Source organism: Globicephala melas, chromosome 14 (assembly GCF_963455315.2).
Source record: "Globicephala melas chromosome 14, mGloMel1.2, whole genome shotgun sequence".
Lineage (NCBI taxonomy): Eukaryota > Metazoa > Chordata > Mammalia > Artiodactyla > Delphinidae > Globicephala > Globicephala melas.
The window spans coordinates 76,214,422-76,502,779 of record NC_083327.1 but is presented as its reverse complement, the minus strand read 5'-3'; the positions used below and the strand labels follow the sequence as shown (position 1 = coordinate 76,502,779).

Genomic DNA, 288,358 nt, shown 5'->3' with positions numbered 1-288,358 from the left:
AAAAGACTGAGGTTTCCCCACTGCTGCCTCTATGTGTGTGTGTGTGTGTGCGTGTGCGTGTGTGTGTGTGTGTGTAGGTGTGTGTGGTTAAAGACTACTATTGTAAGTAAACATGTTTTCTTTTGAGACATTCTGTGACTTGATTATTTTAAGTAGTCACAAGTAGATGCAAATGTATTTAAAGTTTTGCTTGGAAATTACAACTGAGTCATATAAGAAAATCAGAGGAAAAAGGAGAGGCAAATAGGGTTAAGGAAGTTAGAAATGCGAGAAGGCAGAAACACATCTATAAGAGATTCCAACAATGAGGAGGTGGGTCAGAGACCGCTAGATATGCTCTCAGATAATTAAAATGAGACTATATGGTCTACATTAAAGCCTAGGTCATGGCCATAGGAAGGATCGGCTGCATTGGAATGCACTCAGATCTCAAGATTGATGAGGTGGGTGGCAGTGATTCGTTACAATTTAAACCTGAGACTGAGCGAAGAACCCATAGGTCACTAAAAGAGACTAGGTGGAGGCTTCCCACAAGCTGTAAGTTACTGAAGGAAGTGAGGACAGCAATGCCTAATGAAGATGCTTTAGGTTTGAACAAAATGACTCATTGCCGAGTAACTGTATCGTGCACTCTCTATTCCTTACTCTGAAATTCTTCTCCATAATAACGTGCCTGTCAGAGATTCCCAGATTCCAGTAGCTAACACTTAGGAGAAAAACAGAAAACCGCTAAAGTGTGAGAGTATCAGGAATTTCACTTGATACTTCTCACTTTCAAAAGGGGAAGTCTCGGTTTCCACCTCTGGCTGGTGATCGTGTAGAGAGAATGAAGAAGTTTGGAAGAAGGCACACCTCGGAGGGGACAGTGGGGTGGTACAGGGCTCAGGGTTAAGAGTGAAAGAGCTTGGACCTTTATTTCATTGCAGACAATAATGTGACAGCTCTACGTCAGTTTATTAGGAATAATCTTTCACTCAGTCCATCAATAGTCATCTGATTTACTCACAAAGATCACTTGGTCGGCATATACGTGTCTAGCTATTAATAGAGCCTTCAGGTGAGGGGAAAAAACCTTTCGGCCTTTGGTGTTCCTACTGAAATGTGTTTCTAGGCTTGTAATAAATGGTATTTGTTTTGAGACACTCTTAAATTCCCTCAGTGGTAAGCCAAAAAATTGCAATGTAAGCACAAAGTACTAAATATATTATCTCAGTCTGTTTAAGTTCTGAGTTACTAGTTGAACCATTTTGTTGTTGAGTTATTGGAATTAGGAACCACTTGAGAGCTTGTATCATGTACGTAACCCAATCTCTGAAGTATCTAGTACAGTGCTCTGAGTATATGGGTACTTAATAAATGCTTTTTGATTGATTACAAGAAAATCTTTAGCAAAATTCTATAACACTCACTAAAACTGAGCTCAGTTGAATTGGGGATAGGTGAAAGAACACTCAAAAATAACAAAGGGCTTCAAAATACTGTCTTCATTGCGGTTACAATAATCATTGCAAAGCAGATACACAAAAAGAAGAGGACGTAATGAAAGCTTCTAATTTCAGCAATCAAAGCCCTTATATTTTCAGTTTGCACAATTCCCAACACCTAGCCTTTCTGAAGTAGTATAAAAATACCCCTATGATTCCCTCATAATTCTAACAGCCTCTAAATTGTTGAGGGAAATCTCTGGGCTGTTTTGTTTTCAACTTCTAAAATCCATGTCCTTTATCTTTCCTTAATCTTTGGGGGTTCAGCATTTTCCCGTCGAACTAGTTAGTTTTATTAGCCATTGTGCTTCTTGGTGTAGTACATTCTGCTTGTTCAGAGCACGGCCAATTCTGTTGGAAGAACCAGGAAATGACTAGAAAATAGTTTTGGAGACTGGACAGTACTCTAATATGCTGAAGCCCTCCAAAGGTTTAACTTAACCTTACAATTGTTGACATTCTATCAGTATGAATTCTGGGTTCAGTATGAATTTTTGGTATGGAAAACATTGCACCTGATCAATGTTTTTCCTCCACTCCTTATTCCCCAAATGTTAATATACTCTGGTAAGCCTTCCACTCCTGGGTAAGTGGGTGGAATCTTGGGAAATAATTACACCTAAAATCATCTCTAGGTCTTAGGAGGTGCTTTGAGGATGTACTTTAATTTGATGTCCTTCCGGATCTTTCACATAAGTTCAATTCAACAAACATTATTAAATTCTCCCATGTGTGCAACATTAACGCAAGTGATGGGGATACAAAGATGAGTAGTTCCTGTTGTCAGTGGTAACAATCTAATGCAGTGATACCCAGCCCTGGAGCATGCAGCTCACTTGGGGAGCCTGAAACATACCAATACCTGAGCAGCTACAACCAGAATCTTTTTTTTTGTTTTTGCGGTACGCGGGGCTCTCACTGCTGTGGCCTCTCCCGTTGCGGAGCACAGGCTCCAGACGCGCAGGCTCAGCGGCCATGGCTCACGGGCCCAGCCGCTCCACGGAATGTGGGATCTTCCCGGACCGGGGCACGAACCCGTGTCCCCTGCATCGGCAGGCGGACTCTCAACCACTGCGCCACCAGGGAAGCCCCCAGAATCTTTTAAAATAGGTCTTGGGTGGAGTCTGGGCATCAGTATTTTTTTAAAAGCTCCCCAGGAGATTCTAATATACAATGAAGACCAACCAACGTAATAGGTGAGCTAATACAAGTTAACATGTATTGAGGACTGCTTTATGCCAGGAACTAGTATTTTCTTATGTTTTATATCATTTTATCCCTCCAATAACCCAATAGGATAAATATATTGCAACTTCCATTTATGGATGAGCAAATGAGTCAGGGCAAAGTTTAACGACATATCCAAGGCCACAGAGTTAGTATGTGAGAGAACCAAACATCAATGCCGGAGTCTACTCTGGAGCCCATGTTTCTCACCACTACACACACTGCCTCATGTTACCTGCCTGGCAGTGATTTAATTTGATAAGCTCTTTCATGATAGCAGTTTGTAAAATATACTGAGGGAAGAGAGGTCAGAGCTGTTGATTTTGACCATAGATAGAGGAGGTTGGAGAATATTTTACAATGGAAGAACTGTTTGAACTTAAACTTAAATGATGAATAGGATTTATAGGTAGAGAGGAGAGTTCAAACAGAAGAGACATCCTCTGAAAAGGCACTCAGAAGATGGGCATGGAATATTCCAGAAACGTGTTCTGTATTTTGGGTAAATTCTCCAGTCTCTTTAAACCCTTTACCTGTGAACGATCTATTCTCAGTATCCCAGCCTGCCTATAAAGTACACTTTGCCTCAGTGCTTCTCCTCTCTCACTTTATATTTCAAGATATATAGATATATATTTTAATATACTTAACATTTTAAAAATTATAAAATGAGTAAAAGTACAAGTGGAAGCCCTTGTTGGTGTCTTGGTCAGGTCTTTCTCAGCACTGGGTTCTTCTAAGCAACAGTGTTGATAAAGTGGGGTAGGTTTTACCTCAAGTAAAATAGTCTTCATAAATGGAACCATTAGTTTTAACTACTTCAGCTGTCATAATAACAACAAAAAGATGTTAATGATTATCTCCATACCCATCCTCACTAGATAGCCTTTTGCTCTTGGGATGTCATCTTTATGAAATAGGCAGTAAGTAGAATTGGATGAGATACACCAGACTCTGAGGGTTGTTGACAAGAGACCTCCATGAATGTCTCATATAGGCTGCATCTGCATATGAAATGATAAATTGAGATAGCTTTCTAGATAAATCAAGTAAAGTCCAAGAGATAAGGTGTGGGTAGGGCTGCTTTAGGTAGGCTGATGGCATAAGAATGAGAACTCTGAAGTAAGCAATTGGTGCAGCAATACATTCCTTATAAGGTCATAGGGTTCATCCTTCCAGGCTGACACGGCCTCCTTTATACATGGTATAAAAGATCAGGAACCTGTGTTCTGGGTTCCTCTGACACAGCCAAGTCCTCACTTAATCTGCACTTCATTGACCACCTCTGTTGACCACTAAACTTGGTGCTATGGACTGAATTGTGTCCCCTCCAAACTGATATATTGGAGCCCTAACCTCCAACGTGATGTTATTTGTGGATGGGGCCTTTGGGAGATAATTAGGTTTAGTTGAGGTCATAAGGTTGGGGCCCTCAGGATGGGATTAGTGCCCTAGTAAGAGGAGATACCAGAAAGTTTGCTTCCTCTCTGTCTTCTGTGTGAGAACACATCAAGAAGGCGGCTGTCTGCAAGCCAGGAAGATTCCTCACCAGGGAGCTAAATTGGCCAGCACCTTGATCTTGGACTTCCTAGATTCCAGAACTGTGAGAAATAAACTCCTGTTGTTTAAGGCCCCCAGTCTATGGTATTTGGTTACAGCAGCCCAAGCTGACACTTGGGAGCACACTGATGAGGGGACAATAGAAACACTGGAAACACTCATTTGTATCCGTGATCTTAGGTGTAGTATGATTTTTGGTGAAAGCCGTTGAGAAAACAACCTTGAACCCAGTCTGAGCTGTCATTCCTGTCAATTGACCCTCTTATCTTTCCCTCTGTTACCTTGTCATTTCAAGCAAGATATTTTATTTTGCGTTCTCAGAAGATAAGTGAGTTGTGTTTGAGTTTTGGGTAGACTATCTTGACAACCAAGTAGTGTTATAAATACTTTAAGTTTTATGAAAAGAATAAACTTAGCATAACCTGTCTTGACAGAAGTGAGATGCTTATGTCTGCGAAGTGTAGTTGTTGATGAAAAAAAAATCAACCTCAGGATCTGTGGGATTCTAGTGACACCTGCTGGACTCATCAAATGGTAGCCATCGTTGGTTGGTTAACCCTGTCTCTTCCACTGTGACAAAAGACAACCAGACCTCACAGTTAGGAGAGTGACCTCTAGCGAAAGATCCTTGGAAATTTTCTTTTTAATTGAATTTATAAAGGCTTAGAATACCATTTAGACAATATATAATTAGGGATAAGAAAGGTAAGAGTGTAAGTACTGAGCATATTCAAACTCATCAGTGATGTTCAGTTCTTTGCCCTGTGAAGAGAAATCTCCTAGATGTACCAGAATAAAATTTGATGATTATAGCCTGTTTTATTGATTTATCATTTTGCGTTGACATGTTGTTTTATATCAAAAGGCTATGTAATTTAGTCATTTAGAGCAAAGACTCTGGAGTCAGAGCCAGAGTTAAAACACAGGATTTGTCACTTACTAAATTTTTGCCCTGAGCAGGTTATTTAACTTTCCTGTGCCTCAGTTTCCTTGGCTTAAAATGGGGACAATTGTACCTACATCATAGAGATGAGAACATTGTCTGACACAAAGTAAAACACTCAACAACTGTTAGCTATTTTTATTACAAGAAAATTAACGAAATCCCTGCAGTTTCTCTCATTCTGTGATAAAATTACTCTCTTAGCTATCTCTTTGTTGGGAGTAAGCTGAGGACAAAAGACTCATCCCGAGGATGGGGGAGAGATTTGATAAAAGGGAGGGTTCACGTTTGTGCTTGTCGCCTCATATAATCTAGATGGAGAATCCACGGAGACCACATCACAGACGTCAGAAAGAGAAAAACAAATACTGTATGTTAACACATACATATGGAATCTAAAAAAAAAAAAAAGGTTCTGAAGAAACTAGGGACAGGACAGGAATAAAGATGCAGACGTAGAGAATGGATTTGAGGACACGGGGAGGGGGAAGGGTAAGCTGGGACAAAGTGAGAGACTGGCATGGACATATATACGCTACCAAATGTAAAATAGATAGCTAGTGGGAAGCAGCCACATGTTACAGGGAGATTAGCTCAGTGCCTTGTGTCCAACTAGAGGAGTGGGATTGGGAGGGTGGGAGGGAGAGGCAAGAGGGAGGAGATAAGGGGATATATGCATATGTATAGCTGATTCACTCTGTTATACAGCAGAAACTAACACATCATTGTAAAGCAACTATACTCCAATAAAGATGTTAAAAAAAGAAAAAGATCACTCAGAGTTTCTGCAGTTTTTCATATACGATGCCCAGCATTCAATAAAAAGTTACTACTTATTTCAGCACAATATTTAGAGAAAGAAAAGATCTGCAAGTGACTCAAATGTTAGAGTTATCAGACACAGACTTTAAACTGATTATTCAGATTTTCTGATATTCATAAACTAATTTTGGTAAGGTTTATTTTGCTGGAATTTTGTCCATTTTACCTAAATTTTCAACTTCATTGGCATAGTTATTCACAAAGTTGTCTTATGTTTTTAATGTTGGTAGAACATATAGTTATAGCTTCCTTTCATTCTTTGCATTGGTCATTTATGCCTTCTTTCTTTTTCCCTTAATCAGTTTCACCAACTGTTTTATTAATTTTCTTAATCTTTTCACAAAACAACGTTTTGATACTCTTGATTCTTTTCATTATATATTATTTATTTGGCTTTTGTTTTTATTGTTAACTTTTCTTTGTGTTTATTTCCTGTTCTTTTCCACCTTCGTGAGATGGTTACTCAGCTCGTTGCTTTTTAACTTAATTCCTTTCTCATACAAAAGGATCATAAGTGTGCTTTAAATACTACAAGATTTTGATATACATTTTGATATGTTTTTATTGTTACACAGTTACAAATATTTTCTAATTTCCTTATAATTTTTTCTCGGAGTCATTGGTTTTTTGAAGCATATTTCCTAATTTTTAAATAGACAGTAATCTACATATGGCTTGTTATTAATTTTCATCTGAATTGCATTTTGGTCAGAGAATATAGTCTGCATGATTTCAGTCCTTTGAAATATGTTGAGACTTGCTTTAGGGCCAGAAATATAACCTTTCTTTTGTTGATAAATATTTTATATATGCTGGATGCTTTGTTGATTAGATCCACATATGAATACAGCACTACCACTTGTAGTAAGTTTCACTGATATAGTGAGTTTCATTGCTAGGCTTTGCTATAAAGAACCTGGAAGTTCTTCAAGTCTTGGAAGTATTGTGTAATCCCTCTGTGACTGCTTCCTTGTTGGCACAGTGTGGCAGCCTGACTCCATTATCTCCAAGCACATTTTCAGACTCTATAATCTATGGACTATGTGGTTCTAATTTTTCATAACCCTATATGTACCCAGCAGGCAAAAGTGAATAAATCCACCAATGTTCATAGCAGCACTATTCGCAGCAGCCAAAAGGTGGAAATGATACAACTGTGCATTGATGAATGAATGGGTAAATGAAGTGTGGCTCATGCATGCAATGAAATAATTATTCACCCTCAGAGAGGAAGGGAATTCTGACACATGGTACAGCATGGATGAACCTTGAGGACATTATTAAGTGAAATAAGCCAGTCTCAAGAGGACAAATACAGTGTAATTCCGCTTATATGAGGTACTGAGAGTAGCCAAATTCATAGTGACAGAAAGTAGAAGGGTGGTTGCCAGGGGCTATAGGAGGGGGAATGGGGAGTTAGTGGTTGATGGGTGTGGAGTTTCAGTTGGGGAAGGTGAAAAAGGTCTGGAGACGGATGGTGGTAGTGGTTGGACAACAGTGTGAATGTCCTTAATACTACCGAACTGCACTAAAAGTAATTAAAATGGTAAATTTTATGTTATGTGTATTTTACCACAATAAAATAGAGAAGGAGTATTTGAGTGAAGGACTGCATAATAATCAGGAGTGGAAAAAAATAAAAAATGAGTAGTAAGGCTTCTAATAGAGAGTCAATGAATATGATAAGATCTTACCATATTATAATATTCATATTTTCAACATACTTCCATGATCTAGGCATTGGGCACAGAGAAAGTTTTGGGGGCAGGAAAGTTTCCTCAAATCACCCCGCTACGTTGGGGAGGAAGGGTAACATTGAAGGGAACCCTATCCCCTTCCCCAGGAACTCCACCTTTGAGAGGAGGTTATTAACAATCCCCATTCATGGATGAGGCCAGCAGGGGTTTGGTATTGCTCCAGGGCACATGGCATGTAATTAAGCTCTCAAAGGGAAAGACATGCTCTACTTTATTTTTTACCTTTAGTGTTTGGAATGTGGCAGGTGCTTGTTGAATAATTATTAAGTGAATAAATAAGATAGGATATGAACCCAGATTAATCTAACTTCAAAGTCCACTCTCCTCCAAGAACCTATACAGTTACTATTAGGTCCCGTATAACTGAATTTGGGGCTGGATCGCCTTGACACTGGGTAGGAATTCTTTATGCCGACTCCTGGTTAAAGCTTCACAGAGGTGGACTCTGGGAGGACCAGAGTACCATCAAGACACCGGGACTTCTAATTTGCTGTGTCTCCCACTCCATTCTCTCTTATTTTACCCCTTCCTTCTTTGAGGAGAATTTTGTTATAATCCCAGACTCTTGGGAGCAAAAATCATTTAATCTGGGAAATGTCACCTCTTTTGGGAATAGCTGGTAGATTTATGCTGCCTTGCCTCTCCATCTCCTACCCCCATGCAGGAAATGACTGAAGGTGTAGGAGTTTGGGAGCAAGTTTAGGCCACAAATACGTGGTTTTAGAAATTTAGGGTTGGTGCGTCTGTTATTTTGGATTATTTACACAAGTCATATGAAGGGCACACTGTTTCTTCAAGTCTTCAATCCTATTGAAGTATAATAAAATGATCACTTTCATATTCTTGTCAACAATGCCCTTATTTTAAAAAAAACCTTGGATGTTATACCACACGCAGCATTTTTCCAAAATTTCATTTTCTTTTTTTGGCAAGTCTGTTGCATGTTCTCGCTCTCACTTTTTCTATTAACCTTTGCCAAATCTCTACTTTCACTCCCACCTCTTACAAAAGTTCATTTAAATGTAATCTGAATGAACTACAAATATATCTGTGAAGGAGAAAAACTAATTTTCAGAGAAGTTTAAATCATAATACAACAATTACATTGTATTCAAGTATTCAATTCATATATATTTTATGTATGTACATAGGTATGTCCCTTAAATAATTATTAACATTAGTTACAGGTCAGAAGCCTGAGTGACGTGAACAAAACCATTCATATATTATACTGTGTCTGTTCAGGGTCATCCTTTTCTTTTATTTTTTTAAAAATTTATTTATGTTATTTATTTATTTATGGCTGTGTTGGGTCTTCGTTGCTGCACATGTGCTCCCTCTAGTTGCGGTGAGCGGGGGCTACTCCTCGTTGCGGTGCACAGGCTTCTCATTGCAGTGGCTTTTCTTGTCGCGGAGCACGGGCTCTAGGTGTGTGGGCTTCAGTAGTTGTGGCATGCAGGCACAGAAGTTGTGGTGCACGGGCTTAGTTGCTCCGCGGCATGTGGGATCTTCCTGGACCAGGGCTTGAACCCGTGTCCCCTGCATTGGCAGGCAGATTCTTAACCACTGTGCCACCAGGGAAGCCCATCCTTCTCTTTTAAACAAGAACCCCAGCTCCTTTTCTTCAAATTACTACCAATGCGACACTTCCCTGGTGGTCCAGTGGTTAAGACTCCACGCTCCCAATGCAGGGGGCCCAGGTTCGATCCCTGGTCAGGGAACTAGATCCCACATGCCGCAACTAAGAGCCTGCGTGTTGCAACTAAAGATCCTGCATGCTGCAGCAAAGGTCCTGCGTGCTGCAACTAAGATCTGGCACAGCCAAATCAATGAATAAATAAATATTAAAAAAATTACTACCAATGCTGGAGCATGTACAGTATCATTCCCAGGACCACCTCACTCGGCTGCCCAGGTTGTGCACTGAACAACCCTGGAAGACATCTTTTACAAAAAATATAAGTGAATGGTTCCCTCTTGCAGTTGAGCAGGTACAGTGTGTATAATTGTGTGTCGAGTCCTATTTTTCTGTTCACTTCTCCTTCTTTCCTAAAATGTACCTTTTCCATGCTCCATCCTTTTGATTTTCCTGCAGACTCTGGAATCCTTTTTCCATTCAATTTCTTCATTAAATTCCATTTAGTTTCTTCAGAATTCTCAGTCAGTGGATTTCATATAACTTCTCTCCACCATTGTATCTCGTGGGACACTTAAGAGACTGTAGTTACAGCCAAGTGGAGCAGTCAGGAGGCAGCACATAACTTAGGGGGAGAGAATGGGCTTGGGAATCAGATAGACCAGCTCTGTCTCTTATCAGCAGGATGGAATCGAGCAAGTTAGTTAACCTTTCTATCTGATGTATGGAGATAATACTAGTAATTACCTCACATTCCACTGAAAAGGTTAAAGGAAATAATGCTTAGGATAGTGACTGACAGAAATTTCTCAATAAATGGTAGTTTATAAAAAGATGGAAGTGTTGGGGATGTACAGAAAGAGCTGTATGGATAATTATGGATAATTAAGCCATCTGGTATACCAACAAAAAAGAACCACAAGGAAACTAAGGCCATATGCATCCCCCTATTTCTCCTCACCTATCCTCCTCCAAGCCACCCATTAAGCTAAAGCTAAGGAGGTGAGATTGAATTGTTCTCTATTGGCTTCAAGTCTGCTCCTAATTTTTATTTTGACCTGGCTTCATCTCTGTGAATTCAGATGGGGATGGGGATATGAGGGTGTGAGGGAAAAGCATCCTTTATAGTGAGATTTTTTTTTTCTGGACCCCAACACTCTTAGGAACATCTGGACTCCAGAGCTTCATTCTTGTAGCATCCAGGGCAGAAGAGTTGCTTGGGAAATTTGAGGCAACAATTCATACCCAGGCCATTCCTTCAATGACACATGGAAAGAAGCCCAAAGATGAGAGTCTGAAGACCCTTATCAAGATGTTTGAAGCCGGAGTTGTGTAGTTGTGTAGTGGCTACAAATTGGGCCCCAGGGCAGTGTCTGGACATCTGGGTGGTGAGTCAAGTTGCTACTGAGCATCACCACTGGACGTGTCTTCACTTGGTGGACGTGTCTTCACTTGGTCTCTCTCAAATGTTCAACACAGTAAAAAGGAACTCAAAAGAGGGTTGCCCCAACATTTGACAACCCCCCACCCAACAAAGAAGGTGTAGGCTTACTGGGGAGCTGAGAGACATTGTTACACCAATGTCACCAGAATTTTAAGTTTTCTCAGGTGCAGTTAGAGACTTTAGGACACAGGACTCATGGTGATTGTAGAAAACTGTTAAATACTGTGCAAAGAGCCTTTCTTACACGATATTTTAGACAAAGTTTTTTTTTTTTTTTTACTAGTTACAGCAAAATTAATACATACTTCCTGCTAAATATTTGAGAAGTATAGGAATCTATAAAAACACGTGAACTTTTGTGTTCTTATTTTTACTTATGTTGGGGGCTGGCTGTGGGGTGGTGGGAGTCATCTAGATTATTTGGAATCATAGCCCCAAGGCCATGGACGCAAAACATGCCTGAAAAGGAAGCTGTGCTGGGAACTGGCCTGCAAGGTGTTCCTTTCAGAGGTACGTGAGTTCTGGAGGGTCTGGGGCAGAAAGAGGCCTCATTCTGCTCTGTTTGCTGTTCCATCTGCTGCAACATCTCTTTCTGCACTTACAGTGACTATATTTGTTTCTTAGGGTTGCTGTAACAAAGTACCGTACATGCTTGACTTGAAACAACAGAAGTTTAATGTCTCACAGTTCTGGAGGCTAAAAGTCTGAAATCAAGGGGTCAGCAGGGCTGTGTGAACTGTGAAATCAGTAGGCGAGGATCCTTCCTTGCCTCTTCCTAGTTTCTGGTGACTCCCAGCAATCCTTGGTGTCCTTGGCTTGTAGCGGCATCACTCCAACCTCTGCCTTCCTCTTCACACAGTCTTCTCGCTGTGTGTGTCTCTGTCTCTGAATTTCCCTCTTCTTCTAAGACACCAGTCATACTGGGCTAAGGCTCACCCGAATCCAGCATGACCTCATCTTAACTTGGTTAGATCTTCCAAGACCCTATTTCTAAGTAAGGTCAAGTTCATGGGTACTGGGGGTTGAGACTTCAACATATCTTTTTTGGGGACACAATTCAATCCATAACAGAGACGTTGTATTCTGAGTCCACACAGGGGAGTCCAAACAAATAGGCAAAATTCTCTCCAAAATGCAGAGCAAGCAGCAATTGCCACCACAGCCACTCAAACACATGACCTTGTGGTTTTTAAAAATTAATTAATTAATTAATTTTTGGCTGTGTTGGGTCTTCATTGCTGCACGTGGGCTTTCTCTAGTTGCAGTGAGCGGGGGCTACTCTTCGTTGCGGTGTGTGGGCTTCTCATTGCAGTGGCTTCTCTTGTGGAGAACAAGCTCTAGGCATGTGGGCTGCAGTAGTTGTGGCACGTGGACTCAGTAGTTGTGGCTCGCGGGCTCTAGAGCACAAGCTCAGTAGTTGGGGCGCACGGGCTTAGTTGCTCCGTGGCACGTGGGATCTTCCCAGACTAGGGCTCGAACCCGTGTCCCCTGCATTGGCAGGTGGATTCTTAACCACTGCGCCACCAGGAAAGTCCCTGACCTTGTGTTTTGTCCATCTTTTTTTTTTTTTTTGGTACGTTTTTTTCAGTACGTGGGCCTCTCACTGTTGTGGCCTCTCCCGTTGCGGAGCACAGTCTCCGGACGCGCAGGCTCAGTGGCCATGGCTCACGGGCCTAGCCGCTCTGCGGCATGTGGGATCTTCCCGGACTGGGGCACGAACCCATGTCCCCTGCATCGGCAGGCGGACTCTCAACCACTGCGCCACCAGGGAAGTCCGACCTTGTGTTTTAAAGTCCATCCTTGAACTCTCATCCGGGCCTAACAATGATCGAGTTATGTTTATTTAACCTTTTCTTCTTAATACATATTTTGGACCTCTTCTGTCTCCCTTCCTTCCTCCAGATTGCCTTTCAGTTTTCACGCAGCCATCTCTTTCATTCTCTCTTCAGCATCTTTGTTAATTTGGCTTTTCACATGGCTCACAGAAGGCCATCAGTAAAAAAATAAATTAAAGTTGTTACTTAAGCCCTAACATTTTTCTTTCAAATGTTATAAGCAAAAATAATCCTCGGTGGGTGGTATCATTTTTGCAGTACTGAGAAGACACCTTTCTGTCCAGGATTATTTCCTCTATTTTCTCCCATTTTCTTGATATCTAAAATTGATTTGAGGTAGTAAATCTTATTTTGCAATTAAGGGAAAAGCAAATACCCCTGGCAGGGGTTGTACACTGGTTTAAATTTATTCTGAGTATAAATGACGAGGGTGAAGTGCTCTCCCAAGAACAGGGTTGATGATGTGAGGAGTGAACACCACAGCACCGGAATTCTGAAGTAAGACAAAAGGTCATGGAAAGGACAGAACTGTAATATGGAATATAAACTCTCCCTATTGGAAAACTTGCTCTGCAGCGTTCTTATTTATTCACTTACTTAACATTATCCACAGAGTGAAAGGAATTGAAGTCTGCATATAAAGATGCACACAATTTAGCAAGATCAACTAAAAATAAGTAAGAGAAAATAGGCATATAGAAAACGTGAGGAGGAAAGAAGGTGGGCCCAGGAGTGATGCTGGCGGACAATGCACATGTGATGCTGGCACGTGACGCGGATGAACCCCAGACCGGGCCCAAGTGTTCTGATAGCCCCTGTGGCAAAAAAAGTGTGCCCACTCATAATATTTGTAGTGAACTAGAAGCTCAGAGGGTGAGCCCCAGACATACATTTTAAATAGCTCTTCCTGTTATTCTGACCTGCCAAGTCCCCAAAGGCTTACACTTTCCCTTACTCTCATCTGGTCCCTCTTGTCGATGTCTTGCCTGCCTGTCATTCCCATGTTGGTGCTGAGGCAACATCACGATATATTTTCCAGATAAAGTACAGGAAAATCATTTTGCAGTAAAATAAAACGTTACAGGAAATTGCTTTCTTTGATAGCAATCAGTTGACCAAAGTAACATAAAGGAAGAAAAAAAGCTTTGAGGGTGCAGGATAGACTAATATTATCTCCCCTTATTTCTAATAGTTAAAAAATTTAAACTTAAAAAGTTTCAAATACATATAAAGGAGAAGTCCATGAATTTTAAAAGTCAATTAATGAAATGATTCTTTAATGTTGCAAAGTTCTTGGCTCTTAAGGAAAAAGTGTTTGACTTGTTAATTATTTAGGACACATCTCGGTGAAGTCATTCCCATACGATTGTTGACTTGCATTTCCTAATTGCTTAGTGAAGTCTGCTGTTTTCTTCCCTAGGCTATGTGTACTTGCTGGGGCTCCCTGAGTGTAACATTTTTAAAGAAAATGAGATCAGGGCATAGACGTTCTTTTTCCCTGTGTATGTGCCTGTGCATAGCATTTCTGAGCATGTCTGAGTATGAAATATGCGTTGATTTTCATACATTGATTCACATTAACAGGAAAGCATTTTTTTTTTTTTTTGGCTGCGTTGGGTTTTCATTGCTGCATGCAGACTTTAGTTGCAGCGAGCGGGTGCTACTCTTCATTGTGGTGCGCAGGCTTCTCATTGCGGTGGCTTCTCTTGTTGCGGAGCTCGGGCTCTAGGTGCGCGGGCTTCAGTAGTTGTGGCACATGGGCTTGACTGTTCCATGGCATGTGGGATCTTCCAGGACTAGGGCTCGAACTCGTGTCTTCTGCATTGGAAGGCGGATTCTTAACCACTGCGCCACCAGGGAAGTCCCAAAGCATTTGAATTTATAGTAAATACTTTGGCCACTGTCTCTGATGTTACTGTAACTGAAGTAGCTCAGAAGCACAAAAGGTCATGTCAGGCATTTGTGTAAAATTTATTAGAGCTCTTTGTAAAGGCACCTTGTGTATTATTGCTTTGTTCGTGCACTTTACAGGAAATCCTGTCATTCTATCATTTCCTTCCATATTTCAACTGTTTCTCATTATAAATAAAAGCCTTTATTGCTCATGGTCACTGAACCACACGAGTTGGGGCATGGACCTCTGTGAAGTCTCACTCACTCTCAGAATCACAGACTCACTCAAACTTGAGTATGGAAAGTGGGGTCTGAATTTCACATTCACTGTATTGCGGGGTCCAAACTGCAGGGTGTCATCAATAGACAACCTTCCAAAGGACAGACTTTACACACTAAATCACAAACGTATTACCTCACCCATTGTTAGTTTGCCTTCTCCCTGGTTACCAAATCTAATTCTACCCCTGAGACGACGGCCATTTTTACAGGAATTTTCTACATAGACTATTAATAAAGGTCACTTATAAATATTACCCTGATATATCTGGTTTCCATACTCTTCTTCCTCCCTGTTGCCCCCTTCCCCTCCTGGAAAATGCAGAATTGTTTGTAGAAGCATCAACAGGAGACACGTTGAAACAACCCATTTGTATAGAATACATATGTTCTTGACTCCCTTGGAAGAGAGCCATGTGACTGGCATCAGAGTATGTCGTGAGTGAGAAATAAACTTCTGCTGTTCTAAAGTGCCCAGACTTCAGGGTTTATCTGACTCCACTGCATAGTCTACTCAATCCTGCCTCCCAGCTCTTGAGTTTGAAAGTGAAGTGGTGAGGGGAGAGAGGGGGGTCAGAGAGGGGAGTCAGAGTTCCAGTACCTGCATGTAGAGCACATCCATGAGATGGCCATGTTTAAAATATGACATCTACCTGTTACTGATATGAAGCAGAGATAAAGATCATTCTGATGACAGGTGGGAAGCTTTTGTTTCGTTTTGTTTTGGGATGTGATGTCTGACTGTGGGAGTTACCCTTACAAACAAAATGAGGCTTTGGCACTCAGCGTAGGGCACAACTCAGCCTGCATTGATGCACTGGTATCTGCGGGTACCCCAGGGGTAGCGGGAAAGCTCCTGAAGCCTGAGAAATAAATACCCTGCATGCCCCCTTCGGGCACTCATCCCATCCCCAGTGAGGCCAGATTTGTATTAAAATAAGTCATACCTGTTCTGTACTTAGTGTGGTCAAGATATTGAAAACAGCTGTGGCTTAGAAAGCAGATGTGGCTTGAAATCCTTCAGAAAATCAGCAGCAGGGACTTCCTTGGTGGTGCAGTGGTTAGGAATCCGCCTGCCAAAACAGCGGACATGGGTTCGGATCCCTAGTCCGGGAAGATCCCACATGCCGCGGAGCAACTAAACCCGCCAGCCACAACTACTGAGAGGCCACATGCCACCACTACTGAAGCCCGAGTGCCTAGAGCCCGTGCTCCACAACCAGAGAAGCCACTGTGATGAGAAGCCCGCGCACCGCAACGAAGAGTAGCCCCTGCTCGCTGCAACTAGAGAAAGCCCGCGCGCAGCAATGAAGACCCAAGGTAGCCAAAAATAAATACATTAGTTAATCAAAAAAAAAAATTTTAGGGCTTCCCTGGTGGCGCAGTGGTTGAGAGTCCGTCTGCTGATGCAGGGGACACGGGTTCGTGCCCCGGTCTGGGAAGATCCCACATGCCGCGGAGCGGCTAGGCCAGTGAGCCGTGGCCGCTGAGCCTGCGCGTCCGGAGCCTGTGCTCCGCAATGGGAGAGGCCACAGCAGTGAGAGGCCCGCGTACCGCAAAAAAAAAAAAAAAAATTTAAAAATCAGCAAAATAGTTGCAAAAATTGCCAAGGTCATTTTAAGAAAAGGTGGTTTCCTAATCCTGTTGCACAGTATCATCATCATCACCATTCACAGCAGCGGAAGCAGCACCTGTAACCCTGCAGGTGGCTGTAGCAGGGAGGGGAGTTGGAGGGGTGCTGTACTCTCTAAAACAGCAGCCGCAGTTCTGATTCTGGGTAAAATGATAAATTAGGCAAAAAATTGTTTTGCCTTCTCACCTTCCTCTTCTTAGTCCTGGGGTACTTTCTCCTTTAACTAATGTTGTCTCTCTTTTACTCTTTTCCCTAGAAATTATTTTCATACGTTTATTTATTCATCCAGCAGACATTTATTGAGTACCTTCTGTGCCATGTGCCAGGAATACAAAAACGAATAAGATATAGTCCTTCGTCTCCAGGATGGTCTAGTGAAGTGAAAGATTATGAGAATAAGGGGGAAAAAAAATCACAAGAGAGAAATCTTTGCCAAAGGTATTACATCCTTGAGTGGTTAGAGTACCAATATTCCGGCTAACAGCTGAAGGTGGTAATTAACTTCCCTACAGAGACATCCAGTTTGCCAGAACATAAGAGCTTAGGATGTTCCTCAGCTCTGGAGTATTTATGCCACTAGACTCGGAAAAGAAAGGAAGGAAAATAGTCCTTGCCAAGTTCCTATGTCTCACCATTTTCACATACATTATCCCCAGGTAACAGATGTGGAAATAAGTGTTCACAGAAGAAGCGACCTGCTAAAAGTCCATAGTGTGCAGGAGAGCTGAGATTTGAGCTCAGGTCTGCCTGAAATTGAAGTCCAAGCTCCCTCTACTTTATCACACTGCCTATACAGGAAGAACTCTCTAATTATACAACCTCAGGTGCTGTAATAGATTAGGGACCAATATTTTAGAGGCACGGAGCCCTCCTAGCTTCCATTTTGTCCTCCAGGCAGGCAAATGCACGTGAGACTGGCCCTGCATGGTGACAGCTGAACTCTCCTGCCCTTCTCTACTGAGAAAGCAAACCAGAGGACCAGCAGGCAGAGTGGATGTGCTCAGAGGGTCTGGCTCTGGATAGGCTGATCATTCAATGGCAGCTACAGAAAGCAAGTCGGGTCCAGTGCCTTTCACTGTGGTTCTCTGCCCCATCCTCACATTGCAGTTCTCAGATCCCACACCTCCCAGAAGGGCCTCCAAAAGCTCTTTCAGGGCAGGGGACGTGCCTTGAATTAATTCTGTACCCCCTTCTGTGCCCAGCAATAAGATTCAAAACTTCTTCAGAAATCTTTTTGGCAAACTCTGGACACGATATTCTTACAGAATAATGCTTGGCTCTATTAAAGAGTTGAAAATTGGCATTTCATGACTAAGGTTTTCTCATGAACTCCACCTTGAAAGCACTGTTGACTCAGACAGGAAGCGTTGTTGTGATCACAAAGAAATACACGGTCCACGGGAAAGCCTGCCTTGATTCCTCAGCTGCCGCTGCCTCTGCGGTCATGTGGTTTGAGATGCTTGAGCGCTCCGGGAGTTCCCAGTCTTGTTTTGATTCCTTTTCCATGAACCTCCCTCCTATCCAGGCCCTCCTCCCTGAAAGTGGCACGTTTTCCACGTCGTTAAAAACAAAACAGGACAACACATCACAAACCCAGAAATTCTTAAGCAGCACACAGTGATCATTTAAAAATCAAACACACGCACACACCCCTCACAACATTCCCTTCATTTCCTTCGACACTTTGCAGCTCAAGGCCAGCAACACAAACGCCAGAGCTTTTCTTTGGCAGGCAGACACCAAACATATATTTTCCATCCCTTATAGAAAACAGACAAGAAACACTCTTTTCCTTTGCTTTCTCAGCGTCGCTGGGATGATTCTTTTTGTTTCCACTGGTGACCGGTGCAGAGCTTGACCCCTGCCCGGTTCCTGGTTCTGGCCCAGGCTTCCAGCTCATGTCTCACACTGACTTGGCCAGTGTCCCCTGTTTATGGGCTGTGAACATGGTGGTTTGCAGAAGGTGATTCAAGTTCCCCTTTCTCAAAATACCGTTCTCCCTTTCTATCTTTTCCCAAGGCTGAACCACATAATTTCTTTTCTGCTTAGCGAGGCAGGTGGGGCGAGGGCAGAAGGCCACCCCAGAGGCAGCAGAGGCTTCACTAGCGCACATGATTCTGTCCGGTCAGCTGGCTGGCGAGTGGGTACATACGGGAAGCCACGTCCTGAAGTGTAAAGACAATGGACAGGTAGAAGAAACGACAAACTTCAGGGGACTGTACACACCTGACATTGAATCAGAGCAAAGGCAGGCACCCAGAGGAAGAAGGATACGGCACGGGTTGAGAGCTTAAGCTTCCCATTTTGCCTTGAACTGGCCTCTACCCAGTTCAGGGGATAAACTAGCGTGTCTGGTTCTGTAAATGGAGGTGAGGAAAATAAGAAAGGAGAAATAAAAAATTAAAAAACGTAGAAAAGTGTCAGGCAATTTGATTAAGAATGTTATAAGAGAGTAAATCTGTGTTGATACATCGTAAATACCCACAAACAGATGGTCCTTCCAATAATGTAATTCAACTGTTTGGTTTCAGACATAAAGTCTCTTTAGAAACGGACAAGCCTCAAAGTGAGGCAAGGACACTCTTAGGAGTTGCCTTTTCGGGTGACGAAATGGGCTGACAGAAGTTAAGAGGCCTGCGAGATCACACAGCTGCTTAGTGACAGAGCTGTGACCCGAGTCACACATGTCCTGAGTTGAGTCCTCACCCACTGAGCCATGCTGCCTCCTGTGTTTAAGTGAGGCTCTGGGGAAAAGCCTAGCACAGATCTCTTCCTTCCTATTCTACTGGGGTGAAAAAAATATAGTGACTTAGGATGAAAGTAAAACCGTATGAGAATATATTTGGACACTAATCCCCTGTGAAATATAGATGGACTTTGGGGGCAGGAATTGATTACATCAGATTCTCTTTTCACTTAAAGTGACATTAAGGAAAAATGGGAAGAATAAGCGGTTCTGCAAATCTTACCAGCTCTTACCTCGAGATACAGGTCTTGAGGTTGAAAATTCCAAGTTGGGATCAAACAGGACAGTTTCCTGCATTTTGGCTCTCAGAGCAGACCAGCCTGGCACCTGATACCAAGACTTCTCTTTGAAATTTCAAAGGGAGAAATTCCCCTTTCAAAACTATAGGAATATGTAGGACCGACTTGTCTCTTTGGGGATTTATTAATAGAGAACTTCCTGTGGTTTTTAAATTAAGGCTGGATCTCTTGCAATATACAATAGCTTATTAACCAAAACTTTGCGTTATGACTTGTTGGGTTTTGAGTGGAATTCAGGTATCTCTCAAGCTGTCATGGGGGCAGACCAGATCATGCTCTGGTAACAATCAACCCCCAGATCTCAGGGGCTGAAAACAACAAAGGTTCCTTTCTCATTCATGCTACACTTTCTAGTGGGCTGGCAGAGGGGCTTTGCTTACAGTGGTCCTTCAGATCTTCAGGCTGATGGAGAAGGTCGCCATGATAGAGGGAGCAAAGAGAGAACCCAGGAAATCTCACGCTGAAAATCAAATCCTCCAGAATAGGGGCTTCCCTGGTGGCGCAGCGGTTGAGAGTCCGCCTGCCGATGCAGGGGACACGGGGTCGTGCCCCGGTCCGGGAAGATCCCACATGCTGCAGAGCGGCTGGGACCGTGAGCCATGGCCGCTGAGCCTGCGCGTCCGGAGCCTGTGCTCCGCAGCGGGAGAGGCCACAGCAGTGAGAGGCCCGCATACCGCAAAAAGAAAAAAAAAAAAATCCTCCAGAATAGAAGCGACATTGTTCATAGTCCACTGGCCAGATCAGTCATATGGCTCCGCCCCTAATGGGACCAGGAAATCCAGTCCTACTGTGTGCCCAGAAGGCAGAAAACTGGAAATACTGGAAACTGGCACCAGTGGCTCTCACACTCCATACATAAATAGATGAGACCGTGGTAAATAAAATCCTGTAAATCAAATATTTTTTCCTAATGATGTTGATGATACAATTATCTAAAAAATGGACTATTCTAAGATGCTCGTTCATAGCTATAGTCACTAAATGAGAAGTGTGGTTCAAGGTTAGGAGGAAAATGGGATTTTAATGTAGTCATTATTACACATTGTTCATGAGCTTGGGGGAAGGAAGCTCTTCTTTGATCAGGAAGTAAAGTAGTAAGTCAAGTTTTTTGTTTGTTTTCTGGGCAGAAGATGCTGCAGTATGTTAGAGAGGTTCTAGAGTAGGGATGGCAGTTCGATTTTATCTTCTATAAAAATTCCAGTTGATTGGTTATGGCACCTTAAAATAGCAAACTCCAAACTTCTTTGATATTTCTCATTCTTGTTGGTAAAGCACGCAGCTTATTTACTTTCACCTCCCCTCATATATATATTTATTTAATTATAAATTACTACTACTTATTGCATATACTGAAAAACATTGGCAAAAATAGAGGTTAAAACTAGAAATAGGCAGTTTCTTCCTACCTCACAAAGAACTGTCTTATCTGTCCACTTTGGAAACAACAGTTCTTTAGCACTTGTTGAACTGGATTTTCAGGCTAGATTAAGGCTCAGTTCTTCTCCTTTTTTTTTTTTTTTAATTGATTTTTATTGGAGCATAGATGATTTACAATGTTGTGTTAGTTTCTGCTGTACAGCAAAGTGAATCAGTTATACATATACATATATCCACTCTTTTTTAGATTATTTTCCCATATAGATCATTACAGAGTATTGAGTAGAGTTCCCTGTGCTATACAGTAGGTTCTTGTTAGTTATCTATTTTATATATAGTAGACTTTATATGTCTACTATGTCATATGTCAATCCCAATCTCCCGATTTATCCCTCCCCCGCTTTCCCCCTTGGTAATCATAAGTTTGTGCTCTACATTTGTGACTCTATTTTGTAAATAAATTCATTTGTACCATTTTTTTAGATTCCACTTATAAGAGATATCATAAGATATTTGTCATACTCCGTCTGACTTACTTCACTCCATATGACAATCTCTAGGTCCATCCATGTCACTACAAATGGCATTATTTCATTCTCTTTTATGGCTGAGTAATATTCCTTTGTATATATGTACCACATCTTCTTTATCCATTCCTCTGTTTATGGACATTTAGGTTGCCTCCATGCCCTGGCTATTGTAAATAGTGCTGCAATGAACACTGGGGTGCATGTATCTTTTCAAATTATCTTTGTCTCTGGATATATGCTCAGGAGTGGGATTGCTGGATCATATGGTAGCTCTATTTTAAGGAACGTCCATACTCTTCTCCATAGTGGCTGTACCAACTTACATTCCCATCAACAGTGTAGGAGGTTTCCATTTTCCCCACACCCTCTTCAGCATTTATAGATTTTTTGATGATGGCCATTCTGACTGGTGTGACGTGATACCTCATTGTAGTTTTGATTTGCGTTTCTCTAATAATTAGTGATGTTGAGCTTTTTTTTTTTTTTTTTCGGTACACGGGCCTCTCACTGTTGTGGCCTCTCCCATTGCGGAGCACAGGCTCCGGACGCGCAGGCTCAGCGGCCATGGCTCACGGGCCCAGCCGCTCTGCGGCACGTGGGATCTTCCCGGACCAGGGCACGAACCCGTGTCCCCTGCATCGGCAGGCGGACTCTCAAACACTGCGCCACCAGGGAAGCCCAAGCATATTTTTGTATGCTTTTTGGCCATCTGTATGTCTTCTTTGGAGAAATGTCTATTTAGATCTTCTGACCATTTTTGGATTGGGTTGTTTGGTTTTTTGATATAGAGCTGCATGAGCTGTTTGTATATTTTGGAGATTAATCCCTTGTCGGTTGCTCAGGAAACCATAAACAACCCACAGAATGGGAGAAGGCTCAGTTCTTACTGAGTAGCAATGCCTGTCAAGCAAAGGGAGAAGGATGCTGTATGTTCCAGGTGGCTGACACCTCTGATCAGAGTTAGGATTCTCTCACATGGGTTGGCTACTCTACATACATTTTTGCGTCTTTCCTATTGTCACAAGACATCCCACCCCAGGTCTCCATTTTTAGATCATGGTAAGTTACACCCCTTGACAACTCTTCCCTGACTCTTTCAAGTGGGTTCTTCCTAAGCTGGATCAAGTGGAAATTGTACAGAGGAATCAACAAGCATCTGAAAGTTTACAACTGCAAGCAATTAAACAACGGTTAGCAAGTTGGATCCAGAAACTGTAAATTGCATGTATAAGATTTCATGTGATATGTTTCTATAATATGAAAGATGCCTGAACTTTTTTGTAGTAAATATACTTTGACTCATCTATAACATTTTATATCAAAACTAATAACAAATTTAGGAATCATAAATTTGAAGCACAGGAACTACTATGTGCTAGACATATTTTTTAAAATATATTTTTTGCATAATGGCTGATATCTTCCGGAAAAGGATTAAAGAACTTTCTGTGCTCATGGCTGGAACTACCCATGTTTTATTTATTTTTATCACAGAAAGTGATTTTATTTTATTTATTTATTTATTTAAAATAAATTTATTTATTTTTGGCTGCGTCAGGTCTTCGTTGCTGCAGGCGGGCTTTCTCTAGTTGCGGCGAGCAGGGGCTACTCTGCGTTGAGGTGCGTGGGCTTCTCTTTGTGGTGGCTTCTCTTGTTGCGGAGCACGGGCTCTAGGTACGCGGGCTTCAGTAGTTGTGGCACGTGGGCTCAGTAGTTATGGCTCACGGGCTGTAGAGCACAGGCTTAGTAGTTGTGGTGCACGGGCTTAGTTGCTCTGCGGCATGTGGGATCTTCCCAGACCAGGGCTCGAACCCATGTCCCCTGCATTGGCAGGTGGATTCTTAAACACTGCGTCACCAGGGAAGCCCACAGAAAGTGATTTTAGAAGCATTGAGTTTTTAGGAAGCTTGAAAGTTTGAGAAAAGAATTTGGATCTAAAAGATTGACTTCTAGGTCATTGTGATTAGTGATAATACATTTTCTTCCCTTCTGTACTTACTGAACTCAAGTAGGAAGACCAGGTACTCTGGTGTTTAGATGTTTATGCATTGTACTAGGTCAGAAATTTTGTTCAAAATACGAAATAAACATATCATCTTTCCCAAGGATTGGTATTGCAATGAGAATGTCTATTTATTTAAGTTTTAATTTATTTGTTTTGGAAAGAGGGTTTTAATGTACTGTGCAAAATTTATTGACAATCACTTCAAATCTGGCAGTGGTTTATAGGAGTATAATATGTAACTATCAAAATCAGAAACTTCCACAAATTCAGAGGAACAGGTTCTGTGTGACAAGTGTAGTTGTTTCAGAGTTTAAAGAAGTGGAAGAAGTAAAGGTGGTGACATTTCAAAGATATCTACAGGCTTCAAAAATTAATAAAGATTTTTATATTTATATATAAATAATATATAAATTATATATTATATATAAAATAATTTAGACTTTGTGTGTGTTTAACAGCCCAACCTACACAAATAGACTACTACACAAATGGGAGATGTGATATATAAACACAATTTGGTACTTGTTCCACTGAACTGTGGCTTCTAATCCTAATATGGTTCTTTATCAAGCACTTTAGAAAGACAAACATTTTTTTCATATATCAGAAATGTTTAACTGGTGATTGACATTGCTTCTTTCCAACAGATGGTGCTATCTTACTGTCAACTATTCCAGGGCAAACACTCCAGACAAATAAAATAAATCCCTCTCTCCAGTTACCAACCACTGGTTCAGGTACATCTGCCCCATGAGCCAATCGAGTATCATAATAGCTTAAGAACAAAGTCTCTTAAAAACTTTCTAGGGCTTCCCTGGTGGCGCAGTGGTTGAGAGTCCGCCTGCCGATGCAGGGGACGCGGGTTCTTGCCCCGGTCCGGTCCAGGAGGATCCCACATGCCGTGGAGAGGCTGGGCCCGTGAGCCATGGCCGCTGAGGCCTGCGCATCCGGAGCCTGTGCTCCGCAACGGGAGAGGCCACAGCAGTGAGAGGCCTGTATACCGCAAAAATAAATAAATAAATAAAGTGGACAAAAGACTTAACCAGTCACTTAACAAAAAAGGGTATCCATACAGCCAATACACATATGAAAAGGTTACTATATGAGTTTCTAACTGCTGCTATAACAAGTTACCACAAGCTTAGTGATCTATGAATGACTCCTTGGATTAAACCCAACAGAAATGTGTACCAAAACTTATCAAGATACATATGCTATGAATCCACACAGTAGTACTAGTCATAATAGCTTCCAACTGGAAACTATCCAAATCTCCAGCAACAGTAAAATGAATAAATAAATTGAGGTGTATTTGAGGCATATTCATGTAATGGAATACTAGACAGCAATGAGAATGAAGGAACTACTACTATTACTACGTGTAAGTACATGGATGACTCTCCCAAATGTAGCAGAGAGCAAAAGCACCCAGACACACAGAGTACATACTGTCTGATTCCATTTACATAAAGCTAAAAATTAGGCAAAATTATTGTACGGCATTAGAAGCCAGGATAGCGGTCCCTTTGGGGATGGAAATGTAGAGGAAGAGGCAGTGGGAAGTTTTGGCAGTGCTGGTGATGCTCTAGATCTTGATTTGGGGCTGGTTACACAGATGTGTTCATTCTCAAACATTCAACAAGCTCTCATGGCTTGTGCGCTTTCCTACGTGTATGTTATGTTTCAATAAAATGAACTTAACTTACAAAATAAGTAAATAAACAAGCATGGAGTCTTTCTGAGAATTCTTTGAAGGGGAAGTAAATCATTATCTTGCAAACTTTTCCCTTTCCCATCCCACCTTGAAGTTTTTTACTTGAAGAAAAATTTTGTTTCCTTTTCAGGATCCTCACAGTCTCCAGCTGAAGGCTGGGCCCAATTTTAAGTCAGCAGAGTAGCTGGAAAGTTGAGAATATCCTTTCAGGAAATGGGCCTTGAGTAGTTTGGATGTGTTTCACAGGTTACAGAAACCAGCTTGGTGGGAATTTCAGTTTCAGTATTTAATCTACTGCCAGCTGCCCTTGACACAGATACTCCAGTGACTCATCATCTCAGGTTGTGACAATGAGGTTAAGATGAGTTTGGAAATTCAGGCACAGAGAGGATCAGTTACTAGCAAGCCAGTTTTACTTTGTTTTGTCTTTTCAATAATGTAGATATTCTCGGGGACTTTCAACCCTTTGTATGACTGAAGGTGTCCTTTAAGTATAAGACTCCATACAGTTCTTTACAGTTTCTTGTTATTTCACTGAAATTGTTTGCTTGTTTACTTATTGACAAACTTGCTTTAAGAAACCCTGTAGTGAAAGATAGAAAAGGAAGACTGCATTTCTTTCCTTTGGAATCACAGAATCTCGATTTATGGAGCCCTTAAGAATCATTCAGTCAACCACATATCCAGAGACTTGAGGGGACCATATTTCTGAATCTTCATGTTTTCATAAAAGAGAATGTCCGCTCTAGTTCCTTAGAGGGAACCTTAGGAGGATAACTTCTGCTTTTCTGTCATCTACCTCCACTTGGTGACTTACCTGCTTGATGAGATTGGAGAGAACCCTGAGCCCTCAGGGGCTTGGTTCCCTGTCTCTCAGAGTGGTGTGTCCTGAAGCTGTTGGCTTTATCTCTCATCCATTGGAGCATTTCCTGGAGAAGGTGATGTCTCTGCAGTGGATGGGCTTGTGGGTATTTAAGCAGAACTCATGAAAGAAAAAAAAAAAAAGAATGCCAAAAATGAAGGAAATGTTTAGTTAGAGTAAGGCTAAGCAGAGATCTAAAAACACGGAGAGGCATTTGGAGGTTGGTAAAAAAGTGAAGCAGGTCAGTAGAAGATAAGCAGGCCAGGTTTCAAAGCCAGAAATTTGAGACAGGGGCAACAAAAAGAAGTGAATCCACAGTAGAAGGGAATGGGGAAATTAACGTCCTAAAAGAGAGTGAAGAAGGGTAAAATGAAGCACAGGTAACTGCTGGCGCTGGAGGTTTGATATTAAGGTTAAGTACATTGAGCTAGGTGGCCAGGGGAACAAAAGAAAACAGATGAAAAAATATATGTGCAGGAAATGTGATATAACTCTGGAACTCACAAGAAACTGTGGTTAGGTCTGCTTTGTCTTAACTGCAAACCTAGATAAATTGCACTTGATTCCGTTTTAAGTATCATCTTTATTAAAAAGAAGATAAAAGTTTTAATTGCCTGGTAAAGGATGCATAAACATTGTTGGTCATACTCTCCCCCCACAAGAACATATTACATCTTCTGGTATTTTCTTAGATTCCTACTCCTGTCCACTTAGGTTACATGTTGAATAGAAACAACAACAGGAAACTTGAGTCTTTTCATTAACGGAGTATAAATTCTGCTGAAGATGGATTAAAAACACAACATAAAATACAACAAGATATTACCAGTTGGCAGTTGGTGGGTGGTCTGGCTTGTTAATTGTTCTAGAATAAGCCTCTTACTGTCAAACTGGAAAAATGTAAGAACCAAACAAAAATTATGACCCAAGATAGGATACTTAATTCTGATCATTAAGAATGAGAAAGGGCATTTGAAGAAGTAAAACACAGGTTAATTGAATGTGAATAAATGTCCAAGCTTAATATAATGGCTAATGGACTCACCTCTACTAACCCCTAACCTGACATCTAAGCCAAATACTTAGCATGAAAGAAATGCTAATCAGCTCTGTGGAGTTTGATCCCAGTGGAAATTTCATATCCATTGTTTCTCAGAATAAGTAGATTTATCTTGGCTTCCATTGTTTAAGGAAATGCTTTGATTCCTGCGTTCTTTCCACCCAAGGGCACAGGGAAGACTTCCAGAGTAGGAAGCAAGCTGTGTGTGTGTGTCTCTGTTGCAGACTTGGACAGTTATTAGGAATTTTCAATTCAGAATTGATGTGGGAAGATGGAAAGAATCTTATGATGAAAAAAGCAACTACAACCTAGAGGTTTGGTCCCTCTAACCTGCTGAATCAGGGTCAGTGACACTGAAGTTTTAACTTTGTTGCTTTCACTCTTTCATATACAAAATACATGCATTTTAATTAAATTTCTCATTTACAATAGCTTATCAGAGGGAGAGAGAGATACAGAGAGCTAGAGCGGGAGAGAGAGAAGCTTCTATTGTACTTCTATTGCTGTGGATGTAAATTTGGTATTACTAAATATGGACACTTACTAGTATTTGCTTTCTAATCAATTTGTTTTTTTTGCTTTTTTTTTTTTTGGTACGCGGGCCTCTCACTGTTGTGGGCTCTCCTGCTGCGGAGCACACGCTCCGGACGCGCAGGTTCAGTGGCCATGGCGCACGGGCCCAGCCGCTCCGCGGCATGTGGGATCTTCCCGGACCGGGGCACGAACCCGTGTCCCCTGCATCGGCAGGCGGACTTTCAACCACTGCGCCACCAGGGAAGCCCCTCAATTTGTTTTTTATATATCTATATCAATTGGCCATATCCAATGCTTTAGGTACCTAAGAATGATCTCATGACCGTTGGATTAGTATGTACTTACCCAAAACACAGAAAACATAGAGACCTCATTCTATACCCAGGAAAGTACTGGCAAGATCACTGGAGGTTGGCGTGTACTTGCTTATCATTAAAGTGCTTGAAAGACCTGTAGTCATGAAATATGAATGCTAAGGACCCCACTTGCAGGAAGAAAGAAGAAAAAGGAGGTGGAGGAAGACGAAGAAGAAGAAGAGGAGGAGGAGAAAGCAGCAGGAGCAGACCAGGAAAGGAAGGAAGGAAAGGAAGGTAGGAAGGAAGGAAGGAAGGAAGGAAGGAAGGAAATGAAGGAAGGAAGGAAGGAAAGGAAGAAAGGAAGGAAGGAAGGAAAGGAAGGAAGGAAGGAAGGAAGGAAAGGAAGGAAGGAAGGAAAGGAAGAAAGGAAGGAAGGAAGGAAGGAAAAAGATACCATTAGCTCCCACTAGTTTAAGTATTCATAGTTATTACCAAATTCTAGACACAGGCAGGCTGGCCACACATTTTTGTGCTAGTGCCGTGGCCTGGAATATTGACTCTTCCATGTCAGCACAGATGTTTTCCACGAGTCTTTCTGTCTCTAGCTCCTCTGCATGTCAGTTGCATTTACAAGTAAGGCCAAGAGGGAATTCCGTGGCCGTCCAGTGGTTAGGACTCCACACTCTCACTGCTGAGGGCCTGGGTTCAATCCCTGGTCCGGTAACTAAGATCCCACAAGCCGCGCGGCGTGGCAAAAAAAAAAAAAAAAAAAAGACAAGTAAGGCCAAGTAGTTTAATAAATAATGGTTTTCTAATATATCTTATTTGCTAGCTTTCTCTTTCTAATACGCTGTATCTTCATAAGAAATCCTCCGTGTGTGTCACAGTGCGTGGTGGTACTGAAACAGGAGAGAAGCGGGCAGGGTACAACCTTTAAAAGAATGACATAGCCCTTGAGGACATAACCTGGTTAGAGCCATCTAGGTCCAAGATGATGGAAGATTCAACTTCCAGTGAAGTTGAGCCTCATTGTATACTCATTGCAATGCATTAGCTAAATGACCCACCAGCACCATGACAGTCCCAAAGTCAACCATAAAAGGCCAAAAAGTGGGCGGTGGCTGAATTCTTGGAAATCTCCGCCCGTTCCTCAAATAGTTGGAATAATCCTCCCACTCATTAGCCTATGAAATTACCCAGCCCATAAAAACTAACCACCCCATCTCTCAGGCCTCTCGCCTTCTGAGATGGCCCACATGCTACAGTGGGTGTGTCTCCCTTGGCCGCTCTTACTTCCTGAGATGACCCCATGCCCCGGGGCTGCTCTCGCCTTTTGAGACAAATTGTATTCTTTCTATGAATGTGCATCTCTCTAAATAAATCCACTTCTTACCTATCACTTTTTCTCTCACTGAATTCTTTCTGTGATGAGACATCAAGAACCTGAACTTCATTAAGTCCTGAGACCAGGTGTGTGATCTCAATTAGAAGACAGTGGGCTCAAGTCCCTGCCCATGAGTTCAAGTCCCATCTGAGTTGTGCGGTTTCAGTACTACGTAAGTAATAAGTACTCACTGATCCATGACTTTTGAAAAGTTACACTTTGCGTTGTTCCCCATCCACCCAGTTACCCTCTTCAGAGGGGAACATTCCCAGTTTCTTGGATGGCCTTCCAGTGACAATCTCTGCATATTCCTATAGTTACATGTATGGTTCCCCAAGCCCCATTTTTACCCAAATGATATTCTGCATTTTTTCATCCGAAGATATATCTTGATTTTTGTTGCACATCAGAATATAAGGAGCGGACTTCCCTGGTGGCGCAGTGGTTAAGAATCCGCCCGCCAATACAGGGAACACGGGTTCGCTCCCTGGTCCGGGAAGAGCCCACATGCCGCAGAGCAACTGAGCCTGTGCTCCACAACTACTGAGCCCACGCTCTAGAGCCCGCGCTCCACAACAAGAGAAGCCAGTGCAATGAGAAGCCCACGCACCACAATGAAGAGTAGCCCCCACTCGCTGCAACTAGAGAAAGCCCGCGCGCAGCAACGAAGACCCAATGCAGCCAAAAATAAATAAATAAATAAATTTATATAAAAAAAAGAATGTAAGGAGCTTCCTCATCCTGTCTTTAAATAGCTCTTTAGCATTCTGTGCCAACGTAGGAAGTGTCATGATTTTTCAAATCAGCCAACTCTTGATTGACTTTTATGGTACTTCTGCTATTTTGCTACTTAATATTCTACTATAATTAATGAATAGCCTTAAAATATATCATCTTATAGAGGTGTGAGTATATATGTAGTGTGTGTGTGTGTGTGTGTGTGTGTGTGTGTAATTGGCTAGGTTAAACCGTATGCATATTTAATTTAATTTATTTTTTTTAAATTAGTTTTTATTGGAGTATAGTTGATTTACAACATTGTGTTAGTTTCTGCTGTATGGCAAAGTGAATCTGCTGTATGGCAAAGTTATACATATACATATATCCGCTCTTTTTTAGATTCTATTCCCATATAGGTCATTATAAAGTACTGAGTAGAGTTTCCTGTGCTATACTGTAGGTATGCATATTTTAAATATTAGTAGTTATTACCAAATTCCCTCCATGGAGGCATCAAGTACAACCCAGTCAGTAATGTCCAAGCACTAACACACTGCATCACTAAATTTTTCATCTTTATAAATCTGATCATTGGAAAAAAATACCTCAGTAAAATTTGAATTAGCATTTCCTTGATTTCAAGTGAGGTAGACTATCTTTTCATACGTTAAAAAGCTATTTGTATTTCCCTTTCTGTGATCTGTCTGGTAATATCTTTTACCTATTTTTCTACTGGTTTGTTGTTGTTGTTGTTTTTTAATATTTATTTATTTTGGCTGCGCCGGCTTAGTTGTGGCATCCAGACTCTTAGTTGTGGCATGCAGACTTCTTAGTTGTGGCATGCATATGGGATCTAGTTAAACGACCAGGGATTGAACCTGGGCCCCCTGCATTGGGAGCACGGAGTCTTTAACTGCTGGACCACCAGGGAAGTCCCTGATTTTTTCCTTAATTCTGGGATATCTGTACATATTAGGGAAATGAGCTCTTTGTCAGTGATAGGAATTGCAAGTATTTTCCAGTTTAATATTACTTTTATGTAGCCAAGATTAGCAACTCTTTATTTAATGGTTTCTATATTTTGAGTCATATTTAAAAAGGCCTTCATCATGAGTTCTGTAAGGCTTTCTCTCTTTTTTTTCTCTCCATTTACATTTAATTCTTTGATCCACCTGAAATTTATGTTGGTATAATTTGTGAGATCCTTTAATTTAAATTTGTTACAGTATCAGATGATTGCTTTGTCATTGATATGCCCACTCTCATAAAGTTAGTTACCATGTCAGTGTGGTTTATAGAACCAACAATGGCTCTTAGAAGGAATGAAACTTGAATCTAATAAGAAATAAATCAGTGTGCCCATGAAGGTTATGAAACATTTAAAGCACTACCGAGTAGATTGTTAACTGTATAAACGTTTTCTGTAGTACAAGATCTCCATTGTATCATTAAAAAATATCTTAATATTACAGATTGAAAAATGTATTTTGCGTAATTCGAGGCTGAACTTAATTGCACCTCTCAAAAATAAACACTTCCTGCAAAAGAATCAGTGTTTAACATATTGGGTAAAGTCTTATTGATGTATTTTAGGATGTTTTTCCATGTGAAAGAGGTCATTTTGTAAGCCCAGACCATACAGAAGCTTTTTGTAACTTTTGACTTCTCCAGCATGGGGGCATTGAAAGGATACCACAGCGGAATGATAGGAAATGTCAATAAACAGATTTCAGGGCCAAAGGCAGAAGAAAAATTGTTAACTTTCTCTATCATTTTGCTAACTTTTCCTGAACCTAATTAAGGAATTTAAAGTAAAAACAGATAATTCAACTAAGTAAAACATTTTGGATTTATGTCTACTTAAGAGTGACCTTGGTTGTTATTTACTCTGTTTTTGTTGAAGTGCAGTGCCTGCTAAAGAAGGCCACTTGCTGCCACCCAGTTCTACAAGAATAATTAAGTCATTAGCCATAGCAGTCGCTGACCTTCAACACACCCTGAAAGGAATTCAGGGCAGAGATCAGGAATGAGGCACTCTATGCTCTGGGAAAACTGGCAGAACAGGCCTTCAGATAATTAGATATTTTCAGGAGAAATTTTTTATGAACCTGGATTCTTGCATCTTCCCATACAGAGAAAAGCACTAAAACCATTAACTAAGATGTCTGTTCCTTGGCACTAGCAGAACCTTCTACCAAGGTGTGTGCTTGGTTGCAAGTACCCTTGGCCCAAATCATGTATATCCTGACCTCCCCCATTACCTCTTCATAACAGTTTCTCAGAGCTCTCTGAGAGGCAGTCTCCTGGGCAGTAGTCCTCCTTAAAACACTGAATAAACTCAACTCACAGCTCTTACCTTGTGCGTTTTTTCTTCCAAGTCAACAGTAGTGTAGGGCTGAAATAGAATGCATATTGTGAGTAAGTTTGAGCTTTCGTTGAAAGTTCAGTTGAACCATAGAAAGTTACTTTGGAGATAATCTTTAACTAATCTTCTCATTTTGCTGATTAAGAAATAAAGGATCAAAAAAAAAAAAAGAAAGAAAGGATCAGTAAGATCAGATAACATGTCTACAGACTTCATATTACTAGCAAATAGGTTTAAAACAAAGTATTTATGGATTTATAGAAATGCATAAAAATACAGAAAGTAGGGAGAGAAAATAAAAAATCTTTTAATTCATCAGTCTTCCTAAGAGAAAGTAAAATGTGTTGCTTTATAAAGAAAATATTTGAAATAAGTTTTCAAATATCAGAAAGAGATTTAGGGGCAGCTTGGAGAGCTCAGCTAAATCATTTTAGGACAAACAAGAATGGTTTTTCTACGTGAAGAGTAAGTTCATGGAACTTATTTCCTCAGAAAATGCTCCCTGTTAAACTACAAAGAGGTTAAGTTTATGGGTGATTATATTATGAAGAAAAACTAGAGTTTTTCTGAGTACATTTTTTACCTTTTGAGTTTAACTTCATGGAAGGCAACCATGGCTTTTCAGAATCCATCCCTGTCAGGAATAGGATAGTAGGCTGGTTTAGCTCAGTAGGAAGTTTTCTTAATGAATGTCAGTTTAAATAGAAATAACATTATGTCTCTTCCAGTCACCAAAAACTTCCTTTCAGAATATTTATCCTTACAAATGAAAAACAAATATTAGGAACAGTATTTGTTCCTAATATTTGTTCCTAACAAATGAATGAGAGTCCTTTTCCCTAACTGCCCATGTTATTAGAAAAACAATAAAGTCAATTGCCCATTCTGGCTGTTGGAAAGCTGTCAAGAGGCACATTCAGGGAAATTCATATTTGTGGAATTATAAAAGAAATGAAGTTTTAAAAGCCAGAGTCCTGTGGCGAGAATTAAAATCTGTACAAATATTTAAATGCAAAAGACTTTATGTTTAGAATTTGCCACAAATTCTTATCTTTCATGCTGGCTGTTTTTCTTTTAAAAAGAAAACAGGAAACGTCTCAAAAAGTCATTGGCTCTAGGCTTAAAATCAAAATGACCTTTAGAACTAACTGTAGGGTTTAAAAAAAATTAAATGAAGACTATTGTGTCACTGATTTCAAGACTTGATCTTTCTTTATCACATTGTTTATTAAGCGGAGAGTGATGACATTTCAGGAAATTGAGGATAGATTGTCTGCAAAATATGAAAAAGGAAATATGAGAGCAGAATTCTTTTCTGAGATGTGTTCCTAGTTTTTTTCTCTTTGTTCCTAACTTAGCTAAGCCAGGTCCTGTGGCATGTGTCCTTTGAAGTTCACATTTTGGATTTTACCAAGCCAGAATTTCTTCTGTAAGAAAAATACTGAGTACTTATATACTTTAGATATTTATGTATATACTTTTATCAAAGAAGACATTGAGCATTTTCTTCAAAAATTTCTACTTATAATTTATTCTTTTTTAAAAAAAATTTATTTATTTATGGCTGTGTTGGGTCTTCATTGCTGCATGCGGGCTTTCTCTAGTTGCGGCGAGCGGGGGCTACTCTTCGTTGTGGTGCGTGGGCTTCTCATGGCAGTGGCTTCTCTTGTTGTGGAGCACGGGCTCTAGGTACGTGGGCTTCAGTAGTTGTGGCACGTGGGCTCAGTAGTTGTGGCTCGCGGGCTTAGTTGCTCTGCGGCATGTGGGATCTTCCTGGACCAGAACTCGAACCCGTGTCCCTTGCACTGGCAGATGGATTCTTAACCACTGTGCCACCAGGGAAGTCCCTTATAATTTATTCTTATGATTTGGAATAAGGCTTCGTTTCTAAACAGTTTAAAATTTCCCTTGATCTCTCTTATATTCCCTATCTCTGCTATGAAAATACATCAATATTATATATGTTGTAATGTATATTGGATACATAAATCCAATAAGTAATTTGGGAATAACACTGTTTCTTTTCCTCTATATTTGGGAACAAATAGGGTTGATCTATGTGAACATGGGCAATTTGTGTTTTTTCTGTGCTACTATTAGAATATAAATTGAAATAGTCTGTAGATTCAGGGCAAAATGCTAAGGGGAGAGACAAAGGCAAGTTCTGATCACAATTATTTAACTATATCCCTTAGAAAGAAAAGATGGCCTCAAGCTGGCTGGCTTAACTTGGCATCCATAAAATGGTCATTCTTTCCTTCTACTCCATAGCCAGAGACATAGGGGAGAATAGAAATATAAGGTTCTTTTGTCTTGGTTGGTTTTCCTTCTTTTGCGTTCAATAAAACCATCTCCGATTTCATGCTTGAGTATGTGATTTCTTGAAAATCATTTAGATATTTGAGAAGTAGGATGGCATAAGGACATTTTTATCTTCATTGATTTGAACACTCAAACTAGATAGCTATCTTTTGCCAGAGTTGTCTTTGCACGATTTAAAGGGAGAGAAAAGGGAACATGCATTACATGACTTTAATTTGTCTTCCCATAGACAACAACAAAATACTGAGGTATTCCTAAGCTGAAACAAACATTCAGAATATAGCTGAATGTAGAAAATTACACTCTGAGAATAATTAGGATATTTCTACCCAAGTTTGGCTCTCTCACATATTTTACTTCTTACACATCTCTCTCTGTAGTCTTTGGAGTCATATTTGTAAATTTTTCCTTGCCAGCATTTGACCTCCCTTCCTGTGTTGGAGAATCAGCCATGTGTAAGTTTTGGAAGCCAAAGAGTCACTTATGTGTTTCTCCTGACTCCTGGCAGTTAAGATACCAGCCATTGGCTCAGGAATTCAGAGGCTGCTCCTTAGACGCTGAGAGGCAGATAAAGCGGTGGAGCTGGCCTGCCTGGGTTTGAGGGCCTTAGGCAAGCTGCTCGGTTTTTGTGAGCCTCAGTAGCCTCACCTGTAAAATGGGACAATCACTTCCCTCTGGGTGTCAGTGAGAATTAAATGAGACGGTGTTAACTTGCTTAGAACAGACTCCACAGAGTATAAACTCAACAGTAGATGTGAATTCTTACTGTGAAGGGGCCAACAAGGCAACCAAACAAAGACAATTTAGAATCCATCTGGCAGTGGCCGTGTCTTATACCTGGAGTCTGGTGGTGGCTTAGCAACTAAGCCGTTCCTTTTACATGACTCCGGTTGTGGATTCCTTTGGTTTTGTCCTGTTTTCCAAATGTAGTCCTCCAGCCTACCAATCAATTCTGTGAGCCACTCAATAACTTTCCAGAAAATTCTTTTTCGGCTTTAAGCTTGCCAGAACCCATATCCAGATGGATATTGTCTGTGACAATCAAATGAATGTCTGACTACTGTGTCAGACTGTTTTACTTTGGTTTCGTTTATATGCGCGTTTTCCTGATAAAAAGGGAGTTCACTTCTGAACTACAAAACCCTACCTTGCTTTTTGTTTGTATCAGCCTCAGAGTCCTGCATGGTACTGGGTCCAGGACCAGCAGGTGCCACCTTCTCCTAGCACATGAGCTGGCACAGAGGAGGCCAAGGGAATATGTAAAGGGGCACGTTGGATGAAAGAATGAATGAACTCAATAGATGTTGTCGACTCAGGGCTCTGACATGGTCGAGCTGTGCTATCAATCCTTTAAGAAGCTTCTGGTTAAATGAAACAGAAATTCTTATATTGTTTGTTATTTTTGAAATTCTTATATTGTTTATTATTTTGGGTGTTCTGTAATTGTAGTCAAATAGATCCTGACATTAAGATTAAAAGTGTTTTGGGACTTCCCTGGTGGTCCAGTTGTTAAGAATCTGTCTTGCAATGCAGAGGACGCCGGTTCAATCCCTAGTCAGGGAACTAAGACCCCACGTGCCACGGGGCAACTGAGCGCATGTGCCACAACTAAACAGCCGGTGTGCCACAACTACTGAGCCCACTCACCTGGAACCCACGCGCCCGCTGCAATTAACAAGCCCTCGCTACCACTAGAGAGAAGCCCACACACTGCAACAAAGAGCCCGCGTGCTGCAACTAAGACCTGATGCAGCCAAAAAAAATAAATAAATAAATATTAAAAAAGAGATTAAAAGTCTTTTTTCCCTTAGACTCTAACCACCCCCCCTTTTTGTTATCTGTCTACTGCCAAAGAAGTACTTCTTGCCATTTTTCTGAGAAGTAATTTACAAGTGTGCTCTACAAAATTCTGTTGGAAACAGATATTACTTTGGACCGATTTTGTATGGTTCATTGAAACCAGCACCGTTTCACTGTTTAACTGAGGAGAATCTCTTTCTGTGTGGTTGGTAGAACATCAGAACAGATGGAATAAGAGTAGATGCAATAAAAGATTGAGGCAAATGCTTTTACTTCAGAATGAGCTTTTTGTAAAGTTTTTGCATGGTTTGGCAAATTTTGCATTAATTTGTCGTTAAGGGATAATCAAGTTATTTGGATCATACATGTTCCAAACATTTTTTAAAAGATGAAAAAAATTTTCTATTTCATTCTGAACTGCCTCCATGACCTGTTTTTACAAAGGTATTTTAGAAAACAGCTAGAGTCAACATAGAACAAGGAATCTGAGTGGGCACAACAAATCCTTGGAAAGAATTCTAACAGAACTTTCATCTGACCACCAACCTGAAATGCTGATCACAAACCAGAAAGCCTCTCCACGTCATCTCTCCTCAAGGGGTGTTAAATTGCAGTGCAGTCAGGAAGAAAAAACAAGTCAGATTTTAATAATATCCAGTCGTAGATGCCATCAGTAAGATGACATCTCCTGGAAAGAACTGTGTGATTACAGTATTATTATTTGTAATGATTTGCTTGACATGATCAACAAAGGAAAAGTAAATGATCCAAATGGGACTTCTGGCAGGGAGCTGCATTCTCATTAAAAGAGGTATTAGTGGGCCCAACACATTTGAGTAAACACAGAATATGAACTTAATGTTAGAAAAGAGAGGTGTTCATGGAGACCACAGGAATTTCTAAGGCCAAGGAATTCTGATTTCACCCACGTCGAGTAAAACCAGGCTGACCTTGGTCAGACCTCTTGGCAGCCTGAGCCAGGATTTATATTTAAGGAAAACTTAAAAGTCAAAATTACATCGTTTACATGATGTCATGTGCTTTATCATTTCCATCTTTCAGATACACAGACATAATGGCATAAACTCTAGCGCTCAGGCATGTCAGAAAAATACCAGGAAGAATGGGGGTAGTGGAAAAGACTTCAAGTTCTTTGCCATGAGGTCAGTAAGCTTGAAAGATAATCAAAAAATTAGAGCTGCCAGGCTGTGAAACTGAGTTACTGACTCAGTTTGCCAATGAGAAAAACGTGATACAAAAACTTTAACAATGACATCTATGGGTTAGTTATACAAAGACTAGAGACAATTTAACGAAGCCTATTTATTTCTATGTTTTGCACAGTTGTCTTTTAAAAATACATAAGATGAAAAAAAAAAAAACAAGGAAAATTTGAGTTAGGTAAATGATGATCTGAGACAGTCTCCTGATAGATGCCTGCCAGTTCCTGCTGTAACAAATGCCAATCTTATTTTCTAAAAATCCCTGTATAAATATAAGATCTCCAAGTCCCAGATGTTCAGTGGTCTAATTCAAGTAACGTTAGATCCAAATCATAAGTGGAAGACATTAAACGATTTAGAATTACTTGTAATAGAGTAAGAGCAATACTATTATTAAATAACTATGAAAGTACAGAAACATAGCTGTTAATTGTTCTATAAAGAAGATATTTTTCAATGGATAAAAATAAGATACACTTTTTCTACCCTGATTTTAAAAAGGATGATAAATTATGCTGCTGATCATCTTCCAGGTTTTATACTAAGAAATGAATCAGTCTTTTTTTTTTTTTTGGCTGCGTGGCATGTGGGATCCCATCTCCCCAACCAGGGATCGACCCTGCCTCTCGTCCCCTGCATTGGAAACACAGAGTCTTAACCACTGGACTGCCAGGGAAGTTCCAATATGAATCAGTCTTGAATGATACTCCATGCGTCTGCAAAACAGCAGTAGGTTCATTCAGAGGTTTGCTCAAAAGATTAAACTTTATGCAAAGATGCCTCCAAACCAGCCGGGGAGATGGATCCAAAAGTCACATTCTTATATAGGGAATGTGCGACGTATTTGCGAATGAGACAGTCATAGGCTGGTGAGGGTAGGGGGAGAGTGAGATGCAAAGAAACTTGGGACCCCGTTGTCAGGCTCTTACAAATTGGCGATTGATGGATTACAAAGGATTACCAGAGGCAGGCTTTCCTACACTTCCGTGTAAAGTTCTTTTTAGGGCCATCTAAGACACTAGGAAAATTGGACTGTTTACAGATGTAAACCTCCCTCTCCTTGCCCCTCCTCTTCCCCCTCTCCCTAGCCCCCCTCCCCATTAATATTCCCTTCGTTCCCAGCACGGAATGAAGTTCCAGGTGGATGCCAAATTTGAGTCAGTTTCTCATCCCTTAGGACCAAATATTCTGCACCTGGTCCCATTTTTAAAACAATACTCTGCATGTAGTCCAGATTCTTTTTTTTTTTTTTTTTTTTTTTTTTTTGTGGTATGCAGGCCTCTCACTGCTGTGGCCTCTCCCGTTGCGGAGCACAGGCTCTGGACGTGCAGGCCCAGCGGCCATGGCTCACGGGCCCAGCCGCTCCGCGGCATGTGGGATCCTCCCGGACCGGGGCACGAACCCGCGTCCCCTGCATCGGCAGGCGGACTCCCAACCACTGCGCCACCAGGGAAGCCCAGTCCAGATTCTTTGATTAACATTTGTTGAATCAGAATATAGAAAGAATTGGTTTCAAAGGGGATCTGGCTTTGGGGCCTCCTGATCCATTTGCATTCATTAATGCTATTTGCAAGGTCTCTGGGCTCTGGTACCATTAGATGAAGACCAGCCGGCCCAGGTGATCTTTTAACAAAAGGGATTACCTTTTTAAAAAAGTAGCCCTGTGATGACATACTGTGGCCCTGCGTTCAGTGAGCACCATTTGTGCTTAGCTCTGCTTTATTAAAATGATAACAAGTGGAAATTCCACGCATAGGGACCCAGAGGTGAGGGTTACAGGATGTCATATCTGCTCAAGAAGGAAACGTGGCCCTTGGTCAGGGTAAGAGAACCAGAATAGCTGCACTGGGAGGTTGATGCCCTTGACCGTAAAGTCAGGCTTTAGAGTTTTGAACTCTTTAAGAACATTTTGGAGTCACTTTGGCAGAGAGCTAAAGTTTTCAATGTTTATGTTCTAGACTATCTCCTTGGAAGGTTACCTGTTGCTTTTTCCTTATGACTGTATGCAGAGACAGCATAAACATTTCCCTTCTTGATAACAAGCTGCTAGGCATCGCCCCGGGTCCCAGAGTTAAGGAACTGTTCAGCACTGAAAGGGAGCCACACAGTTATGGCCTATACCTTCTAGGACATTCAGCATAAGGGACTTACCCTCATCTACACTGTAGGCTGTGGTAGGTGTCTATCTTCTAATGGCTGGTCCAGTCTCCTGGCACACACTGGGCCCCACTCATGTTTAGTCCTATTTTACTGATGGGGAAACTGAGACTCAGAGAGTTACATCAGTTGCTCAGGGTCACACAGCCCAAGGTCACATACTTAGAGTCTGATAGAGCCTCCCTTTGAGTCTAGGTTTGTTTGACGCCAAATGCCATGTATTCTCCATTGCATCGCGCTGACATTCACAATCCTGTGCCAGAATTGTACCAGTTGGTGGGCATTGCAAGTGTTTCTGCCACATGAAAAAAACTCTACCAGATATAGCAGCTGAGAGCAGAACAAGGTGCAAAAAGATTGAGATGGGAATGGGGAAGAGGATTACAAATCCAGAGACTTGGACTCCAGGGCAGGTGGTTAGTTTTAGGTGAGTCACTTAACCTAACTGGGCTCAGTCTCCCATTTGTCAATCAAGAGTGTGAGCAATAGAATTAGAAGTTCCAGTGCTAACATTTTCTGGTTCTGATCAAGGAAGTTTGGAAGGAACAACTATACGAACTTTGTCTTGAAGGGAGAAGTGAAGGAATGATGGAAGGACAGTTCAGATTAGGAGAGTAATTTAAGCTCTGAGATGAGTTCAGACAAGCTGTATTCTTGGGGTCAGTAACAGACCTCAGAAGTTCATTCACAAAGCAAAGTACAGTACAGTTGAGACAGAGGGTGAGAGCAATGCCAATGTAGAAAGGATTTGGAGGTCCATGCTTAACCCACTCGTTGTGAATCTCATCTCATCTATTTTCCCTCTAGTTAAAAGTTTCTTACTCTTCACTCTGAGATGGTGAATTGGAAATTTAATAATTCTTAAAATATAATGACATGGGCATTCGCTGGTGGTCCAGTGGTTAAGACTCCATGCTTCAACTGCGGGGCGCAAGGATTTGATCCCTGGTCGGGGAACTAAGATCCTGCATGCCACACAGCCAAAAAGCAAAACAAAACAAAACAAACAAAACAAACAAAAATATATATGGGACTACCTGCTAAATGCTACAGAGAAGCTTTTTCTTACTGACAAGGAAAGAGATCAAATGGGGACTAGGGATTTGAGGAAACTCCCATATATGTATTGAGTAATGAGGTTGCATTCATCTCCTCTTATCCTTGCTGGGTGTTCAATGCCATCCAAGCAACAACTATGAAGAGCTGATTATACACATGGCGTTATGGATAAAAGCAGCTCACAGTCAAATGAGTCATGGGGTAAAGGATAGTGAAGCTGCTAGAGAAGAGCTATGGGGCTATGGGAATTGAGCGATTAAACCAGGCCAGAGGGACTGGAAAAGGCTTCCTAGAGAAAGGGAAAATTGAACTGTAGAAGAAGGAAAGGAAGAAGAGGGAGGAAAAACCAAACCAGATGAAGGGAACAGCATGAGGAAAGGCACAGAAGCATGCCATGCCCAAGCTGATCAGAGAATGACAAGACCCCCAGGACATGGCAGGGGTGGTCCATGGAGAGTTGGAGAAGGACATAGATGAACGTGAGCTAAGGTCTCATAATGGCTCTGCACGTGCTGAGCAAAAATTTTCTGAATTTTAAAAACATGTTAATTACCATACCACATCACAAGACATAGTATGGGATTCTGGGAGTGTATCTGGGTTTGTTGGAACATTACTGTTGCAGGACAGAAAAAATGGAATAAAGTGGCTGATTGAAATCAAATGTCAAACCAAATACACTTACTGAGGTTAATAGGCTAAAAAACAGAGGGGTGGGGAACTGAATATGGGGAAGGTTAACTGAATATGGGCTGAATAAAGACTCTAGTATAAAATTATATTTTAAATTTACTGTAGAGCACGAGGAACTGTATTCATTATCTTCTTATAAACGATAATGGAAAAGAATAGAAAAAAAGAATATAGATATATACATATATATGTATAACCAAATCACTTTGCTGTACGCTTGAAACTAACACAATATTGTAAATCAACTCTACTTCAATTTAAAAAATTATATTTAAAAAAAATGAGTTCAGGTTCAGTCAGAATCATCAGAGATTGATTCAGTAGTTCAGGAAATAAAAAGTTGACTTTTACCTTGTGCTATGTTGAAACTTTGTTAATTGGACTTTACCTTAAAACTAATTAAATGAACATGCCCTACTTAAAGAAAAGCACAGTTAAGTGATGGGTGTTTCTTAGAGTAAGGTTGGTTTATTACTGTTGTTCTTGGACCAGCACTGTTGAAGGCTGTCCCCCTATGAAAATAATTTCAATAAATATTTAAAAGGTGATTCATTGCTCAAGATTGGACATTTGCACTTTTATTTTTTTCATCTGAGGGCTTAGAAAATTATTTAATAGACTCAATTAGTTTAGTCAATGCCCATGCATTCATCAAACATTTATACTTTTTAGTTTTTACTGTACTTGGTACTAAGTCAGTAGGAGGAAGAGATTCATAGACTCTCCATAGGTAGAATATCATGAGTTTGCTTAAGAATCTCAATAGGAAAATGAAAAACAAATTAAGGGACAAGTTTGAAGTATTTTATAAGCATATACACATTTTTAAAGTTAATTTTATTTATTGCATTTTATCTATCAATTATTAAATGTGAAGGGGATGGGGAGACTCACCCTCGAAGCAACATGCCAAGGTAACAATCTGAGTTACTCTTAGCTATTTTTCCTCTCCTTAATTTGCTCCCAGCCACCCCACTCAACCCCACCACTAATTCAGTCTATCATCAAGTCCCACTGAGTCTACCTCTGAAGTGTAACCTTTCTGTGCTTTTTTCTTCCCTGCTCTCTGTACCTTGGGCCTATTACCTATTCAGTGGCTCTCAAAGTATGTTCTCAAGATCCCTGGGATCCCTGAAACTCTTGCAGGAGAGCTGTGAGATCAAAATATTTTCATAACAATAGTGAAACATTAATTTCTTCTTTCACTCTCATGCTTTAGGGAGTAGAAAGTGGAGCATTTCAGAAGCTGCAGAAACTATGATGCTATCACGTCTCTGATGGCTAATGGAATGTGTGCTTGCATTCTTGTATTTCAGAATTCTCTTAAGTTAAATTTATAACACAGTAGTATATAGATAGATATAACTCACGTAAATGAAAGTTTTTTGGGGTCCCCAATAATTTTTAAGAGGGTAAAGAGGACTTGAGACCACTAGTGTGAGAATTGCTGACCTCGATGAATGTCTTTACTTCTCATGCTTCTGCAGACTTGTCCCTACCCCGATCACCATACACACACACCAACAGAGTCTTCTTTCTGAGACATAGCTCTGGTAATTGCCTTGAGCTTAGGTGTTTACAATGGTTTCACACTTTTGTACAGAATGACACCCTAGACGAGCATTGAAAGGTTGTCACAGTCTGGCCTAAATCTTCCTTTCTAGTTCCATCTGCTACCATATACCACATCACCTAAACCCTAGGCATCCAGAGCTAAAGATGGCTGGAGACAACAATTCACTGAGTACGTTTTCTTCATAACCTCCCAATCAAAATGACCTACTCTCATGTTCATTGCAGCACTATTCACTGTAGCCAAGATGTGGAAACAGCCTAAATGTCCATTGATAGATGAATGGATAAAGAAAATGTGGTATAAATACAGTGGAATCTTACTCAGCCTTAAAAAAATAAGGAAATTCTGTAATATGTGACAATGTGAATAAATCTTGAGAACGCTTGTTAAATGAAATAAGCCAATCACAGAAAGACAAACACTGTATGATTCCAATTATATGAGTTATCTAAAATTGTTAGATTTATAGAATCAAACAATAGGATGGTGGTTGCCAGGGGCTGGTGAGAGAGGAGGAAATGGGGAGTTACTAATCAACAGGCAGAACTTTTCAGTTAAGCAAGATGAGCAACTTCTAGAGAACATTGTACCTCTAGTCAACAGTACTGTATTGTACACATAAAAGTTTGTTAAGAGGGTAGATTGTATGTTAAATGTTCTCCTCAATAAAAAAATCACATCAAATCAAATCTTAAATTATTGCCAAATTAAAAAAAAAGACCTATTCCAGAATCTGTGTTCCCAAAGTATAGTGTTTACACCGTTATTTGTTATTGCTCACAGTCTGACTTGTGTGATAACCAGGTAGATGTCTTGATTCACCTACCCTTGAATGTGAGTTCCTTAGGCACAGAGACCAGGTATCACCCATTCTTCCTGTACCTCAGACCTAGGCAGTGCTATGCTTATTGAATTTTTAAAAAAGTACTTTGTTGAATGAATGAATGAATAAATCCTTGCAATAACTAGATTCTATTATCTACATATGTAAGCATTTTGTAGTAGGTACAGATTTAGTTATAAAATATTAAGACTGATTTTTGCACCAAGTTACCTTATGACACATATAAAGACATTAATCTCATTATTTGTAGACATTTCTGGGTTTGTATAAGATAGCATTGCTCAGCCCAATTACCCACTTTGTTCATCAAAGTAGGTACTAATCTGCTTTGATCTTTTTCTCATCACATATCTATCCTCAGAGCATTAAGATTTGCCACCACTGGGGTTGTTAAAAAGAATATGTCATCTGATGCTGGGCTTAATTACAGCTCAGTTCCATTCCAGTCCATTCCATTCAGCAGGCACTTAGTGGGTTAGCAGCTTTGCAGGAGGCTGCAGAGATAGAGATGGAGATGGAGGTGGAGGTGGAGATGGAGATGGAACACTCCCAAACTCATTCTACGAGGCCACCATCACTCTGATACCAAAACCAGACAAAGATGTTACAAAAAAGAAAATTACAGGCCAATAACCCTGATGAACATAGATACAAATATCCTCAACAAAATACTAGCAAACAGAATCCAACAGCACATTAAAAGGATCATACACCATGATCAAGTGGGGTTTATCCCAGGAATGCAAGGATTCTTCAATATACACAAATCAATCAATGTGATACACCATATTAACAAACTGAAGGAGAAAAACCATACGATCATCTCAATAGATACAGAAAAAGCTTTTGAGAAAGTTCAACACCCATTTATGATAAAAAATGAGAAAAACTTTTTTCTCTGGAAAGTAAGCATAGAGGGAACTTATCTCAACATAATCAAGGTCATATACAACAACCCCACACCCAACATCATCCTCAATGGCGAAAAACTGAAAGCATTGCCTCTAAGATCAGGAACAAGAAAAGGGTGCCCACTCTCACCACTATTATGCAACATAGTTTTGGAAGTTTTAGCCACAGCAGTCAGAGAAGGAAAAGAAACAAAAAGAATCCAAATCGGAAAAGAAGAAGTAAAACTGTCACTGTTTGCAGATGACGTGATACTATACATAGAGAATCCTAAAGATGCCACCAGAAAACTACTAGAGCTAATCAATGAATCTGGTAAACTAGAAGGATACAAAAATAATGCACAGAAATCTCTTGCATTCCTATACACTAATGATGAAAAATCTGAAAGAGAAATTAAGGAAACACTCCCATTTACCATTGCAACAAAAAGAATAAAATACCTAGGAATAAACTTACCTAGGGAGACAAAAGACCTGTATTCAGAAAACTATAAGACACTGATGAAAGAAATTAAAGATGATACAAGCAGATAGAGAGATATACCATGTTCTTGTATTGGAAGAATCAGCATTGTGAAAATGACTATACCACCCAAAGCAATCTACAGATTCATTGCAATTCCTATCAAACTACCAATGGCATTTTTCACAGAACTAGAACAAAAACTTTCACAATTTGTATGGAAACACAAAAGACCCTGAATAGCCAAAGCAATCTTGAGAAAGAAAAACGGAGCTGGAGGAATCGGACTTCCTGACTTCAGACTATACTACAAAGCTACAGTAATCAAGACAGTATGGTACTGGCACCAAAACAGAAAGATAGATCAATGGAACAGGATAGAAAGCCCAGAGATAAACCCATGCCCATACGGTCACCTTATCTTTGACAAAGGAAGCAAGAATATAAAATGGAGAACAGACAACCTCTTCAATAAGTGGTGCTGGGAAAACTGGACAGCTACTTGTAAAAGAATGAAATTAGAACACTTCCAGGAACTTCCCTGTTGGTGCGGTGGTTAAGAATCTGCCTGCCAATACAGGGGACACGGGTACGAACCTTGTTCCGGGAAGATCCCACATGTCGCGAAGCAACTAAGTCTGTGCGCCACAACTACTGAGGCTGCGTGCCACAGCTACTGAAGTCTGCATGCCTAGAGACTGCCTAGAGACGGTGCTCTGCAGCAAGAGAAGCCACCGCAATGAGAAGCCCGCACACCACAACAAAGAGTAGCCCCTGGTCGCTGCAACTAGAGAAAGACTGCACGCAGCAACAAAGACACAAAGCAGCCCCCGCCCCCCCCAAAATAACTAAATAAAAGAAAATTAAAAAAAAGAACACTTCCTAACACCATACACAAAAATAAGCTCAAAATGGGTTAAAGACCTAAATGTAAGGCCAGACAATATAAAACTCTTTTTAATTTTTAAATTTTATTTTATTCATTTTTTTATACAGCAGTTTCTTATTGGTTATCCATTTTATACATATTAGTGTAAAAATGTCAATCCCAATATCCCAATTCATCACCCCCACTCCCCCCGCCGCCGCTTTCCCCCCTTAGTGTCCATAAGTTTGTTCTCTACATCTGTGTCTCTACTTCTGCCCTGCAAACCGGTTCATCTGTACCATTTTTCTAGGTTCCACATATATACGTTAATATATGATATTTGTTGTTCTCTTTCTGACTTACTTCACTCTGTATGACAGTCTCTAGATTCATCCATGTCTCTACAAATGACTCAATTTCGTTCCTTTTTATGGCTGAGTAATATTCCATTGTATATATGTACCATACCTTCTTTATCCATTTGCCTGTCGATGGGCATTTAGGTTGCTTCCATGACCTGGCTATTGTAAATAGTGCTGCAGTGAACATTGGGGTGCATGTGTCTTTTTGAATTATGGTTTTCTCAGGGTATATGCCCAGTAGTGGGATTGCTGGGTCATATGGCAATTCTATTTTTAGTTTTTTAAGGAGCCTCCATACTGTTCTCCATAGTGGCTGTATCAGTTTACATTCCCACCAACAGTGCAAGAGGGTTCCCTTTTCTCCACACCCTCTCCAGCATTTATTGTTTCTAGATTTTTTGATGATGGCCATTCTGACTGGTGTGAGGTGATACCTCATTGTAGTCTTGATTTGCGTTTCTCTAATATTTATTAGTGATGTTGAGCAGCTTTTCATGTGCTTGTTGGCCATCTGTATGTCTTCTTTGGAGAAATGTCTGTTTACATCTTCTGCCCATTTTTGAATTGGGTTGTTTGTTTTTTCAATATTGAGCTGCATGAGCTGTTTATATATTTTGGAGGTTAATCCTTTGTCTCTTGATTCATTTGCAAATATTTTCTCCCATTCTGAGGGTTTTCTTTTTGTCTTGTCTGTAGTTTCTTTTGCTTTGCAAATGTTTTTAAGTTTCATTAGGTCCCATTTGTTTATTTTTGTTTTTATTTCTGTTACTCTAGGAGGTGGATCAAAAAAGATATTGCTGTGATTTATGTCAAAGAGTGTTCTTCCTATGTTTTCCTCTAAGAGTTTTATAGTGTCTGGTCTTACATTTAGGTCTTTAATCCATTTTGAATTTATTTTTGTGAATGGTGTTAGGGAATGTTCTAATTTCATTCTTTTACATGTAGCTGTCCAGTTTTCCCAGCACCACTTATTGAAGAGACTATCTTTTCTCCATTGTATATCCTTGCCTCCTTTGTCATAGATTAGTTGACCATTGGTGCATGGGTTTACCTCTGGGCTTTCTATCCTGTTCCATTGATCTATATTTCTGTTTTTGTACCAGCACCATATTGTCTTGATTACTATAGCTTTGTAGTATAGTCTGAAGTCAGGGAGTCTGATTCCTCCAGCTCCGTTTTTTTCCCTCAAGACTGCTTTGGCTATTCGGGGTCTTAATGTCTCCATGCAAATTTTAAGATTTTTTGTTCTAGTTCTGTAAAAAATGCCATTGGTAATTTGATAGGGATTGCATTGAATCTGTAGATTGCTTTGGGTGGTATAGTCATTTTCACAATGCTGATTCTTCCAATACAAGAACATGGTATATCTCTCTATCTGCTTGTATCATCTTTAATTTCTTTTATCAGTGTCTTATAGTTTTCTGCATACAGGTCTTTTGTCTCCCTAGGTAAGTTTATTCCTAGGTATTTTATTCTTTTTGTTGCAATGGTAAATGGGAGTGTTTCCTTAATTTCTCTTTCAGATTTTTCATCATTAGTGTATAGGAATGCAAGAGATTTCTGTGCATTATTTTTGTATCCTTCTAGTTTACCAGATTCATTGATTAGCTCTAGTAGTTTTCTGGTGGCATCTTTAGGATTCTCTATGTATAGTATCACGTCATCTGCAAACAGTGACAGTTTTACTTCTTCTTTTCCGATTTGGATTCCTTTTATTCCTTTTCCTTCTCTGACTACCGTGGTTAGGACTTCCAAAACTATGTTGAATAATAATGGTGAGAGTGGGCATCCTTGTCTTGTTCCTGATCTTAGAGGCAATGCTTTCATTTTTTCACCATTGAGAATGATGTTTGCTGTGGGTTTTTCATATATGGCCTTTATTATGTTGAGGTAGGTTCCCACTATGCCCACTTTCTGGAGAGTTTTTATCATAAATGGGTGTTGAACTTTCTCAAAAGCTTTTTCTGTATCTATTGAGATGATCATATGGTTTTTATTCTTCAATTTGTTAATATGGTGTATCACATTGATTGATTTGCATATATTGAAGAATCCTTGCATCCCTGGGATAAATCCCACTTGTTCATGATGTATGATTCTTTTAATGTGTTGTTGGATTCTGTTTGCTAGTATTTTGTTGAGGATTTTTGCATCTATATTCATCAGTGATATTGGTCTGTAATTTTCTTTTTTTGTAGTATCTTTGTGTAGTTTTGGTATGAGGGTGATGGTGGCCTTATAGAATGAGTTTGGGAGTATTCCTTCCTCTGAAATTCTTTGGAAGAGTTTGAGAAGGATGGGTGTTAGCTCTTCTCTAAATGTTTGATAGAATTGACTTGTGAGGCCATCTGGTCCTGGACTTTTGTTTGTTGGAAGATTTTTTTTTTTTGCGGTATGCGGACCTCTCACTGTTGTGGCCTCTCCCGTTGCGGAGCACAGGCTCTGGACGCGCAGGCTCAACGGCCATGGCTCACTGGCCTAGCCGCTCCGCGGCATGTGGGATATTCCTGGACCGGGGCAAGAACCCATATCCCCTGCATGGGCGGGAGGACTCTCAATCACTGCACCTCCAGGGAAGCCCTGTTGGAAGATTTTTAATCACAGTCTCAATTTCATTACTTATGATTGGTCTGTTCATATTTTCTATTTCTTCTTGGTTCAGTCTTGGAAGGTTATACCTTTGTAAGAATTTCTCCATTTTTTTCCAGGTTGTCCATTTTATTGGCATAGAGTTGTTTGTAGTGGTCTCTTAGGATGCTTTGTATTGCTGTGGCAGACACTATAAAACTCTTAGAGGAAAACATAGGAAGAACTCTCTTTGACATAAGTCATAGCAAGAATCTTTTTTTTTTTTTTTTTTTGGCGGTACGCAGGCCTCTCACTGTTGTTGTGGTCTCTCCCGTTGCGGAGCACAGGCTCCGGATGCGCAGGCTCAGCGGCCATGGCTCACGGGCCCAGCCGCTCTGCGGCATGTGGGATCTTCCTGGACCGGGGCACGAACCCGTGTCCCCTGCATCAGCAGGCGGACTCTCAACCACTGCGCCACCAGGGAAGCCTGCAAGAATCTTTTTGACCCACCTCCTAGAGAAATGGAAATAAAAAGAAAAAGAAACAAATGGGACCTAATAAAACTTAAAAGCTTTTGCACAGCAAAGGAAACCATAAACAAGACGAAAAGACAACCCTCAGAATGGGAGAAAATATTTGCAAATGAAGCAACTGACAATGGATTTATCTCCAAAATACGCAAGCAGCTCATGCAGCTCAATATTAAAAAAACAAACAAACAACCCAATCCAAAAATGGGCAGAAGACCTAAATAGACATTTCTCCAAAGAAGATATACAGATGGCCAACAAACACATGAAAGTATGCTCAGCATCACTAATCATTAGAGAAATGCAAATCAAAACTACAGTGAGCTATCACCTCACACCAGTCAGAATGGCCATCAACAAAAATCTACAAACAATAAATGCTGGAGAGGGTGTGGAGAAAAGGGAACCCTCTTGCACTGGTTTTGGGAATGTAAATTGATACAGCTACTATGGAGAACAGTATGGAGGTTCCTTAAAAAACTAAAAATAGAACTACCATTTGACCTAGCAATCCTGCTATTGGGTATATAATCTGAGAAAACCATAATTCAAAAAGAGTCATGTACCCCAGTGTTCACTGCAGCAGTATTTATAATAGCCAGGACATAGAAGCACCCTAAGTGTCCATTGACAGATGAATGGATAAAGAATATGTGGCACATATATAAAATGGAATATTACTCAGCCATAAAAAGAAACGAAATTGAGTTATTTGTAGTGAGGTGGATGAACCTAGAGTCTGTCATACAGAGTGAAGTAAGTCAGAAAGAGAAAAAGAAATACCGTATGCTAACACATATATATGGAATCTAAGGGGAAAAAAAAGGTTCTTAAGAACATAGGGGCAGGACAGGAATAACGATGCACACGTAGAGAATGGACTTGAGGACACGAGGAGGGGGACGGGTAAGCTGGGACGAAGTGAGAGAGTGGCATTGACATATATACGCTACCAAATGTAAAATAGATAGCTAGTAGGAAGCAGCCACATAGCACAGGGAGATCAGCTCAGTGCTTTGTGACCACCTAGAGGGGTGGGATAGCAAGGGTGGGAGCGAGACGCAAGAGGGGGTGATATGGGGATATATGTACACATGTGGCTGATTCGCTTCGTTGTACAGTGGAAACTAGCACAACATTGTAGGCAATTATACTCCAATAAAGATGTTAAAAGAATAGAAAAGTAAAATATAAATCGTTATAATAAAATTTGTTAGAGTCATTATTATTTATCTTCTTACTCAGGAAGTCCAGGAAGTCAAAGGAAATGTTTACTGTTTGAAAAAACAGGGTGGTATCTGTAACCTCAGCCCAAATGAGAAGCAATTTTAGAAATTCTGTGCTCATGAAATAAAAACATTCCACAACAACATTGTTTCCTCCTCCACGCTGAGAAATTAAGTTTGAAAACCGACGTAAGTATTGGTAATGCTGCTTTGATGAGCCTGAATTCCTCACAGTGAGGTTAATGAGTTAGAGGCAGTGATGAAAAATAAACATATCTAAGCTGACAGCGAAGGGAGGGTGACAGAATTCCTTTGGCTGGCTATGCACATGGGTTCAAAAACTCAGATTCGTCATGGCGGGTGCGATGGTGTATCTGGTCCAGAATAACTTCCACAAGGAACCAGGAAGTATAGGGAAGTGATCCAGATGAAATGCCATCTTTTACCTTATCCTTTGTTCAGCTACACTGGTCTATCAGTACTTGCTGTCCCTTAACTAATACTCCTTGGAGCCCCCAAATATGCAGCTCCTACCCCCCCCCAAGAGTGTCCTCTTACCCAATCACAAGTCCTTCCTGGTATAAGACTTTCATCTTTCAATATTTAATTAAAATTTCATCTCCTCAGGGAAGCCATGCCCTAATATTCCAGGCATCAGATTTTCGAGTCAAATACAACTAGATTAAAATCCTGCTTCTACTACTTGCTGGCTGTATGACTTTGAACAAATACTCCTCAGTTTCCTTTTTGAAACTTGGAAAACGAGTATAATAATACCTATCAATATTTCATTAGGCTGTCATAAGAACGAATGAAATACCCTTGGAAAACACCCTGCACAGGGCAGGCCCTCAGTGAAAGTGGGTTCCTGTCTTCTGTGTAATCACAGTAGTTTCTTGGAATCTCTGTTTTAGCATAGATCCCACTCTACAGTGATTTTTTTTTTTTTTTTTGCGCTACGCGGGCCTTTCACTGTTGCGGCCTCTCCCGTTGCGGAGCACAGGCTCTAGGAGTGCGGGCTTCGGTAGTTGTGGCACGCAGGCTCACTAGTTGTGGCTCACGGGCTCTAGAGCGCAGGCTCAGTAGTTGTGGCGCACGGGCTTAGCTGCTCTGCGGCATGTGGGATCTTCCCGGACCAGGGCTTGAACCCGTGTCCCCTGCATTGGCAGGCGGATTCTTAACCACCGCGCCACCAGGGAAGCCCTGTTGAACAGCTCTAATTTTGAAACAGTTGCCCTATTCCATACATGACGTTTTTTCCTCCTTTTGGTTTTCCATTTTCTAGATTAACCTTGAATCTTGAACTTGGTGCTCATACCCTGGGTTCTCCTGGACCACAGTCAGAGCTTTCCCTCCATCTACACTTGCTCAGACTGCCTTGGCCTAACTCCTGTCCCAGTTCAGCCAGACCCAGGATTGCGGATGTTCCAGCTGACCGACACTTTATGAGGCCATCCCAAATCCAAGAGTAGAATTTGAACAAACCCAATTTATTTCAAATCTCGTTTCTCAAAATCTTTCTCAGATGTCTGTATCCATTTCCGCCTTAAGTCTCTACAATACATGGACTTGAATCTTTCTTTAATACTTGAGGCTCTTGTATTGCTTTGCAGTTGATCAGCTTAAACCCTTATCCTTAAACATTACAGTAACCCTTATAAAAAGATTGTTATATTTAGAAACCAGCCTATACTTCATTAGTATTCTTAGCCAATAAATCAAAATGAATTTAAAAAAATTGAAGTATAGTTGTTTACAATGTTGTATTAATTTCTGCTGTACGGCAAAGTGATTCAGTTATATATATTCTTTTCCATATTCTTTTCCATTATGGTTTATTACAGGATATTGAATATAGTTCCTTATGCTATACAGTAGGACCTTGTTCTTTATCCATCCTATACATAACAGTTTGCATCTGCTAATCCCAAACTCCCAATCCATCCCTTCCACATCCGCCCTCCCCCTTGGCAACCACAAGTCTGTTCTCTACGTCTGTGAGTCTGTTTCTGTTTCATAGATAAGTTCATTTGTGTCATATTTTAAATTCCACTTATAAGTGATATCATATGGTAAAATGAATTTATTAAGTACTAATTATGTTTACGTCACTGAACTAAGAGGGCTAAATGCTAAGAGACATCAGAGTTCTAAAGGAATGAGATAGAGTGAGAAAGCTGACTTCATTGAAAGTCAGCAACATAATACAATCCATGATAGATACCAAATTGGCGGCATGGGTAGCGAGCGCTATCAGAATTCAGAGCTGTGAGAAAATCACTTCCGAATGGGGTGGAATCTGAGCTTGGCCTTGAAGAAGAGCTGGGATTTCAATAGGAGGAGAGGAGGGGTGAAACCACAGGCAGGGTTGGTGGCGTGAACAAAGACAGAGGGGTGAGGAGGTACCAGCCTCTGCATAACATCAAAGAACTTCAGTTTTATTGACTGGCCAGAGCCTCCACGGCTTTCAGGTGGTCATTGTGTTACGGGAAAATTTGAGTTCCCAGATAAGAATGACTGGCAGCTTTCTGAAGACTTCAGTTGAAAAGCAGAAAGAGAAATGATGGTCCTGCGAGGCAGTTTGTTTAATTCTATAAACCTTGAATCTCTTTTGATACTGCTCAGGAGAGCCATTCCCTTCATCAGTGATGGGACTTTTAAGGTTTAGCTTCTCTACTAGGAAAAAAAAAATCTCTTTGGTTGCTTAACTCAGGTCATTAGAGGCCTTCTCTGGAGAATTACTCTTTGTGGATAATTTCACTCACCGCCCGGTCAGATTAAGACCTTCAGGTGCAGATAATGACATTTTCCCTGGACTGTTGTTTCTGTGAACTCCGTTGTGACAGCTTATATTTAAAAGGTGAATTTGTGTAAACAATGTGTCCGATGGGATTTTTAAGTTTGGTATGAAAAGTGTTCAGTACAGCTGTGACTCAGAGAGTTTTGATTCCCTACAATTTTGCAGGAATGAGTTTTCTGTATTAGCCAAATGATTTCTGGTTTTGTGCCTAGGGAAGAGTGAAGTCTGGTGGTTGGTACCTGCCAGCCAGTCTGGGTCACATTGGAAGAATACACTTCCTTTGGAGAGGGATGGGAAAGGATTGCTATTGATCAGGGGGTCTGTAGAGGGTGTTCAGAGGAGAGCAGTTGGTGTGAACCCCAATTGTAGATATTGAGGTGCCAAAGATGCATCCAGAAAGATAGCGCTTGGCGTTAAATCTAAGGGTGGAAATAAGATACGTTTGAAAAGTAAGAAGTTTGAGGATTGTGGGAATTCCTTAGCGGTCCAGTGGTTAAGACTCCGGGCTCTCACTGCCGAGGGTCCAGGTTCAATCCCCGGTTGGGGAGCTAAGATCCCACAAGCCGCTCAGTGTGGCCAGAAAGAAAAAAAAAACAACAAAGAAGTTTGAGGACTGAAAGCAGGACACAGTGCAATGTGAGGAACGGTTGTTATAGGCAGTTCTTCGAGAAGGGGCTGATGCCACGATGCCTGGTGTGTGATGCAACCGGGCCCAGAGGAACCATACGGAGACTGGACTCCATTCTTTCCTGGGTGGGGGCAGGGGGGTGTTGGTGTCCTGTATGGGTGAGAGAGGGAGCTCTGTGTCAGGACCTCAGTGTAGAGGAACAGATGGTGTTTCAGGGAAAGTCAGAGTTGGAAGGTGGGTGACCCAGTCATCCTAAGATCAAAGGTCATGGGGCCGGGCTTCCCTGGTGGCGCAGTGGTTGAGAGTCCGCCTGCCGATGCCGGGGCCACGGCTTTGTGCCCCGGTCCGGGAAGATCCCACGTGCCGCCAAGTGGCTGTGCCCGTGAGCCATGGCCGCTGAGCCTGCGCGTCAGGAGCCTGTGCTCCGCAATGGGAGAGGCCACAACAGTGAGAGGCCCGCGTACCGCAAAAAAAAAAAAAAAAAAAAGGTCATGGGGCCAAGTGTCCTTAGAGCAACGTGGTTCATGCATTCCACATAGAATGGACGTGGAACCCAAGTGGCAGACACCGGGCACGTTGCTTTGTATGAATGGGATCATGAAGAGCAACTTTGAACTGCAGAGACTTCCAGTTAAGTTTCTTTGGGCTTCAAGCTGGACATATTCAAGTGTGCTCAGGTGAAATCACGTTTTTGTTTATTTCACCCTGTGTGTGAGTGTGTGTGAGCGTGTGCACGCACATGCGCGTGTACACGTGTAATGTTATAGAAGTCCCACTGACTCCAAGCACAGGAAAGAAATTTTAATTTCAATGAAACTGCAGTTATTTCACTCAGACTGAAAGCTGAAAAGCCTGCTGGAACCTGAAACCTCTCCCCCAGTTTCTCAAGGGAAATGTGGTTTCTTGCCTCTGTTTCTCTCTGTGCATTGACTGCGGTGTCCCCAACAGCAGACTTTCTCTGCTTTTTCATCTCACACATGGGCCAGCTTGGTTGCCAGCCCTGATGCTACATCAGACCATCACTGGCTGGGGCTATCTATTAGTTCACGTTTTTCCCAAGGGGGAAATCGCTTGGATGCTGGGAAGTCCATGGATTGGCTGGCCTGGGATCACGTGTGCAGCTCCAATCCAGTCACCTATGGCTGTAGTGACAAAGATGTAGCACTGTCCCTTCAAAGGCTGGAGTGAACTGTGGGTGGAAGAAGAGTGTAGTCCTGAATCCCTCCGTCTGCCGTGCTGCAGTGGGTTAGGCTGTGGTCTGGCCATCCCTCTCGGAAGCAGAGTGACAGAGGCTGGTGCCAGCATGGCTGGTCCAACGAAGACTGTGGTGGCCGTGGGATAAGGAAGGGGCTCGTGCCAAAGTCTGTGGTTGTAGGATCCCAGGCAGGAGCAGCCCTGCTGCCCTGACAGGGTCCCAGTGTGTCCTTGGTCCTGGCTGTGGCCTTCCCATTTTTTGCACATCTAGGTACAGTACAACATTGGGGACAGCCCTTCCACAGCAGTGCTCTCGGGTCTGCCGGGAGATTCAGCTGGTGTCAGTGACATGGGAACGCTTGAACCCTATCCCCGTTAACTGAGGCATGGAGGTGGCTCAGTCTCCGTATGGGTTTTCCGTTCTGAATGGGGCTAACGAACTCCAGGCTCTGGGGGAAGGAAGTGCTGAAAGGCCATGCTTTGAGGGCTTGGCAATGGCCTGGCAGACTTGACTTTTGAGTAGGTGTAGTAGATGCAATGTCTGGGACAAGAACACAGAGGCCCTCCACCTGCCGTGCAGTGCCCTTCACTCTCAGTGCTCCCCCGCCCCCAGCTTTGTCTTTCACTTCAAGGACCTCACTCAAGAGTACAGCCCCTCCAGCCCATGTGTCCCAGTGACGCGTACTCTCCCCACACACAGTCGCCCACGGGCCATCCTTCAGTCCTGAGGGCGTGCATCCCAGCTGTGCAATGTTGGCTCCCTTAGGAAAAGGCCTGTGTTGGCCCTACATGAAGTGAGCTCAGGATCACGTGGGCAGGAAATTCTGGGTCTTGGATGACCAGAGCAGATTCTAGATGTGGTGAGTGATGTGCACTCAGAGTGGGGACATCAGGTGAAGCTCAGAGTTGTCCCCTGGTCACTTCATCTGAACAGGAGGGGTGTGGCCAGAGAAGGGCCAGAACAGGACCCTCTAAAACAGGGGCTCCAGAACCTGGGGGCCATTCCGTTTATAGTTTTCAGCTTGGAATTATAACTTTGAAAGAATGGGCTCACAGAATCCAGTGTGGCTATTTTGATTAGCTCCAGAGAGGCAGATCTCATGATCATGGGGTATTAGGCCTCTTGAAATCAAGTCTCTAAGCCCAAGTAGGATGCCTCCTGTCATACGGTACCATTGGTCTTGGCGAGGTCTGTTGAAATAGTTATGTGTACACGACAGGTCTTTGGCAACACTTTTCAGCCCCTCTTTTCCCCTCCACTGCCTGCATTTGTTTGAGGAATTCTTCAGTTTGTGGGAAGCTGCCCCTTGTTATAGAAATAAAAGATGAAAATTGATACTTGCTTTCCTATCCTCCTTTGCAGCTAGGGAATATGACCTGGGCTCAACCAAGTAGACACACCTACCTAGGGCAGAGCTTCTCAACCAGTGTGCTGTGGCAAAGCGGTAGACCATGAATAGATCATGGGAAGGCTGAGATAGGGAATTCTTCAGTCCTTGGAAATGTCTGGTGGGGCCTGGGGTGGTCAGAGCTCCTGGACATGTCACCTCTGACTGCAGCACCCTCATGCACCCCAGTGTATTGTAAAAATACAGTTTTCTGTAGTGCGGTGGCATGAAAAAGCTGGGAGGCACTGGACTAGGAAACTGAACTGGGAGCTTGGAAGGTTCTCTCCATTGTTGCTGCAAGATGTCGCATAGTGGGCTGCCCTGGGCTAAGTGTTCTCTCCTGGGACCACTTCTGTGACATCGTTCTCCATTCCTTCAGTTAATATTTAAAAAGTTTAATAGATCCATTTTCTGTCTCAATCAGTCAGCGTTCTGTAATAGCTATACAATCACAGCTACTGCAACAGTTACAACACAGAAACCCTAAGGGAGGGGAAACTGGTTAGGAGAGCAAATACTTCTCTTCTCATTCCAGGGTGAATCTGAGCAACCTGAGCCTTTTGTTGGACAAAGATGTTCCTGAAAAGTCACACATTATAAAATTTAGAGCTTGAAGGGGCTTTGAAGGTTCTTCTAGTTCAATCCTCTCATTATAGCAATACTACTACGAAGCCAAAGTGAAAGGGCTTGCAGGCTCACATAGTTAATGGAAGAATCTCTAGAAATTCAGAACCATGCGTTCCCCAAAGTTTTCCATCATTAAAAAGGGTTTTGTTGCTGTTGCTTAGTTTCCCCCCCGCTCCCCAGAGCAAATGCAATCCAAAGCAAGAATAAACTTTGAGTACTTTGTTTTTCAAAGTTAAAGTTTCCAGTTAGTTTGTTCCCTAAAGTATTGATGAAGAAGTTGCTCAGTAATCGACACTTGCATGGAAACAGGAGGTATTCCACTCAGGTGAAATCTGGTTTATTTCTATTATCTGAGTGGGTATTTTCCTTTAGCAATGCCTTCTCTTGATTTTTAATAAAAACTTGGACCATTTCAGTGTCTAGCTGTTCCTGGCATTCCCTTTTCCATAGGAAAGAATGCTTTTAATGGCCTTAAGCTAAAGCAAATACTTCTTTTCCTGATGCTTGCTAAACAAGCCAAATACATTCTTTGCTCCCTTGGAATTTTCTTGTATTTTACTTATTTATTTTTTAACGTGAAAAGTGTGCCAGATGACTTGGCAGATTGCCATGTAAATTTCACATGGATTAGCAAGAAGTCTTAGAGCTTCAGAAGGTTTAAATTAAGCAATTAAAAGAGTATTTGCAAAGAATCACTTTTTTAAAGTGATTTGTTTGTTTCTTTTGTTTTGTTTTTAAGCCAAATGAAAGATGCCTGGGGATGGGAGTTGGGCAGTGGGAGGGGCTGATTGGAGGAATTACCCAGGAGTGGGAGGAAACTTTTGAGGAGATGAGGATGTTCATCATCTTGATAACAGCAAACATACCTCAAAACTAATTAAATTGTACACTTTAAGCATGTGCAGTCTGTTCTATGTCAATTATAGCTCAACAAGGTTGTTTATAAAAAACGAAACAGTTCAAAAAAAGACTGTGTAAAAAGTTAGGGAAGAAGAGAGAGCCAAAGGATCAGGAAGCCTGCTGACCTGCTGTTCCAAATGGCCAAGGAGGATGTGGAAAGCATTATTTTGAAAAAGCTGCCCACTCAGCTCACAGGTGATGGCCAGATCGGAAGACCCACACCACGACCAAAAGCCATTTCTTTATGAACGGCACTTCCAGTGGCCTCCTTCCAGATCTGCTTTCTCTAGATGCTTTACCTAGGTTTTGTGAGTCCCTTGATCATCTCTGCTTAACGTGGGAGATGGTCCGTCTTTGTGTTTTAAAAAATTACCCATTTATTTTTCAGGAGAGTGCAGCAAGGATTTATGTTTATTAAATGTAATTCTATAATTGATTTGAAGGTTCCTGGAATGTGTAAATTATAGATCAAACTCTTAACCGTAAGCCATAAGGCACTGCTCAAATTATTATGTTTCATAGGAATTCACTGGAATTTCATCCTATCAGCTGCTGTGTGGAATAAATGGGAGAGAGGCTCAGAAGCAGAGGCTGAGCTCCTACTAAAATTGGTTAGAAACAGCGTGACCATATAGTTTATTATCCAAACAGAGACACTTTTGAGAGTGAAAAAAATCTACCGTTGATTTGTATTTATGTTGGCAACACAGACGTAAACTAGGACTGTACCTGATAAAGGAGGACATCTGGTCACCCTCCTTAGAAGACTCTTTCATTTTATAAAAGTAGAAATTGATGGGCCCAGGTCACCCTTCCTGTGTGCTGGGGAGCAAAGCAATGTTCACACAGACAAAGGGAGCTAGATCTGAGTATCCAGTGGACCTGCTTTACTTGGAGCTGGAGAGAGAACGAGGTGGGGAGGGAAGGAAGGCAGGGATTACTCACAGGGGTTTCAAGGACCCAAGTCAGCCACTGGTGACAAGGGCTTTGGGTGAATCTGTCTTTATTTCTTTGACCTGAGGAACATCAGAGCTATATATAAGGAAACCTTTGCATGATGGCAACATTTTCAGCCTCTCGTATTTGAAGAAAATGTTGGTTAAGACAAATATGACTTTTCTTCAATTCAGTTTCCTGAATCTGTCAGGATTTTTGAAGCTCAGAAAGCAGAATTTAAGCAGACCCTTTTGGTTATTTGTTTTGTTTTTTAAAAAAAATTATAATTTTTTTTTATAGTTTGTACTTCCTTTTCCTACAGTCTTAAAGAATTACCATTAGGCCTAAGTAGCTAGAATTTGAAAATGGAAGAGTAGATGGCAACATCACAGAGATGAGAATTACAAAGGTTTTCAAAGATATGAAACTATCTTTAATATCCTGCCTGGGGATTAAAGGGACAGGATGTATCTTGGATAAGCTTTCATGAGTCCACAGTAATTAGTTTTTATTACATTGTGTTGAACAGCTTTTCCTAACATGTACCTTTTGCCAAACACAGTGGTGTGCAAGGCTCTATATGATTTTATTCTTGCTTATCTTGCTAGCCTCATCTCTCAATCCTTGCTTGACTCACACTTTAAATTCTAGCAATATTAAACTTCTTGTAATACCCCCATGCCCCACACAGAAGACTTTAGAGACTTTGAACAGCTCTTTATCTCTCAGTCCTGTTCACTGCTATGTTCTTTGTAGAGAATGTATTTCCTTCTACTTCACTCCTCCTCTTCTTTAAACATTCAGTGGTCACTGCTTCCAGGAAGCCCTCCGTAACTCCTTTCCTCACTTCTCCCCTAGCTGCTTTAGGATTCTTGTTTTCACCTCCTTAATATGTATGCAACTCTGTATTACTATGTGTTATATTTATGTAATAGGGAAGAATAAATCTGACTCCATATGGAATCTGTTTCTTTTACTCTAACCTTTGTATTCTACTGCTTTTCCTACAAGTTAAGAATGTTGCCTATAGCCTGAAATATACAGGATAGCCCATTCTCAAGGTTCTGACCTTTAAAGGTATAACATTTTCCCATTCATACAAGATTAAAAAGTTGTAGAACAGAGAATAACCTCTGACTTGTTGGAGGTTTATAGGAACATTTTGACCAGACCAACATGGGCAGCTGTAAGAACAAAGGATTCTAGCACCAAGAGGTTTGCAGCAACCAAATATACCCCCTCCCCTTTTAGTAAAAAAGAAGCCTTCTAACTCAGGGAAGATGGTTCTTTGGGACACTAGTCCACCATCTTCTCTGTCTTTTGAATAAAATCGCTTTTCTTTGCCACAGCAACTCATCTCTTGATTTATTGGCCTGTTGGTCGTGTGGGGGGCAGTATGAGCTTGGACTCAGTAACAGTTATAAGTTTTTTTTTTTTTTTGGCAGTACGCGGGCCTCTTACGTTGCGGAGCACAGGCTCCAGACATGCAGGCTCAGCGGCCATGGCTCACGGGCCCAGCTGCTCCACGGCACGTGGGATCTTCCTGGACGGGGGCACGAACCCGTGTCCTCTGCATCGGCAGGCGGACTCTCAACCACTGCGCCACCAGGGAAGCCCCCAGTTATAAGTTTTTATATTTGTGTCTGACGTACATTGAACAAGCATCTAGAAAACTAAATCTAGTATAGAATGTTCTCTCTCTCTCTGTGTCTCTCTAATGGCCAGCACAGTTGACCCAGAGTAGGTGTTTCCAAAGCCTATGAAAATGTACATGAACCTGAGAAAACAACCAGTTGAAACATTTCCAAGAAAGACAGGTGTGCAAACGATTCCAGCTGAGAGTAGGTGCAGTGCTGTTTACTTTACTGCTCTTGAGCCAGCTTTGCTTTCTCATCTCCTCAGAGTACATATGTGTACATATTAGATAGAAGCAGATGTATAGAATTTAAGTGTAGTGGTGCTATCGTCAGATCAGAATAACACAGGCTTTGTTGATCCCACAATACTGGATTCATTTTTTGTTATTAGTTTATTTCATGTCAGTTTCCATTTTTTCTTGGAACTGAGACACACCACGTATTTAACTGCACATTTTTAAGGAAAATGATGATAATATAACAACTAGGAAGTGTTACTTCCAAACTACTATTAATGTGCTTGCAAGGTTTCTTTTTCCAATGTCCTTTTTGACTGAGCAAATACTGAATATTCTTGGAAAGCATCTTTATTTTTGAAGAAGTATGTTACCCCAATTAGCAGGGCTATGAAAAGACTGGGGGAGAAAATGATTAGAAAAGTTCAAATATATTTAGTTTTTAACTTTCTGAAATCTTAGTGATTATTATATGTTTAAATGGTAAACTTAACAAAAATTATTAGTCCAAAAGCTGGGAATCAGGACTTGAAGTCTGTATAATATGTTCCCTAAATCAATGTCACTAGAAAGATAGCAAAAAGCAGGGTAATCTAAGCTTTGATTTCTGAATGAAGAAGAGAAGGTTAAGCAGTCTGATTGTTACCAAACCCAAGTGCATGTGCCTGACACACAGTGAGGCCACACAAACTGAAACATCGGAATTTGGAGCAGAGAAAAGTTTATTGCAGGGCCAAGCAAGGAGAATGGGTGGCTCATGCTCAAAAAACCCTGAACTCCCTGATGGTTTCTGGGGAGAAGTTTTTAATAGGCAAAATTTGGGGTGAGGGCTGCAGGGTGTGTGACTTTCTTCTGATTGGTTGATAGTGTGGTAACAGGGTGGTGCTCCAGGAATCTTGTGCTCAGCCTGAAGTTACCATCCTCCACTTGGGTGGGGGCCTTAGTTCTTGCAGAAGAACTCAGAGACATTGTTAGGTATATTCCTTGAGGAGGAACCAGGACCTTGGCCCAAGGCTGCACTATAGTTTCTTGACTGCTCCACCTTTGTTTCTGCCTTTCCTCCCTTCCCTGATTAGCAACTGTTTGAATCTGCCCTTGGAACTCAGTGAAGGTCAAGGAAGCTGAATGAAGCCTATTTTCTACAAACAAGAAACAGGGGACGCAGAAAGGCTTTTGTGCCCAGGAGGGCCTCACAGGGTCCTGCTTGGTTTCATGATCTATTTATTAAGTGCATATGAGTATAATTATTTTTAACTGTACAGATAAACCAGTGGAATTGGGGATGGCTATTCAGACCAAAATTCCCGGTCAATTATTCAAAACACAAATGGGTAACTGGACAAAGGAAGGTGGCTCTGGATACATCACTCACAGTGCAATAGGGCTGAGTTTTGTTAAAGCTTTCCTCTGCAGAAGCCCAAAGCTTAGGAATTACCAGTTCAGTGTGCAACGGGAGGAGGCACTGGGCTTCTGCAAGGTCCTTTCTTAATTAACCAAGTCTGAGGCACCTGTGCCTTCTGATTTTACATGTACTAGGCAGGTTAATTACAATGTCTACTGCCACGAGTTTTTTGTTTTTGTTTGGTTGTTGTTGTTGTTTTTAAATAGCAGAACCCTCCTGGCCACAACCTCTTGCTTAGCGATGCGCTATCTGATGATAGTTGTGCAGGGGTCGCCTCTGATATGGGATCAGCATTGAGCACCCAAACCAAGGATAGATGTGAAAGGCTTTGTTCTATGGGAGAGTAGTAATTAGCTAAGCCACCCAGACTGGTTCCCTCCAAAACTGTTTTTGGGGAATGCAGAGTAGATTCACAGAAATGTGGAGGAGATACATAGATCAGAGCAATGGTACTTTGAAGGAAAGAATACATGGGCAGTTGTTAGGGGAACCACTGACCGAAACTGCCTACCCTGGCCAGGCACTGTAGTAACCACTTGCATGAGTTATCTTGCAACAGGAGGTCCTGATAAGGAACACAGAACTAACAAGCCACCACCAGCTAGAAGAATTCAGGAAAGGTCAAAAGGAGAGAGGAGACGTCAGTCCATGTGTCCTATCAACCTCCCAGAATCCTTCTCGCTGGAATCCATCTTGGCTGAGTGATGTGTGCACCACCAGGAAGGACCCTGAGTCAGAGTGATTGGCTAGAGACAACCTGGAAACTAACCCCGTCACCATAAGCCCTGAGACTGCGAGCCACGTGGCAGGCAGAGCAGTTCTCCTGGGTTCCCTTACTCCACTGCTCTCCACCTGAATGCCCCTTCCCAATAAAGTCTCTTGCTTTGACAGCACTTGTGTCTCCTTGGACAATTCAGTTCCGAGCATTAGATAAGAGCCCACTCTTGGGCCCTGGAAGGGGTCCCCCTTCCTGCAACACTATGGGAGAGGTGAAGCAGAGAGTTGTCTCAAGACCTGCCTAATATTCTCATAGCTAAGTTCTGACACTCACATACCTTTATATGTCCTCACTTTTCTTAAGGTGGCCTGAGAGAATCTCTGTTCCTGATAATCAAGGGTCTAATGACCACACCCAAGGGACAAAAGATGACTGCATAAAACCCTACAGCCAACAAAGAGAGAGTTACTAATCAGAGACTCTTAACAGAAGAATTGAAGAAAAAAAGACACAAGGTGCAAAGTGCCAACTCCTTTAAAGCTCTAAACAAATGCCAGAGAGTCCTCCCTATGCCAATCCTAGATGGCCCCAGGCAAAAATGACCACACTAAGATCAACTGAAATCATTGAAGAGGGTGTGGCTCAGATAAAAAAAATAGAAGTTCTAGTAATTATTTAATCCTCTTACATTGTTAGGAAGTCAACTTTTGGCCAGAAGACAGGAAGTCCCTTCCCCATGATATACAGATGGTCAAAAAGCTTTTGGTTTCCTGGAACTGCTATTTAAAATTCCAAGTATCTGAGTATAAATTAGAGGCATTAAAGGTTTGGCTAGGGGACTTCCCTGGTGGCGCAGTGGTTAAGAATCCGCCTGCCAATGCAGGGGACAAGGGTTTGGGCCCTGGTACAGGAAGATCCCACATGCTGGGGAGCAACTAAGCCCGTGTGCCACAACTACTGAGCCTGCGCTCTAGAGCCCACGAGCCACAACTACCGAGCCTGCGCGCCACAGCTGCTGAAGCCCGTGTGTCTAGAGCCCATGCTCCGCAACAAGAGAAGCCATCGCAATGAGAAGCGCGCACACTACAACGAAGAGTGGCCCGCACTCGGTGCAACTAGAGAAAGCCCGCCTGCATCAATGAAGATCCAACACAGCCAAAAATAAATAAAAATTTTAAAGAAAGGATGCAATACGAGCTTAGTTTTTCAAAACTCACTTCCTACAAACCTCTTTGCTTAACATATTTTTTATTAGCTCTTCTAATTTATGAATATGGCAAAGACATACAAATGAGTGTAAGTATCCAGACATGGCATATAATATACAAAATCTCTTATAGTTTTAATTTAAAAAATTTTTGTTTTCTTATATATAACTTGGGTTCCTTTTGGCCAGGTTTGAAGTTAGAATCTCTTTAGATCTGGGACCTGCTACATCTGTGATCCCATGAACCTCCATCATCACAGACTCTATTCTAGGTGGGTTCGCTACTCACCAGCTTTTTGGTCTTGGACAGCTGTATCTCTTGGCCTCTGTATCTCTTTAGTTCTTATTTCCTTACCTGTAAATTGAGGGTTTGAGTAGATCAATGGTTTTCTAACTGTGTTCTATAAAGCCTTGATGTGACTGTGGATACGCTTAGGGACCTCTGGGTGGGATGGGAGCAGGGGGCACAAGCTGCTGGGGCTCTGGGATCCCATAGTACCTGCTCAAATGGAGCAGTTTTACTTACGTCTACTGGATTTATTGGAGTTCTATGTGAGCTTTCACTTGATGAAAGAGTTGTAAGGCCAAAAAAAAAAGAAAAGAATTGCAAACCACTAGACTAGATAAAACTTGTTACTGTTTTGTTCTAGAATTAAATTATTCTACTCTAAGCACCTTAATTGGTTCTGGCATGAAATGGCTCTCAAGAAATATCTGTTAATGGGACTTCCCTGGCAGTCCAGTGGTTAAGACTTTGCCTGTCCTTCCCCTGTAAGTTCAATCCCTGGTTGGGGAACTAAGGTCCCACGTGCCGTGTGGCATGGCCAAAAAAAAAAAAAAAAAAAATCTGTTGGATGAATGGCGTCCCTGCCCTTAGGGAATTTATAACCAGATGAAAAATCTTCCTCATCTTAGAAAATACTATAGTTAAAATAATGCTTCTTTTACCCTATTGCCATCATACTTTCAATTGTTTAATTTTTGAATTTTGTAAGAAGCAAAAGAGAATGTCTATTCTTCATCTTCAAATGGCCCACACTAAAATCATCCCTTTCAGATGAATATCAGGTGACAAATTGCAGGCTATGATTGTTAGAAGTTTCATCATTAATTTGTGTAGTATCTATAAGAGAGAGAGGCTAGAAACATTGATCTTACTGTACAAACATGGGACTTTTTGGTAGGATTAATGGAAATCTTTCTTTATAGAGAGAAAGCTCTTCCAATGGTATGTGCATGAGTATAAATGAATATATCTAAGTATGTTTTCTGAAGAATTTATCCAGAAATCTTTCGGTGAGTCCACATCAGAACAAGTGTAGAAAACCATGGAGTTGAAACAGTGTTGCAGTCCATGAAAATCCAGAGATCTTTAATATGTGATTGTCTTTTTTTTAAATTTATTTATTTTATTTATTTATTTTTGGCTGCATTGGGTCTTCGTTGCGGTGAGTGGGCTTCTCATTCTGGTGGCTTCTCTTGTTGCAGAGCATGGGCTCTAGGCATGTGGGCTTCAGTAGTTATGTCATGCGGGCTCAGTAGTTGTGGCTCACAGGCTCAGTAGTTGTCGCTCGCTGGCTCTAGAGCACAGGCTCAGTAATTGTGGCGCACGGGTTTAGTTGCTCTGTGGCATGTGGGATCTTCCCGGACCAGGGATCGAACCTGTGTCCCCTGCATTGGCAGGCGGATTCTCAACCACTGCACCACCAGCAAAGCCCTGTGATTGCCTTTTTGTTAACTCTTTGTACATCTGTGAACTGTAGCCTTTCAGAATGTAACATTCTCAAAGTTATCCTCGTATTTCACATCTACATCTATTGCAACTACTTAGAATGTCCTTCTCACTTTTTCCACCTATGTCTGTCTTATTTAACCTTCAAAATGTCATACAAGCATCGCCTACTCCAGGTTCACTTCTGGAGTGAATTATTTTTGCTGAGATATTCCTCCTCCGTACCCCAAATCCTACCCATATGTCTAATTTAACCTATATCCAATGACTGTAACCATGTGTTTACCTTACTTTCTCCCTGGCCATAATGAAATCTCTTTTAGGATAGGGATCATATCTTATTTATTTAACTTTGTGTTTCCAGTGCCTAAAAAAGTGCCTGGCATTTTGTAATTGCCCAATGAATTATTATGATTTTTTAATGAAAAACTGGTGGCTTTGAGAATGTTGTTCTATAGCCACTATATTAATCAGAGTCCAAACAGAAAAGTAGAGATCACTCTGAGTATTTCCGATAGAGACAACTTACTATGGGGAGTTGGTTTCAAATGCATCAGAAGAGCTGGAGGAGCGAAAGAATGAAGAGAGGGGAGCCTGAAGAGCAACAAGGAATAAGGGTGATTCCCAAAGACCAGAAGCCACAGATGCCCCTGAGCTGAAAGAAGCCCAGGATCCTGAGCCTGCACCTGCTGTTGCACTGTTGCTTCTCGATCAACTGAAGAAGTAGGTACCGTTAAGGAGGTGGACACTTCCTGGACTGATGAGGTAGCTTCCCATCCTACCTCCATCTTACCAACTGCTGAAAACTGCCAGCAGCTACCACTAAACCAAAGGCTTCTCTCTGCCTCGGATTACTGCTTCTTCCTGACAGAACCTAACAGTTAGAGAGCTGACAAGGATGTAGAGAATGTGGCATGCAGACCCGCAGCCTTGGTGGGTCAGAGAGCTGGGAGACAACAGTCACTAAGAGACTTCTGCTCCCAGGAAGCCCCCAGTTTAGAATCCATGGTGCTAAGTATCAATATATCGGAGTTCTTCAGCAGAGCAATTACTGATTGATTAAAAGGCATGAATGTGAATATGTCAGACATTTCATCTCCTGCCTAAAGACATGCTAATCAAACTTATCTATGACACAAAAACGGGGGATAGGAGGCACCTCTATGAAATCCATCAGGATTAATATGCAAGTTTATCACAGTAGACTAGAACTATGATTCTTAAGTCAGTGAAAGAAAACCTAACAGAAAAGAAGGAAGTTCTGACATATGCTACAGCGTGGATGAACCTGGAGAACATTATGCTAAGTGAAATAAGCCAGTCACAAATACTGAATAATTCCACCTCTGTGAGGTACCTAGAATAGTCCAATTCATAAAGAAATACCAATTTCTCCATCCTTTTGCTTTTAATTCATCTTTTTCTTTACATTTAAAGTTCTTTTCTCATAGACAGCACTGTAGTTAGGTCTTGCTATTTTTTATCTGACAACCTCTGTCTTTTAATTGGAGTGTTTAATGTAAATATTGATATGGTTGGGATTAAATCTACCATCTCGCTATTTGTTTTCTAGCTATCCAATTTAGATATTTTTCCTCTTTTTTCTTGCTTCCTGCTTCCTTTTGGATTAATCATGTGTTTTTTTTGTTTGTTTTTGTTTTCCAGATGATTTCATTCTTTCCTCACTATTGGCTGATACATTTTGTTTTATTTTTTAGTGGCTGCTCCAAGGTTTACAATATACATCTTTAAATGACCACAGTCCATCTCCAAATAATATTATATGACTACACATATAATGTAAGGCCCTTACAACAGGGTACCTTTGTTTTTTTCCTTCTAGCCCTTTGCACTGTTGCTTCTTACATGTGTTATCATACATTGGCACAGTTTTTGTCATACATGCCCCACAGTACTTGCTATTATTGTGGCTTTAAATAATCACTTTTCTTTTAAAGAGATTTAAAATGAGAGTCTTTTTATATGTTTCCACATGTCTATCATTTCCATGCTCTTCATTCCTTTGCGCAGATACAGAATTTCATTTGGCATTATTTTCCTTCTGCCTGAAAGAATTCTGTTCATGTTGCTATGTTGCATCTCTCTGGTGAAGAGTTCTTTCAGCTTTTGTATGTAGAATTCTAGATAGAAAACTTTTTCTTCAGTACTTTAGAGATGTCACTCCATTGCCTTCCAGCCTGCAAAGTTTCTGATGAGAAATCTGCTGTCATTTTTAATCTTTGTTCTTCCGTATGTAATGTGTACCTACAACTCTCCCTCCAGAGCTTTTAAGATTTTCTCTTTATCATTGATTTTATGATGTTTCTTAGCTTTATTCTTTATGTTTGTTCTTCTTTGAGTTCCTTGAGAATCCTAAATCTGAGAGTTTATAACTTTCATCAAATTTGACAGTTCCAGCTATCATTCTTTAATTTTTCTGTTCCTCCCACCTATTCTAGCTGGTACTCCATTTATACATGTTTTAGACCACTTGATGTTTTTCGATGTGTCACTGATCCTCTATTTTTTTTTTCTTCTATCTTCTCTTTGTGCTTCATTTTGGAGAGATACTCTTGTTTCAAGTTTACTGATCATTTTTACTGCAGTGTTTAATCTGCTATTAATCCCATCTAGTGTTTTTTCCTATCAGGTATCACATATATATTATATATATATATAAATATATATATATAATATATATATTTTTCATTTACATAAATATATATATTTTTGGCTGCACTGTATGGCTTGCAGGATCTCAGTTCTGGGACCAGGGATTGAACCCAGGCCATGGCAGTAAAAGCCTGAATCCTAACCACTAGGCCACCAGGGAACTCCTTCAGGTATCATATTTATCATCAGTATTTAGTAAAAAATTTGAGGGCTTCCCTGGTGGTGCAGTGGTTGAGAGTCCGCCTGCCGATGCAGGGGACGCGGGTTCGTGCCCTGGTCCGGGAAGGTCCCACATGCCGCGGAGCGGCTGGGCCCGTGAGCCATGGCCGCTGAGCCTGCGTGTCCGGAGCCTGTGCTCCGCAACGGGAGAGGCCACAGCGGTGAGAGGCCCGCGTACTGCAAAAAAAAAAAAAAATTGAGAGAAACTTTTTGCAGATCTCAGGCGTTCTCTCTCTGTGTGCAGCTCCCTTCTTGCCAATACTCTGTCACACAAATTCTAGCCACTCTGGCCTTTTTAACTCTAATCTCTGTCTCCTCATCTCAGTGAGATTCCTGGGCTGTGTGCCGTGGTTTGGAAACTGCTGCTAGGCAGAAAGCTGGAGCAACGATAGCACTCGCTTCATTAGATCTCCTTCCAGGGATCACAGTGTGGCTGGTGCTGCCCGCTGTCCAACATCTGAAAACAGATGTTTCATGTAGTTGGTTCAGTTTTCAATTTGTGCACGGCAGGAAGATAATTACTATAGCCATGCATACTTTATGAGCAGTCGGTGCAAGTCTAAATAAGTACCTTTGAATGTTACTTTAGTATCACTGTGACTGCAACAGTTACAAAACAAACTGACATAGGTGCTCTCTTTTTGGTGCCTCCCATATCAGGAGCAATTTTTGATGGTGATTTTCTTCAATGGTGAATTACTTTTGGTAAATTTCCAAACAAAATAGGTCTCAATTTTCCCTCGTTACATGATAGTTGCATTCTTAGAGAATTTCGTAAATATTAAAATGAAAATACTTTGTGTTTAGATGTAAAATGGAGTTAGGTTCTGGGCTTAGATAATATACCTGTAAATGGGTTTTCCTTTTACAGAAAAGTCACGTAGGATATGGGACCACAATCCCTTGTGTAGGACTGTGGTGTGGCATCCTTGGCCCTTGTTGGAAACCACTGTCTGCATAATGAGTGTCTTTCATACTTCATGTATTTTATCTGCTGAATGCATAACCATGTGGTAATTTTGAAGCCTACATGTGGTGGGAAAGGCAATAAATAAGTTACATCTTAGCTGTGGTTCCTGTTAAGGGAAAAGAAGAGATACTTAACATTATTTTACCAAGATAATCATGGTAAATGATCATTCCTTTATAATGAAGGAATCTATTTTTAGTTCACCTTCCAAACAAGGGACTCTTTCTGCAGAAAGTCATTGTAAAATGTTCCCGCATGATCATAATTCACTCATTCAACAAATTTTTATTGAGCTTCCATATGTGCCAGGTATTGAGGATATATGAGTGATTCAAACAGACAAGAATCTCTGTCCTCACGGAGCTTCCATGTTTATTAAGGTTCAGGGCAGAGAAACTGGCCACCAAAGGAAACATTCACACATCCCTCAAATTTAAAGACAGAGTTTCCACATCACACATTTCCGTTAAGTAATAAAACAGGTTATGAGAATTTTATTTATTTATTAAGATTTTTTTGATGTGGACCATTTTTAAAGTCTTTATTGAATTTGTTACAATATCGCTTCTGGGGACTTCCCTGGTAGCCCAGCAGGTAAGACTCCATGCTCCCAATGCAGGGGGCTGGGGTTCAATCCCTGGGTGGGGAACTAGATCCCACATGCATGCCACAACTAAGAGTTCACATGCTGCAGTTAAGACCTGGTGCAGTCGAAATAAACAAACAAACAAATAAATAAATAATAAATATTAAAAACAAAACAAAAAGAACATTGCTCTGAAGAAGTGCATAACCAAAGTTGAAGACCAGGGCATCCAATCAAATTTGGATGATCTGCTTCAATTATATCGATAGGTTCAAAGGGATCATCAAATAATCCTGCTCAACCCACACTTCATGCTTTCCTGAAAGAGCAGAAGAAGCCTCCTTTCTCACAGAACTCAGTTGCCCTAGATCACCTTGGCTGTTGAAGAATTATTAGTTTGGCTGGGATCCCACTTTCAGAACATACTTCCTTAGATCCGGCAACTTGAATTCTGGATTGATGACCACTTAGCTTGTTTGAACGGATTCTCTGGTTCACTCTCTGATGTGGCCTCAAGTAAAATGCACATTGTCCCCCTCCCCCCAGACAGCTGCAATACCACCATGGGGCTGCAATGGGAAATTTGGGATCTGCAACTCTATGGAATGTGTAGTCACAAAAATAAAACTTGGTGCTGGGAGTCCTAGGTTCAAATCCCTGACACAAGATCTACTTCGTATGGATCCTGGGGGGAACCAATGAATTTTTTTCGGAGGCTCAGTGACTCCAACTCTAAAACAAGGACAATGGTAACTTTGTTCAAGAGTTGTTATAAGGATTACAATGAAGCCATGTATGTCAGAACGAGTTGCAAGTCACACAGTACCATATACATACAGGCATACGTACACCATACATGTACGCATTGCTGTAGTGGTCAGTGATGATGAGTAGGGTAGGGGGCCTGTTGAAAGATTCCGAGGTCTGAAAACTCTGTAGCCCTCTGGCCTGTTCTTCTGAATGTACTGTATTATTTTGCTGCTTTTCCGGATGAGACAACAGTAAGCTTTTGCTCTCAGTGCTCTTTCCGGTTTTCACTTCCCTGTTGGATTTGTAGTCATTGCTTGTGGTCCAGTCTAAATGTGATTAAGTTTGATGCCCAAGAGACAGTGAAGTAGGTGCACGTGGTACCCAGCTTCCCTTCCCTTAGTGTGGGAGATTCTGCCCGGGGCTGACCGCCTTCTCTGGGTTGGGGGAGGTCCCAGTGTAGCTGCCTCAAACTGGCTGACCTGAAGTGGATCCAGACACACCTGTGAATTCCTTACCTTGCTGGGTGGTGCCAGTCCTGGGGCAGGCTTACTCCTGTGATCTCTGTGGCCCAGTAAAAGATGATTATGCTCCACTCAGGAGCCAGTGAGGTGATGACAGCCTCCCTTTACAGATGGCAGGCATGTATTCTTGTACTAACAAGAATTTCTTGCTGGATCATCAAGACATTTACCTTGTGGGGACTGGACCTTGTAGAATCTTACTCCTAGGTGTGACGCTTCAGCATCTGTGTTTTATCGTCAGTCTGACCTGTCCTCAAACAAAAGATCTGGAAAGAAACACTTTTCCAGAAATCATCCACGTGCTGTTGACTTTTACTTTCTACTGTATCCCTTTCTCCCTACCCCCAGCAATTTCCCATGAATACTAAATAAGTGTCTTGGGCTAATTGAACCGAACTGTTTTGTCAGATCTATTTACAAGCTCCTTTTAGTTTGTTTACTTAGCTTCCATTCTGGGTGCGCTATTTCACTGTTTTTTTGGTTTAGGTAAAAAAACATACAAATCGCAGTGTTTCCATTGTGTGATCGATATGATAATAATAATAATCCATTTCCATACTCTATTATGAATCAGATGTTTTATACACCTGATCTGATTTAGTCCCCATAATGTTCCAGAGTAGACATTATCTCCCTTTTACCCACGAAGCTTAGAGGGTACAAAAATTTGTTTAAAACTACAAAGTTAGTAATTATTAGACCAGGAATTGAAATCTAGGTAGGTTTAAATCCAATCAATCTTGTCTGCAGCAGATACCACTGGTGCCCTCTGCCTGCAGCTGTGCCGGGGCAGTGGGGCGGAGGTGGCCAGGAGGTGGACTTTCTGTGCACGTCGAATGCTGGTTCACCTCACCTGCAGGCTGAGTCCCCTGCTTCTCTGCATCAGGCTTTCTCAGAAGTTGTCTGGGAAGTTGCCTCATAGCCTGGAAGTGCTGGGGAGTTATATCCCCAGGGGCAGCCCTCTACCAGTAGAGGAAGGGAGTCAGGGGCAAATGGCAAGACGCCCTCCTTCAGAGGGACAGTTGGGTACCTTCTACAGCAGTGGTCCCTAATCTTTTTGGCACCAGGGACCAGTTTCATGGAAGACAATTTTTCCATGGACTGGGGGGTTGGGGGGATGGTTTTGGGATGATTCAAGTGCATTACATTTATTGTGCACTTTATTTCTATTATTATTACATTGTGATATATAATGAAATAATTATACAACTCACCATAATGCAGAATCAGTGGGAAAAATGGAGCTGGAGTACCTGGCTCCCTGACTTCAGACTATACTACAAAGCTACAGTAAGCAAGACAGTATGGTACTGGCACAAAAACAGAAATATAGATCAAAGGAACAGGATAGAACACCCAGAGATAAACCTACACACATATGGTCACCTTATTTTTGATAAAGGAGGTGAGAAAATACAATGGAGAAAAGATAGCCTCTTCAATAAGTGGTGCTGCAAAAACTGGAAAGCTACATGTAGAAGAATGAAATTAGAACACTCCCTAACACCATACACAAAAATAAACTCAAAATGGATTAAAGACCTAAACGTAAGGCCTGACGCTATAAAACTCTTAGAGGAAAACACAGGCAGAACACTCTATGACATAAATCACAGCAAGGTCCTTTTTGACCCACCTCCTAGAGAAATGGAAATAAAAACAAAAATAAACAAAGTGGACCTAATGAAATTTAAAAGCTTTTGCACAGCAAAGGAAACTATAAACAAGACGAAAAGACAACCCTCAGAATGGGAGAAAATATTTACAAATGAAGCAAATGACAAGGATTAATCTCCAAAATTTACAAGCAGCTCATGCAGCTCAATATCAAAAAAACAAAGAGCCCAATCCAAAAATGGGCAAAAGACCTAAACAGACATTTCTCCAAAGAAGATATACAGATTGCCAACAAACACATGAAAGGATGCTCAACATCACTAACCATTAGAGAAATGCAAATCAAAACTACAATGAGGTATCACTTCACACCAGTCAGAATGGGCATCATCAAAAAATCTAGAAACAATAAATGCTGGAGAGGGTGTGGAGAAAAGGGAACCCTCTTGCACTGTTGGTGTGGATGTAAATTGATACAGCCACTATGGAGAACAGTATGGAGGTTCCTTAAAAAATTAAAAATACAACTACCATGCGACCCAGTAATCCCACTACTGGGATATACCCTGAGAAAACCATAATTTAAAAAGAGTCATTCATGTACCACAATGTTCATTGCAGCTCTATTTACAATAGCCAGGACATGGAAGCAACCTAAGTGTCCATCGACAGATGAATGGATAAAGATGTGGCACATATATACAGTGGAGTATTACTCAGCCATAAAACGAAACGAAATCGAGTTATTTGTAGTGAGGTGGATGGACCTAGAGTCTATCATACAGAGTGAAGTAAGTCAGAAAGAGAAAAACAAATACTGTATCCTAACACATATATATGGAATCTAAAACAAAACAAAACAAAAGGTTCTGAAGAACGTAGGGGCAGGACAGGAAAAAAGACGCAGACATAGAGAATGGACTTGAGGACACAGGGAGGGGGAAGGATAAGCTGGGACGAAGTGAGAGAGTGGCATGGTCATATATACACTACCAAATGTAAAATAGATAGCTAGTGGGCAGCAGCCGCATAGCACAGGGAGATCAGCTTGGTGCTTTGTGACCACCTAGAGGCGTGGGAGGGAGAAGCAAGAGGGAGGAGATATGGGGATATATGTATATGTATAGCTGATTCACTTTGTTATAAAGCAGAAACTAACACACCATTGTAAAGCAATTATACTCCAATAAAGATGTAAAAAAATAAAATAGCGAATTTCACTTGTTAATCCAAAATATAAAGGCCAGGTCTAGGCAAACAAAGCCCAGAACAAGAAAAGACCATCGTCATACTTGTCACCTAGGGGTTCCACAGAAATGAGGCATCTCAATGGAAAGTTAGTACTCTGATTAGTTAAAATTTTCTGAAATGCACATCCCTCAAAGGACCTGAGCTTGTTTTAAGAAGAGCGTCCAGCGTTACAGCATCGCTACAGCACTGAGGACTCTCTTCTAACAATGGGCCAGCCTCTTATCACTAACAGACACTTTTTTGGGAAACTCTGGGGACATTTTCCCTTGGACCACACCACGGTGTGTTCTCTGCTCATTCGCATGAGTGTTCCCCTGAGGATACGGTTGTGGCTGTCTGTGGACACGTGTGTGCCGGCCAATCCCTGCTGGGGAGTTATCTGCTTGCACCCAGGCCTGCCATGCCCTGTAGTAAACTGTCTCTTAGTGATGAAAACCCCAAAGACAGATGTTTCCTACCAAACACAGCATGCTGCAGCAAGTCCCACGAGAAATGTGAATAAGCAGATTTTGAAACAATGTTCAGTTTCTGAAAGGTTTCTCCAGATGAATACCCTCTCATTATGAAAACCAGAGCAGGAGAGAAGAACAAGTGTTGTAGCAAATGTTCTGATTGAGAAATTTCCCCCACTTATTCCAGATTGAGAACGAGAGATGACATAAAACAACAAAAGCAGCCAATTGAAAGACGACCCAAATATTGAGGCAGTGATTGCAAGGTGCTTTAGGAAGAAGCCTGTGAATATCCTTAATTATTATCGGGTCTCTGAGACCTTGTGTACTTTTATTGAACTTGACAGTGAACAAGAAGCTGATTGCTTGAGCTATAGAACACTCTTGATGAAGTTAACTTTTTTTTCCCTCTTAGATAGGATACTTTTCTCCAAATTTGAAAGCCATAACTCTCCCTCCCTCAACCCCCTGTTTGATTTTTTTTTTCCTGAAAGAATAATCCCCTAATACAAAGCCCATTAGTAAAAGCAAGAACAATAATAACTCTTTTAACATGTACTGAGTCCCTGCCTTATGGGTTGTTATGTCATTTAAGGTACACACACCACTCTAAGACGAATATTATTATGTGCGGACTCTGGTTTGTACACGAGGAGAAAAGTGAAGCTTGGAGGAGTTCAGTGAGTTGCTCATGATCATGTGAATAATAAGTGGAAATGAGGAAAGTGGGATTCGAATCCTTGCAGACTTTTTCTAAACGACTCTACAATGTCTTCTGAAGGAGGAACCCCCAAATAACACTGCATAAGAAATCGCTTGTCCCTGTTTCTGAGTTTTTTTATCCTGTTGAAGTCTTGTTCAGATCAAAGGTAGCAATAGCGGGGAAGGTGGCAGGGAGAAGGCAATGGGAGACTGAGTTGGGACTGTGGAGCAGCTAGAGTTAGTATTCAGACAGCTCTATTTGTTATTAATATTTTATGATAGTTATTTTGTCACCTTCTTCTGATCTCCTTCCCCTGCCCCGCCCCTCCGCCACCCAAGTTGAACTTGGGCTGCTGGATTCTCCCAGGAAGGCATGGGTCCTTTAAATCGAGGGGCCTCTGGGGTCTGCCTGACTGCCTGTATCCCACTAACCATCTATAGTTTGCTTGACTATGATTGTAATCGATAGATCAGATCTTTTCTGTGTGTCTGCAAAATTCGGGATCAGTTATCTAGTTCCTAATCCCAAACTGGGTAGCTATGTGTCTTAGGTCTGGGCAGCCCCTCCCTCGATATCCTGCCCACCGCTCCCGCTGTTGACTTAGCCACTCTTTCCTCACGTGGCTGAGGTACCTAAACGCTCAGCAAACGGGAATCCCCTCAGTTCCTCAGCGGGTACACGGTGTAGGTAATGCCAGGCCATTCAGAACTGGGTAAATAAAATTACATTCTACAGCATTTCCTGTAAGTTGACTTGCTTGTTGCAGCCATGGTTGAAATGTCTCTAAAGATTAGTGCTTTTTGGTGTGGACTGTGAGGTAACCTACACTCGGGGTTTAGTGTGTGTGTGAAACAGTATGAGAGAATCAGTGCCAGCAGACATTTAATGGAAAGCAGGCATCAATACTGTCCAAGTATCCCTTTTACCTTGAAATTGTTAGAATGAGAGGTGAGAAATTTCTTACTGAGCAGGCCCCACTTATCTCTTCCCCCCTTTTTTCCTCTTACATATCATATCCCTGTCCACTCAAAATGATAACGCACACTTCTAACACCGCGTCCTTGACAGATCACATTCACAGACGTTATCTTATGGCTCCTTGACCTCACCCTATGAGCCAGGCTGGCTGGATTATACCCATTTAACAAGGGAGGAAACTCGAGGTCAGAGATCTTATGATCACATTAAGCTCACATCTGTGGCGAATTGCCTCTGGCAGGAAGCCAGGTCATGTGAGTCTCTCTCAGTTCATTTCCACTAGACTCGGGGGCCAGCTGGCCTGTTTAGTGCTGGGTTTGGGGGAGTCTGTTTTGTTTCTTGGGGCATGAGGTTTTGGCCCGCAGAGTAAGAACGTAGTATCAGCCGGTCATAAAAACACAAACCAAAAAATAAATATCGCTTTCCAGGATGTTAGGAGAGCAAATGTCCCATATGCCACACAGAATAATACCGTGTCCAACCCCATCTGGCACTTTGACGGAAACGTATTTTACAATGATACCATCATCCGTCTCGTGACATTCAAACTGACCAGTAATGCATTCAGAGCACTCCAGATGTTATTCTTCTAGTGGGCCGTTTCCCCTCATTGTATGCACGAAGTGGTTACTAAAACACAAAGCTATCCCTGTAGATTTCTGGTACCTGATGGAAATCTTCCTGGATGCTCTTCTACTTCCTGGCAGCAATTTAATCGATGCAGCAATAGGAACTGAACTTGCCTTCTGGTTTTGACGTGTCCTCAAATTACAAGACGTTTCCCCCCAAAACCTAACAGCTGGCATACACAGAAAGATCTGAAAAAAATCATTCAATAAAGTTTATTGGAAAAACTGTCCACCCCAAAATGCTATTTTGACGGCTGTTTAAAACACAGGCAGCTGAAGTGAACCCACTCGAGCACCCTCGATTTTATATCTTTAAATTGATATATTGAATTGCCTCGCCTGATTTCACTTATTGTTTGAGTTCACACTTTGGAACCTAAGTATTTGTCTTGTATTACAAACACAGAAGTCTATAGAAATGCTAGCTTGTGCTTTTCTTAGGAGTTAACAATAGATTTTAGAAAAGATTTTGAATTATAATTTCTTTTCTCGAACATTCATTAATCCACCCACTCATCCATGATCCATGTTTGAACTTGGTGTATACAGCCTTGTTTCTTGGTATTGCTCAGGACTTCAGGTGCATGGGAAGTCTGTTATTTTTTGTTTTGGCCGCACCATGCAGCACGTGGGATCTTAGTTCCCTGACCAGGGATTGAACCTATGCCCCCTGCAGTGGAAACGTGGAGTCTTAACCACTGGACCACCATGGAATTCCCTATTTTTGTTTTTTTAAATATAACAGCTTTATAGATATATAATTTAAATGCCATACAATTCACTTGTTTACAGTATAAAATTCAATGGTTTTTAGTATGTTTACAGAGTTGTGCAACCACAGCCGTAATAAATTTTAGAATATTTCATCACCCCCAAGAGAAACCTCATGCTCTTTAGTAGTGCATGGACAATCTTTTGTATATGATTGCAGCCCTGTAAATTCTGCTTAAACCCAGAAGATTAATACATGTGTTTATCTCTGCTTTTTCTCAAAGCCCCACTAAAATAATAATCAAGAAAAAATTTCTTTTAAAAGCTTAAAACCACAGACAGAAAGAAGAGAGGAGGTAACAGCAAGTGATTCTAAGTGATTTTGGAAACTGAACTGTGAATGGACAAGTTGTAACGGACTCAGACTGAAAGAGAGGACACTGAAAGCTAAGTACCTGCCAGGGGTGGCAGGTGGCGGCCAATCAGCAACAAGCTAATTCTCACTGCAGGACCCCAGAAAGGCTCAGAAATGTGAGGCATCTGCAACCTGAAAGCAGAGGGGCCGAATGGGGCTGCAGTTAGACTCTGATTATTGGGAAGCTGGTTGAAACACTTTTAAAGGAAGAGGTAATGTTTCAGTTTGAGGCTGTAGACACCATGGAGGAAAAAAAAAAAAAACAGTGTCCCCCCTTGAAAGCAGTCAGGCAGGAGAAATGCCCTCTTATTCGAGGGAAGGTCAGCTTTTTTGTTCTATGCAGGCCTTCAACTGATTGGGTGATACCCACCCACATTAGGGAGGGCAATCTGCTTTACTCAGTCTACCCATTTAAATGTTAATCACATCCCAAAACACCCTCAAGAAATACCCAGAATAATGTTTGACCAAATATCTGGGCACCCCATGGCCTAGCCAAGTTGACATATAAAATTAACCATCACGGTCACCCTATCTGGAAGTCCAGCAACACTCAGAACTTTCGAGCAGCATTTGACTGTTTTATGCCTAAATATGAACAGAGAGCCCGGGATGGCCAGGCATCTGAGGACAGCCTCTAAGATGCAGGAGCGATCCCAAATAAAGGCAACTTGGAAGAAAACAGAAGGAAACATCAAAAACAAACAAACAAATAAACAAACCACTCACTATTAGTTAATATACTCAGAGAGGATGAGAGACAAAGTTCTTATAAAAAAAAAATGAGAAAGCTTAAAAAAGTAACAGAGAACAAAAAGAGCCTAATGGATATTAAAATGAAGATGGCAAAACTAAAAAATTAAATAGAAGGTAAGAAAAATGAAGTTGAGCAAACTGTTCCCAAAAATAGAGGAAAAAAAGACACTGGAGAAAAAAATAAAAAGGAAGAAAGAAAAGTAAATTAGAGGATCAATCAGTAGTTGTACTGACTATTGAGAGAACAGCAAACACAAGGGATGGGTTGGGAATGGAAGGAGGAGTGGGAATTATTTAGAAAACCAAGAGGCCTGTCAAGGGCTCAGAAGTAAATGCAGGGAAACATGTGACCCAAGCCAGAGGAGAGTATCTCCAGGATACAAATTAGGACCAAGAGAAGAAGACGGCTTTCCCTGCGAAGTTAGCAGGATGTAAGTTCAGTGTTTCTGGTGGTTGTTTCTGTTTCTCTTAACATTTGGAGAAGGCCACCTGCTTCATCCAGGGCATAGATAAGAGATGGGGGGGCTTCCCTGGTGGCGCAGTGGTTGAGAATCTGCCTGCTAATGCAGGGGACACGGGTTCGAGCCCTGGTCTGGGAGGATCCCACATGCCATGGAGCAGCTAGGCCCGTGAGCCACAACTACTGAGCCTGTGCTCCACAACAAGAGAGGCCGCGACAGTGAGAGGCCCACGCACCGCGATGAAGAGTGGCCCCCTCTTGCCACTACTAGAGAAAGCCCTCGCACAGAGACGAAGGCCCAACACAGCAAAAATAAATAAATTAATAAACTCCTACCCCCAACATCTAAAAAAAAAGAGATGGGGAGAGAGACAGAGAGAGAGAGAGGGAGGGAGGGAGAGAGGAGGGAGAGAGAGAGAGAGAATCCAGTATTAGAACCTCTTGTTTTAGCCATTTGTGAGACCAGACTCAGCCTCCAGTCTTTCTCCTCGAGGATGATGGGAAACAATCAATTCTTTTCCCAATAAGGTTTTGAGAATTTTGTTTCCACCACTTTCAACACGGCGGGCACAGGGGGTCTTGACCCGCAGGCTCGCGATGCTCATCACCGTTCTAGTCACCCTCACACCCACTCACGCATGCACGCGCGTGTGCCGTACACACGTCATCTGCAAACTGCAGTTCACAAGAAAGAGCTTCATCTGATCACTCATGAAAGCAAATATTCTTATACGCTTATCACATTGCAGGCTCTGTGCTGAGCACCACAGATACAGCGAATGAGAGTCAGTCCCTGTTACTTAAGGAGCTTTCTGCCAAAAGGCAGAAAGACGTGCAATTTCATGTGGTTGATCCCTGAGGCACAGAGCACTAAAGGAAGACGTAGGAGGAACGTCCATCCCGGCTTGGTGGCAGAGACCGTTCTCAGGAGGATGCTATATCAGAGTTGAGTCTTACTGACTAAATAAGGATGCCTGGGGGGCAGGGTCTTTGGGAATTTGCAAGCAGTTCAGCGTGCCCAGAGCAAGAGATGAACTTGGGGCGGTCAGCAGGACCTAGGTCACGACGGAATGGACAACTACAAACATCAGTGCAGTGAAGCTAGTGAATAAGAGAATCGGAAAAGGACAAAACCACGCTCCTTACGTGTTTCCCTAGTACTTGGCTGCAGTTTGTTGTGGTGAATATGTGAACTGGATATGACTTTTGGCTTTAAACTTGTCCCAATATTTCAAAATGCCTCTTCTCCACATCTGACAATTTGAGTTCTTGGGTCAGTTCCACGCTTGCTGCTTGCGGGGTTGCAGCTAGACCCTGAGCGCGGGAGAATGCAGGGCGTTTGGGTGAATTGAGGGAGACTCCTGCCCTCCCCCGATTCCCTCTGAAGGATCCGGATGGTGGTGCCACTCTTCAGGATACCCTATTCGGCTATGCCAGGTGTGGTCAAGGTGCTGTCTTCAAAGGAGCAATAGAGTGATGGGGGCAAGCTCGGGAAACCCGGTCAGCCCCTGGAACACTCTCACTGCCGGCCACCCGTGGGCCTGTCCATTGGTGACCTACCAGACTCTAGACACTTTCTTCCACAGGCTCCTGGAAGTCCTCATGGGGCACGAAGATGTAAATGTCCAGACAGTTATTTAGGTGGCTGAACATCTGCTTTACATATTGGTAATTGTTTTCTCCCTCACATTAAAACCTGCTTTTAAGTGTGGGGAGTGTGTTTCATTTTACCCGTCCTCTATAGAATCATTACATGGTAGTAAAACAGAAAACACTTCCATCAGAGCAATACACCCAAGTTTTTACTCTGATTTGCTAACCCTATACGTGGTCAGAATATTTGTAGAGCTTTTTTTTGCCCACATGAGAGAAAGACAAATAGAAAAAAACCTTTCTCTTCACCGGAAAATAAGTAGTGAGAGTTATAAGAACAGTTGCCAGTTTACACCCTAGAAGAAATTTCATAAGGATACTTGTCCCCTCTCTTCTGTCAGAAAAAGCCTTTTGGGGTTGTGCCTGGCCTAGGGTGGAATGGGCTTCCCAAGGCATTCCGACTGTAGCTGAAGAATTCGGGAGTGTTAGATGTCGTGTTACCAAAACACTAACTCCTCATTTCAGCCTGTTCAGATGGGCGACCTCTGATCCCTCTGACTTCTCACCCTCACGGCAACAAAACGGAGTTCATGCTTGCTTGCCGTGGGTGTTACTGTGCTCCAGGATTACACATTAATCCAGACTGTGTAATTACCTTGAAACTTAGTTCCCTTAATTGTGCTGAGCTATCTAAGGAATTCGGCAGTGCTGGTGCTAAGGTTGGCATTTGTTTATACCAGCAACATACATCATTAAGCAGCTTAAGGTGGCATAAATTTAAGGCATTAGAAATGTCATAGTTTAAAAGTGAAACCATATCACCGAGGCTATCTTAACACAGGTGCAAAACTGTGACTTTTTATAATGAGTAAAAGGAGTCATTCCCTTGGGCTGGGTCATGGTTAAGTTGAACACAGAAACGACATCATCCTGACTTGGGGCGTTTGGCCTCATGTGTACTGTATGTTGCATCCTTCATAAAGGGGGGAGTTATCTTGTGTCTTTCACTACGAGAAGAAAAGACATCAGGTTTAAAGCAAATGAAGTGCAAATCATGTTCAAAGTCTTAAAACTGGGCTTCCTACAATTGGACTCAAAGAAGCAGTATGTGAACTGGTTCAGGGAAAATCTGAAGTTGCCCACCTTTCCCCATTCTTTACCTGCCAGTGATACTCTAGACACCACTAAATGGGAGACGCTATGACCAAGAGGCGTGCTGAGCCTAGGACCCTAACATCTCTGCAGAGAGAGTCGGCATGGTAATACGATACCAGTGGGGAGGCTCTAGAGATACGTGTATGGCTGTACGTTAAACACTGAGCCTCCATGGATCACAAACAAAACAGTCTCATTTTTTCCAATGTGCGTTCTGCTCAGAAAGGAAAAGGCATGGGGCCGGGACAGAAACTTGAAGGGCAGGTGGAACCCTGGACCTTATCCTGGTTCACTTTTAACTGTCTCTATGACTTTACACATAAAATGGAAGCATTTTGGAAGTGGTAAAATATACATAGAATTGCAACTTTTAAAAATAAATTGTGTGGGATAGGGGAACAATGACTTGTTTGGGCAGCAGAGAGGTCAGGTCTGAATCTTGGCTCTGGGACTGAATTTCTGAATTGTCCAGGCAAGTTACCCTTGGAATCTCTCAGGGATTCCACTCCCTCCCTCTTAAGTAAAAATAGCTACCTCATAGAGTTTCCTGTGAATTAATGCCATCATATCTGTTGTGCAACCAGGTCATTGCCTAAAAAAGAGGAGGTACTCAGTGAAGAGCAAGAATTCTTATTCTCTGTAAAATGGGCAGGTTGGGTAACATGATCTCTAGGGTCTTTGTAATCAGCAACTCCTTTGCCCCATAGTAATACCTTCCTTACTTCAGACGTTGCAAGAACAACATCTTCCCCACTGCTTTGGAAACTCCTTCCAATCTCCATGAATTGGTACCACTTTTTATTCAGCTGTTCAGTCAAACACAAGGTCCTTCTTCCATCTAATTAGTATCCCTCAGATCCATTCATTTTTTCCCATATCCACTGCCACAGAGAACTACTGTTTAGATAATGATCTCTCTCTCCCCCCTTTTTTTTTTGCTTTCCTCACCATCTCCATTAATCCTGTCACTTGCTACCTAATATCCTAGCATCACATACTGTTAGAAACCATCTTGGTGTATGAGCTGTGAAATTTCATTTAGAAATCTAAGTTTCTCTTCTGACTTTTCATCCACTTATGAGAGTATTAAATTTCCTGTTTGTTTTACTTTGAGAACTGTCCTAAAACTTAGACAATTATCTCTTGCATGAATTGTTGCAATTGCCTTTTTTTAAAAAATTGAAGTATGTATATATAATATATACGTATATTCTTTTTCAGATTCTTTTGCATTAGAGTTTATTACAAGATATTGAATGTAGCTCTCTGTAATTTACAGTAGCACCTTGTTGTTTATCTAATATTTTATATATAGTAGTTTGTATCTGCTAATCCCAAACTCCTAATTTATCGCTCCCCGCCTTTCCCTTTCGGTAACCATAAGTTTGTTTTCCATGTCTGTGAGTCTGTTTCTGTTTTATTAATGAGTTCATTTGTATCACTTTTGTAGATTCCACATATTTGATGTCACATGGTATTTGTCTTTCTGTCTGACTTCCTTCACTTACTATGATCATCTCTAGGTCCATCCATGTTGCTGCAAATGGCATTATTTCATTCTTTTTTATGGCTGAGTAATATTCCCTTGTATATGTGTACCACATCTTCTTTAGCCATTCATCTGTCTGTCGATGGACACTTAGGTTGCTTCCACGTCTTGGCTATTGTAAACAGTGCTGCTATGAACATAGAGTTGCACGTATCTTTGCGAACTAGAGTTTTCTCAGGACATATGCCCAGGAGTGGGATTGCTGGATCATGTGGCAATCGCCTTTTAACTGGCTTCCTGCCTTCCAGACTTGTACTACCTACTTTATCAATGCGTAACCGTGAATGCACTCCAGGTGTGTTCATCCCCTCAGCCCTCGTGGAAGGGCCTGGGGCCACCTCTTTCTGTTCCCTCATGGTGTCTTACAATATTACCATTTTCCATGAGTGTCATGGGTGCAAAATCAGGGAAGACCTAGCATCTAATCCACTCTACACTGCAGCCAAAGGGACCTTTGAAAGAAAATACCATCATGTTCATAAGTCAGTGGCTCTTCACGTTACCTTTAGGATCAATCAAAATTCCTTTAGCCTGCTTGATTAAGTTCTCTTCATCAGCTTTAATTTATATCAGGCTTGCCAGGCTAGCTTGAGAAAATAGTTTCCAAATTCTTTTAATTCCTTTCTTAGCATACCAACAACTAAGCTTGGAGAGGAGAGCTTACAGAATTTTCCCGCAGTGTAGAGGAGAGACTCCTGCCCTCAACCGTAGATGAAGTCAGAAAGAGAAGGACAGGATGGTGGCAAAGTGCAAGAAAAGTCCACCTGTTCGTTTTCTGGCCCCGGGGAGGGTGGGGAGGTGCAGGGAGACCCAGAGCGTCTGTATGAAGGCTCAGGTGTGGGAGGAGAGCCAGACATCAGTCCTGAGTCTCTGAGAGGGTGGGGACCCGTTAAATCAGCGGGTTACATCGAGGGCAAGTTGGGGAGGTATCGCCACAGCCACCCAAGGGTGCGGCCTTGGAAAAATACAGCAGCATGGATACTTTCTGAGGTTCAGCCTCAGTTTCTGTGTGACCACGAAGCTAAGTCAGCCTGGGGCCTGTTGAGGCATGGCAAGGCGACCTGCGGCAGGGCTCGGAGCTCAGGGCGCTTGGGTCAGGGAAGAGAGCCGGCTGGAGCCCAGGTGAGGTGGGGGGCAGCCACAGGGCCCTTCTGGTCCTGACCAAGCCCAGAGGACCCGATTATACGTCCCACAAACACCTAGGATGCCGAGGAACACTGGACGATGCTGTGTGGATCTGAGAACCGTAGCATCTCCCCCAAACCTCAGAGACACATCCCTCCCATACTTCGGTTCCTGTACCCCCATAAACACTTCAAGAAAGACACAGAAGATGAGCAGGCTTCTTAAGCATTTTTTCCAGAGAGACTTGGCATTCCCTACCTGTACTATTTCAACTGCTAGACTGAGCTACGCTTTTAACAGATGTGAACTTACCTTAATTTGTTTTTCTATTAAGTAGACTTACGAAAAAGACCAACCGAAAGAAATCACATGGTTCTGCACATCTCCGTTGGAATATGGGAAACATTCTGCTCACTGTTGTTATTTGTAAACTCGAAGAAGAGTATGGTATAAAGTGGAATATAAAATGCTCACTTCCCCTTTCCCATTTTCCCCCTTTCTCCTGCTTCAAGTGTTTTGCAAAGTCAGTAGAGAACAGAGGGCAATGTTTTGAGGCTCCAGTTTTGGGCGACTGATTGCATGAGGCTACTGCAAACACACGTGAGACTGGAGTGGATTGGGAACGGGAATGTGATTATGACTGCATTTCGGACAAGTTTAACTCGATGTAATTATGCACGATCAACATCAAGATATATTTTGGAAGTTGGGGGTATCTACTTGGAGCTTAAGCAAGAGATCGGGGCAGGAGGTACAGATTGGAAAGTCTTCAATAGATGAGTGATATGTGAAGCTATGGGGCTGGATAAGGTCTCCTTTGGTGAATATTAAGAAGGACATGTATGGATGACAGAGGAAAAGGCCAGTAAAAAAGACTGAGAAAGAAGAATATTGTTCGTAAAGTGGCCAACTGGGAAAAAGCACGACAATGTCGTGGAAGGCAAAGGAGAGAGAGTTTCAGGAAAGCGTCTGTGATAATCTGGGTCAAATTAGTGAATTAATTATTAATCCATTTGACAGCAATTAAGCACTCATCCTGGGCCCGGAATTAGGCTCTGGAGATGCAAAGATGAAAAGACAAGAGCTGCAAAGTCATTGGTAGCAAGTGAATTTGGAAGAGGCCACTGGATTTTGCCACCAGGAAGGCACAGTGTCTGTAGTTTCAATAAAGTGATGGGATTAGAGGTAAAGCTGCGGCAGCTGAGGTGGGGCTGAAGAGGAGGAGACTCTTTCAAGGCAGTTTGGGGTGAAATGCAGGAAACCAGTGGGGCTCCCTGGGATGCATATTGGGAAGAAGGGTGTTTTAGGGAGGGTAACAAGACAATGTGTGTAAACTGAGAGGAATAAGCCAAATGGATTCAATATGTTCTTTCAGCAAATATTTATGGAACAGCTCGACTGTGTCAGACACTGTTATTGCAGGGGGGCGTGTGAAACAGTGACTAAAACGCTGTCCTCAGGGGCCCCAATCTAGTCGGGGAGACAGACATAAATCTGAACGTATATAAACATTTTCAGGCGGTGGCAAATGTTATAAACAACATACAAGACGGCTGAAGTGAGGGAGGGGCCCTTGTGCAGAGGCTGGAACCCCTCGGGGGGGACACTGAGACCTGAGTGAGGGGAGGGGCAGCGCCCAGTCACCCAGATGAGCCGTCGGGGGGCGGGCAGGGGTGGGGATGGGGGGGGAGGGAACGCCAGGCAGGAGCAGGGCTGCAGGAGGGGAGGCTGGAAACCCAGGCCGCGTCAGCTGGCGCAGGGCTTCGCTGGGCAGGGCAAAGCGATCGGCTTTTGTGTTTTAATGGCGCTGGGAAACGACTGGAGGTTTTAAACGGGGGCTTGATGTTTTCTCTTGAGGCACCTTGGCTATTAATGGAGAGAGTCTGTTGGGACAAGAGACATGGCAGGGAGGCCTGGGTGGTGGGTGAGGCCGGAGTGCTGGGCCTGGACCAGGCCTAGGCGTTTGGCACCGAGGATGTTGCCAAGTGGTGGCACTTAGGGCATTTTTGGAATGTAATGCCATCAGGAGACCCAGGGAAGTCAGTGGTGTGGTTCAGTCCCAACCCACAGGCCTGAGAACCAGGGGCCTGCTGGTTTAAGGCCGGGAGTCCGAAGGCTGGAGAACCAGCAGTGCCGATGTGCCAGGGCAGCAGAGGATGGACTTCCCGCTCCAGAAGAAAAGAGTGAGGATTGGCCCTTCCTTCCGCTTTCCCGTTCCAGGCGGGCCTCCAAGAGACTGACGGTGCCGCCCTCGCAGGGCATGTGGAGCTCTTGACTCTTCACTCAGGTTCAAACGCTGATGGAGAAACAGCCTCACAGACAGGCCCAGAAATACCAGCTATCTGGGCATCCCTCAGTCCAGTCAAGCTGGCACATAAAGTTTATCATCACAGGGGTTAACGGAAAGACTGGATTAGAAAAAAGGGACGTCACATGAGGATGGAGCAATTGATAAAATCCCCCGAAGAGGTGAGAGGCACGGGTGTGTGTTCACAGGTGTGTGTGTGTAAGATTTGATAGGGATGCTTCATTTTATTTTTTTTTTTAAATATTTAGTTATTTGGCTGCATCGGGTCTTAATTGCGGCACATGGGATCTTTGTTGCGGCATGCGGGGTCCTTCGTTGTGGCGCACGGCTCTTTGTTGAGGCACTCAGGCTCCAGAGCACCAGGCTCAGTACTTGCGGTGCAAGGGCTCTCTAGTTGTGGCTCACGGGCTCTAGAGTGCTCGGGCTCCGTAGTTGCGGTGCACGGGCTTAGTTTCCCCACGGCATGTGGGATCTTAGTTCCCTGACCAGGGATTGAGCCTGCGTCTGGAGGATTCTAACCACTGGACGACCAGGGAAGTCCCCGTTGTATTTTGTCTTATTTTTTTATTTTTTCCCAGTTTTTTGAGGCATAATTGACAAATACAATTGTAAGGTATGTAAAGTGTACAATGTGCTGATTTGATATATGTATATATCGTGAAAGATTCTCCCCCATCCCCTCCAGGGACTTACATCCATCACCTCACATATTTACTTTTTTTTTTTTTTTCTGGTGAGAACATTTAGCTCTACTCTCAGCAAATTTCAATTATGCAACACAGTGTTATCAACTCTGGGATGCTTCTTTTTAGACGCAGAGGAGGAACACATAAGTGAAGAAACTCTGGTGAATTCCTGAACCTCTCTGAGCCTTTTTTATAAAGCAGAGAATTATCCTTGGGATTAAATTGGCCCACACGTGCCAAGGGCCTGGCGTAATGCCTGGCACCATAGCAGGTAGGTAGCCAGTAGGCTGTACACATGGGGAGAGAGAAAGACTTTGAAACAGAAGCAGAGGGAGCTGAAGGGATTCTTACGTTATGAACTGTATTGTCTTGGAGAACTACTTAAGGAGCTTCTCTGAGAGCAAGGGCCTGAGAGCAAGGGCCTGGAGGGAGGATCTGGATGGGGCCAGAGGAGAGTGATAACATTTAGAAAGCTGCCTGCGGGGAGGTGGAGGGGGGCTGGGAACTCCTAAGACTTCTAAGGTTTCTGTTACTCTGTAGTTCAGTGATATTTTTTCCCCCCTGAAGTATTTTTTTAAGCAAACGGTTTTATCCAACACTAAAGTCTCTTTGTACTGTGCCCAAGAACAACAGAAGTCCTATTACAATGATAAGACTTGACAGGAAAACAGTACCCAAGAGAGCTGTCCTGGTATATGCTTGGGAGGGGGCCTTCCTACCCATCGCCCACCTTGACCTGAGTCTGGTCCAGCCTGAAGACTCTTACCTTGCAAAGGGACCTTACCTTGGAAAGGATGGCATTGGTGATGGTGATGGTGGCTATGTCAGTTTACTTCTAGGTCCAATCCGTATGTGGGGTTTCTTTACTCAGAGCTATGGGATTAGGTTACATCCAGTAAGAGGCTGAGGAATAGGCGTTGATGTACAATGTTTTGATACACAATTTATATGGCACATATATTTTGATGGATTTAAATACCCAGCTCATTCTCTTTTTTCCATTTAAAAACATGTACACGTATATATTAGTTCTGGCTGCACCGCGCGGCTTGCGGGATCCTAGTTCCCTGACCAGGGATCGAACCTGGGCCCTTGGCAGTGAAAGCGCCAAGTCCTAACCACCAGACCGCCAGAAAATTCCCTAAAAACATATTCTGAAAGCATATAATATGCATATAATACTCCTATCCTAAAAAATTACTTAAAATTTGTGCTATTTTTCTTTGTAAGTAGTTTTCCTTGCTCAACAAATACAGGTAATATTGCCACTAAAATATTGTGCTCTTATTTTTTTAACATCCACTATCTTTGAAGTCATTAGATGAATTAAACTTCTTTTGTATGTCTTGTTCTCTTTATATAATAAATAAAATGTAGACGTATTTTCATGTAGCTATTAATCAAAGAAGTTAATTTAATCCTTTGTGATACTGATTTAACAATGTTTTTTTTTTCTATAAATTGCCGTTGCTTGTTTTAATGAAACAACCTGTGAAATTTCCTGACGTACTGTTATTTTTCCTTCTCTTCCTTTTTCTCACATACTTTCAAATTTAATTTGGAAGTTTGCAACCTCTTTATTTCGGTATCTAACTGTTAAGGTTCTTATCCTTAGAAAAGCTTTCTTACACGGAAATTAAAAATCCAGAATAAATTTATGGCTTTAGACTTGTGTTTAAGTTAGGACGCAGTATCTGTTGCTGATGGGTAAGAAAAAGGTCTTCACCCATGCAGCTCTCTTTGACTTTTCTTGGAAAGTGACCTTTTCCTGTTAAATGGCAATTATCGGGAGAGTCATGAGAAGAGATGGAAAGACACTGCATGGGGTTTATTAATGATGTTATCTCCTTGATATTAAGTCTATGAAATACATCAACACTTCAGATGTGGATATCCTGTACAGATGCTTGGCTTGAAAATATGACCAGAGAGGTCAATGTAAGTGCAGTGCTCGGACCATCTAGCCCCCTCCACTGGTCAGAGGTCAATGTAAGTGCAGTCCTCGGACCATCTAGCCCCCTCCACTGGTCAGAGGTCAATGTAAGTGCAGTGCTCGGACCATCTAGCCCCCGCCACTGGTCAGAGGTCAATGTAAGTGCAGTCCTCGGACCATCTAGCCCCCTCCACTGGTCAGAGGTCAATGTAAGTGCAGTGCTCGGACCATCTAGCCCCCTCCACTAGGCAGAGGTCAATGTAAGTGCAGTCCTCTGACCATCTAGCCCCCTCCACTGGTGCTGTGACTCTTTTTGGCAGTCCAGGTGGTTCCACTTTCTGGACTATTCCCCTTTAGTTTAACTGAAGTTGTAAGTTGTTTTGCGTAGCTGTATAGTGGCATCTGTGTACTGAGTATGATGTCTGTAAACAGACGTCACCACGTGAGCAAACTGAAAAGCTGTTGACTTTGCTAATTCCCAATGATTTAACCTATATTATAACACTATTTGCTTTAAGTATTTTTAAAATTTTCTTGCTGTTTTGGACTGCGATCAAATCCACGAAGGAAATGATGCAAATGTTAATTCAGACTGAACTTCTTTGCGTGTTAAATTTCCACTCTTGGAAAAGTTAAAACGTCCAGTGCTTTTGGTCAGTCTTTTTTTCTTGATTGTTTTATGATTCATGCTTTAAATCCGGCTCTAACGACCACAGCGTGATATAGTTTGACATTTGAACAATGACAGCACGTTAGCTTTTGGCTGCACAGCACAGCTTGTGGGAGTTCCCCCACCAGGGATTGAACCCGGGCCCCTGGCAGTGAAAGCGCGGAGTCCTAACTGCTGGACCGCCAGGGAATTCCCTAGCTCACTAGCTATTTTTTAAAGAACGTAGGCTTAGGATGGAGGGAAAGTGTGAAATAAAAGCAGTGGGAATATAGATTTTCTGGTCACCAGGGAATGGATCTTTTTCCACCTGGCAAGATGAAAATGAGAAAATTTGTTTGGAAGTCAGGGTCAGAGAATCATGAAATTTCTGAGGTATGGAGAATCTTTAATTCTATTATAATCGAATACAACTCTCTTATTTTTATACAGATAAAGGCAGAAGAGAAAGGAGGTGATTTGTCTGAAGGTATTTAGGTGTTACTGGTAGAGACGGAGCTGGGGCTGAACTCTAGTGTCCAAATTCAATGCTCTGCTTACTTTCCAACAAATCATGTAAGTGGAGGTAGGGGGAATAAGGGGGATCGGGACAGGATTTTGAAAATAATTATCACCGAGTTCTCTTTGCTGAGTCCCGCCTTTTTGGAACCCACAACTCTGAACCAAATGGAACTAACCAAGCAGGGTCAAGGGGCAAAAGCAGGTGAAATTTGCCTTGATGTGTTTCACACCTTGAAGCCTGCAAGAGATTTTGAATCAAACTCCAATTTTGACGTTTACGATTTTAGGCTTAGATGCCTCAATGGTTAAAAAAAAAAAAATGTGTTGGCCGAAACGAGTGATTCTCCAACTTTACCATGCATCACCTGGAGGGCTTGTTCAAAACTAGTCATCTAGGCCCAGCCCCCAAGTTTCAGGTTCAGTGCCTCCAGGTGGGGCCTGAGAATTTGCATTTCTAACAAGTTTGTAGGTTGTCTGAGGACCATATTTCGAGAACTAGTGGCTTAGAGATCATTTTAAAGGTCTTTTCCTGCACAAAAGAATTCTTTACAACAAAAACAACTTTATTGAGGTGTAATTTACATGCAATGACATGGATGAATCTTAAGGCGATAGTGAGGTGGGACAAATGTATTCATGCGTGTAACCACCACCACAGGCAAGACGGGAAGACTTTTTCCATCAAGGCAAAGAGCTCCCCAGTGCCCTGCTGAAGTCAGCGTCATTTTCTTTTTTCTCTTTTTTTAACCATTTTTTAAATTGAAGTGTAGTTAATTTACAATGTTGTGTTAGTTTCAAGTGTACAGCAAAGTGATTGTTACACATATACATATATATATATGTTGTTTTTCAGATTCTTTTCCATTATAGGTCCTGCACGAAAAATTCTTAACCTTCTCAACACAGAAGTTTATACATTCATGGCACCTGGAAAGCATGGGCAGGGAGATGTTTTATTTTATGAGAAACCAAGTTTTGTGAGATCTTCAAATGAAAGATACAAGTTACTTTAAGTATGATTTTAATATAGTATTCTGTCAAAAGTCACAAATGTTGTTGGAAACGGAATGAGGTAATTGTCAAGGTAATTGGCAAAGTAAAATTGTGGAAGGAGTGTGCTATATATACTAAGTACAGCAAAGGCTTCTCATTAGTGCCTTCCCATGGAAGTGGATCTCAAAACAAACCTTATTTATTTAAATTGGAGTCCGTGGGAGTTCCCGACAAGAAAAATAGTTATAAGATCAAAGCACTAAGTGAAAAACCAGGAAACAAGAATTTTATGTAACTACCATCTAAAGAATTCTTAAGGTAAGAATTTTCAGTTACATTTTATTGATGTTCTTTCATAGTTGAAAGAGCGTGAAGCCGTGGTTTGAAACCCACTTCACTCCTTTCTTAACCTTTAGTACAAATATGCTTGGTTATTTTATTGAGTTTGGCAGTTCTTTAATCATAACAGAGAAATGGGAAAGTCCAAATGTATAGTCACTTCTTGTTCTTATTACAAATCCAGTTTTATGTAACATTTTCTTGCAGGAATATACGTTGGCTGAGGTTGCTATGCTGGGGTTTTAGATATTACAGTTACATTTTGTACAATGTGTAATGTAATTGCTAAATGGATGAACTGTTTACACACTGTTTTAGACCAGGTTTTAAAATATTCCCAAGAGTTGGAACATATCTTTTAAAAGGTAAAAATTACACTGTAGATGTAAAAATATACCCCCAGTATATAAGAATTTATTTTGTATTTCTTTAATTTAAAAATAACCCCAATTCTGATATAAGCCACTTATAAAGAGGTGACTTTCTTTTTTCTGGTAAAGATCTAATGCACTGGTGATCTGCTTTTGTCTTCATGCGATATGACCCTTGTAAAATGCAAATGTATAGGAAAGAAAGATGAACCCATACTTCTCAGTTGACTTTCTGTTGCCTGTATAAGAGTTAGCGTTTCACCTGTTTTTTCACCGACACAGCAGGGAGGAAGCTGTGTGAGAAAGGGTCTTGTGATGAAAAGTAGCCTGATTGATCATTTAAAGACCATCTGGGAAACTTGCCTCCAAATAGCCGGTGGGCGTCCCAGACACTGAGTGCTGGGCACCATCGTCCCACACAGCGTGGAGAAGCTCTGCGGCCCGTGTTTGGGCTTAATTAGGGCTCGGAAATTTAAGACTTTATTTTTTCCTTAATCTGAGTGATTTGTGACATTATCTGTGGTTTTATTTTAGAAGTAATTACATCAGATTAAAAATGAAGTTTATTATGGCTGTTTTTTTAAAAAGTCGGGTAATAACAAATGTTGGCAAAGATGTAGAGAAAGTGGAACCCACGTATTTCATTGATGGGATGCAAAATGGTGCAGCTGATTTGGAAAACAGTCTGGCACTTCCTTAAATGGTTAAACATACAGTTCCTGTTTGATTGGGCAATTCCACTCCTCTTTCTCTCTCTCCCTACCCCTTCTCCCTACATTCTTTCCAACTCTCCACCCTAGAGTGTAAGCTCCGGGAGAGTGCAGGCCTGGTCTGTCTGGTTGCTGCTCTGTCTCTGACATTTGGAACAGAGTTTGTCACATGGCAGGTACTCAATGGATTTTTAATTGAGCAAACCAGTAGGAAATAGGCATACAGTAAAGTTATTAAGGGCAAAGCCTCTGGAGTTACCCTGCCTCACTGTGAATGCTGGCCTAACTCTTCCTTTGGGACCTTGATTTTATTACTCAGTCTCTTTGAGCCTCAGTTTCCTCATCTGTGAAATGGGATAGTAGCAGCACATAAAATTTTTGAGTGACAAGCCCTCAAAAAAGTTTATTAAGAACAAATAAACTTCATTTAAAAAACTTATTAGATATAAAGAAAATTCATTTAATAAAAAGTTATTAAGAATTGATTGCATAACACTTTGTACCATGTAATATGGGCATCATCTCTGCAGATGAATAAGATGTGGTCCCTGGCCTCAAGATAATAAGGAAGTGTCACCCTGGTAGGAAAGAGATCCCTAAAAGCCAAGAAAGAGGCCTAGGTCTGTGGAGAATACACTAAAGTTAAGGCACCACCTTAGCCAAATGCATTAGGAATCATGCAACAGCCAAACTTTGTTCCCAGTTTTTAGCATTAAGGAGACAGTCATTTTGAAGTGAATTTATTTCTCCAGTATATTATATATGAAAATATTAATTCCTAGGTATTTCAAGTGGATACAATTTAGCCATCATGAGAAAATTTAATTTTATGCCCAGCCAATTTACTTCATTTAAAAACAACGAAGGGAATTCCCTGGCAGTCCAGTGGTTGGGACTTCATGCGTTCACTGCCAAGGTCCTGGGTTCTATCCCTGGTCAGGGAACTAAGATCCCACAAACTTCGTGGTGTGGCCAAAAATAAAAACAACAAAAATAAGTACATTGAGCACAGGATATATTCCAAAATATAGCTTTGTTTTGTCTTCTTTAAAGTGTATTCAGTGGGAGTATTTTTCCCCTGCCCCTGATCATAACTTGGGCAGGTGCCTCAACTCTGGGGCTCACTTGTAGATCAATTTATTTCTGTTAGTTGTGATCATAGTAGCAGGTTGTGCCTTTCTTGACTTAAAGTTCACCCTAGACCTGAGTTCCAGAAAATATGAAAGAATTCACAGTTCAGAAACATAATGCCTTATGGGAAAACAAAACAGAGATGGGAGACTGGGCCACGATGCAATAGATTCTATCCTCAGATTTACCAACTCTAGCTAATGACAATCAAATTTGGAACATTAATCAGCACAAAAGCAGCCCAAACCTCTGCAGGTGTTGTAAGATCACTTACAGTTGGAGAACGATAGTTAGGACATTTTACAAAGTTTCTCAGAACATGCTATACAGATGTTTCCGAACATGGTGGCAAATGGGATCATTGCAAGGTGTGCCAGTTTGGGTGCTCCCAAGCTGGCTGTTTAAACCCCAGAAGACGTGTCTTGCTGACATCCTTTAAAGAGAGGAGACTCCCTGGGAGGAAAGGGTGGCAGCTGGGAGGTGGCACATTCTAATTCTTAGCAGACTGACATTAGGAACTTTTGTAAGGAAATCTTGGCTGGGTTTTTACCAACATATATATTTTTTAAATGCATTGTAGGAAATAGCTGAAGTAAAAGTTGTTTATTGTTAAGAAAATTACTATAACCATAGGATGTCAAGTTAATGGTTTACTGTTGTCACTATCATACCTAAAAAAATATTATATATGTATGGGATGTGAGTATCTTTTTTCTAGTCCTAATACTTGGCGACGAGCCAAGTATCAACATTCTGCTTTCAACTTCAATAGTGGAGGTATTTTCACCACTATTCTCTTAATACTGGAATGTCCGTGCTTGCCACCTCTATAGGAGAGGCCCAGAGTGGCTTTTCTGTATAAAGCAAAACTAATTCTGTACAGAGCAGATGAAGGTCCAATTAAGACACAGTCTTTGTGTGATGACAATTTACGTAGTCTTTACCAAGTCCCTTGTTCGTAGTTTTTTTTTTTTTTTTTTTTTTTTTGCGGTACGCGGGCCTCTCACTGTTGTGGCCTCTCACGTTGCGGAGCACAGGCTCCGGACGCGCAGGCTCAGAGGCCATGGCTCACGGGCCCAGCCGCTCCGCGGCACGTGGGATCTTCCCGGACCGGGGCACGAACCCGTGTCCCCTGCATCGGCAGGCGGACTCTCAACCACTGCGCCACCGGGGAAACCCCCCCCTTTGTTCGTAGTTTTACATTTAATAAAAGAAAAGAGTACACTAAATTAAAATGCTTTTGGTGGCATCTTATACACGTTACACTAATAGTAAGGGACCATTTCTTGTCATATACTCTAGCTAGAAGCTTTCTTTCTCTCCTCCTTTTCTAGCATCTTAAATAAATTAATTTTACTCTGTAACAAAATAGATCCTAAGAGTAGTTTTTCCCCTTTCTGGTCCTCCATCCACACATTCAGAGCCTCTTCTGGCTTCACCCTCCAGAGCTGTTAATGCTGGTCTCTGGGGTCCCCGTATGATCCCAGGAGGTGCAGACCTGAATAGTTGGGATGAGAAAAGTTTGGAGAAAACTTTACTTAAGCTATCTGATATAGTTATTCAGGGAATTTCTCAATTTCCCAAGCCCCCATCCTCACTTTTCCCGGAACACAGGTTATAGTCTTAGCTCTGCCCGTGATCACTTCTTGCCCATGTGCCTGAATCTCTCTAGCCCGTCTAACTCAGTTCTGAGTCTCAGGTTTGCATTTCCATAAACTCCCACGTTACGTTCCTGGTCTGTACTGGACTTGATCACAAAAACCTTAGCTTCTGCTTTACCTAATTTTTTCTGTTCTTAACTCAGAGTATCTGCTTTTCTAATTATTTCCAAAAAAGTTTTATAATTCATGTATACTGCATCAATCTTTGCTGTGATCTAAATACCACATAAAAGTGAATCCACTGTACCTGAAAATGGCATCAGGGATTGTGTGGCTGGGGAAGGAATTTAGTATTTAAAAACTAAAAGCTGGACTTCCCTGGTGGCGCAGTGGTTAAGAATCCGCCTGCCAATGCAGGGGACGTGGGTTCGAGCCCTGGTCCAGGAAGATTCCTACATGCCACAGAGCAACTAAGCCCATAAGCCACAACTACTGAGCCTGTGCTCCAAAGCCTCTGAGCCACAACTACTGAGCCCGCGCACTGCAATGAAGAGTAGCCCCCACTCACCGCAACTAGAGAAAGCCCGTGCAGCAACGAAGACCCAACACAGCCAAAAATAAAATAAATAAATAAATAAATTAAAAAAAACTAAAAGCAAATTGACAAATAGACACAACAAAACAAAAAAATTTCATTTCACTAACATCTTAATACAGGTTGTGCTACTTAAAAAATTATCATTGATTATTGCTAAATCTGTTCAGAAGATTTTGATAATGTACTGTAATATAGGCATTTTTTGCCCTCCTTTTCTTTTCTTTAACCTTAAACTTTAATGAAAATATAAAACCTTTTGTTCTGCAGTTTCCTAGTGCATTGCTAAATGGGAAACCATAACATCTCCTTATATCACAGTTATAGTATCCACGACTGTCTGACCCTTGTACTGTGTTGTAATGCCTCTGAAATCAGGGCTGGATTTTATTTATTTTTGCATTTCCCCCTGGCTCTTAACTTGTCAAATAAATTATTAGGGGAAAAATCTTTCTCATCGCTGCTTTTTCTCTTCCTGGAAGATGATTTGCAAAAAGTAATAAGGTCACTTGTCCGCGTATACCCTCCAAAAAGAAATAAAATTTAATTTGTGCCAATTAGTCATTTATTTCAATGGGAAAGAATAGAGGATGAAAAATCAGGACAGTGTCTCCAGATCCTTTTCTAGCTAAAAAAATCACACAGGGATCTTTTTTGTTTGAATGTTTTAGTTTGCTGCTGCTATTAAAAGAACTCTTAAATCACTACTCCAGACGCAGTTATTGTGGGCAAGTCTTCAAGATGGAAGACACAGAGAAGGAGGCACACACACACACACACACACACGCACACACACGTGCACACTAACAAATGGCTGCCTCTGTGACGGCCCTGCAGGCTCATGTGGTGTTTTATGGCCTTTAACTGATGACCATACCACATGGTGACCTGTGAACACCCAGATGCAGCTGTGTGCTATTGTTGTCAAAGAAAACAATACAGGTACGCTCACACATGCCTAGTAATAAACATAATTGTCACAGAGATGCATGGTAATTAAGCAGAAATGTTCAGCATTTTATATAAATTGCTATAATAATTATTCTATTTTTACAAAAAACACAGGTTTTTAATTTTTTGCTTGGGTGTATTTGTAACCAGTCCAGAATATTCCCTGTAAAACCTACCATTCCTTTCTGTCATCCTCATCACCAAATCCAACTGCATTTGCTCACAGAGTACCTGGGACCCCTTGCCTTCTGTGGCATCCCTCCTGTATCCCCAAGCCAATGTCCTGTCTGTGCACTCGGACCCTGGCCCAGCCTCCTCCGTCTCCCCCCACTACTCACACCAACGGGGTCCTTACACCATGCTCCCTGCGCCCAGAGCCAAGGGGGTGAGCGTGAGGTCAGAGGGCTGTGGACTCCACAGTGGCTGAGCGAGAAGGTAATAATCCAGTGTAAAAGGGTGAGTAAGAAGGTAACAGTCCAATGTAAAAGGGATGGGAGGCTGAAGTTCAGGGACAGTCATATAAGAATAAAAGGATCCATTGAGATTAAGGGCTGACTCCCCAGAATCCTTGAATTGTGATCACATGTGCTGAAGGAGACGTGGCAGGAAGGAAGAGGAAGGAAGACGAGGGCCTGTCGCAAGCACCGTGTCAACCCTCCTCTCAGCATCACCTCCCACCCTGACCCGAAGCCACAGACTTGTAACCTGGCTCCCCTTCAGTACTCACATGGGGCACGCCTAGTGTGAATATTCTACCTGGATGTGAATTTTAGTAGGTTAATAATTATACCATGCCTCTTGTGTTTGGAGCTATATAATTTTAAAAGAGTGTTCTCATTTTACTCCAGTAATCCTGTGTGGTAGGCATTATTATCATTCCCATTTAAAAAATAATTTTTAAATTTCAGCTTCATTGAGTTATAATTGACGTATAAAATTGTAAGATACTTAAACTGTATATCACGGTAATCTGATACGTGCATATATTGTGAAAGGATTCACCCTATTTTGTTAATGAACATGTCCATCACCTCACATGTTTATCTTTTTTCTCCCCTCTTGGTGAGAACACTTAAGTTCTACTCTCTTAGCAAATTTCAATTATACCCTTTTTTTTTTTTTTTTTTTTTTGGTACACGGGCCTCTCACTGTTGTGGCCTCTCCTGTTGTGGAGCACAGGCTCCGGACGCGCAGGCTCAGCGGCCATGGCCCACGGGCCCAGCCGCTCCGCGGCACGTGGGATCTTCCCGGACCGGGGCACGAACCCGTGTCCCCTGCATCGGCAGGCGGACTCTCAACCACTGCGCCACCAGGGAATCCCCAATTATACCCATTTTTAAACAAGTCAGTTGAGGCTTGGAGATGAGCCATCCCATAGTTAGACGGTGGTCAAGCCAGAACCCTGACTCATGAAGCAGGGAACTCAGAGGAGATGCTGTGAAGGTGAAGGGAAAGAAAACGGAAGATGGGGGCCCAAGAAGAGTGATTTGTCTCTCCCACTCCCCATTTTGTTGGGCTGGCCTCAATTTACCTTCATCTTTGTGCAGTCAGTTAAGAACTGTCACAAGGGACTTCCCTGGTGGTGCAGTGGCTAAGACTCTGTGCTCCCAATGCAGGGGGCCCGGGTTTGATCCCTAGTCGGGGAGCTAGATCCCACACGCATGCCGCAACTAAGAGTTCTCATGCCACAACTAAGGATCCAGTGAGCCACAACTAAGGAGCCAGAGAACTGCAACTAAGACCTGGTGCAACCAAATAAATAAATTAATTAATTAATTTTTAAAAAAGAGAGAGAACTGTCACAAAAGGGAATTAGGCCCTTGGAGGGTCTACTTTTCATCTCAGCAAGAATTATTAGCTGCAATTTTGAAAAACTGAAAATAAAACTATCCTATTTTTGGAAATTGCGTCCTACAGTCTTCATTCTAGTCCTATTATCACATTCTGTTTATAATGAATTTGAAGGGACCATGAAAATCCTTCAACTTGCTGACATCTGGCATCAAATATTGCTTCTATGAGACATCTTAGGAAGCTTTCTTTCTCTTGGAATAGCTGAGTTCTGTTGTTTTAATGTCACCTATAAAATATTCTACCACAGAGTATTAAATATTGAACTGCTTCCCTGCTAATCCTACTCTTTTCTAATTTTAAAATAAGAAAAGAGGTTCATTTAATTTTTAAATGAGATTAAAAAATCTGTTGTTTTTATATGGCAAGATATTCTCAGCCCACTCTTAGCAGCTGGGGAACAGTTGCTCTTATGGACTTTTGCTTTTTACTCTTGCCTTTTGAATTCCATGTTCAGATCATTTTTCTATGAGTAGAGACAGGTTTATGTTACTTATAATGTACCAGCAGATCTGTAAATGACCAAATCAGTGGTTCTCAAACTTTTTAGTCTCAGGATCTTTCATACTCTTAAAAATTATCAAACAACCCCAGAGAATTCTTATGTGGGTTTTTCTGGGGTATATCTACCAAGGTTTACCCATAATAGAAATTAAAACTAAGAAAGTTGCAAAATATTTATCTATAATTCATTTAAAATAGCAATAATAATCTTAACAGAAGTAACTTTTTTTAATAAAAAAATACCAAACCAAAAGAATTTTATGAGAATGGCATTGTTTTACATTTTTGCAAATGTCTTCCATATCTGCTTTAATAGAAGACAGCTGAATTCTCATATCTGTTTCTGCTTCAATCTGTTGCAATATCACACATCATGTAGTTTCTGGAAAACTCTACTGCAAAAAAGGCAAATAACTTCGTTTTATCATGAAAATAATTTTTTTTAGAATAACATCTTTTTTAAAAATTAAGTTATTTTTGGCTGCCTTGGGTCTTCGTTGCTGCAGGTGGGCTTTCTCTAGTTGAGGTGAGTGGGGGCTACTCTTCATTGTGGTGCGTGGGCTTCTCATTACAGTGGCTTCTCTTGCTGTGGAGCACTGGCTCTAGGTATGTAGGCTTCAGTAGTTGTGGCACACAGGCTTAGCTGCTCCGCGGCATGTGGGATCTTCCCGGACCAGGGCTCTAAGCCGTGTCCCCTGCATTGGCAGGCGGATTCTTAACCACTGCACCACCAGGGAAGTCCCTTGACCTCTTTCTTACCCATTTTTTTTAACCTGTAAATTGAAGTTATTGCTAGTATCTACCTCATAAGATTACTGTATTAGATGAGAAAGTAAAATAATATCTTGTTCTTGGCCCATAGAAGCGTGTGTTTTACTTATTATTGCTAATTATAATTATCATCACTTTAGGAATCAAAGGCTTATTTTGAAAGTCACTAATCATTCTTTAATTTTCCTGTTATTGGGTGATTTGAAGTTTCATTAGACAACTATGGCAATGAACTTGCAATCATGATCTGCTCTTTGAGGGACTGTTAAAAAGTCCAGATTAGTCTATCAGTTTTTGACTGCATCTTCTCATCTTTCTGCCGAGTATTTTTTGTGCATAATCATACATCTTATGCTTCACACATGTCCTTGGACAAACTTAACCTGGGCCTGCCTCATACGTCCATGTTTCCTTTACGGCAGAATCCCTTGCTCTAGGCCAGCCAGTCTGAACTGGCTTTTTGCCCTTTTTATGCTTGAACGTGCTTCATTCTGCCCTGTCATTCATATATTGGATTTGGAATCATCTTTTTTTTTTTTTTTCCCGGTACGCGGGCCTCTCACTGCCGCGGCCCCTCCCGCCGCGGAGCACAGGCTCCGGACGCGCAGGCTCAGCGGCCATGGCTCACGGGCCCAGCCGCTCCGCGGCATGCGGGATCCTCCCGGACCGGGCCACGAACCCGCGTCCCCTGAATCGGCAGGCGGACTCTCAACCACTGCGCCACCAGGGAAGCCCGGAATCATCTATTTTTAGTAAGCTTTTTATTTCTTGATTATTCTCTTAGCTAGGATAAATTTTTAAGTTCTGGCTCCTCTGGTTTTGATTCTGTGTATGTTCCTGCCCTGAATGCATTACTCACTTCCTGCTTAACTTAATATCCATATGATTACTTAGTGCGTGCATCCCATCCCATCATTCGGGTTTGATCCTTGATGGTCACTTCACAAGAATCTGAGCTTCATCTGCTAATTCTTTTTTTTTTTTTTTTTTTTGCGGTACGCGGGCCTCTCACTGCTGTGGCCTCTCCCGTTGCAGAGCACAGGCTCTGGACGCGCAGGCTCAGCGGCCATGGCTCACGGGCCCAGCCGCTCCAGGGCATGTGGGATCTTCCCCGACCGGGGCACGAACCTGCGTCCCCTGCATCGGCAGGCGGACTCTCAACCACTGCGCCACCAGGGGGGCCCTGTATTTTTTTAATTGATTCTCTTCTCGTACTTATTTGTTTGTTAACACTACGTGGAGAGATTATAAAATTTATCTCCAGTTGAGCCTGTTCCTTTTGCCAACAAATTTCACAGGTATTATATCTATCTAATGAAAATTATCTTAACATTAGAAAGGTTATTCCACCTTTACTATAAATATTATTACCACTTAGCCCCCTTGCTGAACTTTATTTCGTTTACTACTGATGAAACAGTAGTTGAAAACTTTTTTTTAACCTGACCCCTTCCTCTGATAGAGATTACGACAAATTCATCAAGTGAGTCACACACTTAAGAAATATTTATTGAGCACCCACTCTGTGCCACGCACTGTTTTTCACTGTAAATGCACGGCACAAAACAGGAATTTCCTGCTTTCAGGCAGCTTACATTCTATTGAAATGGGTTTGACAATGGCAAAATTAATAATGTTTGAGATAGTGACATATTGTATATTTATGTGAAAGAAATCTTAATGTAAAAGTGGTTCAAATATTCTCTTTAGTTACCTAGTGCTGCAGAGCTAAACCCCCAATTTAGCTACTAAATAAATGCCTATTATCTCACCTACTTTCCATGAGTCAGGGATCCAGGGTCGGCCTCGCTAATGGTTCAGCTCAGGGTCTCTCATGAGGTTGGAATCAAGATGCTGGCCAGGGCTGGAGTTTTCTGAGGGTGGACTGGGTTTGAAGGATTCCTTTCAAGGAAGCTGACTCCCAGGGTTGGCAAGTTGGTGCTGGTCTTTGGCAGGAGGCCTCAGTTACTCCCCACCTGGACCTCTCTGCAGGGCTGCTTGGGGTGCCCACAACATGGAGGCTGGCTTCCCCCCCGCAGGAGAGTGATCCAAGAGCAAGAGGCAGAAGCAACATGTCCGGTAAGCCTTGGTCTCAAAATCACTTATCTTCACCTCTGCCATATTCTGTTAGGAGAGAGTCACTCACTCTAGGAGAGGAGAATTTAGAGTCTGCCTTTTGAAGGTGGGGTATCAAAGAATTTGCACATTGTAAAAAAAACCACCATAATTACTTAGATACATTTAAGAGCAAATTAAGCAAATTAAATGGTATGTTTCAGAGCTATTTCACAATGAATTATACCTTGTTTTATACTCACTGTTTGTTAGTATATAATGCCTTGTTATGCCTTATTTTGCAGCTGTTTTTTTTAAATTGCTTTTTAGTGTTACTTTTGGACACAGAATCATTGAAAATTTAGGTTTCTTCTTACTCTTTTCTTCCTGCTTTGGTTGCTTTGCTACAATGCTGTCAACATTGTTTAGGGTTCCATAGATGAAAATATTTGAGATTTTTTTTTCATTTCTGGGATTAGTTGATGAATTCAAGATTATTTATATTACTTCATGTTTGTATTGAACATGAATTGTCTAAGTGACTGGGAGAATGGAATTTCATGGCCCAGGGGTAAAATAAAATCCCCTTTGGTTCTCAAATAAGTTACTTTTGGTGGGGCATCTAAAGTCTACAGAAACGTAGCTCCTGTGTGGAATCCACTTAAGCCTGTCTGCACATAAATGCTGTACAATGGGATGACCATTTAAAATTGCGGTCAGCTCCACCTTAGCTTAGAAAGCTGGTGAGAGATCGTGTACCGCTGTTCAGAAGATAGAAATAACATATAGAGAAATGTGGGTGAAGGATAATTCTTTGGCTACTTGGCTATAATATTTGTACATTTGACTAGAATAGATGAGAGCCTCCCCTTTGTGGCTCATGTATGATGACAGTTCCAGGGCTTATCTCTTAATGACTGAAATGATAAATTTGGAATTCCTCAAACTTAACTTTTCTCCATGACTGGACTTCCCCTTTGGACAGTCTTCCATGGGAAGCCTTTAGTGAATCTTTAAAAGTACGGCAGCTCTACTGGAGATTGACAATGATTTAACCTTTGGACCTTTAAAGATAAAGGACTCTTGTCAACTGTATAAGGCCTCCTTTCTCAGAAGGGAAGAATGCTTTTAAGTTTCTTAGTGGATTAATTAGTAACTGAAAATAGCACCATTCTTTGAATTGTTCCCACTTTTACAACAAATAACAATGGAAACAAGTGCTGTCAGAAGGAGAAATAAGAAAAAAACATATAAAAGATGATCAAATTTCAGACCTTGTCATTTATGTGGAGATTTTATTCCTACTCCTAGATCCTGCCCTAAATAGAAGAAGCTGTGGATGGAGTCAGGTGTTAAAGAGGAAAGGGGAGCAGGAGAGGTATTTTTCTCCCCCTGCATTCGTGGGAGTTTAGCGTCTTGAATATCTGAGACATTTCTAGTTGTACAGACAAGGATGGAAGCTTGTTGTCTCGGAAAGGCATACTCTTTTACACAGTGAGAGTGAAATGAAGACTAAAAAAGAAATCAAGTTCTGATTAAAGCCATGCTTGGATCTGGGAATTCTTTTGGGTAGGAGGAGGCACTCCTCAAATGTATTTATGCTGATGTTTAACCAATGTTAGGCAGCGTTGCAATGGTTAAATTTATGATGACACAGAGCTGGGAGAGACTTTGTAGATGGTTTGGTTCTGACCCCAGAGAGATGAAATGATTTGGTGAATCATTACTTGGTGAAGGGATGTGGTCAGAGCTAGTTCTAGAAACTTCCAGTACATTTTTTTCTGGAAAAACCGAACCACTGATTTTGGATTTTTACATTTGGTAAAACAGTAATTTAATTAGAGGTTGTTTTGTGGATATGTTTTCATCTGAGGGGTAGGAAAAAAAAAAAAAAAGACCAAGAGCCACAGAATTAAATAGAATAGGAATTGTAAAAAAAAAAAAAAAAACAACATTGAAATTATAATTCAAACAGTGTTTGCCTATGAGACCTCTTGGGCTGAGAAGAAGGCAGAGTGAAGGGGACAGGAAGTGAGACAGTGGTTTGGGTCCTAAATGAAATTGGGGCACCTCTCTTCACACCAGGTGACATTTCTTTCTTGGGGAGCCAGACCCTCCAGAGGAGTCAGAGGTGGCATCTGATGACTAGCAATAGTAATAAGTACTTCTCTGTGCATTTAATATTTTTGTTTATTTTGTTTTGATACCGACAGAAGTGAGACCCTTGGTTTGACAACCAAAGTGTGATTTGCTATCATTACATTATTGATAGCTTCTCACAAATGGCAAAACTTTATTCTGACAAATTGCATATCTCCACTCTGTGTTAAAATCTATAAACAATATACAGAATACTGAATCTCTGTTTTCTCCTCTTATCATTATTCCATGTCCTGCTTTCAAAGCCAATGTCAGCAAGTCAGTTTACACAACCATGGTGAGTCCTGCAGATTTACAGTAGTCAGAAAGGAAGGGCTCAGGTCCCTCATGCAAAACAGCCTTCCCCCGGGTCTGCCCTCAACAACTGATACTGCAGCATTAGAAAAGAGAATTTTTTAAAAAAATAAATAAATTTATTTTATTTATTTATTTTTGGCTGCGTTGGGTCTTCATTGCTGCACGTGGGCTTCCTCTAGTTGGACAAGCAGGGGCTACTCTTTGTTGCGGTGCGCAGGCTTCTCATTGCAGTGGCTTCTCTTGTTGCGGAGCACAGGCTCTAGGCACGTGGGCTCAGTAGTTGTGGTGTGCAGGCTCTAGAGCATAGGCTCAGTAGTTGTGGCTTGCAGGCTCTAGAGCGCAGGCTCAGTAGTTGTGGCTCGCAGGCTCTAGAGCGCAGGCTCAGTAGTTGTGGCACACGGGCTTAGTTGCTCTGTGGCATGTGGAATCTTCCCGGACCAGGGATTGAACCCGTGTCCCCTGCATTGGCAGGCAGATTCTTAACCGTTGTGCCACTAGGGAAGTCCCAGAAAAGGGAATTTTGAAGCTAGATGGATCCTCAGAGTTCCTTTAGACCTAAATCCTCAATATATAGCCCCAAAGAAGCTGGTTTTCTCAAGGTTACAGGGCTGGTTGTAGACTGCTTCAGGATTGGGATCATAAAGTCAGCTGGGATCTCAGAGAGTTTTCCTTCAAGATGAATTCTCTGAGAAAGGAACCATCTTAGGCCAGAATCTTAGTAGAGATGAAGTTGTCTAACCACAAGACATGGACACAAAGGGGGAGGAGGCGGCCCTGGGAGCAGAGGTGATACAGGAGGCAGACTTGGCCTCCTTGACCATGTTGCCTGGGTCCTCGCAGGTGAGGCCAGCATCGTATTTCTCCTATTCTTATCTCCTGCTCCACCTGGCTGGTGACTGTGTGGCATCCACAGGGGACATTATTTGGAGCAGGACAGAGGTGAGGCCTGCTGGTTTGCCTCCCTGGTGTTATGCAGGTCCCCCCTTTGTTTCATTCCTCCCAGCACCAAGGATTTCCTAGGACCCAGGTAGCACGAGCTCAACCACCGAAGAGCTTTCTGTTGGCCTCTGAACTGAGGTTCCTCCAGCTCCTGGAATCCCCCACACCCTCACCCCACAGTTGTTTTACTGGGACTAAGCCCAGGAGAAGGAAAACAATGCGGAAAAGGAACGAATACAACCCCATTCCTCTGTAACTCAAAGCAAAACTTATATGGAACGCAAATGGAAAAAGAGATTTGATCTGGGAGTTTTTTTTCCAGAGTGGAATGCATACTGTAAAATGATTACTGTAAAACAATTACTGTGGCTAGCATTTGTGAGTTAGTTGGTTGTGGGTTTTAACAACCATTTTGCTGACTTTTAGGCAGCAAGTGTGAGTTTTCCTGTTCAATTAGACCTTTGGGAGTGCTCTTAAAATCCTGTGGAATCATCTGACTTCCTCTGGGAAAACACTGATTGGTGTTAACTTTCATCCTTTCCCTTTTGATGCCGAAGTAGACTGAAATACTTCCTGCTTTTCTAATATGTTCTTTTTCTTTCCACCGTTCCCCCATCCCCAATGATTACAGTATTTCCAAGTACAAGGGAATGTTGTGGAAAATTAAGAAATAGGCTCCTGTTACAGACTCACATTTCTAAGGATCCCAAATGGGAGGCGTAAACGTGCTTTTAGTGAAAATGTGGGTGTGTTGAATAGCAGGGGCTGCAGAATTTAAATACCCTTGATAGGTTACAACTAGAAGAAAGTTTCCTCTTCTGTGTGCAAGTGTAACTATGTAATGAAAGAGCCAAGCATCCTTTAGACTGAACTCAAAGTTCACTAAAGCTGCTTAATTACAGTCTGGAGCACTTGAATTTATATTTCTTTTTCTTTTTAAAATATTTATTTATTTATTTGGCTGTGCCAGGTCTTTAGTTGTGGCATGTGGGATCTTTGTTGCGACGTGCAGAATCTTTAGTTGTGGCATGTGAACTCTTAGTTGCAGCATGTGGGATCTAGTTCTCCGATCAGGAATCGAACCTGGGCTCCCCTGAATTGGGAGCATGGAGTCTTAGCCACTGGACCACAAATATTTCTATTTGATCTGAAGTGGCATTATAAAATATCTCTGTTATGCCAGTGTCAAATTAGGAAAATACAAAATAGTAAACAAATTATTTTTACATTCTTCTTGTTAACACTTTAGAGAATTTTGTAAAATTGTGGCTTAGTGTGTTTATGACCCTCAAATCTGTTTTTTATTTCTAATGTTAAAAGTGTACTTGGTTTACTATGGAGAACAATATGGAGGTTCCTTAAAAAAGTAAAAATAGTGTCACCATATGATCCAGCCATCCCACTCCTGGGCATATACCCAGAAAAGACCAAAGCTCTAATTAGAAAAGATACATACACCCCAAAGTTCTAAGCAGCACTATTTACTATAGCCAAGACATGGAAACAACATAAATGTCCATCGACAGATGAATGGATGAGGAAGATGTGGTACATATGTACAATGGAATATTGCACAGCCATAAAAAAGAATGAAATAATGCCATTTGTAGCAACATGGATGGACCTAGAGATTATCATACTAAGTGAAGTAAATCAGACACAGATAGAAAAATACCATGTGATATCACTTATATGTGGAATCTAAAAAATGATACAAATGAACTTAGTTACAAAACAGAAAGAGACTCAGAGACATAGAAAACAAACTTACGGTTACCAAAGGGGAAGGCAGGGTTGGGGGGAGGCATAAATTAGGAATTTGGGATTAATAGATACACACTACTATATATAAAATGGATAAAAAATAAGGACCTACTGTATAGCACAGGGAACTATATTCAAAATCTTGTAATAACCTAGAATGGAAAAGAATCTGAAAAAGAAAAAAAATATATATACATACATATATACATATATATATACACACACACATATACACATATATATGTGTGTGTGTGTGTGTGTATAACTAAATCACTTTGCTGTACACCTGAAACATTATAAATCAACTATACTTCAATTAAAAAATGTAAAAAATATTTTTACTTGGCGTAATTTATAGTTTTACTTTTAGGTTTAGCATGACAAACATTAATCTTTTTTCACCCTGAGCTTTTGTGTGTCATTATCAACATGGAACTTATGTTTGAAACAGAAGTCATTGGGTCTGAAACTCTTGGCATTAGATTTACTTGTTCAGAGATGCTGAGCTCCACAATGTTAAACTGAAACTGTAAGAGCCACTGGTGCAAATGGAATTTGGTTCTTTCTGGACACTCCGCAACTTGATAGCTGGAAGGAAAGGTAGCATAAATCTGTGGGGGAACGTGTAGGATTGATTGTTTCTTTTTGGTCTATAGCACGCTCCCCTGTTAGCTACTTTAACAGTTGCACATAAAGAAGCTCAACTTCTTTTCTGGGTATGGCCTCATATAACAACTCTCCAAAAATACAGCTATAAATCCTGGAAAAGAGCATTTAACGGTGTCAAATGCTTCTCTTTTGTGCTAGAAAAGCGTCATCAACTTCTCCAAGTCTGATTTAAAATAGGTGAGGTTTTTGAACATTTATCCAATCAACATCGATCTCTGAGTTACAAATAGGGCTCAGTAAAAGAAAGCCAAATATCAGCTTTCCTACTGTTAGGAGGACAATTAATATCAGAAGAATTTGATCAGAAATTTGATCAGAAGAATTTGAATACGTACAGCAGCCCCTGTGAGACTTAAAAAAAACAAAAAAAAGTTGGAGGACTTTCCTACCTGAATTATCTGTTAGAGGACCCAGCATATTTAGGAAGATAATTACATGACTATGGTGTGAAGAATTCAGACCAAATGGAATTGAATGAAAGACAAGATCATCAACAGCCTGGATAATTTACTTACCTGATGACTTTGCAGTGAGGTAATGTCACAGATAGGAATGCTTAACGCAAACCAAGTAGGATATTTCCCAGGCAGCATTTTGAAGAATTGTTTGGGATCCTTCAAGATAAAAGATGGCATAAGAGACATACACGAGACAATATGTGCACAGAACGTTAAGTAATTTTGAATGTTCTGAAAAGAGTTAAAAAGCAATGTGATGGGAAAAAAGTGATAATCAAGAGAAAGATTGGGATTCCCTGGTGGCGCAGTGGTTGAGAGTCCGCCTGCTTATGCAGGGGACGTGGGTTCGTGCCCCGGTCCGGGAAGATCCCACATGCCGCGGAGCGGCTGGGCCCGTGAGCCATGGCCGCTGAGCCTGCGCGTCCGGAGCCTGTGTTCCGCAACGGGAGAGGCCACAACGGTGAGAGGCCCGTGTACCGCAAAAAAAAAAAAAAAAGAGAAAGATCATAGGTTGTGAGATAAAGTAGATTATTTGGAGCAGCTCCGTTTTTTCATTTTTTCTCTCATTCTGGAAAACATTGTTTTGAACTGGGGAAGGAACCTGGGTCTTTACAGATTAATTTGTTTAAAAGTTTGCTTATTTTGCTCCTTTTGTGTTTATCAGACAAAGTATGGTAATAACTACTAATTCAAAATGCTCCATTCCTAGTTCTCAAAAAATTAATAAAATATACTGGCTCAAAATGTTGCTATCACATTGATCCTTAGACCTCTCCACCCGGGTCTAGCAGCGTACTTTCCTCTGATTAAAGACCAAAGAAGAAAATCCACCCTCTGAAAATCACATGATATCTTTGATCTACAAAGGCTACTTGGCATTTGTTTCTGAACCCTCCCTGTGCCTAGTTTAGTGCCTTACAAGTACAGAATAAATAAATGACCTAAATGTGCGACCCCAAGTCAGAAAAATAAAGGTGCTGAAAAGAGAAATCTAGGGAACCTGGGCTCTAGTATCAGTTCTACAAATTCAATTCAATTAAAAAAAAAAAAAGGATTTCTTCAGCTCTTTGTTCTGTGTCAGGGATTGTGGTAAAACATCAAGCTGCCCAGGAGGAATTCTGCTTCTCAGGAAGATGGCCTGGCTGTCATTTGGTAATGTGCGTGCATATACAATGTAATAGGATGGCAAAGATTATAGCTAGCAGAGAAGAAAAATAAGCACATTCATCAATGATCATTTTGTATCCACTTTAATTTCCAAAGTTATTTACCTAAGATTCTGCCTTTATTATCTGCCATTAGTGACATTGGATGTCTTCAAGTTTGCATTTCAGACCAGAAGGCCTCCCTCAAACTTTCACGTGCTAACAGCTGTAATTAAGGTAGAAGGCCTTATTTAGGTAGTAATTAGCCTTCGAGACTTAACGTGTAAACAGAATGCTAATTCATTTAGATAGTTAATTGGTCTTCTGGGTTGGAGATCTTAGCATGGCCTTCCCCTTCAGCAATGATGTATTTGTCATCAACATACAGATAGTGTGTTGACTTAGTGCAGTTAACTTTTGCAAACTCTTGTTTGACTCTCAGAATTTTAGCTTTTAACTCTCTGGTAATGATGAATGCAAATGAATTTGAAAACATCATGAAAATATCAAGTAAAATTCTGTGGCAAAATCATTAACAGTTGACTTTTCCTTCATAGTTACAGGGACCATATGGCTCAATCTATTCATGTTATTCCAGTGTATGTATTGATAAATCCCCTTTCAGATTCAGGAATATCTTGGTTTGGAGATAAATTATGTGGTCACACTAATCATCATTAAAGATGATACAAAATACAGTGATTGCTGTAACTAACGGTGTGGGTAAGATGGGTTACATTTTCCAGTGAATCCAATGACAGATGTTAAGATGCTCCCTACTTGCTGCCATAAAGAAAAGATGGTTAACAATTGATGTTATTAAGTTTTAAAAGTCATTTCTTTTTTGAAGGACAACTACGCCGTCTGGAATTTTGTCACTGCCTTTACCAAGTTTCCTGGTCAACCAGCAACTCTTGCTCAAAAAACGACAGCAAAAAAATTATTGGATTTGATAACTGCATGTCTTTGTGTTGTTGTGTCTCCTCTGCTGTAGATGAGTTGCATGGAAGGTGAGTCCGATGTTTCACTTTTTAAAGTAGGTTTCTTCTTCTTGGGTACTCCAGATCATCACACTATGCAACAGATGCTTAGGCCTTCTGCTAGCCATCCTTCCAACAGGTGCATCCAAGTTGACCTGTATAAATAGTCCATATCATACTAATTCAACAGATATTTCATGAATGAAGTGGCTGGCACACAGGAGGCATCCAGATATATGTTAAAGGAAAGAATAAATACCAACCGCACCTTTGACTCCCTGCTAGGTGGCACCAGCTAGGTGGTAGGAAGAGGGAGAGGAGAAAAAGCTCTATATAATATCAGGTAAGTTCTGCCTCCCAGGGGTTAACAGTCTCCAAGGGGAAGATGTAAATAAATAACGCAATGGAAGGTGAGAATCACTAAGTCCCAGAGCATCTGTGAGTGGGAGGTAGAGCTCACTGGGGCTGAAGAGGAGGGGGTGAAGTGAGGCTTGAAGGAGGAGAGGTAGGTTTTCAAATTTAGGATTTTCCCTCAGTTCGGGGTTAACTCTGGCCCCAGATTGAGCCCCTGAAAGTAAAAGGGCCCTTCTGTCAGTCGCTGAAACTGCACACAGTATCTTTTATTTTTGGAGCTGGCTAACAACTTTCCCTTCACGATTGATGACTAATTCAAATGAGCATTAGCTCACTTTGCAAATATGAATATTACAGTATGGCAATATAGAACGCTAAAAGCTACCAGTTTATTATGATTCATCTTAGTTGCGAAGTTGAAATATCGCAGTAGCATTAAAAGAGAAATGAGTTACAGACATAGAGAACGGGTCGCCAAGGGGGAGGGGAGGTGGGAGAGGGATGGATTGGGAGTTTGGGATTAGCAGATGCAAACTGTTGTATAGAGAATGGATAAACAAGGTCCTACTGTATAGCACAGGGAATTGTATTCAGTGTCCTGTGATAAACCGTAATAGGAAAGGATATGAAAACGAATGTATATGTATAACTGAATCACTTTGCTATACAGCAGAAGTTAACACATGGTAAATCAACTATACTTCAGTAAAATAAATTTAAAAAGAAGTGAATTAGATTGTCACAATGTCATCCAAAATATAAATAAAATAAAATAATTTTCCCTTAAGCAATTTAAAAGCAGGAGGGCTTAATCGCATAGCAGTATTGACCCACAGCACTTAAAACGAACAGAACGTGCAGGTCTCACTTTAGTTTTGATTTTATTATTACTCTCTTTAGTGCACTGTTGCACACAGCCAGCCTGTACAGCTACCAATAGGACCCGGGCCTCACCAAAGCCGACGGGCTCTGCAGGATGCACGCGTATCTACAACCCGCCCCCTGAGAAAGAAAGTCCGGCCCGGGCCACTCCGAGTGTGCGGAGACCCGCTGAGAGAGGGAAAGTAACCGGAGTCGGCTGGCTGGGCGGCCCCGCCCCCTCCCACGAGTTTCGCTGGGTGTCCGGCCCCGCCCCTTCTTTTATTCCGAGCGCGCAGCCTGGAGCTGGAACTTTGTAACCCGAGCGCGCTCGCCCTGCGTTCCTCCCCGCCCCGGTGCAGCCCGCGAGGGAGGCGCAGGAGGTGGGACCTGCGGGCGGGAAGACTCCGGACGCCGGCGCGCGAGGAGCGGGGACCCGGGAGAGCTCGCAGCCCAGAGGAGGAGCTGGAGGGGGAGCGGAGCGCGCGGCCCGAGAACCGGAGGCAGTGGTCCCGGCCGGAGGCGCAGAGGGGCGGCGGGGAGCAGCAGGGCCGGGAGAGTCCCGCTCGGAGCCGAGGCCGGGGGATCTGGGTTCACGGCCCCGAGGCTCGGCAGCTGCCGTCGCCCAGGAGCAGCAGCTGTGCCCGGGGTCCCGGCCGCGGCGGCCGCGGGAGGAGGAGCTGCAGCTGGACGGTGGCAGCTGGAGGAGGGGCCGCGCCGCCCGGGCTGAGCCGCGCTGGGATGTCCCGCTGACCGCGGCAGTCATGCAGCTTTGACGGGGCGCTCGGGCGCGGAGACCAGCCGCGGGGCGCGCCCTCCCGGGAAGGGGCAACGGGCGCGGGCAGCAGGACTTTACCGCCGACTCCAGCCCCGCTGGGTGCCCAGTCATCCACCATGGAGCCCGTGACCAAGTGGAGCCCCAAACAAGTGGTGGACTGGACTAGAGGTGAGCGAGCCTGGGGGGGCCCGGCGTCTCCGACCCCGGGCATCGGCTGGCGGGGAGCTGGGGTAGGGGGTGCTCAGCCCTTCCTGCAGGCGAGAAGCGTTGAGAGCGCAGCGCGGTGACAATGCAAACTTCATCCCAGTGGCTTGTGCGCCCCTAGCTCTTGTGCCTGCTTTCGGGGGTGCGAGTGGTGGTGGCAAGACGAGGAGAGGCCCGTCTTTAAACCTGAGGCGGAGTAGGGGTGGCATCTGATGGAGGATGGGAGTCGGGGGTGCGGATCTCGGACGCGGGGCGCCCTCCCTGCCCTTCCCGGCGCCCCGGCTGCCTGTCCCGGAGCACAGAGGCACAAGGCGCCTTTGTGTGGGTGACTCCCCTCGGACGTCGTCAACGCCGCCTGCCCAGAGCAGTTCGCAGGCGTGACGAGGCGGTTGGACAGGTAAAGGGAGACCCCGGCGGCTCGGCGAGCCTGTTTTTGTCGGAGAGGGAGAGAGGGCAGCGCAAGAACCAACACTGAGGCATTCGCGCCGGCGACGAGCCTTGAGCCAGACTCCCCGGGACTCGGCGACTTTCGCTCCGGGAAGGCGCCAGTACCCCCGGTGGCGCCGCATTTTTAGGCCATATTTAAACCCGGGAAAGAAGAAGTCTAACTGTTTGGAACCTTTCCCCTGAGTTATGCCGTCATTTGGAATGAGGAAAAGCAGGGGGTTGGTTGGACAGGCAGCGGGTGCTGGAGCAGGGGTGGGTGGAAGCTTGGACCCTGAGCTGTCACGGTTACTTTTAAGTACCTGCCAAGATTTCGAGGGAGAAGTGACGGAGGTTCCTCAAGCCTCTTTGAACCCTTCCAAGAGCACAAGCCCTCCAAGAACAGCTAGTGTTTTAATGGGTTCCTCACCCCCCTCGCAGCTCAGCATCTCTCTGTTTCAAGTTACTATTTTTTTTTTTTTTTTTTACTTTCTTCTATCTGCTCTTCCAGGTGAGAGGAATGGTGTCCTTTCTCAATAATAATAACTAGAATTGTATAGCGCTTTACGGTTTGCTAAGAGCTCTCTCTCTGTTATTGCCCTTGGTCTTCAGTAAGCCTGAGAGGTAGGTAACACTGGTAAGATCAGGTTGTCTTTGTAACTGTCTCACCCATGGCTGCGGCATCACAAACACTGGTCATCTCTGCATCTCATTTCTCATGCCTGCGTAGTACACACAGACCACGTGGAATGGGATGTCCCAGATGTATGGGAGGCATGGCACCTGTCAGCGGGGCATGTCTGACCATTTCCTGCTCCTTTGGGAGAAGGGACAGGGTACATCGCTCCTGAGAAGAGGTTTGCCCAGGGACCAAAATTTCCTGGGCTCTTATTTAAAACAAACATGAAAACACCAAGTACTTGTACACTGAGTAACGTGTAAACAGCAATGTCACAGCTTGATACGAAACATAAACTTAAAAAAGCTATGAAGACCCAGATCCTATTTTGAAATGGGGTGTGTTCCCCCATTCAAGATACTACTAGGTCCCCTGTCTAGCGACTTGCCCAGTCTGAGTTGGTTGATCTATTTTACCAGTGTATCCATCATAGAAGCAAACTAAGAAACTGATGACTTCAGCGGTTTTTGACCTCAAGAGCTGCTTTGTCCAAAGTGGTAACCAGACCACAAGTGGCTCTTGGGCCCTTGAAATATGGCTGGTCCAAATTGCCATGTGCTGTAAGTGTAAAATACACACTCGTGTGAAAAACAGCATATAAACTATCTCATTGCTAGATTTTTATACTTATTACATGTTGAAATGATAATATTTTAATATATTGGGGTAAATAGAGTTTATTACTAAAATTAACTTCACCTATTTATTTTTACCTTCTGAAAGGTGGCTCTGAAAAATTTAAAATTACACAGGCGGCTGACTTTTGCAGCTCACATTATATTTGTACTGGACAGTACTGCTCCTGAGTAAAAGAAAGGGTTACAATTTATCACTCTTTGGCTTTTCTGAGCTGCTGCCAGCCTAGTTGATAAGGTACAACCAGAAAACCAGTAACAGGCAAACAGGGAGATTATGGAGTGAGATCTTCACACCCTCAAGATTTGTGTCTTTTTTTTTTTTTTTTTTTGGTCCCTCTTGGGATTGGGAGAAGAGAAGCATAAATTCACATCCTGTTATGTTTGTTTAGCATTTAAGTCAGAGCAGATTAAACTGTTTTTGGTATCCCGTGCCTTGACATTGTGACTTAGTTGAGATTACTTTCACCCAGGGAAAGTTTTCTACTGACCTGAAAGAGGAATTATGGGTGGTTCAGTATCTTGGTGTCTGGAGCATTGGATACTGATTAGGTTAAATACCTGTGGGTAGTACGTGGCAACTTTATACAAAATTCATGTGCCCTTTTGGACCCTTAAGTACAGCCTCATAGAATGACCTGGATACTTTTTGTGTTAGAATCTAGAGAAGATAAAAGGAGGAAGTGTGTGGTGAACTCTTAGACGAGAGGCTACATTCTCCCAAATTGGGTAACACATTACTTGAATATTTCTCATAGTCATGATGTGAAAATATTGAGTTTTTCATGAACTATTGGCTTATGCAAACTTGTTTGCTGATAGAACTATTTTTAGCTGTCTTTGCTAACCTCCCTGCCCAACCCCCATTTTATAAATACATCCTACTGATAAGTAGCTCTTCTTGTAGATTGCCACTCTTGGCATCGCGTGAGTATGGCAGTGGTGATCGTGACCACTGTAGAAAGCCTTAGACTTAAAACTGTCTAAATCCGGCCACAATTTCCAACTTGCTCTCATGTTGATGTTGTTAGGCAGATGCATATATTAGGAAAAAGGTTGCTGTCTACAGAATGAAGTAATTCATCTGGCTTTTATTAGTAGTAGTATTTTATTATTATTATAATTTTTATTTGTATTAATCACTAGCTCTGTCAACACCAGTGTTATAATATTAGTAGATCCTCAGTGCGTGTTAGCGCAGGTCTAAGCATTGTACATTTCAGTGAGCTAAGCATTAGCTCATTTCAAGGCGTAAACACGCTTTGAGGTAGGAACTATCATTCCCACTTTGCACTTGAGCACACCGAGGCACAGGAAGGTTAAGTACTCTGACCAGCGTCACACAGCCACAAAGTGACAGAGCACCGTTTGACCCCAGACAGTTTGGCTTCATTTCCTTCCATCTTCTTGGGAGGTTCTTCCCAGGGTCACCCCCAGAGGACGCTCAGCACCTTCACCACATTGATGAAGAGACCATCAGGATCCCTGTGATGACTTATAGATCACGTGTTAGTGGAGGAGAGTCATTCGCTGTATGTGTGTCTTATTCTATCTATTCCGTATATGTCAGGAAAGTTACTTGTTAATCAAATTAATTCATAGTTTGATGACACCTTGCCTTCCAAATGATTTGGTGAAGGCTTCTGCAAAGCAGATGAACTTGTATCAGGCAAGAATAGGGTCAGCTGCGTAAAACGGAAAACCCAGTTTTTGGTGGACTCTCCAAATGAGAGTTTTGATTTTTCCTTGGAAAAGAAGTCTGGAAATAGGGAATTCAGGATCGTGTGGGGTTTCCGTGGTGCCATCAGGACTCCAGGCTCCTTCCGTCATCGTGTTCAGCCATTCTGAGCAGGGGGCTGAACCCTTTATACCAAACGCCTCAGTGCAGGGAGGGTGCTCCACCAGCAGGATCATATTCTTGTTCCAGGCTGGAGAAAGGAGACCCAGAGGAGACAGAACACTGGTGGTAGCCAAGTCTTCCCCTTCACAGAGCTCTCCTAGAGCTTCCATCAAATGCCTTGGCTTCATCGTAGTTGCTACAACTGTCACATGATTACCTCATGCTACAAGGGAAGCTGGTCACTGTATTTTTTTTCAAAGTTTCGTACACTGTGGCCTTGAAAACAATTTGGAGTTTATTCAGTAGGGAAGAGGGGGAGAATAGATATTGGTAGGCAGCCAGTAGTGTCTGATATACGGTAATTTACATGTCCTGATACTCATAGATCAGCTCTCAAAGTAGGACACATGTCACAATTTCCCACTTCCCTCAAGCCCATGGGTCCGCCTTATTTTAGAAATAGTGTTGTATTTTCATCCCTGTTACTTTTTCTTAGGTCAGAACCTTAAGCTGATTATGAGGTCTCCGTCTCTAAGCCTGATTTTTTTTTCTTGTTATATTTAATATGCTCATTTCATTTACAAAGATGTTTCATTGACAACAGTTAATTGCAACTTCATGGTAAAGAATTAAATTAAAAAATTCACATCTGGAGTTCCTTGTAATAATGGGAAAAGTTGGAAAGAGTCTGGCTTAAAGCCAAATCATTCTAAGCTTGATTTAAATATTAGAAGTTGCATCGTAAAATGCCGCGTCCCAAGTTGTGTTTCTGCTTTCAGGCCATTGGGGGAGTGTCTTCAGCAAGGAGGAACGGTTACTGGTTTGTCCCTGCAGCCCCGTCCATCCAGCCCTTGGTCATTGATCGGTCTGCGACGGACAGTCTCGAAATAAGTGTGTTTGTTGTTGGGGGAGCACATCTATAACATCAGCTTTAGTCCCAGAACGGAAGTATCTCTGGCCACCTTCTGGTGCGGCCAGTGTGGTTAATGTTTCCCCATCACCAACCAAGAGGAAAGGGAGCTTTCTTGTTTGAGGTCTGAGCGTGTGCTTGGGACATCTGCTCATTCTCTATATCTGGCCTTGGGCACTGCTTTTCTCTTGATGTGTCTGTAACATGTGGCAGGTCAGCAGTTTTAAAGTGTCTCACTATCTGGTCACAGAGGAGCTGGAGTTCTCACGTTAACTGTAGAGATCTTGTTCGTGGCTGGTCAAAGGCCAGTTCTTTTTGTCATTCTGATTCCAGTTAGGTTGTCCTTCCTTTAGCCACTAGGGTCGCTGAAAAAGGGAGGTCGTTTCTTTTGGCAGTTGTAGGTCCACCATTTGGCTATAGGTCAAGAACTCTTTTCTTCATTCCAATTTCTTGCCAGTTCTATCTCCTGGACTCCAGCCACAGAGTTTTCTTAATCATAATAATAGAAAAACATTCATTGAGGTATTTATTATGTATCAGACACTGGGCTAAGCGCTTTATTTAGACTCCCTCATTTACTCCTCAGAAAACCCGGGTGAGGTGTGCGAACAATTATTAGCCCGCATTAAAGGCGAAGAAACTAAAGCAGAGACAGGGAGTCTCTGGTCTCGCGCTGATAGGCGGTGGTGCTCTTAAATGCTCTCCTCTCCTCCATCACTTCATCGCTCCCGTGGCTTGTACCAGGCATTGGAACTTAAAGGTGAGAGTGTGGGCTCTGGAATCAGTCTCTGGCTTTGTATCCCGGTACCACCTCTGCCTGTGTGATCTTATGTAAGCTCTCAATAAATTACTACTTGTTTTTATTGCTTCCTCTCCTCTTTTATCCTATAGCTCCAGGACATAAATTATTCTCTCTGAGCCACATGGTCTGTCATAAGGTTGATTCTTACCATTCAGGGACACCAGTCAGTGCCGTGGAGATTTCCCTGCCGTTTGCCAACCACTCAGAGGACCCGGGGTGGGACTTGCAGCTGGTCAGGAAGGTTCTTGTTTTTGTTTTTTGCTTTTTCTATGTTGATATTTTATTAAATTCTTTACATATTATACTCACAACAATACTATGGCATCCTCTGTGCAAAGTAAATTCTAGGTGTATCTAAAGCTTAATTATGAAGAGCAAACTTAAAAATATTAGAACAGGGCTTCCCTGGTGGCGCAGTGGTTGAGAGTCTGCCTGCTGATGCAGGGGACACGAGTTCGTGCCTTGGCCCGGGAAGATCCCACATGCCGCGGAGCGGCTGGGCCCGTGAGCCATGGCCACTGAGCCTGCGCGTCCGGAGGCTGTGCTCCGGAGGCCACAACAGTGAGAAGCCTGCGTACCGCAAAAAAAAAAAAAAAAAAAATTAGAACAAGTATACGAAGGACTCTATTAATTCCTCTTAGGCAAATTTCTTTTAAAAATACTAAGAAGCAGAAATAATAAAAAGTGACGAGACATACCGATGCCCAACAAGTATATGAAAGGATGCTCAACATCACTAATCAGGGGAAGGTTCTTGGTGAGCTGAGTGGTAGATGCCTCTTGCCAATATCATGAGCCCTCTTGGGGTAAATAAGTTCAAACCGTATTTTCTCAACTTTTTTCTCATAGTCACTGGACTTCCAGTGAGCATGGCGTTAGGACTGGCTCTTGCTTTGGACTGTTGACCGCTCTGTGGCACCTGGTCCATGGCTAGTGGTACCCGCATCTCCCGGGAGCTTGTTGGAGATGCAGAAGCACAAGCCTGCTAACTCTGCATTCGAACAAGATCCCCTGGTGATCCATGTGCACGTTGCAGCTTGAGAAGCTCTGCCCTAGCAGCCACTGCAAATGTGTTTTCGCGCTTCACTGGTAGGTCCTGCTGTCTGATCTGACATGGGCTCCACCTATTTTATTTAAGTTCCCTGGTGACGACACTTGACTTGGCCACTAATTAAAACAGAAAAGCAATCTTAGGGTGTGTGCTTATATTTATATATTTATAAGCACCACCTAGCGACAACATCAGGTGATTCTCTGTAAACTAAATGAGACATTTCCCTTGAGCTGTCTTCCATATTTCTTGGGATTTGAAGAGTTCTCATAACAATCCTTTTTTTTTTTTTTTTTTTAAGCCAAGTAGGAAGAAGGGAGTCATGGGGTGGTCAGTGGGCTTGTGTGGTTGAAGTGTGTTCTCAGGATCCTGAGGTGGACTTTGGAGGATGAGCTGGGCTTTTGGCCAGCCACATGGTCCTGTAGTCTGTGATTGCACCGGGTTTATCAAACTTAGATGATTTTGGGGGGAGATTTCATTGTTGCTGGAAAGTGACGCTGAACGTCATTCAGGGCAGTTCTCAAAATTTGGAAGTGCATGCTGTGCCGAGGCCGGGTGTCTGAGTTCTGTGTCGGTGGAGATTGGGAGGTGACCTGTCCTTGTTCAGGCCTCACCTGCACGCTTCCCTTTTGCGTCCACATCATTGTGGAGAGCTGCGGGCACCTCAGTTCTCTGTCCTGCTGTTTCTGTGTCCCTGCCTCGATGTTTGTTCATTCCTAGCCTGTTGTGTTCTAGCTCTGGGACATCCATGTTCTCACCTCCTTTTCCCTCTTTGCTCTCATTTTGTGAGGTTTCTGGTGTTTTCACCACTGGTATAGCCATTAGCTAGGCTTTAAAGCAAGTTTTATTTACGCAGGGTCTTCCATATTTGTTCTCATTTGATATTTTCACAAGCCCGAGAGGAGCACAGTGAAGGCCCAGTGAGGATAGAGGCTTTCGGACATGAAGTGAGTTGTCCAAGGTCAGAAGGCCAGGAGTTGGGACCTGACTCCACAGGCTTCTGTCCTCTTGTTCTGTGCAGCCCCTGGTTCCTCCTCTGCTCAAGGTGGTGCTTTTCGTTCTCTCTTCATCAAGTGTTGGGAGGGGCAACTTCAAAGAACTTTTGACTTTGTGTTTCCTGATTATCCCTTCAGGGTTTACACTCATGGGCTGCATTCCTTTTCTTTCTCTTTCTTTTTCTTTTCTTTTCTTTCTTTTTTTTTTTTTTTTTTTTTTTTTCTTTTTTTTTTTTTTCTCTTTTTTTTTCTCTTTCTTTTTTTTAAATTACACGGCTTAAGCAGGACCCTAGTATTCTGAAGCTGACCTTTTAGCATTTGAGACACTTCTTGCCAGTTATTTTTATTGTAGTTTGTTGACTGTGTTGTATTGTTTCAGAATGCTACTCAGTAATGAATCATTTCTCTTTTTGACTCTCTTAATCTAATTTTTATTTTATCTTGAGTGTCATATGGCAGATTTTTCGTCTGGTACAATTAACATTTCTATTTGGTGGAATCACACCCATCCATCCATCCATTTAACTTTCTTAAATGATCTTTATGGCTTCATTTCCTGCTTGCCTTTGATTCTTCACAGCATTTTCATTTTAACTGCTGAGGGAGAGATTGGGCATGGCGAATAACACACAGGCTTTGGAATAAAATAGAGCTGGATTCATATTCTGTATTTTTTTAAAAAATTTTTATTGAGGTGTAGTTGCTTTACAACAGATTTTGTATTTGATACTAACCGATTTGAAAACTTAGTAAAGTATCTTAACTTCCCCAAGCCCGCCTTAGGTTTCTCATTTGTGAAATGTGACTGATAACTGTTACTAACTGTTACTAACTGATAACTGTTACTAACTGTTACTAACTGTTACTAACTGATAACTGTTACTAACTGATACTAACTGATAACTGTTACTGTTACTAACTGTTACTAACTGATAACTGTTACTAACTGATAACTGTTCTGTTTTTGTTAGAATTAAAAGAGGTAACGTAGGGAAAGCATTTTGCATAATGTACGGCATATAAATGTTGACAAACTCATTATTGATTAATTCATAATAACTCCAAGTTAATATGTAGTATAATTGGATTATTGTTGCTTAAATATTTAATGCTGCTGTGTCTGATAGTCACCTTTCACGTGTTTACTAATAATTTACGACAATTCCATCCTTCTCTGTATTGGTGGATAGGTGGTGAGTTAAATTAACTCTACTTTTTGTCTTCTCCTCGTTGTTTCCTTGGACACTTTTCCCTCACTTCCTTTGAGGACCTCGGATGTCCTGGAGGAAGGTGACGCCATGGAAAGGTTTAGTAGTAGTTCTCTTGCAGACAGCTTCAGAGGAGCACTTTCCTTGATGACAAATTCCACCCTGTAGTAATGAGAGAGTTTCATTCATTCAACAAGTGATTACTGAGGACCTACTAAGTTCCAGGTGTTGTTCCAGGTGCTGGAAATCCAGCTGTGTTCTAGGTGCAGGGTTTCAGCTGGGTCCCTCCTTTAATATGGTAGATGTGGGGATGACAAACAACAATACCAAAACCACCACCACAACGAAGCAGATGAACAAGAAAATATTCGCTAGTGATAAGTGCTAAGAAGAAAGTAAAGCAGAGAGGTGAAGGAGAGTGGCCGGGTGGGAGACTTCTTTGGATGGTGTCATTGGGGAAGCCTCTCTGAGAAGATGACACTGGGTATGAATGACAAGAAGGAACCAGCCATTGGAAAATTAGGGGGAAGAGCACTGTAGGCAGAAGGCACAGCTAGTGCAAAGGCCCTGAGGTGCAGATGAGCTTGGAGTGTTTGAGGAAAGGAAGCGCAGTGGAGTCATGAGCAAGGACAGTGGGGCTGTGGTGGGTGGGGTGAGAGACACAGCTGTCAGATCATGGAGGGTCTTATAAGTCTTGGACAGGCATTTGCAATATTTTCTAATCATGAAAAGCAGGGGAGTGACATGATCTGATTTGGGTTATTGGGGCACAAATGAGTTTAGGGAGCCCAGATGGAAGGCATTGCAGTATTCTGGAGATGATGGTGTCTTGAACGAAGGTATTGGTGGTTCTAGCATTTGTGAAGCCAAGTTCTAGGTACAGTTGGTTCACTGATAGCTTCACAGCCAGATAATTTAAAAACTGTATTTGTGGGCTTCCCTGGTGGTGCAGTGGTTGAGAGTCCGCCTGCCAATGCAGGGTACACGGGTTCGTGCCCCGGTCCGGGAAGATCCCACATGCTGCGGAGCGGCTGGGTCCATGAGCCATGGCCGCTGAGCCTGTGCGTCCGGAGCCTGTGTTCCGCAACAGAAGAGGCCACAACAGTGAGAGGCCCACGTACCGCAAAGAAACAAAAAAGTATATTTGCACTTGGGGTGTAGATTCATTTTTTTCTTTCTCTGCCAGGGTTAAGAGCTCTCCCTGCCCTTCCCTCATCCCGATTACTCTCTTGTCATTTGAAAGGCAGAGCACAGTCCGTCTTTCTGCATTCACATGCTTTGTTTACATCATTGTTCTCTTCTGGCACATTTTGCAGGGAGCTACAGTTTCTGAAGCTGTTTATTCATCTATGAATAGGGTTTTTGTGAAAGTGGACTTAGCCTAGTTTGTTTTCTTTGACATCAGATGGCTGATGGAACAGTTTTTAACCTGGGATCAGAAGGGCAGATGCAGTGTGTTTACTAGAGCAAAACAGTTCCTTAGAATGCAGATCAGTAGTTGTCAAAATTAGAAAATTTTTTTATGAAAGTGAAAAATAGTTGAGTCAAAGGAACTGGTCAATAGATCTAATTTAAAATATTTTGCTCCGCTGATAGACTGTCCTAATTTTACTTTGGAAAATAGAGTCACCATTTTTTGATTGAATAGATGGTATTTTGAGAAATTTCAACAGGTAGGAGTTGAACACATTCTTTTTTGTTTTTAAACACTCAGTGCATCACTTATCAACAGGGTAGGAGTGAGTGGGAGAGAATCGAAGGTTGGTAGGTTTATGTTAGAACAACCTAGAAACTTTACAACACACACCTCATGTCGCCCCCTATAGGGAGAGTATCTTTCAGACTTTTAGAGGAGAAACCCCTACGTGTCATCAATCAGAAAAGGCAGTGACTATGGTCATCTGAATCATGCTTTCCTGAGGAAAACCTTTTAGTGAAAAGAAACACTCTATTTCCTATTTTCAGAGATTTGCAGCAGAAGGGAAATTCAGTGCTTTTGGGTTTAGGAGTGGATGTGTGTGTACATGAGTGTGTGTGTGTGTGTGTGTGTGTGTGTGTGTGTGTGTGTGTTATGTGTTTCTAACTTTAACCTGTGTTAACTGAACAGATTTTCATGTTCTCAGGGTAATTTTATATTACCATGTCTTAGGGAGAATCAAGTCAAAAGTCTACCTGGAATATGACCTTTGAAACAGGAAAACTAGCTTAATGTGTAGAGTGGAACAGATTTCACGAGGCACCATCTTAACATGGATTCCAACTGGAGTCTTAAACTAGCCATGAGCAGATGACAGAGCTGTGAGTAGCGTTTATGAAGATGGCTGTCTACACTAAAGCCTAAAATTGTTGGTAATAAGTGTTAAATAAAAAACACAAATACTGCTTGTGAGTAAGACATCTAAAGACAGATGGTATGAAGTGGTTTGGTTACAAGCACCCCTAGGCCAAGTTGAAGAATCTCATCTAAAACTGATGTGTAAAGAAAGACTCTTTTTGGAGGTGGAGAAACTCTTTGTTCTTCTTGTTTGGCGCCATGTAATCGGGATACTTAATGAGCACCTGTAAACCTATGACAATTGTCCCTGAGTCCTGATGTTTTTAAATGGAGATTTTCAAGAAACCCTTTCCCAGCCACAAATATATGGCTCAACATCTTGTCACCGTTGTTCTTGAATTTCCTCTTTTTTTTTAGTGTTTGCAAAGCGTGATCTACTTTGTTTTAAACAAATATACACATTTAAAACCTAGATCCTGTTTTAATTTGTCAGTTTTGTAAAAACTTTTATTGAAGTATAGTTGATTTACAATGTCGTGTTTAATTTCTGCTGTACAGCAGAGGGACTCAGTTATACATATATGTTGATATATTCTTTTTCATATTCTTTTCCATTATGGTTTATTGCAGGATATTGAATATAGTTCCTTGTGCTAGATGGTAGGACCTTGTTGTTTATCCATGGACCTTCCTTTTTCAACATTAGAGCTTAGACATGTAAATTCTCAGGCCCCATCCCAGACTCACAGAATCAGAAACTCTGGGGGTGGGATGCAGGAAGCTGTGGTCCCTCAGTGATTCTAGTGCTGACTGAAATTTGAGGACCACCAGTCTATACCACTCGTGTGGAGCCTAGAAAAATAAATAATGTATGTCAGACCATCCCCCATAATTCTTGTCTGCAGTTGGTTTTCAGCTAATACATAGTGATAGGGTAGGAAGGAGAACTTTTCTAGTAGGGACAGTTGTTGCACATTTGAAGTAGGTGCATTAATGCACTGAGGTCTGTAAGTGTCCTTCCCACAGAGTGGGCAGGGAAGAGTTAAAAACGTTTGTCCCCATGGGCTCCTAGACAGCTGTGCCACTCCAGACCCAGGGGACCCTTTTGTTGTGTATCTCTGTGAGCGTTCAGCCCCAGGAAAACAGAATGAGGGGAATGTTTCACCGCCTGAAGGGACCCGTTTAGGTTTTGTGTGGAATTTCCAGGCCTCGCTCTCATAGAAGAGTAGAATGTGACACCCCGTCCCCCGTTCCATTTTGAGGGAGAGTGGGTAGTTGTTCTCTTTCACGTAGCACTCAGGTTTTGGCTTTGAACAATGCATGCAGATGCAAAGGGAAATGAGAGGAAGAAAAAGCAGAAAAGAGAAATACTCAGAGTGGCAAATATACTGCAGTCCAAGGTGAAAAGCTCTTTGGTTTTAGTTCATGGACATCGAATCAGTGCAGATGGAGTTCGAGAGTTCCCCATTCCCCCTCCACCCCACCCCACCCTCTGCACAGTCAACAAAGGCCAAGAGAGTCCAAAATAAAAAAAAGCTGCTACAGAAGTGAACATTGAGGACTGGGAATGGCCCTGAGACTTGCAACAAGAGTTGCAAACTTAGACGCCTACAGGGGCCAGGAGGCAATGTCAGAAATTGAAATGTAGGGGCAACTGAGACAGTAGGGAGTGGTGGAGACTGTGGCGAACCCAAAGATACATGGACTGCTCAGTTTCTGCTGACTATGGACCTACAGTTTCTAGAATCTTATGCTTCTTTGTTGTTGTTCTTGTTGTTTTCAGGTGAAGTTGGGTGTCTGTATTTCTCTGTGACATTTTCCAGTTTTTAGAAATCTGTCAGTTTTTTTTGGTATAGGCCAAGCATAACATATCTGTGGACTAGCGTGTTGATTCCCACTGTGGACAGCTGTGGTCAGGTTTGTCTTAGTGAGAAACAGACATATGATATGTGAATACAAGTAGCCATAGAGCAACTCATTAATTATTTAGTAAATCTGTTTCTTAACCTATAATTTCATTTTGCTACTTAACTAATTACCTTATTTCTAAAATTGTAACATGTAACTCCCTGCAGGTATTGTTAAGCCAGAAATACCAATACCTTGTTGAACCCAGCAGGCCATTGAGTAGTTACTCTTCAGTGTAAAAGCAAGAATTTGGCTTTTTCTGAGTGAGTTTACTTTGCCACTCACTGGCTGTGTGGTATTGGTCCCTGACAGGAACTGTTTCTGTTTGTACAGAAAGATTCTATGTATAAAATAAAGCATATACCTTGGAAATAAGGTATGTGCTGCTAACTTCCGTGCTGGCTTGTGCGGTCCTGTTTGAAAGAGTAAGTTATCAGTTTACTCAAGGTCTTTCTGTCTTCCTGGTGCTCTGAATTGGGAGACAAAACAAACAGGAAAAGCACTAGTTTTAATACTTAAACTGGAGTGGTACTGACCCCAGGATACAATCTGCAAAACTTCTCAATAAAAATCTCAGAACGTTGGGCTTCCCTGGTGGCGCAGTGGTTAAGAATCTGCCTGCCAATGCAGGAGACGCGGGTTCGAACCCGGGCCCTGGAAGATCCCACATGCCGCAGAGCAACTAAGCCCGCGAGCCACAACTACTGAGCCCACATGCCACAACTACTGAGCCCACATGCCACACCTACTGAAGCCCACGAGCCACACCTACTGAAGCCTGTGTGCCTAGAGCCCATGCTCCGCAACAAGAGAAGCCATCGCAGCGAAGAGTAGCCCCTGCTCATTGCAACTAGAGAGCCCACGCTCAGCAATGAAGACCCAACGCAGCCAAAAATAAATAAATAAATAGATAAAGAAAGAAATAAAAAAAAATTTCAGAATGTTTTAACTTTTCAGCTTGTTTTGTAAGTGAACAGTCCATATACGTGTCTGTATTCGCATGCACACATATAAGTATACAGACTATATTTACACATATATACACACGTATATTCATTATGGATGATATTTTGTTAAACCTTCATGAGGTGTTTCTTTCAACCATTTATTCCCTTTAGAAACTTAAAATGAAAAAATATATAGATTTCCTTTTTAGTACCAGTTCCTCTGCTTCATGCTAGGAGCAAAAAGATGAATTAGATGTAAACAAGCCTGTCATGAAGAAGCACGCTCCTTGGTCGGGGAGGCAGCAGTTAGCAGGTGACATTTACTGAGATTTCTTACGTGCTCGGCCCTTGCTATGGCTTTTCGCGAATTATCTCGTTTGGTCCTCACAATACTTGTTTGACGGCAGCACTTTTATCGTCTTCATTTCAGAGTGAAGGAGGCCAGGCCCCGATCCTTCTGAGGTTGTGTACACAGTAGATGGGGTTTGAGTCAAGAAACGTTTGATTCTAGAACCTGACCTTACCTGGCTGCTCTTGGGTAGGCACCGACGTAAGTTCGTCCTGATAATAAGTTTTGAGGGCAAGAGGAGAAGACTGACGTTACTAACAGTATGGTCTGAATTGCTCTACTTAAATTTAACCTGTAATTTTACCACTCGATAAAAATAATTGTAGGGAATACGGTATCTATATTTTTTCTCTTTTTAATATTTGATAGGGTGACTGGAAAGGGAAGAAGAGGGATTTAAAAATATACTTAATAGGGATTATGCACTTTTGGATGGTCACTTAATGTTTTCAAGTTCTAGTTTTGCCTAAGTTAAATTTCCGAGGTTGGATGAATATATACGTACAAAGACTAGAAGGAAATATATTACAATGGCAGCACTGGTTCTCTGTGGATGATGGGATTAGAGATGGCTTTTGTTCTCTTGTTTGTACATTCTAGGGTAATCAGATGATTTTTCTACTGTGTTCAGAGCCAGGGCTCCTTTCTGCTTGGCCTCATCCTTAGACTGCTGGGGACTCAGAAAGGCCATAAAGGGCCACATGGGAGAGAACGTGGGACTTACTTTCCTGTCTTTCTCTCCAGCATCTTGAACCCTTAAGTTTGGCAGCCTTAGCGGCTCTCTCTTACCTTGAAACTGCTAGCCCATCTTTAAAAAAATTTCCTTTTTACTCTTACGGGTTGGTTTGATATGTGTTAAGCCAGCACAGCCAGATGTGTCCAGCCTTGCTTGAATGCAAGACGTAGGGTGTTGGCACTTAGATTTTAGTGGGCCTGAGAGTCACTCACTAATAAGGATCAAATGATTCCCGGCCCTAACTCCCCAGAGCCTGCTGCCGTAGGAGTGGGTGTAGGTGAGGCCCTGGGTGCTGGGTGCTTAGCAGGCAAACCGTGAATCTGTTTCAGGTGTTCTGTGGACCACAGTTTGAGAGCCACTGACTTTTAGGAAGTTGGTACTTAATTCAGTGGATAATGGAGAAATGATAGAGGGGTTTGAAAGGAGGTGTGTTGCTGGCAGAACTGTGGGATGTAGGGAGGGCTTTGCAGGCAGGAGTGATTGGAATCTGAGAGATCAGCTCTGGGAGGCATTCGGGGTGGTCTCTTGGAGAGGGTTGAAGAGGCCTGAGTAAGAGCAGGGGCCTTGAGAGAGAGACAGAGACAGGAGAAGGGCTGCTGATAGAGTCACCACCCATGAGTGTTCCGGAAGCCTTGGCGGGGTCTGCATGTGAGCGTGGAGAGAAGGGGACGTTCATGTCCACGGTTTGTGCCTCAGGGCCTTAGCATGGCAGTACCATTGCAGTGTGCTGAATTCCAGGAGGAGCTGCTTTGCAGGTTCGAGAGTGAGCACACCTTGCGGGTAGCAACCTCAAAAGCCGTTCTAGTTTGTAGAGGAGACATCTTGCATGGTACCAGCATCTTGCATGATTCAAATGCTTCAGAAAACACAGTGCCCTCTCTCACTGCAGCACTCTGATTGTCTCATGTTTTAATGAGGTGTAAATATCATGCAGCTTGGCACATGGAATGTGTTAAAATAGGAGAGTGTTAGCTGAAATTCAGGTCCTCCAACTTGAGTGTGAAATGATGCAATATACATGAATATGGCACGCTGAATTATTTCTGTACATCGCAGTCTAAGACATAGAACACGTAGTGAAGTAGAGATTAGGGTCCTACAGGAAGCTTGTCAATGGAGATACAAAATCAGTGCTGATAAGTGCATCATAGAGTAGTCCCTGCAGTCTTGCCCAGTGCTTAGTGAGATCAGCAGTTCTGGCTGCAGTTGCTTTGTGGGATGGGGAGCCGTTTCCCTGAGATTAGTGCCTCCTTTGGGTCGTACCGGCTGGGAGAGAGCCAAGGGTGTGGAGGGCTCTTCCAGGGCGCGGCGCTCAAGGGGGTGGCAGGTCCGTCCTTCACAGGCATGATGGGGCCCGTTTTCTTGTTCGTCATTGGCCCATCCAACCCTCAGAAGTAGCTGTGATTTCTTCTGTGAGTTTCAGGTAAAGTGAACAGATTCTTAATAGGATCAGCTATAAAACAATAGGTGATTTTTCTTATAACATCTCCCCGGTATTCTGCACAGCTGACGTTTCCATTAGAATTTGCTCATTTCTGGGACTTCCCTGGCGATCCAGTGGTTAAGACTCCTCGCTTCCACTGCAGGTTGGCACGGGTTCAGTCCCTGGTTGGGAAACTAAAATCTTGCATGCCGCACGGTGCGGCCAAAAGAAAAAGGTTTTTTTGCTCATTTCTCGTCTATGATTTTTAAAGTAATCCTAACTGCACAGCCTGGTATTCTGAAATGATGCGCTTGTCTTTCACGTTAATTCGGGAAACGAAGTTTTGGATGAAGTAGTGCACCAGGTCACATTAGGAGAAATAGAACTAACTCTTTGCATTTAACTTGTCGCCTGTTAACTAGAGTGCCCTCTTCACTGACACTTCCACTAAGTCTGATGAAAGTAGCTAGTCACCATGCATTCATTCAGCAGTGCTTATTGAGTGCTGACCCTGTACCAGGAGCTGTTCCGAGAGAGCTGAGGATACAGCAGTGAATAGAAGAGACGGTAAGTAGTTCCTGTCTTCCCGGATCTGACATTCTAGTGGGGGTTGACACACAGTAAGTAAAACTCGTAGCACGTGGGTGTAGTACATGTTGCAGGCAAGGGCCATAGGTGGATGCAGGAGGGAAGCGGGGATGCAGTGTTAACCGGGATGGCTGGGGGAAAGCTCTCAGTGAGCACTCAGCTAACAGACGGAGGGATGTTCTTGGCAGAGGGAACAGTCAGTGCAAATGCCCTGAGACAGGCCAGAGCCTGACACATGGAGGGAGCAGGGAGGCCAGCGTGGCTGGGACAGCGGGAGCCAAGGGCAGAGCGGCAGGAGATGAGATCACGGGACGGGTTGAGGCCAGATGGTGCAGAGCCTTAGAGACCGTTATGTGTGTTTTGGCTTTAATTTGATGTTTGGGGAGCCATTGGAGGCTTTGGAGCCAAGGAGTGATATCAGATTTACATTTTAAGATTACAGTGGTTGCTGTGTTGAGTAGACAGAAGTTAGCAAGGGTGGAATCAGGAAGCCAGTTAAGATACTGGGGCAATAACCATCTGAAAGATGACGCTTGGACCAGGTGGCAGCTGTGGTCACCATCACGAGAGGTGGCCATGTTCTGGGTGGTCCGAAAGGCCAGTGGGATTTACCAAGAGATTGGGTGGTGGTGTGAGAGGATACCCATGGCGTCTTTGGTCTGGGGAATTGGAAGGTTAGAGTTGCCGTCTGCAAAGAGCTGGAAGAGCGTGGGAGGAGACGGTGAAGGGGATATTTGGGTTCGAAACATCCGTGCTTGTTAGTTCGCCAAGTGAAGTAGAGATGTGTGTCTGCATTAATGGGGGAGTTTGGGACTAGATAGAAATTTGGTGGCCGTTGGGGTATATACATGGTATTAAATGTCTGAGACTGGATGATGTCACCCAATGAGTAGGCAGAGGGAGACAAGGAGGGAGAAGAAATCTAGGGCATTCCCACCCTTACAAGTCTGGGGGTTGAGCAACCAGCAAGTTGCTGCCTGTAAGTACAGGAAATCTCGGGAAGGGTGGTGTCCTGGGGCCAGTGAGGAAAGTGCTCCCAGAAGGAAAGAGTGGTCAACTGGGCCCAGTACTGCTGGTGGGCTAATAAGGGGAGACTGAGAATTGACCAGTGTATTTAGCGTGTGGAGGACATTGAACTTGAAAGTTAGTTTTGGTGGGTTGATGGGCGCAAACGTCTGAGTAGACCCAAGAGCAAATGGGAGACGAGGCATCGATGTCCCGAGAGATCACGCTGTGTTAAAGCATCTTCCTGAATGAGCACAGCACAGTCTCAGCATGACTTAAGCACGGAATGCATTTTATTTGAATTCTTGAAAATCTGTAACCATCTTTTGGAATAGATGACTGTTTGGTAAAGTAGATGTTTGATGAATTGGGACATGTTCCGTCCTCCCTGAACTGGGTAACAGAACACCATAGATTATGCATTCTCTTACTTTAATACTAACAGAGCTATTCATTCATTGAATGACTATGTACTAGTGGCTTCTATAGAGAAGAGTTATTCCACAGAAACTCTCTCTCTACTCCAAGTTTTCCCACATTTTTTTTTTGAAATGAGAGTAAATGAGTCTCTACCTGGGTTCTGTATTATTCCATAGTTTAACCATTTAGGCAGAAAAGATTTGTTATGGACGGCCCCAAAACCTTGGAAGAATACCTTTTGCTTTTGATTTACCTTCATATATTGTAGGATTTATCTGAAATATTCTGAATGCCGTGAAATTTTGTACAAATAATGTCTATTACAGCCCAGAGGTGGAAGCCATTTGTTAGCAGGAAAATTGGTGCAAATAGAGATTAACTAACTTTAAATATATGTCATGAAACATATATAGAGCACCTATCATGTGTAATGTCTCTACTAGGTGCGGTGAAGTGGACAGGGTCCCTGTCTTTGGCACCTTCCATTGAGTGGAGAACACAGACAAGCCCACAGGTATGTCAGCAGAAGAGTAATTCACTCAGAGTTTGAACAGGCACAGCACGGAGGGCTTCCTGGAGGAAGCCACATCCAAATCCAGACCTGCAGGATGAGCAGGGGGTGGCCAGGCCTAGAGGAGGGGAAAGAAAAGATTTGGGAGAAAACTGGGAGGCAAGAGAGACAAGGCATTTGCTCACACCTGAAAGAACTTGATTGTGCTGGGTCTGTCCTGAGGTCTGGTGGAGAGAGGTGAACCTGGAGGGGTGCTGTGTGGGGAGGTGGGCTACATCACCAAGGCCCTGTTTATGCCTCTTAGTAGGTAGAGGCCAATGGAGGACTTTATGTTTTTTGTTTGTTTGTTTGTTTTTTTGCGGTACGCGGGCCTCTCACCGTTGGGGCCTCTCCTGTTGCGGAGCACAGGCTCCGGACGCGCAGGCTCAGCGGCCATGGCTCACGGGCCCAGCCGCTCCGCGGCATGTGGGATCTTCCCAGACTGGGGCACGAACCCGTGTCCCCTGCATTGGCAGGCGGACTCTCAACCACTGCGCCACCAGGGAAGCCCGGATTTTATGTTTTTGAGTGGCCTTTCTTTGTGGAGGAAGTGCGTGTGTGTGTGTGTGTATACATATGTAATACATATATAAATATCTATATCTATTTACCTAGCTATCCTCACACACACATATAGAACTATACACATATGTATATGAATTTTTTCAGGCTCCTGAATGTTACTTGATTCAGGATTCTATTAGGGTGGCACCTGCCTTTCTGTTAAGGAACATGGCAGTCTACTGGGTTTTAGACCTGGAGTGAACTGGGCCTTCTACTGTAGGGGAAGCCCCTGAATCTCAAGGAGAAAAACCAGTCAAAGGCTCTGTGCAAAACTTAACTTGACTTCCTGAGTATTTATTTCCTTTGATCTGTGAAATGTGAAATTGACTGGACTTTTATAGCATAAGGAAACATAAAACCTCTTCATTGAAAAAAGGAGGAACTACTAAAACATTGACTAGAGTGAAAAAAAGAGAGAGGAGTTTGGGCTGCCAGGCAGTGCAGGTGGGAGAGGGAGAAGGCGGTGAGGACCGGAGAGGAAAGGTGTCTGCAGAGGAGGCTGCTGCGGGAAGTGAGGGCTGAGGGGGTGTGGCCTGGAGGTCACGCCTGGAGCTGTGGGTGTCCTGTGTGTTAGCACCTGCCGTCTGCTGCCCGTGACTGATCAATGATTAACCATCGCTCCTAGCTCCGCATATAATGTAGTCTTTATATGTTCAGAGTCTTCACTCTAGTGGTTGAGCCAAAACAATAGCAGAGCATTTGTAGGAATGTATGCTCTAGAAGTGGTCAGAAATAACATGCAAGCGTTTGTTTGTTTTTTTCTGACCACACCTGCGTGTGGGATCTTAGCTCCCCAATCAGGGATCGAGCCCTGCAGTGGATGCCCAGAGTTTTAATCACTGGACCACCAGGGAAGTCCCAATCCAAGTGTTTGGAAGTCTCCCCACTCTTGCCACCCCAGAAGGATGCTGGAGCATGTAAGAAACACTGCCCCCTACTCCCATTTCCACTTTTAGCTTGGTGCATGGTGTACCGAAATCTTAAAAATATATACTCTGAGCATTTCAGACCCAGGCCCAGATGAATCATACTGGCTCTACCAGATCCAGAAGCAGCTGCATGGGTCTTCATGTCTGAGGTCCTGGACTCTGGAAGAACGCACAGATTATACTTAAAACTAATGGGGCTAGATTATGATAGGATGAAAAAAACCTGAGGACCCACCTCTGCAGGGCGTGGCTGCCCTTTCTCTGGCTCTGCGTTGTTTCCCAGATTGTTGTGGGTGGTTGCCATTGCCACACCATTCCCAGGATTAAACATATACTCAGTTCTGGGAAAGCTTCCACCTTCAGCCGTCCACAGTGACAGTTCAGGGGAATGTGGTTTTAAAAATAATTTAACAAGGTAAATTTTTACTTTTTAGTAGTTACCACTTAAAAAAACCAGGCAGTTTTTCTGCTTCTGTGTCCGCCTCGCTCCTTCCCCATGATTTCTGAGTGTGTGGTCCCTTGGAGGATATTTATAGCTATTACTTTAATCAGTTTAACACCTTTCTCTGTATAGTTTAGCAATTTGAAATTCTGTTTGATAACTTCTTCTTGCATCACTGAGGCTGTTTCTGTTTTTCCTTCATCTTTTTTAAAAAAAGCCCTAGAATGGATATCGCAAAAGTATTTGATTGACTACTGTATAGCACAGGAACTCTGCTCAATATTCTGTAATAACCTAAATGGGAAAAGACTTTGAAAAAGAATAGATACTTGTATATGTATAATTGAATCCACTTTGCTGTACACCTAACACTAACACAACATTGTCAATCAACTCTACTCCAATATAAAATAAAAATTAAAAAAGTATCTTATTAAGGTAGCATGCCTATTGGTACCTTTTTCCTATTTTCTGATTTTAAAACTAACTTAATGTTAGATAAGATGTAATGTTCCAGCTCAGCTGTAGAAATTCCATCTCCTAAAATCATGTTCTAATGAATCAGGGAGAAAAGAAACATTTAAGACTAACTAATAACAACAAAAAAAGAAAAGCATAAATGCCTAGCAGCAACCTTGGGAATTCAGGGAGAATGCTGAGGACCTAAGAGAAAGCTATCTTATTAAATGTAGTTGTGGTAGACTTTCTGCAAGTGATGAGCGTCGTGAAATCAGTCTCTTATAATGACTTAATTGTCACCAGAAGATCTAAAAACAGTTTTGTGGGTTAAGGTACGTAATTATCATCCTTGGTGGTAACTATAATGACTATAATGTTCTAAAAACATTACAAGATTTTTTCTTATAAAAGGAGACTTCATATTATAGATCTTTTTATTATAATTGTTGGTTTTGTTTGCTTTTTATAGATCCAAAGATACAATATAATGAAAGTAACATATTGTTGCAGTGAGATGTAAGGAATAGAGTTGTTTTGTTTTGGTTTTTTTGTTCCATGCAGTTAACATTCTTTTTCTCTTTAAAAAAAACCCAAACAAACATTTTCGTTCCAAAGCCCAGTGACAGGATTAACATTTGCACTTGAGGTGGTCAGGGATGGTGTCTGTTTATCTGCACAAATCAGGGCTCGTGCAATAAAGGCCTTTGGTCAGCACTTGATGGGGGAGAAAGTAAAACCTGGGAGTCTCCCTAACAAAGTTGGAATTAGTGTTTAAAAATCATGGGTCTCAATGGAATGTGTCTACATTGGATGCCTGTAGTTAATTGCCTGCAACAGAGGAGTAACTGTTTTAAGGATTTTGCCTGGAGAGAAAAGGTATTCACGTATCCATTCATAGTCTCTCTCTTTTCTGTCTGTTACGGTTGTCTAAATTTGTGTGTTTGTGTTTGGGCCATTCCTCATTCTAAAAACATTTGTGGCCGCTACGGTAGTACATGGTGGTTAAGACCAGGGCTGGCCGCTTACGTTTGGATCCTTTACCAGTCGCTTACTAGATGTGTGATGTTGGCCAATTTGTATGCATTGCTTAGTCAACTAGCTTATTTTTAAATTTGGGGTCATGCCGTTACTAAACTTTGAGGGTTTATGTTGAGGATTCAGTGAGATAATGCAGGTGAAGCAGTTACCACAATAAATGGTAAAATAAACTGTATAGCATATAGTAAGTGCTGAAAAAAACTCTAGCCGTTGTTTTGTTGCATCCATTACAGGGATATCCTGGGGAAAAATTTTCACATTTCTGACAGAATAGTTTCAAAGTGAACACATACGCTTCCTTTTACAGATGGTAAATTACAGCTCAGTGAGAAGAATGGTGAAGAGAAAGATTGGCTCACATACCCTTTGGGGAGTGTGTCGACATCACATGGCATTAAAAAGGGGAGGTGCCAATTATACCTCTTAAATTGTAAGATATGGATGACTTCTTAAATCTCTCTCCCTGGTTATTCCACTAACATAGTGTTCTGAGGCTTGACCGCTGCTAATAGTAATCTGTAGAATACAGTCACTAAAAGTCAGAGGGAAGGCTGTCGCCAAAGTCAGGCCCTTCAAGTTTGTATTTCCTGTTTTATCACAATTAATGTCCGCGGAGGCTTATTCCATTTCCTGCTTTGCTGTGGCATTCGATAACCGGTGGGTGTGACAGTAATCCCTGGGTGTGTCCCTGGTGTAGTGTGTGTTCCTCTGAGTAATCATCTTCTGTGATCAACTGGCCCATTAGCCCCCGATGGAAGGCAGTCTGTCTCACCAAGTCCAATTAAGGAAACCAGCCCGATTTCTTCTTGGGAGCCAAGAAGTTATTTCGTAAGATGTGCTCCTGTAAGCACTGTGGGAATAGCTGTCAGAATGGCGATTACTTCTGTTCTTTAGTCACCAGAGTTGATTCCCTCAGTTTCAAAACCTCAGAAAGTTGCAGACTTCTCCAAGGACTTTTATTTAGGGTTACACCTGCAAAGGGAGAAAGAATGGTCCACACAAGTCTCAAAGAGGCACCTTTGCAGGTAGGCACCTGGAGTGATGTGGAGTCTGCCGTTAGTGCTAGAGCAGACCCGGGTTTATGGGCAAGACTCATCCCTGATGTTTCTTTGGGAGGCATAGGGAGTGAAAGAAAGAGCTTCAGAGTTTACCTGACTTGCTTATCTATAGATGGAGTACTTTTTGTAAGACGTCCTTGAGCTGAGGGAATAAGTGTTTTTATATTTTAGTCCATGTGTACCTGCTTCCGGAACAGGATTTCAGCAGTGTTGAATGTAGACAAATTGTCTTAAAACTAGATTAATCTCTATTAGCCCGAGAAGGCCCTTTCCCCCTTGAGAAACTGTCACATGATTTCTTCTCGATCAGTTTCCAACTTAATATACTTGCTTAATTAGTTTCTATTTATTATTGCTTTAAAAATATGTGTTTGTAAGCTACCTATACTACTCCCCCCTCCCTCCCGCATTACAGCTTCAGAACTCTGTGTAGAGAGATGCAATCCATTGTTAATGAATGAATGCACAGCATATTATAGATGCTATCCATTTTTAGCTTATACATTGAAAATTTAAAAAAGATTGTTTTTAAAATTGAAGTATAGTTGATTTACAATGTTGTGTTAGTTTCAGGTGTACAGCAAAGAGATTCAGTTTTATATACATATATATACATATATATGTATTCTTTTTCAGATTCTTTTCCCTTATAGATTATTACAAAATAATGAGTATAGTTTCCTGTGCTATACAGTGTACACTGAATTTAAAAGTTGAAAAAAAATCCACCGAAAATCCCATAAAGAGAGAGTTAAAACTCTGTGTTAATCGGCTGCACTGTCTTCCGGGGAGCTGCAGTTTTGCCCTCGAAGAAAGCAGGGGTGATGACTCAAGCTAAAAATCCCCCATCCAGGGGCCTGAAGCAGTCAGGCTGGGAGCAGCCTGGGTGCCTACATTACCATCTGTTTACAAGCCTTAAAGACCCAGGGTTCACTGTCAGTGTCCTTTGCTGCTTAAAATTGCAACAGAGGACTTTGCCGCAATGAAGATATTAGCGATTTATTTTCATATTTTTTCTTCATTTTGTTTGGCGGAAGGTGTAGGGGAAAATCATATTAGGTTTGAGATAAGGGAGACCAGGAGGATCTTTCTAGTGAAGAACTATTACGTGTTTGGAAATGCTAAGATGTTCATCTTGTTTCGGTTTGTGAACTGGAAGACGGCCTGTGTATTGGGAAAATTGGGGTGTTTCTTGACTTCTATTGGGAAAGGCAAGGGCATTTTTCCTCGGGCTGTGGTTCCAACACTCTGATTTCCACGTTTCTTTCCCATCGCTGACTATCTAATCTTGAGTGTTGGTGATAACCGTAGGTCACGCAGCCCAAATACGTGTTCTTTTGAGTGAATAAATTGTTTCAGTTTAACGCTAAAGAAACTGTGGCCCAGAGAGTTCCACGGCTAAGATGGAATGGCAGGACCCAGACTGGAATGGAATTCTCCAGACTCGCGGTTCTGGATGTTTCTGATTATACTGTTTTCCCAGCCTTACCCGAATTGCCCTCTACCCCCAAATCCTATAAAACTTATTGGCCTTGTAGGTCCCACCCACCAGCATAGTGTGGAGCGTCACTTGCCCGTCTGTACTGCCATCCAGGGCACGCAGTGAGCCTGGTTAACCATCTGTGATGCAGACTCAGTGTTGGCTTATGGGGGATCCAGTGGGGAGGTGCTTTCCATCTAGCAGGGAGGTAGGTGGCAACACTGATTATGATACCGTACTGTGTGGTGCATTCGATGATGGACATGTTTACAGGTCTAGGAGCCATTCAGAGGAGCATAGAATGCATTGTGTGTGTGTGTGTGTGTGTGTGTGTGTGTTCGTGCGCATGTAGTTTAGGGGGCAGTTTGCAGAGGGTTTTAAAGGATAAAGGGGACTTTGCCAGCCAGATTGGGGTTGAAGATGGATTCCTCTAGGTGAAGAGATTTGGGAGACTAAAAACCAGTCCATTGGCAGTGCTGGAGGGTGAACTTGGTGGTGGGATCATGGCCCCCTGCTGACGTCTATAGGTTGTACTCACATCGTTCACCTGCTCCAACCTGTTTCAGAATGGAGAGAGGTGTTGAAAGTTCATCAGTGATCCTCTGTTTTCTTTCGGGCTAAAGAACATGAAATGTCTTTGAGTAGGTATGATGTGGAGAGGCGGTGACGAGTGTGGACTGCCAGGTGCCTGGAGGCTCTGTGACTCAGGTGTGATCAGGGAAGAAAGTTCAGGAATAGTGCTTTGCTTTGGACTCAGAAATGTAAAGGCAACAGGTTCTGTCCGGAGCCTTCCTGCCCTTCCTCCATGGTGCCATTGGGGTGAAGGAGTGGAGGCAGGTTTACATGGTCAGCTTCTGGAACCAGACACAACTGCCTTTCAGTTTTCACGGCCTTGGAGGAAACAGATAATGAATGATAGGAAACAGCTGCTCCTAACGTGGCAGCCAGAAATGCAGCCTCATGGAGCAACGTGGTAATCACGAGAATATTAATGGAAAGTCCTCTCTGATTAAACACTGGGAGCTGTGGAATGTGGTTTGTTTTCATATATGTACCCCTCCCCCCATTGTCTTTCTGTTGTCTGCAGATTTTATTTTTATTTGTCCAATCATACAGAAATACTTTCTTGTAAAGTATTACAAGAAAGTTATCTAGAGTAATTAAAAAAATAGATAATTTTTAAAAATCTAATTTCCTGCTAGACCCTTCACTTTTTAATTTATTTAATTTTTTAACATCTTTATTGGGGTATAATTGCTTAAAATGGTGTGTTAGTTTCTGCTTTATAACGAAGTGAATCAGTTATACATATACATATGTTCCCATATCTCTTTCCTCTTGCATCTCCCTCCCTCCCCCCCTCCCTATCCCACCCCTCTAGGTGGTCACAAAGCACCGAGCTGATCTCCCTGTGCTATGCGGCTGCTTCCCACTAGCTATCTATTTTACGTTTGGTAGTGTATATATGTCCATGCCACTCTCTCATTTTGTCACAGCTTACCCTTCCCCCTCCCCATATCCTCAAGTCCATTCTCCAGTGGGTCTGTGTCTTTATTCCCGTCTTACCCCTAGGTTCTTCATGACCTTTTTTTTTTTCTTAGATTCCATATGTATGTATTAGCATATGGTATTTGTTTTTCTCTTTCTGACTTACTTCACTCTGTATGACAGATTCTAGGTCCATCCACCTCACTACAAATATCTCAATTTCACTTCTTTTTATGGCTGAGTAATATTCCATTGTATATATGTGCCACATCTTCTTTATCCATTCATCCGATGATGGACACTTAGGTTGCTTCCATGTCCTGGCTATTGTAAATAGGGCTGCAGTGAACATTTTGGTACATGACTCTTTATGAATTATCGTTTTCTCAGGGTATGTGCCCAGTAGTGGGATTGCTGGGTCCTATGGTAGTTCTATTTTTAGTTTCTTAAGGAACCTCCCTACTGTTCTCCACAGTGGCTGTATCAATTTACATTCCCACCAACAGTGCAAGAGGGTTCCCTTTTCTCCACACCCTCTCCAGCATTTATTGTTTGTAGATTTTTTGATGATGGCCATTCTGACTGGTGTGAGATGATATCTCATTTAAACTCTTCACTTTTTTCAGAGTTGGGTGTGAGCACCTTCCAGAATCCTTCCTAGACATTTGCATACATGTTTATACAGATTAATGTATAATTATTTTCATTTACATAAATGGATTCACATGTAGCTTGAATCTGATCCAAAGTTTCTTTTTAAGTTTCATACTGTCTTAAAGGTCTTTCCACATCACTCTATTTAGATAATCCTCAACCATTGCAGAAGTAATTTTTTATACAATCAAACTTAATTACCTTTGTCAGTAATTCAGGAATGGCTGTATGGAAATATGGGTGCCTCTGTGGAACAGGAGGGTGTGATGGTTTACGCACATGGGTACCGAACAAGGATTCAGGATGTTTTACGGCAGACTGGCTGGCACCTGGCAAAACATCTTGGATCAGCCTGACAAGAGAGAACTGATCTCTTGCTCTGAGAGTTTATTACTGTGACACCAGCTCTGCTTCAAGCACACCTTTAGTCTTTTCTTGCCAGAATCATATTAAAGTGAGAGGTGGCCTGATATATAATCTTTGAGATCTCCGACTGAGGCATCAGGAGAATGTGGGACTTGAATCTTTCTCCAAAGCTTGCTTTATAAACTTGTAAAGCTTGTTTAAGAGAAGTTGACCCAAAAGACAAGCGGACTTTGAATTTTAACCCAGAGAAGTGGGACCCAGAATTGGTGAGGGGGAACCCTTTGAAAGGAGAAATGGGACAGGTCATTGTTTTGATATATTCATGGGCTGCTGACATGGGAAGCAGTCGGTGACATCTTGCTAAAATTGTACATTTGAGCTTGCCAAACCCAAACAGACCACGGGCATTTGTGTCTGCTCCCCAAAGTGCAACAGCAGTTGTCCCAGGAGCTGTTGGAATGCCGTCGTTGTAACCTTGGTACACGTTGTTTAGACAAAAGGGGAAGACGCTTTCTTGGCTTGACAATTTGCCAACCACCTGCTATCATTCTTTTTCTTCAGTGCTTTGAAAGTGGCCAGAATCTGGTCATCAGGCCTCTTTTAAAAATAACAACGCAGGCACGTATAAAATCACAAAATCCAAAAAGCTGATGTAATTATAGAGGACACATGGCAATGGGTGCCTATTTTCCTCATCTCTTCTCTTGAAGGCATCGGGTCTCTTATATTTCACGTGGCCAGTTGCTGCCTTAAGGAGGGAAATTCTAGAGGAGAGATAGACTTTCAGGGAAAGTTCCTCAGATCTTTTACCGGAACGAACTGTTATCAAATAAGCATCAAAATGACCTTCAAATTTCTCGATGTCGTGGCTTTATAAAGAAATCGTAATCTCTAGATAAAATGGCACGCGCGCAGTGAACTGTTTTAATCCGGCTTTCAGGGAGGTTGGGGTTTGTGGGAGATTAAGAGGCTGGGAACGTGGTATTTCTTCTGTTGGCTGTGAAATTGCTCTTTCCAGCTCCGTGGTGTCATGTCGCTGTGGCTAATAGGGACAGGCTCACACATTTGTTTTTGTTTTTGTTTTTTCACCCACTGCCTTTCTTCACTTAAGCATCACTTAAACATCCGCCAGTTTGATCACATCGAGGACCAGTCAGGTCCTCAGCTCTGTTTCCCTGGATCCATCCTGCTCTTGAGACCCTTCCACACTCGAGGGCATTACTTGCCTGGGGAGGTCACACTGCAGGAAGGGAGCTTCCCATGCTGTCACCTGCTGCCGGGAGAAGGTGGAGCCAGCCTGGGGCGGAGCAGAGAAGTCTGTGCAGAGTTCTCACTCCAGTGCTTTCTCTGGTGGGATAACCTTGCACACTTAGCCCTTCAGAGCTTCCTTCCTCATCTGCAAAACGGGGATCATAATCCGTCATGTGGTCCTTCTGAGAATTAATCAGACCCTGGGAGTGAGTTCCCAGCCCATGCTGGGGACTACAGAAAGGCCTAGGAAATGGTACTTGGGTGATTTCTTTCTTCCTTTCTTTTTCTTTCGTATTCCGTGTCCCGAAATGAGATGGTCCCAGCCCCGGACATTCTGGTGCTTGGTTCTCGTTCACCAGGGATAACTTTCTTTTGTTGACAGTCAACAGAAAGAAAGTTGACTTCTCCAAAAATTACCCTTCTGGAGTTGCAGCCATTCTGCCATCTGTTTGCCTCCGTCCCTCCCACGCCCTGACCTCCGCAGTGCAGTAAACCCCAGATCTGTGCAAGGGCAGAACTAGTTTTAACCACAGAGTGAAGGAGTCTGGGGGCTGGGAGAACCAACAATATAGAGTTACAGTGAGTTGCATGTACAGAATCTCAGATTACTTTGGCACAGGTTTTACATTTGAAAGTCTCTTCCAGGTGCTTCCTCTAGACTGAGGAAGTTAGAATTCCACAGAAAAGGACACTTCAGTTTTTAAAAAGCCATTTTGAAATGCGTGAACACAAACTTTTCGCAATAGGGATGGTCGTTGCTGTAGTTGTGGGTTGTACATCTCCGTATTAATCTTCAGCAGGGGGCTCAATTTGTGTGGTGATCTCTGTCAGCCCCGGCTTGACTCATGCATTCCTCACCGCCACAGTAAGATCTGTGTTTATGTGAAATATGGAAACGATTTCTTCCCCCTCTTTCTTTTGTGCTTGAGTTGGGATGGAGCCGCTGAGTTGTTTTCCTTTGTTACTTTTAAAGGGTCTTCAGTTTCAGAGCTCCACTCGGGGCTTGAACAGAACAGCAGAATAGCTGGCAGTGTGGCTTAGGCCGGTCCTCGTGAGATCTGGCTCTGAACCCAGCATCCTTACGTTGAAGCAGGAGGCTCTCCTTTCGAAAACTTTGGTTTGCCCAACCCTAAAAACCAAATGGAAACTAAAATAGGGTAGAGGAATTTTCACTGAACGAAGAGTTTTTTACCCTGAATTTGTCTTCTTTATCAAGACCCATATGTCTTGTGTCCTGCTCTCTGCCTTTTTTTGTTTTTCCTTCTCCTCAACTGCTTGGGTACCATGAGGATGGAGAAGGTGTAGGCCGAGTCGTTAAAGGTCCAGAGTTTAATTGTACAAAAAGAAGAACCAAAAAAAAAAAAAAAAAAAGTATGTGTTCCTCCGCATTTCTGAACAATTTATCCTCCTAAAAAAGAAAGTCTGGTGAAAAGGATCCCAGGCTATAAAAGAGAGGATTAGCTGCTTTCATTGGGTCCAACACCGCATTCTCACTGCATCGTTGGCAATCCTTGTAAAGTGTCTTGGCAGATAGCGGCTCTTCCTTCACAGTGTAATGTTTTTCCAACTGCAGAGTTAGAGCTGCTTCATTGCCATGACGCATGGCTAGGTGTCAAGATCATTTTATGGGACGAAAAACCCAAAAAGACTTTTAAAACGTGCAGCTTTCGGGGAAAAAAAAAGTCCGTTTTACCAAGAGAGTTTTCAATAAAAGGGCATTCATGGGTTTATGCTTTCCTCACGGGCAGATCTTTTCAAAGATGGAAATTGTAGAAAGAGGACATACATTTCTTTCATGCATTACCTGAGTCCTTAAGGTACAGCTGTCTGGAAGGACCAGGTGCTGGGGATACAGGGATGAGTGTCACCCTCTGGCCTTTAAGTAGCTCCCTTTTACTCAGGAGCCAGAGACATGAGTCAAAATACCTGGTCCAGATGGCAGGAAGGAGTGGGTGATGAACTTGGCTGGGGTGGGAGGTGCTGGATGACCGGTGTCCAGAGACGGCCTCCTAAAGGAAGAGAAGCTTCAAGTGAATCTCGAAAGATCAGGAGGAATTTGCCGGATCAGAGAGGAGTGTGGTCGGCATTGCGGGCAGAAGAAGAGCAAATGCAGAGGCTCAGATCTGTGAAGCAGCAGGGTGTTGGGAGAAGGAATCCCAGCCCAGGGAGGCCGGAGTAGTCGCACGCAGGAGGGAGAAAGCAGGGGAGGGGCGCGCCCAGGAAGCCCAGGGCCAACTTCCGGAGGCCTCTGCAGGTCGTAGGGTCGTGCTGTCGCCTTCAGGACTTTGCTCCCCTCGTGTGAGAGGCCTTCTCTGACTAGGATCATTCTTATTTCCTTTCCCTGCTTTAGCCTTCTTCCTAGCACTTACCCCTGACCTGTTTTAGGCTTGTGAGTTTATTGTCTGGGCCCCGTTGTTAGAATGAAGACCCCAGGAGAGCAGGGACTTTCTTCTGGGTGGATGGCTGTGTCCCCAGTGCCTGGCATCAGTGATGTTATAGAGTTTGGCTTCATCCTCTGAGGGCTGGAGAACCACTGCAGATGCTAAATAGGGGTGGGAGTGGAGGTGGGGTCCCATGAGTCCATTGGGGTGTTAGGAAGCTCAGTGTGAATGTCGCTATAGCCGATGACAGGTCTTTAGGAAGCGAGCTCCTTGGTGCATACGGGGGGCAGGAGAAGGAAGGAGGTACTGATCTTACTCCTTGGCTACCTTGGATGGTGCCCAGCTTTGCCGACCTGGTTAATTATCAGTAGCCAGTGTCAATCTCATTTTATGGCACATGTTTGGAAACTTTGCTAAACATTACAGAGACGCTCCGAGAATCTTTTTTCCCTATTCTACAAACCCAGTAGCTGCCCAGGCATTCCAGCAGATGTCACGATGTCATATGTGATAATCATTTTCTTCATTTATTGCTACTTCCATGATAGATTTGAGAAATCTTAATGAATGATCTTTCTTTGCAATGCATTGAATGCTTTGATATAAAATGGATTCTTTATGTAAAAATAGGTTTAATAGTTTCAAGATGGCTGACCTCATAGCTGTTTGGGTCACACTAGTTAGGTTGCCTGGAAGGTTAAAAATAAGATAAGAAAGTGGACATTCTGCAGTTCTTCTGAGAGAATTGATATGATGTATCATCCTGTTGGCTGGGCTTGAAGAGAGAATGAACAGTTCCCCATATATAACTTTTCCTGGTAACTGAACTTCATCACTTTAAGACCTGGATATTTAAAATTTTTCTCTTCAGTTTTGGATGGAAATCTTTCTAAAATTATTTACTTTCTTGTGCTCATAAGCAGAGTGAACTCAACATTCCTTTCTTGGGAAAGAAAGAATTTTGCACAATGATTGAAGTATGTGATACTGTATTGGCACTTTGGAGTGTCTTGCCAAGTGACCCCAGAATGCCATGTTTTCAACATTACTGCCCTTAGTTTTTAGGTAGTGGGTGCTTCTAGCAGCATACCCACGTGTGCCTTTCTTGAATTCACTCAACTTGTCTCTTGAAGCCTGGGAAACAAGATAGCTTACTCGCTTTGTAAAATGAGAGTAAGGGGGGGAGACTGAGAAGGCCTGTGTAAGTCAAGTGAACGGATTTTATTGCACAGGCTTTATTATATCTTTAACATTTCAAAGAAGGAGGACTCATTTTGTATTTTTCAAGTCTTCCTAACATTAAACTATCCGTATCTGAAAAAAAAAAAAAGATTAGAATATCTCCCCTTCTACTGTCAATGATGCTGGCTTTGCGAAGTGAAAGAAAAATCCCCAAGCCTCTTATAGTGTCTGTCCAGAGGCCTCCTCTCTTCCCTTTGGGTCCAGGGTGTATGAGGTGAGGTCACTGGAGGTGTTCCTATACTAAAGTTTGTTTGTCATCATCTTTGATTACTTACTGGGCATCTGTCGTATGTAAGGCACTGGGAACAACACAGGGAGTGCCTTCTTTCTAGAAATTTAAATCCTAGTTTGGAAAAGGAAGTAGTGGAAGAGAAACAACTACAGTACTTGGATTTTGTCAGGGGATGCAGCAGCGTAGTACACCCCTAGAAAGTCCAGGGCTGAACAAGAGTCCTTTCTCCAGAAGGTTGACCTTTAACTGAGAATACAGGCAACCCAGATAGAACTGAGGGGAATGAAGCAGCCCCAGGGAAGGCCCAGTAGCAGAATCAGCCGTGTCCATCTGTGGGGTGGCACATCGTGGCCAGATCAGCGTATTGTCTGCACGTGCCAGGAGAGCGGGGTGGACAGCAAGGGCCACGGGAGTTGGGGTAGGTGATCACGTCCACGTGGGGAGGAGGGTGATTTGTGAAAACCGCATGGAATGGGAGGGTGACTGTTGGATCTCGATGAATGAGTACAATTGCTGAATTGCAGAAGGGGAGAGAAGGCTGGCCAAGAGGAGAAGACTGCCTGGGATGGGGGGTGGGGGGTGCCGAAAGGCCAGGTGTGTGTTATAACTCTGTTCTGCTCTCTTCCCGAGAAGAAGACTTCTCTCTCTGAGCCTCCCAGTGGGAAGACAATGGGTTCTGGAGTTGGATGAACTGGTCTCCAGACCAGTTCTACCACTTTCTAGTTGTGTCATCCTCAGCAGCTTTCTTACTCCCTGTAACATCAGCTTCCTCCTAAAAGGAAGGGAGATAATAAGACCAATCTGTGGACTCCTTGGAAGAATGACCGATCTGTGGACTCCTCGGAAGAATACATGAGAGTTATATTTGACCATGTGCTATATAAACATAGCGTGTGCTCAGTCATTGGTAATTTCCTCGGGCCAGCCCTTCCTCAGGGCCTTGAGCTCCTGATGCCCACAGGCTGTGTCCGCTTACTAACTCAATTAGAGGTACAGTTCAACTCAGATACAGATCTGAGTTGAGGTACAGATCTCAATTGTTTGCCTTTCCCTGTTGCTGTTTCTATCTGGTTAGCGTTTGAATTCTTACAGTTAACCCAGCTCAAACCCTTGGTGTCGTCTTTGGTTAACTTTTGCCTTTCACGTGACATTTCTAGTCCGTCATCTGATCCTGTCCGTTTCTTTCTCTTGCGATGTTATCGTCTCCGTCTCCGGGGGGCTCACACCATGTCATGAACGGATTGCTCAGAAGCTTTCTGACTTTGGTTAGCCCTATCCAGCTTGCACATTCTTTAGATACCACTGAACACCTCTGTCCTTCCATAATCCTTTGATTTGGCCGTACCTTTTCCATCTAACCTTGTTTTTCATTAGTTCTTAGAGTAATAACAGACACATTTATTTATGCTGCGTGTGTGCCAGGTATGTGTTAAGGACTTTATTTATATGAGACCATTTTCTTTATTTCAGCCCCCAACGTTGCACAGTTAATCAGTGTTTGAACCCAGGCAATCTGGGTTCACTCTTTTTTTGTTGTTTTTTGCTCCAGCAGGTGGCATGTGGGATCATAGTTCCCCGATTGGGGATCAAACCTGCGCCCCCTGCAGTGGAAGCTTGGAGTCCTAACCCCTGGTCCACCAGGGAAGTCCTCAGAGCCTGCCCTCTTCAGACCTGTGTATCTTCATTGGCTTCCATCCGTATAAACTCCTAGAGAGCAGGGGCCACGTGATTTAGCACTGCTCCCCACACTCCGTGCCTTGTCCGGACATACAGTAGGCACCACTGAATGCATTCTTTGCATAATTTCCTCATTCCTTCTCTGGGCCCTAGTTCACGCCGTTCTCTCCCAGCATCATGGCGGGAGGTTCAGGAAGGGGTCGGTGGTCTGATATGAACTCATACAACCTGGGTTCATATCTCAGACATTTACCCACTATTTCACCTTGGTTGGGTCACTTCTCTGAAGCCACAGTTTTCCTCTACAAAATGGGGATAATAGTAACGCCACCTCATAAAGTTTACACGAAGAATCAATGAAGTAACGTGTGTCAAATGCTTTAGTCCTGTGCCTGCACGTGGAAAAGGGTCCATAAACATCAGCTCTTGTAAGCAGTAGAATTATGCCCTCCCCTGCCTCTTTCAACTCACTTTTGTCTTTCTTTTAGGCCTATCTCAACTCGCATCATCTGTCTGACACTTGTGTAACTTCTTCAGCTCACAAAGAACCAGACACTTGCTTCTTTTTGACCATTCATTAGCTGCGTGACTTTGAGCGTGTTACTACATTGTACAAGTCTCAGTTGTATTATGGTGATAAAAAAGGGTTTTCTTTGTGTGGAGTAAAGAAGGAGTATGTGACACATTGTAAGCACTCAGTTAATTTTAGTTTTCTTGCCTTTTTTTCCCTCCCTCGTCACCAACTCCTCCTCTACCGACAGACCAGCAGGCCCCCATAAAGGCTCATTGACAGACTCAAGTCCTAACTTCGTTGTTTGGAAGTTACATGGAAGAAAGGGAGGCTTCTACTGTATGGAAAGGACTGGATTGAGGTCCAGTAGCAGGAAACTCTTAGTTGAAGAACCCTTGCCCTGTGCCCTTTGGTCTTGTTGAAATGTACTTTTGGTGGTCCCTTATAAACATAACCAAGTTTTACACTGTGCAACAAAATTTTGACATCTTTGGACTCATTAATTCAACAAATGATTCTTTTTTTTTTTTTTTTTTTGTGGTATGCGGGCCTCTCACTGTTGTGGCCTCTCCCGTTGCGGAGCACAGGCTCCGGACGTGCAGGCTCAGTGGCCATGGCTCACGGGCCCAGCCGCTCCACGGCATGTGGGATCTTCCCGGACCGGGGCACGAACCCGTGTTCCCTGCATCGGCAGGCGGACTCTCAACCACTGCGCCACCAGGGAAACCCAACAAATGATTCTTGAATACCTACTTTGTGCCAAGAAACGTCCTAGCTGTCGAGGGTATGATGATGGACAAAACCAGCCTGGTTTTCGTCTTCACAGAGCTTGTCCTGCCGGGGAGACAGACACCAGCCATGCAAATATTACATTATAAAGCTGGATGTGTTATGAGGGGAAAGCAAAGGTGCTAGGAGATACATGCTAAGGGGATTTAGTGTTGAAGGCCAGGGAAATGTTCCCAGTGAAAGGGATGTTTGAGCTGAGATCTGAGGGCTGAGTACGAGAGCCCAAGGAAGGAGGCAAGGGAAACCTTCAGATTTAATACTCACTCTTATTCTCTTAATGTAAGATGCTATTTAGTGTTCTGTGAAGCTTGGATGATGACAGATGATAATTAGTTTGCAAACCTGGGGGTGCCTAAATATGCTGTCACTGACTGTTTTTATCTCACTTGTGCATAAATAGTGTGTGTGTCGGGCTGGGAGAGGGAGGCTGAATGTACTTGAGCACAGTCAGGCGTCGTGTTTTCATTACACTCGGGGCCAATGCTGTCAGTCAGGCTCACCCAGGCACTTTGTCACGTTGCGGGTCGCGCTGTCTGGGCTTGTCTGCTCAAGGGCAGGCGCTCTTTATTTTAATTTGTATTACGTATATTTGCTCTGTAAGTTGTTGTTTGTTGGAACTTGGAGAGCCAGGTGCTTGCAGCTAGAGTATGGGCCAACTTTTTGGAAATTTGAATGAAGTTTGTTAACACAAAGAAGGGACACCCTTCAGCCAAGTGTAACGGGCTACTAAAATACGATAGCTGTGAAGGAACAGTCCTTTAAACCCCTCCCCGCTGCTTCCCCTAGTATAATCATCTCAATGGAACCCATTTTCTGACCTCTTTCAGGAAAGGTATTTCCTGAAACATTACAGCAGAGTTTTGCAAAGTGATGAGCCCATGATAGTATTAGAGATGATTTTAGACTGCCTGACTAGGTCAAGGGAAGACTGTGTTTGTAGCTAGCCTTTCTTCAACACCTGTCACTTATGATTTCCCTTTTGACATCAAGAAGCAGGCCCTAAGACATTAATAACTTTGCTTTGTTTTCATTATACTTATGTTTATGATACTTTCTGTGTATGGCAAGTGATACTAATTTATAGCAGTGATTTACAGACTTTTTCAAAAATGATGTTAAAAATGAATTGATTTTTAAAAAAATAAAGCACATAATAGTAGAAATGGCACTCAGAGTTGACAAAATCATTGAGGTGGTTCTTGAATGACTGAAGTTTGGGAACACTGCCTTGGTGTAATCTGGACTTTTTTCCTGCTATCTGGCATTTGTATTCTGGTTCTGAGGGCCTATAAAAATTGGGTGTTAAAATCTGATGACACGATAAAATATTATGTTACTCTCACTGTGGCTCTAATCAAAAGGATGGATAATAGTAAGTGTTGGTGAGGATATGGAGAGGTTGGAACCCTCATAAATTGAGAGTAGGAATGAAAAACGGTGCAATTTTTTTGGGAAACAGTTTGACAGTTCCTCACAAAGTTAAAACGTAGAGTTACCTTATGATCCAACAAATTCACTCCTAGGTATATACTCAAGAGAATTGAAAACCTATGTTCAGGTAAACGCCTGTACCCGAATGCCTATTGCAGTGTTCTTCATAATGGCCCAAAAGTAGAAACAACCCATACATCCATCAGCTGATGAATGGATTAAAATGTAGAGTGTATCTATCCATACAGATATTATTCAGCCATAAAAAGGAATGAAGTATTGAGTCATGCTGCAACATGGATAAACCTTGGAAACGTTATGCTAAGTGAAATAAGCCAGACACAAAAGGTTACGTCTTGTAGTGTTCCATTTACAGGAAATGTCCAGAACAGGCATATCAATAGAGGTAGAATGTAGATTAGTGACTGCAAGGGTTGGGTGGAGAGGGAATGGAGAGTGGCTGCCAGTGGGTATGGGGTTTCTTTTTTGGGTGATGGAAATGTTCTCAAATTAGATGGTGGTCACACAACCTTTTTTTTTTTTTAATAAACAGCTCAAATTTATTTCTCACGGTTCTGGAGGCCATACGTCCAAGTTCAAGGTGCCGGCATGGTTGGGTGAGGGTCCTCTTCTGAGTTGCAGACTTTTCTTTGTATCCTCACAAGGTTGAGGGACAAGCTATTAAATATACTAAAAATCACTGAATCGTACACTTTTAAAATTAGGATATAATTCCTAATACCATAGAATTTATGATACATGAATTGTATCTTAATAATAAAATTGGGCAGCATAAAAAAGGGTAGCTGTCCATATGAAGGCTTTACGTGGCGGTGTTGACTACTACTGCTGCCGGTAGAATGACATTGCCCCTCTGTTATTAGGATTATGCTTTTCCCAGTGGTGCCCACGTGGCCTTTGGAGCCAGAATCCTAACACAGACCAACGTGGGTAAGTTCTAACATGCTGTGCAAAGTGTAACATTACATCTCCATCTTCACAGTAGTACTCTGAGATCTGTGGGCTATTCACATGTATGTGTATATACATACATATACCTAACTGAATATATATATGGATGTATGAATACATATATTACTCATATGTAATGGGGGAGATGAGACTACAGAAGTTGGATGGTAGAGTAGGTAGGGCCTTGAACCAGTTCTTTGTGCTATACTTTCTGCTGTAATCTGTAAACAACTTGTCACACACTTGAGAGGTAGCAGGCCAAGGTCACAGTTGCAAAATGGGGTTGAAGATGAGAAAGCTCACTCTTGCCAGATTAACTCACTTATGTAAGGATGTATTCTCATGAACCTTTTCATTGATGCCACTGTAAATATTGACTCAAGATGTCTTAAACAGCAATAATAGAATACCTCATAATTTACAAAGCACTCTCAAACACAGTACTTCATGTTATCTTAGTTTAAATCTAGGGAAACCAAAGTCTGAAAGTTGAGTAACTGGCCCTAGACACACAGGCAAGTCAGAAATCAAGCTGGATTTTAAGCCGGGTTGTCTGACTCCATGCCTGCTGTGTTTTCGTTCTTTCCTCACGCCCTCCCGTTGTTTTGTTTGGAACGTGTGGATCCATTCATTCTCCATTCATTTGACGGTTACTTACTGAGTGCCTCGTAGGGGTAAGAATCTGTTCTTGGAGCTGGAGCCAGGCTAGACGAGGACCCTAAATCTTATGGTGCAGATGGTTTAGAGGGAGGGGCCCAGCTGGAGACCACTGGCCTAATAAAGCAAGGTACTTTCAAAGAGTGATGCCTTAAGAAGAAAATAAGAAGGTGGTATGACAGAAGGGACTGAGACATGTCCAAGGACTTTTTTAGATTGGATTGTCAGGGAGCACCTCTCTGAAAGGTGACATCTGAGTTGAGACCAGAAGGACCTGAGAAAAGTCAGCCAGGCAAAGATCCGGCAGAAGATTTTTCTAGAAAGATGAACATCTAGTGTTCTGCATAGCCCCAGCGTTTCTAGTGCTCCTTCTAGGAATCGACTTCTGAGTCCTGAATTTAAATCATTGTTCTGGTCTTCTTCTGTACACACATCTGTCATTTTCTACTTTTTGTCAGTGTGTATGTATGTGTGTGTGTGTATGTGTATATACCTATATATATATATATATGTATAATATAGCATGTGTGTGTATGTACCTATAGATATAACACACGTTGTATTATACATAGTATAAATAAACAATTATAAAAATAAATTTCAAATTAAGTACTTCTTTTTCAGTAGAAAAATATCATTCTAAAGGTGTGATTTTCCTATCAGGCATAAGCCTTTTGCGACATCACTTTGAGTGATTCCCTCTTAGGAATCTGACCTGGGGTTTTTGCTTGGGTGACTAAACAGTTGTTGTGATGACCATGAGAAGAAGGTGGCATCTCCAGTTGTTGGCCCTCCTCAGGACCACCTGTTGACCATATATTTCATGAGACTCCCTGAAGGCATTTGCAAACCCTACACACACAAGTGCTGTCGGGCAGTGTCTATTTGATGCTAAATAAATAGATCTGAGTTGGCTCAGATGGAATGAATACTTTGTTCCAGGGAAGATGTCATTCTTTCAGAACTTCCAAGCAGAAAGCTTTTGTTTTTTAGGTAGTGCCATGCATTCTAAAATAAGAAACAGGCCGATGAAAGGATAGAGGTGATTTGGGTCAAATACTGTGAGTTTCGGGGTGGGAGGTGGCTGGTGGCGACTGCAGTGGCATTTGGGGAGGATGAGGTAGGAGGTTCCGTGAAAAGGATTTCAGTAGCTGCCGTCTCCCTTAAGAACCGGTCTCGGTGCTGATGGTCAAGGCTCTCTGGGGCTCTCAGTGGAAACAGAGCCTCTGTCGAACCTCAATTCCTCTTCCTCAAAGCTTCACCTGCCTCCTTGCTTTTCCGTGCCTCCCTATACTGTATGTTCTCTTTGCAGTTAACTTTTTTAAAAAAATTATTTATTTATTTATGGCTGTGTTGGGTCTTTTTGTTGCTGCGCATGGGCTTTCTCTAGTTGCAGTGAGTGGGGGCCACTCCTCGTTGCGGTGCGCGGGCCTCTCACTGTCGTGCCCTCCCTTCTTGCAGAGCACGGGCTCTAGGCGTGCAGGCTTCCGTAGTTGTGGCTCGCGGGCTCCAGAGCGCAGGCTCAGGAGCTGTGGCTTGCGGGCCCAGTTGCTCAGTGGCATGTGGGATCCTCCCGGGCCAGGGCCCGAACCCGTGTCCCCTGCACTGGCAGGCAGACTCTCAACCACTGCGCCACCAGGGAAGCCCTGCAGTTAACTCTTTTCATAGAGCAACCCTTCCACATTTTCTTCCCCTTGTAAAAAAATACAAGTGGAGGACAACAGCTCAGGACATCTCTGCCCCCCTCCCCCAGTCCCATCGCTCCCCAACAAAGGCTTCTCCCAGGGAGTTCTCCATTCTTGCCCTGAGAGCAGAGCCTGGGTCCCAGACTGTGGTAGAACCTTCCGGTTTTACGGTATTTCCCGGTTTTTGCAGCATCCTTGCTCATGCTTGCGTGTGCTTCTGGAGGGCGGGTGCTTCTTTCTGTGTGTATCGTAGATGCAAATCAGTACAGGAGCCCAGTGAACTGAGCTGCTATCTGCCTAGAAAGCGTACCACACACGGGTTTTTTTCTTTTCTTTCTTTTTTTTTTCTCCTGTGGTTTACTTGGCTGATTTTTTTTTTTAATTGAAGTATAGTTGATTTACAACGTTGTGATAGTTTCAGGTGTGCAGCAAAGTGATTCAGTTATACATATATATATCTCCCTCTGTTCTTTTTCAGATTCTTTTCCATTGTAGGTTATTACAAGATATTGAATAAAGTTCCCCGTGCTATACAGTAGGTCCTTATTATCTATTTTATATATGGTAGTGTTTATCTGCCACACTTCCTAATTTATCCTGCCCGCCCGCCTCTCTCCTCTGGTAACCACAGGTTTGTTTTCTGTGTCTGTGAGTCTATTTCTGTTTGGTAAATAAGTTCATTGTATCACTTTTTTAGATTCCACATGTAAGTGATATCATATGATACTTGTCTTCCTCTGTCTGACTGCCTTCACTTAGTATGATAATCTCTTGGTCCATCATGTTGCTGCAGATGGCATTTTTCATTCTTTTTTATGGCTGAGTAATATTCCACTGTATCTATGTACCACATCTTCTTTATCCATTCCTCTGTTGATGGACACTTAGGTTGCTTCCATGTCCTGGCTATTATAAATGGTGCTGCTATGAATGCTGGGATGCATGTCTTTTTTTTTTTTTTTCTGTAGCCCTCAGGATATACAGGTTGGTGTTGACCTGCACTGACAGCTACTTCTTGTTTTCTCTCTCTCTCTCTTTTTTTTTTTTGTATTCTCTCTCTCTGCCTTTGTCTTTTCCTGGGATGCTAATGGCATGTGGAAATCTTGAAGTATACCCCCTAATCTTCCCTATTTTTATTGGATCCTGGAAAGAGATAGCTTGCCTCTTTCTAAATTCAACTTTTTGAAAACTTACTCTGGGAAATATAGGTATGTAGAGAATTTTATGAATTCTGCAGATATTTAATCCTTTAAAGGCAGTCATTTTTATTGGTGTATCACCACCCTCTTATAGTCACTGCTGGCCTAAAAGGCCAGTTTCGAGAGTCACCTTCAAAAGTGAAAGAACTAGAAAAGAATTCAATTCAGATTTCCTAGAAAAAAAATAGAATCCATCTCAGCTGTATTTTAGAGTGCTGTTGAGAAACTTGGGACAGCAACTCAAGCAACTCAAGATGTTATCAACAACAAGCCTGTAGGCATTGGTGTCCCAAGTTCCTTAATTTTCTCTTCGACCCATCTAGGTGGGAGAGCCATTTATATTTACATTACCATTAAAATTTCTGATGGTAGTCACAGACAGTAAACTAAGTCAGCTTAAATGACGTGAATAATTTCCTGGTATATAACACTGTACTTTCTTTAGATCATTTAAAGGGATGTCTGTGAATCTTCTGCACTGGAGGATGGAGAGACACTATATGGTGGTGAAGAGCAGAGACCCTGGTGCCAGCTCCCTGGCTCTCAGCCTGGCTCTGTGTGGCCTTGGGCAAGTCACCTCCCCTCTCTGTGCCTCAGCTCTTCAGCTCCGAAGTGGGACACTTATAGTACCCAATCTTGGGGACACTGGGAGGATTAAATGGTTTATATATATTAAATTTTGGCAAGGTGCCTGCCATGTGGTAAGTGACATTTAACTGTTTGTAATTTTATATATTTATCTTTCCCAATTTTAAGAAGTTTCTTCTTCTTAATTTTATATCACAGAAAACTTGATATCTTCTCAGCCATAGTATTTGGTGAGAGAAATCAACCCTATTTTATTTTGCATTAAAGGCTTTAGAATTTGTTTGAAGCCATCAATTTTGCAGGTCTTAAGACTGAAACTCCTCTGTTTGTTCACCAAATACAGACCTCTTGGAGGGTGTTCACCTGCATTTCCTCCCGTATCCTGATGCCACACCTGAGAGGATCCTGGGAGCTTAGGCTTTATGGCTCAGTCTGGCCCTTGACTTTCTTTTTTTTTTTTAATAAATTTATTTATTTTGGCTGCGTTGGGTCTTTGTTGCTGCGCACGGGCTTTCTCTGTTTGAGGCGAGCGGGGGCTACTCTTCGTGGCGGTGCGCAGGCTTCTCATTGCAGTGGCTTTGCCTATTGTGGAGCACGGGCTTAGTTGCTCCGCGGCATGTGGGATCTTCTCGGACCAGGGCTCGAACCCGTGTCCCCTGCGTCGGCAGGCGGACTCTCAACCACTGCACCACCAGGGGAGCCCTGGCCCTTGACTTTCTTTTTTTTTTTTTTTTTTTTTTTTCCTTGACTTTCTTTAATGTTCTCTTAAAATCTATAATTTGTACTGTATGTCAGTGTGAATGTTTCCATGTGTAGATTTTTTTCTTTTGTGTATCTCAGAAAGCTCTGTAGCCATCGTCTGGTCCCTCGTTGAGGGAGACAGAGCGGGCACTTCCTGCCCTGCTTCATGAGAAGGGAGCGGATCCAGGGAGGCTAGTCGCACCACATCCTGAGTCAGTGCTTGCTGAGCCAGCAGAGGGCCAGTCTTTAAATTATGTAATAATTATGTTATTAATTCGAAAACAAGAAGTATACTTTTGAATTCTGCCCTCATTCTGGGCCTATATGATCTTATAAGGTATTAACCTCAAAAGTACTATTTTTTCCTCGTGTCCGTTACTGTGTACAAATAGTGTCAACTACCTGCCCTGTGGATGGGAGCCGGCTTTGGTATTTGGGCCCTTGCCCTTTCTGTTAATAGGAGGTTGGATGATGGTGGTATCCTATTAATTTGAAGATGGGAAGAAGGCAGTGACCGAAGATTATAGATCCGTATGGGAATTCCCTGGTGGTCCAATGGTTAGGGCTTGGCACTTTTACTGCCGTGGGCCTGGGTTTGATCCCTGGTTGGGGAACTAAGATCCTGCAAGCTGCGCGGCATGGCCAAAGAGAAAAGCAAAAAAGATTACAGAGTGGTAGAAATTCAGTGCTGGTTGGCCATGGGGTCAACTTTCCAGCCCCTGCCTTTACACACTGGAGAACAGGGGACAAGGTCTGCTCGAGGTCACATAGCTCCTAAGGTTAGAGCCACAGGCCTACCTGGTGTTGCCCCTGCACAACATAAAGGCGACTTTGCAAGATGAGGACCTATGAGATCAATGTCACTCAGTAGCATAGGACATGAGGCATTTCATGTTTCCCCAGAGTGCAGTAACAATGGGATTTTCTGGAGGACGAGGAGAAAGCTTCACTTTAATCACTCAGGAAACCAGAGTGGACGTTCTCTCAAGCCACAATTATGGTAAACTTGTGGGGAATTTGTGTTGAAGAATCTAGAAGATTCTTCCCCCGCCACACCATAAGCTGCAAGGGCTAGGACCTTCTCTGTCGATTTTCCCATCAGGACTATCTGTAGCTCTGGTCTCAGGGGGTTCATGAAAGAAAGATAAGAAGGTGAGAACCGGACAGGGTCACTAAGAGGAATGTGACAGGTGAGGGGGTCCTACAACCTCAACAATTCACCCCTGTCAGAGTTGGGATCTTCAACCTCAACCAGGATTTCTTTTCTTTTCTCTCTTTTATCCAGCCAATATTTGAGCGTCGCATTGTGCCAGGCTGAGTCATCAACACGGGCGTGGCCCCAGCCCCATATTTTAGAGAGGGAGAGAGGCAAATGCAGGATAATGAACAAGTAAATACTCCCAGGCTTGCTAAGTCCTGTGAAGGAAGCAAACAGGACACACAGGGAAGAACAGCGATTTGGGGGCTCTTGTGCGTACCGGGCTCCACTGGAGGCATCCCTGCGATGTGATATTTGAGTTGAGACTGAGAGGTGAGAAGGCACGAACGTTCCAGGTTAAAGGAGCGTCACAGTGACAGGCCTTGAGGTAGAAAGGGCCAGATATCCTCAGTGTCCAACGCGATGGTCTGGGGAGAATGTGGCAGGAGACGAAGTTGGAGAGGCGGGCAGGACCCGGACAGACTAGCCTGGACTTTGCTGGCTGTGGATTTTGATCTCACAGGGCTTGGAGCAAGGGAGTAACATTTAAACTGTGTGTTGAGAAGGTTTTAATGAGTCTTCAGAACGTTAATCTACGTGAAAGACGCCCATCACCCAAGACCGTATATTGTATGACCCGATTTATGTGCAATGTGCGGAATCCATCATGTGAAATCGCCAGGCGAACCCAAAGAGACAGAAAATAGGTTAGTGATGGCCCAGTGGTAGGCGGTGGGCTGTGTGACATGGGCAGTGACTGATGATGGGCCCAGGGAGTTTTTTTTGGGGGGGGGGTGTTGAAAATAAAATTGGTTATGGTTATGGTGGCATGAATATACTAGAACTCATTGAATTGTCCACTCTATATAGGTGACTTGTAGGGTATATACATTATATTTCAATAAAGCTGTTATTAAAAAATAAAAAAAGTCTACTGCTGCCTGACAAACCTGCTTCATTGTTCTAGGCAGCTGTCCCCAATATAGCAGCTGTGAGGGCCTTTCTCCACCCTCCTGGTATGTGAGCATCTCCTTCGGCCCCTTCCCCTGCGACCTCACCAAGTAAAAGGCATCAGCTGCTGATAATGTCAACTTCTTGCATCAAACCTCCATGTCTTCCGATCCCGTACAGGCTTCTGTGCTGTCCTTTCACAATGCTCAGAAATGGTTTTCAATCCTGACTCTGCGTCTTGTTGGTTCTGTGACTTAGGCCAGTTATTCGACAGGTCCATGAGCCCCAATTTCAATACTTTTTTTTAAAATTTAACACTTTGTGGGCTTCCCTGGTGGCGCGGTGGTTGGGAGTCCGCCTGCCGATGCAGGGGACGCGGGTTCATGCCCCGGTCTGGGAAGATCCCACATGCCGTGGAGCAGCTGGGCCCGTGAGCCGTGGCCGCTGAGCCTGCGCGTCCGGAGCCTGTGCTCCGCAATGGGAGAGGCCACAACAGTGAGAGGCCACAACAGTGAGAGGCCCACGTACCGCAAAAAAAACAAACCAAAAACTTTGTATTTTCACAGTTAACTAGCACTTACTATGTACCTATCACTAATATCTGTAAGTGCTTTAAGAATATTAACTTATTTACAAATTTTAACACATTTACTCATCCAGATAACCCCACAAGGTGTAGGTACTCTTAGCTTCTCCATTTTGTGGGTGAAAAAACTGAGGCACAGAGAGGTTAAGTTACTTGTATGAGGTCACACAGCTGGGAAGTAGCGGAACTGAATCCAGGCAGTCGGGCTCCAGAGGCCTTGCTCCCAAACGCTCTACCTCCATGGCCACAGGTACTCTCCTGGCCTGTAAAATGGGCTTAATCTAAGCTCCTTCCCTTGTTTCATTTATGATCCTTTGATCTTCAATTACTATATCTTATACCATTTCTGCTGTGCTCAGCATGGTGCCTGAAGCATAGTCTGTACTTAATTAATGTACTTAATTAAGTCACTTTCATCCATTTCTTTATTGATGACCTCAGACCCCACAAGGATTTGGGTGCCCCATTGATGTTTGGGCTCTGCCTTAGCTCTGCCTTTTAGGGCCATGATGTCACGCGGAAGGCACGCTCTGCATTTACGTTTCCTCAGTCAGTAAAGTAGAGATAGTAATGACCTGGCCAGCATCCTCCCCCGGCTCCTCGCAGGGATCAATGAGACATCATCGCATGGGCAGGTGCCCTGTAAACCCTGCAGCCCCCTAGCAATGCAGGAGTTCAGTTTCCTATGCAGCCCAGCTGTTTGGACTGTGCAGTGTTGGTAGATGGTTGAATAGACTGCAGTTTTCCCATGGAAATGTTGATGGACCCAGGTGAATTGGAGGTGATTGATGCATTGTACGTTCATCTCAAGATGGGACTTGCCCCTGGGCAGTAATGACACCCAAGCAGTGGGCGAAGCTTCCAGGTTTGTTGCCGTGGCCACCGCATGGTCCACACTCTGAGTTGATCGTCTGCAGTTCTATGAACTTAAACTTGCTGCGTGTCCAGGGAACTAGTTAATTCTTCCTTCGGTTCAGGGTAGGCATGCCAGTGACAATACTTGTAGCCAATGTTTGGTTCTTAGACCAAATCTAATTTATAGTTTTGGAAAAATAAACTGTGCTGGGGGTGGTGGAGAGTACAATTTACTGGGTGAAGGACGTTCTTTCCTCCTCTTTCACATGTTGCCCCCCTCCCCGCTTGGTCCAGGTGTTCCAGAATTGGATACAATGGTTTGGTTACTGAATTACAGCAACCAACCTTGGAAAGTACACATTTCTTTTACCAGAGTATTGTGGCATGCTTTGTGTTCATCTTCACAATTTTGTTTTTGTTTTGAGAATCTGAAAACTTGGTTTGCAGTTTTTGTTGAATAACAACGATGATATGCACGTATATGGACGTCTACGCAAACACACGCATACACACACACACAACCTCAGACGTCTACGTCACTGTTCAATTTCTTCCCTGCCCTTGGTGTTATCTTTCAAGTTCATGATACCTTTTGGGGGTGGGGGTAAGGGAAGAGGAACTCAACGCTGAGCATTCAGGGCTGTCATTATAGTCTGAATTCTGGTCGTTAGACCCTCAGTTCTTTGGTTAATTGTGATTTGCATGTCAGTTTTTTTTCCCCAGTGATTTAGAGCAGTGTCTAAAGATCATCCAGAAGATGATTTCAGATAACACTAGCTTCTGTCCTGTCCCCTGCCCCCTCTCTGGGCACTTCTCCCCTTCGTGGCTGGACTCGGGATGCTGGGGGCATGGCAGGCTGGGTCCCTTTCACAGCATCAGAAGTTGTGCAGAGTCTGGGTGGGTGGAGGGCTGGGGGGCGGCGGGTGGGTTTGCCAGACCTTCAACTTGGAACCCAGGCTTTCCTGGTTAAAATCTTCAGCTGGGATGCATTCCTTCCCAGTTCAGAAACCTCAAACGAGAGCAGTCCATCTGACTTGTTTTCTGGGTAGCTTGAATCCTTGAACTCCTATTTTCACTTCCTTAAATTATCCTGGCATGGACATATTTGCTACTTCCAAGTTTTGTTTTAGTAATAAATCCTCTACTTACGTAGTAAAACCCAAAGAGTAGCTGTTTTTCGGTTCCATCTTCTGATGTCTGCTGAGTGAGGTAAGTCTTAGAAGACACTGGTAGCTAGTAAGAAAGTTGAGTTTGCTTTAGAAACAAAGTACTGTTTTTTTGTTGCTTCTTGTAAGAACTTGAAGCCATGGATTTGTTGCTGCATTCTCTTGCAGCTCTTCCATGATGTGCAGACCAGCTTTGCCCAGGTGGTTAAGAGCACAGACTTTTATTTTGTCTTCAGCATTTCTGTTCTTTCAGCTTGATGCCTTCCTCCCCACCCCAAATGGACAGCCGCACGTTCCTCCTCCTTCAAATCGGTTGCTCCTTCCATAAACATAGTGAAGAGGCTTTGTTGGTTCTTAATTGAGCTTCCAGGGTCCTCGCGGCTGGATCTGTGGTTGTGTTTGGATTTCACGCAGCTTCTGCTTTGAAGGCAGCTGGGAGGTCTCAGCAACGACTTCACATGCTCACAGCTCTCATCAGGGCAGAAGACCTGGCAGAGTTTTTCTCAGGACCAAGTTCATTCATTTGCTAATTGTTTTTGGCTCTGAGGAGGTTTGGGATTTAAGTTTCTGGGCAGTTTATTTCCTTCTTCATACTCTGCAATTGTAAGCACAGGTAACATACTAAGTGGAGAAGTGTAGACTTTTAGATCTGAAAGGTACTGAGAGCTCTTTGAACCTGCTTTTCAGACAATGAATTGAGTTGTTGTCCCCTTTCTTCAAATTATATTTAACCAGAAGCCTGGCAGGATGACTGAGAAAATCAGAGCAGCGAGCAGTAGTGTATGTGGGTGTCAGTTTTAAAGGAAGCCTCTTAGTTCACTCGAGGAGCCCAAGAACCGGAAGTAAGTGGTTTAGCCAGTGTTGTGCATGGCAGGACATGGACTAAAGCCAGACTAAGAAATCAGGTTCCCTTCATTAGAAAGCAGGTTATTGGCTGCAGGGGCCGTAGGGAAAGAACTGACACAGCAAGAGGGCACAAGGGAAATGTCTGGGGTGACAGAAATGTTCACATCATGATTGTGGTGTGGTTACATGGCTGTATGTATTAGTCAAAACTCATCGACTGGTACACTGAAAATTGGTGAGTTTTATTATATACAAAGTGGATAAAAAGTTGTAAGAGGTCTCCTAAAACATGTTCAGGATTTTTTTGGGGAGGGAGGGAAGGAGATAACATTTTCTCTGCTTTTTAATTCAGTGTAATTATATTAAATGATTCTTTCAAAAATATCAAAAGAAAAGAAACAATCAGATTCACTTCATTCCCAGTCTAGTCTGTTTTTACAGTTGGCAGATTTACCATCACTCTGTACTCCTTGCTGCTGTTGCTTATACCAAGGCTTTGCACACCTTTTCTCTAGAAGGCCAGATAGTAAGTATTTTAGGCCTTGTGGGCATTTGGTCTCTGTCTCAGTTACTCAGTTCTGTTATTGTATCTCGAAGACAGCCAGAGACAGTATGTAAACAAAAGAGCGTGGCTGTGTTCCCATAAAACTTCACCTCCAAAACCGGGCGGTGGGCCAGATTTGGCCCATGCGCTGTATTTGCCGATCTGTGAGTTACACCTTTGTTTCTTTTGGAGAAACTCAGCGAAATGGGTGTTTTTCTACATCCTCACCAGAAAGATGAATGTTATAGAAAAGTGGGATTGTAGAGGAGTTTGGCAGACAACAGGTCCTCAAGTGCTTGGAATGCCCAGCTAAGCTCACAGATTTCGCTCTGTCAAGGAGGGGATGGTTTTGCTCAGGTGAGATTGTGGAGGACGAACCAAGAGGAAGGAGGGACTGAGCATGGGAACCAGTTTCTGGATGATTGTAGAAACCTGGGCAGCTGTGACAGTAAGACAAGACAGAGGAGATCTAGTGGAGGGGTACTCAGCATTAAGATGGCGAGAACTCAAAAACCTGAAGACTTGAAGTCCTGGGGATGAAGAATCTGGAGGAGGAGGCGGATGGCTTCCACTTTCTGGCTGGACAGCTCTGTACGCCTTGGGGTCATTGACCAAAATAAGGAAAATGGGGGAGAGGCAGGCTTGATGAGAAGGATGAGTTTAGGTTTGAACTGTGTTGAGTTTTAGATTAGAGAGCAGAATTTGGAACGCATCACTGTATAGCTCTGTAGCCTTCAGATTTTTTTTTTTAATTTTTTTTTTTTTTTGGCGGTACACGGGCCTCTCACTGTTGTGGCCTCTCCCGTTGCGGAGCACAGGCTCCGGACGCGCAGGCTCAGCGGCCATGGCTCACGGGCCCCGCCCCTCCGCGGCACGTGGGATCTTCCCGGACCGGGGCACGAACCCATGTCCCCTGCATCGGCAGGCGGACTCTGAACCACTGCGCCACCAGGGAAGCCCCGCCTTCAGATTTTTGATCGTGCTTTTCCATAAGTCAATAATTTGCGGGCACACACTGACAGTACGTAGACATTTATCTCTAAGTAATACACACATTCTACTGGACTATAGTGCATATTATAAAACCTAACATAAGAATTAGGCATATCCAAAGGGTAAGAAATACTTTTTAAAAATCACAAGGCAAATGTATGTTTAATGTGCGATTCTTCATTAACATTAGGATGTTACATCATGAGATGTGACACCATATTTCTAGTAGTTCTCTTAGATCTGGTCATCATTTGATTAGCAACATCAATTCACCATTTTTGATAGTTGGCTTGGGCTTGTGTTACCTTCAGTGTGCAGTTCATTTTGCTTTTCTTGCTACTCCTTGTCCTTTCGAGATCGGTGGCGGATCCTGAGCTGAAGAAGGGAGGTCATGGCTGCAGTTTTCTCCCCTCAGAGTGCACACAGGATATTCTGACACGGGAGAAAGAGGATGGCTTGTGAGGAAATTGGGTCCTTCCATATCCAGAGGGAGGAACTGTGCTTCCGTCAGGGGTCTCAGCAGCTGCAAAGGCAGCGGCACAGCTGGCTGTGTCCTTTTGTCTCAGGCTGCCGCTGGGGCTGAGACAGGCTGGGACTTGGGACCCTTTGCTTCAGCGCCTGCACCTGGACACACGTCTCCTCGGGCAACAGAATACAAAGAAGCTACAAGGGACTAAAAAGAACTGCGTGCATGCACAGCTGGGGCAGATTCTGGACAAGATACAAAAAGAGCAAAAACCCAACAGCTGCTTCTGAAGAGCCGGGAGCAAAAGCAGGGCACTGCGCATGCCCCCTGCACTCAACCCCTCCAAAGGGGCGGGCAAAACACCTAAGCCCCCACTCCAGCCCATCCCTCTGGACCCGCCCCCACCCTCACCCTATATAAGGAACCAGCTCGCCCCACCTCCGGGAGTGAGCAAGGGAACCTGTTACTTGTTTTTGCTCCCCGTGCTGCAGCAGGGGCCCCAATAAAGCCTTGCCGGAATTTTTTGTCTGGCCTCTGATCAATTTCTGTTGATTAAGGAGGCCAAGAACCCTGGTCGGTAACAGACTCCCCCCTTCACCGTTCCTCCTGGAGACACTGATTGTAGTTTTGACTCATTAGGAAAGGCCAGTGGGTCAGGAGCCCGTCTGACCAGGCAAAAAAAATTCCTCAATCCTTCAACGTTATGGAGCTAAAACTCAGTACACCCTGTGTTTCAAACATGGTGTTATTGCCTGAATTCATACTGCTATACTTAAACCAGTTTTATCAGGTAGTTTTTTGTTTTTGTTTTGTTTTTTAATATTTATTTATTTATTTGGCTGCGCCGGAGCTTAGTTGCAGTACACGGGATCTTCGTTTCTGCATGCAGGGTCTTTTCATTGCGGCATGTGAACTCTTAGTTGTGGCATGTGGGATCTAGTTCCCTGATCAGGGATTGAACCTGGGTCCTCTACATTGGGAAGGCAGAGTCTCAGCCACTGGATCACCAGGGAAGTCCCCTATCAGCTAGTTTTAAAATTAAGGCCTACAGACTTCTACAAAACGGGGTGACAAAGAAAGTCATTCTAGGATAGAGTTGCGTGTCTCACTTCACGAAAAGATACTTGGAGGTCCGAACAGTAGACCACCCTTCTGAATTCTGGGGAGACGTTATAATACATTGAATCAGGAGTGTCAGTAAGTTGAGAAGGCGGAGGAGTTTTGATGTCAGATCCTTAACCATTTAATGTTTTTAGAAGTGTTGGGAATTCCGAGAATATTGTAATGAGATGTAAATGTTCCACCCAAGCCTTGCTTCCTTCCCTTTGGTTCAGATAATCAAGAACTGACCTCCCGCTAAATGTTCATCTCCTTTGCACTGGAGGTTCCTCCCCGGTACAGTGCCTTGTATGTGGTCATTGCTCCATACTGTTGTGGAATTAAATTGAATTGTGTGATCTGTGATTGATTCTCCTAGTCAAAGAATACAGTATACCCGAACCCTGTTTGCATCATCTGGCACTTGGTGGCCCTTTTAGGGGACCTACATGAGATGCAAATCTACAAGTGTTAGTTAGATCGATTTCCGAATCAACACATTTACTTTATTTATTTATTTTTGAATTTTATTTTACTTATTTTTTTTATACAGCAGGTACTTATTAGTCATCCATTTTATACACATCAGTGTATACATGTCAATCCCAATCGTCCAATTTATCACACCCCCACCCCCACCCCCTGCTGCTTTCCCCCCTTGGTGTCCATATGTTTGTTCTCTACATTTGTGTCTCTATTTCTACCCTGCAAACTGGATGATCTGTACCATTTTTCTAGGTTCCACATATATGCGTTAATATACGGTATTTGTTTTTCTCTTTCTGACTTATTTCACTCTGTATGACAGTCTCTAGATTCATACACGTCTCTACAAATGACTCAGTTTCGTTCCTTTTTATGGCTGAGTAATATTCCATTGTATATATGTACCACATCTTCTTTATCCATTCATCTGTCGATGGGCATTTAGGTGGCTTCCATGACCTGGCTATTGTAAATAGTGCTGCAATGAACATTGGGGTGCATGTGTCTTTTTGAATTATGGTTTTCTCTGGGTATATGCCCAGTAGTGGGATTGCTGGGCCATATGGTAGTTCTATTTTCAGTTTTTTAAGGAACCTCCCTACTGTTCTCCATAGTGGCTGTATCAATTTACATTCCCACCAACAGTTCAAGAGGTTTCCCTTTTCTCCACACCCTCTCCAGCATTTGTTGCTTGTAGATTTTCTGATGATGCCCATTCTAACTGGTGTGAGATGATCCCTCACTGTAGTTTTGATTTGCATTTCTCTAATAATTAGTGATGTTGAGCAGCTTTTCATGTGCTTCTTGGTCATCTGTATGTCTTCTTTGGAGAAATGTCTACTTAGGTCTTCTGCCCATTTTTGGACTGGATTGTTGTTTTTTTAATATTGAGCTGCATGAGCTGTTTATATATTTTGGAGATTAATCCTTTGTCCGTTGATTTGTTTGCAAATATTTTCTCCCATTTTGAGGGTTGTCTTTTTGTCTTGTCTGTAGTTTCTTTTGCTTTGCAAAAGCGTTTAAGTTTCGTTAGGTCCGATTTGTTTATTTTTGTTTTTATTTCCATTACTCTAGGAGGTGTATCAAAAAAGTTACTGCTGTGATTTATGTCAAAGAGTGTTCTTCCTATGCTTTCCTCTAAGAGTTTCATAGTGTCTGGCCTTACATTTAGGTCTTTAATCCATTTTGAGTTTATTTTTGTGTATGGTGTTAGGGAGTGTTCTAATTTCATTCTTTTACATGTAGCTGGCCAGTTTTCCCAGCACCACTTATTGAAGAGACTACCTTTTCTCCATTGTATATCCTTGCCTCCTTTGTCATAGATTAGTTACCCATAGGTGCGTGGGTTTATCTCTGGGCTTTCTATCCTGTTCCATTGATCTATATTTCTGTTTTTGTGTCAGTACCATATTGTCTTGATTACTGTAGCTTTGTAGTATAGTCTGAAGTCAGGAAGTCTGATTTCTCCAGCTCCGTTTTTCTCCCTCAAGACTGCTTTGGCTATTCGGGGTCTTTTTTGTCTCCATACAAATTTTAAGATTTTTTGTTCTAGTTCTGTAAAAAATGCCATTGGTAATTTGATAGGGATTGCAATGAATCTGTAGATTGCTTTGGGTAGTATAGTCATTTTCACAATATTGATTCTTCCAATCCAAGAACATATATCTTGGATAGTATATCTTCCATCTGTTGGTATCATCTTTAATTTCTTTCATCAGTGTCTTATAGTTTTCTGCATACAGGTCTTTTGTCTCCCTAGGTAGGTTTATTCCTAGGTATTTTATTCTTTTTGTTGCAATGGTAAATGGGAGTGTTTCCTTAATTTCTCTTTCAGATTTTTCATCATTAGTATATAGGAATGCAAGAGATTTCTGTGCATTAATTTTATATCCTGAAACTTTACCAAATTCATTGATTAGCTCTAGTAGTTTTCTGGTGGCATCTTTAGGATTCTCTATGTATAGTATCATGTCATCTGCAAACAGTGACAGTTTTACTTCTTCTTTTCCAATTTGTGTTCCTTTTATTCCTTTTTCTTCTCTGATTGCTGTGACCAGGACTTCCAAAACTATGTTGACAATAGTGGTGAGAGTGGACATCACTGTCTTGTTCCTATCTTAGAGGAAATGGTTTCAGTTTTTCACCATTGAGAATGATGTTTGCTGTGCGTTTGTTGTATATGGCCTTTATTATGTTGAGGTAGGTTCCCTCTATGCCCATTTTCTGGAGAGTTTTGATCATAAATGGGTGTTAAATTTTGTCAAAAGCTTTTTCTGCATCTATTGAGATGATCTTATGGTTTTTATTCTTCAATTTGTTAATATGGTGTATCACATTGATTTGCGTATATTGAAGAATCCTTGCATCCCTGGGATAAATCCCACTTGATCATGGTGTATGATCCTTTTAATGTGTTGTTGGATTCTGTTTGCTAGTATTTTGTTGAGGATTTTTGCATCTATGGTCATCAGGGTTATTGGCCTGTAATTTTCTTTTTTGTAACATCTTTGTCTGGTTTTGGTATCATGATGATGGTGGCCTCATAGAATGAGTTTGGGAGTGTTCCTTCCTCTGCAATTTTTTGGAAGAGTTTGAGAAGGATAGGTGTTAGCTCTTCTCTAAATGTTTGATAAAATTCACCTGTGAAGCCCTCTGGTCCTGGACTTTTGTTTGTTGGAAGATTTTTAATCACAGTTTCAATTTCTTTACTTGTGCTTGGTCTGTTCATATTTTCTATTTCTTCCTGGTTCAGTCTTGGAAGGTTATACCTTTCTAAGAATTTGTCCATTTCTTCCAGGTTATCCATTTTATTGGCATAGAGTTGCTTGTAGTAGTCTCTAAGGATGCTTTGTATTTCTGCAGTGTCGTAACTTCTTTTTCAATTCTAACTTTATTGATTTGAGTCCTCTCCCTCTTTTTCTTGAGTCTGACTAATGGTTTATCCATTTTGTTTCTTTTTCTTGATGAGTCTGACTAATGGTTTATCAATTTTGTTTATCTTCTCAAAGAACCAGCTTTTACTTTTATTTATCTTAGCTATTGTTTTCTTTGTTTCTATTTCATTTATTTTTGCTGTGATCTTTATGATTTCTTTCCTCCTGCTAACTTTGGGTTTTGTTTGTTCTTCTTTCTCTGGTTCCTTTAGGTGTAAGGTTAGATTGTTTATTTGAGATTTTTCTTGTTTCTTGAGGTAGGCTTGTATAGCTATAAACTTCCCTTTTAGAACTGCTTTTGCTGCACCCATAGGTTTTGGATCGTTGTGTTTTCATCCTCATTTGTCTCTAGGTATTTTTTTGATTTCGTCTTTGATTTCTTCAGTGATCTCTGGTTATTTAGTAACGTATTGTTTAACCTCCATGTGTATGTGTTCTTTACGTTTTTTTCCCTGTAATTCATTTCTAATCTCATAATGTTGTGGTTAGAAAAGATGCTTGATATGATTTCAATTTTCTTAAATTTACTGAGGCTTGATTCGTGACCCAAGATGTGATCTATGCTGGAGAATGTTCCGTGTGACAAGAAAGTGTAATCTGTGTTTGGATGGAATGTCCTATAAATATCAATTAAATCTATCTGGTCTATTGTGTCATTTAAAGCTTGTGTTTCCTTATTAATTTTCTGTTTGGATGATCTGTCCATTGGTGTAAATGAGGTGTTAAAGTACCCCACTATGATTGTGTTACTGTCGATTTCCTCTTTTATAGCTGTTAGAACTTGCCTTATGTGTTGAGGTGCTCCTATGTTGGGTGCATAAATATTTATCATTGTTATATCTTCTTCTTGGATTGATCCCTTGATCATTATGTAGTGTCCTTGTCTGTCTCTTGTAATAGTTTTATTTTAAAGTCTATTTTGTCTGATATGAGAATTGCTACTTCAGCTTTCTTTTGATTTCCATTTGCATGGAATATCTTTTTCCATCCCCTCACTTTCAGTCTGTATGTGTCCCTAGGTCTGAAGTGGGTCTCTTGTACACAGCATATATATGTGTCTTGTTTTTGTATCCATTCAGCAAGCCTGTGTCTTTTGGTTGGAGCATTTAATCCATTCACGTTTAAGTTAATTATCTATATATATGTTCCTATGACCATTTCCTTAATTGTTTTGGGTTTGTTTTTGTGGGTCCTTTTCTTCTCTTGTGTTTCCCACTTAGAGAAGTTCCTTTAGCATTTGTTGTAGAGCTCGTTTGTTGGTGCTGAATTCTCTTGGCTTTTGCTTGTCTGTAAAGCTCTTGACTTCTCCATCGAGTCTGAATGAGATCCTTGCCAGTAGAGTAATCTTGGTTGTAGGTTCTTCCCCTTCATCACTTTAAATATATCGTGCCACTCCCTCTGGCTTTTTAATTTCTGCTGAGCAATCAGCTGTTAATCTTATGGGAGTTCCCTTGTATGTTATTTGTCATTTTTCCCTTGTTGCTTTTAATAATTTTTCTTTGTCTTTGATTTTGTCAATTTGATTACTATGTGTCTCAGCGTGTTTCTCGTTGTGTTTATCCTGCCTGGGACTCTCTGCACTTCCTGGACTTGGGTGGCTATTTCCCTTCCCATGTTAGGGAAGTTTTCGACTATAATCTCTTCAAATATTTTCTTGGGTCCTTTCTCTCTCTCTTCTCCTTCTGGGACTGCTGTAATGTGAATGTTGGTGCATTTAATGTTGTCCCAGAGTTCTCTTAGGCTGTCTTCATTTCTTTTCATTCTTTTTTCTTTCTTCTGTTCCACGGCAATGAATTCCACCATTCTGTCTTCCAGGTCACTTATCTGTTCTTCTGCCTCAGTTATTCTGCTATTGATTCCTTCTAGTGTATTTTTCATTTCAGTTACTGTGTTGTTCATCTCTGTTTGTTTGTTCTTTAATTCTTCTAGGTGTTTGTTCTTTAATTCTTCTAGGCCTTTGTTAAACATTTCTTGCATCTTCTTGATCTCTGCCTCCATTCTTTATCTGAGGTCCTGGATCATCTTCACTATCATTATTCTGAATTATTTTTCTGGAAGGTTGCCTATCTCCACTTCCTTTAATTGTTTTTCTGGGGTTTTATCTTGTTCCTTCTTCTGGTCCATACCCTCTGCCTTTTCATTTTGTCTGTCTTTCTGTGAATGTGGTTTTCGTTCCACAGGCTGCAGGATTGTAGTTCTTCTTGCTTCTGCTGTCTGCCCTCTAGTGGATGAGGCTATCTAAGAGTCTTATGCAAGCTTCCTGATGGGAAGGATTGGTGGCGGGTAGAGCTGGGTTTTGCTCTGGTGGACAGAGCTCAGTATAGCTTGAATCCACTTGTCTGCTGATGGGTGGGGCTGGGTTCCCTCCCTGTTGGTTGTTTGGCCTGAGGCGACCCAGCACTGGAGTCTACCCAGCTCTTTGGTGGGGCTAATGGCGGACTCTGGGAGGGCTCATGCCAAGGAGTACTTCCCAGAAATTCTGCTGCCAGTGTCCTTGTCCCCATGGTGAGCCATAGCCACTCCCAGCCTCTGCAGGAGACCCTCCAACACTAGCAGGTAGGTCTGGTTCAGTCTCCTCTGGGGTCACTGCTCTTTCCCCCCCGGTCCTGATGAGCACACTACTTTGTGTGTGCCCTCCAAGAGTGGAGTCTGTTTTTCCCCAAGTCCTGTCGAAGTCCTGCAATCAAATTCTGCTAGCCTCCAAAGTCTGATTCTCTGGGAATTTCTCCTCCTGTTGCCAGACCCCCAGGTTGGGAAGCCTGCTGTGGGGCTCAGAACCTGCACTCTAGTGGCTGGATTTCTGTGGTATAAGTGATCTCCAGTTTGTGATTCACACGCCCAGTGGTAATGGGATTTGATTTTATTGTGATTGCGCCCTTCCTGCCGTTTCATTGCAGCTTCTCCTTTGTCTTTGGATGTGGGGTGTCTTTTTTGGTGAGTTCCAGTGTCTTCCTGTCAATGATTGTTCAGCAGTTAGTTGTGATTCTGGTGCTCTTGCAAGAGGGAGTGAGCGCATGTCCTTCTACTCTGCCATCTTGAACCGGGACACCAACACATTTCCTTTAAAACATAGCAAAATAAAGCAAAATCCTGTGGTTAAAAATACTTTAATGATCAAAGTACTTGATGTGAAGGGCTGTCAGAACAACTCTGGGCTCACTGTCTTTGTGGAATTAGAGGTTTTGCTGCCTTGAGCCTATAGGCTGAAAGCATAGCTTTGGGATGTCTTTTTCATGGGCCACACCTGCCAGGACAGAGGCTGATCTAGTCAACAATCTGATTTCAGTCTCGTACAGAAAATTAGAAGAGAATAGCTCTAGAGTTTTTGCACTGGGGCATTTACTCTCATGTCTTAATCTTCATGTACACAATCCTTTCCACATTTTGGAGAGATTAATTAGTTAATAAAAACTAATCCTTAGTACAGAGCAAGTATCTTGTCAAAGATTGGAGTTTTGTTTTGGGGTTTCATTTTGTTTATAATATTTCCCAGTATAGAAATGACCTCCTTTAATCTTGAAACATTGAAACTTGCAACAAATACCCTGATATCACAATCAGTAGTTCTGTTAATTTTAGTGACTCACTTGTGTTGGAAAATAAAATCAGGTGACTTGTGCATTGGTAAGAACATGAAGTTCTTTGTCTATCTTATGCATTCAGTTATTTATTTCACAAACATTATGCACCAGCAGTGTTCTAGATGCTGGGGAATAGCAGTGAATAAAAACGAAGACTCTACTTTCATGGTGCTTGTATTCCAATATATAAATCCTAAAACATTTTTAGGTAGGATCAATGATAACGGTAAACGACCAAATTTGGGAATATATTCTGGGGAAGCTAATAAGAAAGGCTGTTGAGATTTTATTTTATCTCCAATTTATGCTGTTCCAGAGGGGGCTACCTAAGCTTTTGCGAGTTTGTGTGTCTCTCTAGCAACTTTTGTTTTGAACACCGAGGGGACTGACGACCTGAATAAATCACTTTTTAATCGAACGAAATATGTAATTATTTGCTTCATAGTGTTCTGAGCTCTTTATAACTATTAACACTTGATTTTCATCACAGATCTGTGTAGTAGGTAGTGTTATTATCTCTGTTTTACAAATGAGCCAACTGGGTAACTTGCCCCAGGTACCCAGTTAGCAAGAAGTAGGATTGAGATTGGAACTCAGGCTCTTAACCACTGCCCTGTTGCTTTCTGATATAAATTATAAAATAGTATTTTTAAAAATCGTAAGATATTTCTTTTTTTTTTTTCCTTGTTGCCTTTGGGATTTCTCTGAAATTTTAGGGTCATTTACAGGTTTGGGAAGAGGGGAGAAAGTCTGGCTGTCTCTCCCTGCTGCTTCCATTCTGTGGGAACTCCCTGTCCTTTGCCTTCCTGGTTCTTTTCACATTGAATTATGTGTTTAATTTGTGTAAATGGAATGTGTTTAATCTAATTTTATTTAATTCTGTGTTTCTCTCAGCGCTGCTAGACTTTCAGTAAGTTCTTTGAAGCAAAGAACTGGTAAATAGATACATTTGACAAATAGGTTAAAGTGTACTACTGTGTATTCCAAATTCTAAAACCAGTTTATTTGAAATTGGGGATTTTCCCCTCCTTCGTGGGACTGCGTAATAGTTTGATTTGGCTGTTTATAAATGTGTAATTGTATTCTAAACAATAGGATAACTGAACAATAGGCCGTCTTGTATTGGAATAATAAAACGGGAGACAATACTATTTAAAACTTAGCATATTCAATAGACATGTCCCTTGAGGGGAAATTCTTTTTACTTTTTAAATTTTTTATTGAAGTATAGTTGATTTACAGTGTTGTGTTAGTTTCAGGTGTTTAGCAAAGTAATTCAGTTATATATACATATATATATATATATGTATGTATTTCTATTCCTCTCAAGAGTCTTTTCCATTATAGGTTATTACAAGATACTGAATATAGTTCCCTGTACTATACAGTAGGCCCTTGTTGCTTATCTATTTTATATATAGTAGTGTTTATCTGCTAATCCCAAGCTCCTAATTTATCTCTCCCCACCCCTTCCCCTTTGGTAACCATAAATTTGTTTTCTTTGTCTGTGAGTTTGTTTCAAAATTCATTTGTATCATTTTTTTAGATTCCATATATAAGTGATATCATATGATATTTGTCTTTGTCTGACTTACTTTGCGTAGTATGATAATCTCAAGGTCCATCCATGTTGCCGCAAATGGCATTAGTTCATTCTTTTTTATGGCTGAGTAATATGCATATCACATCTTCTTTATCCATTCATCTGTTGACGGGCATTTAGGCTGCTTCCATAGGGGAAAGTCTTTAAGGCACTCTAGATTCTGTATTTGGGTAGGTAGCAACATGGTGTTTCTACTTGGTAATTCTCCTACATCTCAGGGATCTTCTGATTAGTTGAGATCAGACCATTTATATTCCTCAGAATCTTCAAGGAGATTCTTGCCTTTTCTCAGGCAGATGTTCTGCTGTTTTGTTCAGTTCCCTCTTGTCCTATCCAGAAACTTCATCACACCTTTCATCTCAACCTTCTTCTCTGTGTCCGAAATATTTCCTTTATGCACTGAAGCTATTTCTGAAATCCTGTTTCTTCAGTGAAACTTTTCATAGTTAAAAGAGAAATCTGGGGCTTCCCTGGTGGCGCAGTGGTTGAGAGTCCGCCTGCTGATGCAGGGGACATGGGTTCGTGCCCCAGTCCAGGAAGATCCCACGTGCCGTGGAGCGGCTGGGCCTGTGAGCCATGGCCGCTGAGCCTGCGCGTCCGGAGCCTGTGCTCCGCAACGGGAGAGGCCACAGCAGTGGAAGGCCTGCGTACTGCAAAAAAAAAAAAAAAAAAAAAAAAGAGAGAAATCTGGCCTCATCTTTATTTCTACTTATTATTCAAGGGTGAAATTTTACGAACATCCATAGTGCATGGTTCCTTCACTTTACACTTAATGGACTGGTTTATCCTGCACATGACAACTAATATGAGTTGGTTTTGTTCTCGTATTTTGAGCAAAGAACTTGCTTGGCACAGTAAACAGGAATTGCAATTCTTTCGGTCATTGGGCCTTGTTTATTTTAGGAAAGAGTTTATCGCATGTGGATGAACATGAAATAAAGTGTAGGTTTGTGTTGGTTTGTTAGGGCTGTCATAACAAAGTATCACAGACTGCGTGGTTGAAACAACAGGAATTTATTCTCTTGAAATTCTGGCGGCTAGAGGTCTGAGATCACAGTGTTAGCAGAGATGGTTTCTTCTGAGGCCTCTCTCCTTGGCTTGTAGATACCTTCTTCTCCCTGTGTCTTTACACGTTCTTGTCTGTGTATGTGTGTCTCCTCTTCTTATAAGGACTCAGTCATATTGGGTTTGGGCTCATCCATATGACCTCATTTAACTTAATCACCTCTTTAAAGACACTACCTCCAAATACAGTGGTGTTCTGAGGTATTGTATTGCTGATTAGAACTTCAACATATGAATCTTAGGAAGATCAATTCAGCCGTGACAGGGTTGAAATGGACAATATAGCTGTCTTAAATTTTTATGACAAGTTAAAACAAAAATTCCTTTTAAAGCTTAAAAATAGGCAAAGGAAGAGAACCTTCTGAAGGAGGGGAGATTGTAAGATATTGGTTTGATCTGGCTTAAAATTGGCTAAGTCATTTAGGGCAAAAAATTCATAGTAATTAGTCTTTTGTCCATACTTCCCCAATTTTTTGCATTCAATAAAATGTGAAGTATCTTTTAAGTACCTCTAGGTTTCCATGATTCTATTTTAATAATAACTGTTTTGTAATTAGACCTTACTGCTGATTTAAGAAGGTGTTTGGAGAGGAATTTTTATCATCTCATGTTTGCAGGGTAGAATGCAAAAGGATCAGGGCTTGGGGCAACAAACCTTGATTTGAATTTGAGCTCTTCTGTATTGAGCTGAAGAAAATGGCTGACAAAATCCTTCTCTTGGCATCTTACCAGCTATGTGACTGTGGACAAGTTATGCAACTTACACGAGCCCTAATTTAGTCATCTATGAAATGGGAATAAAGTTGTAAGGAGGCTCTCCTCGGCTTTTGGCCCTTGTCACTGTTGACTACTGCAGCTGGATTCTGTGCAGCTGCCCCCGGCTGCCCCAGTGGCATGATACTCCATGCCTGCTGACTTGTGTGGCCTCCACTGTCTGCCCCACTCACATGCCATGGAGGCCACGTGTGGCTCGAGGCGATCAAAGTAGAGCTGAGTTTATATCAGTGTCCCCAACCTTGCTGCTGTGTGACAGATCCCCTCTGATAGACAGATGTCACTCCAGGGAGGATGGGTTGGTTCTGACTAGTTATCATAAAATTAATTTTTTCTTAATCTCTTCCTGTATTTATTTGATCGTCCCAAACAGTTATCAGGACATTGCTCCTCTTTCTACATCTTATCAGGAGGTGAAAGCTTTTGCCACTTTCAAAACTTTCAAAAAATTGGGGCAGAGATATCGTTTAGCCTAGGATATCAGATTTTGAGATGCATGGACCTTAGTACTGCCAGAAGTAAGTGCCGGACCCACGTCTACTTTTCCTGGTTCAGAGTACCCGCATAGAGCTTTCGTGAGAGTTAAATGAAGTGTGTGTGTGCTTGTGTGTTTGGGTGGGAAGGGGACAGCAGCATGCCTTCCACATACTTTATTCTAGTTAAATTGAGTTTTCATCCTTTGTGTTGGGGTTGAATTTATATAAATCTACCTTTTAAAACACTAAGGTGGCTTTTATTTTTGGGCTTAAATAGATCAACTAATTTAGTATAAGATTTTCCAGTAAAACCATTAACGTGTTGACCAGAGAGTTCTCTATACAGGAGTAAAGAATCCCAAGTTCTTTTAGGGTTACCTATTTTAATCATTATATAAGAACATTAAAATACAACACTGTTGGCAGTAGTATTTGACCTGGAAAAATTCCCATAAACTAACCCATTTAACATTGTCTTTCTCTGGTACCACTGCTGGTACCTACTCCTCTAGATCTTGTATTCATCAGAACTTTTTCAGTTGCAAGGGACAGAAACTCAACACAGATAAGCTTAAGCTAACAAGGGAATTTATTTTGATTTAAGTAAAAAATGCTGGGGTTAGAAGTATCTTTAAGTAGGGTTAGATCCAGGGACATGTTGGATATTACTGGGACATCTTCTTTGTCTCGAATAGATTTATTTTGTAAAACTGATCAGAAAAATGACTGCCAGCATCCCCAAGTTTGTATCTTTATGACTTCTAATTGGAAAGGAAGAAGGGGACTTTGTCTTCCTATGTTCATATATCAAATATCAGGGAAGATTTTGATTGGTTCTGCTTGAGTCACATGGTCATCCCTGAACCTATAACTGGCTGATGGATAGAATAGTGTGGCCAATCACTGTGGCAAAGCATCTTGATTGGCAAGTCCATTGGGATCACATGGGCTGGGAGAGGGATGGTGTTCCAGAGGAAGACTGCTTAGCAAACAGACAAACATATGTCTAGCACAGATAACTAGCATTTCAAGTCAGCAGGGGTTAGTGTTTATTCTTTTAGCTGAAAGGGAATGGGATGGTAACTGTCAAAATTGTGTAGGATAGGGCTTCCCTGGTGGCGCAGTGGTTGAGAGTCCGCCTGCCGATGCAGGGGACACGGGTTCGTGCCCCGGTCCGGGAAGATCCCACATGCCGCGGAGCGGCTGGGCCCGTGAGCTATGGCCGCTGAGCCTGCGCGTCCGGAGCCTGTGCTCCGCAACGGGAGAGGCCACGACAGTGAGAGGCCCGCATACTGCAAAAAAAAAAAAAAAAAAAAATTGTGTAGGATCCATTTGAAATTTCTCTTTTTGCATTTTTAAAAATAAAACATTTTTAATTATTTATTTTTTAAAGGTGGTAAAAGATACAGCACATAAAATTGACCATTTTAACCTTTTTTTTATCGCAGTATAATTGCTTTACAATGTTGTGTTACTTTCTGCTGTACAAATAAGCTGTGCATTAGATTTAAAATCTACTTAAAAAGATGAGGGCACACTTGAAAGATGTCCTTCAGGTGCAATATACATTGTATAGACAATCAAATAGTGGAGCATAATTGGCAGTTCCTGAGGTTGATTTAAATGTGGGCATCTTTTTGAGTAAAGGAACAAAAATGACAATAATGGACCCTTTTGCTTTTTTTTTTGGTAGGGTTAGATGATTGCCTGCAGCAGTATGTCTACAAGTTTGAACGGGAGAAGATAAATGGAGAGCAGCTGCTGCAGATTTCCCATCAGGATCTTGAGGAGCTGGGTGTCACACGAATTGGACACCAGGAACTTGTGTTGGAGGCTGTCGACCTTCTCTGTGCACTGGTTAGTTCAGTAAAAGGTGATCTGTACCACCATATGTTTTTAAGAATCTCATCTTCTAAATCTCCACAGTTTTGCACTTTAGCTTATCATCATTTTCTTAATGATCCATGGAAGTGGAGCATGAGCTGAAGATAATATCAGAAGGGAAGAAAAGAAATCATTTGCTAGGTAGAGTTGGCAAGCGATGGCCTACAAGTTCAATCTGGCCCACTATTGTTGTAAATAAAGTTTTATTGGAACGCAACCATGCCCATTCATTTAAGTGTTATCTGTGGCTGCTTTTGTGCTACCGTGGCAGAGATGGGTAGTGATAACAGGGACCGTGTGGCCCCTCAAATCCTAAAATATTTACTCTCTTGGCCTTTACAGAAAAAGTTGGCCTTCTATGGAAAAAATTTCTGTATTCATCTTATTTTCTTTTCAAAAAGAATAAAAAGATGAAGATGGTCCTGAATGAACATGTCATCTTCTATATTGAAAGGACAAATGGGTTCTGATTTTCGTGTCTGTTTTTGTTACTATAAAAAGAATTTTTATGTTTCACAAATATCTGTGATATTTCAATAACTGATACTGGTGCTTGGAATAATCAACCTGTGAAATGGCAGCTAGATGGGAAAAAATGTGAACTTAGTTACATTTCGCAGCTGACTGAGTTTTGGCTTGAACGTGAGTGAGTTAAATCCTGCCAGGTTCCGACTCGTCATTACATCTGTGGCCGTGTGGGTAGTAGCTCTTTTAGGTATGGTTTAAAACCACCTCCAAGGGTACTGTGTTTATAAATTGGTTGGCATAGGGTGGGATCCTTGTCAGTCTGCTGTGATGCCATGCGAAGGTTGCTGTTTCCTTAACTGTCAGGATTTGGGCAAATTCGGCAGCATTCAGGCTGGTTTAGTTACGCTGTGAACCTGAGCAAGGGGTGTATACAATTATATCACCGAGAATGGTGGGAGAAAATGTGCTCCCGATTATTTTGCCATTGCTGGTCCGCGTTCCATTGATTCTTTAACACTTGCTGCATTGCGCGTGTTCTTCTTCTTAAAGTGGATAGAGCCTTGTCTTCTGCTCTGAGATGTGCTACTCTTGTTTAGGAAAGTAATGGGGAAATTATTTGTGGTTGATAAATGAGCTGCCACCAGGAAGATGCTGTGGCCAAGTGATGTGAGAGCTGGTCTGGGAAGCAGGCTTTTGCATTTTAATCCAGGCTTTGCTGCACACTCCTGGCTCTGTGACCTCCAGGGAGATGGTGGTGTGTGTTTTCCCCGTTTGTACAGTGATGCTCCCCTAGATGTGGCTGTGTACTAACCTGTAAGTGTTTTGCACTGCCCAGAAGATATCTGAGTCCTGTTTATTATTAAAACTGTTTGTTTTTCATACAGTAAGACATGTTTGAGTTTAGTCTTGTCCTTTCTGGGAACATTACTTTTTGGACTTTTCTGCTATTTCAGATCGTCTCTTTCACTTTGTGGTAGGACTTGGAGGGCAGGTCAATGACTTTGAAATCCACAGTGTGGGAGGAGAGCAGGCAGGATGGACTGGAGGCACGTTGTGGACCTCAAGTGGGATAATTAACATAACAGCTGCCTCCCCGCTTTCCTCCCTTCCCTACCTCTTAAAATATTAGACTAAAGTGAACAGAGCTGGACAAATGCCAGAACCTAAAGCTGTGTTTTATCTCTTACAATTTCCTCCTAATTTCCTTTGTAGACAAAGTGTTGACCTCAGACTCATTCTGGACATGTTTCGGGTAGCAGAGTGCCAGTGAATGCATTTGACACGAGGGTCACAGAGAGTTCTTAAATGAATGTGGCTTTTCTGGGTTGGGGAGGATTTTAGATCATTTCACTAAAATATCTTTAGCCTTGCTATAATCTCCTTTTAAAATATTCTTATGGTAATGCATCTATTGAATATACTGTGTTTAACCCATTCACACCATATAGATCTTTGTGTATTTAAATAGGTGGTAAGTTTTTGCCTTGAACTGTCCATCCCCTGGATGGTTAATATGTGTTTGCTGTTGTCCCTGGTATTATGGAAGACATTTTTATGTAAACAGTTTAGTGGCTGTTGATTTTATGATGGACAGGAAATGAGTAGAATTAGAAGTAAGAGATGGGGAGGAAAAAACAAAAACCACTGGAAAGTTTTGGAAAGAAAAGTGCCGATAGGATCTTTAGGAATCTAAAATAGGGAATAGCTATTGATTAAGGTTCCCAAACCGATGAGCAGATGGGCCACAAAGAGCTGCTTCTGGATAGGGAGCAAGGAGAAAAACTCGCTTTTGTGAACACTGACCTTGGCTGGCTGGAGTGGCTTAGGAGAGTGACTTGTTTTCTGAGGCAAACCAGGACCACTTCCCAGGATTGAGTTCAGAGTCGGAGCCCAATTTTTCTCCCTCTATCTGGGGCAGAGGGTGACTGGGACCGGCTGTAGAGCTGCTTTTTCCAGTAGCTGTTAGCCACATGTGACTATTTACATTAAAATTAATTAAAGTGAAATAATAAAATTCAGTTCCTTAGTCACAGAGCTACATTTCAAGTGCTCAGTAGCTACTTGTGGCCAGTGTCTACCATATTTGGATAGTACAGATAGAGAACATCTTCATCATTGCAGAAAGTTCTGCTGGGGACAGCATTTGTCTCTAGGGTGGGATTGAGCGTAAAAACGTGTAATTGTGAGACCCATTTTCGTTGCCAGATCAACCAAACCCTAGTTTCCTAAAGACCGAGGCAGGGGCAGATTCGTTTTTAAGGTTGAAGTAGGCTGAGAAAGTGAACAAAGTTGGAATCCATACACGTATGAAGTGATGCCACCTACCTGTGTGCTTAAGTGAAATACCTGTAACGTATCTACCTGCCCTGGGTGCTTCTGTGCACTCGTGTACCCCTGAGTGTACCCCTGAGATGACTCACTGTTTATCGTTTACCCAGCCATGGCAACAGTTAAAAACTGGTATCCTTTTTGTTATGGGGAGAAATAGTGAAGGAGGAGGAATCTATTCTAGCAATTTGTATTTAACTTGATCTTGCTTATGAACTTATTAAACTGTGAAGTATACTTCTTCGGCTGAAACTTAATTGACCCAAGTCAGTAAAATGGATTTGATTGTGTGACTGTGAAACTCCTTAATCACCATGTATGTTAGACCACAGACAGAGCTAGTAGGAATGGGGAAAGAAAGTGGCGGAGAAGTTGTGTAAGGTTTGTCCTTAGCTAAAATGTGTACAATTTATGACACCAGAAGAGTGAGCACCTGCCTCTTTCCTTTTCTCCTGTCTCATGTGTTGTTTCTCTAGCCAGACCAGGAAATGACCCCTGATGGCTAACTTCTAATGACGTGAGATCTCAGTGGAAGGTTCGTAGTACGTGTCTAGATTTTTGGAGATTCATTTCATTTCTTTGTTTGTACTGTCTTGATACCTTATCTTAAGTTAAGCAATTTCTGAAGGAGACAGATATTAGGGAAAAGATTAGTGAAAATAATCAGATCTGGTCTGAGAAATTATTCATTTACTGTCTTTCATTGTGGGACACTTAAGTCAATAATCCTTTCCTGATTATGTTTCTATAGTAGAGGTTCTTTGGAGCTAATATAATCAGTTTCTTGTTCTCTTCTTATTGTGGAATGGGGTGGAAGGGGATGGAATTTTCCTTCCTTTCTTTGTTCCTTCTTTACTGCTTTTTAAAATTATAATCTATATAGAAAAAGCAAAACTGCAGTGACAGAAAGAAGATCAGAGGTTGCCAGGGCCTGGGGATTGGGGAAAGTGACTATGCAGGGGTATGAGGGATGTTTTGGGGGCGATGCAAATGTTGTGTGTTGTGATTGTGATGGTGCTTATGTGACTATATACATTTGTTCAAATTGATTATGTCGTGCACTTAAAATTAGTGAGTTTTATGCATCATAAAGTATACCTTAATAAAGCTGATTAAAATCTCTGAAGTACCTTAAAACATAAAATAAAATTATAATCTATTATAGCTACATCTGTCTATCCTTCTAGTCCCGTGATTTGTTTTTTGGGAAAAAAAAAAAAAAAAAGAATCAGAGAAACTGAATGGAAATGAAAAGAACCAGTTAACAAGCTACATTCTCCTTTATTTTAATATTAAAAGTGGTAGGTTTGTAGAAGATTGAGGTTTAAAATTTCCTGTAACACTAAGATGAATTTAATCCTCTTTGAGTTCAAGAAATAAATGTCTACAGTAATAAAAGTTCCGAGTAATTCATGGTGTCATTGGCTATAGAAAGCTGAGTTTCCTGCTTTTAGTTCAGAGCTCTTGTTATAAGTCGGCAGGCTGACTGAATAAGGGGACACTTCCCTTTAATCATAGTCACAAGTGCTTCAAAACAGGCTGTGTCATGTGGCTCTTTATCCACTCAGTTTTGAGTCTTTGATTCTCTGATTTAAAAAGCCATGGTGGGGCTTCCCTGGTGGCGCAGTGGTTGAGAGTCCGCCTGCTGATGCAGGGGACACGGGTTCGTGCCCCGGTCCAGGAAGATCCCACATGCTGCAGAGCGGCTGGGCCCGTGAGCCATGGCCGCTGAGCCTGCGCGTCCGGATCCTGTGCTCCGCAACGGGAGAGGCCACGGCGGTGAGAGGCCCGTGTACCGCAAAAAAAAAAAAAAAAAAAAAGCCATGGTGACAATGCATCTTTTTATTTTTGTCTTCTCTACTGAAGGACAATACCATATTTTGGTGTCCAGAAAATGACAGTGAAAAAAAAAAAGAATGAATATCAAGTTTAGACGGAACATCACTGTTAATACAGAAGACTCATTTTTGTTCTGAAATTTACATTTTTTTTTAAAGCTCACAAAAACAATTTCAGTTAATGCATCTGAAGAGTTTTTTTTCTTTATAATTGTTCTTAACTCTTTTCTGTATAAATTTTTTAAAAATATTTTTTATTTTTTAAGAAGCAACATGCCACATAAATTTAAACTTCACATAAAATCTAATGAAAGTTTGCAATGTTTTCATTCAGGGTATTGTCTTTTGTTGTTACTGTTGCTACTTACCATTGTTCATCTTGCCAAAAGAAAAAAGTTCTCACAGACTCCCTGGTTTATTTATGCTTTATGTCTCTTGATTTGGGGACATGGCTCACCCCTCCCTGAGGCATTAGAGATGGGGCTATAACAGAGGAGGGACCAAGGGACAGGCTAGATGCAGTGGGGACAAAAGCAGTGATCAGATCCAAAGAGGGCCCACCGGCCTCTCAGAAGAGGGAGGTCCAGGTTGGCCGAAGCTGGCTGAAAGAAGCTTCTAACACATCATAGGGGATGGAGCAGGTCAGGATAGAACTTAGGGGGGTTAAACAGTTTGCTAGTTTGTGCTAGATCCAGGATGACTGGCCACTTCTCTTTTTGCTTGTCCAGTGCCCATCCTGGTTTCTGTCTCATCGCTTTGCCCGTTCTTGGACAGGGCGTGTGGAAGGGGGCATGTACAGCATCGTGATCCAAAGCTTGCACCCTCGGTGCAGATTGCCTTGGTTAGAATCCCTCCCGACTCCCACCGATTAGCTGTGTGACTCCGGAGAATTTATGGAATGTCTCTGTGCCTCAGTTTTCTTACCTGCAAAATAGAGATAATATCACTTCCACCCTCATACGCTGTTCTACCTGAGATAATATTTGCCGAGCACTAAGCCCGGTTTCTGGCATAAAGTGTTCAATAGTGTTGGCCATATATTATAACCAATTTTTAAATGATACCACATTCTTGCTTTGGGATGCTATTGACACAGTTTAATATACCCCAGAAATATTTTCACTTTTTTCTTAAAAAAAGGACGAAACGCCAATTTAGGATGTGTACATGCAATTGAATACTGAAATTCATCCTCCCCCCAGAGTCATGTCAGATTTACATGTCATTTCTTGTTGTTACTTGGGATTTGTTCTTTATCTGGAAGAGAGTAGTCTAGGGCAATATTGTCACGTGAAACGGAATTTTTAAAAGCATCCAGGTAAGTCAAACACTGTTCAGAAAGAACGGAGGTTAGAAGCTCACAAGATGGAAATGACCTTCCAGGTGAACTGATGTTTAGTCAGTGCTGTTCTGTTTCTGTGTGACTTTTATCTGATGGAAATTCCTCCATTCAATGACTGCTTTACGTCTGCTGTCCTGGAAATGCAGTCATGAGTAATACACACAGAGCCCAGCTCTCACAGACCTTGCATCCGACTTAGAAAGACAGCAGTGAACAAGGTGGTTCAGAGATGACAGAGGTGATGGCTAGAGAGTGACCTCAGGAGGTACTTGGCAGTGTCTGGAGACATTTTTGTTTGTCACACCTGGGGACCGGATGCTACTGATGCCTAACGAGTAGAGGCCAGCTAAACATTCTACCATCTACAGGAATCCCACCTCCCAACCCAAACAAACAATTATTAGGCTTTCAGTGTCACTAGGGCCCAGGATGAGGAACTGCTCCAGATGGTCCTGGAAGCCTTGAAGAGGAGGGGACATTTGGGCTAATTAGGATGTGATAGGAAAGAGCTGTCCATGCCAACCTTTGTGGGAGGAGAATTTCGGGAAGAGAAACTAGCAAGACAAAGTCCCTGAGGCAAGAGGAACAGAGGCAAGGCTGGTGTGGCCCATGTGAGTGAGATCAACACTGTGAGCAAATCATGTAGGGTTTTGTGGCTGACATAGGAGTTATTCAGGTAACTCAGTGGGTTTTTGGTTATTATGAGAGTTTGGACGTTGTTGATTGTTTTGAATGTTTCCCTTTGATTTTGTTTTCCAGAATTACGGCCTCGAAACTGACAATATGAAAAACTTGGTTCTGAAGCTGCGAGCATCTTCCCACAATTTACAGAATTACATAAGCAGCCGGAGAAAAAGTCCAGCCTATGATGGGAACACCTCCCACAAGCCCCCCAATGAGTTCCTGACTTCTGTGGTGGAGCTCATAGGTGCTGCCAAGGCCTTGTTAGCTTGGCTGGACCGGTAAGTGATGGGTGTGCCTTACTGTCCTGTAAAAGGAGCGTCTGAGATGCATAGAAGTCAGTGTTTTGCCTGAGGAAGAGGAAACTTTATCCCTTTCTTGCCCTTGCCATTGGACCTGTCCAGGAGTTTGGAGCCAGTGGTCCATTTTAGGGTCCCTTTGGAAGTTCCTGAGGTGAATAGCAGGAACAAATTAACCTCAGCTTAGAGAAGAGTTTAAGTTGAGTTTTACTGAGGTTAAACGTTACTGGTTATTGGTTTGTATGAAGGCTGTTAGTTGACTTTTGAAGGGATGTTCATTCTCTTGCCTCATTTTTGGATGTGTTGTTATCTAGAACTTCTCTGTCTCTGTTCTATTGAGATTCCTATTTTGTGTGTTACTTGAGAGGAAACAGTTACATAACAATTTAAACCAGCCTGTTGTGTAGCTGTGCTTGTTAACACACAGTGTGGGATCCCAGTGGGTTCATCCTCTCCACTTTTTTTTTTTAAAGAGAATTTTCGTTGCTTCCTAGGGCTCCATTTACAGGGATCACTGATTTCTCAATAACGAAGAACAAAATCATTCAGCTTTGCTTGGACCTGACCACTACAGTCCAGAAGGTCAGTACGTCACTGGTGTTTTCTAAAAGCTTTTTTTCCCTTTTCCTTTTCTTCAAAGGGTTTACATGCAGGTATGAAGTACCATTCTTTCTCCCCCCATCAGAGCTGGGGAGAGATGAAGGGCTTTAAGTTAGATGAATTTACAGATAGTTTCTGTGAAAAATGACCAGTGACCTTTACATCAAAGATTACCTTCTTTTGCTTTAAAATAGTTGAGCTAATAGCCCTTTACTTCCTCTAAAATGTTAGAGCGCTTAATTTTTTTTAAATAGAAATTCTGGAGTAACTACATTTCACCATAATCTTCGTTCTGAGTATGTTACTGTATCTGCTTGTTAATTTTCTTTTCATTCTGACCTCTGGTGGTTAGGTTTACCAGTCAGGAGGAGCTTGGTGGTGATTCAGTAACAAACAGCCCCCAAACCTCAGCAATTTATTCCTAGATTATCTACATCCAAATGGGTCAGCTGAGGGATCTGCTTCAGCTCGCCTCACTTCAGGTTGTAGGCTAACAGAACAACCAGTATCTTATGTTGTTTGTCTCTGGGGCAGAGGTGCAGAGAACCTGGGTGATTCTCACACTGACAAATGTTCTGGTTTGGAAGTGACACGTCAGTTTCTCACACAGCTCATTTGCCAGACCTTCACATCTTAGTGAAGGCCAGGAAGATATTAACTGGCATGTAGCAGACTGTTGTAAAATTATTTTTGAATTGAGTTGAGGCCATAAAATGTAAGGAAGAACTTGTTCTTTTTTCACATCTCACTAGGTTTGAAAATTCTGTGATTGCACATTTGTTTCCACTGGTGATTTGGCAAAAAGTAAAGAACATCCTTTCCTCAGTTCTAACCATGCCATAAAATAGATGCAGTTCTGAAAAGCTATGTGCTTTCTGTCTGTTCCCGGAACATGAAGAGTGAAGTTTGGCTGTTGTTTAAGGTCCAGTCCTGAGCAGCCCTTGAACTTGAGGCACGTGGGACTTCATCGTTATGCTTTTGAGGCCATGTTCTTAGGAAAACGCTCAGAGCAGTAAAGTGGCTCTGAGATTCAGCTCTTTTTTATGGTGCATAAAATAATCTTGACAGAAAGAGTCTGATACCAATCACGGTGCATTCATCATGTAGCCACCAAGTCCTGGCATTTGCGGTAGGGGCTGCCCAGGGGTACAGATCCCACTCAGAAGGGTGCCCACTGGGCATTCTCATCACTTACCCCTGTTTACTGGGGCCGCATGATGCCTGGCCCATGATTCATGGTACTTTTTAAATGTGTGTTTCAACGAATGAGATAATGCTTTTGACAAATATGCTGTTGAGAATTTGTCGCTTATCAGGAAAAATTTAACCCAAACTTAAGGGACACAACAGGTATTGTTTCTATTTGTGTTTATTTTTTGTTTTCGTTTTCCTTTTGGTGCTCATTGAGCGTATGTTTCAGAGACAGACAGCTATGGGTTCAAATCCTACCGCTACCATTACTTAGCCCTGGGACATTGGACAAGTCACTTCAAACTTATGAGTCTCAATTTTCTTACCTGTAAAACGGGAATACTAACAGTTACCTTACCAGATGATGTGCTGGAATTTCTACAAGTTATTGTGGAGTAAGAAAAAAGGGAAAAAAAGTGTAAGAGGAAGACAAATGGTGACCAAAAATTTTTAAAATGTATGTATATATGTATTTGTAATATGCAGTACATCTGAAAACCTATATACAAAGGAATATATAAATACAGTGGGCAATTTGGAAGAAAAGTTGGGTTTACTTTGGCTGGGAGAAAAGTGGGGAGAGAATGTGGGAGGTAAGCCAAAGAACAGAAAACACTTATTCTTTTACAAAAAGCATGTATGTGACCACATTTACTCATGCAAAGTTATATCTAGAGAATTAGTATAGAATATTTAAAAACTAGTAATACCTACCTCAAAAGATGATGAAGATTAAATAAGATATATGTATAGCACAGTGCCTATTTAAGAAATAGTAGCCTATAGTAGGAAATATAAAAATCTTTTCTGGTACTGCTTTTCTGGAGCCGAACTTGATGGCTTAAGAAGACGACAAAGTTAACAAACATGTTGGGATTTCTGGTACTTCTTAGTTTATTTAAATTTGAGCAATTTTTAAGGATTAAGACTGGCCATGTGTAAATATATATGGGAATGTCATTTTATGAACTTAGTTTGAAAAACATGTTTAGCTCTTGACGGACGTGTGTTTTCTGTAGTAATTGGAGAACATAGTCGCTTTGGCAAGTAGTAAAATTTGTGTGCACAGTTGAAGGATGAGTGGAATGTCTTTTTCCACGTGCGGTGTCGTGGCAGCAGCAAGGCTGAATTTGCCAGGGGTTTCACACCCTCTCACAACTGCGAGAAGTGCAGTTTTTCTCCAGACTTCTTGGCAAAAGATCTTTTGACTGTTTAGGAAGAAACCTGCCTTTTCCATTTATTGCTTTTTTTTTTCCTGGAGAATTGAAGGAATAAAAGCTGTGTCTCTTTATTTCTGGTGACAAGGAACATGTTCTCCTAGAGTCTTTATTCTCTGTGTCCGTGTGTGTGAAGACAGGCGTTTGTTTGTCCCTTTCTTCTTTCTCTGTTCCACATACTGCCACTCTCCCCCCCTCTTTCTTGTTACTTTCTTTGCATCCTTCCCTCTGATGAGTGTGTACCTCTAGAGATTGGAAGGATAAACAGTTGTTGTTTTCTTCCTCCGTAAGAAAAGGGCATTCTTCTTCCTTGTGCTAATTAACTTTTTTTCTTTCCTTTTTTTAGTTGAAGTATAGTCAATCCACCATGTTGTATTAGTTTCAGGTGTATAGCAAAGCGATTCACTTACGTCCCACGCCGAGTCCGTGGATAGACCTTCCATCCAGTTTTCAGGCTGTCATTTCAGGTGAAGTCTCCTGGTGGGAAGGGATTCTGATCTCTTTCTTAATCGGTCCTCCTGAAGTTGCGAGGGCGTGAAAACTGGCAGGAGACAACATGGCAGTGGCAGATACCGGGTTCCAGTGTAGGAAGAAATGCTGAGCAGCGGAGAGCCCAGAAAAACTGCGTGGAAAGAAAGCATACCATCCAGCAGAGGAGGGAAAGTCAGGAGACCATTTCTGGGAGCTGGTTGGGTCTCAGGTGTGGACTGTCTGCCTGACGTGTGTTGTCACGTTTAATTCTCAACAGTTCTCTGAGACAGGTTTTATCATCCTCACTTTACAGAGAAGGAAACTGAGCTCTGGAGAGGTTAAACCCATCTCCCAAGGCTCCTCAGTTAGTAAGAGAGTAGAATAAGGAAGAGTGGCAGAGAAGGGCAGCTAGCAGCTGCCCTGGCTGGGTCTCTGCCAGGTTGATTGGCCTGAGTCTGCTGATTCAGGTGACCAAGGAATGTGACAAAGCTCAGGCCTGCTGTCGGGGTCATAAGGGCTGACTTGCTTCCAGTTCTTCTTTTTTCCATTCTGTTGCCTTCATGCCAAATAGCATGAAGTCAGGCCTGCAGCTGCTTCCTCCCGGTAGGAATGGGTGTGGGAACCCACGTTCACGGAGGCGGAAGGTAAAAAGCGGCGCTTTCACACGCTGCCTTGGACAGTTCGTGGAGACGGGCGCGCCCCTCTCCCACTGGCTCCATCACCACAGGAGCCCATTTTCTTGGTGGCTTCTCGGATCCGTCAAGGAATCGACCATGAGGTCACACATGCACCTTGGTGCGTGGGCCCCGGTGTATGGACAGGAGCTCTCTGCCGGTGGGTGATTACCTCCTGAGGACGACAGCCCTCGTGTCATTTGGGATGTGTACTGAAAAATCATAAACACAAATCATTAGTTTTATTTCTAGCACGAGACTGTGTAAGTATTCTGTTTTGCTACAGTTGACATTTATTTGAGAATTCTGTCCTTCAGATGGTGTGAGTAGGGGAGGGGCCGTCACGGCAGTTGACGGTTTAGTTCCATGCACAAGTTGGAGGACGAAAAGCACAATTTTGAACTGTAATCATTCATATTTTACAGCAGTTGTTCCTGGAGTTTGAATTTATATCTGATTCACACATGCAAAAATACATGCCTAAGTTTCCTTTTTTAAGAGTTTTCTCACTAGGCTGCTCTTTTCCTGAGAGTCTGTGTAAATTTTGGGAGCAGTAGAGTGACTATTATTTCCCACATTTTTACCTAGTAGAGAAAATTTAAAAACCTTTTAAGAAGAAGGCACCTAACGTCTGATTATAAAATGACATAGGGTAGAATATCATACATTTTCACCCCTACCCCCAGTGGCAGTAAAATGTGACCTCAAATGACATTTTGATTGAAGTGAACATCTTTGTCTGATGAATCCAACAGACTTGATCAGTATCCTTCCTGTACATAACATAATTCGCACTTTCCTTCGGGTGCCCCAGTTTGGGATTTACTGAATGGTGCCAAATACACTGTCAAGAATCTCGTTGATCTCCCTCTTCTTCTGCATGCACTCTGCCGTGTTGATTGAAATCTGCTCTAGGTACGCTTTAGAAGGTTAACTGAGAGTTTCACGTTCCACCGGACAATGGTTATTCCTATCATCAGCTAACTGGGTTCGTACGGTTCCGAGTCTTTTGTTCTTAAGCTGAGTAAACAATGCTTTGCATTCCAGCCCATTCTTTAATGTCATCAATAGCATACCTCAAGACCACTTTTCTGGCAGTGTGTTAATGAACGTTTTGTTGAACGCTTTTCATCTATTAAGGACTGAAATATCTGATTTAATCTCAGTGGTGCTTAAAATAAACTCTGTGGCTAAGTTTACTCAAGCCCTTATTTGAAAGCTATTCTTATGGGCAGGCCCAGAGCGAAAGACTCCAGGCTTGTTGGCCCAGTGCTGGCTCAGCCTGGGGTCACGTTGGAGAGTCATTGTCAACTTTCTTGGACTCTTTCTGGCTTCTTGCTCTCTGTACGGTCTGGATAATAGGTGGACTTTCAGTTCTGGTGACTTTTGTAGGCTTTCTGATTAAATAATTGGTCGGATGGGTTCCTTGTATTATTAGCCTCCGGGGTCAGGAGAGATGGAAATCTTAGGAGTCAAATGTCAGCTCCTTTCCTGTCTGCCCTCTTCTCCCATCCAGGTCTCTCCTCCAGATGGTCCAGGACCGCTCAGGCTGCAGGGTGGGAGGTGTGTCAGGGACCTCCTTGGACCCCAGGAAATATCTAGTGAGCTAAGCCGATGGTTTCTGAAAGTTTTTAGCTCTTATAGTTTTCATTTTCTTCTTTCTTCCTTTAGGATTGCCTTGTAGCAGAAATGGAGGATAAAGTTTTGGCTGTAGTAAGTATACCTTCTAAAAGTGACAGTAAAATTCCTTTTCCCAAAACAGTGGGAATCACATGAATTAACGTAAATGGACGGTGGCTAATTATTTCAGGATATGCTTCGAAATATTGGCTTTTGGGATATGAGTCTATTAATTTAGGTGGAAAAGGAAGAATAAAAACTATTTAACAATAAGACCAACTCCTGTGGAAATTCCTGTGCTTAACTTGGGTATATTGGGGTCTCTGCTTTACTCTTTTTTTCCCTGCTCTGAACCCTTCATCAGGGTACAATTATACTTAAATTACTAACTAGCCTGTTAATCAGGGTGAAACTGATGCGCAAATTTCACTTTAGGACCATTTTGTTTAAAAAAAAAATCTTGGCCAAAACCTTATGATAGAGGGGAGATGTACTGTGACTGTTTAAAGAGCATTCTGTAACTATTCATCATCGCTTCCTCCTTTTGACATAAGCCAGCCTGTGCTCTTTTGATAAGGCCTTCCTCCTACTGGTGTTGAGGAATTTAGCAATGAAACTTCTATAAATATATTTTCCATAAATAGGGAGGCTAAACACATTGGAGGAATGTAAAAAGTGTCACTTCTTAGATTCTCCCCCTTGGGAAAAAAAAAATCACTCTTTGGAATCTCCTGATTTCCTTAGTTGTTTAATTTTCAAAGGTTAGATGAATCTGATCGGGAGAAGTAACCACACGTAGCCACTGTGATTTCTACACGGGGACCACTTAATAGGGATCCTCACGTCTCTACAGTTGTACCTGCTCAGTGTTTGGCGTTCAGAGAATGTGAGCCGTCACTAAAACATCATAGACCTACATGTAAAACGCAAAAGTATAAAATGCCGAGAAATAACAGGAGGAAATCTTGGTGACCTCGGGTTTGGCGATGAGTTTTTAGATACAACACGAAAAGCGTGATCCATGAGAGAAAAACGGATGAGGTAGACGGCATTAAAATGAAAAACACTGCTCCGTCAGTGCCCTGAGAATGAAAAGACAAGCCACGGACTGGGAGAAACTGTTTTCTGAAACTCATATCAGATAAAGGACTTGTAGCCAAAATACACAGAGAATTCTTAAAACTCAATAAGAAAACAAACAACCTAATTAAAAAGTGGACAAAAGGTCCGAACAGACACCTCATGGAAAATGATATGCAGCTGGCAGATAAGTATATGAAAAGATGTTCCACATCATGTTTCATTAAGGAATTGCAAATTAAAGTAACAAGGTACCACTCTACACCTATTAGGATAACTATAATCCAACACGTGACGGCGCCAAATGTGGGGCAGCAGGAACTCTGTTCGTTGCTGATAGGAATGCAAAGTGGTACAGCCGCACTGGAAGACCCTGTGGCAGCTTTTTACAAAACTACACATACTCTTACCCTACGATCCAGCAGTTGTACACCTAGGCATTTACCCAAAGGAAAGAAGCTTATATCACAAGAACCTTCACAGAATGTCATAGCAGCTTTCATCCTAACTGCCAAAACTTAGAAGTAGCCAAGATGGCCTGTAGGTGACTGGTAAACAAACTGGTACATCCAGACAATGGAATGTTATTCAGCAATAAAAAGAAATGAGCTATCAAGCCTTGAAAAGATACGGAGGAATCTTAAATGCATATGACGAAGCGAAAGAAGCCGATCTGAAAAGGCTACATACTGTATGATTCCAACTATATAGGATTCTGGAAAAGACAAAACTATAGAGACAGTGAGAAGATGGGTGATTGCCAGGGGTTCATAGTAGGGGAGTGGGGACAGACAAGTAGGTGGGGCAGAGGGAACTTTTACGGTAGTGAAGCTCTTCTCTATGATACTGTGATGGTGAGTATATGACATTATGCATTTGTGAAAACGCGTAGAACTGTACACCACAGAGGATGAACCCTGATGTAAACTACAGACCTTGGTTAACAATAATGTAACACTATTGGTTGATCAATTGTAACGCATGTACCACACTAATGCAAGATGTTAATAAAATCTTGTTATTATTAACTGTTATAATAATATAACTGTGTTGGGAACTGTGTTGGGGTAGGGAAGGAAGTATATAGAACTCTAATTTCTGCTCAGTTTTTCTCTAAAAACTGTTTAAAATATAAAATCTATTTTTAAAAAAATGGTGCAGGGCTTCCCTGGTGGCGCAGTGGTTGTGAGTCCGCCTGCCGATGCAGGGGACGTGGGTTCGTGCCCCGGTCCGGGAAGATCCCACATGCCGCGGAGCGGCTGGGCCCGTGAGCCATGGCCACTGAGCCTGCGCGTCCGGAGCCTGTGCTCCGCAACGGGAGAGGCCACAACAGTGAGAGGCCCGCGTACCGCAAAAAAAAAAAAAAAAAAAAAAAAAAAGGTGCAGGCAAAAGTATATATTTTTTTACCTTGTCTGTATTTGGTCTGCAGAGAATGTGAGCAATCCTAAAAAACCACACAGATGGCTGGGGAATACAGGATTCTTTAACTGCTGAAAGGGGGTTTCTGCCCAGCCTGTGCGCTTCAGTGGTTGTAAACGAGTTAATATAAAAGGTGCACTTTTTAAGCAAAGCTGAAATAGTGGCACTATTCCCACACATTGCAAACGTGGAACCCAAGTGCCATGTGTTCACTGAGCAGTATTATCACAACCAGAGCTAAAGATGATAGGTGAAGTGCATTAAAAAAAAATTCAGCCGGAGATAAACTTGGTTAATGATTGAACCTTCCCTGTTTGCCTCTCCAACTCTAGGTCAAGGTTTTAAATGGCATCTGTGATAAAACAATCCGATCTACCACGGATCCTGTTATGAGCCAGTGTGCATGTCTGGAAGAAGTTCACTTACCAAACATTAAACCTGGGGAAGGCTTGGTAAGAATTCTGACAACACTTGTTTATTTTCAAATAACATCATCATTTATTAAAGTTGGTGTGTATGTGTGTGTGTTTTTTTAAATTCCTTATTGCTTTCACTAGAATTCTGAAGAGTAGAATTCAGTTAGACTGTCTTCCATTATGTAGTTAGGAATTTGCCATCTTGAACTGTTGATAAGTTTTATGTCTTCAAAGTATAAAAATAAATACTGTTTTAAAACTATATACTCATATCTCGAAGGAATTGTCTTAACAGTTTTATTTTTAGGTCTTAGCAATTTAAGGAGATAGAAAACATTTCCACAAAGGAAAGGTGGTCTCTGGGTATGAAACAACATCTGCTTTGAAGTCTCTGTTACCACTTAGGCTGAGAAGAGACTGGCTGAAAGAAATGATTCTTAAGAAGAAGTTCAGAGATGCTTTAGAAGTAATGTATGAGCTCTGTAATAACAGGCCCTGAGAATACATACAGGTAGATTCCTAGATCAGCACCTAGGTACCTACATCTCCAAATACCTAGCATGCAGCCAGTATGGTTAATCTGCTGAAATTTAAGTGAGGAAACTGCGAGGCCCATTGATGAGCTTAGAGGCTTTGAGTCAGAGAGTGTGGTTCAAATCCCAGCAGTCAAGTGACTTTACCTCTTTATGTGTCAGTTTCCTCATCTGTCAAAAGTGAATAATAATAATGATAATAACCCTCACAGGGTTGTTGAATGTATTAAATTAGATGATGCGTGCTGAGTGCAGATGCTGGACGAATAGTATGTGTGCAGTCATTGGTGGCTGCAGCTACTGTGACTGGTATTGATGAGGGGGGGAGGGGAAGGGGGACGGGGCGTGCCTAGTGTGTAGGTAGCTGTGGGAAGATATCAGGGCAGTCTCTGCTCTCAGATAGGAAAACAAAAATCAACCAAATGTTGACAAGCCCACATTCTTGGTAAGGAGAAATGTACATACCGAGACTGCTTGGCTTCAAAGCAAATGATGGCTTACAATGGAGTACACACGGAAGACTTCCTGGGGATGGGTTTATTCACATATTGAAGCGGAGAACTGCCTGGCGTGGGCAGAAATGGAGTTGCCGTTTCAGAAGGTAAAGTTATACATGCAAAGCTCTGGGAAGAGGAGTACTGTGTGGAGGGGGAAGCCAGTTACTCTGCCGATGAAAGTGATGGGAAAGGAGAGGACAGGCAGAACCGTGCAGGTGTTAGTATCGGATGAGGTGCTCGTTGCAGAGTGCGGTATGTTGCTGAGCAGGGCAAGTTCACGGTCAAAATGACTTCTGAGGAGAATCTATGTTATTATCAATACAGTATTGGTACCAGGGTGAGCAACTACTCTTTGCTCTGTTTACTTTTGCTCTTTCCCCATCTTATCAAAGTTTAATAAACTTTCTCTTTTATACATGCTGTGTCAAACTACAGAGATGTTTCCTCCACGCTAGGCATTCACCTCTGAGTTTGACTGTCGGGCCTTTGAGGAAGAAGAGTATTAATCTATACGCCCCCCTTAAAATGCAGGAGTGCCTGTTTCTAATTTATTTCCTATGTTGTGTTACTTAACAGTCTTTGCTCATACATCCTGGTCTGGTTGTTAGTGGCTTGAATAAGTTACCGTGCAGGGACTGCTGAGACCAAATTAACTGAATATATTGTCTCACTACACAGAGAAGTGGTCGGGAGAGGACCGGCCTTGTTTGAACTGCCTCATTCATTCAACAGGTCTGAGAACATTCTTTCTGAGTCCCCAGAGTTAGACCAAAATTCTGTGCGCCTGGTACACAAATTATAATATCAAAGAGATCTTGTTTCTGATTTCTTTCCCCAGTGTTTCGCCTTGGTTAGTTCCCCTTCCTGCTCTGTAGATCTTGCTTTACAGTGTTTCAGGAGACTGAAAAATGAGTGGTGTTCTGAAGGGACTGCCTTTAATGTTTTGTAAGTTTACGTCTCACTTGCGGCTCTATTTCTAATGAGTTAATATGTCTGACTCACTCTAGGGCATGTACATCAAATCAACCTATGATGGATTGCACGTGATTACTGGAACCACAGAAAATGTAAGTGCTTATCCATTAAATGTAAAACCATTGTATGTTCCAGCAGATTTGACAGAGTCCCTATACTTTTCATTTAAATGTGTGTGTGCTGTTCAGTTGTCTTATCTGTAGTGGGAGCAACCGTGCCTATTTTGTTTATGTCTGTGGCTAGCATGCAGCTTATCCAGCTGTCGTCAATGTATTATTTAAGTTGTCCTTTATTGCTCTCGTTCACACACCTTGCCCAGTTTTTACCGCCACCCTTGCGTTTATTATTATTATTTTTGCACCCTGAAAATGTTAACCCATAAATACAAAAAACAATGATCTCTTTGTTGTTGAGAATCCCTCTTATAAGAGCTGGAATTGGTGACCATATGTGTAAACTATGGTTTTTTAAAAATGGAATTTATATATGTCACCAGAGTGACTATTTTGGGATTTTTGCATGACAAAGATTCTTTTTATAGAGCTGTATTTCATAATATTTGCATGATATTGAAATTTAGTTTTTCTCCCCCCTAATCCTTTGAATAGAAAAAGCAGGGCTGCTTCTACTGAAAGGGACTTTGTACCCTGTTATCTTCCTTTTGAAAATTCTGCTACATGAAAGGTTTTTCTTTAGCCCCTCAAACATTTTGAATTTGTGAAAAGTAGAGCTAATTGAATACTTTCTTTATGCAACCTACAGTATGGCTAGCTTTTGAACGACACTGATATGAAGCGAGAAATGTCTGAAAAGCTTCCCTGCATCTGTGGAAAAGAAGCATGTGTCTATGGAATTAGTTACTATTTAATCAATTAAGACAAGAGGAAGTAGTTCAAGAAACAAGAGACTTAGCAACTACTTTTCTAATCTGGTGGAAATATGTATCAGAGTTTGAGCTTCAGCTGCTAGGTCTGTTGATAAAATAAAATAGCATGATCTTTGATGAGAGTTTGTGACACACACTTGATTTTTGTAATAAGAAAACAGTGGCATCGCTTAAGGCAGTCAATGAGTTATAAATTAATTGTGCAGTTCTGGGAGATGAATGAATAGAAGATGGTAGTGTCTTTAAGCATTCTTTGTTGAGCTCTACTGAGAATACACAGAGACCACTGGGAATTTTTATACCGCATCACCTAATAGGCAATAATGGCACAGAACGTTCTCCTTATGGGCTGGGGATGGTGCAAAAGAAAAAAAAAATCACAACAAATGATCCTCCCTTATCCTTATCAGAGACTTTATATATTTTAGCTGAACCACTCAGTACATTTTGTACCACTCAGTACATTTTGCGGGGGCGGGGGCTGGATAGATTCAAAAGAATGGTGAATGTCGTTTCAGTTTTTAAGAGAGTGAAAGTTTTGTGTCTAGCAATTTGGTGATTGCATTAACAACCAGACCTGTGCAGTCCCAGACTCAATCGGGTCTTTGAATCAATTTCAATCTCGGAAGAACATGTAGAACACTATAATAGTATTAGCAGAAGGCGCATAGATTTCTTCCTTTCACTGTCTACTGCTCTCCCTCACCTCCCCCCTCTGCCCCCCGCCGCCACTTTTAAGGATGCGATAACTAAACAAAACTGCCTTTGAATCAAATGAAATGTCAAGTGATACATTCTGTAGAATCCCTACCAGATCATATAGGACTGGGTGAGAGATTCAGGGTTCATCTGGATGTGGTCGATCCTACCGCTTCCGTACAGGATGGTAAACAAGTCGTCCTAGAGAGAGGTGGTTTCCATCTTGTTACAGATCAAAAAAGGGAAAACTTGTCTTTTTCCATCCAGTAATCCACTTTAAAATGTCCCTCATTCTTTCAGTCAATCACCTTGTGTTCATTGTGTGTCTGGAATATGCCAGATACTTTCTAATTCTTGTCGATGAAAGTGGGAAGTTAGGTAAGAGTCCACTTCTCGAGGGCTTGGGCTGGATAGGTTACACTTAATGCTGGACATTTTACACTTAAATGACAGTAGAAAAATGCCAGCTCCAGGACAGCTTTCTGGCTATCACTTAAGGTCGCTCTGACTTAAGCGATCCTAAGTCAGAATGTTTTAATGCAAGTCTAGTGTTGGGGGGTGGTCGTGGACAGAATTCCCAAACTGCATTCCCTCTATCTTGGACTCCAGGCTGAAGCAATGCCAGCAGGTCATCTCAGGCCTCCTGTCCACTTTTTCTGGGTTTTTTTGGAGGTTACCTGAGCAGCCAGGATCATTCCAAGGTGAGACTAACAAGATCTAGTGATTCTCTATCTTCTTTTTTGATGTTGTTCAAGACCTTGGCAGACGTCTTGATAGGACCTCATCCGTACTCCTATCCCCCACCCCCAAAATGAGTTGGGAAGTAGGTGAGCCTCTGAAGAATGGATGCACTCTTCTCCAGGTCATCACTTTTCTGCAGCAAACCAGAACAAGCATCATTTTTCAGTAGTCCGGCACATGGTGAAGATAGGCAAGAGCTACTGCCCCAGGGAGAATTTTGGTTATCAGGCTCTCTCTTTACCAGTGTTCTGCCAAGCACAACTCTTAATCACTTGGTAGGATATTTGAGAAATGAATGGGAGAGGATCCTTAGGAAGGGAAGTCAGTTCAGGACACCGGGGCTTGTTTTTTAGATTGCATATCTATAAACAGGGACTTCCTGGCCTCAGGGCCATCTTTTAGAAAGTGAAGCTACCTTAGAAGAATCTCCAGCCCAGGAAGATTAACTGGACTGGACTGATTACGATCCGACTTACTAAAGTTGATCTGTAACCATGGGTTAGGCATCTGACACCAGGGGCAAAAAGGAGCTTTTTTTTTTTTTTTTTTTTTTTTTTTTTTTTTTTTTTTTTTTTTTTTGCAGTACGTGGGCCTCTCACTGTTGTGGCCTCTCCCATTGCAGAGCATAGGCTCAGCGAGCCCGCTCCGTGGCATGTGGGATCTTCCCTGACCGGCGCACGAACCCATGTCCCCTGCATCAGCAGGCAGACTCTCAACCACTGCGCCACCAGGGAAGCCCCAAAAAGGAGCTTTGATACATTCGTTTGTTTAAGAAGTGCTTCAGTAGAAAGAGATTTGAGACAAGCCATCTCCCTGTGGTACCCACGATGCTAGTCTCTCAGGTGAGGCACTGCTGGTTGTTATGGTAGCAGGTTAAATGCTTTCAAAAATAACTGTTATAGTTACCTATGCCTTACGTTGGCCCTAGGTAAATCAAAGAGACTGTTTCTACAGTTTAACACTACTTGCTCATTTCCTTTCTTTTTTTTTCCTCTCTCTCTTTTTTTTTTTTTTTTAACTTGCTCATTTCTTTGTTGAGCCTATCACAACAGCTGAGTGAGAAAATTCAGCAAGGGTGTCTTGAGTTTAGTTGCTGTCCCCATCAGTGTGTTCAAAGATGCTATTTTTAAAGGATGGTTGTAAATTGAAGATTCAGTCAGCTATGTAAGTCACAAAATAAAACACTCTGACTTAGATAACATTTGATTATAATTTGAAATTAAAGTTTGATCCTTTCTTTCTCTTTTGATCATAGGAAATATCTTTTTTTTACATAGTTCTGTTTTATTTTATTCCATGCATTTGTTGTTTTTGCAATTAAATAATAATAAACTTATACTTCTAGGAAGGATTAGACATTACTCTTATTCTGAAATATTTTTCAAATTTCACGTACAACTAAATGCCAGAATGTTTACGTCTGAAAAATATATTAGTGAGAGAAAAAAATTTGAGATGAAATTCTGGCACAGATTCCTTTTAAGATGAAATAATCACTTCAACATATAATTTGTCAGGGGAAAAGTTTTAAGGTACTATTTTAATTTTAAAAACCACATAATAAGCATAAAATTACATTCTGCATCTTTCACTTACTATGTGTCCATAACACTGGACACATAGTAAGTTATTTAACACTGAATCTCAGTGTTCTGAAAACTCCATAAAATAAACCTAATGATATCTTAGGCTTAGGTAAAGGTTGTTGGCAGAATTTTTTCTAACCATTTTTTAAAATCATCTGAAATACCTTAAACATAAAGAGTTTAGTTTGATTCAGTGAACCAGAAACTATGGGAAAATATTTGACAGACAGGTTACATCTATTTATCTGTCTGTACACACATATGTGGATGTATCTATATTTGTATCAATATTTGCAAATTTGTAGCAAACTATTATTTGAGAGAAACAAAGCCTGGACTTCGTTTTGATACTGTGACAACACATGCACTTAGAATTCTACCTGAAAATGCAAAAATTTAAATTTTCTCTAAAGAAATATTTTCTATTGTCACTATCTTTCTATGTTAATAGCATTATGATAACATGCAAAACAAGTTTAAGTAAAAGTAAGATTTCGTTTTAATAATTGCGTAAAGGGAAACGGTAGGACAGAGGTACATGATGATCTTTACACATTAAGCAGTTGGTCCACGTTAAGCAGTTGGTTGGCTTTTACAAGATTAATTTTGATAGGGATGTAGGTAAGTCTCATTTTAGATGAACCAATGGCTTTGATCAGCCCCTTATGTGGACAGTGCGTCCCACTCTTCACGATAGGTTAGATGAACCTTGGCTGTTCCAACTGACAGATTATCTGTTATAACAAACTGCTAATAGAAGAGAGAACACCAATACCCAATGCCAAGTTCTACAGGCTGTGTACTTTGAGGGAACTCAAGTACACTGTGTAACATTTCCTGAGAAGATTATATTTCCATTGCTCGTTTTCTGTAGAAAAAAGAAGGGAGAAGAAATAGAAGCAGAAAGAAGTAGGTTTAAAAAATATGACAGGTCTCTCTCTGTTTTTTTCTAACAGTCTCCTGCAGACAGATCTCAGAAGATTCACGCCGGTGATGAAGTGATTCAGGTCAATCAGCAAACTGTGGTGAGTTTGTTCATTGAGACTTCCGACTTCATATTCCCCTCTAGAACTTTTAAACCGTTTTGCATGCCTTTAAAAATTTTTCAATTTATATCCAATTTTCCATAATTTTAAGCAGTGCTAGGATGAACAGATTTGTGTCTGCCTATTTGCTCATAGCTGATTTCCTTGAGATAAATTCATAGGGGTTTGAGTTTTCGTTATTCATGAGCAAGTGCGCTCTCCTCATTTTCTTTCCTTGAAGGTGGGATGGCAGCTAAAAAATCTGGTGAGAAAGTTGAGAGAGAATCCTACAGGAGTTGTGTTACTGCTTAAGAAGCGGCCCACGAGTTCCTTCAACTTCACTCCCGCCCCCTTGAAAAACCTACGATGGAAGCCGCCTCTGGTCCAGGTACTGTCACTGGTTGAAATCTTTCCTCTGACATCAGCGCAAGAACAATGTCCAATATCCAATTTGTCTCCAAAAAGAAAGACTACACTTTGATTGGTTTCAGGAGCTTGTGCATGGATAATTATCCTATAATCTTACTTATATGAAAATAGCCATGCTGGATTTGCATTGAACAGTATGGCAGCCACTAGCCACCAGTGTTTATTTCAAGAATTAAAATGAAAGCTTCAGTTCCTCGGTCTCAGCGGCCACATTTCAGTGCTTGGTAGCCACTTGGTGGCGAGTGGCTGCCAGCACTACAGAAAGTTCCTTCTTGTCCTTTTCCTCTCTCGTTGCAAACACGTGCTCACATAAAGGAATCCCGTTTGACCGCTGATCTTAGAGAGACCGCGTGGGGTTGAGCCCTCAGCATGGTTTAAAAAGGCAGGGAGGGGTGTGGACTGTGAGAACCAGCCACCCAGCGGGGCGCTGCATCGCTCCGTTGTTTAGATTTGGCAGTCTTGGGTGATAATAAAAAGCACACTGGTCTTTAGTGAGTTTTATTATTTAAATTCTCTACACACAGTGCACTCCTTACTGCCTACGCCTGGCTGGACCATGCACCCTGAGCAACCTCTTCCTTATGTCATCGGTTCTTAGTGTTTAATTCCTAAATCATGAATGAAAAGCAATCACATTTCAGTGCCCTTTCATAAGACTGAGATTTGCCATTTATATGTAACTTTCTGTGATCTTATTGTACATCTTCAAATGGAAGGAACAGCAGTGGTCTCAAGCCATCAATTTGGACACTTCGTGATGCATACAGCACTGGAAGTATGCCTATGTGTGCACCTTAGGGGTGTGGAGGCACATAAAAGTAAAGACCAGGATGTGGAGGGTGGAGCCAGGAAGGGGCACATAATTAAGTTCACTTTTTAAATAATAACGGAACATATCAGTCGCACCCCAGCTGCTTCTGTTTGCATCGCTCAGTATAAGGGGCACCATCTTTCAATAGTTTTGGGATTCTCAGGGTGTGTTAAGTAACATCGAAGAGGTCTTCACTGATGGTTGATGGAGTGCTTGCCACACAGCAACTCTGTCAGCTCCTTGGTGCAGGGGCGTAAATGTTAGGTTCTGAAGAAGGGGCGGTGGGTATGGACAGGTAGGTGAAGGAGCCTCCTCCTGAGGAGGTGGGAGCCCTTTGGAGCCTGGAAAACTAGGTGGGATTTGGGAGGCAGATGGGAGGCTGTTTGGTGGAGGAGAGGAACGCTGTTCTTCAGACACACGCCCACCAACCGAGGATGTGCTGCCATCAGGGAAGGGCGGTGCCCAGACAAGGTTTCCTAGAAGCAGAGTGTGTGACAGACATTCTTGTGAAAGCGATTTAGTGCCTGTGCTTTAGGTAAAACTTGTCCGGGAGGGAGGGAGGCAGAATAAGGAGGCTAAGCCAGCAGATGCTGTCTCAGGTAAAGTCTAGTCTTGGCCTGTTACCCAGGTGTAACCACACAGCACGGGCACTGGTAGCTGTACTCAGGGGTGGCAGCTGTCCGCTGAGGGCAGTTTTCCAGAGAAGGGGGCAGCCGTGAGCTTTTAGCAACAGACACTCACAGCAGCCGGGTTCACTGACTGACCAAGGGCTCTGGGTAGACACCACAGCGCTCCTGTAAGAATAAGTAGACCAGACTCTTTGGGGCAGAGGGTGGGAGATAAAGCTAGACCAGTGGACTGAGCTGGATGGGTGGGTATAGAGTCCCAGGCTAAGGAGTGTGGACTTCATCTCACAGGTAATTTTTGTCAACAGGTTGACAGTTGATTTTTACACTAATATTTGCATCAGTTTGCTAGGGCCACTGTAACAGAGTACCAACGACCGGGTGACCGAAACAAAAGTTTATTCCTTCCAAAGTCTGGAGGCTAGAGGTCTCAGATCAAGGTTAGCTTCTTCTAAGGTCTCCCTCCTTGGCTTGCAGATGACCGTCTTCTCCCTGTCTTCACGTTGTCTTTCCTCTGTGTGTCTGTGTCCTCTCCTCTTCTTATAGGGACACCAGTCATACTGGATTAAGGCCCACCCATAAGACCTCGTATTATTTTTTTAATTTTTATTTATTTAATTTTTTTGGGGGGGATGCGTGCTATGTGGCATGTGGGATCTTAGTTGCCTGACCCAGGGATCAAACCTGCGCCCCCTGCAGTGAAAGTGCAGAGTCTTAACCACTGGACCACCAGGGAATTCCCACATGACCTCATTTTATTTATTTATTTGTATTTATTTATTTATTTATTTATTTTGCGGTTCGCGGGCCTCTCACTGTTGTGGCCTCTCCCGTTGCGGAGCACAGGCTCCGGACGCGCAGGCTCAGCGGCCATGGCTCACGGGCCTAGCCGCTCCGCGGCATGTGGGATCTTCCCGGACCGGGGCACGAACCCATGTCCCCTGCATCGGCAGGCGGACTCTCAACCACTGCGCCACCAGGGAAGCCCCCTCATTTTAAATTAAACATGTCTTTAAAAATCCTATCTCCAAAGTACAGTCACATTCTGAGCTACTGGGGGTTTGGGGGACACAGTTTAGTCCATGATACTACCTAAACACAAGAAACACCAGTTGGGAGCTGTTACACGTGTACGTGATGGGTAATGTTGTTCCGGGCGAGGCTAGGACGGGGCAATTCTAGGGAAAGACTAATGCAAGAGGCCATTTGGAAGAAGCATCAAGAGGACTCACAAAGCACCACAGCGTAGTGGACAGAAAGGGGCCCCGGAGCTGAACTCCTTGAGTTCAAATCCCACCTCTGCCACATCTTAGCTGGGGGACCTCAGCTAAGTATTTCTGAATCTCACTCCTAATTACTCATGTTGACAGCAGAGGTTTTGGGGTAGGGGTGAGGAAGGTAGGCAAGGCAAGGAAGAAGCAGATGTGAAATGTGGCAGTGAACCTGGGTGGCAATACCAGTGACAAAAATTAGAATGTCAGGAAAGAGCCATCTGGGAGGCAGAGATGACAGGTCTTCTGGGCATCACTGAGCTTGAAGTGACAGGAAAATTCAGGTGGATGTGTTCAGAAGGGAAGTGAAAATGATATCTAAGTATAGGCTAGAGTTAGTTCCTTGACCTATGGAAATGCACTTAAGAAGGGGCATGCTTCCTTTTTCTTTGGTTTTCTCTACCTTCCTGCCCGGTTCCACGAACTGTGCAATTTGTGGGAAGAGGTGAAGGTGAGGCATGAGACACCTAGCTTTGCTTCTGACCCAGGGAGGGAAAACCGTCAAAATGCAGAGCCCGTTTTACAGCTTAGCTATTAGGCATCTGGTGATGTGTCCAGGATATTTTCAGAACATGAACTCTGGTAGACCAGTACTGCGTACAGTTTCTTAGCCCCCGCCCTGGCTGTTGCCCTGTGTGTCATTCTTCAGGGGTCTGTATGCCTGGGTGCCCACCTCTGCTGGGAGGGAGCATCTTTAGTTCTTGTCCACATCATTCATGTTGTCACTGAAAAGCTGTTCATCGCTCTGTTTTTAGGCCACAATCATGGTAAACAAGGGTTATTTATTTAGAAGTAACCATCAGTGTTGGAGTTTTCGGAAAATGCCTGTTCTATGGAAATGCTCCAATTTTCTTCTGTTTCTATTTGTTGAGGGCCTGGGTCCTGGCCCCATGTTTTCAGACATTGCCCAAGATTGTCAGAATGAGATGTGGATCAATTATATAGTTCGGAGAGTTGACAGACTGTGGTGTACGCTCTGGGAGACTGTTTCTCTGGGCCTCGGCATCTCTCCCCCAAATGGGGCTGTCTTTCTGTGAGCACTGGCTACTCCCGTCCTCCCAACCCTTTGACTCCCATTCCCACTCTCACTTCCAGGAGATAGGGGGTCTTCCATTCATCACCACCTGGGCTAGATAGGGCGTAGGTGTCCTTTTATTACGCCCCGGGGTCTAGCACTGTCCTCACTTGCTGCCTCCCACTGGCCTTCACCCAACATCTTCATGCCCTGACTCATTTTCTTGCTGTTCCTTTACCATCTAGAAAAGGCCAGTCATTGCTGTGATTGTAGAAGAGATAGGATTGAAGGTCTCACACAAGATTTTAAAATATTTTTTAAAAGCTGTGTGGATTTTAAATTTGAAAAATTAACTTGTGTGTGTGTGTATACTACTAAATTAGACAGCATGAGGTTGGGTACTTACTGTGCGACGAGCCCTGTGCTAAGCCCATTACATGTATTACGTTACCTAATTCTCACAGCTACCCTGTGTTGCTACTATCTTTGTCCCTGTTTATTCCCATTCTGTAGAAGAGGCACAGAGAAGTTGAGTGATTTGCCTGGAAGATACACACCTAATCAGAGGTATAACCAAGATTGCACCCAGGCAGTCCGAATTCCGAGCCCATACTCCTAGTGAGTGGTAGCATTGTTAGTAATTAGTGTGAACTAACTCATTCTGTCCTCACTGCAGCCCTACGTGAGAGGCACTGTCAGTATGGCTGTTTTTCAGAGGAGAAAACTAAGACTTGGGAGTTTAAGTGATTTGCTCAGAGCTGGAATTCTAACCTGCCTGACACCTGGCTCCTGGGCCTCTGCCTTTCTTGCACTATGCACCTAGGCTTTCAGAGCTCTTGGTAAATGGTTTATGTAATATATACAATGGAATACCACTCAGCCATAAAAAAGAATGAAATAATGCCATTTGTAACAACATGGAAGTACCTAGAGATTATCATACTAAGTGAAGTAAGTCAGAGACAAATACCATATGGTACCACTCGTTCGTGGAATCTAAAAAATGATACAAATGAACTTATTTACAAAACAGAAACAATCTCACAGACAGAAAACAAACTTATGGTTACCAAAGTGGGGAGGGAGGGAGGGATAAATTAGGAGTTTGGGATTAACAGATACACACTACTATATATAAAATAAAAAGGTCCTATTGTATAGCACAGGGAACTATATTCAATACCTTATAATAACCTTTAATAGAAAAGCATCTGAAAAAGAATATGTGTATATATGTATACACACACACACACACACACACACACACAACTGTATCACTTTGCTGTACACCTGAAACTAACACAACATTGTAAATCAACCATACTTTAAAAAAAACAAAACAAAAAAACTCTCGGTACATTTTGAGTGTCTCAAAGCAGAATACACGTTGGATGTTTCCAGTAGCTGCAGACACACAAATGACCTGGGCCCCTGTTTACCCAGGGGCTGGTGTTGGTTTTGGGGAGAATGATCTCCGAGGTAACGTTCATGCTTTTACACTTACTCCCTTTCAGACCTCGCCTCCGCCCACAACCACTCAGTCCCCGGACAGCACAATGGATGCCTCACTGAAGAAGGAGAAGCCAGCCATCCTGGATCTTTATATCCCTCCTCCACCGACCGTTCCCTACTCCCCCCGGTATGTCGGTGCCCATTTCTGTGGTGTGCACGTCTCCTTGCGTGGAGGTGCTAGTGGTGGTGTGAAGACCACAAGTATCTCGAGAGGAGACGCTGCTGACACTCCAGTGTGTTGGGGATGAGTCTTGAATCCACCGTCAAAAAGTATCGCCCTGGGCATGGGCGTTGGGGAATGGGTGAAGGGGGTCGAAAAGGACAGACTTCCAGTTACAGGCGAAGTCCTGGGGGTGTAATGTACAGCGTGGTGACTGTTGTTAACAATGTCGTGTATCTTTCAAAGTTGCGGAGGGAGTAGATCTTAAAAGTGCTCATCACAGGAAAGCAAGAATTGGTAACCACATGCGATGATTGTTTTGCCGTACATACGTAAACCATTACGTTGTACCTCTGAAATGAATACAGTGTTATATGTCGATTATACCTCAATGAAACCAGGGGTGGGGGAAGTGTGATCCTTTAGGGGGAAGTGTAGGAACAGATCTAGTTTTATGGGCCTTGAAGCCAGCCAGTATGATGGGGAGGGGGCTGATTAAAGCATGTGCTCTCGGGGACTGCATTGTTTTAATTCTTCACTGGGCATCGAAGTTTCATTAACTACACGGTACATTTATCTCTGGGGCAGAAGATAATAAATATTTCTGTGAGATTGATTAAAGTTACAGTTTTATTTTGCTGAGAGGGATGTGTTCTCCGTAGGACTTAAAAAATGTGAAAATAGGTGTGGATGGGCTGTATTTGCATGGCCATGTGTGTTTATGTGGGTGTGTCTATTAGAAATTCTTCAGGATCGTTACTTTCTTAATGGCTATCGTAAATGTTTATGGTAAAATGAGGACGGTTATGCTAGATGTTATATAGGGGATGACTAAGGTATGAAAATATAGGCTTATGTATATCATCTTACATGTTTACATATGCTGGTAAAAGTAGAGAATCTGGCTCATTTATGAAACATACATTTACTGAGAGTTGGGCCTGATTTACCATCTTATGCAAAACATGTAGTTCTTGCCCCCAGAGAACTGCCAATATCTTAGTCAACTGTTCAAGAATAAATTGAGAAATACTTAATCATGCTGTACTATTTCATAAGACACAGTTTGGACTGAACTTACAGTGATTTTTCACTTCAGGGTGGACTTTTTCATTTGTTTGTTTTTGTTTGAAGCTGTGCTCTTCGCTTCTGCTGTGTTTCTCTCCTGGGCACAAAGAAAAATTAATGTCATTTTCCTCTTCCTTGAGTCTCGGTTTGCCCAGAAGTTATTATAGCATGTAGAGCAGTGGCTGCAGTGATCAGGGGCTTTCTGGTTGGTAGACCAGGCTCTTCCCTGTATTCACAGACCAGAGTCCTGTGGTCACGAGATCTGAATTGTGTTTAAAATTACAAGGAGTTGTTGCTTTTGCACATAGAGAGCAGAGGGTTTCACTGATAGAACAAACCAGTGTGTGGACTGTTCTATCAGAAACTGTAGGCTGTAGGGAGGATGGCGCCGACCCCCCTAATCCTGAATATTCTTGTCTGGGTCTCAGTGAGGGGTCACAGGAGCTGTGGTAAGAAGAAGGGTACGTACGTAGTAAAAGTGAAAGGGATCTGGTGCTTTGATTCTACTGGGGGAAACACATGGGCACACGCACACCATTAATGAAGGATATTTTATTTTATTTTTTAAAAATTTGTTATTTACTTATTTAGTTTTGGCTGTGTCGGGTCTTAGTGGATCTGTGGCACGCGGGATCTTCGTTGAAGCATGCGGGATCTTTCGTTGCAACGCGGGCTTCTCTCTAGTTGTGGCGTGCGGGTGTTCTCTCACTAGTTGTGGCGCACAGGCTCCAGAGCATGTGGGCTCTGTAGTTTGCAGCACGCAGCCTCTCTAGTCGAGGCGCACGAGCTCAGTAGTTGCGGCGCGAGGGCTTAGTTGCCCCACGGCATGTGAGATCTTAGTTCCCTGACCAGGGGTCGAACCCGCATCCCCTGCATCGGAAGGTGGGTTCTTTACCGCTGGACCACCAGGGAAGTCACTGAAGCATATATTATTAGGAATGAAATGTGCAAATGGTCACAGAGAACAAGTGGTGAGTCATGAAAGCTTTGTGAATGGGGAAGTTATATGCCGGGTTTAAAAGTATAGAAGGAGATAGATTCGTGGTGGGGAAAGGGTATGCAGGCAGCAGGCTCACTGGGAACACCAATAGGCAAGGCTGTTCCTTAGACTGTTTTTGAACTCAGTGGATTCTGGGTTTATCAAGTAGTTTTGCAATGAGCCCCTAATGGAATTTACTCAGTGCCAAAAATTTAACCAGCTGGTAATCTGGACTCAACTAAAATTAATTTTAAGTTTTATTATAAGCTGACATTTAGAAAGAACGAAGTTGCAAGCAGCGGTCCAATTTTTGCTGGTTTCTGTACTTTGTTTAGAAAATAGACACTTTCCATTGGCCGCTCTAAAGGCCCCTTTGTAATCTTTGACATCATTTCCAAACCTGACAACTGCCATTGCACATCAAGTGTCTTCTTTGCTGGATCTTGGCAAAGAGACTACTCCTGGCATGAGAAAAAAGGTTCAATAGATCATACCTTCACTTGTGGTGTCTGTAGAAAGGAGGAGATTCATCTCTAGGACAGATGTACAGGAAAACCAGAGCTAGCTCTTCAAGATATATGTGTATCCCTTAAACAACTACGAAAAAAAATCTCATTTTCTCTTATTTAGTAGGATCATGGTATTTACTCTTATTTAATAGGATCTCTGTGTATTTGAGAAGCAACTGTGATTGAAAAAGTGTTGCTTTTTCCTCCACAGGGAGAGGAGGATTTGTTTTCTTCCGTGCGCTAGAAGCAGAATGTATCCTATAATTCTTCAGTGTGAGAGGATCTTCGTAAGCAACATAATTATTGCCCTCTATCTTGCAGGGAAGAGAATGGGAGTTCCGTTTACGGATTCAGTAAATGTAAACAGCCACAGCCTGGCCCTAAGGGTTCTGAGTCCCCCAATTCCTTCCTGGACCAGGAAAGCCGGAGACGGAGATTTACCATCGCTGATTCCGATCAGTTGCCAGGGTATTCCGTGGAAACCAATATTCTGCCCACAAAAATGAGAGAGAAAACACCATCCTATGGTACGTTGCTGAGTGTTTGTTTTGTTTCTCTTCCCCTCCCCCTTCCTTATTTGGAACTGGTGGATGAATTCGGCAGACTTGAAGGGTAATCCAAGGAAAACATAAACCTCAATGAAATTCTAAGTATGAGACCTTTGTTCATCTTTCTAAAGCTAAGGCTTGTTGAGTCATTACACTGCCTGGCATGCAAGCCCAGCGGGGTGAGATCATGTTACAGTTCCAACTTCCAGTGCCTGCATTTTAACTTGGAGCCGCTTTGCTCCGTGGACCCACAGACGCAAGTTCAGCATGCCTCTGTCCTAATGGTTTGCTGTGGAAATACAGTGCTTTAAAATACTTTTCTTATTTTTAAACTGTGTTATTTTGCTTATGCTGAAGTGAGTGTGATGTCAGGGTGGGGGAGGGTCTAGTTCTAAATAAAGGGAAGGATTCTCTAAAGTCCAAAAACGCTGTCGGCTTTTCCTTTTCCTTCCCCTCCCTCTGAAGGCAAGCCCCGGCCTTTGTCCATGCCTGCGGATGCGAGCTGGATGGGGATTGTGGACCCTTTTGCTAGACCTCGAAGTCATGGGAGGAAAAGTAAGTTTAATTTAAGCAAACTGAAAAACACCAAACCTGGAGTCCAAAACCCAGACCCTCGTTTCAGCCCTTTTGTGCTCTAATGACCATAAAATCATCTTCTCATCTGCAAAATCAGGGGTTGCTGAAGGCCTCTAAGGTCCTATCTGTGTGTAGAATGGCAGAAATACATATTCCTAGGTAGTGATTGTAAATCTCCTAAACAGTATTGTGTGCTTTAAAAAGGCTGTAGACACTGATGGTCCAATTTCTAAACACATAGAAATACACTATTCGTTAAACAATCTCATCGTCAATTTTATGACTATTATTATTGGAACCTGTTTGATTTTTGACCAACAGACATGGGTGTTTTTCTCCCCAATCCTTCTTGTGTTAGTCCAATTTTATGACTATTATTATTGGAATTTGTTTGATTTTTGACCAACAGACATGGGTGTTTTTCTCCCCCAATCCTTCTTGAGCTAGAGAGTAACTACTATTGGAAAAGAAACTTGTGTTTAATTTACCCTGTAATCAAAGTTACAGGTGATAGCACTGGTCTTTTGAGGAAAATGTTTATAGTCTTATTTTTGGCCAGATTACATTCGATTGTCAGGACATCGTAACATTGCTTTTGTGGCACTGAAACAAAGAGCTGGTGAAAAGTTAGAGAACAGTAGGCCTTAGATTGTAAAAGGAAGGAGAGAAACGTTCTGGAGGCCTAACTTCCAAAGTGATCAACCCCTGACTTCTCCCTGCGACTTGGTAAAGTTTGTCACCTAAGTACCCAAATCACCTGGATTACACTAAATTGGAAAAGGGAGAAGTTGCCTTCTAAGGTCCAAGATACCCTTAGTTGACAAGAAAATCTGTGGAGCAGACAGCAGGGGGCAGGGCAGTTCTTTGTTCAGATTGAGAAATGTCCACATCTTCTTTGCCATTCTTTTTAGCATTTGAAGTCCCCGATTTAGACTTTTATTTCGTTTAAGGTTGAGATATGGGGTGTAGGGGTGGGGAGTGTGAGGTCAGGAAAATGGAAAGATACTTGACCTCCATCCCACCTTCTACATTTTTTCTGGTGTTATCATTTTAGAAAGAAAGGTACCTGCATAAAGGGCAATTAAAAAAAATAACAGCTTTTTTGAGAGACAACTCGCATACCATAAAGCTCACCCTGTTAAAATGTACGATTCAGTGGTTTTTAGTATATTCAGAGTTGTGCTAATTCCAGAATATTCTATCACTTCAACAAAAAATGCCTGTAAGCAGTCATTCCTCATTCCCTCCTCCTTCAGCTCCTGGCAACCAAAAATCTACTTTCTTTTTTTTTTTTTTTTAACTTTCATAGTCATCTTTTTTTTCTTTTTTAAATAAATGTATTTATTTTTGGCTGTGTTGGGTCTTCGTTGCAGTGCGCAGGCTTCTCATTTTGGTGGCTTCTCTTGTCACGGAGCGCGGGCTCTAGGCACGTGGGCTTCAGGAGTTGTGGCACGTGGGTTCAGTCGTTGTGGCGCACAGGCTTAGTTGCTTTGCGGCATGTGGGATGTGGGATCTTCCTGGACCAGGGCTCAAACCCACGTCCCCTGCATTGACAGGCGGATTCTTAACTACTGAGCCACCAGGGAAGCCCTGAAAATCTACTTTCTGTCTCTGGATTTACTTTTTCAAGGCATTTCATATAAATAGACTCCTACAAAATGTGGCTTTTTGACAGTGGGCACTTTTTAACGTAACTTTTCCCCTTTGATTACAGAAACAAAACAAATTGTTGGAAAACCTCTAGAAGGTACGAGAAAACTAATCTGTAATCTGCTTCCCCAACCTAGAAATAATCACTCTGAATGTTTTGTGTATCTTCTAGTTGTTCCTATATTTACGTATTATACGCTTAGAAAAATGTGCAAAATGGAATAGATAGATATTCAGTAATACTATGAAAGGGGAACGTTAACAGGTGTATTTTTGGTAATAGCTGCATTAGTAATCCATCTTATGGCAATAGCACCTCTTCATTCAGTCTGCTGTGGTTGAGCATTTAGGTTATCTGTGTTTTCTCCCCCAATTGTTAATATTGCTTCAATAAGCATCTTGTACGTAGTTCTTCATCCGTTTTTAAAAGTGGAATTTCTGAGTCAAAAGAATGCTACATGTTGCCAGGGTGCCCTGCATTTTATGTTTCTATTCAGTTTCTTACCCCCCTGCCCCCATCCCAGGGGGTCTACTGGCTTTTAGGGTGGGGTCATTCTTCCTTCTCCAGAAATGTCCCAAGCCTTGCAGAGCATTAAAATCTTTGAACCCCATCCATTAAAGGTGAAGAGTGCCTGCCCTGCATTCAGAGTGATACCCAAAGGCATCTCACCTCCTGAATGCTCCTTAGGGATGCTCGGAATAAGAACCACCGTTCCAGGGGCACGTGCTCTGGGCTGCAGGCATTGAGCAGGGACAGATGCGGAAGGACTGATAGAATTATAAGATTTTCTCTTTGGTTTTTTGATTTCAAGTGAAATCATGAAAATTCTACACTGATTAAGAAGTGCGGGGAAAAAAAAAAAGGGCTTCCCTGGTGGCACAGTGGTTGAGAGTCCGCCTGCCGATGCAGGGGACACGGGTTCGTGCCCTGGTCTGGGAACGGGAGAGGCCACAGCAGTGAGAGGCCCGCGTACCGCAAAAAAAAAAAAAAAAAAAGAAGTGCGGGCCCTCTGATTCTGCTCTGCCCCTGTGTTACCTCTCAGGTGGAAAAGCAGCCTGAAGTGTGCACCTACCTCTTCCGTTTCTGCTTTCTCAGCACCCAGTGGTGTGAGCCTGGCCGCCTGGGGGGCCTGGTAGCCCATCCCTGGGAGGAGGGCAGGGTGTGCTGCCACCTTCAGAGGCAGCGCCATGCAGAGGACGGGTATTTTAACGGACTACTTGTGGGCTTTGTCTGAAAACAGGTGAGGACGGCCTTTGCCGGTATTTCAGTAATGAGCGGATCTCTCCGATCATCGAAGAAAGGTCATCCCCCCCATACCGTTTCTCAAGGCCCACGGCCGAGAGGCAGCTGGTCCGAGGTGCAGACTACATCCGAGGCAGCAGGTGCTACATCAGCTCAGATCTCCACAGCAGCGCCACGATTCCATTCTCGGAGGAAGGGACCAAAAAGAAAGCCAGCTCCTCGGCAGCCAAGTCCTCTTCTCCAGAACCGTCCCTGCTGGTCAGCTGGTTTACTCGCCTGAAACTGTTGACTCACTGAGCCCTGCGTTCCCGGGACCCTCCCCGTCTCCTGCTACCAAGTGCCTTGCGTCCTCAATCAGCAACTTGTTTTGATTTTCATCCACAGTATTATGCAGCGACCTTATGCGATTTCGTGGGTTTTCTTTTTTCTTCTTCTTTTTTTTTTTTTTAAGTTGTATACTGCACTTGGAATTTTGAAATCATTGGATGGGAACAAATCCAGAGAATCTTAGATGCTGGCTTATGGAGGCCAAAGGAGGGAAATGGGGAGAGTCCGCTTTTTCTTTTTGCTTCCTTGAGAGTCAGAACACGGAGACACACTCCCTAAACCACAGCCTTGGCCAGGAATGTTATCGGCGTTATGAGTATCTGGGCCATTGTTCTTTTTAGGGGGGTGGGACTACAGTTGGTGGCCAGTGTCACACAGATGTGTTGGTTTTTGGTCCACCCTCTTCACCTGAAAAAGCCAGTGGAGAAAACAGTTTTGTTTTGATCTTTCAAGCTCCATGTGTAAGTGTAGCAGCTTTGACTTTGAAATAACACGTGGGAAGCATCTGATGCTCTTTCAGAGCAGAGGTTTGAGTGTAGGCCAGTTACACTTAGTTAATGCCCTTTTCATAACAGTCTCAGTGTAAGTCAGTTAATACAGAAGCACGTGAAAAGGTTTAGATAGGGCTTACTACACACAAAGACGTTTATGGTTATTTGTGAAGGGTGTTGTATATTATTGTCTTTAAGGGAAAAGAAGCTATAAGATTTGCTGACAGCCAAAGTATCATTGAGAAAAATGAAACAACCATACTTAGGTTTATGAGAGAGACATCAGTTTGCATTTTGACCTGTTCAATGACTATCTTCTAGAAAAGAATGGACAGTTCTTCAAAACTGTACACATTTTGCTAATTAGAAATCTCTTGGAAAATCTCACGGTCACTCATTTTCAACTAGCATCAGGTATTTTGGAAAAGTGTGTCTGGATATTAACTCTTGTTTAAACTGAATGTATGATATTTTGCTAGAATGGAAAAGTACTATCTTGTTAATTTAAGTGTTTTAAATATAGTTGTATATTTTTCTTACTCTTAGTCACATGTAATTGATATATTTCTGTTTTGTGTCCTACATGAAGCTAACGAAAAAAGTGTTCAAAATGTTTTCAGGTTTACCAGTGACCACCTTGGCTGTTGCCACTGTGGGCACTATTGTTAAAAAAACAAAATAAACCCTCCCAACCATTTTAGGATTTTATGGATTAGAAATGGGGGCGTTGAGGGACTGTGTGTAAAGTAAAATTACATTTGGAGAATTTTCTGAGCTATATCTCTGGGCAAAGCTGGTATCTCCTATTCAAAAATATCTTCCCCTCACCCCTTGAAATGTCTACTTTGCTGAACTGCCTGAAATTGGAGATTGCTTGGAGTTAACATCTTCCTTTTAAAATGCCTCTGGTGGGACTTCCCAGGCGGTCCGGTGGTTAAGACTCCATGCTTCCAACGTAGGGGGTGCAGGTTCAATCTTTGGTCGGGGAACAAAGATCCCACGTGCTGCGCGTTGCGGGCAAAATATTAAAAAAAAAAAAAACCTCTGGTGGGGTTAAGGGAGCTGGCAACCGCTCGCATATTAGTGTGAATGAATTCAGTCAGGCTGTTTTCCTGTCAACCAACCCCCAAGGGAACTGCAGTGAAGATATAGTTGTTTCATGGGGAATGAAAAGGGGTTTGGCCAGTGGAGGAGAGAAGAGGCTTGGAATGCGTGATTCATTGGGTGCTTGACAATACAGTATAAGGGCAGAGCAGGGGCGGGGAAGTCTGGTAACAGGGCACTGATGACTAGAAGGGACTATGGAAAGCGGGGGAGAGCCAGCCCTCGCCCTTTGACTGTTAGTGTGGCCCAGAAAATGGGGTGGCAACTCTTCTTCTCACTCGTCCTCTCACATCACTCTCAGATCCCCTGAGTAATGAGTTTAGTGGTTTTGGAGGTCTTAGCTGGAGGTCAGCCCCTTTTCTGTGGAGTAAATGTCCTTTGTGATCAAATGACCATCCTCAGATGAATTTTCAGTGCCCAACTCAAGTACAGTAACTGTGCCCAATCAGTGTTTCTCAGACTGTTCCCTGAAGTCCTAAGGGGAGGCCACAGAAGTTTCTGGGTTCTCTACCTTCAGTCAGCCTCCACCACTTCATTTTTATTTTTATTTGGGATTTTCTCCTGAAATGTGTTTGAGAAATAGATTGCTGCTTAAAGAAGTTTCTATGTATCTTTACTGTTGACATATATAATTAATAGTTTAATACTAATTTCTTAGAAATTAATGGAAACTGCTGGCCTCAGTATTAATCCAGGTTTAATGGTAGACATGTGTGAACATATGAAGATGCAGAATGACACTTTTTGACATGATCCTTTAAAACAGTGATTTTTGATTACTACCAGACCCAACTCAACACTAACCCTTTTGTATAGTAAATATTTTATAATACCACTACAGTCATCAAATGAAATTCATGGATGATAAAACCTTCTTACATACATAAGAGCATCATCCCTATTTGCTGTTCCAAAATGAAATAGGTACTATAACTGACCTCTATACATCCCCATCAATATAATGTCCTAACTGAATATAAACAAATATACACATATAAATATTTTGTAATGAAATCATTATTTTAATATGTAAATGCTCTAGCATGATTACATTACAAGATGTATGAAATCATGTAACAAAGCACACACTTGTGTCTGTACATGAAATCACCAGGCCTGTGGCAGCTACACAGGCCTGCTGTGCTGGCAACTCAACATCAGAAATGGGATTGATGTCAGCAATGCAATTTTCTAAAATGGGGCCAATTCTTTTTTTTTTAATTGAACGAACAATTCTTTAAATTCTATAGCGCTTTACAATTTTTAAAAGTTTCACACACGTGATTTCATATAATCCCATAATAATCCTTTTTTTCCCCTACCCCTATCCTGCCCCTTCTCCTTTCCCTCTCCCCACTGATAACTACTAGTTTCTTCTCTATATCTGTGAGTCTGCTTCTTTTTTGCTTTATTCACTGGTTGTATTTTTTTAGATTCAACATATACATGATATCATACAGTATTCTCTGTCTGACTTATTTCACTTAGCATAAAGCCCTCCAGGTCCATCCATGTGGCCACAAATAACAAAATGTCATTCTTTTTTATGGCTGAATAGTATTCCATGTATATATATATATATGTATGTATTGCACATCTTCTTTGTCCATTCATCTGTTGATGGACGCCTAGGTTGCTTCTATACCTTGACATTGTAAATAATGCTGCTATGAACATTGGGGTGCTTGTATCTTTTTGAATTAGTGTTTATGGTTTTTTTGGATGTATACACAGGAGTGGAATTGCTGGGCCATATGGTAGCTCTAATTCTTAGTTTTTTGAGAAACCTCCATAGTGTTTTCCACAGTGGCTGCACCAATCTATATTCCCACCAACATTGTACGAGAGTTCCCTTTTCTTAACATGTGGCCAATTCTTGATAAGGTTCTAGACAAAACAGAATTCTGTAACAGTTACATCCATATAGTGTTTACTGGGTGCCTGGCATGGTTCTAAATACTTACCTGACAACTTTATGAGGCGGGTGCCACTGTGATTCCCATTTTACATCTGAGGGCACAGGGCTGGTAGGGCAGAGCTGGGATTAAAGTCAAAGCAGTCTAGCTCTGGCAACCTTGTTCATCATCACTTTGCTGTACACTTTCCCTCAGTTTATAGAATAATTGCATTCCTGAAAAATCCAATGCATATTAAAACTGGGCTAGAGGTTCCCTGTATGTTTATATATAAAACAAAATTAGATTCTAATTTTCAGCTAAACTCAGATAATTCTAGACTGGCTTTCCATCTACATGAATATTTCATCGGGCAATTGATAGTTGTGCTGATGGGGGACGGTTTCTTGCTGGGAGGGGTCTAACCTGTAGAACTTGTGTAGCATCCGTGTTCCATCTGTTGAATGTAGATAGTGGCTGTCCCATCATTAGCACCTCAAAAGCCCTTACAGTTCCAAAACCACATCTAAGGGGCAGTACCGTCCCTTTGAGAACAAGTGATTTAAAAGAAATGCTGTTTCATCTTTGAGTAGAGTTCCAGTCTTCACGTTATATATTTGTCAATTTTCTATCTTTACTTCTGTCTCCTCAGTTCTCTCCCCACCACACCGGAAGTTTTAGAATCTGTTTTGTGAGGGTTGTTTTCGTTTTTGTTTTTCCACCTGAAAGTCAAGCAGTTGTTTGTTGCCTCCTCTGGCCCGAAGACCATCAGTATTCCCAAGTTTCAGTTTATTAGCCCTCAGGAAACTCTAAGAGGTATTTACTCTTAACTTTTCATCCGCCAAAGAGCTGGTGTAAGTAAATGTCTGACACAAGTATGTTGCTTTTTTGCCACCAGAGGCATAAATGGGATGGTCATGCAGGCCTAATTTGGATGTCTCCACCTATTGAATCTGTGGTTAGTCCTTACAGAGAAGTGGGTCACATTTTGCTCCCACTCTTTTTTTTTTTTTTTTTAACTTTTTGTCCTTTATGTACCAATTTTTTTTTTAACATCTTTCTTGGAGTATAATTGCTTTACAATGGTGTGTTAGTTTCTGCTGTATAACATAGTGAATCAGCTATACATATACATATATCCCCATATCTCCTCCCTCTTGTGTCTCCCTCCCACCCTCCCTATCCCACCCCTCTAGGTGGTCACAAAGCACCGAGCTGATCTCCCTGCGCTATGTGGCTGCTTTATGTACCAGTTTATCTCTTTCAAGGTAGAATGGATTCATCAAATCTGTCTTAAAAGATTAAACTATTTGATTCCTTTACATTGCAAGGGGTGACACCTGGCTTCTCATGACAGTGGCACCCAGTCAAGTAGCACCTTCCAAGTGTGCCTGCTCCCCCAACACCCCGCCGCCACCCCCGGTACCATCCATGTGATTGAACCTTGTAGTGCTGTTGACAAACGCAGAGTCGAGTTAATTTAGAAAACACATGGACAACCTGCCCATTCTTTTCCTAACCCCAAACATCCAAGGCTCACGTAAGCCATGAACATGTTATTTCAGCTGTCAGAGTAATGAAACCATTAGCCAGGAGGTGCAGGTAATTCAAGATTATTGAAGACACAGCATCTTAGCAGGGCATTTGAGTAGGTATGTGTGTGTTTTTTCAAGCTCATATTTTAAAACTTAACATCATTCAAATGAATTGTTTAGAATGACTTCTTGTAATATATTATGAATATACTGGAAAGTCAAAATAGAATGCCCGGTGAGAGCATAATTGTCAATGCAATAGGCAAGGTTATAGAAAGTGTACCTGTCATGTCCTTCTTAGGGTCTGTATTCATGTTATTTTCCCAGTGACTGGCTTTAATCAGATTCTCCCATCTCCTGACCTCAGTGCAACTGTCTTCATAACTGTCTTTGCTCCCACTCTTATGGAGAGAATCACTGCATCATTTCCTTTGGGATGCGACTTATGCCTGCTACTTCCTTGGAGATTATATGGAAGGTGGGCACCTTGAAAATGAAAAAACTCCATTTGGTAGGGCCACTTTTGGGGTTGGCCAGTGACATTTGATTTTATTCACCTTTGGAGTTACCCTGCGTGTGTATTTTTTTGATATATTCTTGCTAATCACCTGGAAGGTGAGTATTTAACAATCTATTGATTAAAAACTGGATTAAAGAGAACACAAAGCTGACCTTTCCAATGTTTCTCCTGGATCTGACGGCCCTGGAGTCGCTGCGCAGAGGAAGACAGTTCCCAGCCCGGGCCTACATGTCATGCTTGCAGCTGAAGATTACACATGCTCTCCTTTCCCAAGCTTCCTGTTTCTCTGAAAAGTTTTGAAACTGAAGCTGTAGGAGAAAATTAAGAAATAAACCTCAAAGGTATTCTAAAAAGAAGAAGGGCTACATCACGCCTCCAGTCCAGGGATGTTGATATTCTCATCATTTTCTCTCTCCTCGCCTGGAGCATTGTAAACACTCAAATGTTTGTGAAGGAATGATTTAAAAGGAGAGAACATTAGGGGAAAAAAAACCCATTGTTTTCCTTGTGCTTCCATTGACTAGACCCATTAAAAAAGATTTCCCATTTAACTTTGTTTTTTGGGTGACAAAGACTGGATTTTAAGATAATCCTTCAGCATTTTGACATATCTCAGTCTGAACATTTTGATTTCTCTTAAAGAGAAAAGACTTTAAAAATGCAGTTCAATATGAAGTAATATGGTGCCTGAAGTAAGAAATTGTCCTTTGAATTTCGTGGGTGTGGGGTTCTCTTTTCTTACTCATATATACCTTCTCTGTCATTCCAGCTGAGGCCCTGTCAGGATAAGAACGGAGGGATTTCAGGAATTCGTACTCCTTCAGAAGTCTTTGCCTTTTGGAAATGCGTCCAGTAGTTAGAAGCAGTTGAGGACTCAGCTTTTGAAGTTCGATAATCCAGCTGTCTCACAAGCTCTGTGACTGGAAACAAGTTACTTATCGCTTCGCTCCCCGGTTATCTATGAAATGGGGATAATAATAGAATCTCATTCATAGGCTTCTGGGGATTAAATGAGACAATTTTGTAAGGCCTGTAGGGTAGTCCGGCGGCCAGCACTGAGGAGATGTTGACTCTTGCTGGAACACTCTAGTAGCAGTGTTTGCTCCGTCTTAACCTTTAGTAAATAAAGCATTCAGAGGTGGCCAGTAGGCTTTCGTCCATAAGCAGCAAAATAATGCCACGGCCACACTGTCAGAAGGCGGCTGTGTAGTCCATAACCTGGAAATGTGGCTTTTACTGGTACAAATCTCAGTTACTCAGAAGTTTTGGCTGAATCAGAACCCAAAAATGATAAAAGTCTATGATTGGACACTCAGAATAATAGAGCATTATTTTAATATTGGCTTGATTCATCAGCAGCATATTTTCCCTCTTTAGTCCCCCAACTTTCAACAGAATCATGTATGAAAACAAAAGAAATCTGAGCACTTCCCCATCGCCTACTTGGCTGAATGACTTTTGCCTCCCATCCCTGGTTCGAAGTGGTACCCCCAAATTTATTTCTGTGTTTCATATTGAAACCGTGTGCCTCAGATTGGAACTTGAACCCACGTGGCCGGGACTCGAACCCGGCCAAAACCCATGATCTTCCAACTGAGATCACACACTTGGTTTCAGGACTTAATGAAGCTCAGGTTCTTGATGTCTCATCACAGAAAGAATTCAGTGAGAGACAAAGCGATAGGTAAGAAGTGGATTTGTTTAGAGAGAGACACACTCCACTGAGTGTGGGCCATCCCGGAAGGTGAGAAAGGCACCAGGGTATGGGGTTGTCAGCTTTTATAGGGGTGGGTAATTTCATAGGCTAAAGAGTGGGAGGAATATTCCAGCTATTTCCAGAAGGGGCGGGGATTTCCAGGAAGTGGGCCACCGCCCACTTTTTGATCCTTCTGGTGGGTCTTCAACTGTCATGGCGCCTGTGAATGTGTCATTTAGCTTGCCAAGGTGTTACAGTGAGCCGATACTGAGGCTCAAGATCTAGTGGACGTTGACTTGTCCGCCATCTTGGACCCATTTGGTTCTAATCCGTTTATGTCATGTCCTCGGGCTATGTCATTCTTTCAGAGGTTGTGCCCTGCCCCCTTCACTCCTGTTTCAATAAGACTAGAAAAAAAAGGAATCATGTAAAATGTTTCTGTGTTGGAAATTCTCCTGAAAAGGAACTCTTTCATACATATAAAACTAATAGATTGTGTTGCCTTTGCAGAAGCTGGAAAGGATTGTCCTCTGATGCTGCTCCCAACTAATGCTTTGGTAGGTCCAGGGAGAAAAAGGGAAAGAGGTTCTATGAGAGGGACAAAGGGAACTAGAAAATGGTGGTTAGGCTCAGCTTTCATTTGGTTTACTGAGTTTTGCCTGACTTTCAACCATCTGGACACATGCCGTGTAGACTGCGAGCACACAGACCAAGGATGCTTAGCTAATACACACACAGCAGCGCCCTTCCCTGCCTGAACTTTTGTGTTTGTCTTTCTCATCTGTTAAGCAGAATCGTATGAATTTGTGAATATTTGGACGTATTGAAATAAAAAACCTACATAGTCAGCAGTCAGTGTGATTCAACCTAGTAGATTACAAATGCCCCAAGGACAGAGATCATATTTGTTTCTTCTTTCTACTTTCTAGCAAAACTCAATTCTGTTCTGTGCCGCGTGTCACAGTTATATTTTGTAATAACTGTTTGCCTCTGTGGACCTCTCCCGCACTCCACTGAACACCCAAAGAAGATCCTCAAATTGGATCCTACTCATGTTTATTTCCTAGGAAATAATCTGTTTAATTCCTAGGAAAAAGGGAAGACAATCATGGGTGAATGACTAGAGTGGCAGTTTTACATTATAATGCTCATGGCAATGCCAAGGGTAAATAAGGGTTGGCCGTGGGTATTTAGCTCAGATGAGCAATTAAAAAAACAAAAGAGAAAAGCCCACAAAACAAACAAACAAAAAACCAGAACAAAAACCCTAGAACCTGATTTTTAGAGAAGAAAAGAAATTAACCTAGACCTTTCAATATTTGCTTCTCTTTTTAGCTCTTATGACAGTTTAATAAATGGAAAAATATTTAAGCCAATCTTGTTTAAAATACTGTATTTTACTTGGAAATGCTACTGCTTTTTTTCAGATTTCTCCTCAAGGAAGGAATGTCATTGAACCCCCCCTTAGAGGGTATTCAAGGAAGTTAATTGAATTATACTCTTTAGACAACATAAAATACAAATTATCAAGGTGTAAGGTTTGGTTTGTATGTTAGTTTTAATTAACTAAATTAACTAACAACTAGTTAATTTTAGCTCATGCTCTTCCTTAGGCCCCTGACTTAGCCCTGAGTTCTGGCTTCTTAACCAGAGGATGGACTCATCCTTCTAGATCCAGTCACCAACGGGACTTCCAAGGTCGTCCCTATGAGACCCTCCTTGACCTTCCTCTGGACAGAATTCATTAGTCTCTGCAGTTTTTCTATAGCACTGACTCACCTTGTTAGATGTTTGGCTCTCCAGCTTGGATTATGAACCTTTCTAAAGCAGGGTCTGTATAGCTCACATGGTAGGGAGAGTCAATATTATTGAAGTAACTAGATGGTAAAATTAATGACCTTGCAGTCAGGAAAAAATTGAAAAAAATTATTAAAGTTTTTATGTGAGAAAAAAAGATTTTATATTAAGGGTTTTTTTGCAGGCAACTACATACAGAATTTCATTACATTGGCTCACATGCTAAAGAAAAACATTATACCAGGTGTCAGAACTCAATCATATTTATAGGAAGAATAAACCTTGGCTGTCAACCATAGCTTCTTTGGTTACAGGGTTACAGTAACTGCTGAGAATGTAAGCACTTTCCAAAGTCTACAAAGGACTCATTTAAGAATGATACAGGCAGTTTTAAATTAGCCATAGGAAAATTAATAGTGGGGAGTACTGGCAAAAGGACGTTCCTATAAAGTTAAGCAAGATGGAGGACAATTCCAGTTGTATGACGTTTGGCTGAAGGAGAAGTAGTTTGGACCTGAGAAAACCAAATGTATAAATACTAAAGCTGTTGACCAGACAGTGAAATATTATTAAGAACCTTCATCCAAGTGAAGGAACTACCGAGAATATTGTTGCTGTGTTCTAGAGACAACAAACAATGCTGCTGATACTGTGTGAGATATAAGTCTAGTTTTAAAATAATGTCCTTTGCTTGAGGCTACATTGGGCTCACATGAGTCTGTGGAATTCTGCTTTGTTGATGTATGAAAACAAGCAGAAACTCTGCTTCCCCAGGAATCTGACTCTCCAGAAAGATGACAAGTAGCAGGAGACATTCAACTAGGATGTAGTTCAACAAGCAATAAAAAGATTAAAAGGAAGAAATATCAGATGATTAAGTAAACTGCAAATTGAAGTTAATGATGATGATTACTGGGTCTCTGTGGGGCTGCATTTTGCAATAAACACAGCCATGTATTGTACTTTTATCAAAAGAGCTCTGGTAGAATTAGCTGAAAATGTGGGAAATAGGATTGGATCCTCTTCTTGGCGGTGGAAAATATTTGGTGCACTCAAATGACAATACCTGTTCTGTCTGTGTCTTTTCTCATCGCAGGGGAGCCTTTGCCCTGAGTGCTCCAGGAAACCCTGCTTCCGGCTCTGCTTGTTTTTCTTCCTCTTGCCCTTTTTCACCTTCAGTCTCTGACTTTTGGCCTCTTGCTCTGCTCTTTTGCCTTCGTGTTTTCCTGATGCCACTCAAACCCCAGTCACCCCTGTTCCCCAGATTTGCTATCTATGCTCAGTCCATCTCCAACCTTTTTGCTTCCTGCCTTGAGAAAATACAGCACATTTATTTGGCAATCAGAAGAAGAAGAAACAAATAATCCAGCCTATTCAGATTTATATATGTGGGCTCTCAATGTGTTCTTTGGAACAGTGTGGAGAGATGAAAACACATTTGACAAGGAGACCAAGACCAGAGTTGGGCAGTTACCTGATGGCTTTTCTAAGGCTCAGGAAAGGACAGCTCTCCCTCTGTTGAGTCTGCTTCTTTGTTTTCCATTTCATTGATCTCTGCTCTTTCCTTTTCTCCTTTATTTCCTTTGGGGTTATTCTTTTTTTTTTTTTTTTTAAACTTCTTGTTTTAGGCTCATGCTGTAACAACCCCAGTATCTCAGTGACTTAACGCACTAAGAGTTTACGTTTTCCACATGCAAAGTCCACTGTGGGTGTTCCAGGATGGACAACACTCTACGATGGCCCTGCTCCAACCAGTGACTCAGGGACACAGGCCACACTCCTATTTCTGGTTTCTCCAACTTGGGGCTTCAAGCTTACCCTGGCATTATCCATCTGGTAGATTGGGGTGTGAGATATGAGAAAGTGAAACTGAGTAGTTAACCAACTTGGCCTAGAAATGATGATCATGGCCACCTTAACTGCAAGGGAGGTTGGGAAAGGGATATTGGTGAGGGCTAATGGTCTCTGCCATGTTCTCTAAGTTGGATACTTAGTTCATTAATATATAATTTTTCTTGTCTAATATTAACACTTAAGGCTATAAATTTCCCCCAAAACATTACTTTTGCTATATTTCACAAGGTTTGGTATGTAGTGTTTTCATTATCGTTCAATTCCAACTAATTTTTAATTTCCATTATGACTTATTCTTGGTTCATGCTTCATTTTGAGGTTTATGTATTTTTATGATATTGGAATAGGGAAGAATTTCTTATACAAGACAATAAAAAGGCCAACTAAAAAGATGATTGATAAATTCAATTACATTAAACTAAGAACTGTTCATCAAAACACACTGTAAAGAAAATAAAAGGAAGGCTACAAATTGAGGAAGAATAACAAATCTTAAAGATAATCATCAAGAATATATAAATAATTCTTACAGGTTGGTTAGAGAAAGATAAACCAGTACAAAAATGAGCAAAAAGCATTTCACACAAAAAACCCACAAATGGTCCATATGCACATGAAAAGCTACTCATTAGTCATCAGAGAAATCGAAATCAAAACCACAGGGAGGTATTCTTCCATACCTAATTGATCACCAGAAATGAAGTAACTGAAAAATACTAGGAGGATGTACTCAGAGGATCAGTGGGACCTCACATGCATTGGCTGGTGTGAGATTGAATTAGCCCTGAATATTCATACCATGTGACCCAGCAGTTTCACTCCTGGGAATATATTCTGGAGAATAAAATGGTAACTACCTGAGATGTAAATGCTAACATGTCAAAGACTGATACCCTATCAACTGTTATCCCAGTAAAGGAGTTGGGCTCCTGCAGAGCTCCATGGAAACTGGCTATGACCCATCATTTAGGGCAATAAAATCTGATCAAATGCAAGGCTTAGAACCTACTTTCCTGGTGCTACCAGGGGAGGAAAGGGCTTGTTGTTCCCGACCATGGATGCTAAAGAAGCAACTCCTGCTGCTGGTTGGCAGTGTCACTCAGCTGCAATCGCGACCCTGATCATGCCAGGGGAGGGCCTGCTGCTTCCTTAAAGATGCAGCTTGAAATCCCCACAGGTCTAGTGACTCTGTCCCAGAGTCTGAGATTGGGCTCTGTCGACTTTCCATCTACTGCCCTCGATGAAACTGACAACAGGAGCTGCACTCCTGCTGCTGCTTTTTCTGAGGGTCCCCAGCCCATAGTCTCTAAAAGGCCTGCTTGTGCTCCTTGGCCATCTGCCTTTGTTTGCACAACACAACCTAATGTCCATCAGCAAAATAATGTTTATACTATGGTTTATTCTTAAAATGGAATAATCTGCAGCCAGTGAAAAATGAATGAATTATAGCTGTTCACATCAAAGAGATGGGTTTTATTAATGTAATGTTGAGCAGGAAAAGTAAGTACCACAAGGCAGCATATAGTGTAACACTCTTTAAACATCTAAAACAGGCGAAACTGAAGGAAATATTATTTAGACTCAACACGTAAGTGAAAAGAGAAAAGAAAGGGGATGAAAACACCCAGTTCAGGATGTTGATTACCGGTGGGGTGACAAGAGCATAAGAAAGGGAGGAATCCACAGGTGGATGTGTGTAATGGATTCTTGTATTAGTCCAGTTCTCACCAGAGTCAAGGATAAAAGTATTGATGCTTTATCTGCAAGTTAAAACTCAGGGCAACTAGAATGAGAAAAAAAGAGACGTAAAGCAAAAGAAGATGTGAAGTGGCACATGGTGTTATGGGCTGAATTGTGTCCCCCACAAATTCATATGTTGAAGTCCTAACCCCAGTATCTCAGAATGTAACCATATTTGGAGATAAGATCTTCAAAGAAGTAATGAGGTCTTTAGGATGGGCCTTAATTCAATATGGTGTCTTTATAAGAGGGAATTTGGACACAGACGTGTGTGTGCACAGAGGAAGGACCATGTGAAGACACAGGGAGAAGAAGGCCATCTACAAGCCAAGGAGACAGACCTCAGTAAAAACCAACCATGCTGACACCCTGATCTCAGACTTCTAGTTTCCAGAACTGTGAGACAATAAATTTCTGCTTTTTAAGCAACACAGTCTGTGGGACTTGGTTACAGCATCCTGAGAAGACTAAGACCCAGAGAGATGCATGGCCTCATCCACCGTCACTTCTGAGAGGAGCCAGGAGGACACAGAGTGGGTCTCTGGGCAATGGTGTTCCACTCAGTGGGGCTTCTCTGGACTCTCTAAGGAGGGAGCTGAAGGGGAGATTTATCTTCCAGGTCAGGGCAGCCCATGAGAACTTAAAGTCACTATACATTTTCATGTCACCTAGCCTCTTTGATGGCTGCTTAGAATGCCAGAGCCCGTGCTGTGCAGTGTAGCTTTTCACCTGAGTCCGCAAAAGGCAGGAGGAGCTGGATATGCAGGAGGTTGGTCCGGCTGCATGCTCGGTGGTCAAGGCGATGCCCTGCACTGATCTGCCCTGGACCGTGGACCCGGGAAGCCAGGTGAGTTGGATTTTTGACTAATCGGGAATATTCCAGTCCTTGGTTAGGATAGTGGGTTTGTAGGTATTCATTTATTATTTTTTAAATGAAATTTAAAAAGTAAAAGAAGGACAAGCATGGACCAATGATGGTAACGATGATGTATAAAGAATCAAAGACTAAATTATGATTAATTCAATTCTGTGTTCCTGAGTGTTTGTTTTTCTGTACAAAAGAGAATAGAGGCTGCTTTTCAATTCTGAGAACCCCTTACTCTTCCTTACATCCAGGAAATTAGCTGGCTATTTTGAAAAGCTAATTTAAACCTATTTTGAAGACAGAAGGAATCAAATCTCCAGTAAAAATTCAACTATTAAGTCTTTGACCAGTTTTACTCATAAGCTATTATTTCAAATGTTAAAAAATAATGTACAATACATTTGATTATAGAAAACCTTTCTCATTAAATAAAGCCTAACAAAATAATTAAATACATACGTTTCTAACTTCTAAGGCTTGCCAGTTTCTTATGTTTCATTAAAAGTGGAAAAATTGTTGCATGTGCATGTTCACGTCCATTGTGAATTACTCATGTGGCTGCAACAGGCAGCAGTCTATGGTATCAGGGACGCTGAACTTGACAAACATTCCAGCTTTTCTTAACATTCCTTTCCTATTGCCTTGATTAAATAATGCACACAGTGAAACAGCTTTCTTTAATTTTCTTTGCAGCAGTGCCTAAATTATTTTCTTAGTTATGTAAAGTAGTGCACCCTGTGGTTGGCTTATTCTTTTCTAATTTACTTTCATTTGGAAAAGAGTGGAATACTTGATATATTGACACGAAGGCTAAAAAAGCCAGTCGCGCACAGTACTGGTCATGGTCATTGAAGGAAACACATGGCATCCTCACAGGGGACCCTAATGAGAGTCTCATGAACGGGCTGTTTACAAAAGTGTCAGGAGATGTAGAGATTCCACAAGGGGTGGTGAAGCATCCCAGGATCAGCAAGAAGGATGGCTGGTTAGGGGAGGGAAAGGTCCAGGGATCCCAGGGAGAATGTGGCAGTTGGAGAGGGGAGGGGATGCCCTTCAGTAACCATGATCTTTGGTAGAAGATCACTGGTAATGCAGAGGAGGTGGTGGGAAGGGAGAGGGAGGAAGGGAGGGAGGAAGAGAGAGAAAGAGAGAGAGAGAGAGGAGGGAATATGTGTTCTGACCTTTCTCTCCTTCTGTGAGTACCCGTCACTTGGCAGGACCCAACCAGAAGCCAGGGGCTGAAGAGCCCCGTTGATGGGGTGTCCATGGAGGGCAGTATCCTTGGCCCAAAACAAGGGTGGGGGGAGGGGGGATGTTCGAGGGCGTGAAGGGTAACTCTGACGGGACAAACAGAAAGCGTTTGGTACACTCACAGGGCAATTCTACAGGGGTAATTACATTTTTAATAATTCAATCGGACTTAGTCCGATTTCAAAAGTGAAGCACTCTACAGGGGAAACTTGCCTTTGGATTTCGGGGGATGGCTGTTACCGTTTTTGATCCTGGGGATGGACAGGTGGAAGGATGGTGTCAGAAACACATGCTCTTTGTTAGGGAGGAGGGACTCAGGAGGGCAGAATGCTAATAATTTCGTATGAATCTTTGCATTTATGTAATCCATACGTGCCTTAAAATTACTTTTAAATGGAAGGTTTGGGGATTGCTAATCTGTAATGTAGAAAGATGTCTTTGGCCAATACTGCATGATCTCACTTATATGTGGAATCTGCAAAAAACAAAAACAAAAACAAAACCCAAGCTCATAAATGCAAAGAACTGATTGGTGGTTGCTAGAGGTGGAAGGTGGGGGGTGAGCAAAAGGGGTGAAGGGGGTCAAAAGGCACACATTTCCAATTACAAGATAAATAAATCCTGGGATGTGATATACATCATGGCGGCTACAGTTAATAATACCATGTTGCATATTTAAAAGTTGCTAAGAAAGTAGATCTTAAAAGTCCTCGAGACAAAAAAACGTTCTTGAGGAAAAAAAATGTTGTATCTATGTGTGGTGATGAGTGTTAACTAGACTTACTGTGGTGATGATTTCAAAATGCATACAAATACCGACTCATTACGTTGTACGCCTGAAACGAATATAAGGGTATATGTCGATTATATCTCAAAAAAAGAAGATGTTGTCTTTAAGAAATTTAGATATTTCAAGATGGAATAGACTCAGGGCTCTACTCCATAAACCTAGCTGCCTTTGCATTGTGCCATTTTCTTTTCAAAGGATTCTGATAGGTAAGAAAAAGGAAGTTCATGCGTATAAATAGGATTATGCGTTTGAGTGAGTCTTTAGTTTGGATGGGGTAGGATTACTTTTTCTTCCTCTAGAAAAGAAGAAAGTTCCTAGGATGTATGTAACCTCTAAAGAGTCTAGTTGAAAAAGCCGTTGCTCTTGGCACTCCTACTCTCCTTTCCTTGGAAGCTTGTCATTCTCTGTCACTTGGGCAGTTTTCCTTGCAGTCAAGGCTTTGGGGGAGCCCTGGACCCACCCGTCCTGTGTAAATCACCAGGGGCTGAGCTTTGCTTCCGGATGCTATTATATCATAAAACCACGACGCTGACACGATGAAAAGTCTAAAATCTGAAAGTAATGCCTGGGCAGGCTCACAGTCCATGTTGAGCAGATTTGGGGAAGATCTAAACAGAAGGAGATTCCAAACATCTAAAATTTGGAGGGAAGATCATTCCTAGAGCTAGGTGGCTGCCCTCTCCAGGTGTGCTGTTCCCAGGAAAACTGAGAGGAGTGGGGGGATGAAGAAGGAAACGAGTAAGGCAGAGGCTTCCTCCTTGAATTCCTGTATCACCAGCTTCTGTGTCTTCCTGCAAGTTGATAATGGGGAGAGGACATGATGAAAACCCACCGCGAGGTCAGAGAAGTTTCCGGCACTGAGCAGGGATGCACTAGTTGCCAAAGGGCAGGATCTTAGCTTTCTTATTGTCTCCTGGAAGTCTAGAAAAATGTCAGGCACATTCTGGTGGTTGATTCTCTTATAAACATCTCTTGAATTTGATTATTCAGGAGGAAGAGGGCGCTTAGAAGAGATGACTTTGTGATGTTGACGCGCCTTGTGGAAAGACCCACCAGTTCTTCAGAGGTTTGGCAATTAAAGTTATATATAAATATTTTATAACCACTGCTTTGTTGAACTTTGTCAGCTTTCTGGCTTGCTAACCTAGTAGTGACAAGGCTACCATGGTTTTACAATTAGACTTATGACTTCCGCCTCCTTAGAAGATTGTAAGGAGATTCCGGAAACTCTGCAGGTGCTATCATATCAAGCATTCCCGAAAGCAAAGCAAAACAAAAAAATGGAGTCTGCCATTATTCATTAAGATGACACTTACTGTCCGGAGTAGAAGGGCAAGACGTTTTTCCATTAAATGGAGCTTATTATTCTGTGGAAAAATAACTAACCCAAAAGACTCTCGGGAGGCATACTTAGGAACCTTCCAGCAACAACTTTCTGCCGTACCCCATTGTTTCTATCAGCCTGGCTGCTTCTTGATCTTTAGTCATGAAATGTCATTTCATTTTTGGAATCTCAAGAAAGATGTAGGTGATAAGCCCCAAAGATAGGAGATTTCTTGCAAAAATGTGAAATCATCATCGTCTGCACAGGAAATGTAGAAGTTCACTTTCTGCTCTTTATTCAGCATGTTGGAGCAGCTTACAAACTATCAATCTTCAGGCTTTGGGGATCTTTGGCTTTATATCCCTTTCAAAGGAAAACGATTTGCCAGGCTTAGTAGGCAGCCTAAGGAAGACCTCCAATGATCTCCATTTCCAAGTGTTCAACCCCCTGTGTCATTCCCTCCCACACTGAATAGAGAGGACTTGTGATACCAATGATGATACTGTGGAAAGGACAGCATGTGACTTTTGAGGTAGGTCATGGGGGATGTGGAGGCTTCCACCTCGTTCTCTCTTGGATCACTCATCCTGAGGGAAGCCAGCTGCCATGTTGTGAGGACACTCAAGCAGTCCTTTTACGGAGAGGACCACGTGCTGAGAAAGTGAGTTTCCCTGCAGCACTTAGCACTGAGTCACCCGCCATGTGAGTGAGCCAACCTGGAGGTGGATCCTGTGATCAGTCAAGTCTTCAGATGACGGCAGCCCCAGCCGACACCCTGGCAGTAAAACCCCATATGAAATCTGCAGTCCCTCAGCTGATCATCCTGCAATTTCTGACTAACATAAACGGGGTCAGAAAATAAATGTTTATTGCTTTTCCAAACTGTTCAATTTTACAGGATTTGTTACACAGCAATAGATAACAGATACCAAGTGATGATCATTAACTAGGAATTAAAATTAGTCATTAAGAATGATCAGAATAGGACCCGAGATGAGGCACAAGCTCAGGTAAAAGTGTTTTTTGGTTGCGTACTTTTTACCAGGATTTTAAAAATCAAGGCAATGCGAGGCCTTTTAGTTTGAGGAGTCCACTTTGTAAGCAGTACATGAGTTACAGCACTCACTTGAATGAGTGAAGGATGAGATAAGAAATGGGGTAGGGAGAGAAGATGTTTGTTTTTCAAATTCCTACAATCTTATTAAGGAGCAGGGCTCTGAGGGTAGATCTAGGTAATCAAGGACTAATCCCTGAAGAGTGAAATACCAAGAAACATACATTCATCTGAAAAATGCAGAGGTTGGAACTTGGGCTGTCCAGGCTAAATTCTTGTTAGGCTGTCCCTCATCGCATGCCTACTCACAGTAGAAGTTGAGCATGCGTTCCTGAAGAGTTTAGGAAAAAAATCTCAAGGCCTTCAAGACAGAATGTCAGGTAACCACTATCAACTATTTGAAACTGTTGTAGATAATAAAACTCTTAAGGGGTAGTAGCATTTGAAATAGGATTTGTTGTAATCCTTCCTTATAGTACAGCAAGGAAGAGTGATACTATCGCAAGACCAGAGGCTAGAATTATGAAACCACAGACTTCTACTCAGAGCAGTTTGGCCTGCTAGCTACTATGAGGAACCCTCCTGCTACACTACAAATAAATCTTGCATTCATCACCGTGAAGATATTTTATAAGGCATTGCTGGATTTGTAAATCCACGGGACCTCTACCAGTGAGCTCAGAATGACGGCGAGGGACACGAAGGTGTTCCTGAGGGCAAACTCTTACGTCAGTCCTGAGAGGTGGAGCCTAAGCCTTGTCCAAATAATACAGAGTCTGACCAGTAGGACTCATAGGAGGCAAAGGTGGCCCAGTAGTCACCCAACTCTCAGCAAATGCAAACACACATCCTCTTTGGCAGAGGCAAGAAGGAAAGAAAGGAGACAGATAGGATCAAGCAAGAACACACAGGTAGCTTCAAGGATATCGTGATAGTCTAGTTCTTAAACTGCGGCATGCATTGTGTTTGTATTTGCATCATTAGTTACATAGAATTTGCATATATATATGTAGCATTTTTTATTTAAACCAAATATAGGAAAATGAATAAATAAGACAACACAATCTCCCTTCCTTACCTGTCCCCACAAACCAAGAACCCAGAAGATAGATTTAGGAGTTCAGCAGAGTAAGATCAGGGATAGGAGTCCAGCCATGCAGTTCAAATTGCCAAGCTTTAAAGTGCTGCTGCCCTGACTAGGTCCCTCCCGAGGAAAATGAGGACTCCAGGGTCTGGGAGGAGGAGGGACGAGGATGACAGCGCTCCCTCATCGAGGGTGAAGACCTTGAAAACTTCTAGGACAGAAAACGTTTGTAGTTGTTAGATTCACTTGATAGAAAAATGGAGTTGGGGAACAGAGGAAGGTTGGATTAATAATAATGGGTAATGTCTATTAATTCCTTCCACTAGCTCTCGCTTGATAGATAGGTTATCACTTCCCCATGGTTTTCAGGGCAGTTTGGGTATTTGTTTTGTTCTTTTGCAGGACAAAGGGTAGTCAGAAGCCTTGTTTATTCTTCTGCATCTTGTTTCCATTTAAATAAACCTTCTGATTTTATGATTCAGCCTCCACAGCTCTGACTTCCCAGTGTTTTTCAGTTTTTAACTCTGCCCTTTCCCATGGAGGCTGCTAGAGTACAGTTCTGAGACCAGAATTTTTACATCACCTTTAAAAATATCTTTCTATGAATCGCCTTTTGGTCTCATACATTGCTAAAGAGAATGCAACATGACACAACCCCCATGCGTTTATTTGGCAATATTGAGCATAATTACACCTGCATTCACCCTTTGGTCCAGCAATCGCACTTCTTTTTTTTTTTTTTGAAATTTATTTATTTATTTATGGCTGCGTTGGGTCTTCTTTGCTGCGCGCGGGCTTCCTCTAGTTGCGGCGAGCGGGGGCTACTCTTTGAGGTGGTGCGCGGGCTTCTCCTTGCGGTGGCTTCTCTTGTTGCGGAGCACGGGCTCCAGGCGCGCGGGCTTCAGTAGTTGTGGCTCCCGGGCTCTAGAGTGCAGGCTCAGTAGTTGTGGCGCACGGGCTTAGTTGCTCTGCGGCATGTGGGATCTTCCGGGACCAGGGCTCGAACCCGTGTCTCCTGCATTCGCAGGAGGATTCGTAACCACTGCGCCACCAGGGAAGCCCAGCAATCGCACTTCTAAGAATTGATTCCAAAGTTACAATGGGTGAAAACACAAAAAGCAGCAAATAGATACCGCGCCATTCATTGCAACATTATTTATGATAGCAGATAACAGAAGTAGAAATGTCATTAATGCCCATCAGCAGAGGGCTGGTTGAACAAGCCACAGTGCGTCCACATAATGGAGTGCTCCCAAGCTGTAAGAAGTGGTGAGGTTCTCTCTCCGCTGCTCGGGTGTCATCTCCTGGTGTATTAAGTATCCTGATATATTAAGTTTATGAAAACAGAGTATGCCTCGCCCCCTTCCCTCTTCACCTTTCTTTGGTGGGTGGATTCTTATGCATCCTTAAGAGAGTACAAGCAATTGCCTTCTCAGGAAAAAACCTTTCTTTCCCATTCATTCTCAAGATGGATTAGGTGCCCCTCCCCTCTGCTTTTAAAATACCCTGTGCACATCTCTGCCACCGCACTCCCTGCATTGTGCCATAATGATCTGTTTGTGTATCTGTCAGTGCAAACAGCTGACTCTGAGAACAGCGCCCTTAACCTGTTCCTAACACACCCAAGGATTAATATATCCTCGTTGAGTGAAAGAATGGAATAAATGAACGTCAGTGAAGGAGTTTGAACTTTATCTGAGATACTGAGGACACAGGAGAGGTTTGTTTTCTTTAAAGAAGGGCAATGATTGCAACTTACTTTTGAAAGATAACAAAGCGTTGTTGAGAACAAAGATAGGGAAGTATGAGCTGCAAAGGTGAGGGGCCTGGTCCGAGGTCCACATGGTAGAGGAGGGGAAGGCTTCTTAAAGGAGGTGTTGTCTGAGGTGAGACTTGAGGATTCAGTCATTCATTCATTTATTCAAAACTGATTTTACTGAGCACCTACTATTTGATAGGCTGTGGCAGAGACTAAGGCTATAAACATAAACAGACAGGTCACTGAGTTAGGCAGTCAGACACTGGGGGGGGGCGGGTCAGGCATTCTAGAGGGGAAATGACTCTGTGAATATCAGGGCTGCCAGAGAAGGAGGCTTTCTAGTGAGTAGCTGGTAATTCAGGATAGAAGTAGAATATGTGCAAAATGTAATATGTGAGACTAGACTGAGGGGAGAAACTCCTGCATATCCCTTGTTTTGAGGCTGAAAACTGGCCTGAAGATGGCAACTACACTCCAGGTACACTCAGCTTTTTATGGGGAAAGATGCTTGGTGTGGGGAGAACCCAAGGTTTCAGAAATCTGTCTTTGAATTGCCAAGATCACCAAGGGGGTGGTTACTGAAATAGTTTTCTTTATATGTGAAATAAGAATGATGATCCCTGAAAAACAGCACTGATTTTCAGTTTAATAGTGTGTATGTTAATCTGGAGGAAGGGTGATGACCATTTATTTTCTCTTTTTGGGGGGACGCATGGCAATGCATGGTGGGCAGGAGGTGATGTCGCCTTGGGAATTCTCATCAAGAGCATGCATGTCAGTGTCTTGAGTAAAAAGCGGAATTTACGTTCCCATTTAAAATAGAGTAGACAGTTCTTGCTTTGCACAGTAGTGCAGGACCATGAGTACGATCATGCAGACCGACACCTTGCAAAGTGATCTTAATAATCAATGGGCAAAGGTACAATTCTTCTGTGACTTTTAAACTTTTTTGTCAAAACCTCAAACGCTCCCTTTCTGTCAGTTATAAATGTATAGGGAAATGAAACACTAGTAAAACTGATATATATATTTAGTACCTGGTAATTTCAAATGTTAGAAAGATTGAGACTGAAAGCATTTTCTTTCTTTGTAAAAGACTTTATCAGGAATAGTTGCTTGCCTTCTTTGGCCCTAACCCATTTACATTTGGTTGGAAATTGACTTCCAGCGTTATTACTTTTTATTTCTTTGCTGCACTTTTTGCTATTACACGTTTGTCCATCTTTGGACACTGATCTTGATGTGCGCCTGCTATTTACGTAGTGATTAGGGGACTGAAAGGCTAGCAGCGAAGTTTATACTTTATGCAGTTGCTCACAGTTAATACACTTCGGTAACTGCCGTTTGCACCACGTTGTTGCATGTCTGGTGTTGTTTAAACCATAGTAACTGAAATGCATGCATACTGGAACTATGCAAAGTGTGGACTATCTGTATATAAGGTTGCAATACTTGGATGTGTTTTATTTCTTAATTTTTGATAAGGACAATCATACAATAAAGCCACCTATATTATCGTAATATAAAATTTTAAGTTTATTTGCAAAATGCTATCACTGCTAATAAGTTAATTAATCTCTGACACCATTTCTCCCCAGTCTTCTTCTTTCTCTTTCTCTGGGTCAAAAATGATCCCAATAGCATTTCCCGCCCCCCATGCTCTTAATTTCAAAAACTGAGGTGAAGCTTACTGATGTGATCTCGAATTCCACATTCAACTTCGTGTTAACTTATCCCTAAATGCATTTTGCTTCCAGTCACGGCCTTTTAGTTATAATCTTAGTTTGGACTCAGTCTTTCAAACAGAGCCAGGGTTTTCAGGCTTTGTTTTCCTTCTCCCAGTGCCTGCAAGGGCTCTCTGTAAACTCCCGTCAGAAGCAAGACATGAGGATTCCAGTGAGAGATGCTTGGACCACCCTGCAGGCGGGCCGTTTGCCGTTGGCCTCACAGATCTGGGGAGCTCGCACAGCCTTTGGTGGAAACAGTTCAGTCTCTTGCTCAGTGGTGATGCTTGGGGTGTGTTTTATGAGCTTAACCATGCATCTGGTTCCTCCTCCCTCCCTTTTTGCTCTCTGGAAGGATGTCAGAGCAGCACAGCCCAGGGGTCGTGTAAGGCTAAGAGCAGTGAGCCTTCAGGAAGGTGCTCTGGAATTCTTTTCTCCTTGAAATGCAGAGCTTAGAGCCACAGGCAACTCTGTAGGAAAACAGGGTTAGATCCGTCCCATAGCAAGGCTGTTGATGATAAACGGAGGAACTTTTCTACGGGGGATTTCATTGTAGAAATTGCTGACAATGAACTTGAGAGTTGAATGACGTTAGGTCCTGGGTGTTCTTCTGCCCCACTTGTAGGGGAAAATAGTCTTTCCAGAGTCCAGCCTCTTTGGGATTTCTCCTGCTTCTCTGCTCTCTGGCTGGTGCAGCCTTGGCCCTAAATCTTCCTGGTTTGGCTCTGATGTTCATTTTTTTCCCCCGATTATTATCAACATGTGAAAATCTTCTCCACTTTACTTGGGTCTGCAAAAATTTAAATCCGAAATGCCACATAAAAAAAAAAAAAAAAAAAAAACAAACTCAGCTATATTTTAGTTCGTTTCAAGTTTTGCGGCTACCTAGATTTCCTTGCTGCTTGCGCACCCATTTAGGACATATTTGAGGCCGTAACAGCATAATCATTGAGCGGTCATTGGTGAACAATTTGGGCTTCAGATATGTCCTGAGTTACCAGCTCTGTCTCAAACAAAACTGAGGGCTGGCATTTTACCAAGAATTATAATCTAAATACACCACAATATTATTATAAATATTTAAAAAATCTCTAAATAGACCCAAATAAGAGAAAGGCAAAAGGCAAAGGATAATGGACAGTGCCTGCATAAAAGGGAAAATGAACATGTTGTGATTCCCATACTAGGGCCCTTTAGTACACCATTAGCAGCCCTTTGCATCAGATCCTTCCAAGTAGATTCGAGAGGCTACTCCAGAACTATTTTTTTCAAGAATCACATTTTCCATCCTGTAATTTTAAATGTCAGAAGTATTTGATGTAAACTAGGAGTTAGAATATGGAATCAGAATTATTTAAAGTTTTCTCAACAGGATCCCTAACCACATCCTAAGAAACATTTGGCATACCAATTTTAGGGGTGAAAACATAATAAGACCAATTAGTTTATATTCATCATAATTAGAGATAATTTAGCTCCAAAGACTGTTGTTTAGATTTGGTGCCAGTGACTACAACCAATGAAAAACAGAAAAGAGATGGTCAGAAATCCACACATCAAATACAGATCTTATGTTTTAGTTCCTCATTACTGCCTCGTTAATTAATGACTGCAAATCTCAGCTCATGTATTCAGAGCACAGGAATAGATTCTAGGAGATCTGGCTACTAGTTTGACTCTGCCACCAATTCTGTGTATTTAGTTGAGATGCTTCTTCTTCTTTCTTTGGCCACACAGCTTGTGGAATCTCTGTTCCCAGACCAGGGATTGAAACACAGCCATGGCAGTGGAAGCCCAGAATCCTAACCACTAGGCCACCAGGGAACTCCCCGAGATGCTTCTTCTTTATTTGCATTTTCCCATCTGTTAATAATGCACCGTCTCTATCAACTCCTTGGTTGCACGAGTCACATTTCAACAGTCATGGTGTATCTAGTGGCTGCCATATTGGACAGTGCAAATCATGAAACATTTCTATCTTTGCAGGAAATTCTGTTGGACAGTGCTGGGCCTAGAGGTATACTTTTCAAGTATAGCTGAATTTGGGTGTTTGAACAAAGCCTTCGGGACTCTTGCTTCTTTCTATCTTTCAACTATTTTTTCTATTGTGTTGGCTCCATTCTCAGTCCAGCAAGATGGCCATAGCAGCTGTAATCTCACCTCTTAACAAGTTTAAGTTCAACATGAAAGAGATTCTCTGCCCAAGAGATCCTGTACAAATGCTGGAATCGGGCTGATTGGACCAGCTCAGATCACAAGGAAGTCTCTGATTGGCTCAGGCTTAGCCATGTGCTCTAGTCCTGGACCCTGCAGCATCAATGAAACACAAATGAGCGGAAAGCATAAAACAAGCTGACAGAGGAGCAGATATAGCAGTTTTGAGAAACACAAGCAAATACAAAGTCTTAAAATATGTTTCTACAAAGTACCAGACAATATACTACAAACAACAAAAAACATCAAAAATGAAATTACTTAAAGGTGTAAGAAAAAAAAGATGGGCAAAGATTAGTCATGCGGACAAAAGAAAACAGGGAGTGGCAATATTAATTTCAGATAAGATAAACTTCGAGGCAAAAGCATTAGATAAGACAGAGTGTCATTTTAGATAAAAGGTACAATCTACAAGGAAGATGTAGCAGTCAAAAACCTGGGTAAGCCCAAGTACATGAATGTAAAACACATAAAACAACTCCCACTGGAAACATAAGGAGAAATTGACAAATACCCAAATGTCATAGAGGTTAACAAACCTCCGTCAGTCTTTGACAGATCAAGTAGACAAAGTAAATAAGGATTTAAAGAGCAGGGATATAATTTGAAAGTTGAATTAATAGATATAAATTATTTACGATACAGAGAATTGACTTTTTTTTTAAAAAGGTGTTCATAGAACAAATACAGTAATCAATCACATACTTGGATAATAAGAATATGCAAATCTATTTTACAAAGCATAAATTATACACCTTACATTCTCTTATAGTTTGTAACAGAAATAGAAACGAATAGCAAAACTTTAAACAATGATAAAAAACAGTCAAATGCTCCAAACTCAAAAACAAACAAAAAAGCAAATCAAAACATCATCCTTAATGACTTTCAGGTTTAATAGTATTTTTAGCTCATTCTTTTGTTCTCAAGGAACAGAGAGTCATGTAATTTATCTCAGGAAAAGGGGAGCATGTTGCTAAGCTACAGGAACTAGAATAGGAGCAGAAATGCCATCAGAACCCAGCTCCCTGCTTCTCTCTCTTAGGGGGCATCTATGTCTCCCCCACCTCTTTCCTCCTGCCCTTGACTCCAACTCCTGTTATAGGTACTGAAGAGAGTAAAAAGAGGTTAATGTCAAACTATAGTGTGCTGCATTTCTTATCTCAAATGCATACATAAATCTGCTTTCAGGTTTTTGTGTGTGACTAGGTTAGGGTAAATCAGCATCCTTGTGTCCAGGAAACCCCAAGGCAGGGACAAAGTGGAGTTCCTGTGCCCTCAGGAATGAGCCCGACCCTGGACAGCAGGAGTCAACCCTCTAGGCAACTACTGGCCTTTCATGGCTGCACCGAGAGAAACAGGCACACCATGCAGTTCTAACTTCTATCACAGGGAAGTTTAATTATAGATGGTTAAGTTGTAAAAATAAGTTTTAATCCTTAAAGACAAAAGCTTGAGTTACCTTGAAAATAACCTTCCAGGTTGTCGTATTCCCTTTAATGTCAAGTAAACGATGTACTATTGTGTTTTGCAAGGTTGAATGTGGAAAGTAGAAGGAAAAAATAACTGATTTCTATGGTGACGCTCACAAGAATTTTTACCTCTTCTTTCCTGTTGTGATATAAAAATCCTGCAGATTGCTATTCTAAGTCTCAGCTCATCACTGGGCCAATGAAGGTCTGAGATATATTTCATGGCCTTCCTTACACGTCTAAGGCTTAATGGGAAGAGTGAGAGGGTGCTGTCTGGGTTCCTTCATTCCAATGACAGCATTTGCCACTGGGTGGCAGTGATCAGTGTAGACCTGCCGAAGGAATCAATCACAAACTCCTGTGATTTATCTTCTGAATCGTGGAAATCTAATGTTATAAATATGCGGCACCCACTCGTGTGAGTTACAGATGGACGAATGGACCAGTAATGGGCCTCCTTACAGAACTGAAATATGTGAAATCTGATGGAAGTAATCAGGAAGCAGCAGATCCTAGATTATAGGATCTGCTTTCCAAATAATTTGTTTTTTTCAAATCAATATCCATTATCACCAGTTACGTTTCAGCAAATATTTCTTGAGGGGTTATGTGCAGCTCCTGAGGAGTGACAGATCTGTGTGTTTGAGGGATTACTCGGAATCACGGAGGATGACTTGGTGAGATCTATTGGAGGTGAGGGGATTGGCCGGAAAAGTATTGCAGTTCTGCTGAGGGTGAGACCTGCAGGTGGAGTAAGGTTGCAGGTAGGGTTGGAAGAAAGTTAAAGTGATAAAATTTGGTGATTTACTCATAAGGGTAGATAGGGGTCTGGAAAAAACCTCATGTCTCTCTTGCTTTGGCTTAGTTAGTTTCATTAACCGAGCTAGGGCTTGGAAGGAAATTATAATAGCTCACATTCTAAGTGAGATCTAGCCACTTACGGAATACACAAGCAGTGTGTATTATAAACTATTAGAATTAAGTGAAGGAAAAAGTCTACGCCAGTAGACTGTTGGTAGGCTGAATAATGGCCCCCCAATTATGTCCCTGTGCTAATCCCCAGAATCTGTCATTTCACATGGCAAAGGGACATTGCAGATGTGATTAAAGATCTTGAGACTGAGAGAGTATTTTGGATTATCCTAGTGGGTCCGGTGCAATCACAGGGTCCTTATAAGAGGGAGGAGGTAGGAAGGTCAGAGTAAGAGAAGGTGATGTGACAACAGAAGCCGAGATTGGAGTGATGTGGGGCAATGGGCCAAGCAATTCAGGTAACCTTTAGAGGTTGGAAAAGCAAAGAAGTCGTTCTCCCTTAGATTCTCTGAAGGAATACAGCCCTGACAGCCCATTTTGAAAATTTGACCTTCAAAACCATAAGATAATAGGTCTGTGATGCTTTAAGTCACCAGATTTGTGGTGATTTGTTACAAGAGCAGTGGGAAACCGGCGCATCCACTTACGTTGTTCCTCTACTTCTTCCATCTTTCCTTCACTTTCTCAACAAATATTCATGGAGTGCCTACCATGTGCTGACCTGTGTGAGGTTCATCGATGAACAAGATACTGGCCCTGGCTTATAGGAATTTATAGTGTAGAGGGAATTATGATCATAGAAGTACTCCAATTTATAGCACCATGAATTTCTGGACCTGTAGATGTTGAAGAAACTATCAGTCCTTACTTATAGATGAATCCTTGTTCTACAACACTTCTGTCTTCATTCTTTACTGACTCTAGTTGCTAGTAACATCTTGAAAATTCAACAAATATAGTAAGTCCCCTACCTACAAATGAGTTCTGTTCTAAGATCGCGTTTGGAAGTCCAATTAAGTTAGCCTAGGTACCCAAGTAACACAAGCGGCTATATAGTACTATATGTAATAGGTTTATAATATTTTTCACACAAATAATACATAAAAAACAAACACAAAAAATAAAGAAAACATTTTAAATCTTACAGTACAGTGCCTTGAAAAGTACAGTACAAGAGCTGGCACACGGGGGCTGGCATCGAGTGAACAGGCAAGAAGAGTTACTGACTGGAGGAGGGAGGGGAGGTGGGAGATGGTAGAGCTGAAGGATCGCCAGCAACAGGAGACAGAGGGCAAGATGCAGTTTCACGCACGCCTGATGTTGATGGAACGCATGTTCGCATCTTTGAAAGTTTGCAACTTGAAAGTTTGTATGTAGGGGACTTACTGTAATGTATACTAGAAATCTTATGGCAGGTATATATTTAAAAATATTTCCAGCAACTGCCCCATTACTTGTGTGTCCAATTCTTTGATCATCTATTTTGTGAGAGTCTCTTATTTTGCCTCCACCATGATCCATCGTTTCAGGCTGCATAGTGTCTGCTGATGGACGATGCTCATAGATGGCAGGCATGGAAGATCCAGGGGAGCTGAGCCTCTGCCTGGGCCAGGGCCATGGATACAGTCATGGCTGGAAATGTAGGAGATGGGGAAAGAGTGCTCAAGAGTGCTAGAAGGAGTACTTTGTGGCTGAGAGATGAGACCTTCACTTGCCAAAGGCCTGCTTCGTGAAACCAGCTACAGTCTGGCTGGGGGCTCACCTGCCTTGGGTGGGCCCTGGCCTTACCTACAGAATGTTGGTTTAGTCCTGTCCTCAAGACCGAGTGAGGTAAGTAAGGCTGAGATGCTGTGTCCCACCTGGGTGTGGTCTTCCTATTATTATTGATTAAGGCTTGATTCAGAGATGGCAAAACAAGGTTCTCAACCAACAGCATTGCAGACTCCATGGGATTTGTCAGCAGGTTGCTATTAAGAAACAATCCAGGCTAAAATTGCCCCAGTGACTAACTCATTTACTGAAACAGGGAATGATTATTTTAAACTTTGCAATTCTTAGGCATAGGGGTTTCTTAAAGTGATAAAATAACCCATTGGTGAGACTAATACGGGGATCTTTGCCTGTTAAGAGGAAGACCCAAAGGTATCAGGTTGGAGCTATTGATTTTCCTAATTAAGCAAGTGACTGAAGGGTGGAGAGGAAAGAGAGAGAGAGAGACAGAGAGAAGCCAAGCACCAAGCTTTTACATTCTAGTCTTTAATACTGGAAAATTTAATTAATTCAACAAACATTACTTGACCATCATGTGCCAGACACTGTACCTTGGGGTTTACAGTTTAAAAAAAAATCCCTGTCTTTGGAAATCTTGCTTCTTTTAACAAGGAGAAGATTTCTGCAAAGAAAAATGATAGAATGTTAGGAAACTACATTATATCCAGGATGCTTTTTGTTTTTGTTTCTTTTTCTGCGGTACGTGGGCCTCTCACTGTTGTGGCCTCTCCCGTTGCGGAGCACCGGCTCCGGACGCGCAGGCTCGGTGGCCATGGCTCACGGGCCCAGCCGCTCCGCAGCATGCGGGATCTTCCTGGACCGGGGCACGAACCCGTGTCCCCTGCATTGGCAGGCGGACTCTCAACCACTGAGCCACCAGGGAAGCCCCAAGATGCTTTTTATTCAAGGGGGCTGGGGTCCTTCTATACAACTCATTCCACACTCCTTGGCTTGGCAGGTGAGATGTGCCTTAGTCCCAGCCTCAGACATCCTTTCATTTTTATTTCTTGCTACTACTCCCTCCCATAGCTTCATTTCTCAGCTACACCAATGATTCTCATCCTTATCCAACTCCATGCTTCCCTTTTCTTGATAAAATATATATTGAAATGCCCTCTTTACTATCTCGAAATGAGATTCACAAATAATATAACCTACTTATAAACTTAAAAAACCCTACTTACATTTAAACTTAAAGAAAAAACCCCAATATAATGCAGTACAGTAATTTGGCTGAGGGCGTGAGACCTGGAGCCAGCTTGCCCAGGTTTGAAACCGGGCTCTGCCATGGTACCTTGGGCAAGTTACTTGACCTCTCTGTGCCTTAGTTTCTCATCTCTGAGATGGGGGTAAGAATACCTGTCTCAAGGAGTTATTGTGAGGATAGAGAGGGTCGCCTGCACAGCTCATAGAATATGTCTGGCACACAATAAGCTCTCTATTAATTCTTCATGTCCTAAATGAGATATGAGGAAGAAATAAAAGTGGTTTACAATAAAATAATATGTATTTTAATCTATAAATGCTCAGACATGATCATACTAGGAAAACAAAAGAAATAGTCAGATCCTTGCTCCAATTTATAAGGGATCAGTTTTTTTTTTTTACATCTTTATTGGGGTATAATTGCTTTACAATGGTGTGTTAGTTTCTGCTTTATAACAAAGTGAATCAGTTATACATATACATATGTTCCCATATCTCTTCCCTCTTGCGTCTCCCAAGGAATAAGTTTTGATTTAGTTTAGTAAGATGGTACTCAACTAAATACTGTTGATACTTTAAAAGGATATTTAGCTTTTGAAGAATACCTAGCTAACCATATTCACATACATATGTCAAAACACTGTGAATGTCACAGCTACCAATACAGGTGGATATAAGACTGATTCCATAAGCAGGGCTTCCAGTGCTATTTTGGTTTTTTGAAATGGTGAATGGTTCTTCATAAAGTTCCAAACAAAACAAATTTACAAGATAAATTTGGAAGTAATGACATTTTAATGTTAAATATTAATATACAAATATTAATATTAAATATTAATATAATGTTAAATATTTAATATTTTAATATTAAAGCCATGCAAAAAATTCTTTGCTTCTAGACTCAGGAAGGTAAAACTTGTATACTACTCATATTTACGAATATCTGGCAGGACACGAAGTTGGGTGGGACATAGGATAATTCGTTGTTATGAGGCTTTGCTTTGGTTTTGAGCAGCATCAAACTCTTGCCATGAAACCCACCCCCAGCCCAACTCAATGCCAGAAACAACTCTCAATCCCTGTAACAAACAAAAGCCCTTATAAATCTCCAAAATGTCCCTTAGGCAGCTATACGAGCTCAGTGAGAACCACCAAGCTGGTCGTCAACGTGCCAACCTCCTGAACCTTCTCTCTAGGCATAGATGGTCATCCCCTGCCCCATCTCCCCTGTTGATACTTCATCTGTGCCTCAAGGAGCAGAGACTATGCTGTGTCCTGTGCGAATTTGGCTCAGGGAGATCCAACCAGATTGTTTTCCTCCGTCTCTGACCTTTCATAGTCCTTCTATTTGGCCCCAGTCCTATGCTGTCTCCTGTCCTCCTTTTCCTCCTAAGTCTCTGAGTTCTCCTCCTGACCAGGCTTCAGAACCCTCAGATTCTAGCACTCAAGAAACATATTCCAGGGCTTCCCTGGTGGCGCAGTGGTTGAGAGTCCGCCTGCTGATGCAGGGGACACGGGTTCGTGCCCCGGTCCGGGAAGATCCCACACGCCGCGGAGCGGCTGGGCCCGTGAGCCATGGCCGCTGAGCCTGCGCGTCCGGAGCCTGTGCTCCGCAGCGGGAGAGGCCACAACAGTGAGAGGCCCACGTACCGCAAAAAAAAAAAGAAACATATTCCATAAATACATTGAATAGTATTTAATATTAATAATAGTAATAAATAGTAAATAAGGTGAAGGTTATTATATTGATTAGTGGAAAATACTGAAAAGATGCTTCAGGTCAGGCAAAAGGGGATGTCGTATGTTTTGGACATATGTATATTCTTTTTTAAAAAAAATCTTGAGTATTGATGTACTTTCATGTATAACTAACGTTTTCACTTCACTGGTTTGCAATGGGTGAGGCTCAGGAAGCTGAGTTATTTGTATGTATGTTTTACCAATACCGTCCCAAATCAGGAACACAGCTGTGTGCTGTGTTCAAAGTGTGAGCTTGAAACGATTCACCCGCTTTTGGGATAGGGTTGATTCTGTCTGAACTGAAGGGATCTGACAAGCTCATATTGGTGATGGTTCACTAGTGAAACTTAAAGGCTGCCTCTCCCAGAGGGATTGACAGCACAAGAGAAGGAGACGGCTTAAAAAGAAAGGAATAAAACTGTAATTATGTCATTTCGAATCAGAGAAAGAGTCAGAGATGCTTTATGGATGGTGTTAGGGTGACTCCTGGCATAGCACAAATCGTAGTTTTCCTGAAAGATGGATTATGTGTTTGGATCTTAGAGTGTAAAATTATAGCCCTCACAAGTAAAATATATGTAAGTATCAGTTAGGCAAATGGTAATTTACTGAGGGGCCTATGGGGATACAAATTTAAAAAACAATCTGTCCCTGCTTTCAAAGAGCTGACCGTCCAGTTAGCAGCGAAACTTCCAAGCAGGACAGCTGCATAATTTGCAGGTCCCAGTTAAAAATGAAAATAGGGGAACCCTTGTCCATGGATTATTAGGAATTTTGAAAGGGTGATATTAGAGCATTAAACAAAGTTCAGGGCCTTTTTTTTTTTTTTTTTTTTTGCGGTATGCGGGCCTCTTACTGTTGTGGCCTCTCCTGTTGCGGAGCACAGGCTCCTGACGCGCAGGCTCAGCGGCCACGGCTCACGGACCCAGCCGCTCCGCGGCGTGTGGGATCTTCCCGGACCGGGGCACGAACCCGTGTCCCCTGCATCGGCAGGCGGACTCTCAACCACTGTGCCACCAGGGAAGCCCAGTTCAGGGCCTTTCTAAGGACAGGGACTTGAGAAGACACATGTCAGATAACATAATCATAATAAAACAGAATTTGAGATTTTGTAGATAATACTTTGAGAGCAAAGAGGAGGAAATAGCATAGTCTGAAGGATGGGGAATGCTTTCCCGAGGAAGTGACTCATGGGCTGCACCTTGAAGGACAGACAGCTGGGGTAGCTGGGGTGATCCCGGCAAGGGGAGCTAAGGGAAAAGCATCTTCCCGCTGCTGCAACCTTCTTCCCTCCAACCTGCTCACAGGCTTTCCACTTAGCTCTTCTGTTTTGAATCCTTCTTGTGATTTCTTTACACTGTATTCATGGTCTTCTTGTTTTGTCAATTTCAGACATTATCTACTGACCTCAGAGAACAAGCAATGAGAGTTTGGCTCACTTGAGAACAAACACCCTCATCATCTCTTTCCTCCTCCCATTATAATTAAATTTCTCTTTTTAGTGCTTCTGTTAGTTACTTGGGTGACTTTCTGAACAATATGCTTACACTTTGTTTCTTGCCTATACAGCATCTCCTGACTTTTCACATTGTCAGTTAGCACCTCAAACTGTGTCCCCCCACAGCACCATCCACTTCCCCACTTCTCCAGTGCTCTCCAATGGAAATTTCTGCATTAGTAGAGATGTTCCATGTCCAGTATGGTAGCCACTGGACACAAGTGGTCTTGAGCACTTGAAATGCAGCTAGTGTGACCTAGGAACTGGAGTTTTAAATTTCATTTCACCTTAATTAACTAACATTTAAATTTCAATGGTTAGTGGCTATCGTGTTTTACAGCCCAGCATATATAGTTTTTAAATTAATTAATTAATTATACAGCAGGTTCTTATTAGTTGTCTATTTTACACATATTAGTGTATATATGTCAATCCCAATCTCCCAATTCATCACACCACCACCACCCCACCCCTGCTTTCCTCCCTTGGTGTCCATACATTTGTTCTCTACACCTGTGTCTCTATTACTGCCTTGCAAACCGGTTCATCTGTACCATTTTTCTAGATTCCACATATATGCGTTAATATAGGATATTTGTTTTTCTCTTTCTGACTTACTTCACTCTGTATGACAGTCTCTAGGTCCATCCACGTCTCAATTTCATTCCTTTTTATGGCTGAGTAATATTCCATTGTATATATGTACCACATCTTCTTCATCCATTCATCTGTCAATGGATAGCGCAGCACATTTTAACTTTTATATTGTCAAGGCTTATTTACAGTCTTTTCTAATTTTATATTTTCTTTATACCTTGATTCTTAAAGTTGGAAATCAGTTGTGAGTATTGCATTGTCGTGCCTATATAAGTATTACTTACTTTACCACCAAGTAATATAGAATAATTGAGTTTTAGTTCTTTTACTGTTTTTATTTTTATTTTGGGGTATTCTAACTACTTTTTCAATTTGTTTTTTTTTTTAAGATTTTTTTTTTTGATGTGGACCATTTTCAAAGTCTTTATTGAATTTGTTACAATATTGCTTCTGTTTTATGTTTCGGTTTTTTTGGCCACAAGGCATGTGGGGTCTTAGCTCCTTCACCAGGGATTGAACCCACACCCCCTGTAGTGGAAGGCGAAGTCTTAACCACTGGACTGCCAGGAAGTCCCTCAATTTACTTTTTTAATTCTCTACCGACCCTTAGCTTACTCCATGTTTTCAAGGATAATACCACACTCTGTGATCCCATGTTTCTCCCCCAAACTTTGCTTTTGGAGCCATTTCCCCTCATGCTTCAGTCTGCTGCATTGCTGTCTATGCCAGCAGCTTTATTGCACCTTTTCACTCCATCCCTAAGCTGGGTCTTCTATTTCCTGGATTCTACCTCCTCCGTTATCTGGTTTACTCCCTTTTTTGCAAGTAAATTTCTAAGACAGGGTGTGTGGGAGGTCATCTTTCTGCATCAGCTCTTTTGTGTCTGAAAATAGGCATGTTCTGCCTTCATACTTCATTGATAGCTTAGTTCAGGATCAACGAGCTACTGCCCATGGGCCAAATCTAGCTGCTGACTGTTTTCTGTACAGTTCATAAGTTAAGATAGTTTTGACATTTTTAAATGGATGAAAAAAAGTCAGAAGAAGAAGAATATTTTGTGACGCACAAAAATCATACACAATTCAAATTCTGGTGACCATCAATAAAGTTTTAATGGAACACAGTCTTGTTCATTCACTGACATATTGTCTATGGCTGTTTTCAGATTGCAACAGCAGAGGTGAATAGCTGATCTGTGACTACTTATTATTTAAATATTTACTATCTAACCCTTTACAGAAAAAGCTTGGCAACTCCTGGTTTAGGTGATCAGAGCCAAAAGCCAGGTTTCATGACCCCATGTAACCCAACCGTAACTCTGTATGGCTTCCCTTTACCTTCCTGAATACTTCTCTCCTCTGGCCAGACCGGCCTCCTTGCTGTTCTTCTACCCTACCAGTCAGGCTCTGGAGCCTCCGGGCTTTTGCATTTGCTCATCCCTCTTCTGATCACGCTCTTTCCTCTGATGTCCGCTGGCTCACTCCACTTCTTTCAGATATTTTCTCTGGGATCACCTTCTTTATGAGTCCTTCCCTGGATACCCCATCTAATTTTTAGCCTAATTTTCTCCCTATACTCTGTGCATTTCTTACACTGCTTTATTTTTTTCCACCTTAGCACTTATTACTACCTAACACATTAGCTGTGGCTTATTTTGTGTAGAGAGCACACCATCCTGATTGGGGCAAGAACAGAAGGCTCCTGAGGGCAGGGCTTGCCTTATTGTTCATCCTCTGCTGTATCCCCAGGGACTGAAATGGTGCTCCAAGATGTTTGCTGAATGAATGAATGTTGTACTCTAGTGTGAAATCAAGGTCCTGCAGAACTTGGGAGGTTTTGCTCACTTGCCTTCTAACCCTCAATTCTACTTCCAGAGAAATCTGGAAACTTTCAGTTTCTTGTTTCTGTGGAAGTGACTTGTTTTCTCTATTTGGGAGATTTTAGGATTTTCTCTTTGTCTTTGGTGTTTGGGAATTTGACCATAACTTGAAATTCTTTTTCCTGGGTACTCAGTGAGACTTTTTTTTTTTTTGCAGTACCTGGGCCTCTCACTGTTGCGGCCCCTCCTGTTGCGGAGCACAGGCTCCGGACGCGCAGGCTCACCAGCCATGGCTCATGGGCCCAGCCGCTCCGCGGCATGTGGGATCTTCCCGGACCGGGGCACGAACCCGTGTCCCCTGCATCGGCAGGTGGACTCTCAACCACTGCGCCACCAGGGAAGCCCCACAGTGAGACTTTTTAATCCAAATACTCTTGAACCTCGCTTAACGGAAACCTGTCATGTTATTTCTTTGATGAGATCATTGAGTAACATTTCCTGAAAGATTTACTTGAATTTATCATCCAAGCTTCCATTAGAATCTTTAATTGGCAATCATATTTATAATATCCAAGGGTTCTTTCTTGTTCTCAGATTATTTATCTTTCTTAGCACCCTGTTCTTTTTTTATGGATACAATATCTTCATAAATATCTGTAAGGACACTGATTAGAAGGTTGTTTTCCCGCTTTTCTACAATTCGTGGTTACCCAAAAAGGAGATGATGTCATGCCCCAGCATGTGCTGAGTGACACTCTCATACCAGAATTCGGAGTTCTTACTCTGAAGTACCCATATGCACATACATTGCCTGTATTCTCTGTATAATTTCAAACTTTTTAGAGGAGAATCCCCCGTAATATTGCCCAGGGTGGGGTGAAATGGCTGCCTGCAGGATTGTGGGTGTTTGCTGTGTAAAGGCTGGGCTGATAGAGATGTTTGACAGAGGGGTATGGGAGGAGGGCTGGGTTCTTACAGACTTTCAGTGAATCTTCCAATTTTCACTTCACTTTTCACTTATTTAGATTTTCAAGCTTCTCTTGGCTTTCTGAGTCCTGATTTGCTCAGGGATTCCTCATCACAGGCAGTCCATTTCTCCCATAGTGTCCTTCTTATGGGTGGGATGCTGTGATTCCCCTGCCCTCCTTCATCTCTTACCCCTCCTCTGTCATCCCATCTGCCAGAAATCTGTTGAGATCTCTCAAGCTCTAATGCGCTTCCTCCATTTTTACTTTTGCTATTGTCGGTTTATATATTTTTTATACTTTTCCTATCATTTTAATGAAGTCTTGGGAGGGAGGGAAAGGGGAAAAAAAAATCTGTGATCAGCCCATCTTGAACTGGAGGGACTTGAAGAGGATTCCACTTCTATAAATCAGGTGATTATGCTCAGAGAATTTAAGTGGCTCCAATTCTAGCCCTACAATTGTAAATTATGTGCCCTTTGAGGATGTCTTTGAAGATGACATCTAAAAGCCTGATGAGAAACGAGGCCTTGCTACTGATGTCACTAAATACTTTTCATATCATCTATTACTTTTGGGGGCTACCTAACGCAAACCACTAGAGGACAGCTCAACACAGGGATAAGAGGAGGCAGAACTGCCCAGAAAGAGAAGTTTCTACAAACAAGAAGCCACTGGGAGAATTTCATTTTATCCCTGGTCAAAATGTATAGCATTTTGGGCTTCCCTGGTGGCGCAGTGGTTGAGAGTCCGCCTGCCGATGCAGGGGACGCAGGTTCGTGCCCCGGTCCAGGAGGATCCCACACGCCGCGGAGCGCGCTGAGCCTGCGCGTCTGGAGCCTGTGCTCCGCAACAGGAAAGGCCACAACAACAGTGAGAGGCCCGCGTACCGGAAAAAAAAAAGTATAGTATTTTATAATCCTGTCACTCCTCCACAGATTTGATTTAATTTTTATCTTCTCATGAAACTAACATAAAGAAATCAAAGATGTCTGAGACCAGAGACTGAACTAGTTTTCAAACTATTATTTAATCCCCAAAGGCAAAGCTTTGACAAGATAGCAACTTTGTTATATAACAAAGTTATATAGCAACTTATATATATAGCAACTTAGTTATATAGCAACTTTGTTATATAACTCTTTCTTTGCTCCCTCAACAGTTGTTTATTTTTAACACAGTTTTTATTGACATTTGGATTGTGAGGTATGGGGGATGTCGTGTTTAATCTATAAATTCAAAAACTTCTGAAAAAGCAGAAACGTAAACCATGCCTTACAGAGGGTTTCCACTTTGCTTTTGAAAATGTTGCCCTTAATCTATTGCCAGTTAAACTGCAAGTCAAGTGACACTGGTTTCTGTCACCTGTTATCAGTACCTCTTCAAATTAGGAAGATCTAAAGTCAATTTAGATCTTAGAATTATTTACTCCTCCACCCAGAATGACCCTTTTCTCCTTATCTCCAGTGGTTGTGGGCCAGGAAACAGACCCTCTATTTGCCCTGATCTAAGCAGCTCCTGCTTAGAAAGGAAGACGGAAGGAGTGATCTGCTTTTGTACTTGGTAGGGTTGGGGGAGCCCCATGCAGTGAAGCTCTGCCTTGTCATCCTTAGGAAGGAGCAGATTCATTGACCATTAAGAGGAGAACGGCCAGGTCTCAGGGATTTCTGATCCTCATGGGGTAAGTGATTAAGGTGACTGTATAAACCTATATAAGCTTATAGAAGAGTCCAACTCTGGGCTTGTTTTGAGGTTTTTCTCATTCCTGTGGTTAGGTGAAAAGGTATTCTTTTTACTGAAATTGCTTCAGCCACCTTCCAGATACTAGGCTAGTTTTATAGTGTCATTTAGGTTTTTGCTTGTGTGTCACTTTGTTTCTTAGAGATAGAATGGTGAGGGTCGTTAGGTTTTCAGGTCTGAGCGGTGTGATCTTGGTAATGACTAGAGTGGGCTGCAGGCTAATTTACCGCTTGGATGAAAGGCTCAGATTTCCCCTTAGTGCTATGACTATATTGATGATTTTATCCTTAGATGAGTCTTCCCTCTTGTTAATATTTGAACGGACAGGGACAACTTCCGTTTGGATAAAATTTTATAGACTTTATTTAAATAAACCTGTAGGGTAACCCCCTGTGATCCCCACCTCCTAGAATGCACACTTTCTAGAGTCCTCTCCTCCGGAGTGTAGACTGGACCAAGGAACTCGCTTCTAACAAACAGAATGACGCAAAAGTGTTAGGATATCACTTCTGAGAGTAGGTTACAGAAGACTGTGACTTCTCTCTTTTTTTTACGCAGGCCCCTCGCTGCTGTGGCCCCTCCCGTCGCGGAGCACAGGCTCCGGACGCGCAGGCTCAGCCGCTGTGGCCCCTCCCCTCGCGGAGCACAGGCTCCGGACGCGCAGGCTCAGCCGCTGTGGCCCCTCCCCTTGCGGAGCACAGGCTCCGGATGCGCAGGCTCAGCGGCCATGGCTCATGGCCCCAGCCGCTCCGCGGCATGTGGGATCTTCCCGGATCGGGGCACGAACCCGTGTCCCCTGTATCGGCAGGCGGACTCTCAACCACTGCGCCACCAGGGAAGCCCTGTGAGTTCTCTCTTGCTCACACTCGCTTTCTGTCAGGAGGTCAGCTGAGCTGGGCAGGAGAGCTGAGCTGTCGGTGGCGGAGCAGCCGATTAAAGCCATAAGGCGACAGTGAGAGATCACTGCCCGTGAGCGCACAGGCAAGTCTATAGCTGGAGGAAGGGCCCGCTCCCCCTGTCCCATTTTCCCCAGGGCAAGGTGCATTGTCGGGGGTCAGGACCAAGGTGGGGATCTTCTCACTGGGGAGGGAACCCCAAATAAAAGGCTCCAGCGGTGTGATGGCCCCCGAGGTGTGTGTACGTGTGTGAGAGGGGGCCGGGAATGGACTAGTCCTGGCTGAGTAACGGGGGTTCTCACACCTCCCTTTATAAGGGGGTCTCAGCAGAGACACCAGAAGAGGACCTTGGTCCAAGGTCTCAGATAAAACGACTCTGGGATATAAATATGCAAAAGAGCAAGAGTGACCCGGGAGGGCCAAGAGCTTGACCACAGCTCCGCTCAGACGCTGCCGTGCCCTGCTGTCACCAAGTCTGCTGCGGGGAGGGCAGTGTCCCTGTGCGACCTGCCAGGGAAAGCCGTCGCAGTTACCTATGGTCAGGCCTGAAAGATGACACGTGGGAGTGTAACCAGGAGCTGGACTCCTTGCTCCCATTCTCTTTCACTCTCGCTTATTTGCTCTGATGAGGCCAGACGCCATGTTGTGAGCTGCCCGAGGGGAGACCCATGGGTGAGGAACAGAGAGTGGCTTCCAGGCAACAGCCAGCATTGAACTGAGGCCCTCGGTCCCGTAGCCCTTGAGAAACTGAATCCTGCCAAGGACTACGTGGGTGAGCTTGGAGGAATTTCCTTTCCCAGCCGAGCCTTGAGATGATTAAAGTCTCCGCTGGCACCTTGGCAGTAACCTTGGGGGAGGCCTTAGCTGGAGAACCCAGCTAAGCTGGGCCCGGATTCCTGACACTCAGAGACTAAGAGGTAATAGGTGTTTGTTGTTTTCAGCCTCTAAGTCCTGGGGTCTTCTGTTACGTAGTGATAGATAACTAAATACACGTGCTAGCGATCTAGTGACCACATCTTGGGAAACTGCATGGTCATGAGCCTGTTTCTAATGATTTGATTCCTTTTCTTTGAAAGTGGAGTATAAATATAATGAGATTGTGTTCTTTCCCCAGCAAGGTATAAAGGAAACTGGTATTGAAAAGGAGAAGTGGGAGGACTGGAATTTTATATACTTTATTTAAATAAACCTGTAGGGTAACCCCCTGTGAACCCCCTGGGTGATGCATTCAAATCTGACTTTTCCCTGTCATTTTCCTTTTCTAGTGTGTGAAGGAAAAGTTTTGAAGTTAGTCCGTTCAGTATGCTACAAAAGAATGGCAGGCTAAGCCTTGTTCTTATCCTAAGATACTTTTTTATGAATTTATCTGTGCCCTCTATTTATAAGTAATATGAACCGTTAAGAGAGGAGAAAGAAGGGAAATGTGAAAGAACATTCAGCCAAAAAAGACTGATGATAAAAAAGCGGCATTTCAACTCAACACACCCGGAACAGTTCTGCGGGTGACCTTGCACTCCGTGCCTGCAGATGACCTCGCCCTCCATGCCTGCAGATAAACATCTTTGCCTCCAAATCAGCACAGCCAAACCACGCAATGTTTCACACACGTGTCCTGGAAATGAACACACCGAGTAGTGTTTAATGATCAGTGGAGCCAGACAGATGAGACACGACTGATTTGCATGAACCGTGTCCTGGGTTTCAGAATTGAGGAAGGGTTCATTAAATGACAAGAAGGAAGAACAATGACATTGGGGAAGTAGAGATGACACTTCCTCTTCTTTCGAAAGAGCCTTACCCTCTGGTCAGCCTCTAATGGTCATCCTGTGTAGCCAGAGCCGCCTGAGCTGTGGCCGCTTACAGTGGAATCCTCAACCTTGGCCTCAGAGTATTATGAATTTTCTGAATTCAGGGATAAAGAGCCAGTGCTTGGATTTACTCTCTTTTTATTGCATGTAAGTAAAACCACTCCTTGGCTGATATATGAAGTCGTTACTTGGCATCGCAAGATGGTAAAGCAGTGGATACCCTAGTACTCTCTTTAACATAGTGAGTTGTAACTAAGATGTGACTCTTGGGATGTACCGTTTGCTCAGCTCTTCATAAACTTGCTGCTGTCAAGTCCAGTGCTAAAGACACTCTTTAGCTTTGAAGGAGAGAGCTGTGTACTCACTCTGCTTTCCTCTGTTTCTTAAATGGATGTTGTATTGATAGCTGCTGGGACCTCAGACCGTGGCTTTGATTTAGAAAAGCACAATTCAGCATGTGTGTGGGTCCTGAGGAGTTCATTTGGGGAGACACTCTGTGGCCACCCTCTTTTGAGAAGGTGTGTTCTTTGTGGAGAATCCCCCTTTGTATGCAGGCAGCTTACTTTTAGATAAAATCACAGGCTTGACAAGATATCGCTGTGTGAAAACGAGAACTTAGGTGATGTTGGTTCAGAGGTTTTTACCCAGGGCATCTGAAGCATTTGGTTTTCTTTGCTTGTGTATGTGTGAAGGAAATTTAACTGTAAGAGACAGGGTTATAACCCACCAAGGCATCTTTGACTATGGTAGTGGAATTTATTAGTCTGTAGGGGCCTGTGTGTTCTTAGTACTGTCCTAGGCATTGTATAGTCATACACAGAGTCTGATTCCTCTCCAGCTAATTAAAATTTTATGTGGAAATGGAAACAGAAAGAACACAGGTTTCTTTCTGATCACATCATGCAAGTGAGAAGAAAAAGGACTTCAGTTTGTGTATTTCATGGTGTTCTCATTCTTTATTTTTTAAACGTCCCTTTCCTCTCTTTATATATCAAGTGTCTTTTCTGGAGAGGGTCCATGTGTGAACTCTTGCAGGTAAGCTGCATTAAGCAAATACACATCATCTGAGTACGGAAATAGGAAGTTCTTTCCCGCGGTAGCTTGCTGTGGCAATAAGAGATAAGAAATTACTTCATGACTGTTGCCTGAGACTTTCCTTTTTACTCTCATATCCTTCTTAAGCAGCTCACTTCTGCTTTCCATCCGGCATGGAGGCCAGGCGATGTGAGCTGGGAACCCAAGCACAGGCTGATAACTTTGCAAGCAGGTTTAATAGGGTAAATGGTGTGTGAGAGTGCAGAAAAATCCTTAAAAATAAGCTCTTTGGTATTGAAGAAAATCCTACAAATGGGACAATTACTGGACTCTTCAGTGCTCCGGACAGTGCCTGACCCATAAAATTCTCTCAGTCAATGTTTGTTGAATGACTGAATGACTGATTTGGATTGTTCATAAAATGAGTGTGGTAGGGTAGCCTTTGCCCTGTTTCCATTACCCAGGCACATAAGGAACTGCAGGTTGGAAAAGGTCAGAGTGAAGCAGGAGAGGAGGAGAATATGAAGGTGGGAAGAGAAGAAAGCGTATGTAGAAAGGAGATGATAAGAAGCCTTAAAGGTGGCAATATGGTGGTGAAGGTGGAGGTGGAGGAGCGGTAGAGTGGTGGTGATGGAGGTGGTGGTGGAGATACTGGGGGCGGGGGTGGAGGTGATGATGGAGATACTGGAGGTGGTGATAGAGGTGATGGCGGAGGTGGAGGTGGAGTTGGTGGTGGAGGGGACTGTGGAGGTGATAGTGGTAATGATGGAGGTGATGGAGATAGTAGTGATGGAGGTGATGGAGATACTGCAGGTGGTGATAGAGGTGGTGGCGGAGGTGGAGGTGGAGTTGGTGGACGGGGGGACTGTGGAGGTGATGGTGGTGATGGAGGTGATGATGGAGATACTGGAGGTGGTGATAGAGGTGATGGTGGAGGTGGAGGTGGAGTTGGTGGTGGAGGGGACTGTGGAGGTGATAGTGGTAGTGATGGAGGTGATGGAGATAGTAGTGATGGAGGTGATGGAGATACTGCAGGTGGTGATAGAGGTGGTGGCGGAGGTGGAGGTGGAGTTGGTGGACGGGGGGACTGTGGAGGTGATGGTGGTGATGGAGGTGATGATGGAGATACTGGAGGTGGTGATTGAGGTGATGGTGGAGGTGGAGGTGGAGTTGGTGGTGGAGGGGACTATGGAGGTGATAGTGGTGGTGATGGAGATGGTGGTGGAGATACTGGGGGTGGGGGTGGAGGTGATGGCAGAGGAGGTGGGAGAGGTAGTGATAGAATGGGATTGGAAGTGGTGGTGATACAAGTGGTGGTGGAGGTGGCGGTAGTGGTGGAAGAAGTGGTGAAGTGGAGGTGATGATGGGCGGGCAGTGTGACATAGTCGGGAAAAATAGTTTTGGGATTAGACACAGCTGTTCAAAATCCGTATGCACCACTTACTAGCTCTATGACCTCTGAACCTGCAAAATGGTGACTATAATAAACTGACCTTTTTGTGTTTTTCGATAAGGATTAGAAATACGGTTGCACGGTGCCTGCCACCTCGTGGATCTTCACCAAATGGCAGTTACCAATATATTTTCTTCAGTTTTTAAATCGCTATAGCCACACTTACAGATTTAACCACCAATTTATCTTTTCTTCATGTTTTTTGCTGTTTTCTAAATTTCATAAATTGATCATGATTCTTTTAAAGAATTATTTATTAAAAATAAATGTTATATACCTAGTTATCAAGATGGTTAAGCACATGGTGGTATATCTATATAAAAATACTATCAATAAAATGATGTTTATGTCATATATTAAGGCTAAGTTAAAAAAAAGGAGAAACATAACTCAGCTATGTAAAAACACTGCAGAGAAGCAAGATTGAGGTAAATATGTTAAAACGTGAACATACAATTAAGTTGGTTTATAGCTGATAGTTATATTTGTCTTTGTGCTTTTCTATTTTTTTTCAAAAGTTTCGTTAGTGGAGCATATCGAGACTACCTTAAAAATCTGAAAACAAAATAAATGTTGAATTAAAATAAATCAGCAAAATTTTAACTCTTAACCTTCCACCAAAAGTGAAACAAAAGTAGTTTTTTAGTTACAGTGTGCTGAAGTTTGTGGTTCATTGCAATGGATGAAATAACACAATGTATGTTATTTAATTTTCATAGGGGGGTCTCCTTTGAGATTAAGACTGGTGCAGAATCGTGTGACAGTTCTAAAGTGAGAACAGTGAAAAAGGTCCTCTCTGGGACTGACTGGTCTACTTAGTTCCTAGAATGGCATGAAAAAGGGCAATTTTGTCTATATGATTTACAACTGCCTCTAAACCTGTATTGGGTGCTTTTCTAGCAAGTTCAACGTCAATTTGATAGTTCTAAATTAAGTTTAGATTTGCCACCATAAGAGTAATTAGTTTTTAAGGGAATGTTGACTTGTGTTTTTCATCTTGGTGTACCTGGGGAGAGATCAGAAAAATGTTTTTGTGCAGTAAGAAATATTTCTTGTTAGGATCTCGGCCATCCCACCTCCCAGTGCTGGCCTGTCACTGTGGAGGAGGCCCTTATCAGAGACTTAACCGAAATCCAGTATTTTGGCTTATAGGTATTGGAATAAATCTCCTGTCCTTGACTTAGAAATGATCGAGTGAGAGATAATCGGCAGACAGAGAGGCAAAAAAGTGAACAAAGGTGAGCAAAAGACAGATTTCCTAAACTGACACGGGTGTTGAAATAGAAGGACTTGAAAGGTGAACAGTTAGCCAGTTTAAACTCACCCCAAAATGACTAGAGTGTGGATGAACTCTTAAAAAAATTCTGACTAAAAAATGACCAGATCTTCAGTGAGAACTGAAATTTAGATTAGAGATGAAAGAATTAATCAAACAGACAATGGACCTTATGACCAGCTGTAAAAGCCAGAAAGCCCAGTATGGAATATGAATTGAACTAGAGGCAGCAGCATGGTAGACTTTGGAACAGTTGGTCCATAGCATTTGCTCATGTGTGGAGCATTGAATACAAACCAATGATATTATTGACCACTTGCCATATTCAGGGCACTGTAATCAACACTTTCATTTTTATACGAACACTTGTCAAAGCAATCACTTTTCAAAACAATCCTGGGAAATAGCACTACTGTTATCTCCACAAAGCTGAAGTTTCGAGAGGTAAAGTACCCTAACACCACTCTGCTAGGCAGGGGCAGAGATAGGATCCAAACCCAGATCTTTGTGTGTCTCTGAGCCTGTGGCCTAACTACCATTGTACGTGACACTACATTGATTTCATTTGCATTAAAGATTTTCTTATACAGGATAGTTATCTGAGGCCAAGAATTGGGAGACCAAGGGGGAGTATGAACAGATTCATGCTCTACTTTGAAATCTCCTTAAGGGACATTCCTTTCCATTTCTTGGTTGAAGAGTTTGGAAAGGAATTTTTCTTTTCTTTTCAGGGAGCTACCTGTGCCCTGACATGACTGCACATATGTGGTTGTCAATGTAGCTGCTTCTTAGGCAGCCCTAAAGTATTATGTAAGGAACCAGCAGGAACCAAAGGGGTCTGGAGAGCCAGGGGGGTTCCATGACTTTCAGAGCCATCCCTGGTTAGTCCACAACCTTAGTCAAGATATATAACATTCTCCCTTCACAAGGGTCCCTCCTGTTGCCCTTTTATAACAACATCCTGTTTAATTTGAAAACATCCAGTGCCTTTCTTGAGCGTCACTGCACCCTTAGTGGTAATGCTACACATTAGGCTCTATTTATTAGTGGGAGCAGCACAGATGGAGAGGTTAGGAGGCCTAAGTGCCCTGCCTGTGGCATATAAAGGTTGTGTGCTATCAAGCAAGGCCTTTAACTTCTCCGTGCTTCAGTTTTCTCATCCATAAAAGCTGAGATAAAAATACCTAACCAGTCTGTTTTGTTGTGTGGACCAAATGCAATTAAGTGGAAATGCTTTGAAGAAAGTAAAAACATTATAAACCAATGGGGCCTTCTGTCTTGGCTCGGATTTTATTTTCTTACCATGTAGAGACTCAGTTGACATACAAGAGCTTTACTGGCATAAGAGGATTAGGTGAAAGGTAGTAGGGGGTGTTATGGGTTAAACTGTGCCTCCTCCCCCAAGAAAAAGTATGCTGAAGTCCTAACCACCAGTACTTCAGAGTGTGACCATATTTGGAAATGGAGGTGTTGTGGATGTGATTAAATTAAGATTAATGATCCAATGAGACTGATGTCCTTATAAGAAGAAAGCCCTGTGAAGACAGAGATACCCAGGGAGAAGACCACGTGACGTGGAGAACAGAGACTGGAGTGATGCAGCTGTAGGTCAATGGACACCAAGGAGTCGCCGGCCCTCCAGACGCCTAGGAAAAGTCAAGGAGGGATTCTCCCCTATGGGTTTCAGAGGGGGCATGGCCCTGACAACACCTTGATTTCAGATTTCTGGTCTCCAGAGCTATGAGAGAGTACATTTCTGTTGTTTTAAGCCACTCAACTTGCAGTCTTTTGTTACTATAGCCCTAGGAAACGAATACAGGGACTAAAGAATAAAAGCCATTGTAAATGCTAGTAATAAACTCATCTAATTGCTGGCAAGCACTTCTAGGGACCAAATCCAATATGACTCATTTCTCTGACGTTAACCTGTGGCATTGGGCCTCAGACAGTAGATTTACTACATCATTGAATGGGAATGAACACAGACACTAAACAATGGGACACATTTACAAAATGGAAATCAGGCTATGGTGAAATCTATAAAAGGGCATTCTTTCATAAATTGAGCCTAGCTGGGGATTTCAGACTATTATACTGATGTGGTCATTTACTAGATATGGAACAGTAGTGTCTGTTTGGGAGGATATTTACTTCTCCAAGTTGTATAGTGAAAGAAAAGTTCAAATATTTGGAATTGGAAAATGATGTAATGTGATAGCACTTTGGTCCAAACATAAAACCTAAGGCTCCAATCTAAACCTATAGCAAATGGAAACTCCCCAATTAATGGATGTTGGGTCATTTTAGTGGTTTCATCTGTAATTGTTGATCCCTTTGTTACATAAAGTTAGTTTGGTACCTGCATGGCTATTTTAATGACAGCGTAAATAGCCAGGATTTCAAGCATATGCTGTGTTTCTCTGCAACATAAGAATCCCTTACTTTCTCTTTTCAGTCGAGTTTAAATTACCTGCATGGCTATTTTAATGACAGCGTAAATAACCAGGATTTCAAGCATATTCTGTGTTTCTCTGCAACGTAAGAATCCCTTACTTTCTCTTTTCAGTCGAGTTTAAATTACTCTAATTCCTGTTACCATAATTATCCCTAGCAGAGCAACATTCTTTTAGCAGGAAAACATCATTGTAAGAGGCTAATTCATTTACTCTACTCAAAACTAAAAATATCTTTTTGCTTCTCCCCTTAATTGATTTATATTCAATTTTCTTTAGACTTGTTATTAATTTTATATAATTTCTTTCAAAATGCTCAATGGAAAGTTGTGACTGGTTAGATTCTTTCACATTTGAACAAGGTAGAATTTCTTTATTTTCCTGACTTTCACGAAAGGAAATACTTCCTTAGGAGTCTTGTGTACTAACCTCTAATATCACATAAGACGAGAACATTTAACCATTTATAGGCAAATTTATATATTGATACCAAACACTGGTCTAAAATGGGAAAATACAAGACGTCTCAGAAAAAAGGAAAGAAATGGAGCGGACTCAAAATTCTTTCCAGGAGTCTCCATTTAACATTATCTACTCCTACAGGATATAATTCGTTATGAGGTGTCAGGACTCAGCCAGAAGACACTTGGCTGCACTTATACTAAGTCACATTTTAAGGAAGAAACCTTTAATTCTTTTCAAAAACTGAGAAAATGGCTGCAGACGTGAAAACCATACTTTTCAGGCTACTTGTTTATGATTATTCTGTTTGGATAGCTCAGAGTATAACACAATATGGGGGAAGTTTGCACTCTTTTTCTGGTCTGATGACCACATGTTGTCTCATTAATTTTTTGAACGTGTTGAAGATTCTGCTAGTTTAGCAAACTAATGGTCGCAACAGGAACATTTTATTAATTCACTTGAAGTACAGGTCAGTTATAACAACTTTGTTCTTTCCACCTGTTAAAAGCCTGAAGCAAATTATGCTAAAGGCCTTATTTGCTGGTTCCTTATTGAACCATAAATCCCAACCTCTCTTACGCTCCTGACAAATAGGCAAAGAATTGTTCTCACTCGTGAGAGTGAATATTAATCATACAGTAGGATGAATACCCATTATTGAACATTTAATAGTCACCAAATGCCTATTGGATACCTCATGTTTTCCATGTGTTTTATTGTAAGAGAACAGACAAGATCACCTTTTAAGTTCCCTTATAATCGTGTGAATTAACACTACCTTTTCTTGGTTAGATTCAGTTACAGCCATTCTGTCAAAGAGAAGGCTCTGAACTTGAACTCTCTTGGTGAAATATGTCCAGGGTTTTCCAGCTAGAGCTGGATTTCACCCTGGAAGCTACCAAGCTCTCCTGCACTTGAATTTTCAACTTGATTAATCAGCTGGAGCCGTTTTGCGTAGGTCACAGGGACTTAGAGGGAATTGTCGAGCAAGGTTTGAGGTAGGCACTAGAGCGCAATTGTTTTATTTTGTAGACGCTCATCAACATTCCAAAGTGATGTACAAATCAACTGCCTTGAGAGGAACGCCAGACCCCTAGCTCTCCTGGGCCGAGAAGCCAGCGCGAGATGAGAGACCCCAGAGCATTCATCAAAGCAGAGTAAGTGACCAGAGCGTGATAGGTTTGGCTATTTCTTCCGAAGTGACTTTGCTTTTCACTTTGGTGTTCCCGGTAACAGCAGAGTCCTAGACTCAGGGTCATTTCCACTTTGCATTAAATACTTTGTGAGCTCTGCACTGGGAGCAAATTAGCAAGATTCTCCTCTCAATCCTGAATTGAGTTCAGACACTGAGCATTGCTGCCTGCCCCCCACAGCCTCATGTTTCTTACCAAGGACGTGCACCTTTTGCCAGTGGATGGAGGCCCCTGGCTAGTGAGGTGTTCTCTATATTGCTTGGAACTTTCTGGGCAGTGAGCACCACTGAGGCAAGCCTTTGAATGAAGGCAGAAAACAGCATTCAAGAGGGCTCCTCGTTTACGATTGTAGTTTCTCAAACAGGCTGCATTTGTTTCCATGTGCCCAGCGGCTGTATGTCTTGTGTAGTCGGTGCTACTGTTATTGCTAAGAGTTAACGTGTACTGTCCACTTGCTGTCTGCCAGGGAAGGGGTTAAAGGCTGTATATTCATTGTCTAATTTTCTTAACCAGATGACTCTAGGAAGCGCTGTTATTAACTAGCTTCCCTTTTCCTGATGAAGAAACAGGCTCGGAGAGGTTAAGAACCTGGCTCAAGGTCACACAGTAAGTGGTATAGTCAGGATCCCAACCTCAACAATTTGCTTCTGGAGTCAGAAGTTGAACTGGGTCTGCTGGACCTGAGAGTCCAGTAACATATGGCCGCTTTGAGGGCAGAGGGAAAAGGATGCCACGTGATTTCTTATTTTTAGATAAGGCTGCTTTGTGCTTGTTCACCTTTCCATTCATTCCCCAGGCTGGGAATGTATGTAATCTGACCCCATTTGGGCCAGAGAAAATGCGTTTGGGTGAAGAATATAATGCTAAGAGTGCTTGTCACAGATTTGCCTGAGCCGTAAGGAAAATCTCCTTCCTAAAGACATTTCCAGATCACAGCTGAGGACGCTTGGGACACAGAGACAGGACATTTGTTTCTAAGAATTCAGAATGAAAAGGGGAAGAAAAGTGGATATTAAAAGTTAGGAAGGCAGGATTTTGAGAAGATGTGTTTGAATAGTTTCTATTCATGATTTCTATTTATTATAAGACCAGGAAAATTTCTTCAGAAAAAGAAAAGATTAGTAAATAGCAAATTAGATAAAAGGAGAGGAAAGAAGGAGCTCTTCAGGCAAGTACTTTGCATTCAACCTCGTACTAAATTTATGTTATCAACTATCTTGCTATTTACTTCTTAAGTTTTTAAAATAATTTTTTTTCTGTAGCACGCATGTAATGTATGTTTATTGCCAAAAATGCACACAAACAAGATAAATATTTCCCATGATCCTACCATATTGAACTAATCATAGCTAATATTTTGGTGCAAAACCTTCAATATTTTGTCTTTTTTTCTTTATATATGAGTGTATTTGACAAAAATGAGATATAACTGTACTCTGACATATTAAAATCATATTCCTATCACATTACATATTTTAGATATAATAATTTACCAAATAGGAGTGCAGTTACCAAACTTTTTGAATGGGTCATGATGGATAAGTGAAGAGGTTTTTCTTCATGATAACTGACCATAGAAAAGTTCAGATATTGAGAATTTGCAAATACTGCAAAGAAGTGGCAAGTTTAACACGTTTTAATCCAAAAAGTGGCTAATTGTCATATAAAACAAAACAGAAAATAACAGAAGAGCAAAATGCAGTAGAGGGAAGACCCCAGCATGAATCTGAATAGGCAAGTGTTGGGGTGTCATAGCAGGTGGCAGCGGCTGTCTTTTGGAAAGAGGGTTTTCCTCAGCTGACTTGTCTTTTTGCAATCTTGTTGTGGTGTCTGGTGGTCCTGAAGACTGGTGTAGTACCCTAGTCTCCATGTGTTTTTAAGTCTGTGAGCATCATCAATCATGTGAATTTTTGAGTTGCTTGGCCACAAATGTTATTGAAAAATTATTTCTTAAACATAGAAATTCTCTTATGGTCCCTGAGAAATTCACCAAAAATTTGTTGAGAATTTTCTCTGTATCAGGCATTGTGGAAAATATAAACAAAATATTTTTTAAAAGTTAGTCCCTAGAATATCTTACTAATTTACTGGGGCAACAAAACTAACACATGAGACATTAAATGAAAAGACGAAAGTGATACATGAGTGTCATAATGAACAGTGTAGAGAGTTAGTACTGTAAAAGGTGAATGAACCAGGAGAATTTAATGGTGGAGGAAGAAGTTGAGCAGGATATGAAAGGAAGGGTAAGTTTCAGGCGGATGGAAAGAAGAGAGATGACCACGGAATCAGGGGGAAAAAATACAGAGCTTTTCCGCTGGAGCCAAGACAAGATGGCGCTCATGCCGCTGTATATCAGGCAGCTACACAATGGGAAGAATCTTGGACCACAAGTCACATGCTTTGTTCTGCCAGTTGCTATGTTGGTGAACTTTGGGTTGTTACTTTTTCATGTCGCAGTTTCTCCATTTGTGAAATGGGTAGCATCATAGGGCTACATGCCTCAAAGAGTTTTTGGGGTCTTGCACGAGATGATGTGTATACACATGCTGTAGGTGTCACTTGTGATGGGGATTGACTAGAAATACAGACAGAAGAAGAACACAAAAGGACAACAAAGTAGTTATAACATACCCCAAGCCAAAGTTGAGTGTTTTGAAGACAGAGGGAGTATATCGTTGGGTCAAACGTAGCAAGAGCAAAGGGGAAGTCAGAGGGTTGATAGGTTGATGGCATTGATAATTCCCCTCTGGAGACGTGGAGAAATGAGGGGAAATGAGAAGATGAGGAGGAAAGTGGTTGATGGGGAAATGGAGTGCTTTGGAGAAAGTTTGATGATAAGGATGGGTTTTCATACATTTGTATTTTTTCTAATAAAACGGCACTTTCTTGAGTATTGTGGGCAATGCATCATGTCAAGTCTTTTAATATGCTCTTCCCACTAATTGAATGAGAGGAAAAGGAAATTTCTTCTTTTCTCCTTATTTCACTTATTTTCCCTTTGTATCCCTAGAAGCATATGACACACTTCTCAACAAATAGCTGAAATAGTTATGAAAAAATATTATCATCAATCCAACTGGGTAGTAGTTAGATCTTGGGCAGCAGTTCCAGGCTTATGCGTCACATTTTTAAATCAAGTCATAGAGCTATTATAAATTATTAAGGATAAATATTGTATAATTAACTCATAATGAGTTATAACCATGAGAATCAGATAAAGCATGAATGAATCCATACAGTCCATAAAGGTACATTTCAACGTTTGTGCTTGTGTCATTCCTTTATTAAATATTTAATAGATTTTAACAATTAATGTCATCTTCCTTGTGCATTGAACCTTCTGGTGGACACAAAGCAAAAACCAAAAGATGTGTAGCAAGTCAGAGAAGAAAAAACAGAGAGGTTGGAGAATTCACACACTCTAGAAGAGGCTCCTGAACTGACCTAATCTGGCAAATTGCCTGCCTAGTTTTGTTCATTATACTCTATTCACACTGTTATTATGGTCAAATCTAGGGCCTTTCTCAGCTCTCATCCTCCTGGATTCAGCATCTGTAGACTTCAAGACTCACGTAGACCTTGTCTGCCTTAAGGACATATACTCCATCTCTCAAATTTCTCCTTAAGCCATTCAACTATAGCATCTTATTTGATGTACGTCTTGGTTCCCTGTCTTGTTATCTGTGGAGGTTCTCGGGAAGTTCTCTGATCTCAATTCTCTTCAACTATTATTCCACAATATTATTTGAAACCCCCATCTTTCCATTCTTGATCCAACTCTGGTTCCCCACTCAGTTTCCTCTTACTAGCAGGGTTTTTTGCTCATATGCACTGGCGTTGTTGCAACTCACATATGTTTAGAATTGAACCATTGCCCAATATTCTCTGGTTGTTCTCCTTCTACTCTCCTGAGTATAGAGAGAGTTCTTGGAGCGTTTCTTGGCGAGTCGAGCAAAACAAAGGAACTTGGGTGTAATTTTAGAAAATCATAAGCTCTCTTACTCCCTCATTTAAGGGTTAATTTTGCTTTATCCAATCACACTTGCATTGATATTGTTTACTTGTTCCAGGGTCAAGGTAGCTTTGCTGTCTAATACTTCTCTTCCTAGATGACCTAGTCATTCGGGGAAGAAAAGTTGTCTTCTTTTTCCCTACCTGTTCACCCCAATCAATAGCCCTCAGGGAATCTTGGTTGTGGCCAAATCTCTTTTCTCTACCTCTACCCCCAGGTTTCTGTACCTCTTCTTCACGATTACCTGGGCATGTTGGACTAATCCCTCCGCTGAGCCCTATCCTTGGCCTTCCCTCTCAGCATGTGTCCCGTTCCCTGGTGTAAAGCAGAGATTCTCCGATTCTTTTTCTTTCTTGAATGTCTTACATGGTCCGGGGCTTTGAGTAAGTATGACAAAGACTTGGGTTTAGCAGTCTTTCCATTATGCAGTCATTTCCATTGAAAGCCTGCTTTCTGTTCTCCTGGAGAGCCTAGAGAAGTTTCACGTATTGACATTTCAGTGTCTATATTTTCGGAGTGGGCAAATAGAAAGCTGTTTACTCAGAAGTTTTCTTTTCTCCAGGCTTTGTCTGTTTTCGTCTTATTCTTTGGGAAGGAGACCTCCCTCTAAACCCTGAATGCCTGTTGTGTGGCGCCTCTGAGCTATGACTACTTTACAGTCCCCCGAAAATGTGCGTTTGTGCATGTTTCCTTAGACTGACTTTTGCTGTCTGTGTGCAGGGCAGATAGTAACGCCCCCATGGAAGAAACCGAGGCTCAGAATGGCGAAGTGACTTGTCCGAGGTTGTAGTACTAATGAATGGCTGATCTGAGGCTCGACTCTAGTTTGCTGTTTCCTACAGGAGGTTTCCCGCTCTGGAGCATTCTATTGCCTGACCTTTATCAGTGAGCTGTCTCTACTGATTTATCATCTAGGTAAAGTTTGAGTTCAAGCCTAATCACCTTCTCCTCCTCAGGGTGTCCCAGCCTGGATCATCCCGTCGGGCATGTATTCTTAGCCTTATACTTGGGTGGGTAGACGCCTCTACCCACCTGTGTTGGATGCCTGATGTCGGTGCTTACCGCATAGAATCAGGCACCAAACTTATTTTAGCTCAGAGGCACTATGGACTCCATTTACTCTCCATTTACCAGTTTATGGATAAGGAACTGAGGTCCAAAGAGATTTTGTGATTTCCCAAACGTGAACCGCTTTTTAGAGGTAATGCTCACTTCACTGCCCAGATTTCCTAGACTCCTAGACTCTCCACTGTTAAGTCTGGGTTAAAATGAACACGTTCTTGGAAAGGAAAGGTCTTTCAGTTGTTATGAGTCACTATCACCACTGCGTGAATTAGCTAATCAGATCCTTCTGACTGGGAGCTAATTTGGGTTGCCAGACCACCTGGCTCACCTGTCCCACAACTCTGAGCTGATAAAAGCCTAGTCTAAATGTCAACTACCCAACAACAAAGACTGCACCATTTATTTTTGAAGATTCTTTCAGCTTTTCTCATTTAAAATGTCTTTCAATATAATGCAGTATTGTCCTTTGTGTGTGAAGATGGTAGAGTTCCTTCATTTCATCCTTCCTCTCTCCTAATAATCATTTCTGTCAAGGCTTTGCATGTATAAGGCACTAGGGTTGAGTCTGTGACTGAGGAAGCATCTAAACAAGTTGGCTTATTTGAGGATCCAACCTATGACTTCAGTTTCAATAACACTCCAAAGACCATCAGAAAATGAAGTCGACATAGCTTTGGGGGCTTTGGATAAGAGACAAGCCTGTATTTCCACAAGGCAGGAGCTAATGCTGGCTTTTCCATTAGATGAAATTTCTTTCAAGTCTCTCCAACCACGATCCCCTCCAGGGTCCCCACCAGACCTGCTTTAAGATCAGCTGAGCATCGAGATACTTGTAAGGTCTTTGGGGAACCTCCTGATTACACGTATCTTTACTGATAATTTTTCTTTACCTTGTGATGTGCTTATTTTAAACAGAGCCCCTACCCAGTCTCCCTTTCCCTCCTGAGCCTCTCTCATTAAATGAAAACTTCCTTGGGCTTGGAAGGCATTTGTGCTGACTTTCTGCCTGGTGGTTTCTCCAGTGATTTAGAAATCTGCACAGATGGGGCGGGGGGAGGGAGGGTACCCAGTTGGCATAGAGGACGTGGAAATTCAAGCAGAACTGGACACAAAATACTTGAGTCTCCAGTTCCATTTGCCGAAGGAAAGATGCTCTTCAAAGTTTGCAAGATTTTTTTTTAATCAAAACGTTTTTAAACGCACAGTAAAACAAACTGACGATTTAGCTTCTTGGTATATTAAGCTTAGATTGTCAGATAAGTATTTGTCACTCGCAGGCTTTCACCAGAAGGTGAATTTTCCTCATAAAAAGTTATCAATAGGTCAAATGTCTCATGGGGTATAAAGATGAAAATGTCATGGTCCCTGATTTCTCAGTTGTGTTTGTCCTACATGTGAATTAATGAAATTGTAGCAGGGTTTTCTTGGTGGGGACTGCACCTTTAAAAAATGGAAACAAATGATTCCTTTATTAAGGTTCACCTTTAACTCATAGACTATTTTGGCCCAGGAAGCTTTGGAAGCAAGGTGTACTGATAAAAGTCAAGAGCTAATCAGAACTTAGGAAGGCCCGGTTTCATGTCTGAACATACTTGGGAGAGACACTGTAAGAGAAAATTCTTGGATTGGTTTTAACATTTCATCCAATAAAACTTTCTTGGGCAGGGTGTTAGTTGAAAGAGAGGCTATAATTTTAGAAGTCCTGGGACTTCCCTAGTGGTCCAGTGGTTAAGAATCTGCCTTCCAGTGCAGGGGATGCGGGTTCGAACCCTAGTCGGGGAACTAAGATCCCACGTGCCATGGGGCAACTACTCCCATGTGCTACAACTAGAGAGTCCACGCAACTAAAAAAAAAAAGAAGTTCTGTTGGTATTCTGTTAACAAGAAGGTTGTTTCCCATCACATTTTGTTTCGGGGGAGTGGCTTAAACTGGATCTCTTTTGTTCTATACTTAAAAAAAATGGATTTTGCGTTTGTTGTTATTGCTGTGTTCTCTCAGAGAGGATTATGCTCATGAGGAAGCCATTTGGTAGATAATATTGAATTTCATTTGTTCTAAGCCCACACATATTTAGTCTTTTCACTTTCTTCTTGCCAGGGAACCAAGAGTGCGCTGCTTGTGACAGAGGTGTGCTGTGCTGTATTTCTTACAGATGGAAGATTCAGGTTAGCTGTGAGCTAATAAGAAATTTGACAGCGTGGATTTCAGAGTAGGACCAGGAAGTACTCTGGTGGAGTTTGCTGAGAGAAAAGCAAAGATTCAAAACTGAGACTAGTCCTGATTTGAGGTTAGATGAAAATTTCCTCTGACGTCAAGAGATCTCTTAATTAGCACAGAGAAGGGAGAAAGAAACAGAGGCTCAAAGTTAAGCAAACTTCTTCACTGAAGGATTCTTTTAGGGGGCTAATATGCTAACATAGTTGTCAGTCTGCAGTATGGGGAAAATTTTGAATTGTGGGGAAACTTAATAAGCATCTTTTTCCAATTTATTGGCCAAGAAATCCCTTTATGACGGAGCACTGAGAAAGTCTTGTGTTCATCCACTATACTTTAGAATATTGTTTTTTAGCTTACCCCATCCTTTAACCAAAATATAAATTTTTTTAATAGATGAAACAAAGTCTTAACAGCTGTAATTTTACATTTGTTGGCATAGTTGTTCTATATCCAGAGAAAAAGATGTAGAGATGCAATGGAAATGAGAACTTAGGACACGGATGGGAATTTTATGTGTATGGGTGACAGTAAAAGTCTTTGGGATTGTTTTTGTCCTGAATCTTCAGGACATAACTGAGATTTGAATTCTAAAATAATGAATTAAGTAGTAAGGGAGTGAGAGGCTTCTAAACTCTCCATAGATAAACCATAAAATGAAGGCAGAGATTAGAAATGCTGTGTTGCAAGGACAATGAGGTTTTTAAGTGGTATGGATACACGTGGAGCCATGAACGATAAACCTCTTCTTGCTTCTTCTAACTTGACAAAGCCTATCCAAATTATGATGAAGACAATTGTGTCAGTTCCAAAGAATGCGTTTCTATAGTTACTATTGTAGGTAAGACTCAATATATTCACTTACATTAAAAAGGACACATATCCAAAGAAAACATTTGTACAGTTGCAGTCAAAAAATTACTATACTGAACACAATTCATTAGAGACTTTTATTATTCTTCCCCCAGGAGCAATGTAGAGCTGGAGACAGAAAATTATGTTGGTTTTCCATCACCTGTATTCTCAGTACTTCAACAGTGATTTGCACAAAGAAATGCTTGTTGAACACATTAACTTAGTTTTTTTTATCAACTAGTTATTTTTCATTGAAAAGGTAAGGCAGACATACATTTAAAAATTTAAATGTTATAAGAAGCACACAGGATGGAGAGTGGTGTTTACCACTCAAGACTTCCAGGCTCCCACTATAGAAGCAACCACTGTAACCAGCTTATACAGTGTTCTTCTAGGATGTTCTATGTGTATTGAAGCATAATGCATATATGCGTATATATAGATATGCATGTAGATATGTACACAGTTATTTTTACACAGGTAGAGGCGTACCATATAGATTGTTCTACATCTTGATTTTTTTCATTTAAATATTCTTAATGACATATATTTTAAGAAATGCGTTCCAATAAATGAATAGTCATATAACATTGACATTTTACTTTTCATTTCTTTATGATTGAGGTTGACTGTCTTTTCATATGTTACAAACCATTAGTGTTTGTTTTCTATGAACTGCCTCTAAGTTCTTTGTCAATTTTTCTATTGGTTTAATGGTCTTTTATAACTGATTTGTAAGAGGTCTTTTTATATTAAGAAAATGAGCTCATTGTCATATGTGTTGAAATATTTTTCCCAGTTGATCATTGGTCTTTTGACTTTGTTGGTATTTTTTTCTGTGCAGAAAAAAACTTTTATGTCATCACATTCACTAATCTTTTTGGAATCTGGGTTTTGAGTATTGTTTAGAAAAGCTTTCTTATCTCCAAAAAGAAATAAATTCTCCTATATATACTTCTAACAGATTGGTTATTTTATTTTATATATTCAAACTTTTAATTTACCTTCAAGTTAATTTAGTGAAACATATCTTTTTAGATGTTTTCTACATGGCTAGTTAGTTGACAATGCCACATTGCTAAATTTCAGGGTATGTAACATTCATTAAAAAAAAATTAACTTTTTTATTATGGAAAATTCTCAACATATAAAAGTATAGGACCTTGAAGATGGCAGAGGAGTAAGACGTGGAGATCACCTTCCTCCTCATAAATACATCAAAGATACATCTACATGTGGAACAACTCCTACAGAACACCTACTGAACATTGGTAGAAGATCTCAGACTTCCCAAAAGGCAAGAAACTCCCCACGTACCTGGGTAGGGCAAAAGAAAAAAGAAAAAACAAGGACAAAAGAATAGGGATGAGACCCGTACTTCTGGGAGCGAGCTGCGAAGGAGGAAAAGTTTCCACACACTAGGAAGCCCCTTCACTGGTGGAGATGGGGTTGGTGGGTGGAGGGGAAGCTTCGGAGCCATGGAGGAGAGCACAGCAACAGGTGTGCAGAGGGCAAAGCGGAGAGATTCCCGCACAGAGGACTGGTGCCGACCAGCACTCACCAGCCCGAGAGGCTTGTCTGCTCACCCGCCGGGGTGGGCGGGGCTGGGAGCTGAGGCTCGGGCTTCGGAGGTCAGACCCCAGGGAGAGGACAGGGGTTGGCTGCATGAAGACAGACTGAAGGGGGCTAGTGCGCCACAGCTAGCTGGGACAGAGTCCAGGAAAATGTCTGGACCTGCCGGAGAGGCAAGATACCTTTTCTTCGGGGTGCGCAAGGAGAGAGTATTCCTTCCATGTGTGCCCACAGAAGGCAGAACACCACCTAAGTGAGCTCCAGAGATGGGTGCAAACCACGGCTATTATCTTGGACCCCAGAGATGGGCATGAAACGCTAAGGCTGCTGCTGTTGCCACCAAGAAGCCTGTGTGCAAGCACAGGTCACTCTCCACACCTCCCCTCCCTGAGCCTGTGCAGCCCGCCACTGCCAGGGTTCTGAGATCCAGGGACAGCTTCCCTGGGAGAACACATGGCACGCCTCAGGCGTGCTGGCCTGTCATATTGGCCTCTGCTGCCGCAGGCGCACCTCGCATTCCAATTATGATAACTGTACCCCTCCCTCCTCTGGCCTGAGTGAGCAAGAGAGCCCTAATCAGCCGCTGCTTTAACCCCCTCCTGTCTGGGCAGGGAACAGACACCTGAGGGCAACCTACAGGCAGAGACAGGGCCAAAACTAAAGCTGAACCCCAGGGGCTGTGCGAACAAAGAAGAGAAAGGGAAATTTCTCTGTGCAGCCTCAAGAGCAGCAGATTAAATCCCCACAATCAACTTGATAAACCCTGCATCTGAAGGATACCCGAATAGATAACGAATGTTCCCAAAATTGAGGTGGTAGACTTTGGGAGCAACAGTAGACTTGGGGTTTGCCTTCTGTGTCTAATATGTTTCTGGTTTCGTTTTTATCTTAGTATAGTATTTAGTGCATATTGTCATTGGTGGATTTGCTTATTGGCTTGGTTGCTATCTTCCTTTTATATATATATATATATTTTTTCTTTTTCTCTTTTTGTGAGTGTGTATATATATGCTTCTTTGTGAGATTTTGTCTGTATAGGTTTGCTTTTACCATTTGTCCTAGGGTTCTGTCTGTTTGTTTTTTCTCTCTTCCTTTTCTTCTCAGCTGTGTGGCGGGCAGGGTCTTTGTGCTCTGACCAGGTGTTGGGCCTGAGCCTTTGAGGTGGGAGGGCTGAGTCCAGGAAATTGGACCACCAGAAACCTGGCCCCACATAATATCAATCAGCAAGAGATCTCCCAGAGATCTTCGTCTCAACACCAAGACCCAGCTCCACCCAACGGCCAGCAAGCTCCAGTGCTGGACTCCCCATGACAAGCAACTAGCAAGACAGGAACACAAACCCACCCATTAGCAGAGAGGCTGCCTAACATCATACTAAGTTCACTGACACTCCAAAACACACCACCGGATGCGGCACTGCCCACCAAAAGGACAAGATCCAGCCCCACCCACCAGAACACAGGCACCAGTCCCCTCCACCAGGAAGCTGACACAAGCCACTGAACCAACCTCACCCACTGTGGGCAGATACCAAAAATAATGGGAACTATGAATCTGCAGCCAGTGAAAAGGAGACCCCCCCAAAACAGTAAGATAAACAAAATGAGAAAACAGAGAAAGAAAAATACACAGCATATGAAGGAGCAAGGTAAAAATCCACCAGAACAAACAAATGAAGAGGAAATAGGCAGTCTACCTGAAAAAGAATTCAGATTAATGATAGTAAAGATGATCCAAAATCTTGGAAATAGAATGGAGAAGATACAAAAAACATTTAACAAGGACCTAGAAGAACTAAAGAGCAAAGAAACCACGGTGAACAACATAAAAAATGAAATTAAAAATACTCTGGAAGGAATCAATAGCAGAATAACTGAGGCAGAGGTATTGATAAGTGACCTGGAAGATAAAATAGTGGAAATAACTGCTGCAGAACAGAATAAGAAGAAAGAATGAAAAGAATTAAGGACAGTCTCAGAGAACTCTGGGACAATATTAAATGCACCAACATTCGAATTATAGGAGTCCAAGAAAGGAAGAGAAAAAGAAAGGGTCTGAGAAAATATTTGAAGAGATTATAGTTGAAAACTTCACTAAAATGGGAAAGGAAACAGTCAATCAAGTCCAGGAAGCACAGAGAGTCGCATACAGGGTAAATCCAAGGAGAAACATGCCAAGACACATATTAATCAAGCTATCAAAGGTAAATTCAAATAAAAAATATTAAAAGCAGCAAGGGAAAAGCAACAAATAACATACAAGGGAAACCCCATACGGTTAACAGCTGATCTTTCAGCAGAAACTCTGCAAGCCAGAAGGGACTGGCAGGACATATTTAAAGTGATGAAAGGGAAAAACCTACAACCAAGATTACTCTAAGCAGTAAGGATCTCATTCAGATTTGACAGAGAAATTTAAACCTTTACAGACAAGCAAAAGTTAAGAGAATTCAGCACCACCAAACCAGCTCTGCAACAAATGCTAAAGGAACTTCTCTAGGCAGGAAACACAGGAGAAGGAAAAGACCTACAATAACAAACCCAAAACAATTAAGAAAATAGTAATCGGAACATACATAGCGACACTTACCTTAAATGTAAATGGATTAAATGCTCCAACCAAAAGATATAGACTGGCTGGATGGATACAAAAACAAGACCCATATATATGCTGTCTACAAGAGACCCACTTCAGACCTAGAGACACATACAGACTGAAACTGAGGGAATGGAAAAAGATATTCCATGCAAATGGAAATCAAAATAAAGCTGGAGTAGCAATTCTCATATCACACAAAATAGACTTAAAAAAAAAACTATTACAAGAGACAAAGAAGGACACTACCTAATGATCAAGGGGGATCAATCCAAGAAGAAGCTATAACAATTGTAAATATTTATGCACCCAACATACGAGTAACTCAATACGTAAGGCAAATGCTAACAGCCATAAAATGGGAAATTGACAGTAACACAATAATAGTAGGGGGCTTTAACACCCCACTTTCACCAATGGACAGATCATCCAAAATGAAAATAAATAAGCAAACACAAGCTTTAAAAGGCACATTAGACCGGATGGACTTAATTGATATTTATAGGACATTCCATCCAAAAATAACAGAATACACTTTCTTCTCAAGAGCTCATGGAACATTCTCCAGGATAGATCATATCTTGGGTCACAAATCAAGCCTTGGTAAATTTAAGAAAGTTGAAATCGTATCAAGTATCCTTTCTGACCACAATACTATGAGGCTAGATAGCAATTACAGGAAAAAAAATTGTAAAAAATACAAACACATGGAGGCTAAACAATACACTACTAAATAACCAAGAGATCACTGAAGAAATCAAAGAGAAAATGAAAAAATACCTAGAAACAAATGACAATGAAAACGTGACGGCCCAAAACCTATCTGATGCAGCAAAAGCAGTTCTAAGAGGGAAGTTTATAGCAATACAGTCCTACCTCAAGAAACAAGAAACATCTCAAATAAACAGCCTAACCTTACACCTAAAACAATTAGAGAAAGAAGAAGAAGAACAACAAAAAAACCCCAAAGTTAGCAGAAGGAAAGAAATCATAAAGATCAGATCAGAAATAAATGAAAAAGAAATGAAGGAAAAAATAGCAATGATCAATAAACCTAAAAGCATGTTCTTTGAGAAGATAAACAAAATTGATAAACCATTAGACTCATTGAGAAAAAAAGGGAGAAGACTCAAATCAACAGAATTATAATTAAAAAAGAAGTAACAACTGACACTGCAGAAATACAAAGGATCATGGGAGACTAATACAAGCAACTATATGCCAATAAAATGGACAACATGGAAGAAATGGACGAATTCTTGGAAAAGTACAAACTTCCAAGACTGAGTCAGGAAGAAATAGAAAATATAAACAGACCAATCACAAGCACTGAAATTGAAACTGTGATTAAAAATCTTCCAACAATAAAAAGCCCAGGACCAGATGGTTTCACAGTGAATTCTATCAAACATTTAGAGAAGAGCTAACAGCTATCCTTCTCAAACTCGTCCAAAATATAGCAGAGGGTGTTACACTCCCAAATTCATTCTAAGAGGCCACCATCACCCTGATACTAAAACCAGACAAAGATGTCACAAAAAAAGAAAACTATAGGCCAACATCACTGATGAACATAGATGCAAAAATCCTCAACAAAATATTAGCAAACAGAATCCAGCAACACATTAAAAAGATCATACACCGTGATAAGTAGGGTTTATCCCAGGAATGCATGGATTCTTCAATGTATGCAAATCAATCAATGTGATACACAATATTAACAAACTGAAGGATAAAAACCATATGATCATTTCAATAGATGCAGAAAAAGCTTTCAGCAAAATTCAACACCCATTTATGATAAAAACTCTCCAGAAAATAGGCATAGAGGGAACTTATCTCAACATAATAAAAGCCATGTATGACAAACCCACAGCCAACATCATTCTCAATGGTGAAAACCTGAAACCATTTTCTCTAAAATCAGGTACAAGACAAGGATGCCCACTCTCACCACTATTATTCAACATAGTTTTGGAAGTTTTAGCCACAGATATCAGAGAAGTAATAAATAAAAGGAATCCAAATAGGAAAAGAAGAAGTAAAGCTGTCACTGTTTGCAGATGACATGATACTATACATAGAGAATCCTAAGGATGCTACCAGAAAACTACTAGAGCTAATCAATGAATTTAGTGGAGTAGCAGGATACAAAATTAATGCATGGAAATCTCTTGCATTCCTATACACTAATGATGAGAAACCTGAAAGTGAAATTAAGAAAACACTCCCATTTACCATTGCAACAACAACAAAAAAATACCTAGGAATAAACCTACCTCAGGAGACAAAAGACCTCTATGCAGAAAACTGTAAGAAACTGATGAAAGAAATTAAAGATGATACAAACAGATGGAGAGATATACCATGTTCTTGGATTGGAAGAATCAACATTGTGAAAATGACTATACTACCCAAAGCAATGTACAGATTCAATGCAATCCCTATCAAACAACCAATGGCATTCTTCACAGAACTAGAACAAAAAATTTTACAATTTGTAGGGAAACACAAAAGACTCCGAATAACCAAAGCAATCTTGAGGAAGAAAAACGGAGCTGGAGGAATCAGGCTCCCAGACTTCAGACTATACTACAAAGCTACAGTAATCAAGACAGTATGGTACTGGCACAAAAACAGAACTATAGATCAATGGAACAGGATAGAAAGCCCAGAGATAAACCCACACACATATGGTCACCTTATATTTGACAAAGGATGTGAGAATATACAATGGAGAAAAGACAGCCTCTTCAATAAGTGGTGCTTGGAAAACTGTACCGCTATATGTAAAGAATGAAATTAGAACACTTCTTAACACCACAGACAAAAATAAACTCAAAATGGATTAAAGCCCTAAATGTAAGGCCAGACATTATGAAACTCTTAGAGGAAAACTTAGGCAGAACACTCTGACATAAATCACAGCAGGATCCTTTTTGACCCACCTCCTAGAGAAATGAAAATAAAAACAAAAATAAACAAATGGGACCTAATGAAAATTAAAAGCTTTTGCACAAAAAAGGAAACCATAAACAAGACGAAAAGACAACCCTCAGAATGGGAGAAAATATTTGCAAACTAAGCAACTAACAAGGGATTAATCTCCAAAATATACAAGCAGCTCAGTATCAAAAAAATAAACAACCCAATCCAAAAATGGGTGGAAGACCTAAATAGACATTTCTCCAAAGAGGACATACAGATGGCCAACAAACACATGAAAGGATGCTCAACATCACTAATCATTAGAGAAATGCAAATCAAAACTACAGTGAGGTATCACCTCACACCTGTCAGAATGGCCATCATCAAAAAATCTACAAACAATAAATGCTGGAGAGGGTATGGAGAAAAGGGTACCCTCCTGCACTGTTGGTGGGAATGTAAATTGATACAGCCACTATGGAGAACAGTATGGAGGTTTCTTAAAAAACTAAAAATAGAACTACCATATGACCCAGAAATCCCACTACTGGTCATATACCCTGAGAAAACCATAATTCAGAAAGGGACATGTAGCACAATGTTCATCGCAGCACTATTTACAATAGCCAGGACGTGGAAGCAACCTAAGTGTCCATCGACAGATGAATGGATAAAGAAGATGTGGCACATAGATACAATGGAATATTGCTCGGTCATAAAAAGAAACGAAATTGAGTTATTTGTAGTGAGGTGGATGGACCTAGAGTCTCTCATATAGAGTGAAGTTAGTCAGAAAGAGAAAAACATACACTGTACACTAACACATATATATGGAATCTAAAAAAAAAAAAAGGTGGTTCTAATGAACCTAGGGGCGGGGCAGCCATAAAGACACAGAGGTAGAGAATGGACTTGAGGACATGGGGAGGGGGAAGGGTAAGCTGGGATGAAGTGAGAGAGTAGCATTGACATATATACACTACTAAATGTAAAATAGATAGCTAGTGGGAAGCAGCTGCAAAGCACAGGGAGATCAGCTTGGTGCTTTGTGACCACCTAGAGGGGTGGGATAAGGAGTTTGGGAGGGAGACGCAAGAGGGAGGAGATATGGGCATACATGTATACATATAGCTAATTCACTTTGTTATAAAGCAGAAAGTAACACAACATTGTAGAGCAGTTATACTCCAATAAAGATGTTAAAAAAAAGAAAAAGCATATAGTGAATAGTAAAGATGATGACTTGATAGGCAAGATTTTGACACTTTTGGCCATATCTAAGACTGGAAATGTTTCTTTCTTTCCTCTAACCACTTCAGCTGTATACATTGGAAGTAACAAAGATGTTTTATTTAAACTGATTCCCCACATTTTTGACAAGAAAATAAAACAAAAAACAACCATCTCCATTAGGAAGAAATTAGGAAAATTTTTCATAATTTTAAAATGCTGAAACAGGATGGTTGCAGGGAACAAAATCTCAAACCATACTGTATTATTTTATTTCCATGCTCACTATCTTTCTGTTACTCTGTGCTACACGATTTTGGGGATGCCTACAATCACCTGGAAAAATCTGACTTACTAATGAATAGCACCAGTTTTCTAAGAGTTTAAATGGATTTCTAATCTTTCTTCAGTATATTTATGAATAGAAGCTATTACTTGGGAGACAGTACACATTAGCATATTTTGCTATTTTGTGTTTCTGGCAATATTTTGATTTTTATCTCATCCATTTTTCTGTATACACCTAGCTAGATTTGATGGACTGAAGGCATAGCCAGTATCAAATGTGTTGCATTAAAATATAATCATTGTCAGAGAATGAGAAGACAAGCCACAGACTTGGGGAAAGTATTCGCAAAAGGCGTATCTGATAAAGTACTGCAACCCAAAATATACAAGGAACACTTAAAACTCAACAAAAAGAAAACAAACAACATGATCAAAAAAATGGGCAAAAGATCTGAACATTTACCTTACCAAAGATATAGATGACACATAAGTGTATGAAGAGTCTCGACATTTTATGTTGTTAGGGAAATGCAAATTAAAACAAGGAGATACGGCTACATACCCATCAGAATTGTCAAAATCCAGAAACACTGCCGATACCAAATGCCAGTGAGTACGTGGAGCAAGAGGACTACATCGCTAGTGGGAGTGCAAAATAACACAGCCATTTTTGGAAGTCCGTTTGTCAGTTTCTTACAAAACTAAACACATTCTTACCATACTATCCTTCAATTGCACTCCTTGGTTTTTACCCAAAGGAGTTGAAAACTTACATCCACATAAAAACCTGCACAACAGATGTTTATAGCAACTTTATTGCCAACTGCCAAAAGTTGGAATTGACCAAGATGTCTTTAGCAGGGGAATGGATACATAAACTGTTGTTCAACCAGACAATGGAATAGTATTCAGCACTAAGAAGAAATGAGCTATCAAGCTGTGAAAAGACATGGAGGATTCTTAAGTGAATATTACTAAGTGAAAGAAGTCAACCGGAGAAGGTTACATGCCATACGGTTCCAGCTACATGACGTTCTGGAAAAGCCTCAAGGAGCATTTCACATAAATGAGATCATGTTACTGCTCTGTTTATAATCCTCCACTTGAATACATTTCACACACCTGACTGAGCCTATAAAGACACATGTGGTCTGGCTCCGCTTACCTCTGAGTTGGCCTTTTAACTCCTTCTCACTCATCTTGTTCTAGCCACACTGGCCTTCTTTCTTAAATTTATGGACACTAATTCCATACTAGGAGGTTAGGAAAAACCCCAGCTCTATTGGGGTATAATTGATGTTTAATAAATGGCACAATTTAAAGTGTACAGTTTGATAAGTTTTGACGTATATCTATATCCATGAAACTGTCATGACAATCAAGAAAATGTAATCCCTCTTGCCAACACTTCCCCGTTTTCCATATCCTCAGGTAACCACTGAACTGCTTTATACTACTATAAATTATGTCACATTTTCTAGGATTTTATACACCTTTTTTTGTCTGACTTATTTCACTCATCATAATTATTTTGAGATTCATCCCTGTTGTTACCATGTATTGATATTCTATTTTATTTATTTTTACAATGGCATACTATTTCATTGTATGGGTATACCACAATTTGTTTATCCATTCCCTTATTGATAGATATTTAGGTTGTTTCCAGTTTTTGGCTATTTCAAATAAAGCTGCTATATACATTTGTGTACAAATCTTTGACCATACATATGCTTTCATTTCTCTTGGATAAATATCCAGGAATAGAATAGCTGGGTTCTAATAGGTGTATGTTTAACTTTTTAAGAAACTACCAAATTGTTTTCCAAAGTGATTGGACCATTTTATATTCCCACCAGTAACACATGAGCATTCCATTTGCTCCATATCTACATCAAGGCTTGGTGAGATCAATATTTTTAACTTAAGCCATTTTAATAGGTATGTAGGGGTAACACTGTGGTTTTAATTTTCATTTCCCTAATCACTAATAGCACTGAACACCTTTTCAAATGCTTAGTTGACATCTGTCTTCTTTCGTGAAGTTTCTATTCACATCTTTTGCCCATATTTTATTGGGTTGTTTGTTTCCTTATTATTGAGTATTGAGAGGTCTTTAGATATTCTGGATATGAGCACTTTATCATCTATATATATGATTCCCAGAATGTAGCTTGCCATTTCATTCTTTTAAAAATGTCTTTCAAGGAATAGAAGTTCTTAATTTTAATAAAATCTCCTATATTTTCTTCTAGAACTTGTATAGTTTCAGGTTTTACATTTAGGTCTATGATACATTTTGAGTTAATTTTGTATCAAAGTATGGATCAATTGCGGGTTTTTTCTTTCTTTTTTTTTGTGCATAGATATTCAATTGTTCCATCACCATTTGTTGAAAAGATTATCTTTTCTCTACTGAGAGAAACTGCTTTTGCAGTTTTGTCAAAAATCAATTGACCATATATTTGTGGGTTTATTTTTGGACACTCTTCATGTCAAACCATATCGTCTTGATTACCTTAGCTTTATGATGAGTGCAGAATTCGGTGTGTAATTCCATTGCTTGTTATTGCTTTTAAGTTGTTTTGTCTATACTAGCTCCTTTGTATTTAATAAAAATATTACAGTCAGTTTGTCAATTTAAAAAATCCTGCTGGAATTTTGATTGAGAGTGATTTGAATTGATAGATCAATTTGGAGAGAATTAACATCTTAACAGTATTGAGTCTTCTGACTCGTGGAAAAGGTATATCTTTCCATTTCTTTAGGTCTTTAATTCTGTCAGCAATGTTTTTTACATTTTACTGTGTAGGGTCTTTCACATCTTTTGTTAGATTTATCCGTGTTTTGTATTTTTGATGCTATTATAAATTATTTTATAATTTATTTCAATTTCCAGTTGTTCATTGTTAGAACATAGATATAAAATTTATATGTTGTACTTATCTTGTATCTCACCCTTTGATAACTCACTTATTCTAGAAGTTTTTGTTTGTTTGTTTTAGTTTCCCAGGATTTTCTTTTAAACTGATCATGTCATCTGCAAATGACGAGTTTTTCTTCTTTCTTTACATTCTGTAGGACTTCTTTAAAATTTTCTCTTGCCCCATTGCACTGGCTAGATGAGGAGAAGTGGTGAGAGTGTATTTACTCTCACCTTGTCCCTGATCTTTCCACGATGTGAGCTGGAGGTCCTGGCACATACACTTTCTGCATCTATTGAAATGATCATGTGATTTTCTCCCTTTATTCTGTTAATATGGTGATTTATATTGATTGTTTTTCAAATGTTAAGCCTGGGATAAACTTCCCATAGTCATAATATAGTATCCTTTCTGTATATAAATGAATTCAACTCTCTAGTATTTTGTTAAGAATTTTTACACCTATGTTCATGATGGATACTGGTCTACAATTTTCTTTTCCTATAATGTCTTTGTCAGGTTTTGGTATCAGGGTTCTGTTGTCATAAAAAAGAGTTGGGAAATAGTCCCTCTTCTACCTCCTGAAAGATTTTATAAGGTTCCTTGGGTCTTTTTGATGCTTATTATGTTTCAATTCTCCAAAAGTTAAGAAAAAAAAATTTAAATGTCCGTGGTATCCTTTTTCCTGAAACGTTTATCTACTATGTAATGAAAGTTCATAGATAAAAAAATTTGGATCATCTGTAGGTCTTATTTATCCACATATTGTAATTATTTACCTTCTTCTAAAATTAGCATAGACATTTGAAGTGTCAGAACAGCAAACCAAAGCTAACACTTACATATATATTTGTTTATATGTATTATTTTATTAATATATATTCTGTAAATATGTATGTTTGTTTGAGAAAATACATAGTATCCTAGGAGGTGCTTCTCTGAGTATATAGTGTGATTTCTGGATTTGAGCAATTTTTCATATTATTTCATAACAGAATGTCTAAAAATAGTATGTCTAAAAATCTACTGTTATGCTTTTTAATCAGTGTGACAGGAATTAAGAATATTAAGGATTATTTAAATTCTCAGATGCACCAAAAGCTTTATTAGAGCCGGATGTTCCAGGCTTCTTGAAAGTAAAGCTTTTCCTCAGGGCTGTTGAAGTCAATTACACTCATTTTAGTCTCATCTCCTTTTTTTAATCCAATCACTTTCTCTCCAGAGTGAAATGAGCTATGAAATGGCCAAAAGATAATCAGGGCAAAGAAAAGAAAAAAATCAAGATCTTGAGTTAGACACAAATTGGAAAAATAGGTCTCAAAAAAATAATAGAAGATATTAATTGAAAATAATCATTCCTTTTATTTTTGCTTCGTGACTACGTATGAACTATGGTCCGCTTCCAGGATTTATAATGCACCCAGGAGTTTTTGTTTTCATTCTTTTTTATTGCTTATGATAACATATGAATAAAAACGAGCAAACAGATTTTTGGATTAAAACCCAAAACAATAGAATGAAAGTCAGATAGGATCGATTTATTCTAAATTAGTGTTCTGAGGAATATACTCTCGTAATTTAACTCTGCTTTATATTTCTGGAAAAGCATATGAACTTAAAATAGGATTGATTTTGTTAAGCAAACAGGGGAAGAATTAGAACAGATGTTATTTGCGATTTGAAATTTTGGGGACCTAGGAATGATTACCTCCTGAAGGCCAAGAATTTTCTTTCTTTCTTTTTTTTTTTTCTGAATTTGGAGAACTCATGCTTGAAGTTGTGCACTGTGAGCAAGAAACAGACTTCAGACATGTTTGTATCATCAGGGACTTTATTCAGATGAAGTCTTGCTAACCTTGGAGTTAGCAATGAAGCCAGTTGTTCTGGGGGGCCTTTTTATTTAAATAAGATATTTTTGCCTTCACATCTCAACTTAATTTTGTGCTTCTCACCCACTGATTAAAAAAAAGACATGATACGTTGTTTGATTGGGCTTGGGAAGTAATGACTGGTATCAAGAGAGGACCCCAAAGCCAGAGGAAGAAAATTAAGGAAACAGAGAGAGGCCATCTTATCTTCTATTTTCTTTACAAAGAAATGTCTCAAGATGAGAGTAGAAACAATGTTTTGGGCAAATATATTTAAAAAATGTTTAGTAGGCACATTTTCCAGTTATGTTATGATGAGAAACAGATGTAGTGCTGTTAAATCATGTCAAATATGAACTGCCTGTGTACCCTGTGTATATGTGTAAATATTTAACTAGAAAAACAGTCACATGAGAACGACTCTGGAGAAATCTTGGAAGCAGGAAGCCACAAATTATAGGTCTGAAATTTACCATGCATGGCTTAGGAGTCCAGATAAGTAAAACCAAATGAAGAGACAGAAAGTTTTATAAATAGTTCGTGTTTTTTGGTAGGGGAAGGGAAGAGAAAGGATTAGGGAGAATTTTAATATACTTCAAGTACAATCAGTACATTTAATTATAACCAGAGCACTAAGAATCATATGATAGGAATTCAGCTATGTATCTGAATCTAGGGTATATTACTTACCAACTTACATAGGAAAAATGATAGTGGACTCAGCTTATCCTCTGTTAGTTTCTAAAGTCAGTGTGTAAGGCAAAAATCATATATGTTCAGACTTATCCTTTGTCGACAGTCTCCCTGGAAGGCATCCTGTTGGAAACAGATAGTTCTACTAACACAGCTAGTAGATCTTTTGGAACAGATCCCCATATTTCTGTAGGTTCTAGGTGATGAGGTTGGCTTTAGTTTATGGGCCAAATTGTAGGGGTAGGGTTGGAGGGAAGGTAATTACTGACTTCAGAAGCATGTTGTATGGAAAAGCAGAAATGAAAACAGATTTGCAGTTTCCATGCCACCCGTAATCTGGGACTTATACTCCTTGAGTGGAAGAGTGAAATGAATTTGCCCTATTTTATTACTTTGTTTTCAGATTTAATTTTCGTCTCATCAAAATAATATTGTCTAATTACCTCCTGAGCTTTAAGTTATTTGATGGAAGTATGGTCTCCACGTAGTGAAATGCACAGGTCATAAGTGTTAGAGTTCTGTGAATTTTAACAGATGCATGTTTTCATGTAACTCACACTGTTACCAAGACACGGAATATTTCCACTGTACCCCATTACAGTCAATCCCGCCACCCTCTCCTCTCCCCAGAGGCAGCCATTGCTCTGATTTATTTCTGCATCGATTAGTTTTGTCTGGTCCAGAACTTTTTATCAATGGCATCATGACATGTTCTCTTAGGAATCTGGCTTCTTTTGTTCAGCATAAAGTGTGTGAGATTAATTTTTGCCGTTGTATGTCCAAGTAAGAGTTCATTTCCGTTTACTGCTGTCTATTCTATCATATGAATATATCACAATTTGTTTACCTCTTTTTCTATTTTTGGACATTTGGGTTGTTTCTAGGTTGAAGCTATTACAAATAAAGTCACTATAAATATTCATGTACGAGTCTTTGTGTGGATATATGTTTTCCTTTGTCTTGGGGAAATACAAAAGAGTTAAACTGGTGATCATAGGTCATGTTTTGTTTAACTTCATAAGAAACTGCCGAACATTTATATAAAATGGCTGCAGCTTTTGACACTCCCGTCAGTAATGTCAGAGAGTTCTAGTGGTTCCCATTACACCAACTTGTTTTTATTTTTTGCCATTATAGGAGTATCTCATTGTGGTTTTGTTGCACTTCCCTTATGATTCATTATGTTGAGCGCTGTTTCACGTGCTTGTTGGCCATTTGTAGATCTTTTGTGAAGTGTCTGTTCAGGTCATTTGCCAATTAAAAAAAAATTAGAGTTGATTTACAATGTTCTGTTAGTTTCAGGTGTATAGCAATGTGATTCATATATATATATATATATATATATATATAATCTTTTACACATTTTTTCCATTATAGGTTATTACAAGGTATTGAATATAGTTCCCTGTGCTATACAATAGGTCCTTGTTGTTTACCCCTTTTATATATAGCAGTGTGTATCTGTTAGTCCCAACATTTGCCCATTTTTAATTGGTCTATTTTTCATTTTATTATTGAGTTGGAAGAATTTTTTATACATTCTGAATATAGGTCCTTTGACTGATTAATGTTTTGTGAATTTTTTTCTTCCAGTGTGACTTGCTTATTTTATTAATGTCATTTTTAAGGAGCAGAAAATTTTAATTTTTTTTATAATTAGTGCTTTTGGTATCATGGGTAAGAAATCTTTGCCTAACTCAAGATTTTGAAAATATTCCATTATATTTTCTTCTGGAAGCTTTATAATTTTAACTTTTTTGTGTAGGCTTATGAGGTAGGAATTGAAGGTTTTTGGGTTTTTTTTTTTCACACAGATACCCACTTGTTCCAGCAGTATTATTGAAAAGTCTTTTTTTTCCTGCATTGCTTTGGTGCTTTTCTTGAAAATCAATTGACCATAAAAATGTGCCTCTATTTCTTAACTTTCATTTTTGTTCTACTGTCAATTTGTATATACTTTTACCAGAGTCATGCTGTCTTGATTGCTGTAGCTTCATCATAGATCTCTTTTAATTCTTATTAACTATGTTTTGTAGTTTTTAGTGCAGAGACTTTAGATGTCTTTTGCTAGATTCATCTATAAATATTTTTTGCTTTTTGATGCTTTTGTAATGGGTAGTATTTTTAAATATAATGTCCATTTGTTCATTACTATTATATAGAAATACTATTACTTTGTATATTGACTTTGTTTCCTAAGGCCTTGCTAAATTCACTTATCAGTTGAATAGTTTTTTTTTTTATAGATTTCTTTGGATTTTTCTGTGTACATAATCACACCATTTGTGAATAAAGATAGTTTTATTTCTTCTTTTTTAAGTTCTATAATTTCTGTTTAATCTTCTTGCATTACAACACTGGCTAAACCTACCAGAATGATTTTGAATAGAAATATTGAGTGAATATTCCAGTGTTATTTCTGATCTTAATTGGTGAGTGGTGAGTCTTTCACCATTAATTATGATATTAGCTGTAGCTTTTTGTACATGTCATTTTGCAGATTGAAAAAATTTTCTATTAATAATTTGCTGATAGTCTTTTTAAAAATTTTATTATGAATGGGTGTTGAGTTTCATCAAATGGTATTTCTGAGTCTACTAATGTGATCATGCAATTATTCGCTTTTATTTTGTCAGTATGAATAATTATATTGATGAGTTTTCAAAAGTGAAAAAAAAACTTGTATTCCCAGGATATGCTATACTTTCTATATATTTCTGGATATTATGTGCTAATGTTTTAAACAGACTTTTGTGTCTGCGTTCATTAGAAATATTTGTGTATAATATTCTTTTCTCAATTTCCTTCTCTGTTTTGGTAACAGAGTTATTCTAACCTCATAAAATTAGTTTAAAAGTGTTTCCTCTACTCTTCTCTGGAAAATAGAGTTAGTAACCCTCTCTACATCACAGGGTTATTTTGAGAATTGATTGCATAAATGTATATTAAAAATTTAAAAACTTATATGTGATATATTGTACACACAAACATATTTTATCATTTTGTTAATATTATACTAATATACCATGTAAGCATTCTAGTAAACAAAATTATATATTCTGACATTTCTAAGCTAGTGGCAACATCATTTATTTAGTTATTTGGTATGCTTAGTTGGAAGACAGTATATTTGGTTCCATGGGAATAAAAAAATAAGATATGGTCTACTTTTTATAGAGCTTCTTCATAATAATGAGTAGACTCATTATGAAATCCAAAGTTCATTCTTTTTTTTTTTTTATTTTTTTTTATTTTTTATTTTTTTGCGGTACGTGGGCCTCTCACTGTTGTGGCCTCTCCCGTTGCGGAGCACAGGCTCTGGCCGCTCCGCGGCATGTGGGATCTTCCCGGACCGCGGCACGAACCCGTGTCCCCTGCATCGGCAGGCGGACTCTCAACCACTGCGCCACCAGGGAAGCCCCAAAGTTCATTCTTAAATATCAAATATATCTCCAATATGGATTTTTATTAATATTTACATGTATTCTAATTCTTCAAATTGGTGGTCCGTGTATGGGGGAGTTTGTGGTAATTATCCACCAACATATTATTTTACTGCCTTATACTCCTCCCCTCCTTCAATCGTGTTGTAAATTTGAGTTTATTGTAGTTGTATGGCTAGAATATATATATTTGATTATATACATATCTTCTGAAAATATTCTGGGATCATACTTATTATTTCAAAAAGTGATGCTTAAAATCAAACTTATTCGAAAGCC

General features: G+C 41.7%; 2 protein-coding genes and 2 non-coding genes across 12 annotated transcripts in view; all 4 read left to right on the top strand.

Moving 5' to 3' along the window:
- The first annotated feature begins 9,441 nt into the window (after positions 1-9,441).
- On the top strand, positions 9,442-9,514 carry TRNAW-CCA (transfer RNA tryptophan (anticodon CCA)). The gene has a single exon. It is a non-coding gene; the product is annotated as a tRNA-Trp (tRNA).
- Positions 9,515-113,415: 103,901 nt separating this feature from the next.
- On the top strand, positions 113,416-217,918 carry CNKSR3 (CNKSR family member 3). 5 transcript variants are annotated; one of them, XM_030853114.3, is made up of 15 exons: positions 128,298-130,846; positions 132,736-132,806; positions 177,991-178,154; positions 184,917-185,119; positions 185,632-185,719; positions 190,962-191,003; positions 193,743-193,862; positions 195,864-195,923; positions 200,700-200,768; positions 201,010-201,156; positions 206,435-206,559; positions 209,470-209,675; positions 210,162-210,251; positions 211,987-212,019; positions 213,164-217,918. In XM_030853114.3, the coding sequence occupies exons 4-15, from the start codon at positions 184,941-184,943 to the stop codon at positions 213,460-213,462; spliced, it is 1,458 nt and encodes a 485-aa protein (XP_030708974.1). In that variant the 5' UTR covers positions 128,298-130,846; positions 132,736-132,806; positions 177,991-178,154; positions 184,917-184,940; the 3' UTR covers positions 213,463-217,918. The 5 variants fall into 5 exon arrangements, with proteins under 5 accessions (XP_030708972.1, XP_030708973.1, XP_060139819.1 ...); XM_030853112.2 differs by lacking the exons at positions 128,298-130,846; positions 132,736-132,806 and adding an exon at positions 113,416-114,062; XM_060283836.1 differs by lacking the exons at positions 128,298-130,846; positions 132,736-132,806 and adding an exon at positions 115,033-115,145.
- Positions 157,218-157,290, top strand: TRNAK-UUU (transfer RNA lysine (anticodon UUU)). The gene has a single exon. It is a non-coding gene; the product is annotated as a tRNA-Lys (tRNA).
- A 36,603-nt stretch (positions 217,919-254,521) lies between the features above and the next one.
- The window catches only part of IPCEF1 (interaction protein for cytohesin exchange factors 1), a 182,521-nt gene continuing 148,684 nt past the window's right edge, over positions 254,522-288,358 (top strand). For all 5 annotated transcript variants that reach the window (XM_060283841.1, XM_060283840.1, XM_060283839.1 and 2 more), the window contains exons 1-2: positions 254,522-254,660; positions 262,228-262,352. The gene's annotated coding sequence lies outside the window, so the exon portion shown is untranslated. The remainder of the gene's footprint in view (positions 254,661-262,227; positions 262,353-288,358) is intronic.

Coding starts and splice junctions, on each gene's coding strand:
- CNKSR3 (XM_030853112.2), top strand. CDS start 114,011: ATGGAGCCCGTGACCAAGTGGAGCCCCAAACAAGTGGTGGACTGGACT. Junction 185,720..190,961: donor TGACCACTACAGTCCAGAAG/GTCAGTACGTCA, acceptor TTCTTCCTTTAG/GATTGCCTTGTAGCAGAAAT. Junction 191,004..193,742: donor AGGATAAAGTTTTGGCTGTA/GTAAGTATACCT, acceptor CTCCAACTCTAG/GTCAAGGTTTTAAATGGCAT.